The sequence below is a fragment of the Coffea eugenioides genome, chromosome 1, assembly GCF_003713205.1.
Source record: "Coffea eugenioides isolate CCC68of chromosome 1, Ceug_1.0, whole genome shotgun sequence".
NCBI lineage: Eukaryota > Viridiplantae > Streptophyta > Magnoliopsida > Gentianales > Rubiaceae > Coffea > Coffea eugenioides.
In genome coordinates this window covers 51,041,577-51,326,811 of record NC_040035.1, presented here as the reverse complement: position 1 = coordinate 51,326,811, position 285,235 = coordinate 51,041,577, and the positions used below count along the sequence as shown (strand labels likewise).

At 35.9% G+C, this 285,235-nt stretch overlaps 27 protein-coding genes, 2 long non-coding RNA genes and 2 pseudogenes across 45 annotated transcripts; 18 read left to right on the top strand and 13 right to left on the bottom strand.

Moving 5' to 3' along the window:
- The first annotated feature begins 18,673 nt into the window (after positions 1–18,673).
- On the top strand, positions 18,674–35,073 carry LOC113748620 (pentatricopeptide repeat-containing protein At4g16470-like). The gene is made up of 7 exons (XM_027292111.1): positions 18,674–18,765; positions 19,654–19,699; positions 31,706–32,307; positions 34,131–34,214; positions 34,432–34,452; positions 34,506–34,631; positions 34,797–35,073. The coding sequence occupies exons 1-7, from the start codon at positions 18,689–18,691 to the stop codon at positions 34,975–34,977; spliced, it is 1,137 nt and encodes a 378-aa protein (XP_027147912.1). The 5' UTR covers positions 18,674–18,688; the 3' UTR covers positions 34,978–35,073.
- A 24,799-nt stretch (positions 35,074–59,872) lies between these two features.
- On the bottom strand, positions 59,873–61,617 carry LOC113777510 (acylsugar acyltransferase 3-like). The gene has a single exon (XM_027322625.1). The coding sequence runs from the start codon at positions 61,558–61,560 to the stop codon at positions 60,229–60,231; it is 1,332 nt and encodes a 443-aa protein (XP_027178426.1). The 5' UTR covers positions 61,561–61,617; the 3' UTR covers positions 59,873–60,228.
- Positions 61,618–69,028: 7,411 nt separating this feature from the next.
- LOC113765515 lies at positions 69,029–76,627 on the top strand. 5 transcript variants are annotated; one of them, XR_003467791.1, is made up of 9 exons: positions 69,029–69,670; positions 70,348–70,563; positions 70,659–70,721; positions 70,792–70,854; positions 70,953–71,024; positions 71,234–71,400; positions 71,548–71,601; positions 71,805–71,911; positions 72,903–73,291. XR_003467791.1 is itself a non-coding variant. In XM_027310823.1 (6 exons), the coding sequence occupies exons 1-6, from the start codon at positions 69,475–69,477 to the stop codon at positions 71,383–71,385; spliced, it is 762 nt and encodes a 253-aa protein (XP_027166624.1). In that variant the 5' UTR covers positions 69,029–69,474; the 3' UTR covers positions 71,386–71,756. The 5 variants fall into 5 exon arrangements, 1 of the variants encoding a protein (XP_027166624.1); XR_003467795.1 differs by lacking the exons at positions 71,805–71,911; positions 72,903–73,291 and adding exons at positions 74,185–74,293; positions 76,291–76,627 and having other exon boundaries at positions 71,234–71,601; XR_003467788.1 differs by having other exon boundaries at positions 71,234–71,601.
- Positions 69,583–78,346, bottom strand: LOC113767569. The gene is made up of 3 exons (XR_003468045.1): positions 77,995–78,346; positions 77,034–77,101; positions 69,583–69,735 (listed from the first exon to the last, which is right to left on the bottom strand). It is a non-coding gene; the product is annotated as an uncharacterized LOC113767569 (long non-coding RNA).
- Positions 78,347–78,890: 544 nt separating this feature from the next.
- Positions 78,891–81,157, bottom strand: LOC113774488 (annotated as a pseudogene).
- Positions 81,158–81,251: 94 nt separating this feature from the next.
- LOC113774481 lies at positions 81,252–83,221 on the top strand. Its single transcript, XM_027319012.1, has 3 exons — positions 81,252–81,357; positions 81,429–81,622; positions 83,009–83,221. The coding sequence occupies exons 1-3, from the start codon at positions 81,252–81,254 to the stop codon at positions 83,219–83,221; spliced, it is 513 nt and encodes a 170-aa protein (XP_027174813.1).
- Positions 83,222–94,548: 11,327 nt separating this feature from the next.
- LOC113778840 (phosphomethylpyrimidine synthase, chloroplastic) lies at positions 94,549–106,331 on the top strand. 6 transcript variants are annotated; one of them, XM_027324377.1, is made up of 14 exons: positions 94,564–95,628; positions 96,260–96,325; positions 96,414–96,548; positions 96,661–96,726; positions 97,144–97,329; positions 97,465–97,551; positions 97,637–97,750; positions 97,867–97,991; positions 98,105–98,217; positions 102,471–102,780; positions 102,968–103,095; positions 103,276–104,102; positions 104,495–105,176; positions 105,593–105,843. In XM_027324377.1, the coding sequence occupies exons 1-13, from the start codon at positions 94,756–94,758 to the stop codon at positions 105,155–105,157; spliced, it is 3,693 nt and encodes a 1,230-aa protein (XP_027180178.1). In that variant the 5' UTR covers positions 94,564–94,755; the 3' UTR covers positions 105,158–105,176; positions 105,593–105,843. The 6 variants fall into 6 exon arrangements, 4 of the variants coding, with proteins under 4 accessions (XP_027180147.1, XP_027180178.1, XP_027180155.1 ...); XM_027324346.1 differs by lacking the exons at positions 102,471–102,780; positions 102,968–103,095; positions 103,276–104,102; positions 104,495–105,176; positions 105,593–105,843 and adding exons at positions 98,490–98,615; positions 98,760–99,080; positions 99,165–99,288; positions 99,669–100,352 and having other exon boundaries at positions 94,549–95,628; positions 98,105–98,213; XR_003469338.1 differs by lacking the exons at positions 94,564–95,628; positions 96,260–96,325; positions 96,414–96,548; ... (4 more) ...; positions 97,867–97,991; positions 98,105–98,217 and adding exons at positions 101,885–101,982; positions 105,860–106,331 and having other exon boundaries at positions 102,460–102,780; positions 105,593–105,696.
- Positions 106,332–107,147: 816 nt separating this feature from the next.
- Positions 107,148–107,628, top strand: LOC113778874. The gene is made up of 2 exons (XR_003469345.1): positions 107,148–107,306; positions 107,350–107,628. It is a non-coding gene; the product is annotated as an uncharacterized LOC113778874 (long non-coding RNA).
- On the bottom strand, positions 107,498–109,278 carry LOC113778864 (50S ribosomal protein L4, chloroplastic). The gene is made up of 2 exons (XM_027324389.1): positions 108,239–109,278; positions 107,498–107,767 (listed from the first exon to the last, which is right to left on the bottom strand). Exons 1-2 carry the CDS (start codon positions 109,104–109,106, stop codon positions 107,736–107,738), a joined length of 900 nt encoding a protein of 299 aa, XP_027180190.1. The 5' UTR covers positions 109,107–109,278; the 3' UTR covers positions 107,498–107,735.
- A 1,890-nt stretch (positions 109,279–111,168) lies between these two features.
- On the top strand, positions 111,169–113,712 carry LOC113775460 (josephin-like protein). 2 transcript variants are annotated; one of them, XR_003468886.1, is made up of 3 exons: positions 111,169–111,444; positions 111,815–112,691; positions 113,282–113,712. XR_003468886.1 is itself a non-coding variant. In XM_027320353.1 (2 exons), the coding sequence occupies exons 1-2, from the start codon at positions 111,361–111,363 to the stop codon at positions 112,277–112,279; spliced, it is 549 nt and encodes a 182-aa protein (XP_027176154.1). In that variant the 5' UTR covers positions 111,169–111,360; the 3' UTR covers positions 112,280–112,919. The 2 variants fall into 2 exon arrangements, 1 of the variants encoding a protein (XP_027176154.1); XM_027320353.1 differs by lacking the exon at positions 113,282–113,712 and having other exon boundaries at positions 111,815–112,919.
- Positions 113,713–120,500: 6,788 nt separating this feature from the next.
- On the bottom strand, positions 120,501–126,323 carry LOC113780601 (sodium-dependent phosphate transport protein 1, chloroplastic). The gene is made up of 10 exons (XM_027326388.1): positions 125,679–126,323; positions 124,832–124,939; positions 124,471–124,626; positions 124,026–124,241; positions 123,676–123,885; positions 122,887–123,024; positions 122,452–122,553; positions 122,029–122,094; positions 121,536–121,620; positions 120,501–121,068 (listed from the first exon to the last, which is right to left on the bottom strand). Exons 1-10 carry the CDS (start codon positions 126,135–126,137, stop codon positions 120,971–120,973), a joined length of 1,638 nt encoding a protein of 545 aa, XP_027182189.1. The 5' UTR covers positions 126,138–126,323; the 3' UTR covers positions 120,501–120,970.
- A 6,379-nt stretch (positions 126,324–132,702) lies between these two features.
- LOC113761134 lies at positions 132,703–134,506 on the top strand. The gene has a single exon (XM_027303993.1). It carries the CDS (start codon positions 133,047–133,049, stop codon positions 134,199–134,201), a length of 1,155 nt encoding a protein of 384 aa, XP_027159794.1. The 5' UTR covers positions 132,703–133,046; the 3' UTR covers positions 134,202–134,506.
- A 2,224-nt stretch (positions 134,507–136,730) lies between these two features.
- On the top strand, positions 136,731–141,090 carry LOC113774473 (GDP-mannose transporter GONST2-like). The gene is made up of 12 exons (XM_027319004.1): positions 136,731–136,812; positions 136,979–137,048; positions 137,307–137,516; positions 137,624–137,677; positions 138,259–138,469; positions 138,710–138,849; positions 138,983–139,112; positions 139,856–139,954; positions 140,069–140,223; positions 140,359–140,475; positions 140,613–140,710; positions 140,797–141,090. The coding sequence occupies exons 3-12, from the start codon at positions 137,317–137,319 to the stop codon at positions 140,838–140,840; spliced, it is 1,248 nt and encodes a 415-aa protein (XP_027174805.1). The 5' UTR covers positions 136,731–136,812; positions 136,979–137,048; positions 137,307–137,316; the 3' UTR covers positions 140,841–141,090.
- A 5,084-nt stretch (positions 141,091–146,174) lies between these two features.
- LOC113774463 (transcription factor MYB119-like) lies at positions 146,175–148,845 on the bottom strand. The gene is made up of 3 exons (XM_027318997.1): positions 148,361–148,845; positions 148,071–148,197; positions 146,175–147,101 (listed from the first exon to the last, which is right to left on the bottom strand). The coding sequence occupies exons 1-3, from the start codon at positions 148,843–148,845 to the stop codon at positions 146,175–146,177; spliced, it is 1,539 nt and encodes a 512-aa protein (XP_027174798.1).
- Positions 148,846–155,524: 6,679 nt separating this feature from the next.
- LOC113763094 lies at positions 155,525–158,950 on the bottom strand. The gene is made up of 3 exons (XM_027306806.1): positions 158,794–158,950; positions 156,988–158,551; positions 155,525–156,376 (listed from the first exon to the last, which is right to left on the bottom strand). The coding sequence occupies exons 2-3, from the start codon at positions 158,418–158,420 to the stop codon at positions 156,127–156,129; spliced, it is 1,683 nt and encodes a 560-aa protein (XP_027162607.1). The 5' UTR covers positions 158,421–158,551; positions 158,794–158,950; the 3' UTR covers positions 155,525–156,126.
- Positions 158,951–171,444: 12,494 nt separating this feature from the next.
- Positions 171,445–177,833, top strand: LOC113783550 (cell division control protein 6 homolog B). The gene is made up of 16 exons (XM_027329719.1): positions 171,445–171,744; positions 171,832–171,937; positions 172,172–172,392; positions 172,974–173,048; positions 173,129–173,238; positions 173,379–173,485; positions 173,586–173,645; positions 173,924–173,997; positions 174,346–174,396; positions 174,545–174,594; positions 175,109–175,220; positions 175,602–175,691; positions 176,754–176,816; positions 176,903–176,998; positions 177,109–177,198; positions 177,294–177,833. Exons 1-16 carry the CDS (start codon positions 171,529–171,531, stop codon positions 177,330–177,332), a joined length of 1,560 nt encoding a protein of 519 aa, XP_027185520.1. The 5' UTR covers positions 171,445–171,528; the 3' UTR covers positions 177,333–177,833.
- Positions 177,834–178,551: 718 nt separating this feature from the next.
- Positions 178,552–182,006, bottom strand: LOC113774456 (annotated as a pseudogene).
- A 978-nt stretch (positions 182,007–182,984) lies between these two features.
- Positions 182,985–188,479, top strand: LOC113750390 (anthranilate synthase alpha subunit 2, chloroplastic). The gene is made up of 11 exons (XM_027294371.1): positions 182,985–183,253; positions 183,373–183,557; positions 183,957–184,146; positions 184,820–184,971; positions 185,369–185,484; positions 185,574–185,820; positions 185,897–185,953; positions 186,144–186,296; positions 186,888–186,968; positions 187,462–187,548; positions 187,775–188,479. The coding sequence occupies exons 1-11, from the start codon at positions 183,091–183,093 to the stop codon at positions 188,096–188,098; spliced, it is 1,755 nt and encodes a 584-aa protein (XP_027150172.1). The 5' UTR covers positions 182,985–183,090; the 3' UTR covers positions 188,099–188,479.
- A 440-nt stretch (positions 188,480–188,919) lies between these two features.
- On the top strand, positions 188,920–191,203 carry LOC113775069 (probable NAD(P)H dehydrogenase (quinone) FQR1-like 3). 2 transcript variants are annotated; one of them, XM_027319804.1, is made up of 4 exons: positions 188,920–189,495; positions 189,585–189,678; positions 189,768–190,033; positions 190,806–191,203. In XM_027319804.1, the coding sequence occupies exons 1-4, from the start codon at positions 189,470–189,472 to the stop codon at positions 191,044–191,046; spliced, it is 627 nt and encodes a 208-aa protein (XP_027175605.1). In that variant the 5' UTR covers positions 188,920–189,469; the 3' UTR covers positions 191,047–191,203. The 2 variants fall into 2 exon arrangements, with proteins under 2 accessions (XP_027175605.1, XP_027175613.1); XM_027319812.1 differs by lacking the exon at positions 188,920–189,495 and having other exon boundaries at positions 189,590–189,678; positions 189,762–190,033.
- Positions 191,204–192,367: 1,164 nt separating this feature from the next.
- Positions 192,368–193,169, top strand: LOC113761830 (pleckstrin homology domain-containing protein 1). Its single transcript, XM_027304984.1, has one exon. It carries the CDS (start codon positions 192,481–192,483, stop codon positions 192,919–192,921), a length of 441 nt encoding a protein of 146 aa, XP_027160785.1. The 5' UTR covers positions 192,368–192,480; the 3' UTR covers positions 192,922–193,169.
- Positions 193,170–195,190: 2,021 nt separating this feature from the next.
- LOC113782570 (pentatricopeptide repeat-containing protein At2g29760, chloroplastic) lies at positions 195,191–198,215 on the top strand. The gene has a single exon (XM_027328456.1). It carries the CDS (start codon positions 195,266–195,268, stop codon positions 197,489–197,491), a length of 2,226 nt encoding a protein of 741 aa, XP_027184257.1. The 5' UTR covers positions 195,191–195,265; the 3' UTR covers positions 197,492–198,215.
- A 287-nt stretch (positions 198,216–198,502) lies between these two features.
- On the bottom strand, positions 198,503–202,009 carry LOC113774447 (putative receptor-like protein kinase At3g47110). The gene is made up of 2 exons (XM_027318982.1): positions 199,312–202,009; positions 198,503–199,187 (listed from the first exon to the last, which is right to left on the bottom strand). The coding sequence occupies exons 1-2, from the start codon at positions 202,007–202,009 to the stop codon at positions 198,721–198,723; spliced, it is 3,165 nt and encodes a 1,054-aa protein (XP_027174783.1). The 3' UTR covers positions 198,503–198,720.
- Positions 202,010–207,811: 5,802 nt separating this feature from the next.
- LOC113774440 (zinc finger CCCH domain-containing protein 42-like) lies at positions 207,812–210,197 on the bottom strand. Its single transcript, XM_027318978.1, has 3 exons — positions 210,102–210,197; positions 208,195–208,337; positions 207,812–208,103 (listed from the first exon to the last, which is right to left on the bottom strand). The coding sequence occupies exons 1-3, from the start codon at positions 210,195–210,197 to the stop codon at positions 207,812–207,814; spliced, it is 531 nt and encodes a 176-aa protein (XP_027174779.1).
- Positions 210,198–211,694: 1,497 nt separating this feature from the next.
- On the top strand, positions 211,695–224,915 carry LOC113749815 (villin-1). Of its 3 annotated transcripts, none has more exons than XM_027293698.1 (23): positions 211,695–211,898; positions 212,006–212,133; positions 212,619–212,718; positions 212,969–213,037; positions 213,393–213,629; positions 213,862–214,039; positions 214,153–214,285; positions 214,700–214,865; positions 216,160–216,310; positions 216,402–216,493; positions 216,574–216,729; positions 217,626–217,694; positions 219,253–219,321; positions 219,440–219,577; positions 219,796–219,924; positions 220,027–220,174; positions 220,326–220,336; positions 221,368–221,508; positions 221,870–221,992; positions 222,216–222,278; positions 222,473–222,686; positions 223,703–223,857; positions 224,572–224,915. In XM_027293698.1, the coding sequence occupies exons 2-23, from the start codon at positions 212,078–212,080 to the stop codon at positions 224,683–224,685; spliced, it is 2,712 nt and encodes a 903-aa protein (XP_027149499.1). In that variant the 5' UTR covers positions 211,695–211,898; positions 212,006–212,077; the 3' UTR covers positions 224,686–224,915. The 3 variants fall into 3 exon arrangements, with proteins under 3 accessions (XP_027149499.1, XP_027149491.1, XP_027149483.1); XM_027293690.1 differs by having other exon boundaries at positions 211,696–211,877; positions 221,867–221,992; XM_027293682.1 differs by having other exon boundaries at positions 211,696–211,898; positions 221,867–221,992.
- Positions 224,916–226,907: 1,992 nt separating this feature from the next.
- Positions 226,908–230,732, top strand: LOC113752433 (non-specific phospholipase C1). Its single transcript, XM_027296547.1, has 3 exons — positions 226,908–228,312; positions 229,391–229,567; positions 230,195–230,732. Exons 1-3 carry the CDS (start codon positions 227,199–227,201, stop codon positions 230,512–230,514), a joined length of 1,611 nt encoding a protein of 536 aa, XP_027152348.1. The 5' UTR covers positions 226,908–227,198; the 3' UTR covers positions 230,515–230,732.
- A 598-nt stretch (positions 230,733–231,330) lies between these two features.
- On the top strand, positions 231,331–233,199 carry LOC113752444 (ammonium transporter 1 member 3-like). Its single transcript, XM_027296558.1, is given in 2 exon segments — positions 231,331–232,988; positions 232,990–233,199. Coding segments are annotated over 2 exon segments (1,536 nt in total). The 5' UTR covers positions 231,331–231,656; the 3' UTR covers positions 233,194–233,199.
- Positions 233,200–234,917: 1,718 nt separating this feature from the next.
- LOC113752453 (E3 ubiquitin-protein ligase AIRP2) lies at positions 234,918–237,765 on the bottom strand. Its single transcript, XM_027296565.1, has 5 exons — positions 237,441–237,765; positions 236,356–236,506; positions 236,109–236,175; positions 235,775–236,009; positions 234,918–235,190 (listed from the first exon to the last, which is right to left on the bottom strand). The coding sequence occupies exons 1-5, from the start codon at positions 237,503–237,505 to the stop codon at positions 234,980–234,982; spliced, it is 729 nt and encodes a 242-aa protein (XP_027152366.1). The 5' UTR covers positions 237,506–237,765; the 3' UTR covers positions 234,918–234,979.
- Positions 237,766–240,460: 2,695 nt separating this feature from the next.
- On the top strand, positions 240,461–245,985 carry LOC113752425 (protein DAMAGED DNA-BINDING 2). The gene is made up of 11 exons (XM_027296539.1): positions 240,461–240,800; positions 240,941–241,031; positions 241,155–241,282; positions 241,713–241,835; positions 241,935–242,023; positions 242,153–242,273; positions 242,792–242,883; positions 243,763–243,892; positions 244,128–244,376; positions 244,479–244,675; positions 245,252–245,985. Exons 1-11 carry the CDS (start codon positions 240,570–240,572, stop codon positions 245,496–245,498), a joined length of 1,698 nt encoding a protein of 565 aa, XP_027152340.1. The 5' UTR covers positions 240,461–240,569; the 3' UTR covers positions 245,499–245,985.
- Positions 245,986–254,804: 8,819 nt separating this feature from the next.
- Positions 254,805–268,188, top strand: LOC113774431 (ABC transporter G family member 31). The gene is made up of 24 exons (XM_027318972.1): positions 254,805–255,139; positions 255,534–255,654; positions 255,771–255,859; positions 256,423–256,507; positions 257,459–257,621; positions 258,301–258,377; positions 258,471–258,615; positions 259,794–260,095; positions 260,169–260,450; positions 262,259–262,575; positions 262,664–262,824; positions 262,907–263,010; positions 263,110–263,266; positions 263,386–263,448; positions 263,522–263,652; positions 263,734–264,066; positions 264,163–264,453; positions 264,524–264,607; positions 264,799–264,932; positions 265,031–265,258; positions 265,753–265,924; positions 266,131–266,218; positions 267,206–267,372; positions 267,476–268,188. The coding sequence occupies exons 1-24, from the start codon at positions 254,805–254,807 to the stop codon at positions 267,740–267,742; spliced, it is 4,296 nt and encodes a 1,431-aa protein (XP_027174773.1). The 3' UTR covers positions 267,743–268,188.
- A 2,035-nt stretch (positions 268,189–270,223) lies between these two features.
- LOC113774423 (iridoid synthase CYC2) lies at positions 270,224–271,390 on the bottom strand. The gene has a single exon (XM_027318961.1). It carries the CDS (start codon positions 271,388–271,390, stop codon positions 270,224–270,226), a length of 1,167 nt encoding a protein of 388 aa, XP_027174762.1.
- A 4,924-nt stretch (positions 271,391–276,314) lies between these two features.
- LOC113775114 (vacuolar cation/proton exchanger 3-like) lies at positions 276,315–280,234 on the bottom strand. 4 transcript variants are annotated; one of them, XM_027319868.1, is made up of 11 exons: positions 279,867–280,234; positions 279,387–279,457; positions 279,226–279,254; positions 278,756–278,952; positions 278,302–278,523; positions 277,896–278,018; positions 277,656–277,772; positions 277,525–277,578; positions 277,115–277,231; positions 276,913–277,028; positions 276,315–276,822 (listed from the first exon to the last, which is right to left on the bottom strand). In XM_027319868.1, exons 1-10 carry the CDS (start codon positions 280,131–280,133, stop codon positions 276,915–276,917), a joined length of 1,311 nt encoding a protein of 436 aa, XP_027175669.1. In that variant the 5' UTR covers positions 280,134–280,234; the 3' UTR covers positions 276,315–276,822; positions 276,913–276,914. The 4 variants fall into 4 exon arrangements, with proteins under 4 accessions (XP_027175669.1, XP_027175660.1, XP_027175678.1 ...); XM_027319859.1 differs by having other exon boundaries at positions 276,938–277,028; XM_027319877.1 differs by having other exon boundaries at positions 276,938–277,028; positions 279,387–279,454.
- Between the last annotated feature and the right edge of the window lie 5,001 nt (positions 280,235–285,235).

Here is a 285,235-nt window from a genome sequence, read left to right as displayed (position 1 = left end):
GCTTAAGTCCCTACAATTTGCAGCCTGACAATCCCTTCCTCTTAAAAATAGACTTGTCCTCAAGTCTGGAATGCAGGAAATTGTCGTTCAATGAAAGACCTGTCCTCCCAAGAAGCTTCCTCAGGCTCCAGTTGATTCTATTTAATCAGGAACTGAATGACAGGTTGTCCATTCCTCAAAATGACTCTTCTGCGCAGGATTGCCTCTGGCTGTAATGGACATTGATCCTGTGTGTCGAATTCTGGTAGCTTAGTAGAACCCCCTTGCACCGGTCCAAGTTTCTTCTTAAGTAGTAAAACATGAAACACAGGGTGTAGTCTAGTGCCTGCTGGCAACTTCAGTTTATAGGCCATTGAACCAACTTTCTCCTCTACCTGGAAAGGTCCATAGTATTTGGCAGACAGCTTGAGGCACTTTCTTACTGCCACTGTTTGTTGCCTATATGGTTGAAGCTTCAGAAAGACCCAATCCCCTACTAAAAATTCCCTCTCACTCCTATGTTGATCAGCAAAGTATTTCATCCTTTGTTGAGCCTTGGCTAGGTTGTCCTTTATGCAATTGGAGATCCTGTTTCTTTTCTGTAGTAAATTGGAGGCTGCAGGCACGACAGAATCCAAATAAGGCCCTAATGGTATAGGCATTGGTTTATATCCAAACAGTGCTTCAAATGGTGTCATATTGAGGCTGGAGTAGTAGGTAGAATTGTACCACCATTCAGCCATAGTTAGCCATTTGCTCTACTGGGATGGCATTTTCCCTGTCATGCATCTCAAATAGTTCTCCACACACTGGTTGAGCCTTTCACTCTGGCCATCAGACTGGGGGTGGTAAGAGGATGTATAGTGTAATTCTGTCCCCATTACCTTAAATAGTTCCTTCCAGAAATCACTGGTGAAGATTTTGTCTCTGTCAGTGATGATGGATTCAGGTAATCCATGCATCCGGTATATGTTATCCAGAAAGGCTAGTGCAACCACCTTGGCAGTGAAAGGATGAGTGAGCTTAATAAAGTGACCAAACTTAATGAATCTATCAATCACCACTAGTATGGTATCATAACCCTGTGACTTAGGTAGTTTCTCAATGAAATCCATGGCAATGTGGGTCCATGCCTGGGTGGGAACTGGAATTGGTTGCAGCAGACCAGGGTAAAGCACATTCTCAGATTTGTTTCTTTGGCATGTATCACAGCTTCGTATGAAGGTTATTACCTCCTGTTTCATTCCTGGCCAATAAAACAATGATTTAACCTTCTGCCAGCAGCTTTTCTGTCCAGAATGTCCCCCTATTGCTGAAGCATGAAGCACTTGGATAATTTGATTTCTGATGTTATTGGCACTCCCCACATACAGTTTTCCTTGATACCTCAGCATTCCATCCACCATAGCATAATCAGTGTGAGTATTGGGATCCAGTATTAGCTGAGCTATAATGTCTTGGCAGTGACCATCCCTTTCATAGCTTTTCTGCAATTCTTCCATCCATACAGGTTTTACTGCAGTAATAGCCAAGCATGAGTGGAGGAAAGGGTCTGCAACAGCTTCATGTCTTCTAGATAAGGCAACTGCAACCTGATTTTCAGTCCCTTTTTTGTACTGTATCTCATAGTCCAAGCCTATTAGTTTTGTCATCCACTTATGCTGGAGAGCAGTATTCAGTTTTTGATCCAGTAAATACTTCAATGATTGGTGATCTCTCCTGATAATGAAGTGACTCCTAACCAAATAATGCCTCCATTTCGTGACTGCCATTACTAGTGCAAGAAGTTTCTTTTCATAAACTGATAGTCCCAAGTTCTTGGTTGATAGTGCTCTGCTCAAAAAAGCAATGGGGTGCCTTTCCTGCATCAAGACTGCCCCAATACCTCCCCCACTGTCGTCTGTTTCAACCACAAATGCCTTTTTAAAATCTGGTAAACTAAGGACTAGGGCTGAACACATCAGCCTTTTCAAGTGTTCAAAGGCTGCCTGTGCCTGTGAATTCCATTTGAAGCTGTCTTTTCTGAGTAGTTCAGTCAAGGGCTTGCACACCAATCCAAAATGCTTTACAAACCTTCTGCAGTTGCCAGTTAGACCCAGGAACCCCCTTAACTCCTTAACAGTTTGTGGTACAGGCCATTGCAAGATGCTATTGACCTTGGAGTCATCCATTTTAACTCCCTTGTCAGTGATGGTATGTCCCAAGTAGTCTATTCTTTTCTGAGCAAATTCACATTTGGATTTCTTCACATATAGTTGGTTATCCTTCAATAGATTTAGAACAATTCTCAAGTGCTGGAGGTGGTCCTCTAGTGTGGGGCTATATATTAGTATGTCATCAAAGAAAACTAGGACAAACTTTCTCAGATAAGGCTGGAATACTTGGTTCATCAATGATTGAAAGGTTGCAGGGGCATTTGTGAGGCCAAATGGCATAACCAGAAACTCAAAATGTCCACAATGCGTCTGGAAAGCTGTCTTGTAGGTGTCCTGAGGTTTGACTTTGATCTGATGGTAACCTGCAGTCAAATCTAGCTTGGTTTTGAACACAGCTCCTGCCAATTCATCCAGCAATTCATCTACATTGGGTATTGGAAATTTGTCCTTGATAGTGAGTTCATTCAGCTTCCTATAGTCCACACAGAACCTCCAAGTTCCTTCTTTCTTCTTGACCAGTAACACAGGAGAGGCAAAGGGACTGTTACTGTGTTTTACAATGCCTTTCTGCAGCATTTCAGTCACCTGCCTCTCTATTTCCTCTTTGTGGCAGTGAGGATACCTGTAAGGTTTGAGTTTGAATGGTTGAGCGTTTGGTTTAAGGGGTATCTCATGGTCTACACTTTTGCTAGGGGGTAATGAACTGGGAGTCTGGAATATATCTTCATACTCCTGCAGTAGCTCATGTACTTCCTGTGGGGTGGACTCCAGTTTGCTTCCCTCCTGCTGTTGAGAAGTCATGGCCATGCACATCTGCTTTTTGTATTCAATGAATGTCCTCAAGTCCTTGCCCCTGATCAGGTCGATGTCACAATTGTCTGCTTGCCCGTGTAGGTGAATCTCCCCTCCTTCATGATGCAATGATATCCTGAGCTGCTGAAAGTCAAATGTGATGGGACTGAAGTGTGTCATCCAGTCCACTCCTAGTATTATATCCCACCCTCCTAGTTCCATCACTTTGAGGTTGAATTTGAAATTGTGTTGGTTAATGCTCCACTGTACACCAAGACAGACAGCATTGCTGGTAACAGAAGTCCCATTTTCCATGATGACAGAGAAAGGTTGATCCACCCACTGGTACTTGACATCCATTCCAATAACCAGTTCACTGCTGATATAGCTGTCAGAACTTCCAGTATCTACTAAGATGAGCACCTCTTTTCCATCTAAGACTCCTGTGAGTGTGATTGTCTTCCTCTTTAAGGCCTCCGATAATGCATGCAAGGACATTTCCATGGTTTGACCAGGATTCCCAGTATGTTCATCCTGTTCTCCCAGAGCATCTTCAAATGCAGATTCCTCTTCTTCTTCTTCTAACATCATGCAGTTCGTATGGCCAACCTTGCACTGATGGCCAACCCCATATTTCTCTCCACATTTGAAACACAGTCCATTGTTCCTCCTATACTGCATTTCCTGTGCAAAAAGCCTCCTAGGATCCTTAGTGCCTTCTTGCCAATTGGCCAATTTAGGATGTTTGGGGTTGCTGTGGAGTGGAATCCTATATGAGTTAACCCCCAATGCTATAGTAGTGTTTCTTGACAATCCAAGCCTGTTTTCTCCTAGTGGCTTGACATTCTCTTTAGAACTCTTATTCTGCAATTTCAATGAATACTCTTGCCACTGAGACAGTTCAAATGCTTCAGCCAGGGTAGCAGGTTTCAACATCTTGATCATAGGTTTGATCTCTTCCTTCAGTCCACTTATGAAACTAGAAATGAAATAGGTCTCATCCATATTTCGATTCGTCATCATCATCAATGCCTTTAACTCCTCAAATTTCTCCTGATATTCTTCAACATTACCTATCTGTTGTAGCTTATTGAATTCTTCCACTATATCTCGACAAGTCCTATCATTAAACCTGCGACATAGCAGATCCCCAAATTCTTCCCAACTTAGCATAGGTTTCTCAATTTTTACTCCCTGGAACCATTTATCAGCCCTGCCTTCCAAATACATTTCAATTACATCCACTTTATGTTCTTCTGGAACTTAATAGTTCAAAAAATATTTGTTGCATTTACGTAACCATTCCCTAGGATTTTCTCCAGTAAACATCTGTAAATCAATCTTAGGAGGATTTGGAATTTGAAACTTACTCCAATCCTTCCTGAAGGATCTCTGAGCCTCGCAGTCTATGGTTAACCTCTGATGAGCTGGTGGAGTTGGTAGAATTGGCGGCTGGTCGATCATTCTGCCACTCCCCTCGGTTGCTTGTTCCTTGCCAGAATTCATCTTTAGTAGCAGATCATTGAATTTCTGCTCAAGCATCTGAGTGAAGTTCTACTCCATTCCTGATAACAGGCCTTCCATCCGCCTGTTATTTTCTTCAAGCTCCATCTTCAAGTCTTTCTTGATTTGCTGGTGTTCAGATTTGGAAGTATGTAGGGATTCTATCAATTCTTGTAGCTTGATTTCTTGTTTCCTGACTTGCTCTTTGATGGTGCGGAATCTTGTGCTTTCTGCCATGATTGTGTTGTAAATTCCAAGGATCTACTGCTCTGATGCCACTTTGTCACGAACTCAAGGTTGCTTCTGGAATTTTGTTGATTGAACTTGGATGAACTGGTAGAGTTCAGAGGAATTGGGGAAGAAGCAGGGGATTGAAGATAGAGAGAGGAGAAAGAAAGAAGATTTAGAGGAGAGGAAATGGAAGCAATGAACGTATATTTTCTGTTATTCCTCATTCATGTGGGCCCCGCTTATATAACCAATCCTAACAACTTGTGTCAAATGGTTAACAACCGAATTACCTAACTAATGGACTTCATTACATGAAACAACATCGTTTGCTAGTGCTTAAGCAAGCCCAAAACAACATCGTTTTTACTAATCTATTGAATTAACAGTCTAATGCTCAGATTGAGCCTTTATTATGCTTAAGTCCCTACAATTTTGCAGCCTGACATTAATTTCATGGTTTGATTTTGAAATTTATCCTAATACCAACTAATATCCTAAAAGTTTTTAAAAACTCACTTACATCCTCTATTAGTATGATGTGACTAAAAGCCTTACTTAAAGGCGTTGAAATGAACTTAACACCCAATGTTTTCCTTTTAAGTAGTAAAACAAAATAAAATTCCTACATGCTAAAATATCTAAAAACAAAATAAAAAGAATGCCATAGAAAATATTTTTATCCCTCTTTGTTGCAAAATTCTTTACTTTTAATTTTCGTTTATGCTACAAACGATCTTCTACAATTTCCTCCTTATTATAACCAATCTCCTGAAATTTTAGTCTCTTTTTTTATAATGTTGAAGTTGTTTAAATGTTACCCTTGCACACAAAGGTGTTGCCTGACTATAAAGCGATTAAATTTATTACTTATTGCACTTATACCTTCTCATATTCTGAGTTCAGTATTCCACCTCATTTGTCTTTTTCTTTATATTTCAAAATTCTTAAATTAAATTGCATAAGGATAAAAGTAGAAAAATAATATAATCTCTCCTCCAATGAGTTTTTTAATATTACTTTTACACATAAGGGGTAACAATGTTACTCAAATTGTTATTTTGAGAAAACTATGTGAGATTTCTAAAACGTTAGCAGTGCTGGTGATATTATTAGAATAAATCTCAAGAAGGTTTTTGAAATTAACCCTTTTACAAATATATATAATCATTTTGGAGAAGCTTCCAATCCAATCAGAAATGCTTCTCACACTTTGCTCAAAGCAAAAAATTTAAATAAAATAAAATAATCAGTAAAGAAAAGCCTCTAATTGACCAATTAGTTTATCTAACCAACTAGTCCAACTACTCCTAGAGTAGTTGGCCACCAGGGAATGAGTTAAAGCTATCATTGGGTGTAGCCAAGGGATTTGATCCCTTGACCTGCATTCTTGTTCATGGATTTTTTGAAAATTTTTCCAACATGTACATAGGCACCTGTCTGGTTCGGTAGCGGTTGAATTCCCCTTTGACCCCCTTGGATCCACCCATTCTCTTAGTGTACAGTAGGAGTAGGTGTAAAATAGAAGGGTTAAAAACATAAAAGCCCCCTGTGGTATAGCTGTCATACAGAAAAATCCCCTGTGGTTTCATATCATACGCGTCGGTACCCTATGGTTTGAATTATTTTGAAAAGTCGACGGAAATCGTCAAATGTACTGTGTTTGTATTAAACATACTAGAAAAGCACGTGTTTGTTGCGGAAAATAGATTTGTATCACAAACTTTCACCAAATATGCCTATTTTACCCTTCACACTTTAATAAAAAGACCATGTTCTGGTCTTCGACTTCGGTCAAAATTGAAGGACACACTCCATTTGCAAGCCAGCATTCGAAGCTTGTGCAAAATCATAAGTAATCAACCAGAGGTTGCAAACCGGCAAAGGAATTGTAGGAAACAAAACCGTTGCACAAAATTGTACTTCTTCAACTTGAGGTTCAAGCCGGAAAAAGAATTGCAAGAAACAAAGCATTTGCAAGCTAGCAAAGCATTGGCAAGAAACAAAATTGTACTGCGTACTTCTTCAACCTAAGGTTGCAAGCCGGTAAAGGTAAAACTTTAACCATTTGCAATTTGCAGATGCAATATATTCTTATAGGGTCTATTATAAGGATTTAAGGTAAAAATGTGAACTCTATCTGTATATATTTTGTTTGTAAATATTGAAGGGAAAGTGCAAAAAGTGGTCCACAATGTCTTCCTTAAGCTCTCGACCAACCAGCGGGGGAAACGGAGCTAGAGGTCTTCGATACCAGTACAAGATATGTAATTATCGAAGGAAGGCGAAGCTAAAGATTGTTGAGTCAGAAAAGCCATCGAAAGGAATGTTATATTTTATGTGTGAAAAAGATGAATGTGGATTCTTTCCATGGTGTAATCCAGTTTACAGAGACGAGCCAGATCGAGATAACTATATTGTGAGCCAAGCTATTAAAGAAAATTCATATTTGGCTAGCGTGCTTTCAAAACTGGATAATTTGGACAATGAAATGAAGAACTTGAAATTGCTAGTTGGAGGTTGTGTTATGGTATCTATGTTTTCTATTTTACTGTTGTTGATGTCTACCAGATAAGATAATGGAAGTTGGAGGCTGTTGTTGATGTATGGAGTTTTGTTGCAGTGAAAATGAACGAAATTGGTAATCTGCATTTTGAAGTTTTGTACTGGTAATCTGCATTTTGGAGTTTTGTTTGGTAATCTGCATTTTAGCAGGTAATATGCATTTTGAAAACACCAGAAAATGAACGAAATAAGGTAGTTGGAGTTTTGTTTGATGTCTACCAACCAGATAATGGTCAGTGTTGTTCTGGTGTTTCCACTACGGCTAAGAAATATACCTGCTGAAAATTGGACAGCAAGTGATATAGAAGACAAAAAAAGAAGACAAAAATAAATCTAGTTGCCATTTCACATAACATTAATATGAATTCCAAGAACTTCATTTAGTAACTACAAAATCTAGTTGCCATTTCACATAATAATTTGGTTGCCAAGAACTTCATTCAGTAACTACAAAAATAGTAATACATAAGCCAAGTGTATGAAAAAGTAGACAAACATTTCCATGGACAACCAATCATTCTACAGGAAAGATAGTTGCAGGCAACATTACAACTACATGTAATGTTCCAAAATGAAGGTCTAACTATGGCTAGGCAACTGGGCAGGTAATTAAGCCTGGATAGCTTTTGATCTCTTTGGTCTTAACTTCTGCAGGACATTAGTAACAGTTGGAGCTCTGGCTCTTTTTACTATTGCAGTAGTGCCATTAACCCCGTTACCCCCATTCATATTTGTACCATCCACAGACTATAATTAAAATAAAAAGAGAACTTAGATGTATACTAGTACAATTATGTTTTTATGTAACTCATTAAATCCAATGTAAAAGCTTGGTTGTGTGTTACACCTTCCTAGCCTTTTTTCTGGTCTTTGTAGTACTTCGAGTAGCAGGAGCTCCTTCACTAGTTGGCTGTGGTCGAGTGGATGACTCAGCAATTGGTTGTGATTGAATAGATTCAGCTGCGCTTGCTTCAAGTGCCTAAATCTGCCAGATAACATTATTAATACATACAGATGCTGTAACAGTGACATTTAAGCGTACAAGGAAAATTACCTTATAAAATTTCGAGTTAGGGTGAATGGGATTCTTGCACGTCCGTGAGTTATGATTTGGCTGAAAACATCTCTTGCAATGTACCACAAGACCCTTTCTAGTTGATACTTGACCCTTCTTAGGCTCATCTTGTGCTCTTTAGCGCAATTTCTTTGATCTACCAGGCATTCTCCTAACCACAGGGGGGTTTTTGGCCTCTTCTTCCCAAGTTATCCATCACTTGGAATAGGTGTGATAGTATATGCATATGTTTTCAGCTATTCTACTGTAGTTTAGCAAGTATGTACATAATTTTTTATAGGTAATCTACACACTCCAATCGCAGCACATGCATGGGCACAAGGATAACCTGTTAATTGAAAATACCCACAGGTACATGTCCATTCACGCAAGTCTACTACTACACATTTTCTCACACCACAGTCAACCTCATACTTGTGACCACCGTCCTAGGTCGCAACAAATGTCCTACTCAACCTCTATTTCTTGTCAATCTTTTCTACCATATTAGGATAGATTTCTCCTTGAAACTTTTGCATTCTAGATCTCTTTGTTTGAATTCTCTGCATCAATCTCCTCTTTCTCCATTCAAGCATCCCAATGATAGGTAACTCTCTTACTTCTAATATATAGTTGCTGAATGACTCATTTAGGTTGTTTACCAGAATGTCACATTTACTACTTCCTCTAAAATATGATCTACTCCAAAGAGTTGGTGGAATTCTGTTCAACCATTTAGCAGCTCCTTTGTTTGCCTTTTCTAGGTCAATCATTGCCACTTTCTGTGAGAACCTAAAAATTTTAATATTTTTAAGCATTATTTTATTTCCTTGCTTACATTTTATATTTTTCTTTAAAATATTAATATTCTATACATTTTTATGAGTGAGTATAGTATTTAAATCATTTTTCCAGTATGAATTAGTTCATGTAAAATTTGAAGTGCGTTATGGACGTGGGACCCACTAGTACGGTTAGTGTGATAAAAATTTTGACTATTAATTGAAATTTTGTAAAGGAATATTAATTTTACAAAGTGCTAGAAGATAATTAGAGGATAGCTAGATAGATTAACCATTAGGAGAAAGAAGATAAGCTTAAACATTCAAGGTGCCAAGTGTCACAACCCGATTGGAAGTTGGACTTTGACCAACCTTTCTTACCTTTCTTAAAATCAATTTTGACCAACATTTCTCTTCATTTTGAGCTTGCTTTGGCCGAAACTTTGAGGGAGAGAAAGGGAGAGAAACCATCATCTTCTACTTCAAATTCTTGTCCAAATCTTGAGTTTCAACCGATTGAATTGTAAATCACTCCGTATAAGTTGCTCTTTAGGGAAGATTAAAGCTTGTTATGGAGTTTTTTTGGGAGGAAGAAGCCTAAGCTACCACCTATGTTGAAGTTACAAGGTAAATTTATTAAGAAATCCCTCTTTACTTCTAATAATTGCATAATAGTGGTTTATAGTTGTTAAATAGGTAATTTGTGAGGAATTTCATGGGTTGAGTTGGAATTGTGGTAAATTTCAGATTTATTAGAGATTATTCTACCCTCATGTGATGATTAATGATTGGTCATGGAATGATAGCTTTGTTATGTGTAAAATGAAGCTTTTATATGCTAATTTTGAATGTCTACGAAAAATTTCAGCTTGTGGAGTAAATTTCAGCTTTAGGGTTTCAATTTGGGGCTTTCTTGTGATTGGTCTTGGAGCTATTAATTGGCTCAAATTGAAGGGTATTGTGACCCTAATTAGATGTGTTTTATCGCCTATGAATCATATGTGCAATTGTGGTTGTTGAGATGAACTTTGGTGATTGGTTATAGGATGGAAAAGTAAAGAAAAATAAGGGAGGTGCTGTTAAAATTTTCATAGGGACTTCTGTGCAGTCTCGGGAAATATGTTATAACTTGATGTAGAAATGTCGGAATTGACTTCCGTTTGTTACGTTTGAAACTAGATTCAGAGTACTTTCTACCGTCCAAATTCATGATTTTTCTTAAGTTCTATGAATATCTGTGATTTTTCAAAGTTGACTGAAATTGCACACCTGTTCTGTCTTTCACTAGATGAAGCAGCCACTTGAGGCTCAAATTTGACTGACTTGTGGTCTGAATCTTACAAATATGTTTTCTGAGGAATTGTAACTCTTTGAGTCTATTTTCCAACGGTATAAATTTTATCAATTTTGGACTTAAGAATCTTGAGATATGATTTTTTAAAGAGTGTTGAGCAAAAATGGAAAATTCTGTTTTCTTAAGAACCGTCCTTACTTTCATTTTCTACTTTAAGTTGGGAGTTAGCAAGTCATTTTGAGTTTGGTTTTGAGTGAAAGTAAGGTTTATATGATGGGACATGGAGTTTTAGAAACCATACTTTCTTCATGCATTGTGGTTTTGTATCGCTAGTCTTGTAAAATAATGTGTAACTAAAGGAATCAAGAGAGTTCAAGGGGACAAATCAAGGAAAGTGAAGTGTTGCCATTGATGTGAGTTTACCACTTCCGTCATTTGTTGCTTAACTTGGCTTGTCTGTATTTGCAATCTATGACTTAATTACCTGTTACCCTTGTTCATTCTGTATGAGACGAGGGTGTATTTTATCACACTCATTTTGTGGCCTATGTGACTGGCTTATTGTATAAACTTGAATTAGTTGAACTTGTATGCGGACTTGCATGTTTATGTGCATCTGAATTTGAGGTTCTCTGGTGAAGTATAGCCGTGGTGCTAGTCTGTTGTGTTGTCCAGCACCACCAGGGACGAAACACTGAATTTGAGATTCTCTGGTGAGGTATAGCCGTTGTGCTAATCTGTTCTGTTGTCCAGCACCACCAGAGTCGAAATACTGAATCTGAAGTTCTCTGGTGGGGTATAGTCGTGGTGCTAGCCTGTTGTGTTGTCCAGCACCACCAGGGATGAAATCCTAAATTTGAGGCTCTCTGGTGAGGTATAGCCTTTGGGCTAACCTGTTGTGTTATCCAGTACCGCCAAAGACCAAATCCCTAACTTGGGACTAAGCCATATTCTTTCTATTTGAGGTGTTTGTTCATTTCCTTATGTGGTGTGTACCTTTGCCTAATTTGTCTGATTAAGATGAAATGCCATGATCCTTGACTGCTAGTACTTTTAGTACCTCATTGAACGTAAGCTCATCCCTTCCCGTTCTTTTTGTTTTTCTTACAGGGCTCAACAATTTTGGAACCATGAGTTTTGAAGAAAAGAGTAAAACAAGCTATAGCTAATCTTTTGATTAAGCTTCTCTATATTAGCAAACCCTAATTGTACTTTGATAAATTTGTGGTTATTCAAGCTTGTATTACCAGTTGAACTTTGGAACGTTCCAATGTGTATATATATAGGAGTGTTTAACCCTGTATACTATTGGTGCTTGATTGAGATGTTATATTTCTATGGCTCTGTGGAACTTTTCTTGTTTTCGTTGGAACGCCCAGGCGAGTGCGGAACTCGATTGAAGAAAGAAAATTTCTAGGTAAACCTGCAGCAGAATCCGGCTGTATATCCGGCCAGTTATTGGCCCGATAGTTGGCCAGATATGCAAGGAAGTTTTGAAAAAAAAGGAGTTGGCCACTGCCCTGAATCTGGCATCCAATCCGGCTGAAGATCCGGCCAGATATTGGCCGGATTGTGGCGTGGATGTTTCATTTTGTTTTCGTTTTCGTTTTCATTGTTGTGTTTAATCAAAGTTTCATTTCACCGTATGATTTGGAAATCATGTTTTCAGCATTATAGTCTTCGATCTTTTGTTTTCTTAGTATTAAATGGCGCGTTTCGTAGGGTTTGTGTGATTTGAATCCGTAATCCTAGCGAGAGTTGGGCAGGCAGTCCGCCGAACCCTTTGGTTCGCCTTAGGGAGAGGTGGGGCTGTCACACTTTCCATTCCCTTTCATTGCCAACACTTGCAGCAGCTCAAAACATGTCTTTCATTTCCTTTCCTTTGAACTTTTGGTTAAAATTCTGGTACATATGCCTCAAGCAAAATCTGTGTTCTGAATCTGGAAACAATTCATTCACGGCATGCACAAGCCCTTTTTGTCTATCTGAGATAAAGGCCAAGAAATGTTATCTCTTCCAATGCCTAAATCAGCCATTAGCAACTCCAAAAATCATTTCCAGGAGTCATACCGCTCTACTTCTACCACTGCAATTGCTATTGGCACCATGTTGTCGTTGCCATCTCTGCCAAGTGCTGACAATAATTGTCCACCAAATGCTATCTTAAGAAAACAGCCATCTAGACCAATTATTGGTCTACAACCATCAAGGAAACCCTTCGTGCAGGCATGCAAGCAATAATATAACCTTTGAAATATCCCTCTTGAACCATCAGTTGGTTTGTCAATCTAAATTTTTACAATACTTCCAGCATTTGTGTCTCGGACGGTGGCTGCATAACTCCAGAGTTTTTGATACTGCTCTATGTCCGTGCCAAGCACATAGCCTTTGCCTTACACTTAGCTCTACCAACCTTAGCAATTGATACATTGATCATTAAATCTTTTCTAATGTCATTCTTCAACCCTATCAAATCAACTTTTGGATTATCCCTAATCTTATCTTGATATTTGTTGCTCAGATATATGGTTGTTACATGCTTATTTTTATATTCTTGAGCATACACATGCTCACACTTCAGTGGCTTTATTTGAAAAGTTGATTCATCTTGAATTGGTGTTGCCTGAATCCTCCAAGTACAACCTTTTGCACATTTGGCAATAATTTTCTTGGAGTAGTTTTTCACCCAAGTAACTTCATAACCCTCTCTTACTAGCCATTAACACAACACAAATCTAAACACTTTAAAATTAGTAAACTTCTGTCCCACTTTCAGTTCAAAGTGTGGCTTCCTAAACTCAACTTCAGGATTAAAGTCAAGACAGTCATCTTCTTCTCCACTACTAGATCTAGATTTGTCCAAAAACTCTTCATCCGGAACCACATGTTCTAGCTAAAATTCTTCAGTCACCTCAGCATTCCCTACTCTTTCATCTTTTGCTCTTAAATTTGATTCTCCAACTATTGCAGTGTCTTTTTCAATGTTTACAGCTTCATCTTCTGATGGCCTTTGAGATGAAACAGGTCCTTTTTCAATGCTTATAGCTTCATCTTCTATGGCTCTGATGGCCTTTGAGATGAAACATGTCCTTTTCAATGCTTACATCTTCATTTTCTGATGGCCTTTGAGATGAAAAAGGTGGTGGAATTTGCTGAATCACATCAGGCCCTCTATATTGTGAAGTTTTACTAGCCCTTTTCTTTCTCACAAAACCCCTTTTAGCAGAACTTTTTTCATCTGTCTTTCTAGCAAATGAGAATACATGTACTGGCAATTTTGAGGAAGCAGTGGTACCATCACCTTTTTTTATGTCTCCATCTGTCCCTGCCCCACCTTTTTTGTTATAGTTGCTGTCTCCTACAACATCTTTCTTTGATGTAAAGATGTCTTCATCTTCTATTGTTTCCAACCCATCTTTTAACCATTCTGGCTCTTCATCATCTTCACATGCACTTGTCCCCGTAGTGTTAGTGACCCCAGCATCTTAGTGACCCCAGCATCTTCACATGCACCTGTCTCAGGGCCTTTATTTTTTATTCCATCATTGACCCTACCATCTTCAGGCTCCTTTTCAAATGGCTCATCCCCACTGTAAGCATAAATTAGCATTTCCTTTGGCAAGTTCTAGAAGCACTGGTTCATTAATTTAATATCATTATTGTCTCTAATTGGGTTTAGACCACCTTCTAAATCAACATCTGGGACACAAAACCAAAACGTTACTCTAGTTGCTCCTTCATCTACTTTTTTAAACACTCTGCACAGGCTCACTATCGATAACTGATCTTCAATTCTGTCTTTGAAAATAGCCATGTGGGTTCCTATGTAGTAGAGCCTTGGTTTTTCTCTAAATCTCCTACTAAAACACATGTGTATGTCGACTTTGTCCTCAGATTTCTCCTCTGCTGCAGCATGATAAGCATAAAGTTCTCAGATATTAGTAATTTGTCTTTCACAAGTACACAAAAAACTAACATAACACAATCAGAACAAACAATTCATTGTAGGTGGGATTAGGGACCACATTGGACCACAACATGTCTTCATGAACTCCATATTAAGATAATGACAGATTACAGAAGCTGGCGTGGTTGACTAGTCATGGCATTTAACAATAGTAATTGATCAATAGAAGTAATACTGCACTTTGATAGTATAACTTCAAGCCAAAAAGACGGACTGCCAGACTCAACAACTTCAAACTCAAGAAGAAAAAGAAGGGGTGACCAGATTAGGACATGAAACGCATAGCCTTATCATCCCAAACAATTGAGGCAGTGGAACCAAAGCTGGTAAAAGCGTTTTTGGAGGGACCTCTTCTATAAAGCTATCCCTTTTTAAGCTTTCAATAATTATTAAAACTTTAGCAATTTGAAAGGGACGCTTAAGCTGTCTATCTATGCAGCTAGGTTTGCTAGGCATACATCAAAAACCGTCATCTTCATTAGCAACATACGTAAATACATCAAAAAACTTATCTTTGTTAAATAATGGCCTCCCAATTTAATTTGAAGGAAGTAAATCGCAATTTTCCTTCCACAACATACCCCAAAACCCGAATCGAAATAGATGAGGGATGATATACTAACCTATTTTTCTTCGATTTTTCACCGCAAATCTTCACTTCCTCGTATTTTCCGTCGATTTTGTTATTTGATTGAAATAACAATAGAAAATTTTGCTGAAAATTGGCTAGAAAAGGGGCTGCTCTATCTCTCTCTAGGGTTTTTTATTTCTTTCTCTCTCTCTTCGTTGGTTTTGACAGAATGAAAGTGCAAATTTACTTCTGCAATTTTCTCTTATATTATTAGGGTAATTACATCTTTTCACTCAGCTCCATCTATTTTAATGATTTCTGTCGACTTTTCAGAATAATTCAAACCATGGGGTACCGACGCGTATGATATGAAACCATAAGGGGCTTTTCTGTATGATAGCTATATTACAGGGGGCTTTTATGTTGTTAACCCAAAATAGAATGTATTTGATTTGGTGGCGGTTGAGTCCTTTTCGGATTCCTTTTGACCCCCTTGGGTCCACCCCTTCTCCTAACCTTTCCCCTAGTATAAAGTAAAAGTAGATGTAAAATAGAATTTGTCTGGTTCGGTGGCAGTCAAGTTAACTAAAATAACCAGATAGTAATTCACTAGGCAAAAAGAAAAAAGTCTGGTTGGGCAATAACTCAAAAAAAATATTCTTCTTGTTCTGTTTTGTCTACGTTTTTGTCATTCTTTCTATTTTTAGTATTATTTAATCATTGTTTATTAATATATGTATGGCATCATCTAATTTAAACACTATTAGTTAAACTTGAACCTTCTAACTTTTAAAATATAGAGGAATAATTCATAGTTGATATACCAAGTGGAATTAGGGATCCTACCAAGAAAAGAACAAGGAAAAATCCATCTCCCCTATATGGTTTGGAGAAAATTACTAGAATGCCCTAACTTGTGAAATTAATTAATAAGAATCAGTTATAAACTTACAAAAAAATTATAAACTCTAACTAAGCAATAATTGTGACCTGACATCCACAGACTTTACTATCCCAACCCAATACATAATTATCTATTGGCGTCCACAAAGTGTAGGAAAATGGGATTTGCTACTTTATCGTATAATTTAAAAGCAAAAAAAAAAACCAATAAAATATAGTTTAAAAAAAGAATATTTTCTGGAAAAAACTAAATATAATTTTAAAATTTAGAAAATTAGATAAGAAAAAAAAATTTAAACAATGACGTTGATCTTAGCTACAGTTTCTCTGGGAGTTGAAACATTGATTCCAAAAGTTGTTCCCTCTCCTTGTTCACTTTGTAATGCAAAGTAGAGATTGTTAAATTTTTCCAAACTCCTCTTGGCGACCTTGATACTCTGTCTCCCTTCTTTGCATAAATATTAAATGTACCAAATAATGATCTTTATTTGGTGCTTCTAGGGCTATGGGTTGTAAAGAAAAATTGTGTTTTGGATTATGAAAAGATGGAACATGTATGTAGAATTAGGATTAATCTTATATACACTGACAATAGATATACTTTCACTCTTACATGTATGTCACTTAATTCCAATTTGAATTCGAATATCATTTTTTGCATATGTGATATGTATTTAAAAATGATAGTGTGTGTTAATATACACATGATAAACTCATAGAATTAATGTTTCAATGCCACGAAATGTTCACAACGTGACTAGTGAAATGTTTTCCCTTGCAGTTGTGCTCTTAAAGATGAGAACAGTAGAACCATTTGCGCAAGATGTACTTGATGCAGAAGTCATCGAGCAAGATTTGGGGATCACTCACAACGGATATACTTTGCCAATGGTGTTAATAGTTTTGTATTGACAAACATGGATCCTTTTTTAGTCGGGGAGAAATATTATTTACACTCCAATTTTTTTGTTATTTGCACTCCCATTATTTGTTTTATCATCTAATTTAATAAATGAAAACTATATGATTAAAATAATAGTAGAAGTGTAAATAACAAAAATGGAAGTGCAAATAACATTTTCTTTTTAGTCAAATCATCTTTGGTTTTCAGTTACAAAAAACATCTTTTTAGGCAGTGAAATCAAATCAAATTTATTTATTTAGCCAAGATAAAAAAATAAAAATTTGTATTGATTAAGTTTAATTAAATGAATTGTGTGGCAAGTCCGCTAAACCTTGCAATCAAATTGGGCCAACGCCAGATGGCCTTCAAAATGGAAGTGCAAGGTGCATTTTTAAGTTAAAGTGAGTTCATTATTTGAACTATTATCAGAGCTTAAGTTAAATAAATTTCTTGAGTTACAAGTTATTTGAACTATAAGAAGGTTTTACAGGATTTTTTTTCCCTAAAAATCTAAACCTACCTATTTTGGTTATAAAGATAGGTCTCCCCTTCAAGTCAAGTGACATCCCAAGTCCTCAATTTTTGAAAATACTCTATCAAATTCTCTTATGAATTCTCTCAAGTCAAAAAATCAAATCTACGAATAAGCCTTTAGTCATCGGATTATATTTCAAAATGATGTTAAATCCAATGACAAGTCTGTGGCCCTTGGATTCAAGTTCAAGTGTCCCTTTGAGGACATCCGATTCAAAGTTCAAGTCAAATCAAATATGGTGCTCATAGCAAAATTTGAAGATTGGATATTTCAAGTGCGGCCCTTAGATTCAAGTTCAAGTTAAAATCAAATATGTGCTCGCAATAGAGTTTGAAATTAGAGATCCAGTAAACATCATCAAGTCACCGCTGTCCATCTTTAAATTGAAAAAACATTGATTTGATCAGAGAACGAGTCTCTTTGGCCTTTCAATTAAAGTCCTTCGAAGACAAGAATCAAAGGACTTTTTTCTTTGATTTAAGAAATTTACAGAGATTGTAACCTCTCTATTCTTTGATTAATTAAATTAATTATTTGTACTTGTTTTCTTATCTTTTGTTCTTAGGCAACGAAACTTGCATTGCAATCATTATTATCCTTTTAGATTTAATAGGATAAGTTATTGACTTATTGTGAACCCACAATTATTCTGTAAAATGGAAGGGAAAAAAAAGGCAAAAAGCTTCTGCTGGGATGTAGTATTACAAACAATTTGAAGGTGATTGTTAGGTTAGTCCTTATTAGAAAACCCAAAGTATAAATTGAGAACAGTATTTTTCCAAAAGGACAGAAAAAGAACATTTGGCCACATATTTATAGATAAATTAGAGAGCATAACTTCATATTTATGGATACATCTAAGTATCCAATATTGTCAATTTCAATATCTCAATACCTTAATTTTGTTTCTAGTATCCTACCAAAGAACCCAAAAATAAATAAATAAAGCTAAAGAACATAGAAAATTAGATGATAAAATGTACTAACTAGTTCTTTATTATCGTCGTTTTTGCTAGGCAATTAACTTTTACCAGACAAATAGCTTACAACTTGTAAAAATTCCCAAAGCCCAAAGCCCAGATCAAAAGTCCAAAGCCCAGAATCCTTTCCCAAAGCCCCTGTAAAACGAAAACCAAGCCATTCTTTCCCCTCCACTCCAGCTCCACTCCTGACTCCTGAGAAACAATCCACCAAATTCAACACTTTTTCCAAATGCTGATGATTTCAAGAATCAAATGGGTTCTCCAAAATCCCCTTTTTTCCTACCACCACCCCATCAAAAGCCCATCTTTTCTCCTAAAAACACCAACAAGAAATCCTCAGTTTTTGGCCGTTAAACCCTTGTTAAACCCACAACCTAGTCAGCAGCAACATCATCACCATTGTCAGATGCGAGGCTTGAAATCAGAAGCTACTTCTACTGTTGCTGCTTCTTCTTCTTCTGGTGAAATTCACATGATTGTGGGGCCCATGTTTGCTGGAAAAACTTCCACTCTTCTCAGGAGGATTAAGACCGAGAGCAGCAATGGAAGGTAAGGTTCCCCCTTTCTTTCCTTTTGTTTTTCTTTCTTTTTTTAGTTTCATAGTTGTTTTGCTAATTCCTAATTACCATTTCTTGATTAGCATTGCTTTTATTCTTAATAATCCTGCATTTTTCAGTTTGTTTGTTGGATTTGTAGTGGAAACTAAATGCTCTAACGTATAAAACTCGATAAATTTCTGTATTAGTACAGTAAAAATATGCATTTTCTTTTAAATTTCCTTTTTGTTTATAACTTGTACTAATGCATGTGGATTCTGTGGTAAGGACGAATACAAGTTTGAATTGGGTTAGTTGTACGTGCTTGGGTAAGAGCTGTATTGATAATTTGCCGTGTTAATACAGAAAAACTTTTTTTTCCTGTATAACTTTTACAAATATATGTGGGGTCTGCATGAGAAATGAATGCAAGTATATAATTGTTTATACAGCTGAAGTAAATGGTGTCAATGTAGGCCATGAGAGTACTATTTCCAGTGAAGACTGTTTGTTAATTAGTGAATGTTTTTATGTGTCATAAATGACTAAAGGCTAAAGTTTGTCTTTTGTAAGACTCTTGGAGGGGTTTTTGAAGAGAAACTTGAGCATATTATGTGATTGTAATTACTGGTACTAATACAATTAGAATGAATACATTTTTTCCACATCCTGTTCTTCTTCAAAGGGAACTAGAGTTGTTCTTGTGGTCAAATTAAATCATTGTTGATGACATTCCCAGTTTTCAGGCCGATGCTAGAGAGATTACCCTTCAGTTGGATGAGACTTTGAAGGATCTCTGTTTTTCAGGAAGACTAGTGGAAGCTGTTCCGATGTTATGCCATGCACGGGTTCAAGTAGAATCGGAAACTTATTCTCTTCTTTTGCAAGACTGTATCTTCAGGAAAGATTATAGTTTGGGAAAACAAATCCATTGGCAAATGATAGTTGTAAGAGAAGAAGCAAGAGAGGAAGATGTTTTGGGATAACATTCCTTCTTACTTCTGTGAGTAGTACAACTGACATATATAGACAAGATTGAAATAATCTAGATCCTAAAATCAAGCTATCAAGATCCTAAAATCAAGCTAGAATAATTAGCTATCTACTTCCTATAATTAGACTAGGATAATCAGGCTGATAATCAAGCTATCTAATCCCTATAATTGATGTATAATATATCACACGTATCTAGGTATATGCAACACTCCCTCTCAAGTTGGAGCATACAAATCATATACACCAAGCTTGCCACATATATATTTTATACGAGGACCTCTTAGGGACTTGGTAAGAAAATCTGCAAGTTGATCACTTGAATTAACGAAACCCGTCTCAATAACTTTGGAGATCAATTTTTCTCTAACAAAATGGCAATCAACTTCAATGTGCTTAGCCCTCTCATGAAAGACTGGATTGGAGGCAATGTGGAGTGCAGCTTGATTATCACAAATCAACTTTATTGGGTCACTAGTCCCCAAATTCAACTCATTGAGCAATTGTTTAAGCCATATTAGCTCACATGTAGCCATAACCATGGCTCGATACTCAGCCTCAGCACTGGATCTAGCAACTATATCTTGTTTTTTACTTTTCCAAGATATTAAGTTGCCACCAACCAGAATACAATAGCCTGTGGTAGAACGACGATCAATAGGTGATCCTGCCCAATCTGCATCAGTGTAACCAATTACTTGCATGTTTCCTTTATCAGTATACAACAATCCTTGGCCAGGTGCTCCTTTGATATATTTGAGAATGCGGATAGCTGCATTCCAATGAGTATCACACGGGGAATCTAAAAACTGATTGATCACTGAGACAAAAAAAGATATGTCAGGACGTGTTACTGTAAGATAGTTCAACCGTCCCACAAGCCTACGATACTTTCCAGGATCCTTAAGTGGCTCCCCCTGTCCTGGAAATAATTTAATATTGGGATCCATTGAAGTTTCGACAGGCTTAGCATTTGACATACCTGCCTCCTCCCAAATGTCCAATGCATATTTTCGTTGGCAAATAACAACACCTTATTTGGATTGGGCAACTTCGATACCCAAGAAATAACGAAGCTTGCCCAAATCTTTCGTCTGGAAATGGCCAAAAAGGTGGTTCTTTATCTGAGCAATTCCATCATGATCCTGTCCAGTGATAATAATATCATCGACATAAACGACAAGATAAATACTACCTTTTGACGGAGAATGACGATAAAACACTGAATGATCAGCCTTACTACGGATCATGCCATATTTTTGGACAACATCACGAAAGCGTCCAAACCAAGCCCGAGGAGATTGTTTGAGACCATAGAGTGCACGTTTTAGTCGACAAACCATTCCACTAGACTTCCCCTGAATAACAAAACCAGGTGGTTGATCCATATAAACTTCCTCCTGCAATGCACCATGAAGGAATGCATTCTTGATATCTAATTGGTGCAAAGGCCAATGATGAACAGCAGAAAGAGATAAGATGAGACGAACAGAAGACATCTTGACCACTGGAGAAAAGGTGTCAGTATAATCCAGACCAAAAATTTGAGTATAACCCTTAGCTACTAGATGAGTTTTAAGACGATCAATTTGACCATCCGGACCAACTTTAATAGTATAAATCCAACGACAACCAACAGTTGATTTACCAGGTAGGAGTGGGACCAGCTCCCAAGTAGAATTGGAGTGAAGAGCAGCCATTTCATCTATCATTGCCTGACGCCACCCAGAGTGGGACATAGCCTCACCTATAGTTTTAGGAACAGACATGGACGACAAAGAGGACAAAAAGGCATAATAGGATGAAGACACGCGCTGATAATTATGACAAGTATAATTGGGACATTGATTTCGAGTGGAACGAATACCTTTGAGGACAGCAATTGGTGGGCTGGCTGGAGAGGAGATCGTGGTAGGTGACAAACTTGGAATAGTTCGTGAGGCATCAGGGACATCAGCAGATTCTCCAACACCATTATCTGGAAGTGTAGTAGGACAATTCCTCACATTGCATCTCTGGTAAGTGAGCAATGGTGGTGATGCGGGTGAAGGTAAAGTCTCATTAGGAGGCTGACTAATGTCAGTGTCATGAGTAAGAGGAACAAAATAAGTAGAAACAGAAATATCCTCCGTGATTGTAGAATGCTCAGACTTGTTAAGCTGAAAGAAAGGAGTAGATTCAAAGAACGTAACATCTGCAGAGATGATGTATCGTCTAAGATCAGGAGAAAAACATTTGTACCCTTTTTGTGTTCAAGAGTACCCAAAAAATACACATTTGACAGCACGTGAAGACAGCTTATCTTTTCTAGGAGTGAAATCATGTACAAAACATGTACAGCCAAATGTACGAGAGGAAATAAAAAATAGAGGAGCATTAGGATATACAAGAGAGTAAGGAACTTGATCCTTAAGGACAGATGATGGAATGCGATTAATCAAATAACATGCAGTGAGAATGGCATCCCCCAAAAAATGTAACGGAACATTTGCATGAAGAAGTAAAGTACGTGTTGTTTCAACCAAATGTCTATTTTTCCTTTCAGCAATCCCGTTTTGTTGTGAGGTGTGAGAACATGATGATTGATGAATGATCCCTTTAGACTCCATACAGGACTTGAAAGAGGTGGAGAAATACTCATGTGCATTATCACTACGTAAGATTTTTATGGAAACACCAAATTGTGTTTGAATTTCAAAGACAAAACTTTGAAAAATAGAAAACACTTCAAATCTATTTTTCATAAGAAACACCCAAGTACAACGAGAATAATCATCAATGAAAGTGACTGACGGATATTTTACATACGTGCAAGCTAAAAAATACCGAATTACACCCGTTCACTGCAAGTATACAGATCAACTAGTAGTTTAGGGTATATATCGGGTCGATCCCACAAGGAAGAGTGAACAATTACCGGTATTACTAAATCTTCTCTATTATTTAGACTATCAATGAATTATAACAAATTTAACCTACTGAAATTATACAAAATGACAAATAAAAGCTCCTTAGGTTGTGGTATCCCTAACTACTCATGCAAGTGCTATATTTGGATCATTGAGTACTACATCTAGGCTAATTATGGTGTAATTTCCTAATGCATTTGAATCCTACTTTCGTAGTGAATCAATTATACTTATAACTAATCCATACCTATTCTCATGGTTATGAAATTAGCTACAAGTTCATTTCTTCAGTGAAATTACATGAAATGAATCACTAAAAACCACATAGGTGCACCTCTACTCTCGTGAGTGTACTCCCTATGTTTAGCACTTCTTGAACTAATGTTAAATCTCAATTTTCATTGCAGAAATAACACCTTAGATAATCACAATTAATGGTACCAGATTAATTATGATTTAAAGAGCTAAAGTACTAAATAACTTGCTCAAATTATAGCAGTTAAATAGCCAAATAATAAGCACTAACAATCATAGAAAGTTCAACCAAACCCAAGGTATAAACTTTAAAGACACATAAATAACATAAATTCCAGAACTTGTATATTAACTATATTTAAGAATCCAATACAAAAGATAAAGAGTTGGAGAAGAGATAACCCATGTCACTTGAGTTTCAACTCCTCCTTCTTCATCTCAATCTTCATCCTAATCTAGCAATATACAAGAGTGGATGAACTAACTAGCTAAACTATACTACACTAATCTAATACTAAGAGAATGGAAAAACTACATTTCTGCAGACTCCAAGCTTCTCCCGTATGATCTATGAATGTCCTCAGATGTCTCTGCATATAAACTGCTCAAGAGCTCCATTTTTCCAAGTCAAATTCCACATTTTGATTCCCAAATCTCAACTTTGTTAGGATAGTCAATAACAAATGTTTTTGACTTGAAAATAAGCCACCTTGTCTGCCCTTTTGTCTTCTGAAGCATGTGCACCGAATTCTCTTGCAACTTATAGCTGGAAAGTGGTATGAACACAAGAGAATTGACTGAGCAAATTGCAGAATTTCGGCCAGAAAACGCGCCTACACAAAACGCGGTTACAAGTCACGTTTTGTGTACTCGCGTATTCACTTTGTCCTTACTTCAACTGCGATTTTCTCTATCATAAAGGCTGAACTGGCTTTTGTGCAAAACACCAAAGTTGTAGCCCTTTGAGTAGCTTTCCAATGCTTCAAGAATCATCCAAATCGGAGCTTTGTAGACTGAGATATGATCAAAATACTAAACACTGGTCGGAACTCTGTTTTCCACTTTGGACAGCTGAGTTGAATTTTGGTATTTCAACTTTTGGACTATGAAAACGGCTGAATTGGACTTTGATGTCTTCATACCAAATGTAGATATATCTCTTAGCTTCAAAATGGTACCAAGATCACCTTGATCCGATCTGTGTAGCTCCAGATATAGTCAAAATACGAAAATGTGTCAGAGTTGTCAAAGCTGACTTTTTCTTGATGCCAAATTGCATTTTTCCTTTTACACATTCATATTTTATTTTCACCACTTTTAATCCATCTTCAATCCATCAAATATCTTCTCAATGCACTTCATTTGATGATTGAATCATTAAACCTACAAAATATTGAAGTTTTTACCATAAAAATCCATAAACAATTGAATGTTTAGCCCACTTTAACATAAAATGTAGTTTTTTACCAAAACCTTAGTTATTTTAGTTATAAAACTAAATAATCAAAACCAAAAATAACTAATAAAACACACTAAAATACGTAAAATAAACCCTTGTCAAATACCCCCACACTTGAAACCATTGCTTGTCCTTCAAGCAATAATGAAAATACAAAACCAACCAATGATCAAAAATTGAAAATAAACATATGCTAGCATTTCAAACTTCATTTCCTCAAAACAAAGTAAATAACAATTATGCAATTATTCAATTAAGTTCAAGTACTCATAATATCAAGTAAAGGAGAGCCAATTATACCGTCATTATAACAAATTCAAATCAATTTTTTCATCCTTACCCAATCTTACAAGTAAGTAACTCATATGGTCAATAAAATGCTTTCTAAACTCATGATCATCTTTTTATTCTACTTAAACAGATATTTATTCATATAACGTAGCTAAATATTACTTAAGTTGTGAAAGTATCTTTTTACGTGAGTGTCGACATTTGTAGATGCCAACCCCCGGTTACTCAACACTTCACATACCCAAGTTGCTTTGCATACTCTTAATTCGAGTACCTTTTTACGCGAATGTCGACATTTGTAGATAAAGACTCCCGGTTACTAAGTACAAGAATCATTGGAGTAGAATAGATCTTTTTTTTTCTTTTTTTTTCATTTATTTATTTATTTATTTTTTTTTTTTTTAAGTAAAGATAATAACATTCCCTCGAAATCATAATCATGAGAAGAGTATTGCAATTATTGACCATATTTATCACTTAACTTATAAAATCCAATAAAGAGAAGAAATTTCATCAAATATGCAAAAAAAATATAGGCATAATTTTCTCCACTTTAAAAGATATACTTTCCTACAAATGCAAAAATTATAATCACATAATAGTCATTTCCAAGTTAAATGAGAAAAGAAGTTTCCAAATCACATATATTTATCTCAAATGTAGAAGAAATTTGAACTACTAATGGTATGGAACTTGTTACCCCTTGGATAAAATTGAAAAAATATGAAACTTTTTGGGGCAAGTTTGCAATTTTGGACAAGATTTTAGAAAAATTTTGAATTTTAACACAAGTCCAATATTTGCAACTAATAATTCAATCACATACAATGTATATAATCTCAATTCTCCCCCCACACTTAACATACACATTGTCCTCAATGTGTAAAAAGGAAAATCAAGATAAAGAAAGTAATACTCCCCTATGTAGTGATTGAATATGAAGCTTCAAAATCCATTGTCCGTGTATCTCCAACGCTTCATGAGTTTCATTGGATAACCATTAGTAATAATAATCGAAACATAGAAAATAAGAAACAAAAGTGATAACAAAGGCTTAATAAAACAAAACGGCGATCCGTAATTTCAAACCTTTGTTTTGGTGATGTACCTATATAAATATACAATAAACAATTCAAGGTACAAGAAAATATATGAGGAAAAGAAGAAAAAAAGAGAATCAAGGAATCTGCATTTTTTTTTTTTTTTTTGCTCCGAAAACGCGACTCATCAAAACGCGCCACCAAGCCGCGTTTTGTGAAGTCGCGTTTCTTCACATATCTTGCAGGATCGAAAACGCGACTATGCTTAAAAACGCGACTAGGAGTCGCGTATTTGAAGTCGCGTTTTCAATTTTTGATCAGGCTGGAAAATGCGACTTGGTAGAAAACGCGACTTCCTGTCGCGTTTTGAGGCGCGTTTTCTTCAGTATAGGCGCAGAATTGAAAACGCGATTATGGAAAACGTGATTCTAAGGCGCGTTTTCAGCCCAAGTGCTTTTTCTTCTGCGAAATTTTTGCAGAAAGCCAATTTTGAAAAATTACCATTTGTACCCCAATCACTCAAAATGCATCATAGATCGTTTGTTTGCTAAAATCTCAATGCATGCACTGTAAAATGATCAAAATATGCATTTTAACCCCTTCTAACAAATCAAAAACAACAATTACTCAAATTGAGGGGTAGAGTTCCTTGATCAAACTTCGCCTTTTTCACCTCATTTGGTCACTTTTGCTTTCATTTCCAATACCTATAAATGAAAAATAACGAAATAACTCAAACACATACTTTAAACATAAAATCAGACCAAAATAACATAAATAGCCAAAACATTGGGTTGCCTCCCAATAAGCGCTTCTTTAAAGTCAATAGCTTGACTATTTCACCTCATTTTTCAAGGAGGCTTTGTTAGCGAATAATCCACCATTTTAGGCCGTGGTGGATCATTAAATGGTGACTTTATAGCCAAAGCCACATGATCTAATGATGTGAGAGATGAAAGTAGCTTACCTATCCCAAGTGTTTCATAGATATTACCTTGAATATATACCACTTGAAAACTTACCAAAGGAAATGCCATGAGAGTATCTTGGGCAGCAATACCCTTAGAACCTATACTTTCAATGCACTCCTCAAGAGGGGTGAAAAATGAGTCATTAAAACTCACCTCTTGAGACTCAAAGTTAGTTCCAAAGATATTATCATGTGAAATGGATATTTGCTCATTAAAACACACTTGAGATTCATCATTTTCATCAAAATGCAACCCATTTTCACATACAACATTCCCACCATTCATGCTAGGATCATTTTGCAAATTATTAGAGGAAATAACTTCACACAATGCATTCAATTGCTCATGTATTCTACCAAAGTGAGAAGTCAGTTCATCTATTCTTTCTTCAACCCTATCAAAACGGTTGGAAGTTGCATTAGCTAATTTTTCTAAAGCTAACTCCCAAGATGGCTTAGAATCATTAGCTACCATTTCTATTGCTAACTCCCAAGATGGTTTTGGTTCATATTGGACACATTCAGGTTGGTAATCGTAAAAATATGAAGAATTATTATAAGTACATTGATTATCCCAACCATAAGCAAGAGAATTGTTCCAACTAGCACTATATCGATCAAAACAAGGATTGTAATGCTCTAATTCATCATAATAACCCACATTTTGTGCTTGCATACATGTATTAGTAGCATGATAACCTTCACACAAGTCACAAATCACATGATAAGAATTAAAATCATTAACATTCCTCCCTTGCTCAATTTCATGCATAATTGTGTCCATCATAACATCAAATTTTGCCTTTAAGCACCTTAAACCATCTTCAAAAGACATACCTTCAGTAATTTCTTGGTTATCTCTGTTGAAGGAGCTTTGCACTAGGTAACCATCCATTGCCAATCTTTCATTTCTCAAGCTTTGTCCTCCAAATTCACCTACCCTCCTCATTACTAAAATTGCTTTTAAACAACTCAAAAGCAAAATTAGTAAGAAAAATAGGTAATGAAACACATACACATAAAATACAAAAATAACAGAAAATAACATTCACATTATAACTAATTTATGTCTAAACTAATAAAGTTGCTCTTCACACCGATATTGCCAAATCTTCCCCGGCAACGGCGCCAAAAACTTGACGGGTATTTTACATACGTGCAAGCTAAAAAATACCGAATTACACCCGTTCACTGCAAGTATACAGATCAACTAGTAGTTTAGGTATATATCGGGTCGATCCCACAAGGAAGAGTGAACAATTACCGGATATTACTAAAGTTTCTCTATTATTTAGACTATCAATGAATAATAAGAAATTTAACCTACTGCACTTATACAAGAAATTAACAAATAAAAGCTCCTTAGGTTGTGGTATCCCTAACTACTCATACAAGTGTTATATTTGGATCATTGAGTACTACATCTAGGCTAATTATGGTGTAATTTCCTAATGCATTTGAATCCTACTTTCGTAGTGAATCAATTATACTTATAACTAATCCATACCTATTCTCATGGTTATGAAATTAGCTACAAGTTCATTTCTTCAGTGAAATTACATGAAATGAATCACTAAAAACCACATAGGTGCACCTCTACTCTCGTGAGTGTACTCCCTATGTTTAGCACTTCTTGAACTAATGTTAAATCTCAATTTTCATTGCAGAAATAACACCTTAGATAATCACAATTAATGGTACCAGATTAATTATGATTTAAAGAGCTAAAGTACTAAATAACTTGCTCAAATTATAGCAGTTAAATAGCCAAATAATAAGCACTAACAATCATAGAAAGTTCAACCAAACCCAAGGTATAAACTTTAAAGACACATAAATAACATAAATTCCAGAACTTGTATATTAACTATATTTAAGAATCCAATACAAAAGATAAAGAGTTGGAGAAGAGATAACCCATGTCACTTGAGTTTCAACTCCTCCTTCTTCATCTCAATCTTCATCCTAATCTAGCAATATACAAGAGTGGATGAACTAACTAGCTAAACTATACTACACTAATCTAATACTAAGAGAATGGAAAAACTACATTTCTGCAGACTCCAAGCTTCTCCCGTATGATCTATGAATGTCCTCAGATGTCTCTGCATATAAACTGCTCAAGAGCTCCATTTTTCCAAGTCAAATTCCACATTTTGATTCCCAAATCTCAACTTTGTTAGGATAGTCAATAACAAATGTTTTTGACTTGAAAATAAGCCACCTTGTCTGCCCTTTTGTCTTCTGAAGCATGTGCACCGAATTCTCTTGCAACTTATAGCTGGAAAGTGGTATGAACACAAGAGAATTGACTGAGCAAATTGCAGAATTTCGGCCAGAAAACGCGCCTACACAAAACGCGGTTACAAGTCACGTTTTGTGTACTCGCGTATTCACTTTGTCCTTACTTCAACTGCGATTTTCTCTATCATAAAGGCTGAACTGGCTTTTGTGCAAAACACCAAAGTTGTAGCCCTTTGAGTAGCTTTCCAATGCTTCAAGAATCATCCAAATCGGAGCTTTGTAGACTGAGATATGATCAAAATACTAAACACTGGTTGGAACTCTGTTTTCCACTTTGGACAGCTGAGTTGAATTTTGGTATTTCAACTTTTGGACTATGAAAACGGCTGAATTGGACTTTGATGTCTTCATACCAAATGTAGATATATCTCTTAGCTTCAAAATGGTACCAAGATCACCTTGATCCGATCTGTGTAGCTCCAGATATAGTCAAAATACCAAAACGTGTCAGAGTTGTCAAAACCTGACTTTTCTTGATTCAAATTGCATTTTTCCTTTTTACACTTCATATTTTATTTTCACCACTTTAATCCATCTTCAATCATCCAAATATCTTCTCAATGCACTTCATTTGATGATTGAATCATTAAACCTACAAAATATGAAGTTTTTACCATAAAAATCCATAAAATGCAATGTTTAGCCACTTTAACATAAAATGTAGTTTTTTTACCAAAACCTTAGTTATTTTAGTTATAAAACTAAATAATCAAACCAAAATTAACTAATAAAACACACTAAAAATACGTAAAATAAACCCTTGTCAGTGACAAAATACTGAAAACGTAAAGTAGAAATAACACGACTCGGTCCCCAAATATCAGTATGGACCAAAGAAAATAGAGATTCAGCTCTACTATTAGCCCTTTTCGGAAAATGACTACGAGTGTGTTTTCCAAGCTGACATGATGCACACTCTAAGGAAGACATAGTAATAGATGGCACCATCTTTCGAAACTTATTTAAACTTGGATGACCCAAACGACTATGGATTAGCAGAGGATCATCAACGGCAGAACAAGATACTGGTGTTGGTAAAGACAGATGGTAAAGTCCCCGAGACTCACGCCCTGGGCCAATCGTCCGCCCCGTACCTCGATTCTGTAAAATTACAGATTCCTCATCAAATGTAACTAAGCAGTTAAGAGAACGACATAAACGACGAACAGATACTAAACTAAAAGGACAATTGGGTATAAAAAGAACAGAATCGAGAGGCACAGAAGGTAGAGGGTTAGCCTTGCCAATCCCTTTAGCTTGGGTTTGTGAGCCATCAGCAAGAGTAATATTGGGTAGAAAAGTAGAACTATGGAGTGAAGAGAAAAGTTGTGGATTACCAGAAATATGATCTGTGGCAGCAAAATCTAAAACCCATGGGCCAAGAGATGGAGATTGAGAGACACATGCGCTAACATTACTAGTGTGTACAACTGAGGCAGTAGGTGTGGAAGACTGTTTGGCTGTAAACCATTTCACAAAATCTTCATACTCGGGCTTGAGAATTGGTTCTGAACTTGCGCAAGGTTCTGATTGAACAATATTCACCACTTGTTGGGGAGGACGTCCATGCAAGAGCCAACACCGATCTTCTGTGTGGCCAACCTTTTTACAATAGTCACAGTAGGGTCAATTTTTGTTACCATTATAACCACCTCGACCACGCCTACGTCCACGACCTCTTCTTTGGCTGGATTGAGATGCCAAAGCTGATGAATCAACAATGATAGTCTCCGAGGATGATTTTGATTCATTCGGGAGCCGTAACAGCTGTGAAAAAGCTTGAGACAAAGTAGGAATTGTAGGGCTAGCAAGAATCTGATCACGAATGGTAGAATATTCTGCAGGTAATCCAAAGAGAGCCAAAAGCATAAAAAATGTGCCTCGCTGAGAGAGTTGTTCCTGCTGAGTTGCAGCAGGGGGTAGCAACTCATTAAAATCGGAAAGGACCCCTTGAATTCTGCCTAAGTAAGAACTCATAGGCATATCAAGTTTTCGAGGTGCAATGAGACTCATCAAATCAGAACAAACAGCATAAACATGAGATATATCATTAGTGTATAATGCTTTGGCCTGCTCCCAAACACTAAAGCAAGTCTTGTGTGGACGGAAAATTTGCTTTAGTGAAGAATCAATGGTCTGCCAAAGCATGCTACACAATTGAGCATCGATTCGCTCCCACTTGGATGGATCAGTCATAGTATCATCAGGTTTAGTAGTAAGATGATCTTTATATCCTTGTCCCATAAACCATAGCTCAACGTCAGCAGCCCAAGTAGAGTAGTTACTGCCTTTTAGTTTTTCGATAGTAATAATAATAGAACTAGTAATAGATGGATTGGCCATGAGAGGAGTTGTGGATTTAGATGTAGATGTTATAGGTGTATCGGATGTAGACATAATGATATTGGGTTAAAAAATCACCGGTTAAAATCACCGGGTGGGATGATTAGAAAACGAATTTCTTTTTCTCACTGGCTCTGATACCATGTAAGAGAAGAAGCAAGAGAGGAAGGTGTTTTGGGATAACATTCCTTCTTACTTCTGTGAGTAGTACAACTGACATATATATACAAGATTGAAATAATCTAGATCCTAAAATCAAGCTATCAAGATCCTAAAATCAAGTTAGAATAATTAGCTATCTACTTCCTATAATTAGACTAGGATAATCAGGCTAATAATCAGGCTATCTAATCCCTATAATTGATGTATAATATATCACACGTATCTAGGTATATGCAACAATAATCATTGGATGTGTTCCCAATGAATATCTAAATGTTAAATTGTTGATTTTATATGCAAAGGCAGGAGATCTTAATCTAGCCCATATTCTTTTTGATAAGTTACAAATGAAAAGCTTGGTCTCATGGAATTCGAAGATTGCAGGCTATGTGCGGAAAGGGTTGGAAGAGGTGGGCTTGAGCATGTTCCATAAGATGAGAAAAAATGGTTTGATACCAGACCACTATACCTTTGCATCAGTCTTTAGGGCTTGTGCTGCTTTAGCAATCCTGGAACAGGGCAGGCAAGCCCATGCTTTGTGGATCAAGTGTCAAATTAGTGGAAACTTTGTAGTTAATAGTGCTCTCATGGATATGTATTTCAAGTGTAGTAGTCTCTCTGAAGGGCATATTGTATTTGAAAAGTTTTTAGATAGAAATATTGTTACCTGGTTGGCTTTGATATCTGGTTATGGACAGCATGGAACAGTGGTAGAGGTTATAGAATCCTTTCATAGGATGTTAGATGAAGGTTTTAGACCCAACCACGTTACATTTCTTGCAGTTCTTTCTGCTTGTAGCCATGGAGGATTGGTGGACAATGGCTGGGAGTACTTTACCTCAATGACTAGAGATTATGGAATTCAGCCAAAGGGAAAACATTATGCAGCTATGGTTGATCTGTTAGGGCGTGCTGGTAGATTAGCGGATGCTTAAGAGTTTATCATGAGTTCGCCTTGTAAGGAGCACCCTGTTGTATGGGGTGCTTTACTTGGAGCTTGTAAGATTCATGGAAATATGGACTTGGCAAAGATTGCAGCGAAGAACTTCTTTAAGTTGGAACCTGGAAGTGCTGGAAAGTATGTTGTCTTATCAAATGCTTATGCTTCCTTTGGTTTGTGGGATAATGTAGTCGAGATTAGGAATGTGATGAATGAATCTGGGATGAGGAAGGAACCTGGTCATAGCATGATTGAAATTCAAAGGGAGGCTCACTTTTTCTTTATGGACCATAATACTCATGAGAAAACTGAGGAGTTACATCAGTTAATTGAAGATCTGACTTTTGTCCTAAAAGATATGGGGTATGATCCTGATGTAAGTAATTAGGAGATAGGATTAAAGTTTGAGCTATGCAGTCATCTATGCAGCTGATGCTATAGGTTGGATGCTGCGTTTTAGGAGGGAAGAACTTCTGAAAGCTGTAAAATCTTGGACTGTACTTCATCCTCAGTGTCACGCGTGCTATTTTTTTTATAATTAGAGAAGGAGATAAACATTTCTATGGTCATTATGTTTCCTCTAATGGTTAGGAAAAAGCCTATATGTCAAATCTGTTGGAAAGATTCAGAGTGATCCTTGCCATTGCATTATATTCAGGACCTTTAGGAGATTCATGAAATATATTCAGATCATATTGAGGTGACACTGGAAGTTGTTCAGAAGTCAGCTTCACAGTTGGTGTTTGAACTTTTTATGCAGAGGTTTATGGATTGAACGTATTGGAATAAATAGAAACTGGACCTTGGTAAGTCATGTCCATTGAAATGCCATTTCTTCCACTTGAGTTCTTTATGTGCCTTTGATGCTCTGAGTGCTAAGGCTTTCTTAGCAAATTAGGCAATTTGATTTATTGCAACTTTTAGTTTCCATTTTTATGGTCAATTATCGGGTCAATGCAATGTTTATAACTCCGGTTTCATCTGTTTAATCAGTTGAAGGTTCTTATCTGGTGTCTAACAATCTGAAGTTCTAGAATCCTCCTACCACCAATGTATCATTGATGGTTTATTAAATAGACTCTCTATTGCCTGTGACACTGATTTAAGTTGAGTGAATGTCTTATTATCTTCAATTTATAGGGCATGTGTAATTGAGGCTTGGTAGGTGTCGTGAAATCGTTATCTGATTCATTGTTGGAACAATATGAAGAGGAAATTGGCACATTCTGTTGGCCTCTTGAGAAAAGAAATAAGAAAATTCCTTACTCTGCATCTGATTATTGTCCATGTAAGAGAATATTGAAATAATCATGATAGAAACTGAATTAAGCTTCAGTTTGAATAAAAAAAAACTTTTAAATAAATGGTCACCTTTAATTGTTTTGGGCTTTTTTTTTGGCAGGTTTTTTTTTGTGGTTTTTGGGGGTGGGGGGGGGGGGCATCAAGTTTGGCATTGGAGATCATGTTTTCAACTACTATAATAAATTATATATCCAAGAATCTCCTATACACAAAACTGTTTGTGAAAATAGATTGGAACTTGATACTGATTTAGTTAATTTGGCATTGCTGTTTTTCCTGTTTTCAACTGTACCATCTGGACAGAATGGAATTTTGGTGGATGAAGACAAGACCTCGGTTTATATCATCCTTTTCTAATTAGTATCTTTATGCAGAAGTGTTGTGGTTATAAAATCAGATAAGGACACTAGATATGCATTGGATTCAATTGTTACTCATGATGGAGAAAAATTTCCATGCTGGCCATTGGCAAATCTTTCATCATTCAGACAAAAGCTTGGAGTGAGGCATATGATAAGGTATGCCCTGTTAAAATTGACCTTGTACTTGAGAAGTATTGCTGCATCTTGGTCTGGTTTCAACTGCCTGGGCATGCATATGATATTTGGTTCGCCATATACTATTTTGATAGAATGCTAGATGGCGACATTTTGTTTGGGTCAACCAAGATGGAAACTACACATTTTACGAGGAACATAGAACTCTTCATAGTTTTGCATCGGACCATTATGATGGTCCTATTTTGCAGTGCACCAGTATCCTTAGTAGTTGCTATTACCATGATTACAGCTAGAAGTTATTGGTATAGATGAGGCACAATTTTTTGAAGACCTTTATGATTTCTGCCGTGAAGCTGCTGACCACGATGGAAAGACTCTGATTGTTGCTGGATTGGATGGTGACTATCTAAGGTATTATTAAATTTTGCATGTGGATCCATCTACTCATTCCCGTATAGTTTTGGTGGATGCTTTCTTTTTCGTATGGATTCAGGCATTATTTAAACACGTTGAAACTGGGTTTTCTGATGCTTGGAAGTTTCATCCTTTGCTGATCTCCCCTCTTTTGTTGTTCAGGAGAAGTTTTGGGTCCGTGCTTCAAGTTATACCCCTTGCGGACTCTGTAACCAATTTAAATGCTCGGTGTGGGCTCTGTGGTAGACAAGCTTTCTTTACATTGAGAAAGACAGAGGAGACTGAAACAGAACTAATCGCTGGGGCTGAAGTGTACATGCCCGTTGTCGAAAACACTATGTGAGTGGACAAGTGGTCAAAGAAGCTGCAAAGACACTGTTAGAATCTCAAAGGGTTCAATGTGGTGCAGTTGTGTAGTTGTGTACAACATCATAGGAAATCTGGCTTCTCATATCTCAAGCCAGAAATTTGGCATTTGCTTGTGGTGTCCAATTGTAGAATTGGTATACCCTTGTCTGAGTGGTCTTACAAAGCAATAGCTAGATTTAAATAGGTGATTTCTGCTCCTTAGATGTCTCTAATTTTTTAAGGAGATGTACCTTGTCTAAGTTACTGATGAATTGTATTAATGCATGATTTTACCTTCTTCTTCTGTGTGCTATGAATGTTGAAATGCGGAAATGAGGCTGCTTGTGCTGGACCATAATCAGACTATGATTCATCCTTCTCGAGTTACTTAAGATATATGCTTCCTTTAAAATGATTACATATTTTTATTTCTGGATTTCGATGTCATGTTACTTGATTATAACTTGTCCGATATCAAGCTAATTCTTGTTTATGTTCTATTTTTGCCTTTTTCAGTGAGTAACAAAGAATCCACAATTTCATCTTGGTATTCTTGTCCAACTATTTCATCTTGGTTCGCCTTTACTTGTGTCTTCTCTTGGATGTTAAAAAAAATATATATATTAGCATTTGGATGCTAGAACAGCACTAGGATTGTTGAATGGCGTTGCCTAAGCACATAATGTGAACATACCATCTTCAATTTGATTTCTTATGCTGTTGTAACATTGCAAATGCTTAAGAAATGAAACTAGTTGATTGTATTTACTTTCGTGGTCAAGAAACTTTTGATCACGAAACAACTTTGCCTATGAAGTTTGGGAAAAAAAATTCATTGGCAAATGATAATTGTTGGATGTGTTTCCAATGAATATCTAAATGTTAAATTGTTGATTTTATGTGCAAAGGCAGGAGATCTTAATCTAGCCCATATTCTTTTTGATAAGTTACAAATGAAAAGCTTGGTCTCATGGAATTCGATGATTGCAGGCTATGCGCGGAAAGGGTTGGAAGCAATGATGGAGCCAAGGGGGGCTAAGGGGGGCCATGCTCCCCCTAAGTTTTGAAATTTTTAATTCATAGTATGTAAATATATATATAAGACAAAGTTGACCTCCCCTAATTTTTTACAATTTTAGTTTATATTATGAGAGTTATATATGTGTGTGTGTGTGTGTATGAATTAGCCACATTTGATTTAATTTTTTCTTCAAAAAAAGTTATTTATTTTTTATTGTGCTAATTATTTAACATTCAAAAAATTAAACATATAATTTCATGATCCATAGTAAATTAACCCAATTTGATATATTATAATAAAAGACTCAATTCATAATTATGAATGGGCTAAAATAAAAATAATTACTTTATTGGTCCATATACAAATATACAACTTAGCCTAATTGATAAAAAAAATTAAAATTAGTGATCTATCCTCTTGTTGACCCATATACAAATATACAAATAATTACTTGAAGGTTTGGTGAAGACAAGAAATTGAGTGATCTATCATGTTGTTGATAGATTGATTATATTTGTTTTCACTCTTTATGTATCAACTACAACTATAGAACAGACATTTTCAATTATAAAAATAATCAAAACAAAACTGCAAAACAAGATAAAAGATAATTTCTTGAATGATTGTCTAATAATATACATAAAAAAGGGAAGTTGTTCAAAAATTTAGCACTGATTCAATTATAGATGAATTTAGTTATAGGAAATAATGTAAAGCTCAATTTACTTTTAAGAAAAGAGGTTGAAATTTCAAGGCGTGCGAACATAACTTTTATCTTTTTTTTTAATTGAAAATAGTTATATTTATATTGCACAGTTATATTTTTGTTTTTGCACAAGTGACGTATTGGATCATCTTCTCATAATGTACAATTTGGATAGTTTGTAATGTTATAAGATATTTAATCAAAGGTTATTTCTTGTTCTAATTTTTGTTATGACTATGCTGCATATTTATGAAATAGACATACCTTTATAATTAAATTTAATATTTGATATTTTAAGATGTCATAGATTTAAATCGTTGGAAATTATTTTGAATATAACATATTAAGATAATTTTGCTCAAAAAAATTTTGGGTTCTATAGTCTATAGAATGGATATTTTCAATTATGAAGATAATCAAAACAAAACTCCAAAACAAGATAAATGATAATTTCTTGAATGATTGCCTAACAATGTACATAAAAAAAAGAAGTTGTTCGAAAATTTAGCATTGATTCAATTATAGATGAATTTAGTTCTATGAAAGAACGTAAAGTTCAATTTACGTTTAATAAAAGAGGATGAAATTTCAAGACATGTTAACATAATTTTTATCTCTTTTTAATTGAAAATAGTTATATTTATATTGCATAGTTATATTTTTGTTTTTGCACAAGTGACATATTGGAGCATTTTCTCATAATGTGCAACTTAGGTGGTTTGTGATGTTATAAGATATTTAATCAAAGGTTATTTCTTGTCTTAATTTTAGTTATGACTATGCTACATATTTATGAAATAGACATATCTTTATAATTAAAGTTAATATTTGATATTTTAAGATGCCATATATTTAAATAGATGAAAATTATTTTGAACATAACATATTAAAATAATTTTGTTCGAAAAAATTTTGGCCCCCCAAAGAAAAAATCCTGGCTCCGTCACTGGTTGGACGAGGTGGGCTTGAGCATGTTCCATGAGATGAGAAAAAATGGTTTGATACCAGACCACTATTCCTTTGATACCATGACCCATGCTCTGTGGATCAAATGTCAAATCAGTGGAAACCTTGTGGTTAATAGTGCTCTCATAGATAAGAAAGGGGAGGAAACGAGTGTTGCTTAAGGTAATCCTAAAGCTCCAAGAACAGTCAAAATGCAGATTAAGGGAAAACTTAGAAATCTCATTAGCAGCAATAAGAAACCGGTCCTAAGCAGATATGCTTGAAACAAACAACCTGAAATTAAGTAGCATTTCTGCAATTTACTATAATGGAAGTTACATTATATTTGCCATTAGTTCATATCAATTTACTACTAACAAATGTTAAAGACCATATTATATCAACTATTCCACAGAAAGAGCTTCATTTTTAAGCATAGCTAGAAGATTCTTGATACTAACTACATTGATCTACATAGCTTGAAGCACTGGAATCAAACAACTCCTTCAGGTCTTAAGGCAAAAGCATCTTAGGAACAATAGAAAATTATTGTGTCTTAGGTAATCAGCAACACTGATCATTTCAATGTTTTATCAAAGTCAAATTTATGCTTGTACAATGTAAGGTGCATCTTTGGCCTCATTCTGGTTGTCAGCCAAAAAACAATGTTGGTTATTTAACTTCCACGAACATGTCCAGTAAAATGCTCATAAAACAATTCTAATTTTTAGTATTTGATCAAAATTTCCCAAGAAACACTATACATGGCTAAACCAATACTTGACCAAGAAGGCTTGCAGTTTACCAAGCATCAAAGCATGGAAAACTTTCATTAGAGATGACTACCTTAGGTAGATGTTTGCCCTCAGATTCATCTAGACCTGAGGTGTAAAGGCAGTTATGTAGCTAACAGCTGATTCCCATCTTTAGGGCATTTTATCTCAGTTGGGGTAAGTTTAAAGCACCGAGCTGTAGGGCGTTAGCCCCACAAATTTTGTAATATCAATACTAATGCATAGAAACTATTGATACTTTGCTGTAAAAAAGATGCCCAAGTGCTTTAAACTTAAAAAATATCACAGAGAATTATAACGGATTGATAAATAAAACATACACTACAAAGTGATGTACCAACTAAATAGGTGTCAAAAACACAATCCCTCCATCAAATCATTATCTATATAGATCATCCAAAACTAAAAGGACAACTGTCTATCTTTCACTTTATGAACTACTTATTTTAATTATTTTCCACAATTGGAAAATACACACAAGGTTGATCCAAAGCTCAAGAAGACCAAAATATAAAGTTCATAGAAACATTATCTTAAGCCTTAAATCACACTACATGGCATGTTTATACTAAGAAGGACAATTCTTTGTTTTTTGCGGTTAAGAAGAAAAAATGTAACGGAGTGAAATAATGATGGTCCAGTAAAAATACCATGGATTAAAAGATTGGATTGTGCAACAAAGAGAGACCAAGTGAATTTCTAAATTGATAATTGTAAAAGTCCCACATATGCACCATGAACTACAAACTTCTCACTGTGAAGTACTCCAAAATATGCATTACAGCAAATATGCATCAAACTTTGGGGCACAAAAGCCGTGGCTTATCATCTAAGGCATACGCCTCAACCGTCTGGGCAAACGCCCTTCAATGCCCAAGCCAAACACCTACCTGATTGTCTCAAGGCATTTTTGTTGCTGAGCGCGTTTTAAAAACATTGGTAACTAATTCTTTATGCCATTCTTGTTTTATCTTTCACTTGCCAAGCTCATTTTTTCCTTTTTCTTATTTTCTGTATTGTAGAACTCCTTGATAGATTGTATACCATAGGCAAAGTAGTAGAAGATTACAGCGTCATCCATGCTGTGCACATACTGTTTTCTAGTGCGTCTCCCTATGTACAGCGTCAAAGTAGTAGAAGACTGGAAACTTTTAATTCTTTATCTACGGCAGATGGATTCACTGAAGAGTTTTTGGTATTTTGAATTACATCTCTCTCAACATATATTTATAGGTTCAGCTAAAAAAATCAAGATAGTACCCCACAAATGGTCCAATAGATCAGTCCAACATTAAGCAATGATTCATCCCCCAAACAGAAAGATAGAAAAACATAGCATAAACTCTTGCAAATGTGTGCATTTGTGGTAGGTTTAATCTTCATATGCTGAAGACAACTCTTCCCAGTCTAACAGCATAACAAGTTTCAAATTTTATGAACAACCCGGGAAAACCACTATCCATAAGGATTTCAGCCTTCACAGCAAGTGAAGACAAGTAAAATCGAAATGGGCATAATGTTTTACTGGCAGTGAGAGTTTCGTGCATCAAGGATGTCCTCACAGGAATAACAAATAATGTCACAGTTGATCTATGACGTTGGAGTAACAATTTTAGGGGCCGTTAAAGCTGAGAATAATGGATTTTAGCCAATGTCAGTTACAATTAAGCTACAAATACAAGAGTGAAACAGTAGCAGTCATACTTGGTTTTGTGAAAAAGAATAGCCTGATGCAACTTATAAGCATACCAAAGAATGCTAAAAAAGATTCACCATAAATATTGCTTTAATTGAATGGGAAAAGAGTATAAGTGGAGCATAAACAACTAAATGAGGGACTAAAATCTACTCACCAAGTATTATCAAACAGGAAATAGTTGATAAGTGCTTACCACAGCTCAAATAATCGTGTTATAGCAGTCACTTTTTTTGCATTTTTAATTTTGACTGCCCTTTATGGGGGCAAAATATGTACTTTTAAAATTGAAAGTCATAAAGTGTGAGTACTTCTAAAGTTCATGGGGCAAAGTGTGTTTAAACCCAATATTTATTGAACATGTGATATTGATAGAACGCTAATTTAGCATTAATTTTGTTATAATTTCCTTTTCTTATTGGATTGGATATTGCATTAATGGACATATTTTGTTTGAATTTTATGTTTAGGGGATGTTTATCCAATTGGAGAAGGAAAGAGCAGAAATAGCAATTTTTAGAAGATTTTCCTCCAAGTAAGTGTGGACGCGTGAGAAGACATCAATCAAGTCTGGAGAGCATGGGATTCTATGAGGGCAGTATCCTAATCCAAGTGGGAGTCGTCATCATAACTGGAAGATGATATTATCTGCCAAGTTTCTAATTAGTAATTGGGTTGGTTTAGGAGACTTTTAAGCGCTTGAGTACCTATTTTTTAGGAAGTTAGTTTTCCTATAGTAGGAGATTTTATTTGGCATCAATTACTACGGATTGTGAGGGAGGAAGTTCAATGTGTTTTAGAAAGCTAGAAAATAGGAAGATCAAAAGCCGGATCCCGCGTGATTACTACTTCTTTGGGGAATAAAAGAGTGAGCCGGCAGACTAGTAGGGAGATTCTTCCTTTTCCTTCTTTTTGGCCACAAGAGACAAGGAGAAAACATTCTCTTCCTCTCCATGGTGGAGAACTAATTTTATACTTCTAGTCTAGGGGACAACTGATGATTTGGTTCGGCAAATACTGTAAGATCTAAATTATTTTAATTGCTTCCTCCATTTATTGGTATTTATATGTTTTCTGCTTTTAATTGTTATAGCTTTTGTGTATGATTGAATAGTGCGCAATATTTAATTATTCATATAGGTTATTTTGCTAATTAGGGGTAATTGAATCCGTAATTGTTCGTTATCTCTATCTCAGTAGCAACTGGCGTAATTGGGTTTATGTCAGGGGAACATATGATCTAACTTAAATAAACCCTCGTAGCGTGTTTATTAGTTAGGATTGGGCCTTTCTAATTATTAATGTAATCTAGAAATTAAATCCTACAGTCGTGCCTAGGGTTGTTTTTGGATTAGAGAAATAGTTAACGGTCGTACCTTAACTATCGAGAAATTAAGGAAGGTTGGTTGTTTATCGCGTGCATGACAATTATAACTAATCTATTAATAAATGTTGGAATTATCTGTGAATCGATGATCAGTGTATGAACCATTTCTGAAGTGTACCCTTGGCTGGAGTTTCTGAAATTAATTGCTTGTCAGAGAAACTCCAGCCAAGGGTACACTTCAGAAATGGTTCATGCACTGATCATCGATTCACAGATAATTCCAACATTTATTAATAGATTAGTTATAATTGTCATGCACGCGATAAACAACCAACCTTCCTTAATTTCTCGATAGTTAAGGTACGACCGTTAACTATTTCTCTAATCCAAAAACAACCCTAGGCACGACTGTAGGATTTAATTTCTAGATTACATTAATAATTAGAAAGGCCCAATCCTAACTAATAAACACGCTACGAGGGTTTATTTAAGTTAGATCATATGTTCCCCTGACATAAACCCAATTACGCCAGTTGCTACTGAGATAGAGATAACGAACAATTACGGATTCAATTACCCCTAATTAGCAAAATAACCTATATGAATAATTAAATATTGCGCACTATTCAATCATACACAAAAGCTATAACAATTAAAAGCAGAAAACATATAAATACCAATAAATGGAGGAAGCAATTAAAATAATTTAGATCTCACAGTATTTGCCGAACCAAATCATCAGTTGTCCCCTAGACTAGAAGTATAAAATTAGTTCTCCACCATGGAGAGGAAGAGAATGTTTTCTCCTTGTCTCTTGCGGCCAAAAAGAAGGAAAAGGAAGAATCTCCCTACTAGTCTGCCGGCTCACTCTTTTATTCCCCAAAGAAGTAGTAATCACGCGGGTTCCGGCTTTTGATCTTCCTATTTTCTAGCTTTCTAAAACACATTGAACTTCCTCCCTCACAATCCGTAGTAATTGATGCCAAATAAAATCTCCTACTATAGGAAAACTAACTTCCTAAAAAACAGGTACTCAAGCGCTTAAAAGTCTCCTAAACCAACCCAATTACTAATTAGAAACTTGGCAGATAATATCATCTTCCAGTTATGATGACAACTCCCATTTGGATTAGGATACTGCCCTCAGAATCCCGTGCACTCCGGACTTGATTGATGTCTTCTCACGCGTCCACACTTACTTGGAGGAAAATCTTCTAAAAATTGCTATTTCTGCACTTTCCTTCTCCAATTGGATAAACATCCCCTAAACATAAAATTCAAACAAAATATGTCCATTAATGTAATATCCAATCCAATAAGAAAAGGAAATTATAACAAAATTAATGCTAAGTTAGTGTTCTATCAATTTTGTGATATGATGACAAGAAGTCTTACTTGGAGAGAAACATAAATCAACTCTACTCTTTTCATCCTTCCAAAAGAAAAAAAAAAAGTCTACTCTTTTCAAAGTAACCATATGAATTAAATAGTTACAACTTGTAAAAGTTAATATAAACAAATCTTAATTCTCAATTTGTTAGACCTTTAGCTAGGTGTCAAACAAACTCATTTAGTTAAATTTATCCATACCCGCTCATGAATAGTTGGGCATAGGAATCTTAAATTTTTATATATGGGTATAAATGGGTTATCCAATAATACCCATTTAATAAATGGGTATTATTGGATAACCCACCAAACCCATTTAGAACTGTCTTCACATTCACATCTTTTTAGAATTGTCCTCAACAATATTTTTAGTATCTAAAAAACTAGAAAATCAAAAAAGCTCTGTGCCTTCTCTCTACTGTTCTTCCTCCATAGGAGGGAGATCTTGGCTATAAGCCAAGGTCTCCCTTCCTCTTCCTTTGTTCTTACTTTTATTTAATAAAGTCTCTCTTAGGATAGTGAGAGTTTTCTTCTTCCTAGGCTATCCTGGTGAGAGTTTTGTTTAATTTTTGTTATTTATTTTCTCAGATCTAAGAGTTTCTTCAAATCTATATGTTAGATCTAAAATTTCTTGGGTTTCTCGTCAGATCTCAACATTAGTTTTGAATTTGAACAAGTTGGATAGCAGATTTGAGAGAATAGACATGCACAGATATCTATGTAGCAGTTCGTTCAATTGGTTAGATTTGATGATTTGTGATTTATAATGTAATCTTTTATATTTTATAAGTCTATTAAATCTAATGATTTTTCAGATCAAATATATCTGTAATATATTCAATGTATTTTCTACCATTAGTGTAGATTACTTTGTCAAGCAAATCATGCTAGATGATTTTCAACTAGTTTATTAATAATATTAACTTATGTTTTCTCAAAAAAGAAAAAGAATTGTCTTCAACAATAGTATCCTAATTTCTTCATCACCTTTGACCAAATGTAGCATCAAAAAGTGGAGAACCTTATGTAAAGGTGGGAGCATTTGTTGGCCAGTTTTCAACTTAAAGATAAAGAATAACCATAGACTTAGAGATTTTTCTATCATTTTTTCATTTGTATTTTTCTAGTATCCAGTTTCAAGTTCATAAGTTGATCGATCATTGTTTAATCTCTCTTTTTCATGGTTCCAAATCCTTTCCCTATTGCACAACAAGAATATTCTTATTGTTCAATTATTGAATAGTATGTAATTTTGCAACATTGCACATGGATGGGAAAAAAATGGTATTTAGACTTATTGGACATTATAAGTTAATATTTAAAATTAATGATGCGTGCAAACTGCAAGGGATGGTATAAATTGATAATTTAGTTTACAAAATAAATTTAGATGAGTTTGTAAAAAGTTAGAATAAATGTGTTATAAATGAGTAATTGGGTTATTCAACTAATTTTTTAACTTACCCATTTATATCCATCTAAATAAATGAGTTGACTCACTTATACCCATTACCTATTTTAATTGTCCAAATCTGCCCAAATCACTTATTTTGATACCTCTAGCTAAGATCTATAGACCTCAGGTTTAAGTGACCATTGGGTAGGTGATATGAAGTGTTGCACTTGGTCCTCTTTGTAAAAGGATAACAAAATTATATAAAAAAAGATAAATAAATGAGAATGAGAAATGAATGAGAAAATAAAAAAGATAAAACAATTATTATATCTTTAATTACAAAACTCATTAGTAATTTAGAATACATCTAATTTTAAAGAGTGTAGAGCACTAAATGCAACTATAAGGATTTAAAGTATGAATTGTGTGTCCTAATTCAATACCCACTAAGCAGCTATGAAAACTAAATAGGTCATCTTGGTCTCTTTATTATCCGCTCACACTCACTTTTACTCTAGATAGCCCATCGCAACAACGTAAACAAAAAGATGAGTACACAACATTCTTATAATTTCATGTCATTTTATGTATGGAAATTTTGACCAGTTCCCTGATAAGAAAAAATCCTAAAAATAAAAAAGAATGGACAAAATAAGGCTACAAGTAGGACTGTGAATCGAGCCATATAAGTTGGAATTTAATAAGTTCAGGTTCAATTTACATAATTAGTAAGATATTCGGGTTTTGAGTTATGAGTATCAATCTAATATATGTGAAACTCATACTTGGTTCACAGCATATTTGGGTATTAAGTCTAATTTGAGTTTAGCCCAATCTCACTTATTACTCTTTAATTTCTTTAATATAATTGCTAAATCCATTAAGTAGTAAAGTTAATTTGCAATCTACAATATTAAAGCTACACATAAATCAGTAAAAAGTTCATTAAAAGTACATAAACCAAAAGTTTTCCAACAATAATTGTGTCTAATTCTTTTAAAAGTACATAAATCAAAAGTTCTTCAACAATAATTGTGTTCGAAATGGGATTGCGGCTTTCAGTTTCAGATTGTGTAATAGAATAATAGTAATAGTAATTAGCCAATAGACTACTAAATAGGTTTTTTCTCTTAAAATATATTTATGAATCCAAGTCTTTTCAAAACCAATACTAATAGTCTAATTAAACATTACATATTTAAAAATAATATTTATAGTTGTATACATTAGGGTATATATATATATGTATAACTATACAACATCATGGGCCAAGCTTTAATCGAGTTGAGCCTATAGAAGTCCAAACTCAGGTTATATTTTGTCTGACCCGGAATTATAGTAGGTTGGCGCCTTTTCTTTTGGACCAAACGAGCCGATATTGAATTAGTCCGATTCTATTGACAGTCCTAACTGCAAGAAGGTGGAATCCCATGTCCATTAGGGATAAAAACATTATCATATGCACAACTATCAGAAAGCTATGTAAACTATGTACTAAGATGATTCTTTAAGCATGTTTGGACGAGAGGAAAACCTTGAATGTGCGAGATGTATATTCTTCAGGCTATTAATTATTGGCGACACAGCATCCTACACGAAAGCAGACAACTGTATCTATGTAAAGCCATGGCAATTTCATTTTCATTTCAGATGTTTCTTCTAGAAATCTGTATGTTTGGAATTCAGTGAATCTATCTAATTGATTGTAAATAGCACTAGTGTTATTAATTAGAGATGATATGATTGAACCTGTTAATTTTGAGCTTTCTAAAACTTTATTCCTTTACAAGTTAATTTATTAGAAGCAGAAAGGGCGTAAAAGTTGAAAATTAAATTAAGCAACTGCTTCTATTATTTAGTTCACAAGTGTAATTGTGTTTGAGCATCTACGAGACTAATACATCTTCATTCGGACAACAGTCTTGGAGTTGCGCTGTTACCTTTGAGCTTATTTTTCTTATAGTGATTATTGGGGAAAAAGTTTCAGTTGCATACTTTGATGAGTATCTCTGCAGCATAATCTTTAGATGGGTATGAGAAATTGTAAGATGCATCTTAGATGGCTCAAAGCTAGGATTGGCCCTAAAAGTATGGAGATCTCACAATTTGGACTGAAATTTCAATTGAATCTTTGGAAAATAGATATTTTATATTTAATTTTATTGTGAAATAATGTTTTCTTATCCATGGTAGGGAGTGGCAGGTCTGGATGTTGGTAGACTTTATTTCGGTTCAATAGAGTGGAGTGCGGTATGATCGATAGAGGTGATTCTGAACGTGAGGCAGAGAAATTTGGCACTTGAAAGATGAAAATCTATATATTGATGTAATTATGGTCCATTTCATTATTCTTGGGTTTTGGCAAATTTTCAAAAGGATTTGACAAGTGAAACTATGTGGTATGTGAATATACAATTGGTATTAGATTGCAGTTCAGAAGGTATATGTGTGTTTTATCTATGCACTGTATTTGAATTTAGATATTGGAGGTTGTAGAGAGGGTACTGTCTATGTCACATAACCATTATGTTGTAAATTAATTCCAATTATACATTTTGAAAGAGGGGATGTATTATTTAAGTTTATCAAAGTGTAGGTAAATTAAGGTTAATTATAGGGGAGAAGATACTACGTACCCGAATGAAAACAACGAATTAAGACCGCAAAAGTCTCAATCATGAGCAAATAAATTCTAGACTATATTCTAACATTTCGATAACTAATTCAGTAATTTAATTATCTTGCACATGTTACGAAGTTTTTTGTTGTGCTAACTTATTAATGCAAAGTTTTTTCTCTTTCCCTTTGGAACTTTTCCCTTGTTTCCCTTTCATTCTTAATCCGTCAAGGTTCGAAATTAGTTTTCCACGAACGAAATGCTTGCTTTTCTAGCTAAGGATGGCAACGGGGCGGGGTTGAGTCCCCCCCTGTCCCGCTACCTACTAATTCCCCCCTACTCTCGCTTTGTGCCCCGCCCTGCCTTGCCCCGCTTCCTCCGTGGGAGCACCTGCAGGATTAATAAAAATTTATTATATAATTTTATTATAGTTAAATTTTAGTAAATAATCAAGTATTAAAATATCAACATATCACCAAGTTATTATTCATTGTAATTTCACAATTGAAACTCATAAAAACAACCAAATAAAAGTTACTTGAATACAATCTAACGTGATGAAATAAATACAACTAAAATAGTTAAGTTTTCACTTTTGGCACAAATACAATCACTAATTCATTATTGTGCTTGTGCTTTTTTTTTGAAAAAAAAAATTGTTATTGTATTAAGTGTAATTAGGAATTTAGTATAACTAATTAATAATTTCTATTAGTAGACATATATAATTATTAGTATAATTGATAATATCAATTATATTACATATACTAATATACATTATGTAATACATATAACTAATAATATCATTATCATAAGTTTGTAACTAATTAAATTAAATATTATATATAATTATATACATTTAGTTATTTATTTATTTATATTTTTTAGCGGGTGGCGAGGTAGGGGATGGGGCAGGGCCCGCCCCATTTCTAAACCGGGGGAAAAGTTCCCCCCGGCCCTGCCCCAATCCACACCCCATTGCCATCCGTAGCTATAGGGAAAATGTCCTAGGCAAAATGTACATAGCTATTGATGCTTGAGTACGTACTTCGAGAGGCTGCTTGGTTATTTACATATCAGTCTCATACTACGGCTGTTTAAGAGGATTCTTGTAACATAAACTTGCTTCAGATTGCTATTTTTTTTCCAAGAAAATGACAATTTTCCTGAACAACAACAAAGACAAGATTTCTCTACCCGTCTTACCGTTTAGATTTCAACCGTATGTACTTCTTCTTTTTTTCCCAAACGATAACATGAACAACCGTATGTACTTCACTTGGTATAAAAGTGTTTGGAATATTATTATTATTTTTTTGGCCAGTAACTATACATTGTATAATCTACTTTATCCTAAAAATGCTTGGAATATTGTCGATAACCGCTTTTGATATTCAGACTTGTAAATATTTGAGGTTCTTCATCCGCTTGGGGCCTTGACTGTTCTTTGATGCTTATATTAGTCTAAGTCCTGTCACGCCCTAGGCCCGTAGGCCCAAGACACGACTGAGATTCAGCAACCAAGTTCAATTTTTTGGTTTTCATTCTCACTAGTTCAAAATGGATATTTTAAATTAGATTTGAATGCTCACACCCTATTTGTGTATTGTATTAGTTTATAGCACTAACTTATTCGCCGTGAGATGGGGTGTTACATTTATCCCTTTTTTTTAGGCTTTGCGTCTTCTGATCCAATCTCATCTCATGCAGAGACCATGTGAGATTCACTCCGATGTCATAATGTCACACCAAATCAGAATCTCAATGTCCAAGTCCAATTATTTAGACTCCGTCCTTGTTTGCTCAAAACAAATGTTTTAAGTTGGATTTGAATGCTCAAATTCTACCTATGTAGTAAGCTTATTCTACATACACACATATGCCAAAAAATTATAAAGAGCGCATATATCTTACCTTACCTATGTAAAAGTGGGAATGAATATATAAACACTAATGAACAGTTGCAGTGGTTTCAACCCGGTTGGTTATGTTGTTGCTTCTTTGAACTGCACGGGTGTTGGGGTCTTTTGGTGCTGCCTGGGTTGGGCTTCTTAAGAGATCAGTGATGCCCATGTGGAGCGGTGGGCTTGTGTATGTATAAAATCGCTACATAATCTTTTTTCTAATTTTCTTTTCCAATCTAAAGTTACTCATTTCTCACAGTATGAAGATGCCTGCATTTTCGCAGTATATATAAAATCGCTACATAATCTTTTTTCTAATTTTCTTTTCCAATCTAAAGTTACTCATTTCTCACAGTATGAAGATGCCTGCATTTTCACAGTATATATAAAATCGCTACATAATCTTTTTTTCTAATTTTCTTTTTCAATCTAAAGCTACTCATTTCTCACAGTATGAAGCTGCCTGCATTTTTTTAATGTCAAATCGTTACATAATCATCTCCTTCATACCTTTTTTTTCTTCCGACCTAAATCTTTTGCTTCATATTTGCAACTTGTCCAGAATATAAAAGCCAAAAAGATTCGCCCTTACACCTTTAGGATGTCGATCTCAAGTTTTGAAATTAATATAAGCAACATGAGGGTTTTTCCAAACCACAAGTAAGGAAATGCTCAAAGGTCTTGTATATCCCAAAAAAAATTGATTGGAATGGCTAAAAATGCTCAAAGGTCTTGTATGTCCAAAATAATTTGTTTGATTGGGACGGCTAAAAGTGCTCCAAGGTACCGCATGTCCCAAAAAAAAAAAAAATCTATAGCCATGTTTGCAGATCTTGATGACTTGATTCTATTGCCTGCGTTTGTGATTTAGCTTTGCGTTTGGGGTTGGTTTTTCTTGGTACAAAAGTTGGTTTTAGTGCCCAGCGAGCGTCAAATATCTCAATTTTTATGATTTTTTTTCAAGTTTTATAAATTTAATCTTTTCTATTCCATAGAAACTCTTTTACACAAGTAAAATAGGATGCATGCTATGTATACAAAAGAGAAATTTGTATTTTGAATAAAAATTATGTGTCATGCGTCCAAACCTACTAGTGTAAAAAAAAAAAAATTCACTAAACATAACCCTATTTAGGAATACGTGTGACTCGTGAATCATAACCCTATTTATAGATAACTTTCCTATTATCTTTTAGATTCCTATTTCAACCCATCATAGAAAATATAAATTACCCTTAAATAAAGAATCACATCCTATTAGATACATTAAAGTTCAAAGTATGATTGATCATTTTAATTGAATTTAATCTTATTTAATGGTCTAAGTCCAACGTTGGCTTAACGATGCAATAATTAATGCTATATTAAGAAGGTTAGATAACCTGATTTCAAATATCTTGTTTCTCCGTATAACGAGGAAAAAACACACGCACAAACATGACATAGCAGCAAAATAACGAATCTAGGTACCAGACGCATGGCGTCCGGGCAGGCAAAACTAGTCTATCTATCATTATGCTGAAAGACAGTGTGAGTTGCCTTATGAACAGTGAATGTGGACTGGTTTTGGAATAATTTCCAGCAAGTTGGTGGTCCTTTGGTCTGTTAGCTACGCGTGAACCTCGTGGAAATTGGTCCAGCCATCTGTGCACCCTTGGATTGCTTCCAATTCAAAATTTGACCATCGATCATCATTTAGGAACGTTAGGTGCTAGAGTTGAAACGGTGGATGGTGGGTGGGGGGACCTTGCTGCCGATTGATTTTGATGCATGCATGCATTCCTTCAGACTGGGGCCGTTTGGATCCCTTGTTTTTTGGGCTGTTTTTGAAAAATTGTTTTTCACATTCCAAATGCTACAGTAAATGTGTATTTCCAAAACAACTTCAAAAACATCATATCCAAACATTATATCAAAAACAACTACATATGTATATTTCAATTATGTATATTATATAAATTATATTAAAATAAATTGAAATATACAAATTGAAAATTATATATTATATAAATATTTATATACATTAATATTATACATAATATTGTATATTATACATAATATAATATAATAAACATAATATGTAATATTGTATACATAAATGTGTAACTATTTATACATAATATATTATGTACATTATATTATAATATATACATTATTAATGTATAATATTATTATGTACATTATTGTGTATAATAATGTATAATAATGTTATGTATAATATTTAATATACATAATATGTAATAATGTAATAATGTATATTGTCGCACCTCATTTTTCGCGATGGAAAAGAAAGTGTTTATAAAAGATGTGATTTATTAATAATAAATGAAAAAAGGACCTAGAATGAGACTTTGAAAAATGCGACGATTTGGATCCAAAATTTAGTCAAAAAGGGTTTTTTTTAAATTTAAAAAAAAAAAAAAGAGGAGTCGCCACTTGGTATTGAGTTTTGGTGTACCAAATCACCCAAAAAGTGTATTTAAATAAAATAAAATAAAACCCTTTTCGACAACTCCAGGTCTTTGAAAAACAAGAGAAAATGGATTCGGGAGTCACGGTTGAAGAAAGGGAAGGCAAAGGTTCGATTAACTCAAACCTAAGGCACCCTTTCAACCTAATCTAAGCTAGTTGCGAGGTTTAGCCCAAAATTTTCCTAATCTAACCCTTAATTTTATCATATTTGAATGTTTTCTACATGAATGCAAAAATAAAATATCGAAAAGGACAAAATGTTCATTCAAGGGTTTAATTGAACCAATCGCATTTATTGCGAAGGCCAAAATGAATCCTTGAAGGTGTCACGAGGATGCAAATGATGAAAAAAAAGAAAATAAAAGAAAAGAAAAGAAATTAAATTATATACATATATATAATTGATCAAAGAAAAAGGGAATGCAGCATAAAGGGTACGGGAGGCGAAAAAACTCGTGACATAATTTTCTTATACATGGATTAACAGGGTATTTAAACTAGAAAGTTATAATCACCCATTTCCCATGTTTGAAAAATAATTATCCTAACATGAAAAAGCAAATGAACTAGTTTAAATGAGATGCAATTCTAAATGACATGATTAGCACCTATAGCGGGTAGGGGATAATATAATAGGGAATATCATGCAAATGAGAAAAGATCCTAAAAATGAAAATATGCATGAAAATGTAGTGAATAGCATACAAAGATGAATCTAGCGCAAGATGACCTAAAGGGTCTAGCATTGGACTAGCCCATTTCTAAAAGTCCTTACTAGCGTTGGACTAGCAAGTAAGCGGAGGGAGAAACCACAACTAGCGTTGGACTAGTGTGGTGACGTCATGCATTAACAATTCATAGTGAAACAAATAAAACATAAATTAAAACAAATAAACACATAAGAGCACGTAGCACATAACACGTAAACATAATATCTAGATGCCAAAATCCTAAGAAAAGCGGATAAAACACATAACACATAAACCACATAAACACGCAACCTATCTATTACATCGGGGAGCACCTAACTACAATCTAGGAGGGAAAAATATAATAAAACAAATCTAATTATCCTATCTATTACATTTTTGAGGTATTTAAATACCTCTCGAATCATTATAAAAACTAACTAACATATATAAGAAAATTTGAATGAATATTTAAATCAAATAAATAAAGCATATAAAAATATATAAACACATAGGAACACATAGGAGCACATAAGAGCACGTAATTGACATTGAAATAATAAAATAGGAGTACCTCCCGTTTGAAGTGGTGACTAAGTGGAGTCAAATTATCCTATTTATACTCACAATGAACAAAAGAATCATGGCACCAATTTAATTGAAAAAATAATAATAATAAAAGTACTAAATTCACACTAATATGTCAAACGTAAATAAATTTAAGAATATTTAAAAATTACAAGTTAAACATACTCAAAAGTAACATAATTAGCTATTAAAAAAAAGAAGCAATCATAATAAAGAGAGTCAAAATTCACTAGGGACTGAATTGCAAAAAATTGAAAACTTTTGGGGACAAAAATTATATTTTTCCAAAGTTCAGGGGTCAAAATTAAATGAAAGATAAAATTCAGGGACCAAAATGCAATTAAATTAAGGACCTTAGTGAAACAAATTTAAAATGTTCTGGGCCGAAGTAAAAATATCCCAAAGATCAGGGGCTAAAGTGCAAATCGTAATCAGATCTTCTTAAGAAAACCGGCCACTGGGCCATTCTCTATTTCTTTGGGCCGAAAACTACCTAAGCCCAACCGAAAGTCCAAACCAAAACACAAGGCCAGCCCGTCTTTTGTCACTCAGATCCAACCAAAATAAAGGCATGGGCTCTGACCTTCTAGCCCAAACGAAACCCAAAAGAAATAAAACAAAAGTCCATTCCCCAAACCCAACCAAAATAACCACAAGCCCACCTAAAACAAATAGCCCATTTCCTTTTTCTTCTTCTTTTCTTTTCTTTCTTTTCTTTCTCCTTCTCCCCATCCGTTTCCTCTTCTTCTTGTTCGGCCAGCTGAAGAAAACTTCAGCTGGTGGCCATGGAGGCTGCCGGTGGCGCCGCCGCCGCCGACCGCCACCGCCGACCGCCACCGCCGGTGACCTCTCCGGTCACCAAAAAATCCTCAAAATACACCCCCTCACTCGATTTTTCGCGTAGGTTCCATTTCCGGAGTTAATTTTTACAAAAGATGATCCGAAGGTGGCCGAAAAGCAAAAAGTCAGTCCAGTTTTTTTATTTTTAAAACACTATATCTTTCACCAAAAATCACAAAAATTATACCATAACACTCCTTGCAACTTCTACGATACAACTATAATCTTAATTTGACAAGAAAACAACATAAAATGGCCAAAATAAAGCAAAACAGCCCCTAAAATTCTTTTTGGCATTTTTTCAAACAATTAACATGCATTCACAATAAACCTTTCCTTTTCCTAAATCTGGTTCATGCCATTTCCCAAATTTCAGCAACACAACAATTACAATAAAAAACCAGCAAAAGCAAGATAAATTAAAACCAAAATGTATCTCATATGCCTTAAAAAAAAACTGGAAAGTACCTCAATGAAAGTGAAATTGCCTTGGCTGAAGCTTCTCTGATGCCTGTGGGTGTGTTGGGAGAAAAAAAGAAAAAGGAACCGAGAGGGAGAGAGCCGAGAGTCCCAGTGAGAGTTGGAGTCTTTTTTCTTGTTGTGGCTTGTCCTCTGTCTGTTAAGAGCTAGCCGAGAGAGGGAGGGAAAATTTTTTCTTTTTTTTTTTTTCGGTTGAGAGCCCAGAGAGAGAGCCGAGAGCCTCCCTTCTTTTCCTTGTCTGTTTTTCCCTCCTTTTTCCAGAGAGAGCCGAGAGGGACTTGTAGCCAAAAATGGAGCTTGTGTGTAGGATCCCCCAAAATGATGATTTCTCAACTAATGAAAAGACAAGTCCATGGCCATTGAGTGTGAAATGGGTTAATAGTTAATTTGGTGAAACAAAATGATCAAAAATGATTTTTTTTGATTTTTTGTTTTTTTGTTTTTTTGTTGTTTTGTTGTTTTTTTTTTCTTTTCGTAAAGCAAACCTGCAAAAATGAGAAAATGCACATTAAAATGCAAGAAAATAAATAACTTATTAAATAGAAAAATCCTGAGAAAATATTAAAAATTGACAAAAATTTGGTGTCTACATATATTATATTATATATATACAATATTATGTATATTATACAAATTCAAAATTACATATTATATATTTATATACTATATATTACATGAATATTTATATAATGAAATATACAATAAATATTACAATTTGAAATATTATATAAACACCATATTTATAATATTATAATATTTATAATTAATATTGATGTATATTATATATATTAAATATTTATATATTTATTTATACATATTATAAATATTTTATTTTATTTAAAAAAAAAATTTATATATTTATATGAATATTATACATTATATAAATTATATATTATATAATATATAATATATATTATACATTTATATAAATGTACATTTATACATAATATATATATTAATGTATATTTATAATATATGTTTATATTATGTATTATATATAATATAATACATTTATAATACATTTATACATTTATATTAATATACATAATATTAATTTTACATTTATACATAATATTAATACATTTGTACATTTATATTAATTATATTAATACATTTATACATAATATTAATATATACTAATAAAATTATAATTTACATATTTATATAATATTCATTTGTAATTTATTGTTTTATAATAATATACACTTATACATTTATAAATATATTTATATTATGTATTATATATAATATAATACATTTATATATTTTTATATAAATACATAAATATATTTATTTATAAATGTATTATAAATGCATAAATGTATATTTATATAAAAATATAAAATTTATAATTTATAATTTATACATTTATACATTTATATAATATTCATTTATAATTTATAATTTATAATAATATACACTTATACATTTATAAATATATTTATATTATGTATTATATATAATATAATACATTTATATATTCTTTAGCGAATATATAAATACATTTATTTATAGATTTTTATAAATGTATTATAAATGCATAAATGTATATAAAAATTATAAATTATAAAAATACCCAAAAATATGTTTTAAAAATACCTCTAAAAATAATCCAAAAAAACATCTACAGTAAAAGTTTTTCATATAGTTTTTGAAAAACAACCCCAAAAACAACTAATCCAAACGGACTTGTATTTCAAAAATGAAATGCTATAGTGCTGTTTTTGAAAAACAACCCCAAAAACGGCTAATCCAAACGGAGCCCAGTTGCTTACTAACTTGCTATTGATATCAAATGTATTACCAAAATAAACAAGAAGTTATACACAACAATCATTGTGCAGAAAGGTTCGACTGTAGCGTAATTTCCAGCAACTTGGGGGGTCTATTGTTTTGTTAGGTACCTCGTGGGAAATTGGTGGCGTTCAATTAGTTAACCTTTGCAAGTTGGTGCGTTTTGGGAAAACAAAAAACACGTAGACCCATTTGCATGTTTGTAAACGTTGTAATTATTTGTACTCTTTCATTTCTTTTGTCAAACTTTGGGCCCACCAAAATGTGGGCGTAGCTTTTGGTGCTTTTTGGGCCATTCATATTCAATCATTTTGCCATTTCCAGCAGCATCAACATTTGCCAATGCCAAGTTGACATGTCAAACCATCACCATCCCCACTTCAATCTATTATCCATGCTCTTCCTGTTCAATTCCGGATAATTTTTTTTTTTTTAAAAAAAAAAGTGCAAAGGGAAGGGGAAAATGGTAAAGGGGCTCTAAAATGAGAAATTTGAAACCTACCAAGGTGGTAAATCACATATTGCATCGATGCTCGACAACTTTATATCATTGTCCTTGACCTTTTGCCTTTGAAATTATACTACGATTTTTCGTGGCAACTTGGCGCTTTTTGGCTTGGAAGTGCAATGTGACGTTGAAACTTGAAGGAAGGGCACCGTCACATAAAAATCATTTTGCCGACTGTACTCTAACTTGTACATGTAACAACAGCCCCAGCTAATTTTTCTTTTTTCCATTTAGGGGCATTCCTAACCAAAAGGCTAGACTAATCTCCTAAGATTATATAGAGTTTTATCTCAAGAATACACAACACGAGGTAATACACGAAGGCTGATCACCGGACCTACTGGTAACTATCAGGTTATGGAATCAGTCAGACTACTCGCGACAGCACAGCCCCAACTAACGAAGACGCATAAATTACTCAAACTGCAAAATATCCATTAAAAGCTCTTATTACAGGAAGGATTTTAACATCTTTACAGTCGCAAGATGAGATTAACCAGACATCATCATCCAACTTTTTTGAGTAAAATAGATTAATCTCCTCCCCACACAAATTGGGAAGTTTTATTTTATTTTTTTGGCAAAGTTCAATTTTTTGATGTATTCAATATTGTTTAATGCGTTATGCCGTGCTAGTGATCATTGGATGCTGTTTCTTTCTTTTCTTTAATGAATACAAATTTCTAAATCGTTTATGTTAGTTACCCAGTCCGATGTAGAGTTTGGCCAATTCCTAGTACTCCTTTTGGGTAAGAATTGCACGGTACTATGTCAAAGTAAATCATCATAACCTTCACTCAACAGAAAAGAAAAAGTTATTCAATAAACTTTAATCATGAAGAAAGCTAGAATTCCTTATACTATATAAGAATGAGTTGTAGTCAAATGAGATTTGAATTTCAACCGTATGAATAGGGGTTTTTGGGAATGTGGAATGTTATATAGTTTTTTTTTTTAAAAAAAACTTTTGGTATAATTGAGGACAGCATGTGTTTAGGTATATTTACTGAAAAATTCTCATTTTGATACATTTAAAATTTTGATTTATGGAAACATATGAATATTTATGGAATATAAAATTATTTTGCAACCATTTTTTCATCGAGTATAACTCATATAAGCTTATGTGTTGGTATAATTACTGAAATAGTGCTATAAACACATTTAATTGAAGTGTGATTTTTGTTGTGCAATTAACACAAAAACTTATTAACACGTTGTGCAATTAACACGGGGGACTTTTTGGAAATGTGGAATGTTATATAGTTTTTTTTTAAACTTTTGGTACAACTGAGGGCAACATATCGACCAATCTTACAGTCAACTTTTGTTAAAGAACTATATCGACCAATTTACAAAAATTAAGAGCTAAATTTGATGTGTTATGATAATTAAGAAATCGCATGAAAAGAGTAAATTTGGAACGAAATTGGATTCTCTTTCCCAAAATGAGTTTTTTAATATTATATTCTGAAACGGGTATCAAATGTTACAAAAAGTTTAAAGCAGAGAAATTAAGTGAGATTTTTCAAAATTTAAGAACATCAAGTGAAAATGTTAGACACCTCAGGGGAGGTCTCTGAAATTATAAGTATACCTTTTTTTATTCAAGACTTCACCATAGGTTTTCACGAGCAATGAGCCAGCATGCATGCAGTAAGTGGGTGGCACATTTTGATTGACGTAGTACAGAAATTCTGCAGTCGTTGTGCTATTGCGATGTAAAACAGTAAAAGTAATAGCTGTACACTCATTTAGTATGATCTTGGTTAAAAAATTCAAGGGGATGCATAGTATATTCGCGTGATTCGGTGGTGATTCAGTTTGTTTCGAATTACCTTAGAACTCTTCAGATCCTCTTTCTCCCCGTATAGGAAGCTATAATATCGACAAAAAAAAAAAAAAAAATACACTCTCATTTAGTGGTAGACCAACTTGTCCTATACATTTGTTCATATCTTTCTCATCAGTACGTGACATCACATTGAAAACAACTAATGGGTAAAGGCCAACTAAACATTGTCCCTTCACCGTTCAGTGAACTGAGTGTGGCAGTCCAAATTCACTAACTCCGGCTTGACACAACAGCAGCAGCAAACCAAGCATCTCCTCTCAAGATAATGTAATAATCACATGGACAATGCTACAAACACATGGTATACCCACGGCGCAACTATGGTGCTTCTAACCAGAGCTGAGCATATAACAATCACAAAACTGTTTGCCAGAGCACACCTACGGTTCCAACCAGTATACTAAGGAAGACAAAAAAAATCGGCCAAAAAAAAAAAAATAGCTTTGAAGAAGATACCTACCTAGCACACGGGTCCAACCAGCACATTGGGGAAAGACAAGCAATCAATAATAAAAAGCTGCAGTAAAGAAGATACCTAGCTGTTCATGTGATTTTGTCGCGAAACTCGTTACCAAGAACGTACGTGCTGCATTCAATAACCCAGTCTGAAGGAATGCATGCATGCATCAAAATCAGTCGGCAACAGGGCCCCTCCACTAACTGCATCGGACGACCACCACCTACCGTTTCAACTCTAGCACCCAACGTTCCTAAATGATGACCAGCTGTCAAATTTTGAATTGGAACCAATCCAAGGGTGCACAGATGGCTGGACCAGTCTTCTTGAAGTTCACGCGTAGCTAACAGAACAGAAGACCGCCAAGTTGCTGGAAATTATGCTATAACCAGTCCACATTCACTGTTCATAAGGCAACTCACACTTTCAGCATAATGATAGATAGACTGGTTTTGCAGCGCAGACTTCATGCGTCAGATGGTTGAGATTCCTTATTTTACTATCGTGTTATGTTTGTGCCTGTGTTTTTTCCTCACTGCACGGAGAAATAAGACCTTTGAAATCCAACATTGGACTTTCTCTATCTCTGTTTGGACCCAGCCCACATATGATTTTTTTTTTTTTTTATCTTTTTGGTTAATCCCAGATGGGGTAGTTTACTATAATGTAGGAGGGGCAAAAACCTGACCTCCAGTCGTATGTATATGAGGCCTACGCATGATTAAGATCATCGTTATATTCGTTGTGGATGTAGAGAGTAATTTGGGGCAAACTTATTAGTATAAACTTTAGTAGTGGGAGCCTTTTGGCATTGTTCTAAAATTCCTATGAATTTTGCACCTTGTGATCAATTTAATATCAGATTTTATATCATATTGGTTGTTGCTCCAAAATATATAGTAGGAGGATCAGTAGCGCATTAATATTTTTCATAAGAAGTAACAATCAAAATTCCCTAAAAAAAAAAAATAAAGCGAAGCAGAATGCCTTTCTCCATATAAAAGTACTTTTTTTTAATAAAAAAAATTGGGGTAATCAAGTTGCTTACTAACTTGCTATTGATATCAAATGTATTACCATTCCCTAACAGGTAATTTATTCCCTAATCTTTAGTGCCCTCATTTCCCTACTACATTATTTTGTAAAGTGTCGAATTAATTAATTAGGTACACCCTAAGGTAAAATTAACACATAACCAAACTATAGTGCTTCAGACCCATTGAATTCTATTTCGACATATAAATTTCAAAATTCAAAACCTGCAATGACGAGCCATTGAATTCTGTTCCTTTCAAAAGTGCGGGGATGTACTCTGAACTTGCAACAAATGGCAGAGAAAAATAACAAACAAACTTGAAGTCGTAGCAGAATGGCTTAAAGTACTTGCATCTAAGTAAGGAACGACATAATACTTGAAAATAATAATATTGGTATCAAATCCAATGTAGGATCATCTAATTTTATTTATGCTATTCAAGTAAAACAACATGAAATTTGCCACAAATTTGATAGTTTTTTTTTTTTATTTTTTATTTCAAAGGTTCAAATAGCTCGACTGAGCAGACATGGAGCAATGTGTATGTAACGTAACTGTAGATATGTCGACAACATAAAGAGAAATAACTCAATTCACCCTTGAGGAGTTTCGAAGCTCTGAGTATGCACGGCAGCAACTCAGGATTACCAGATTGTGATGCTGATGCATAATATATGAATGCTTATCATAGTTATAAGTATTTCATTTTCCTGTTGTCATGCTTGGACATGTTTAAGCATCCAAAGAGGCATAAGCAAGCAGCACCTCATTTTCTTCCAATAGTGACATGTCCAACTCTTTTAGGATAAGATGTGCATATATTCCATTACCATCTTCCATGTCTATCAATATCAAAATGTTGGCATTTTGCCCTGGAATGATTGCTGGGTATACCAGCGAAGGTGTTCCCCAGCCAAAATCAACACCATAAAATGGAAACCTACACCAGCTTGAGCACGCGTAGAAGTCAGAGTTGTGTGTTTCAATTGCTGCTGTCGGCGGTGCTGAATGGGATGCTTTTAGCTTATTAGGAATGGCATTGATGTTTTCTGCGCACTCCTTGCGCAATTTTGTTTTGCCTTCCCTCAGTTTATTAACTAACTCTGGTAATTTAACTTCAGCATTGTTGTCAACTGATGTCCGGAAATAGGTGACAAAATTCCCAACTGAATTTTGTGGAAGTGGAGGGACAATTATTTGTCGAAAATTCACAGCATTAAAGAAGATTGATGGGCGGATGTGTGATCCCGAGTTTGCCTTTGATGCTGCAGACATAAAACAACTGTAAAGTAGGGCTGACACAACTTCAAACCGAGTAGGGTTTTCTACTCCTGAGTTAAGAGCAGCAGCCTTGAGTTCTCCAATTTTAGAAGCATGGAACGCCAATATCCTTTTCGCGTACTTCCCTTGATCCGGCTTAGGAGGAAATAGGTCTAGATATTGCTGACCGTCAACAGGGGGGAACAGAGAACCTCCGTGAAGATGAGGAGATGGGATGTCACTCGTTTGACGAGCTATTGCTGCCCAATCATTCATGAAAGTTGATACGCTGGATGCATCAGCAATCCAGTGATTTATAGACACACTCAATACTATGCCTCCACAGTTGAAAGAACTGAGCTGAACAAATACTAGACTACGATGATTAGCTGAGGCTGGCCCGGAGAATAGAGATCTAGCAAAGATAAGATCTTGCACTTTTTCAGAACTTGAACTTAATTGCTTGCGAATCTCAGCCACTCGAGAATTAATTCGGCCTTCAGTAAATTGAGCGCCCATGTCGTTGCAATCAATCAAATAGCCGTTTTTCATCAGCCTTCCGGCGAAAGGGTAATACTGGGCAAGAGCTTTTGAGAGAGAACTTTTAAGCAGTTGTGATATTTCATTGGCAAGCCAACGAGTTCCCTTAATATTAGGATAGAAGAAAGCCAACCGGTTCGGATAGTTTGGTGGCATTGTTTGATCTACCGATGAGAGCTTGTGGTATCTCAAAGGAGGAGGAGTGGGTGAGGAAGGCTTGATGACTGTTTCAGAAATTATCTCAAACTGCAGCGAGGCATCCATCCTGATGAATATTTGCTTGAATGTAGGCCTATACGTCGTATCAATAAGCTTGTGCTGGCTTTGCTAACCTATTACCCTTTTATAGTGTGGTGAACAATGGCATTGTGTTATATTATTATTGGATGTACGATAATTCATTTGAATTTAAATTTAAAATTCAAATTCTACGCATGTCTTATACATTCAATTATAATGATGCATATACTACCAACACACACATATATCTTTATCTTTCCTTATAATATTTTATAATATATAAGAAGACGTTTGGAGGGTTACTGTGCATTTTTTTTCAAACGCTCTCTACAGGGGTATTTTTGTCCTTCTAGGCTTTTGCTTGTGTTTTCTGTCGGAGCTATTAGAACTGGTTGTTGCATATTGTAAGCCTTAGCCGAATGTTAGTGGAACATTGGTTGGTGTGCAGCATTAACAAGCAGCATTAATGAGATATGATGTTTATTTATGTCAGCCAGCTCATTGTCTTGTTTAATTCTTTTATAATCTTTATATCTTACTCTTATCTTATCTTATCTTGGCTCCGTTTGGATTAGCTGTTTTTGGGTTTGTTTTTTAAAAACACCACTGTAACATTTTGAATCTGAAAAACAAGTCCGTTTGGATTAGTTGTTTTTCAAAAACTATATGAAAAACTTTTACTGTAGATTTTTTTAGATTATTTTTAGAGGTATTTTGGAAACATATTTTTGAGTATTTTTAGAATATTATAATTTTTATATTTTTATATAAATATACATTTATGCATTTATAATCCATTTATATTTACAAATGTATAGATGTATATTATTATAAATGAATAAATTATAAATGAATATTATATAAATGTATAAATTATAAATTATAATTTTATATTTTTATATAAATATGCATTTATGCATTTATAATACATTTATAGATATTTATAAATAAATATATTTATATATTCATATAAAAATATATAAATGTATTATATTATATATAATACATAATATAAATATATTTATAAATTTATAACTGTATATTATTATAAATGTATAAATGAATATTATAAATATATTATAAATTATAAGTGTATATTATTATAAATTTATAAATTATAAATGAATATTATAAATGTATAAATTAATATATTATAAATATATATTAATATTATGTAGAAATGTATTTATATAATTAATATAAATGTATATATGTATTGATATTATGTATAAATATAAAATTAATATTATGTATATTAATATAAATGTATAAATGTATTAATATATATAATACATAATATAAATGTATATTTAAATGTATAAGTGTATATTATTAAAAATGTATAAATTATAAATGAATATTATATAAATGTATAAATTAATAAATTATAAATATATATTAATATTATGTAGAAATGTATTAATATAATTAATATAAATGTATACATGTAAATGTATAAATTAATATATTATAAATATATATTAATATTATGTAGAAATGTATTTATATAATTAATATAAATATATATGTATTGATATTATGTATAAATGTAAAATTAATATTATGTATATATTAATATAATATATTAAATGTAATTAATATATAAAATACATAATATAAATATATATTTAAATGTATAAGTGTATATTATTAAAAATGTATAAATTATAAATGAATATTATATAAATGTATAAATTAATAAATTATAAATATATATTAATATTATGTAGAAATATATTAATATAATTAATATAAATGTATACATGTATTAATATTATGTATAAATGTAAAATTAATATTATGTATATTAATATAAATGTATAAATGTATTATATTATATATTATACATAATATAAATGTATATTATAAATAAACATAAATATTTATATATTATGTATAAATGTATAATATATTATACATTATATTATATATAATTTATATAACATATAATATTTATGTAAATATATTATAAATATATAAAAATATATTATAATTGAAATAAAATATTTATAATATGTATGTATAAATATATAATATTAGAAATGTATAATATATATAATATACATTATTATTAATATAATTTATGTATAATATACATAATTGAAATATACATATTAATATATATTATAAAACAAAATTGAATAAATATATTTATAAATTTATATATAAATAAATGTATTTATATAAATATATAATATTTATTTCAATTGATATAATATATATAATATTATACATAATTGAAATAAATATATTTATATTAATATAATATATATATATATAATATACATAATTGAAATATACATATTAAAATACATAATTGAAATATACATATTAAAATATATTAAAATATAATTGAAATATACATATTAAAATATATTAAAATATAATTGAAATATACATATTAAAATACATAATTAAAATATACAAATTGAAATATACTTATTAAAATATACAAATTAAATATACATAATTGAAATATATTTGGAGTTGTTTTTGATATATTGTTTGGATATGGGTGTTTTTGAAGTTGTTTTTGAAATACACATTACTGTAGCATTTGGAATGTGAAAAACAGTTTTTCAAAAACAAGTGCAAAAACACTCAATCCAAACGCAGCCCTTATCTCTTAAACAACATAAAGCCGCGAGCCTCGAGCTACAGTTGATTGTCTTGGTTTCCATGTGATTCTGCAGCCCATTTTGCCCTTTTCTGTCTTTCACCATTGCATCTAAACGTTGCACAGAGCAGCTTTGCCTGCTGTTGCTTCTTTCCTCATTTTAGCTTTTGTCGCCTATTCCGATTCTAGCCTTTTGTCTTGGTTTATTTGTAATTTAGGCGTCAATTTTGTCCTTTTGTTTTTTGTATCTTGCACTGCTCCTGCATCTCCTGTCTTCAGCCGCCTATATCCCAACAAAAAATATGTCTGTTTGGATTGAGTGTTTTTGTGCCTGTTTTTGAAAAACTGTTTTTCACATTCTAAATGTTACAGTAAATGTGTATTTCAAAAACAACTTCAAAAACACCATATCCAAACAATATATCAAAAACAACTCCAAATATATTTCAATTATGTATATTTAATTTGTATATTTTAATAAGAATATTTCAATTTGTATATTTTAATTATGTATTTTAATACGTATATTTCAATTATATTTTAATATATTTTAATTATATATTTTAATATGTATATTTCAATCATGTATTTTAATATGTATATTTCAATTATGTATATTATATATATATATATATATTATATTAATATAAATATATTTATTTCAATTATGTATAATATTATATATATTATATCAATTGAAATAAATATTATATATTTATATAAATACATTTATTTATATATAAATTTATAAATATATTTATGCAATTTTGTTTTATAATATATATTAATATCTATATTTTAATTATGTATATTATATATAAATTATATTAATATTAATGTTTATTATATATATTATACATTTCTAATATTATATATTTATACATACATATTATAAATATTTTATTTTATTTATAATATATTTTTATATATTTATAATATATTTACTTAAATATTATATGTTATATAAATTATATATAATATAATAGATAATATATTATATATTATACATTTATATAAATGTAGATTTATACATAATATATAAATATTTATGTATATTTATAATATACATTTATATTATGTATTATATATAATATAATACATTTATACATTTATATTATATACATAATATTAATTTTACATTAATACATTAATATTAATTATATTAATACATTTCTACATAATATTAATACATATTTATAATATATTAATTTATACATTTATATAATATTCATTTATAATTTATACATTTTTAATAATATACACTTATACATTTAAATATACATTTATATTATATATTATATATAATATAATACATTTATACATTTATATTAATATACATAATATTAATTTTATATTTATACATAATATTAATACATTTATACATTTATATTAATATACATAATATTAATTTTATATTTATACATAATATTAATGCATATATACATTTATATTAATTATATAAATACATTTCTACATATTATTAATATATATGTATAATATATTAATTTATACATTTATAATAATATACACTTATAATTTATAATATATTTATAATATTCATTTATAATTTATACATTTATAATAATATACACTTATTCATTTATAAATATATTTATATTATGTATTATATATAATATAATACATTTATATATTTTTATTTGAATATATAAATTTATTTATTTATAAATATCTATAAATGTATTATAAATGCATAAATGTATATTTATATGAAAATATAAAAATTATAATTTATACATTTATACATTTATATAATATTCATTTATAATTTATACATTTATAATAATATACATTTATACATTTGTAAATATAAATGTATTAAAAATGCATAAATGTATATTTATATCAAAATATAAAAATTATAATATTTTAAAAATACTCAAAAATATGTTTCAAAAATACCTCTAAAAATAATTCAAAAAAATCTACAGTAAAAGTTTTTCATATAGTTTTTGAAAAACAACCCCAAAAATAACTAATCCAAACGGACTTGTTTTTCAGATTCAAAATGCTACAGTGGTGTTTTTGAAAAACAACCCAAAAAACAACTAATCCAAACGGAGTATTGATTTGCTGCAGCATGTATACGTTCAAGGAAATTCTACGCCCATCTGATGAATGCAAATCAATTGTGTTACTCTGCGTTAGCATAATTTCCCTCTACTTTTTAAAAACCTTGCTTCTATAACAAAATCAATCCCTTGTCGATCTACTGAATATAAATCAATTGTACCGCTTTTGATATAAAAAATACTATGTTTACAATATTTGTTAATTTTAAATTGCACAAAACTGCAAGTTATAGAATTATTAGTCTAAAGCTTTCGCATTTTAAGACTAAGTGACATAAAATAAATATAACAAATACAAAATAATAATTAATTACATGATCATTTATTAGTGATTACAGATATTCCCTTTTTGCTTTTTGCTGATTAATCACACATTTATTCTGAAAAATGTAAGATAATTTCCCTGTGTACAATATTTGTTAATTTTAAATTACACAAAACTGCAAGTTATAGAATTATTAGTCTAAAGCTTTCGCATTTTAAGACTAAGTGCTAAGTGACATAAAATAAATATAACAAATACAAACTAATAATTAATTACATGTTCATTTGTTAGTGAATACAGATTTTCCCTTTTTGCTTTTTGCTGATTAATCACACATTTATTCTGAAAAATGTAAGATCATTTCCCTGTGCTCCAAAAATATTACTTTTATCAAATTTCTTTAGGGCATCACTTTTATTCTCTACAAAAATGATGATTAATTAGATAATTGCTTCAAAAATTATAGGATCGTTTCCCCTATTTCATAAATGTTACTTCCGTAATATTTATTGATCAATGAATAATTATGGAAGTAAATATTTTTTCTGCTATCGAAATATTATGGAAGTAAATGACATAGGAATCATCAACTGCTATCATGCTAAAACTCGATGGAATAGAAATAACAAAAGATTGGCCAGAGTTCGCACAGAAACACTTCTTGCATGAAGGAAGTGTCATCCTCTTCATGCAGAGACTTTATCCAACAATCATAATTACGCATCCCTTGTACCTTATTACGCATACCAACTATATGTCCCTTAAATTCTCTTTATTTTCCACCCAGTTATATCTAACAATATAAAAATAAACATATCCAAAATATACCAAATTATTAATTTATCTTAAATTTTAAAAAATAATTTACATTTCATTATTTTAACTAATGTTTCCATCCTATTCATTTTAAAAACTAAAATACAAATCACATCACTATTACTATATCCATTTATAAATATATTAATCTAATCTGCCACATCTCTATGACTCCATCTATGATTCTGACCCTATTATCATACAAAACACTCTAAATATCAATTATTAAATAAATCTTACATTACATATATATATGTACACATACATAAACAAATAAATAAATATATAGTAAACAAACAAAACCACAAAAAATTTAAACACTACAAAAATTTAAACTATTCTATCACCTAAAATAAAATACTAAACACACATACATACATACATACATACATACATACATATTACAAAATATATCATATACCTATAACTATATATTAATACAAAATTCACTCCAACTTTAAGTAACATAAAATAACTCATAAAAACATCAAACAATAAATATTAAAAAATTCTACCACAGATTGCACTGATTAAACTCTATAATTTTCATGTCCAATAATTTTTATTTCTTATAACAAAATTTATACACATCACCTTACTTTCAATAATATCCATTTATCAATAAACTATTAATATTTCAAATCTCTCAGCTCTCAAAATTAATATTATCCTTTATATATTCAGATTCTATTAATTAAAAAAATACAACTTCCATCTATTTCGATCACATTCATTCATAACTAAATCAACATTATCTTTACTTATCCAAAAAAACCTACTTAATTAATAAACACATATTTTACCAACGTGCAATATCAAATTATTTCCAAATTATTAATTTATCTCATCATACAACACCCAAACTATATCAAAATTTGCCAACAAAATATCTATTACCCATTTATTTCTCAGCAAATTTCCAATTCTTTTATATACTCTCCATAGACTTTTCCACTACAACAATACACACTTTCTCATCTTAGCTATCCAAATTATAAAAAAATCATCATCCTAAAATACATAAACTGCCAATGCCCAAAACAAAATAAATTATAACACCGTCAATGTAATTCTTCACCTAATTTTCCATGCTATAAACTTTAAAAAATTAATATATATTCCATTAATTTAAATAATATTTACTCACCCCACAATTAAAATAAAAAAACAAAAATTTTTCAATATTATCCATCAAATCCCTAGATCATATTAATTTTAAAAAACACAATACAAATCAAATCAATTTTACTATATTTATTTATAAATAAATCAATCCAATATATCAATGCTCTATCCACTATTCCAGCTCCATTATCATACAAAATACTATAAATCTATGCTATTAAATAAATCTTTCATTACCCTAATATATTCAATAATGGACACCCCGCGGAACCGCGGGGCACCAAGTCTAGTTTTTTTTTTTTTTTTTTTTTTTTCAATGCTGTGGGTATCTGGACCCATGGACTGGTTACCGTACGGCCCAACTAATCCCACAGCGTGGTTGGGAGCGGCCTGCCCAAGCTTCACCAACCAATGGTAGTGCCGGGAGTCGAAACCGTGACGATGGTGGGCACCAAGCCTAGTCTTATAAGAAGACGTTTGGAGGGTTCCTGTTCATTGCAATTTCATCTGCTCTCTTCAGGGCCATTTTTGTCCTTACAGCCTTTTGGTTGTTCTTTTTCTTGGAGCTAAGACGTTTGGAGGGTTAGTGTTCATCACAATTCGTTTGCTCTCTTCAGGGCTATTTTTGTCCTCCAAGCCTTTTGGCTGTTCTTTTTCTTGTAGCTATTAGAACTGGTTGTTGCCTCTTGCAAGGCTTAGCCGAATGTTAGTGGAACAATGACTGTTTTGCAGCATTTACAAGAAGCATTAATGAGATGTGATGTTTATATCTATCAGCCAGCTCATTTTCTCTTGTTTAATTACATTTTTGTCCCTCAAAATATTCATTGAATGGACTATATATTTTCAACTCATGTCTAACAGTGTCATTTTACAATAGCTTTTACTTTTGGTGTTGGAAATTGGAAAATTGCTTCATGTATTCATGTTCCGTAGCTATTTGTATAAGCCCACAACTTTTTGCTTTATCCTACAACCTCCTGCTTCGTTTATGCTTCCTTTATTCATGCTATAAACTGTAAACCATGGCTTCAACTGATGCACTTGCACATTCAACGAATAAGAACATTGTTCGCAACCGAAGATTAAGAGAAAAATATGCTTCCTTATCAGTGGACGAAAAAGAAGCTCGTAGAGCTAAACAAAGAGAAGCTTATCAAAAGAGGAGAGGAAGGAAAGCTGCTGCATCCATGTCTTCTATGAATCAACAGCAAACTGATGGTATCTAATTCAGTTTTGCCTTTATATTGTGTTTTTGTATGTAGCAGAAAGCAGTAATGCGTCGTCTGAAATAAAAGAACAATAACGTAGTGAATAAAGGTGCTTCTCATGCATGCAATACTTAAGAATTTTATTATGAGAAACCTGCTCACGAGAAAAACATAGATCGAGTAACCGATAACAAATTGCTCCCCAACAAAAATATATTATAAGAACTACCCATCAGTAAGACAAACTACAATCACACTACTAATCTGGATTGTAGCATACAAAAAATATAATACTAACTGAGCAGTACTTGAAATGTTAATACAGCTAGCAGAGGTGTTGAAATTTAAAACTGTTCCTGCTTCACTTTTCTATATGATTTCATGCTTTAATTAATTAATGGCATTTAATGTTGACATTCTTGTCAAGTTAACAACTAAGCTGATGTTTTTCCCAAAAAAAAAAAAAACTAAGCTGATGTAAAATAGTAAACGTGCATAATGCATATAAATATATATGCAGCATACACATTTGTTTTTCCCACTAAGATTCCATATTATCCAGCCCGTCAATGCCATGCACCTCTTTTTCAATCACTGACTTATGCTTCTAAATTACTTTCTTCATAAATAAAGAGGAAAAAAAAATCTTCTATAAGCAATGTGAATTATGAAAATCTTGTATATCAGGTATAGAACTTCCAGTTGGGTGTGACGTACAGCAAAACAATGAGCACAATAACCAACAGAGTATTGCTGTTAAACAACTTCTGCAACAGAATAGAAACAAAGAGACTAATCTGCAACAATCTATTGCTGTCAAAAGTAATTCTCTGTGCAAAACCAATGGTAAATCAAAAGGCAAGCTGAAAAAGCATGATTCTGTATTTTTGACATTTGAACAAGGTTTGCCTACTCAAATTAATTTTGTCTTCTATGTTTACACAAGTAATTCTGTATTCTATGTTTACCTTAATTCTGTATTTTTTTTGCTCTTCTAGGTTCTTCATCAAAAAATTCGTCCAACTATAAATGCAGAAGAATCAATAAACTAAATGTGTCAGGTATATCTTGTTATTATCATATTTATCACTCTATGTTTCATATAACAATTTCTTTGTTTTTATCTGGTAGGTGATCCTCCTATATGCGATAGCTGCTCTAATTTCTTGCATGAAACAGTTGATAATCTTGCAGGTTTAACCCCTTAATACTATTTTTACAAATATTTGCTCAGTGTTGGTTGGTCACTGAATTTGATTTATGTTCTCACACTTTTTTATTTACCTAATCAGGTATATCAATGACAGTACAGCCTCAGCCAGTGGAAACCAATGTTTCTAATGTCATAAAAAATCATCCAAAAGGTATGTATAACTAAAATGTATCTGAAAATGTTGCAAAACTTATATGTCCTTATCAGCAAAAAACAGAGATTAGTGTTCATACATTTCATCTGCCCTTATTACTGATTCTTGTAGTCATATGTTCAGAAAATTCATTATATATTAACATTACTCATTCTTGTAATTGTATGTTCAGAAAATTGATTACTAAGTCTTTATCGTTTTTGCAGTGAAAATGTATATAAAGATGAGAACTTTGATGAGACTCAGAGGCAACTACCTACATTACAGGCCTCAAAGATTCAAAGATGCTTTTTTGTTGGAAGTTTTTGTTTTAAAGCCCACTTCTACAGACTGCTCGTCTCCTTCATTAATATTTTAGCATTCATTTTATCAGGTTATATAAAATGCATTTGAAGAATAGGAAGCATAAGTTCTTTTTGCTTTCATATGTGTTCATTATTTATAACAAATCTCTATCTCCCCTCTCAGGTCTTTTGTTATTTGAATAAACTAAATCACTCATTGTTGTGATTCCTTGCAGTTGACCTTCTATTCAATGTATCAGAAGATTCAGATTATGTCCGGACTATTCTAGGTAGCATGTTATTGTTGAATTCTGCCTTCTAAATTTGTTAAGTATTTCTATGTATTGCATCTATAAGAAAATAAATCATGGTTAGATAAATACTGATTTTGCACTATAAAGTAGCACTGGTATTACATAACTTAACTATGCATTTCTTTTTAACCATGCCATGCACATCTTACTTTATTTTCTATTATATACTTTTGTCTCAGCTAAAGCTATAGACAAATGTCCTGACCTCAAAACTAAGGCTGCTGAGTCAAATAAAGCAGCAAAGATAGATGCAAGATCAAGTCATTATTGAAAGGATGCTTGATAAGTATGTAAACTTCTGAAACATTACATTATACTATACATTTCAAATTTTTCTCATTATCTCATTTTTTGACCTCCCTGTAGAATAAGCATAAAATACCAAAGATTGGATAAGCTTCAGCAAGCACTTACAAGAAGTGACAACATTCAAGTAACCCTATACTATTGTAATCATGTCTCTCACAATTTTGCCAGCTCTAGAGAATATCAACGTGATGTGATTATATCTACTATCCAATTCATTCTTATAAACCTTATTCCTAATTCTAGAAAATGTTGGTCCAAGTGTATCAGATGTCAAAACTTCAGAAATTCTAACCTCAACTACTTTAATGCATATGTCACCTGATTATTTAAGCATACGTCAGCTTCTCATGTTTTTGGATAGACCACAAGACATTGCTGCTGTATTTGAGACACTCTTAAGAACAAAAAGTAAGAATGATGGTTTATTGGGATTTCAAATAGCATTTGACCTTGTAGAGAATGAACACCAAGCTTATCTTTTGAAAATGAGGGACTAACTTTCCAGTCCCAAGGAAGATATTCAGATAACAGAGGGTAATCAAAATTCTGAAAGAAACTATTTATGCTGCGAAGTTGCCAGAAATAAAACGAATGCTGTCTCGAGAGACTTCCATACAGTTGACATTGCAATTGTTATATAGTTATAATAACTAAGGTATTTTTCCTATTTTCTTTTTTTTCCTTCTCCAGATAGTTTCTCAGTTTACTAGATTTCTTTGGAATATTTCACTAATTGTTACCTTTTTGCATATCAGATTGCATTTTGTAATTCTCAACACAATAAAACAATCTGTTGAGATGAGAAATAATATTTGTCATAATGCAACTATACACACTAATAGCATTATGGATGCCGTCACAACAGTCAACACATTACTCTGCACCTACTTTCCTCATTGTTTTATATGCTGCATAACGATAAAACTTATTATTTCTATCTAACATTTTGTATTTGTTTAAACTATCAGAACTAGGTCACCAGGACTACAAATTGGACTAAGTTTAGCGCAACAGCAGTACAGGTTATTAACAGAGACCATCTACAGCAAGGAAAATCACTTATAGGTCCTTGTCACACAGTGGAGCTGGTGGTGGTGGCAGCTCATATTCAGAAATATAAGCATTGTCTGCTATGAGGAAGGCATGAATTAGTTCCTCTATCATAGTCTAACAAACACTAACGCTGAAGTATTTGTCTTATTGCATTATGTAAAAAAGAACCTATTTTTATCTTTCGACTTTTCTGTCTTTTTTTAAAAATTGTCTCCTACACGTTATTCAGCATAGTACCTACCTTAGCAGTATTGGAAACTCCTAATGAAGATATTTTTCATGATATAAAAAATGTCATGTAAAAACTTATTAAATTAAAAGCTATAATATATTTCTAGAGTTAAAAGCTGAATGAATTCCATAATCTATTTCTAGAATTAAAAACTTAATGAATTCTTTCTCTTTTTGACAGTTTACGGAACAGAAGAAGCACATAATCGATAAATGTATGGATTAGCATTTGCTTACAATGAAACTGCAAACAACAAGACGATTTGATACCTGCTGCATTTTGGTGCATCAGAATTAAGCAATGGTGTTAGGTAAACTGCAATTTTGGCACTTGGTTAGTTTGTCTTATGTTTAGGCTTAGCACTGGTTTATGGTTTATGTTCTGGACTATAAGAACTTGACAGCAAAGCTTTGCTTGTCCAAACAACTTTTCATATGATGTCTTTGCTCTTAACTTTTTCTACCCTTGTTAGTCATTCTTGTAGATATATGTTCAGAAAATTCATTATATATTTACATTGCTCATTCTTATAATTGTATGTTCAGAAAATTAATTACTAACTGTTTATCGTTTTGCAACAAGAGTGTATATGAACATGAGAACTTTGATGAGACTCACAGCCAACTAGCTATATTACTAGCCTCAAAGATTCAAAGATGCCTTTTTGTTGCAAGTTTTTCTTTTAAAGCCTACTTCTACAGACAACTCATCTCCTTGATTAATATTTTAGCATTCATTTTACCAGGTTATGTAAAATCCATTTGAAGAATAGGAAGGATAAATTTTTTTTGCTTTCGTATGTGTTCATTATTCATAACAAACATTTAAGAAAATAAATCATGGCTAGATAAATACTGATTTTGAAGTATAAAGTGGCACTGGTATTACATGAGTTAACTATGCATTTCTTTTTAACCATGCCATACACGTCTTACTTTATTTTCTACTATATCCTTTTATCTCAGCTAAAGCTATAGACAAACGTCCTGATCTCAAGACTAAGGCTGCTGAGACAAATAAAGCACCAAAGATAGATCCAAGATCAAAGGCCATTGTTCAAAGCATGCTTGATAAGTATGTAAACTTCTGAAACACTAGATTATACTATAAATTTAAACTTTCTCTCATTATCTCATTTTTTAAACTCCCTCTAGGTATATAATTAACAAGAGATATCAATAACCTGTGAGAATAGATATAAAATACCAGAGATTGGATAAGCTTCAGTAAATACTTATACAAACTGACAACATTCAAGTAACCCTATACTATTGTAATCATGTCTCTCACAATTTTGCCAGCTCTAGAGAATATCAACGTGATGTGATTATATCTACTATCCAATTCATTCTTATAAACCTTATTCCTAATTCTAGAAAATGTTGGTCCAAGTGTATCAGATGTCAAAACTTCAGAAATTCTAACCTCAACTACTTTAATGCATATGTCACCTGATTATTTAAGCATACGTCAGCTTCTCATGTTTTTGGATAGACCACAAGACATTGCTGCTGTATTTGAGACACTCTTAAGAACAAAAAGTAAGAATGATGGTTTATTGGGATTTCAAATAGCATTTGACCTTGTAGAGAATGAACACCAAGCTTATCTTTTGAAAATGAGGGACTAACTTTCCAGTCCCAAGAAAGATATTCAGATAACAGAGGGTAATCAAAATTCTGAAAGAAACTATTTATGCTGCGAAGTTACCAGAAATAAAAGGAATGCTGTCTCAAGAGACTTCCATACAGTTGACATTGCAATTCTTATATAGTTATAATAACTAAGGTATTTTTCCTATTTTCTTTTTTTTCCTTCTCCAGATAATTTCTCAGTTTACTAGATTTCTTTGGAATATTTCACTAATTGTTACCTTTTTGCATATCAGATTGCATTTTGTAATTCTCAACACAATAAAACAATCTGTTGAGATGAGAAATAATATTTTAGTTAGCACAAGATAAGATGTGCATAATAGTTTAAAAACATGGTTAGTTAGTTCAAAATAAGATCTGAGTACAATCACTCAATGACATTTAGTAAATCAAATTTGATTACAATGAAAAAAATATCAAAGACAAATAGCAAATAGCAAGCATTCTCAATTTCAAATTTTGTATGCTCGGTAACTTTTTCACATGAACAAAGTTCAGTTTTCAGAATTAAATCAGAGGCTGTTTCTCCAAATCCCACATTAACTACTTTACATTCCATATTTACAAGGGGAAAATTTTTTTATTCAAGGGGAAATTCCAAAACTTACAAGGAGGAAAAGGAATTGAAAGTCAAGTTAGTTTTCAAAACATTTGTAAAATATGGTGCTTTGTTTAAAAGTTAAAGTTTGATATCAAGTTTTTGATATCATAGCACAATCATAGGAACGGATATCAAGTTTTTGATGCTCATATATTTCATTGTATGATAAACAACTATGAAAATATGGTGCGTTACTGAGAATACTGATTCTATGATGGAGAGGACTCAAAACATCTTGTAGTCATTGAAAAATATTAAGTTGTTTAGTGATGCATTTTGTGTCAGTTGATGTTTCTTAGCATATAAAGTTTTTTTTGCATTCGACAATGTTGCACAAACATACACTTTTTAAGTACAAATTTTAAGTACACAGCACATCCATCCATACATATAATTTTAAGTACAAATTATACTATAATATGCACTAAAATATAAAATATAATACCTACCATAATATGTATGATTAGGACTATCAATAGGTCTAACTAGCATGAGTTCGGCCTATTCAACTTGAGAAAAGTATGATTGAATCAGTAAGACTCGATTTAAACATGAGTAGAGCCTGGGTGTCATTTGGCTCGATCCAATTAGAATCTGATCCATTAAAGGTTACATTAAAAGTGTATGTTTTGTATGTAATAATGTGTATATTGTGTTTAATAGTGAGTTTGGGCCAATTGTGAAATAGGCCTGAAATGGACCAGTTCAAACATGCTACTGTGCACCTACTTTCCTCATTGTTTTATATGCTGCATAATGATAAAAGTAGTTATCTCTATCTAACATTTTGTATTTGTTTAAACTGTCACAACTAGCTCACCAGAGTTACAAATTGGACTAAGTTTAGCGCAACAGCACTACAACTTATTGACAGCGGCCATCTACAACAACGAAAATCACTAATGGCTCCTTGTCACAGAATGAGGCTGCTGGTGGTGGCAGCCCATATTCAGAAACATAAACATTGGTATTTGTCTTATTGCATTATGTAAAGAAGTACTTATTTTTATGTTTCCACTTTTCTACTTTTTTTTAAAAATCATCTCCTACAGGTTATTCAGCATAGTACCTACCTTAGTCTTGGTTTACATTTTGCTGCATCAGAATTAAGCAACGATGTTAGGCAAACAGCAGTTTTGGCATTTAGTTAGTTTCTCTTACGTTCAGGCTTGGCACTTACTTATGGTTTATGTTCTGGACTATAAAAATTTGACACCAAACCGTTACTTCTCCAAACAAGTTTTCATATTATGTCTTTGCTCTTAACTTTTTCTAGCCTTCTACAAGAATCAATGAATATGCACAGATTCAATAATTCATCTAATTGAGTTGCTAACCTTAAAATACACATGTTATTGCTGAAGCCTTTTAACATCAGATGTAATTGATTTTATTCATGAAGAAGCTTTTATAACAATGACCTGAGTGATTCCCCTGTTAATGCATTCAGGTAATTGGAAAAAATTATTCTGGTTAAGCATGAGGATGCTATGAACGAGATGCATAAATTGCTTTGAAAGACAAAACATAACAAAGTAAGTGCAGTTGTTGTTCTTACTATTTTTAGCCAATCTTGGTACTGGAATCTGCTCATATACTTCCTTAGCTTATGCTCTAGCACTTCAGCTATCATGAGAAACAAAAAGACAAAGCAGAGTTATATTCCATCATTTTTTATCTACTTCTGTAATCAAGAATGAAAAACACACCATTTTCGTTTGACATTCAGTCACAATAGATCTATCATACGTTCAAAGTTTTTCAATTATTACAGGCATTACTCACAGATTATTATGTGATTGGCAGATCCACGGTAGTGCCTAATTTTTATTTTAAACGTTTATATCGTGACACAAACGTTATAAAGCTCACCATTAGTTTGCAAGTAATGTATTTTCCCTGTAATTAACTATTACCTTTGCTCTTCAGCTCCACTCACCCCCCAAAAAAAAAAAACCTATTATCTTTGGTTCAAGCTTCCCAGTTGAGAGTTGTAATTCACTGTTATGAATTATTACCCCATGTTGTCTGTGGATCTATCAGCCATGTTCTTTTTCTCTCACCTTTCTCACACTCCCCTCTTCTCATTTCTCCCTTGCCCAGTCTCCCCTGCACACACTACACACAGCGGACACCAGACATAGATGTGTGCAAAAAACGTACAGACATGGCTGTCGTGAACCAGAGTGGGATGGCTCCAATATTCACGTTCATGAGAAGTGACAATATGGGTTAAGCGTCATTTGGGTTCGCCTCAGTTCAGCCAAAAAGATTAGAAAGATGGTCTGGTCACGGCTCAAATATGGCTTCATCTATTTCCAATCAGATTTCAATTTTCCCTATTTTCAAACCCTATTCCTTAGAAATCATCGATAAGATAACAAAATTGACCCCTCGGCCAAAGTATCGACCAAGAAATGAAAGGGATGAATTTCCCACCCCTCGGCTACCCGCCGCACAAAAAACACAGAATTTGAACAGAAAAAAGGAATCAAATTAAATCATACTGAAAATATTACCACTGCCAAGATGCAATAAGCTGAGAGGGCGACAAGAATTCTGGAAACACGAACCGAAGGGTACAGCGAAGCGAGAAGGAAGCCCTGCAGCAGCCGCAGACCTACAGCGAAGGTTTAATCGACGACGCCATGGATAATATCCTCACCATTGTCACTCTATTTCTCTGTTCCCCGCTCACTCTCTCGTACATATGACCGAAGCTCTGAACTCTGAAGTGAAGCGTAGTGAAACCAAGCAATTAGATGCGCAAATTATTTGCGAACTGAGGACCCACGACCCAAGACCAAAAAGCCTGTGTTCAATTCGCAGCTGATTGGTTAAATCTTAAATTAGTTTCGCAGTCAAAGCAATTGCTCATCCACGATCATTGTACCATGCTTATTCTGCTTATACATTGCTTATTAAATATCTTCGCTTCCTTTTCCCTTCTAATTTTCTCCCTTCACTCGTTCCTGCATAATTGCTTGTGACTATTTCAACTCCGTACCTTCTAAATTTACAATTTACCTTTTTACTGAACCATGAACAGATAAATAAAAGAAATAAAAGAAAACAAAAAAAAATTACATCTTCACAATATTTTCTAACGCTAATATCATTTTATATACTTGCTAAACCTCTCTGCTCTTATTTGTCTTGTATCAGCAACCAAACATTTTATCTATCAACACTTAGCTCCTCTTATCAACTAATATATATATATATATATTGCTTTTACATGAGAAGCTTACTAACAGGTCTAAAGCTCCCACGCCTTGCGTGGGAAGCAACCCCTAGTCATCAAATAAAATTATCAGCGTAGCAAAAAATGGTTGACTATTTTGCATGGGTTTCCAGTTATATATCCTATGTAAACCTCCATATCAAGTAATTAGTTTCTTGACAGCATCCTCTGTCAGTCAAACAGGCCAAACTCCTGTTCATCATCTGACTCCTTGCCAACTTCTTCATGATTCTCCTCCTCAGCAGCTGAAGTAGCAGGGATGGCAGCAGCCCCACAAGCAGCAGCAGAAAACTTGCTTGGATCTCGCGAGTTCACTTTTAGTCAGTTAGATGATGAAAACCACAATTGAAGAGAGAAATCATGTATCTGTGCATTGGCCAGCCAGACCTTTCAATATACTTGCAATTGCTCAGCTGTTGGGAAAGAGTATTCAGTAGTTACCGCAACAGACAGAACATTAATGTAGGCATTGATGAACGTGAGTGACAGGCACTGCAGCAAGAGTTGGATATGAAAAAGCCACTGAAAGGGAGACCATGTCTGATTAACCGGCAGCAAATTTGGAGACGATTTCATCCTCTGTGAGGCCAAGGATGACTTCAGGTTGGAACACTGATCCATTCTCATATACAGACATGACAATCAAGCCATCAGGGAATGGCTTCATTTTAAGCCTCGACAGAAGATCGAAGATCAGCTTCAGATGAGCCGACCTTTTCACACAAGCTCCAAAGGAGTAATGATTCCCACAGTCCCCTAATTGATCTTGATAGGGATATTAAGCGCCTAAAATAGTCAAAATTCGCGGGATGGTCGTGATAAAGCAAACAGGCACCAGAAGGAACAAGAATAAACCTATGGGATATAAGTAGGATCACCTTTATTTCCAGCAGGAACAACAACATTAACCGGAGCAATGACACCACAACTCGCGGAAGACCCAATCTGTTTCAGCAAATCAAACACTTGATGGTGGATACCACGTGATGGGTCTTAGGCGACAAATTGTATACATGAAATTCCGTCTGAACTCAGAAACTGCTCCTTCGTGCCTTGGAATAGGCAGGGCTTAGAATCATTAAGAAGTTAAGTTTCTATAAAGGCCTAATCAACATTTTTCCTGGAATTGCACGTCTCTTAGAACAAACCTTAAATGCATAAGAAAGTGAAAACACATATCCAGAGGACTCATGGACTATTTCTGAACGAGATAAACTTTTACAAAACTAATTGGAACCTAGCTAGAAGATAAGCATCCATCCATCCTTTGCACTCTGGCAGGCAGAACTTACTAATAAGGTATTAGTAATCATTTATAGTAGCTTTAGATCTCCGTGAAGCGATGAGAGCTACCTTGATAACTTCCAACACTTGTAGGATTCTAACAATCTTGGAAATATGACTTTAGGCTTCATTTGCAGAGAATCACTCCAATCCACTTCTGGCCACCCGCGTACGTGAGATTGAGCAATACGAAGCCATTGCAAATTTGCAATCGCAACTAGCTAGGCATCAGTTATACCTCATCCTCACTTCTTTAAGGTCTCCGTATCTAAAAATCAACCCCACACGTCCTGCAAAATTACATGGAGAGGAAACACTATCTGGATTTCCTTCAATACGTTCAGCCACGGTGAAAATTTTTCCTATTTATTTTTCAAGAACATGAAACAATAGAAAATGAATATTACTGGAAAAAGGCAAATGCTTCTATTTTAACGGAAACAATAAATATTTCTGATCCATATGCTTAGATCATTTAAAAAAAAAAAAGGTTCTAGCAGCCATATTCTTTTTTTTTTTTTTTGATAATGAAAACTGAGCTTCATTAAAGTAAATCTGCTTTTGCAGCGTACATAATCTCCTTTGGGAAGTTTACAAACCAGACGTGGCTTCCCTCCAAGATGCTTTTCCATAAGTAGGAAGAATTTGACCCAATCTTCGCTGAGCGAAACTCGGTTTTAGCAAAGTACTTTGCTCTAGCAGCCATATTCTTAGAAGATATTTACATAGCTCATATCCATTTCCGCCCATCAGAAACTGAAAATTCCAAAAAACAAAATGAGAACACGTTCTTAATTTCCAGACAAAGTTCTTTAACCCAGAAAATCTCGCATCAATTATATCTTCACAAAAACCCAGTTAATAAATCATTCTTCTTCAGTCAAAACATAGAAGATTATTGCGGTAAATTATTGAAATAGGACAAAAAAGATGCGGAAAAGATTTACGACAGTAAACGTTTCTCTCTCTTTCTTTCTAAACTGAAAAAGTAGAGAAAAAACTAAAAAGAAGTCGTTCAGGACCAGTACCAGTACCAGTATCTCAGTAAGTGGCGGCGGCTGGCAGGGCCTGCAAGAGAGAGTGGAACATAACCGGTTGTTGCAGGCGTATGGCTTGGCTATAAAAGTCCAGCTTCTTCGTTCTCTTTTGCTCATTTCTTCATTCTCTATTGCTTACGTTCATTTCTTCATTTCTTCATTCTCTATGGCTTTCAGACGTGTCTCCAAACTCTTCCTTCCTTCCGGAGTGATGTCCTGCCACTCCGGTACTGGGAGACGCTGGTACGAAGCTACCACACCACCCCGCTCTTTCACCTGGCTGCATTATGGGGTCAAAACTTTGGTCAGACGTCAAGGTATATCTATCTACTTGATCTATCCATATACTCCTATCTATCCTGTTTTAAAGTGTCTTTGTTTTGTTAAGTTGGGCCAACTTGCGTACCAAATGCCGTCTGTGCTGCATTGGAAATGGCGTACCAGATCCATCGCAGGCAGAAGATTCTGCTCTCTGAACACGAACTTATCGAGTACGGCATCTCTGGCTCCTCCTCATTTGCTCTGGCATGGATTTCGAAGTATGGAGTAAGCCTCCGGGACGACTATCTCCAAGGAAAACAGGTAAAAACACGTTGAACACTCACATTTTGGCCCTAGATCTGCACACACAACGCACACTGGCGTCATTCCGAGCCATTGAAGCTGTATTTTGTCCTTTTTGTATGTATGCGTGTATATATATATATATATATATATAAATATAAATATTTGCATTTTTTGTATATATATGTGTATATTTTTGTGTATATATTTGTATATATATATATTTTTTGTGTATATTGTTGTATATATATTTATATATATTTGTATATATATATTCTATATATATTTGTGTATATATTTGTGTATGCTATTTTTGTGTATATATATATATTTGTGTATATATTTATATATATGTATATATTCGTGTATATATTTGTATATATATATATAAATATTTGCTATTTTTGTATATATATGTGTATATTTTTGTGTATATATTTGTGTATATATATATTTTGTGTATATTGTTGTATATATATTTGTGTATATATATTTTGTATATATATATGTGTATATATATATTTTTGTGTATATTGTTGTATATATATATTTATATATATATTATATTCTATATATATATTTTTGTATATATATATATGTATATATATATATTTTTATATATATATTCTATATATATTTTTGTATATATTTGTGTATATTTTTGTGTATATATATATATATTTGTGTATATATTTATATATATGTATATATTCGTGTATATATTTGTATATATATATAAATATTTGCTATTTTTGTATATATATGTGTATATTTTTGTGTATATATTTGTGTATATATATGTTTTGTGTATATATATGTTTATATATATATTTTTTGTGTATATTGTTGTATATATATTTGTGTATATTGTTGTATATATATATATTTATATATATTATATTCTATATATATTTTTTTGTATATATATATGTATATATATTTTTTTGTGTATATATTTATATATATGTATATATTCGTGTATATATTTGTATATATATATTTGTATATATGTTTTTTGTATATATTTGTATATATTTTTGTGTATGCTATTTTTGTATATATATGTGTACATATTTGTGTGTGTATATATATGTGTGTATATCTAAATATTTGCTATTTAACTTGGAGAGGACTTTACGACTCAATTCTCACTCTATCTCTATCTGTGTTATGAGCTTTAACATTTATATTTTGCAGGATGGGAAAAGAATTTTTATTTACGATTTCATTCGTGGTCCTTCCCTCCATTCGAGTGATTTAATCAAATTCATCTTCAGACAGCCAGCTATAATTTCTATAAAGTTCTGCAGCAAGTTCGGACGCAACAAAGGGGTATAAATTTAATTAATGCATATTTGGGATTGGAAATTGTAAATTTAGAATTTTAATTTTTTTTTGTTACAGGAATTTTATAAAATTGATGGGAAAGGAGCGAATGTTTTGCACACAATGGTAGCAGTGGGATGGGTGTTGGATGACAAAAATGAAGTGTATTTCATGGTGCACAATTCTTGGGGACCTGATTGGGGCAAGAATGGATATGGCTGGATTCATCAATCGTGCATAGAACGTGTTAGAGTGCCTATACTCTATCGTGATTGCAGAGTCATTGCTTGAGTGATGTATAATATGACTTTCACGATATGTGCTAGAGGTTTAATTCCTTATAAGCAAGTTTGGTTGTATGGCTATCGTTTTTTGGTTAGGAGCTGTGACGGAATCAGGATTTTTCTTAGTAATTGTAATTATCAAGTCTGCTGGTTGAAAACTAATTTAAGAATTCTGGTAATTGTACGATGGAAATGACTGTCGCGGGTTGATAAACTGTTGACTTTGTGTTCATGGGCTGAAAACAAACAAATATTGCACCAGTTGCAGCTCCGGTCCTGTGGGTTTCCAACTGTTAAGCTGCATCCCAAGTCAAAGGCCTCTGTCTACCATGTGGTGGTTGATTTTTGTTATTGAAGTCGCGATTTCTGAATCGAAACGGTCTAAGCACAGCAAAAGAGTTACAAATTGGCATTCACATTCAATTTTAAGTCCCACTAAGGCTGCCCTGACGAAAAAAAGTTATTTTCTGGTCTTGGCTTCCTTGTAACTGCGCTTTTTGTCACTTGTCTGGTCTCTAGAACCTTTGAAGATAAAATTTTGTGGGTGGGTGAAGATAGATGATATGTGCATCCATCCTGATTAGTGCAAATGCTTGTTAGATCCAAAAATCATATCTGATAATTGGTAATTTATTGATCTCAACTATGGTGCCAATGTTTGTCATTTGATTGCTAGATACATGTTTATCTGTAGTTCCATAGGCAACGCATTAAAAGGCTCTGCAGTTTGATCATCTGTCTTGTCCTGTATTTCAATTTTCTGTAGCACTTTTGTTGTATTCATCCTACACTTATGTACTACTAGGAGGATAACACTGCACGATGTGCGGTGTAATTTTCAATCGTGCCTAAATGCTCAATTATTCAAATTTAGATATTAAATATGAAAATCAATATCTCTATAGTTATGTTTTTGTAGTTTTATTAAATAGTGAAAATAAGCTACAGTTTTAGCTTTTTGTAGTTTTGGAAGTTTTTTTTTGCATAAAAGGAACTTTAAAATAATATACAATCATATTGAGATACAAAACGAGAATAAAATCCCCAAACAGTCATCTTGCTGCAACTAAAAATGGTGGGGCATAACATCAAAATAAAAGATATCTTGTTGTTAGCATCCTATACATTAGCTTAAACAATCTACCATCCAATTTGCTTAACTGCTTACATGCTTTGATCAAGACTTGCTGCCAAAATACGATAAGATACCTACAATAAGATATAACCATAGCACATTGTAAATAGCAGTATCATATTGGTTTAAAAGATTAAAAATATTAATAGCATCAACTTCCAATTCCGGTTTGTAGCAATAATGATCTATAGTTATCCCATCCTTAGTCCTCATCTCAATCCCAAAAGTTCAGCTAGAAGATTGGAAGTTATTCCTAATCTTTTACTGATCCGATGGTCCAAAATCCATATCAATTCCTTATAACTCCAGCAACTCCAAGAATGCTTTTTAAACCCTACCAGTGATAAGTTTTCAAAAGCCATCCCTAGGACGAGTCTCTATACAATCATAACCTCATATTTTTCCCTAGTTATGGTCTGCCTGGGTTCTAAAAAGGAGTAATCAAAGGTATTCAAAAGAGGAGAGGATTGAGGTTTGCCAACATAAAAAGATTAGATTTGTTTTGATGATTCAATAAGGACCAGCCAGTGAAAGAAATCACAATGCCCCAAAGAACTCGAAAAAAGGGGAAGGGTTTTCTGCTAGGTATGTTTTTTTTTTCATTCATTCCTCACGGTTTAAATGATGATCAATACCAATCTCCCAAGACAAGCGTCCATGTAATAAAATCAGTAAACAAAATAACTTGTCAATTTAACTTGAGAGAAGAAATCATACAATCGAAGCATTTTTTTTCATTGTACAATTAGAACGGTTTAATTAATTAAAAATAAAATATATGATCCGTCCTTATATACAACTTCACATGAACATTAAACTATTCTATTTTATATCTTTTCAATTGAAATTTCAATTTTTATTTATAAATTTGAAGTGAATAATATGAGTACGATGTTAAATTTCGATTATTTACATTTTTTCTAAGTGTTATTGCTGTTAATAAAGAATGTTAATGATTTATATTATTCAATTATCTTAGATTAGTTGTTTAGTTGTCAATTGAAATTCAATTGATAAATTGATAAGACCTTAGTCTAGTGACTAAGGTTGAGATTCCAAGAAACTCTTGCCCCTTCCCACTTCTTAAATCTTACATGTTACTAATAAAAATAAAAAAATTAATTAATAGACATAGTTGATTTTTTATTCTAGCTTTTGTTTTTGTATTTCCTCATATTGATAAATTATACATATGCTTCGTGATATTTATATCAAGATTCATCAAATGAATATGGATATCGAGTCTTTTCTTATATATTTCTCTAGGAGCATCTATTTTTGATATTGATATTTTCTAGACTCTTAAAATTGCAGCTAATGCAATTGGTTTACATTGCTTTGAGTACTTGCTTTAAGTAAGATACTATGATGCATACAAGAATTGGAGATGGAGTACAAGGATTACTAAATAGTTTTATACAAGGATTTGTTTATTTTTATTACCAACATTATTGAGATTGAATCATTTGAAACGTTTCATATTTTTAATTACTACTACAATTAAATTGACATAATTTTAATTGAAAGATAGAAGGATAACTTAGGTATAATAAAATCTAAGACCAAAAAGTGCTTATAGTCTATGTAGTAATACAATAAATAATAGATAGAGAGATGGAGTCAACAAAATTATCGTACAGATTTGAGTCAACACAACTTTCGTACAGATTTGAATTAGTTTCTGATTGCTCAAGATTTGTTTGTACCTTAATCTTTGACGGGTTCTCAACATGGATTCACTGTTGCATCAACTTCTGGTCGTCATGCTCGTTGGTTCTTATATTTATGTACTCTTATTTTCAAGGGAACTTGGTCAAATTAATCTTTGAAAGCTTGCATCAAATTCCTCAAAAAATCTTTTGACTTTTCTTCCATCTCTTGGACTAGGATTTCATTTTTCCTGGGATTGTATGTGACTTCACTTGATCCCCCAAGAGGTTTTGCTGGTTCCTGAGAATAGAACAAAGTGCTTGTTGTAAATGCTATCTCGGTTCGTTCCAGTTACATAAAACCAAATTTTGGACCACCAAAAAATACTTGGAGGAGAAGAGGAAGGAGAGAGAGCCTACGATACTGTTACAGGTTTTGATAATTTAGAAAAATATTCTAAGAAGAAAAGCTAAGCTGTTAGAATTTAGGAAAAGAACAAGTTAGTATTGTAGTAACGAATTGCACCTTAATACACTCATATCTTGCTGCTGTAGAGAAGAGGCAAAAGAGAAGGTAATTATGTGTTCTTTCTTATTGTACATACATATTACATTTAGTTATCTAGCATAGAAGTGTTGAAACGAAAATCTAAGGAGTGTAAAGCTCCTTTTTTTTTTCGTCTGCAAAAACAACTATCTAATCTACTCATACTCTTACTATCGACGGAGTCTAAAGAGGTTTGTATAGTTAAGGGGTGAACGATCATATTAGATAAGTGCATTACTACACTCTCTGAATTTTTTAAGAACAAGAAGTATAACGCTTCTCGTGAGATGCACTTGGAGGGATTTGAACCCCAACTTAGTGTACGGAGAAGTTTTAAAGGGCGTCCCTGACCAATGGATCAAGACCTAATGGTTAAATCTAAGGAGTATAAAGTTAGTTGAAATTCTATTGAACAGACAGGTTCTGCTCTAAACAGCTTTCATTTGGCATTTTATTAAGTTTAAAATTAGGCATGTTTTTGAGTCTTTGCTTAAAAAATTGTCTTATTCCCTTTTTACACATTCAAATGAAGGGATATCTAGTAACAAACCGTTAGCCAAAAGGTAAAGGAACTTGTCAAGATTACCTGTGGGCTTATTTCTGGCATACTTAATTCTTGAGCTTGAGCTATCTTGTTTGCAAAAGCAATTGGAGCTTCATTGTCGTAGAGCTCCTCAGACCCTTCATCTTTCTCTTTCAACATTCTGGAACTGGATTCATTCATCGGTTTCAATTCACTTGATGTTGATTCAGGACAACTTGAGCTTCTTTCACGACTACTTTCACGAAAATTTCCAAGTTCATAATATCCCCTTTCACTTTCATGATCGCCACATTGACTCCTAAATCCACTATAGTTGGCTTGCTCAGTTGATGCTGTTGAAAAATTTTGCAGATCAGTTTGTCCCCTGTCATATTCATGAACTAGGCATTCATTTCCAAGTCCATTGTTGGCTTCCAAGGCAGAAGTTGTTGAAAGATTTGAGGATTCCTATCAAGTATAATTAGCTGCCATCAACCAATCTTGTTTCTGACAGGCAAGTCTTGTAGACATATACTAGTTTGGAGTCATTGAAAGGGCTAGGAAAAAGAGAGATATCCAGGCAAAGAATTCTAATTACTGTGTATAAAGGAGCTAGCACACATGAAATGCATTATTAATCAGGAACTTCCAGTAATCATATTTTGAATTACATGATTGCATAAGAAACAAATCAAATAGAACAACAAACTTCTTAAATTGCATTTTTGTTCTTGATGACTGACCTGCAATACGGCATCCCTACCATGTGAGATACAAGATGTTGTATCCTCCACAGCCAATGATGTGGTAACTGGTGCACTCAAAGGCAAACTTTCTCCTCTTGCATCATTCAGGATATTACTAGTTTCTGCCATTGGTGTTCCAAACTCTTCATGCATTTCGTCAGTATAGTGGGATGAAGAGCAGGGATCAATTGAAAATTTGGGTTGCAAAACTGATCTAGGAGACAAGGGTATAATGGAAGGAACTTGCCGAACCAGTAAATGTGGCAGTAATCGTGATACTTGGCGACCATTGTATCTCTCATTAACTCTTGGGAATCCTCTCTCTGCTGTCTGTTGTCCACCTTCATTATCTTGATTTGATTCTTGAGCGTCATGCTCCTCAACTGCCGTGGCCATGTCCAAGTTTCCATACTGTGAAATATCAATTGATTCTTCTCCAGAATCTTCAGAGGTTCCAACATTGTCATCTTCCCCAATTGCTTCATAATATGCAAATATCTCATCATGCTCTTCCATCATTTCTGCTTGGTCTCCAGTATACCCAATATATGTTGGACTACTCGTCAAAGACCACTCTGCGTGTGCCATTCCACCTTCTTGTATCCAACCATCAGTTCCACTATCTTTGTCTCCAACACTGAAGTTCTCGGCTCTGCTATTTTCGGGCAGATTTGAATCATCATGACCGCAAGTCCTCTTCACCTCCTTCTCAATATTCTGAGAGAAATAGGATTGTTGATGGTCCATATGACACGAGAAATAATAAGTTTTAAGTACCTAACATTGTATCTCTATGTCTTTGTTTGTGTATGATTCAAGCATCAATCTATACGAGATGTTTAGATCTCAATTATTAACAAAAAACCAAGAAAAGACTGCAAACTTACAAAATGATAGGACAAATGCTGAAGGATGGCAATTGGGATGGGTGCACACAAGAGAAACTGATAGGGGTACCACCCCGCCACCCGTTAAAAAAATTTAAAAAATATATATAATATATTTAATTTAATTAGTTATAAACTTATAATAATGATATTATTAGTTATAAATATTATATTATGCATATTAATATATATATATATAATATGATTAATATTATCAATTATACTAATAATTGTATATGTATACTAATAGAAATTATTAATTAATTATACTAAATTTACTAATACATTTATACTAAATTTCTAATTATACTTAACACTATATTTTTTTTTCTAAAAAAAAAAACACAATAACAGTGGGTAGAACATGCCCCGTTGCCATTCCTACAAATGCTGAGCATAATTACAACCTAACGCAATCTCAAATTAGTGAGTAAAGTCAATAAAAGAATATAATGTACGTATTGATCCCAATGATATTTGGATCAGAAGTAGAACATGGTTAATTCAACGTCATAAAATGACGGGCAAAAGCTAGAATGTCGATGTTATGGTTTTCTCTCCAAGTGATTTCATCTCACTCCATCTAATGCTGAAAAGGGAAAAAAAAAAAGAAAAAGAAAAAGAAAAAAGAAGACTTACCTCTGGCTTCTCAGCAACACCACTCTTAGAATCACAAGTAATAGGCTTTCGGTAATTCTCTTCACTGCTGAAGTTGAAACCTGATGGACGGTCTTGGCTTGCATCAGGTAACTCAGCATTTGAAGTTAACTGTGTAAGTGGCTTAGGGGCTTTTTCCGTCATTTTCCCTGCCGATGCAACAGGCTCCTCAGAACTTCTGGTGTTTGACACTTCTACGGTGCCAATTTCGCTAACCTCGTGTATGTCCTTTAATATTGATTCCTTTTCATCTCCTCCCCCACATTGATGTGGTGATGCAGCCGATATGTCTTCACTGCTAGAGGTGATTTCTCCTTCCATGCTTCCTTCAGAAATTCGATTTTCATCATGGGATGAGATGCTCCCATCGACTGTTAATGGAGGTGAACTAATTTCGGAAACCTCAACCTGCAAGTCTGAAGAAATGGAATAAGTAGGGGTATGACTGCAAGCCTTGTCAGCAAAGAAGTGTCCCTCCATTCTGTTGTCATGCAACATGGATGGACCGGAGTTAATTAAATCATGCTCCATCTCACTTCTGCTGTCCCACTTTGCGGAAATGTTTCTAGAAACTGGAGATGACAAGGATTTTAGGATTGCATCTTTATCTACTCTTGGAAATTGTTCTTCCTCTTCGGACGACGATGCAGTGCTGGACTTGCCACTTAAATCGTCAGACGGCATCCAGATTGTCTTTTCTTCAGAATTTTCTTCTTCCTGATGACCATCTACTAATTCTTCTCCCTGTTCAGGGCTCTGGATGTGTTCTTGGGCGTAACTATGATCTCTAACCATGTTTGAGTTAGACTTTGGTGGTTGAGATGTCTCAACTTCAATTATCTTCTCAGTGTCTTTTTGATCTGCATCCAAACAGTTAAATATTGATTGAGTCATATGATTAGAAACCAATGTTATATTGCATCGTCTTTCTTGTGTGTGTGTGTGTAGATTTTTGTTCGTGTGTGTGTGATTGGTTAGGGTAGCATTTCACCTAATTGGCTTTCTAACTCGGAGTTCTCATGTTGTTCAGAACCCCTCTCCCTCTCCTTGAATGCAGAGTCATAAAATTGAGATGCGTCTTTTCGATCTTGCTTTGATCCTCCTGGGAAGGAAGACTCTAAGCTAGAGCTCTCATGTCTGCTGAACAGATCCTTCTGGTGCAGTGGCAGGAACTCTTGATCAAAACTACCACCTGTAAGAATTGGTTTCTCTTCCTGTGGATCATAAGGAATGTCAAAAGGGTTGTGCATTGGTACCAAGATAGAAGGAGCTGAGCCGGGCATGGGAGAAAACCGGCCTGATGGAGGGTTGAGGATAGAAGGATTATGTCTTGGTACCATTAAAGGGGTAATATGACCAAAAGGCGCACTGTTGTCCATGTTCATCAGTGTCTTTCTTACCTGAAGGCTCAACAATTTGCGTGCTCTTCGCCTTGCAATTAAGCTCTCCAACCTCCTGTTTCTCTCAATCTCAGAAATTCCGACATCCATCAGATTCTTCTGATCATCCTCATTCCACTGCACAGCCTTGTTATTTTCCTCTTTATCACGCTCATCATCTTCCCCTTCTGTGCCTTCTGAACTCTCTGTCTCTATCTCGCCTCTCTCGCGATCAAGCCTCTGAGACCCTTCATGGGATTGAATGCGAAATTCAGGTCTTAAATCTCGCAGACAATTGGAGGAAGAACATTCAGCGTGGACAACTAGAGAATCCACTTCCACCTCTCGAATTTCTTTCGGTTGTTGTTCTATTATAGCACTTTTATCAACCGTACCATGGTTAAAGGTTGATGAGAAAACGGTGCTTTTCTCCTCCTCGCTTGTTTGCGAGTAATCATCCCTGCTTGTCTCTCTTGATCTTCTTCGTCTAACAGATCGGGCATGCACATCATTTTTGACAAGTCTACTCGTCCTAACAGGTTTTGCGCCATCGCTAGCATTCTTCTCGTCTCTTTTGGGATTCTTGGCATTGCCAAATCTATAATATAATTTAGCGGTTGAAACAACTATGCAGACAAATGTAGACAAGTATATCACCAGCCAAAAGAGCGAGGGATTACATGCATAAAGAAGTCCAAGGAATATCAAAGTAGATGAAACATATGGGTGAGTTTTCACACAGTTCCAAACAAATCTGATCGAAAAGTAAAGAACTTTTAGCATGCAAACTTGAACGTCCTTCCTGCTAATAGCCATTTCTATTTCTGGGAAAATTTCGCCTTTTCATGCAAAGCTTTTTCTGTTCTCAAATGGTTCAATAACCCTCGGAGGAATAAATCCAATATCCCAATTGTCGACCGAATAGATGAACCAAAGGAAATAGGAAAAGAAAAGGGGAGAGACAGAGAAAGGGGGGGAAAATAGCACGATTACTCCAAAATTTTTTTCAAGTGACCACACAAGAGTTTGTTATGAAAATGAGAAACACTATGAGAAGGCAATGAAATTAGTGTGGATAGAAAGAATTCGTTGGCTTTGCCTTTAAATTCGAGGCCGATAAATGAAAGAATTTTGAAAATCTTTCTTTGGTTGACAGCTACTTTGGCTCCTTTCTTTGAGGCCATTGCTTATGTACTCATCATCCTATTTTCGTGGTAACTAAACTATACACTAGAAGAAGAGCACAGGAAGGCAGTCGCGGAGATAGACAGCGAATGCGGTTTTAGCAAATGATGATATATTATTGATCGGATATCCCCTTTCCTACTTCACTCATATATTTTTTCCATCCCTACTGTACTGTTGTAGCAGTGCATGTTTTGAGGATAGATTCAGCTTTTGCAAATTAAATCCACTTTGTACGTAATTTAATTATGATCAAGGTAAAATTAGTACTAGTTTGGGAGATAATACATAAAACTTGAATTAATTATTGATGTCTGGAATAACAAATTAAGTTGGCACATTTTCATCCAAAATTTCCTTCTGAATCATTATGACGGGAATATATTATACTGCTGTTTTTGACGGCTACACCTCACTAAACGGGAAGAAGTATCAGCAAATGTGTTATAACTCAAAATTACTTGGTCTCGAGTTTAAAGGTAAGTGGGTTGTCCTTTTTTGTCAAAGCCAAGAAATGACTTTTGATAATTTTACAAACCTTAACCCAGCAAGAAACCACAAAAGCGGGCAACTTTTATGGTTCCTGCAGCCAACTTTTATGGTAAGTGGGTTGTTCAAAAACCAAATTTGTGTCGGTCACCGACCGCAACACCTTGACCGTGACTCTTGAAGGCGCGCTTTCGTAATCTGCAGCAACCACGCCTTGATTCCACTACTCGCAACCTATGAAGGCTCTCTTAACAGTACGAGCTTATTGTTTTTTTTTTTTTCACAGTGATAATATTTTTATAATCTACTCGAAAATACTATTGGAGGAAGTCATTCAAAATAACAAGTCACAAATACAACCAAAACTTGAAGTTTTGATGATGACCAACAGATCAAATGGTTGTTGGCGTAATACGAGCCTATTGAGAAATGCGCTTGCTTTCAACTGATGAAGGGGGAAAAAAAGTTAAGAAAAAGAAAACCTTTGTTTTTATTTTTGAGGAAAAAGAAAACCTTTTTTCACGCAAACAAATGACTAAGAACGTACACTGAGACGTTAAATCCCGAGGCCAACGGTGATACATGGCGGTGGACATGCACGCTAATTCAACTCTATATATATAGGTTTGTTTGGATTGGGTTTTATTTCTCCAAATTTATTTGCTTACATCATCATTACAATTTCCAATACATCTTTTTACCTACCCAATTATCTTTTTATCTCACATACATCACATCACAAAAAGTGCTACAGTAAAAATATCTCTAATAATTCACAATCCAAACAGAAAAATGATAACGATGACTTTATTTTTCTCCTTAAGCGAAAAATGTAGTTGTATTTGGTTCTCCAGTAGTTTGTCATTGATTCTTTCATAATCAATTAACGGTTTCTTTTAAATTTTTCATAGACCACATGATTAATTAATATACAAGCCCACGAGAAAGAATGCATTCTTGGTTTGTAGATTCGTGAGATTGTGAAAGTTTCACTTCAATCACTACTACATAGAAAGTCAGAAGAAATTCGAAATAACTCCATTTATTCACGTATGTATCTTGTCTATTACACGTGCCATGAGATAAGATTTTATCATTTCATGGGCCATGGCAGACGACCGTATGGAAGACGAAAGATTTTTGAGAATATTTCCAACCTTGAATATCCAAACCTGAGAAAGAAAAGAGCGGACCAACAAACTGGCAATCAAATTCCACCGCTGCCTCTCCACAATTATTCTAAAAATGTCTTCACATTTTTTTTCCCCGTAGCTAATCCAGGAAAACTTCTTCACACTTTGTTTGGATTGCTTCATATTTCCCCAATTTTATTTGCTTACATCATCTTTACAATTTCCAATACACCTTTTTATCTTCCCAATATCTTTTTATCTCACATACATCACATCACAAAAAGTGCTACAGTAAAAATATTTCAAATAATCCCAAATAACTTACAATCCAAACAGACGTTTAAAACAATTTGTTAGATACAAGAGATGATGGCCCTCGCCATGCTAAAAATCCAACTCAGGCAAAGGCAACTTGTGGTCGTCAAACAATCCTCCACTCCACAAAATGTCAATAACAGCAAACCAACAAAATCTGCCCAAGTTATCCTCACAATCCATTTATTAGCACAGGATTGTAAATGCAAATTAGTTGATTTGATAAGGTCAAATCACTCCAAAAAAAAAAAAAAACAAATGCATTCGAGTCTTACTATTGATGTAAATACTGCATTGATATTCGTTGATTGATAAGGTAAGTCAAGAAGTCAATATGATATATTTAAATTACGCTGCCAATATAAATATTGATATTAATAATGTATTGACGGATGATTTATGAATATCTATTAATAGTGTATTGATAAATGATCCTAGAAATTCGTCTAATATCTTGACTCGCAGTATCCAATTTTTTCCCTTAGAGGGAAAAAATTAGCACGCCCTCTCCCCCGATCCTTTGCACGCTACCACCACAGTTTAAACGCATAAATACAGATCAAGATTATAAACGCCCTAAGATTTTTATTTAAATGCGACATGCCCAAACAAACTAACAAAAGAGGGGTATCACGAAATATATATATATATATATATAAGTAGTATTAACTATTAACCCATGGTCTAATTCTACAGCCGGAAACCGTCTCTCCCGGCAATCCAACGGCCTACACCTCCTTTTCAATCTCACCTCCACGATTAAATAGATTCTCTCAAACTTTGGATCGTTTACCCTCTTCCCTTTCTCTCCCTCTCTCTATTTGCTGTACGTATACACACATATGGTTTCTGTGTTTTCACTTTGATAACCTCTGCTTCTTCTTCTGGGCTCGGATATGGCCGCTCCGCTCGAACCTTTACGACCCATTATTCACAGTCAAATTTCCATCAACTATAATCCTAATCTCAAATATTTATATCATCACAGTTTCTTGTGTAACAGATACGGAGCGATAAACACAAATTTGTTTTCCTTCACGCTCAATTCGACGTCGTGTCGAGCTCAATCTAGGTCTTCGTTCGAATTCTATCCGATAAATCTCTGGGGAGTTTGTTCCAAGCTCCAAAAGCTCAGAGATAGTGTCAGAGTTCGGGCCAATAGTTCTTGTGAGCACGACACCGATTCTGCTGATAAAGGGGAAACGAAAACTAGTGAAACCAGAAGTGGTTCGACTCCGGGCCCGGGTTCTGGGTCCGGTACTGGTTCTTCGAGGAGGGAGAAGCAAGGGAAAGGGAATTGGTGTTGGTCCAAGGGGAACAATAAATGGCAATGGCAACCAATAATTCAAGCACAGGAAATTGGGGTTTTGCTGTTGCAATTAGGTATCGTTTTGTTTGTCATGAAGCTGCTTCGCCCTGGGATTCCCTTACCTGGTTCGGAGCCTAGGCCTCCGACTTCGTTTGTGAGTGTTCCGTATAGTGAGTTTTTGACTAAGATTAACAGTAATCAGGTGCGGAAGGTGGAGGTTGATGGGGTCCATATAATGTTCAAGTTGAAGGGTGCTGAGTTGGGTGTTGCGGGGAGTGAGATGAATAGTAAGTTGCAGGAATCAGAGTCCTTGCTGCGTAGCATGAGCCCCACGAAGAGGGTGGTGTACACGACTACAAGGCCGAATGATATCAAGACTCCATATGAGAAAATGCTGGAGAATGATGTGGAATTTGGTTCCCCAGATAAGAGGTCTGGAGGGTTCATGAATTCTGCATTGGTAAGCTTTTTGGTGTTGTTCTTCGGACCAAATACTGTATCTGTGGTGATTTCTGCTTGTTTATGGACACATACAGACACATAGATGATGATATTGGATTGAAGACACCATCCATGTGGATGCTCACTTGTTGAATGTGGACTCTGCGTATTCATTTATATGATCTAAACTAGAGCTATCACCCTCGTTATGTCTGTCGCTATTGTTGTATTTAGAGGATATTTCTGCTCGTGGTACTGTTGTCGGGGTGATATTAAATGACTGAGGGTTGCAACTTCAATTTTACGAATCATCGTGTGAGAGAGGACACCAATGATAACAAATAGGAAGTAAAATCTTTTGGCAGAACCGGGAAATTTTTAATTGTTTGAGTTTGTGACATCCTTCTTTTAGCAGAGCCGGCCCTTCCTGCTATATCACTAACGTGCTACAACTTGTATTCCAAATGTCACCACCCACATTCCAAAATGCCAGTAGGCGCTGTGCTTGTTCTTGCCTTTATCAATCATGCTTTCTAGGTTATTGTCTATTATAGCAAATTTCTTAGGTCAACGTGGAATTGCAGTTTACACTGTCCTCAAAATTTTGAAACTGATTCTATGATGTATAACTTTTTCCTGCTTCATTGCAGATAGCTTTGTTCTATATTGCTGTGCTTGCAGGTCTTCTTCATCGGTTCCCTGTAAGCTTTTCTCAGGTGTGAATCTTGATACCTTATTCATCTATTCTCTGAATTTTAATTCTAGGGCTGAGGATTAGACTGATTTCTTTATGCCTTCATTCAGCATACAGCAGGGCAGCTTAGAAACCGCAAGTCTGGCGGTTCTGGTGGTTCCAAAGTATCTGAACAAGGGGAAACAATTACTTTTGCTGATGTTGCAGGTGTTGATGAGGCTAAGGAAGAACTTGAAGAAATTGTGGTACTGTAAACGTTCTTCTGATTTTCAATATGATGTTGCACATGGGGAACACTGATTTTAATTCTAGTTGGACTTTCTTTACTATACAATCTTTATCTGCTCTTTTATACAGGAATTTCTCAGGAATCCTGATAGGTACATACGACTTGGTGCACGTCCTCCGCGAGGTGTACTCCTGGTGAGACTGACCTCTGAAGAATTAGTAAAGAACTTCATTTTTATGATTTCAGGATACAATGATTTTGCGGCCTGAAGTTTCATTGCACTTCGAGTTCTATGCGTGTTATTTTCCTTCTATATGGTTGACCAGAAGAAGCAGTCCTTTTCCTTTAATTACAGAGATATCCCCATGCATAACTAAACTGTATTTTAGTATTTTGGCTTTGAATTGGAGCATAATACTCTTCTCTGTTGTCAAAATTGTTGTCTGTTAAGTTTTAAATGGTCTAGTTGTTCTAATTTATGGTCGACTAACTAGCTATACTCTTTCCTTCTAAATTATATCATCATTACTAAGGCATTCATTTTGTATCACTGTGTTTTTCCTTTTGATTTTGGTTTATCAGTTGTAAGTACACTTATCATTTTCTTACAGGTGGGTCTGCCTGGGACAGGTAAGACACTTTTAGCAAAGGCTGTTGCTGGGGAAGCTGAGGTACCCTTCATTAGTTGTTCAGCCAGCGAGTTTGTAGAACTTTATGTCGGTATGGGAGCGTCCCGTGTCAGGGACCTTTTTGCTCGAGCAAAGAAAGAAGCACCATCAATAATATTTATAGATGAGGTTTTTTCCGCTCACCCTTTCATCTAGCTCTGTCTTTTACCTGTCCATGGTTTCGCTTTCTCTATATATGTCTAGTAAGCATCTTGCTGTCCTAGGTCACATTAGATGATCATTTACGATATTCTTGATTTGCAGATAGATGCTGTAGCAAAAAGCCGTGATGGTAGATTTCGCATTGTCAGCAATGATGAGAGAGAACAAACATTGAATCAATTGCTCACAGTAAGGTTTTAGGAAGGTGTTGTTCCTGCTTGACAGATATATTTTGCTTGTTTGGGTGGATTAATGGGTTAGAAATTTGCTGCAGGAAATGGATGGATTTGACAGTAACTCAGCCGTGATAGTTCTAGGAGCAACTAACCGGTCAGATGTCTTGGATCCGGCGCTTAGGCGGCCTGGGAGGTTTGATCGTGTGGTTATGGTTTGTAAAATGTTCCTATGCTATATTTTAATACTAGGTTGTTGAAGTTTAACGTAGACCTACCATTAGAGTTGCCTCAGAAATGAGTCATTAGGTCATATTTTCTTTTGCTTCAGGTGGAAGCACCTGATAGGACTGGAAGAGAAGCCATTTTGAAAGTTCATATTACTAGGAAAGAGCTTCCTCTTGCAGAGGATGTTGATATTGGTGATATTGCTTGTATGACAACTGGTTTCACTGGGTAAATCGTTCTCCTTTTCTGATTTAATTAGGATTTTGGACATTCTCGTTCTGTTGTCTAACTAAATTTGTCAAAACTTAGAAACTGATGTTCTATTTTTGTGCATTGTACAGGGCAGACCTTGCAAACCTGGTAAACGAAGCTGCTCTGTTGGCTGGAAGACAATCAAAACTGGTTGTGGAGAAAATTGATTTTATTCAAGCTGTCGAGAGGTCAATAGCGGTTAGTTGTTTCCTGCTGTCAGCCTTTCTCGTGTACTTTTGGCTATGTTAGTGAATAACAAAATACGGTACCTTGGCTACCTACACATGTCAGTCTATGCTCGGCTTGTGCCTGTCTGTTTCTCTTCCTTGGCCCTGGTAGTGGGGAAAGGGATATGCAATCAGCGCCTGCTGATTTATTATATTTCACTGAGTGTGATAGTGGTTAATTTTAGCACTAATGTTGAGCTGTGCTTTCTTTGTTGTGAGATTATATAGTCTTATGTCAATCTTACAGGGAATTGAAAAGAAGACTGCAAAGTTACAGGGTGGTGAAAAGGCTGTAGTTGCTCGACATGAAGCTGGTCATGCAGTGGTTGGAACTGCTGTTGCAAATCTTCTTTCAGGACAGCCGCGGGTGGAGGTAAATGTTACAGTAGTACTGTAAAAGTCTCTCCCTCGACAAAAAAATTTGTGTATGTCTTTGTGTCTGTGCCTGTGTGCCAATTTCCTTTTCTGTGGGACTCCTCAGGTGCGTTAGGTTCTGATAAGCATTTTTGTTTTTCAGAAGCTGAGCATTTTGCCAAGATCTGGAGGGGCCTTAGGGTTTACATATATTCCTCCAACCAATGAGGACAGATATTTGCTCTTCATTGATGAGTTACGGGGACGTTTGGTTACTCTTCTTGGTGGACGTGCAGCTGAAGAGGTAATATACTCGGGACGTGTATCTACTGGTGCACTTGATGACATACGGCGAGCAACTGACATGGCTTACAAGGCAGTTGCTGAATATGGTCTGAATGAGACCATAGGTCCTGTTTCATTGGCAACTCTTTCTGGTGGTGGAATTGAAGATGCTGGGTCCATGCCTTGGGGAAGGGATCAGGTCCTCCAGATTGTACATAAATTTTTGACATTTTCTAGTCTTGCTCTACTTCTAGCTGAAATTCATTTTCTTTAACATCAACAGGGGCATCTTGTTGGACTTGTCCAAAGAGAGGTTAAAACACTGCTGCAATCTGCTCTCGAAGTGGCACTCTCAGTTGTGCGTGCCAATCCTACCGTTCTGGAGGGACTAGGGGCCAAGTTGGAAGGTGCTTTCGTGAATTTTTTTCCTTTATACTTATAGAATTTGTATGAATATGCCGACACAAGTTATGATCAAACCATTTCACTATATTAACTCAACTAATTGATGCAGTGAAAACTTAAAATGCGGAAGGGGGGAGGGAAGTAGGAGATAATGGGCTTTTTTTTTCACACGTGTGTGTGTTTGTGAATCCGTATTTTTTCCAGGCTTGAATTAAAGGGTGGGTGGGTGGCAGTGTTGGGAAGGGTAAGAAATTTGCGCTGTTTTTCACTGGCAAGGTGTGAGAACTGCTAGGTATACTCATGCCAAAAGTAAGTGTCATTATTGTGAAGGGATGGCAGATGCTAAATAGTTTTCTCGATCCTTTTTTTTCCCCTTCTTCAGAAAAGGAAAAAGTGGAAGGTGAAGAGCTGCAAGAATTGTTGAAATTAGTTGTTGCGCCAGCAGAGCTCACATACTTTGTTAGGGGCAAGCAAGGGTCACTTCTTCCACTGCAAACAGGTCCTCGATGACAAAAGTTGCTAAATCGTGGTCCCTGTATTTGGTTCATGATTTAATTGATCCATTCTCCCATCTCGAGCAGATGAAAGGGTAGGACTTAGTTTGGTTGGAGTTAACTTGCCTGCGCAACCTCATATATTTCCATAAGGTAATTGGTTTCGCTTTAGTTTCCACCCCTGGCCTCCATAATTGTACCCTTTGATAGCTTGTGCAGAAGGCAACCGTGAGATATCTGACTATACCAGGACGGCAGACTGCTCGTGTGTCCTGTATCTATGGATTGAGAGAAAAGTGGCACATGATTGTCGTGGCAACTTTGTTTAGTTTCTGTTGTACATGCAGCTTTGTTTAATAAGTACTCGACAACTCTTAACTAATGATACCAATGTATATGATGTTGATTCCCCAAGCCATAGGATTGTTCCACATCATCCTAGTAATATTTGAGCAGAACAAGGTGGTGTAGTCAGCAATCTGGGAATAGTTCCTGTAACTGTAATTTGATTATACTTGGTTAGTGCACAAAGTTAATGAATCAGTCAATAAAGCTTACTGCGCTTTGTTCTACTTTGTTAAAAGCAAGAAAATGGAAGAAGTTTAGCTGCAGATGAATTACTTTGCAAGTAGTATGAAAGGCTTTTCATCTTCATCTATAAAAGAAATAGATTTGCAGGGGTGGAGTTGATCTCATCGTACTTGCTGACATTCAGGGCTTCTCAGCTCTACGAGAAACAGGTGTACGTGGGGTAGAGCTCTATGATACTTGGCGACATTCACAGGATGGAACTCGTTGCGCGTCAGTGTCAAAATTCCAAGTTTTTGATTCAAAATTCGCAGGTTATGGCAGAAATTTCGCGAATGATCTTATTCACCACCGTATGTATCTTTGATAAGAGATTTCCGGTGGACTATCAAGTCATAATAATAATGTGTCTAGCATCCCATATCTCTGTGTTTAAGCTGAGACAGGTGGAATCAGGTACTGATTGGGTGTTCGGATGGGATGGATCCACTCTTGCAAGCCCACATTTTGTTAAATTTTGCTCCCAGTCACCATTTTTAATGAATTTCTTTCAACGGTATAAATAATGTAGAGATTATTATTATGGCTTGTAATGTGCCTGGAAGAAATTGGTGGGGTTCGGGAGCTAAAGCAGAATATATTATTGAACGTGATGAGGCTGGAGATTCAAACACGCTGATATTTTCAGAGGAGACGAAATATCAATATGTTGCTTTCTTTCTGAAGTTGGGTGACTCTCTTTGCCAGTGGACAGTCCTGTGGAAGGAGAAAAAAGAAAAAGAAGAGGACTGGAGAAGGTGTGTGGACGCTTGAATTTTTGTTGTCCATCATCATCATATCATATCATTATCCGTCTGGACGACATCTCTTTGTATAATTTACTAAGCCTTGCTGAGAAAGGGTTGTTGAAGTTCTTAATATTTGGATTTTCTTTTTCGGACTACGATATTAATTATATGTCAAATAGTAATAACTTCCACGCAAAAAACAAAGAGCTTACAAACCAAATTTAAACTCGCATTTCTTTTTATATATTTTTCTTTGACTGACCTAGTTTTTCATTGAAAGGAGTACACACATTCGTTGTCTCCTCCACTTTTTTTGAACATAATGATGCGAATTGGGTTTTAATGAGTTCAAATATGCAACGTCAAGTAATTCCCTTTCTCGATCCGAGAAATGCATTGTTAGAACTGGATTGAATTTCAATACTTACTCTCTTTTTTTCTTGCATATATACATATATGTATGCACTAAAATCTCTTTTAAATCGTATTCCTTTTGCACATATTAGACGAATTCAAATAAGAAATAAATTTTAGAATAAGTTCCGCCTTGCCATCACCTTGTCAAGAAGAAAAATTCGTCAATTCCAAACTTTTATTGGGTGTGAGAATATGTTTCTGTTTTATTCATCAAACTTACAGGGATAGGCTCACGGACTCTTCCTTGGTTGGGCTCCTAGTATAAATATCTAAAACTGCGGGGTCCGGTAGAAAGCCACGTAAGCACTCACTCTTACAATCCTGGCAACGTCGTCCTTTACTTTCCAGTCCTATAAATGGAAAACCCCAAACCCCCACACCACCAAAGACCTCTCATCCGGAGTCTAGGGACTGTGGTCACTCTCACAGAGTGAAAAGAAAAAGGATAAGAAGGCGATCGTACTGTGAGGTTCGTCTTCTTTCAAAAAAATCTTAATTTGTCGTTGAATATCTGCATTTTATGCAAATATATGCAAACGAAATTTACTCCATAATTTTGAATTTCAATAATTCGGTGAAACATGATTTTGTTGAATGTTGTACACTGCCTTTTTTTTTTGGTTTAAACCTGTAATATTTTTTTGTTATTTTTTAAGTTTAAACCCGTAATTGTTATATGCTTCTGCAAAATCATACCCAAGAAGATTCTCTGAGGTTTTGTGGCCACTACAGGCCATCATGTAAGTAAGGAAATTAATTGTAAATTGCTTCAGTCATCCCAATTACTGCTGAAAGTTGTATTGTCTGCACCATAACCTTGCTTTTCCGGAGGCGGAAAACTGTCCTGATTATGCAGTTAACGTGTGTATTATTGGTAATTGTAGTCAACTAATTACTGTCTTCATCCATTTTTACTTATTTATATATTTGTCTTGTCCACTATTAGCCTGTTCAGAGAAATGGCTTCAGTGCAAGCTACTTTGACACCAGCTGCATGCAAGAATGGGAACTATTCTTCCCCGATGAAGTTCTCGAATAGCTCCTTCTTGCCTGGGTTTGATGTGACCGGACAAATTACTGGAATAAGGAAGAAGGATTCATGTTCGACCCTTCTGTCTGGCGTTAGAGCCACTTTAACATTTGATCCCCCTACAACCAATAAGGAGAACTCCAAGCAAAGGAAGCACACTGTGGATCCCAATGCTCCTGATTTCCTCCCTCTCCCATCCTTCGAAGAATGCTTCCCGAGGAGCTCCAAGGAATACACGTGAGTGTTTTGCAAATTCTATGGTATTTGTCAGTGGTCATGATTTTCATATTGCTCTGATTTTGAGATATATTTCTTTCATGCATGTTCAAACTTGTAGGGAGATGACTTGCTAATTTGCATTCCATGTCGTCTATGTATGTGTAATAATGTTTACAATTGACGGTGCAATAAGTATACTTCACAGGGAGGTTACTCATGGACAATCTGGAAATGTACTTAAAGTTCCTTTTCGACGTATCCACCTATCAGGGGATGAACCTCATTTTGATGCTTATGACACCAGTGGCCCCCAAGATATTAACCCCCACAGTGGTAAGGTTATCTGTTACTACTCTTTTCAAGGAATCTTGTTGCTACACTGCAGCAAAAAGGAGAATGACATATTTTAAGTGTTTTGTCCTTTTGGTAACGTACGTTACTTTTGTCTTCTTGATTGGCCAAGATATCATAGTATCAATTAACCATACATGTGTAAACGGTACTGGTGATCAGGTCTTCCCAAACTGCGCAAGGACTGGGTTGATAGGAGGGAGAAACTCGGTGGGCCAAGATACACACAAATGTACTACGCTAAGCAGGGAATCATAACTGAAGAGATGGCATTTTGTGCTGCTCGTGAAAATCTGGAGCCAGAATTTGTGAGGTCAGAGGTTGCTCGTGGCCGTGCAATCATACCGTCAAACAAGAAGCACCTAGAGTTAGAGCCAATGATAGTTGGAAGAAATTTCTTGGTGAAAGTCAATGCTAATATTGGAAACTCTGCTGTTGTGAGTTCTATCGAGGAAGAAGTACATAAGCTTCAATGGGCAACAATGTGGGGTGCTGATACCATTATGGATCTCTCAACAGGTCGTCACATTCATGAAACTCGTGAGTGGATCCTACGTAACTCTGCTGTACCTGTTGGTACAGTACCAATCTATCAAGCACTAGAAAAAGTGAATGGTATTGCTGAGAATTTGAGCTGGGAAGTTTTCAGAGACACCTTAATTGAGCAAGCAGAGCAAGGTGTAGATTACTTCACCATCCATGCTGGAGTCCTTCTCCGTTACATTCCGCTGACAGCAAAAAGAATGACTGGAATTGTTTCTCGTGGAGGTTCTATTCATGCAAAGTGGTGCTTAGCTTATCACAAAGAGAATTTTGCTTACGAACATTGGGATGAAATATTAGACATATGCAATCAGTATGATATATCCTTATCGATAGGTGATGGTTTGAGGCCTGGATCCATTTATGATGCAAATGACACTGCTCAGTTCGCAGAGCTCCTAACTCAAGGAGAATTGACTCGTAGAGCTTGGGAGAAGGATGTACAGGTATAATTTTGATCCCAGGGTGTGCATCAATTTTGGTGATACTTCTTTGCTCCTCTTTAATACACGGTTGAGGTGATATTGTTTGTGATTTGAAATAGTTTATTTCTATCATGGTACTTGTTGTATGAATCTTGATCTCTATACATAACTGGTGCCTCTATCTATTGATTGGAGAGTCACACAGTCTTCTTCATGTTCTTTGCATGGTACATAAGATAGCCGCAAGCCATTTTCCACTAACTGATGCAGTAGTTCTAATCTTCCGTGCTCTCCCTGCAAAAGGTGGATATTTGGTAGTTTTCAGTTGCATTGATGGAATCTTGCTGTTTGTTTTATGGTCATTTGTTTGTTGGCTTATTATTGTGATTAACAGCATGCTACTTGTTATTCAGGTCATGAATGAAGGACCTGGACATATTCCGATGCACAAGATTCCAGAGAACATGCAAAAGCAGCTGGAATGGTGTAATGAAGCGCCTTTCTACACTCTTGGACCCCTGACAACTGATATTGCTCCTGGTTATGATCACATCACCTCAGCAATTGGTGCTGCCAATATTGGGGCTCTTGGTACTGCACTGCTCTGTTATGTGACACCCAAAGAGCATCTTGGCTTGCCTAATCGAGATGATGTAAAGGCTGGAGTTATAGCTTATAAGATAGCTGCACATGCCGCTGATTTAGCAAAAGGGCATCCTCATGCTCAAGCCTGGGATGACGCACTGAGCAAGGCAAGATTTGAGTTCCGTTGGATGGACCAATTTGCATTGTCATTGGACCCCATGACTGCAATGTCCTTCCATGACGAAACCCTACCATCCGAAGGCGCTAAAGTGGCACATTTCTGCTCTATGTGTGGACCAAAATTTTGCTCTATGAAGATCACTGAGGACGTCAGGAAATATGCGGAGCAGCACGGTTATGGAAGTGCAGAGGAAGCTGTTAAGCGTGGGATGGATGCCATGAGTGCTGAGTTCTTGGCTGCCAAGAAAACTGTGAGTGGGGAACAACATGGTGAGATTGGTGGAGAAATCTACCTGCCTGAAACTTCGTGAAGTCTATCAAAATCTGAAGGTAATACTGATTTTACTCTTGTTACGTCCGTCATTCTTTTGATTTCAATAGAAAATGAGATAATGATAAGAAATCTCGTCTTGTGAGACTACGGGCCAATGTCTGTGTGAAATATTAGGTGCAAAATTTCTGCTTACATTTCCCAGTCATGTTTTGTCATCTTAATTAATCTTCAAGAAATCTACATTGCACTTGGTCATCATATAATGAAGAAAAGTTCAGCATGATACATTAGCAAAATCCATATCTAGGGTTTCCTAGCTTTCGTACTCATATTTTACTGTCAGACTCATGATACAAGTGATTGAATTGTTGGAGATTCTTGCTTTAAACATCTGTCTTCCAAGTTACTCTAAAATACCCTTGCTAGATGTTTTATGAGTTGAAACGGATATCTGATTGGTGTCTTTTTGCAGGATAACCTAAAAATTGGGAACTGGCTGTGGACTCCATTGGCATCATCCTACTTTGGCTGGTTGAGATCTTCCGGAGGGGTTAGGATCTCCTTCTTAAGCAATAGGTAAGCATGTAGTTCAGTTTGTTAAATAACTTATGACATTGTCCTTGTGGATGAATGTCTAGACTCTAGGTTGTCTTGATTGTCAGTTAAGAGAATCCTGTCATCATTATCTATTATCTATTCAAAGTATGCTTTCCTTTTCGTTGACGCAAAAAAGCACCAGGGGTGTCTGTACCTGCCGGCACCAGCTATTTTGTTAGGATGTTTGGCAGGACAGGCTGAGAAAGTCCCTTTGAACCTGAACAGGATAATTCCTGCGTAGGGAGCGTGCATTCTCTCTTCCGTTTTTTGTACAGGGATGGAAGTTCATCCTTGATACGGCCTTGCCAATCCATGTGGGATGGGTTTAGCTCCATGGTCAGAACATTTCTCATGCCAGGCAAGTTGACTAGGAAATGATAAACTCCAACATTTGCTGTGCCTTTTTCCCAGCATACAGTTAGCCAAACTCCCTCGATATGTAGGTCGTATACTAAAACCATGTCTTCCCGCTCCATTGAGCCAGAATCAAGAGAAAACCTGAAAATATGTATTTGCTCGAAGTAGCTAAGAAGGAACAAGTGCTAATCCAGTTTCTCAAAAGCCTGAAATTTCTTGGTTAAACAATTCAACTTGAGACTTTGATTTTTCAGTTATTAATATAGAATAGGAAGAATGTATGTTGACAGCAAAAATCATACCACCATGAAGTAATCTGGGAATTCTGCAAATCGTGTCAACCCAACAAAAGGTAACGTCTACTTAGAGTGTGTGTAGATTTACCAATCGTAGGAAGTGTCTTAAAACGAATTTAAAATGTCATGCTGGGGTGAATCTAAAGAGATGTCATACTGGAGCAAGAGAAACAAGGCTGATATTTGCTGGGAGAGAGAGAGAGCTTGTACGTGTGCTGAAAGAAAGAGAGCGTTTACCAACATTTGATTTTGTTCAAATGCTCGGGCTGTATCAGCAAGTCTAGTGATATACCTTTCACTCTCTCTTTATTTTTTTTTCCCCCTTGAGGGTTGCTTTTCTCATGTTCAGAACCCTCCCAGTGCAACAGATGAATTTTGAACGAGGGTTAAACTTTAGCAAGGAGCAGGGAGATGCTCAACGATACGAACATTGGAAACAGTAAACCAAATTAAGCCAAATCCCAACTCAGTTAGGATGGGCAACGCAAAAGCATAGCCCGCAGAAATTTATTGAATCTGCACCATGTGCCAAATACGAAGAACCTCTAATGTGATTGTAAAATCTTTCTGGACTCAAAATAGAGCAAGGACAGCCAAGCCAGGAAAAGGAAATGGTCCAAGGAGAGAGGCTTAACGGTTAACAGGTTTCTTTTTTTTTTTTTGGAAGGACGGTTAACAGGTTTGATGACACACAAGATGGGGCAACGTCACACAATGTTCAGTTGACTAGCCAACTCTAAAACCTTAATTTTTTATTTTTTATTTTTTTTTGGGATAGAATAACTCTAATTCTTGGTACTTCAATCTAGCCCGATCCTAGTAAACCACAGATTGTAGTCTCACCAACCCGTTCAACATTTATCTTCAATGCTTGCATACACAGTAAAATAGATATAGCACTTATTTCAAAGAGTGCCACAGTTGGAAAGCAAGAAGGTCCATAACAGTGCCTATACCAACAGAAATGGAGATCAAGAAGGTCCATAACAGTGCCTATACCAACAGAAACGGAGATCTTGCTACTGTACGGAATCATACAAATCCAATCCAGGAAGTGGAATTGTTCTTCAGAAGCTAACCCGGCTAAATTGGAGCAGCAAGCGAAATGGATTCTGGAGTACCAGGTGTGAAGGAAAAAACAACTTAGTTGTTATATCTACACACAAAATGAAATGATTGATCTTTTCCCGCGAGGAAGGAATCTAATTTAAGAGCAAATGCGGCAAAAAGGAGAAATCCCTACTTGTTCAAAATACACCAAAAAATACAAAACCAAACTGCCTGCTATTATACATTTGCAATGTCAACGCAAACGTCCTGGTAAATTTGGCAAAATCAGTAGTATTGTTCGCATCCCCCTCAGCCTCAATCATCAGATTTCTCCTCTCCCTCCAGTCCTGAGCATTATTCCGAAGAAAACACTACCATGTTAGAATATTACGGTCTGAACTGAAGTACTCCAGTTAAAGAGCAGCAATAGTACTTTTAAGCACTCAATTACCATGATAATAAATTCCTTTTTTTTTTTTTTTTTGCCTTTATTGGGTGAAACTGAAAAGTACTATCATCATCATGAGCAGATGAACAGAAAGGAGCGTAGAAACTCTGATGGCTAATTCGCATAATAGTTCTTATAGAGCATCAGAAATGCATTTAAGAACAAAATGCTAATAAAACATAACCAAAATATATATCAACAAGGAATTGTACTAGTACTTACTTACTATCGACTCAAATCTTCCCAGTAAAGAAAGCAATGCAATGCATACCAATAGAATTATTGACCAAGCACAAATGCGTAAAACCAAATCCACAGCCATTGATCAAGATTATAGCTAACGAGAATTATCGGAGAAAGCCCAACTAACCTTCTTCTCCTACTTCTTCTGCTAATTCTTCCTCCTCCTCATCGTCTTCGTCGTTGTAATCGAACCCATACCTCTCATTCAAGAACTCCACAGCACCACTGGTGAAGACTAACTTTTCAGAATCCAAAATGTCGAACAGATTCAATGTCCTAGGCGTCAACATCTTCAGAGTCCCAATATTCCTACTGGATAATCTCACATTGTCCGAAACCTCAGTCATCAAAAACACTGATTTCTCCTTGGGATCCAAACCCCATCTCCTCATTAAAGCAATAAATTCCTTAGTTTTCGGCTTCTCAAACTTGTCCTCGAAATTTTCAACAACAATGGTATTCTCAACGGCACTACTAATGGCGGTGGAAATCGCGAGTCTTTTTTCCTTTTTATTAATTTTCACCGACCAATCTTTCGGCTTGGGCCCGAAAACCACGCCACCACCGGGGCGGAGTGGGGTGCGCTGTGACCCCCGACGTGCTCGGCCGGTCTTTTTCTGGGGGTAAGGTTTGACGCCTCCTCCGCGGACCTCAGAGCGTGTGAGAGTTGAAGCAGTGCCGCGGCGGCGGTTACGGAGGTCGGTGGTGAGCCCGCGGTGGACGACGGAGCGGGCGGTGTCGAGGGGGGCGGACTTGAGGTTGAGAGTGGTGGAGCCCACCTGGGTGCCCTCGAAAGACAAGATTGGGATAGTAGCTAGCTCGGAGCGAATGAGAGCTTTGGTTGAAGTAGTGCTGGTGAGGGCGAATTGGGGTGGACGTTTGTGGGTGGTTTTACAGAGGAGGTTAGCTGAGTGGTGGTGGTGGCGGGAGGAGGAGAGGAAAATTGAGGAGGAGAAAAATGAAATGGAAGAAGACGGCGTCGTAGTGGCTGACATTTTTCCCTTTTTTGGGGGCGGTGAATGGGTGGCGGATGGGCGGGGGGGCTGTGTGTTTTTGTGTGCGAGTGTGTTTTATCTGCAAGAAGTTTTGGTTGGCCTATCCGTTGTTGCAGTTCAGGTGAGGTGATAATGGAAGGGAACAAAAGTCTGATTTCGGCTGTTGAAAAAAGACAAATTGCCTGGGGAGTAAAAGGGAGTTGGGTGGTAGTATCCCGCTTAGTAGCAGGTTCCCCTCCATAGGTAGTTTATCCCACATCGGGGTTGGGGTTGGGGTTGGGTTGGGTTATAAGTCCCTGGGATCGTGCCAAGAGTTGCCGGCTTTTGGTATTGGTTCTGGGATTAGGTTTATATTTCAACAAAAGTCTGATTTCGGCTGTTGAAAAAAAAAAAGTACACCGTACAAACAAAACCGAGCAACACGACTTCTTGTATACTTATGAAATCGTTAAACGATGACCTCTTTGAACTTTTAGAAGTTCTTCATTATACTCCTACTAGTCTTATACTTGCATTTTTATTGTATCTATATGAAATCGTTCCATAATCTCCTTTTTTTTTTTGGGTATGGTAAAACAGAGCACACAAAGGGCACTAATGATGATGTTCTACCATACCATTATGTCGTAGAAGGTACTTTTGAGATTAACAATTACTATAATTTACTATAAATGGCTTAACAATGAACTTCTGATCTTTTATTTTTTATATATATATAGGAAGGTTTAAAAGTAATTTTGAAATTAGAAATAAGCAATTATACCAACAAAATATGTGATAATTAATCGTTGTGCTCTGTTAGAAATGAATTATGATAACAACGATCATGATGCAATGAAATTGTCAACCTACTTAATAATGCCTTATAAAATTTCTTTTATTTTTTTTCGTTTTAGTTGAATCATAAGAGTATTATGATAATAAGACTTCATAATGGTATTTGAGTGATTGTTTTTATTCAAATGAACGCGAAGGATATTGTTCGCATTTATTTTAGGAAAAATGATCGGTTTCATCCTTCACATTTCACAAAAATATAATTTTCGTCCCTCACTTTTAAAATGAAGCAATTTCGTCCTTGACATTTAAAAACTGAAATTATTACATCTCTGAACCTAAATTTCAATTTGAATCAAATCACCAATCAACCTGATTACAAATTTTGGGGGTGTAATTGGTAGATCATTTGGTTAATTCAACTTGATATTCATGTGAAATTTAATGAATCTAAAAATAAAAAATAAAAAATTATAACATAAAAAAGAAAGGTTAATCTTTCATATATTATTATTGTATACACTGACGGTTTTATGTACCGCCATATCATTTTAATTTTAATTTAAACACCAAATTTTATATTTATGATACACATATAAATTCGCAAGCGGATATACTAACGGTGCATGAAAAGATTTACCAAAAAAAAAAAAACTCTACTATTCCAAGACAAAGAATAGCCTTTTATTTTATAATTTTATTTTTTTGATTTAATAAATGTCATGTGAATATGATGAAATTGACTGAATGATTTATCAATTCTATTTCCGAAATTTATTACTGGGTTATTGGATGGTTTGATTCAGATTGAAAATTAGGTTTAAATATGTAATAGCTTTAATTTTTAAATGTCAGGGACGAATTTGCTTCATTTTAAAAGTGAGGGACGAAAAGAATATTTTTGCGAAATGTGAGGGATGAAACATGTCATTTTCCCTTTATTTTATTCTTTTTCTTTTTTTGAGTTGCAAAGTAATCAAATGCTTCTACGTGTTGAAAGGACAACATTTACTCCGTTGTAATATATATTAAATTTGAGGGAGCTGAGTGTAATTATTGTTGTAATACTCCGAAGCTAGAAGACTATTTCCCCCAAAAAAAAAAACTACAAATACAGACAAGATACATATGGAGAAAATTGAAAAAGGCTCGACATCCTTAGATTGCCAAGAGATATTCTAATCAATTAAGTCAAAGCTATTATCCGAGATAGGTAAAGATTAAAAAGTAATAGTAATCTTTTTCTTTTCTTTTTTTTTGGGGGGGGGGGGGGAAGGATGAAGTACAGTAGTGAGTAGTCGATTTCTGTTTTTGCATCTGGCGAGGATTTGTGAACAGCAAAGGGTTCAGCTCCTCTTCTTAGTTTTTTCCGCTTTTTAAAAATAAATCGAAGCATTAACACATCGTTAGGTGTTGTCTGTTTTGCACGAATTGTGGGTTTACTGTGGAAAATCTCCGCTTCAGAGGTTTGATAGTTATGGAGACAGGAAAGGCTGAGATTTACCACGAGAAGCAAAGATTGCAGTTCTGCCTTTTACACTCCCTCAATAATCTCTTCCAGGTACTCTCTTGCTTTTATGTCTCCATCCCCTTCCAATTCTGAAACCCCTCCTTTTCCGTATATTATACCTGATATTCGTGTCTCTGGTGTCTGAATTACCGTTTTCCTTTCTGGGATTTTTCCTTCAGTCATGAATCTATGCTTAGTATGCTAGGTTCTTATGAATAAGATTGAATTATGTACTTCTATCCATCCTGACAAACAAGAACCCAAAATGAAAATAGTTATTTCTAGAATGCTACGGTGCAGCCGTTTAAGTCAGGCTTGAATTTTTCTTGACCGTAGCAGGTGAATAGATAGAGCCATGTATACTGATTTTATAAGGTATTTGGCTAGTTGTGATTGAGTCGATCAAAATGTTTTTATTCAGGATAAAGATGCATTTACACGTGCGGATTTGAATGTTATTGCTGAAAGACTTCACATTGATGATCCCAACAAGGGAACATGGACTCCGTTGTCTGCAATTTTTAAGCCCCATCATAATCTGCTTACAGGAAACTTTGACATCAATGTTCTTATTGCTGCACTCGAAGAGAAAGGAAAAAGGGTTGTTTGGCATGATCGGCGAAACGGAGCTTCTACTATTGATCTTGAGGGCTCAGGAAACGAATTAATGGGTATTGTGCTTAATATTCCAGTGAAGAAGTATGTTGGGCTTTGGAGAAGTAGACACTGGGTTACCTTGCGAACGGTTGGAGGTGTTTGGTATAACTTAGATAGTGATTTTTCCACTCCTTATCAGTTTAAAGATACAGAAGAAGTGAGGAATTTCTTGGATTACATAATAGCTGCTGGTGCTGAAGTTTTGCTCGTCATGAATAATGAAAAATGAGCCTTTGGAATTTACGAAGAAAAACGGTTAACTGGTGTTTGTATTTACTTCTGCATATTTTTGCATACTAAAGAGACGTTTTTGGAATGTAAAAGATCAACAGACAGCAAAGTAACAAAGCCAATTTTTTTCTGCCAACCCGTTGTAATATCTCTTAATGGACTCACCATTTGTTTGACATCTGGTGCTGAAGTTGACAGGTCCAAATCAATCATATGCAGAATACTTGTAGATAATAATACATTTGATCGTAAGGTCTGGATGTTGGCATGTGTTTAAAGACAGGATCCATGGATTCTCAAGTAGCCACTTGTCTCGAATAGTCTTCTGGGTTCATCTCCAATGTGAATGCAGTAATGAAGATAACATCTAGAGTTTCAATGTACAGTGACCTGATGTCTTCCTTTGAAAGGTGCACTTATAGATTTGCAAGATTTCTGTGAGTTGTTGTGACATTAGCTATGAACAATGATAGGAGATCTGTAAATGAACATTTTATCTGCTCGTGTCGTATGTATTTCTTTTTCTTAGACTTTTTACAGGTATTCTGTGATGGGCGGCATTGAAATATTGACAATAGGGACATGAAGTTTTGCTGTTTTTCCAGAGGCAGTTTAATAGCAACTTATGCTCTTTAATCTTTGTGGCATGATGGTTGCTCTTAGAGATTAGGTAGAAGATTTTGAGAAACACAACCAAGCCAACCAAAGAACTATTTGCTAATTTTATGAACCGCAATTTTCGTTAACACCACCAGAAAGCATTTGTACCATTAGAGTTGTAGTTGCTAAAGTTCTGGAGTAGCAACCCTGGTAAATTACTTGATTTTGAAAGTTTTTGTTTGCAAGTGTCATCTTTTTATGTTTAGAAGTGTGTAAGGATTATCCTCTGGCATTTGTTAAAAAAATTGACTGCAGTTGGAAGATCTATGTTGAATTATGCCGATTTAGTTGCCGCAATATCTGAGTTATCTGAGTTAAACACTATGTTAAACTTCTGCAGGTTGATTGGTTATTGCCAGGCAAAAAGAAGATATGGCAAAACTAGGAAAACTTGTCTTGCATTTTGGAATGAGGCGTGACCTTGTCAGCTTTATTTTTCGACTGCTGTGGGTATTTCTTTTCTTTTTTTTTGTATCCAAAATTCAGAGGCTTCATGCAGGCTTTGATCCTTAAGACATCCTTGCTTAAAGATAAAATGCATGGCTTTGAGCTTTAGAATTCCTTCCAGTGAACTGTGGAAACGGATTACCGAAAGATTGATCAACTTGGCGTTGCCTTTTTCCTGAGAAAAGTGTTTGATTAACTGGAATCACCTTTTTTTGGTGGAAAAACTGGTGGGCTATGGAGAAAAATCCGCACGCAGGTGTGAATTATTTTCAGTTTTCAATTCCAACGCACTAAAATTTTCTTTCCCAGCTTGGAGATGCATTACCGAAAGGTGGATTGGTTGCAAATCTCATTTCTTTAACCCTTACGGTCACAGAAGATTATAAAAAGGTTATTGGCCTCACCTCCTCTGGTGGCATTCTGCTGAAGCCCCACATTATTCTCTTTTCCATTAACCTTTGTCAAATTTTAACCTTTCCTAAACGCCTTTCTATTTTTTGTGTGGCCCATTAGAACTATCAACTTTAATTCTCTCCTCAACTGATTCCAAGATTAGGTTTTTAGTAGTTAATGATTTTGTGACTATTCACAATAGTCCCTTGGCTAGAATTTGTCACATTTAAGGCGACCCAGCACTCCATGTTGCCCACCACTCCGTGTGGGCGACACAGATTTTGCTTCAAGATGGTATGGATGATTTTCTGTTGCTGCTCCAAGTCAGAAGAAAGGACTCAAACAAGAATCATTAAATTTTGCGTTAATTGCATTACAATCAATATCTATCCGTATTTGCCAATTTATAGGGGGAAATGAGGGACAGTAAGCCCCTGAAAATTGTCTCCTAGATTTACTTGGTGGATTGAACGTAAAGCATAGCATACCATGATTGGTAAGAGGGTCCTCCTGAGATTCCACAATAAATTGACAGGTCCTCCGCCGAGAACCTTTGAAAATTTTGGTTAGTAAATTTTAATTCGACAACTAATGCAGGCGCAATTTGGCTACATTCAGCAAATCTGGGGATGGTCTGAGCTTAGTTTATGCAATTAAAGCTTAAAGGTAAGAATTTAGGAGGAATAGCTAGAGATCATTCTTGAAACTTGTACTTTAGACAGGTGCTATCACTTTTTCTTGACTGCACTGTCTTGACAGTCTGGGAATGCAGTAACCTTTTTGTCTTTGCGTTCTCACCTTTATTTTCAAGAAACATAAAAAGAAAAGAAAAGTTTATTCTGAACTTCTATAAAAGCACATAACTGCACACTTCACTTCTACATATTCTTGGGCTTGCTCCCTTCTTTCTCTCCGCCTCTCTAGCTCAAACTTCTAGTACTTTTAAAGCTATTGATTCTTTTGAGATGTCCGCTCAGAAAGGCAATGGACGAGCCAACAATGTTGGATCGCATGCTACTGTTCATCAGAAGCCCGCGGCAGAGCTTCAGAAACAGAAGTCTTGCAAGAAAGAAGACAATACCCCGAGGTGTACAAGAAGTTGCAAATTCAGGTTGCCGAGAAAGAAAGAATTATCTCCACTCAAGTATCTTAAACATATTGGTGGTAAGATGTTCGCAGTGCTGCAAATGATGTCTCCTAGAAGATGTTCTCCTAAAGTTACTTCCTCGGAAAGGGCAAAGCCCTCTGTTGCTCCAGTTGATTCTCATCGCGCTGAAGCTATAGATGATTGCATCGAGTTTATTAACTCTTCTTCTTCATTGCCAAGATCAAATTCCACTCTGCAGTAGATGCTCAACGTTTCTCATGAAGACCTTGGGCTATAATTTAGATCCTAGAAAGTTGTGGCTTTATCAAACATATTTGTTCCTCCTGTAATTGCTATTTGCTGATGGCTTTCTTGATGAATTTTTGTAATTGAAACCAGGAGAACCTAAGAATTTTTTTTTTTTTTTTTAACATTTCTAGGTAAATTAGTAGACTGTAGATTTGAATGCAGCAATAATCATTTGCTTAGTAAGCTGTCTTGCTATGGGTACCTATTTTGAGGCCATGGCCTAATATAAACCATGGTCCGCAGAGTGGTGGTTGAATATTATTGTACAACGGTCAAAGATAAAGTTCACATATAAACACTACTATTATGCTATTCTGTTGCTTTTGATTTCTTTCTCTACTCTTTTATTTAGTAGTACTCAAAGAAAATGAATAGGCATGCTTGGTGGTGTGGTTTTCAAGTTTTCAACCAAAGATTCATCAACAAGTGATCCCTTCTTGTCGAAATGCATGAGCGGTATGGTTATCATACATTGCTTACTCTATGCAAACAAATGATTACTCAGCTAGTCGTTAAATGTCAGTGATCTCTTTTCGGTGAATTCTCCAAGTGTAACTACTACTACTATGACCTTTTTAGAGTTACTAAAAACTGTGGTAGTCCTTGGCACGACGACTAAGAACTGTGGTAGAATCAATCAGGATTGATTATACTTCCGGCCAACAAAGGGCTTAGCAATAGTGGCAGCAGTGTTGGAGCCAAGAATGGAGAATTTGGGGGGGGCAGCCACGCGACTGGTCCATTGTACCATTGAGTCATTGACCAAGCCACATGTCACTGTTTCCAGAATTGAAGAAGCCCCATAACATATGTTTTTAAAATCAGAGGATTTTGTGTGGCTGGCTGTCTTCTTTTAAGGCTCTTCTGGCTGTCTTCTTGAGGTCATAGTAGGATGGTAGGCTAAGAATACCTGTCTCGTAATGAATGAATGTTGAAGGCGTCGGTGAAGGGTCCATGTCAGTCGCACATTCAGATGATGAAGACTCGTGCCTGTCCATTTTGTTTGTCCATAGTTAAAGTGGTCACCTACCCAATTAACACCCTTTTTAACATTTGCAGTTGTTGCTGTTGCAGTTCCTATGCATGGGTCAGCGCTAAAAAAATAATCAGCTCTGGAAGTATGCAGAACAGATGTGGCAACAGTATTATTAGGTTGTCTTTTGTTCGCATGTCTATTATTGTTGTTTCTGCCAGCCGAATCTTCATCTCTGATGGGCGCTTTCTTCTTTCTACTGGTGAAGCATGGACTAAGAATAGGAATAGTTGATCAGACAAATATTATACACCAATCTGTTCATGAGGTCTTCTGTTTTTGAGTCTTACTATTATTATTTGTTGTCCCTCCCATCACTAGTTCAGAAGTTCTTGCCCATTTACGGTTTAAAATTGTTAATCAGGGAAAGTGGGGGTTCTACACTTCTGTTCAAGTTTCAATCTAGGAGGTCGGGTTCTGTTATAGCTTAAGAAATACTCCCTCCGTCCCACTTTGATAGTGTACCAAATTAATCCGTAGTATTTTTATGTACTTAGTCTAGTGAAAAGGAGGTATTTGTAGTCTTTTTGTTCCACATCGCAGCTTGCCCATGATGTTGTTAAACTTGGCTGGTCACATAAATTAATTTGTTAATTTAGATTTCAGCAAATTATGCTCTTCTTGAAATTGTAATTAGTCCTTGTACCTTAACAAACTCGGGATTTGACGGCAATTTTAAAGAAATTTGGCATCGATCTTCAGAAATAACTTTGAAAACATTTATTAGCAATTCAATCCAAAATTACATCCCAAGTACAATAGTCGGGGAGGGGGGGGGAGACTCTTAAAACCTTTCTTACGAGTTTGAATCCTAACAGTTGGAGGTGAAAAGAAAACTAACTAATAATGAAATGTCTCGCATCGAGGAGACGGAGGGAGAAGAAGGAATAAAATATAATTTTGGACCTTTGAATTACTGAATAACTTGGATTGATTATTTTGAATTTGTGAGATTTGGCCATATTACCACTTCATTAGAGAATATTTTACAAGTCTAGGTCACTGAAAATTTATCTAACTGTTGAATAGACTATAACACACTGTATAAGTGGAGTCATAAATCAAGTGTATCGAAATAGCTACTCATGATTAATTTGAATAATGTAGTTGTATTAAAATGGCCATTCAATTAGTAAGGACAAATTATTTTTTATGAAAAAGTTGTGTTTGAATTCCAAAGTTTGAAATCACCTAAACTTCATTTTTTTTCCCAAAAAATTAAAAAGAACAATTTTTGAATCGCATGGTCTGCCAAAATCTTGTAAACCGGGTATACGCACGTAGCTAAAAGTAATACCGTTCCATTCCGATTGCTCCCAGTCCCAGGTCAGCCCCATCCTTGCGGGTTTGTAAGATTAGTAAACAGCAACTCCGTTTTACTTTCCCAATTCATTCCCCCGACTAGGGTTTAGAAATTCTACCAATTAATCTTCTCAGATAATCATGTTAATTGTACACCGTGCCTACCAAGGTATAGTTTCGTTAAACTTTTTCCACTTCCGATTATCTGGATCAATTAGCTAGCAGTATTCTTCATATCAAGTTTCTCTGCAATTTAGAACCCTCATTTTTGTTGGCAATTTAATTGGTATAAAGTCCTTTCATTTTTTATTCAAAAGACGTAGTCCCCATTTTGTTAAGTTTGGGTTTACTGGCAACGATGATGAGAGTCTATTTGGTGGGTTTTCTTTCAGCAATATTGTTGTTGATGAGCTGAAAAAGTTTGTGAAAATTGACAATAATAATAATGATATCAAGAAAAAGGGTACATGGGAGAATTACTATGAAGAGGAAGAAGAAGGTGATGAAGATTTAACAGAAGCTTTATTGATTCAGATGGGCTACGGCAAAACTGGACCGCCTAAGCATGAGCCGCCACTACACCTGTTCCCTCGGATCATGCCATGAAAGGTAGTGCAAAGAAAGAGGGAGTTGAAGATAAGGAGCTGAAGGTTTCATGGGCAGAAGATGTCTATGATCCAACTCCTCCATCTGACTGGCATTTCGCGTCCAATAGGACAGAGAGGCATAAGAATGTGGGTAAGAAGAGCGGAAAGAACAGGCAGAAGGGGGGTGCTAAGGGTCTTGGAGGTGGAGAACTGGGAGGATTGAAGGGTGGCAAAGACGAAGACAAGAAGGATAAGAAGCGGGGTGGTGGCAGCGGAGATGGAGGGGGGGGGGGAGGAGCTAAAAGTAGCAAAGATAAGAAGCAAATAAAGAAAGTATGAGGGGAAGTGTTGGCAGGACTTATGATACACTGAATGGTTAGGAGGGAGGACATTTGGATTCAAGGTGGTGCCGTGGTGGCAGTACAGATGCTGAACCTGATGATGCCTTTTACTGACATTTTATGTCAAGCAGTAGAACTTAACTCAGAACATTGAACTTAATTAGAAGGATTGAAATTTTTCAAAATTTAGACCAGATCTTTTATTAACTGCTGGTTAATGTTATACTTAGAATATAATTTTTAGTAGTCTAAACATGATTCTTAGCTCTCTTTATGATGTTCATTGTGCTGTTGCCGGTGTATCTTATTCAAGTCATCACTCATGAAAGATCATACACCCACTGCATTAGTTTATTAGTGTGAATTCGTGCAATGATTTGTTACGAGATTGTCAAGAGCTTACACTATATAAAAGAGAATGTTCCAGATGTGCCTTTTATCTTAAAGGTTCAGTGCGTGAAAACCTTTTGGCGGCGCTCATGGACGTAATTATGCCCTGTAATGATTGTTAATCTATAAGAATGATTGAGATTCTGAATTGCTCCTGTCCTTCATGTCATAAAACTAGATTCTCAACTATGATAAGTAGCAGATGCAGCAAAGCAGAAAGCACCAATGACAATCATCTCACGCATCTGAGATGTCCATCCGTTCCTGAGCTTAAGGTTTCTCATCCTGATCATTTGTAGCTGAATCTAGTCTAGCAGGAGCCTCAGCCAGTGTACGAAGAGAGAAAATTACAGTGTGTATGAACGAAAGGCAAGTGGTTGGTAGAAAGACATAATTTGTAACTGAATATTAATTTAGCAGGAGCATTAGCCAGTAGTTTAGATTTAGCACTATAAAAACTACAATTGTGTAACCAAGAAATTACATCATCCAGCAGCCATGAAGCATTAGGCAGTTTAGCACGATTAGAACTACGATTGCAAACTAAGGTTGTGTTTGGATTGTATTTTCCGTCATTTTTTATGGAAAAATTACTGTAGCGACTTGATATATGTGAGGAAAAAATGTGATAGGGAAATGTGATCACGGAAAATATTATCATTTTTCGACAGAAACAAGCAATCCAAACAAGGCCTGGCATATTAAAATTGCTTCTCTTGGCATGCTTAATGCAAACAAAACTCAAAGCTGACATTCTACAAAAACTATGAAGTTTGGCGGCGGTTCAGATACCAGAACTACAGTTAGGGGCCAATGGGGTGAACCAGGTCATCCTTCCCAGATTAAATTTTGAAATCAAATTATGAAGAATTACACAACATATAAATTTGATACAATAAAATGGGATCTTAGCGTTTTGGCAGATGTGAAAATAAAATGTAAAAAGTGGCTAACAGAAGCGGTCACTTTTCATTCTTGGAAAATAATCCCCCAAATCCAAAGCCGCCGTCTTTCTTCTTCGGAGGTGGCACGGCTACGGGATTCTTGCGCCCACCATCCTTTTCCTCCACCTTCATCAAGATTGGGTCAATTTCCAAGAGCTGATCTTCTTTCTGTAGTCCCCCAAGGATAAAATCCAGCAGCCCCTTCTCCTGGCTACTTCCACCAGAGCTCTTTGCAGCTGTGGCTGCTGTGCACACTCTTCTTCGTGGGACAGTATTAATTGGAGTGAAAAACAAGTTCAAGGACGCCATTTCAATTGGCTCTACTGCTTTTGCGTACTTTGATGATTGAAGTCTGGAGGAGCACAGGAGGGAGACGAAAGAAGCAACGGTTGTGAGATAATATATTCAATTGGCTCTACTATTGGATGAAATCAGGCCGTCGGATGGGATTTAGATTGTGAAGAGAACTACAGGTACGTGTTTATGACACGAGTTCTCCACAAGTGGCTTATCCTCATTTGATCGTTTCCTGTTTACTTAGCCCTTCATTTGTTTATTGATGGGGAGGAAAAATAGAGACAGGCGAGAGCTCATCTTTTGCAGCTATGGCTAAAGACTTGACACGTCGCAGCCCAATATGATGTGGTTGCCGCATGTTCCTCAAGCACAAGTAATTCGACTTTGGATGCAATGAACTCAAAAGAGCAGCAAGTCATCGGGTTCAAATGTCTGAAAGTAAAGCTCAAACACGGATTCTGTAATGTATTTGTACATTTTGAGCGTAAATCAAATAGAACTTCAAAGGGTCCTACAGCAGTGAGTATGTAACTAAAGAGTCATAAGAGTGGCTCTTGTTTTGTACAGAATAAATGCTTTCTTCTTATGGAATAAAATGTTTTCCAATTTTGAGTTACAAAATTGATTTGTTCCTGCCGTACATTCACGTATACAAGCTTTGTGCTTTTCTTTTGGGTTTTTGAGAAAGGCTACAACTATGTCACTTGATAGTCAAGCTTCCTTTGGGCTCAGGCTGGCACAACACTGGATTCCCAGAATTTACAGACAAATAATTCTTCCTGTGCGCCACTTGGACGCGAAATTCCAGCGATCATAGGTTTCTCTCGAGCACCTGTATGGTCTAGCTGAGGTGTTTGACGCTTGAGTCTCATATCCTCCCACTTGTTTTGAATTGTCTCTTAATCCAAAATTTTCTCACCAGTTGAGAAGAGGTTCCACACCACGGTTCCAGCCAAATAAAGGCCAACTGAGACCTTGAAGACATCATCCCATGAACCTAAACATGCGGTTAAATAGCCTGAGTCACTTCATAGCGCCCTTAGCTCAGAAAGGAGGCAAAGTAAAACCATCAAGCACTAAAAATGTGGTTTCTAATGAATACTTTATTGTCTTAGCCGGATTCATCATCGTTACTCCACATGAAGGAGTTCGCAAACTAAGAGAAAAATCAATGAGGACATCAACCCGGCTGCCAGAGTTATGTGCATGGTCTAGGTGCTCTAGGATACAGCAATCAGTGAATAGAGTCTGTGTAATCTGGTTTAAGTGATCTACCGTTTATAAGACCTTTCCTCTCGCTTTTAAGGACCACAAGCAAAAGGATAATAGAATAACAGTTATGGGTTTCTTGCTTCATGGAGTGATCTAAGAATCAGTTCTAACTACCTAAACTCTTTGAAAACACTATGTACCTACGAGTCCAAGAGATTCAAAGTTTTACAATGTAAAAGGTTGAAATAATACCGTGTTGCAAAATGTAACCAGTTGCTGCTGTTCCAAAAACACCAGCCAGCACTCCCGCAGTATTTGATAGACCGAGCAACACCCCCTACAAGGTTAACATATAAAGTAGAAAAAATGGAAACATTAAGCCGACTGCAAGAAGGGCAACCTTTTTTTTTTAAGAGGGGGGAAAGGAAGCTATTGGAACCAAGCAAGTAGCTGTTGATAATGCTACCAAAAAACTCATGCTAAGATAATGAGAGAAACTTTTCAACTGCCATGTAATCTATCTTGTCAACATACTATCATTAGGCAAATAGCATAAAATTCAAACCCTGATTTGTAGTTCAAGTGCCTTTAGTTTGATGCATCCCTGAAGTAAAAACTAGGATAGCTGGGAGCAATATGTTGGTGGTAGGGCCATATTATTTCTGTATTGCATGTACTTGCATCAAGCTTTTAGTTGAGTTGCCTTTAACTTGATGAAGTTTGATTGAACTAAAATAATACTTACAGAATAGCGAGGGGCAATATCTTGATGATTGGAATATAAACCAGATTGTGAAAAAGCATCTGTACCCTGTTTAAGAAATGAAATGGAAACAGAAAAACAAAACACGGTAATGAATATTGCAAGATGGCAAAAAAGATAACAAGCACACAAAAGGTGAAAAAAAAACGCACATATGCTTAATCTGTGTGTGTGTGTGTGTGTGGGTGTGTGTCAGAGCGAGAGAGAGAGGAGAGAAGAAGTTATAATCATCAACTTCAGATACTATAAATTCCACAATGATTATTTGGACAATTAGCTTAAGGACTGAAATCCACAAATTCTTCAAACCGAACTTGGTTTCGGAAGAAGGATTGAATCCCAAGTCCTCCTATGCAAAAAGATAGATATAATTAATGTTTGATTCATTGTATGGTATTCACAGACCTGACTGCAGGCCATACACAAAACTGCCATTGCAGGAGAATCAACATGGTTTAACTGAGTCAGGAAAAACGCAGGGCCAAGAAATCCAATCGTCTGCATTATCTGCACGAAGATCTCAAAACATTAAATTAGTTCAGCCACTGAACTGACAACTAAAAGAGACTAATCTAGCAGCACTCAAGTGCAAATGCCACAGTAAGGCCAAAGCAACTTTGAAAAAGATTGGACCTATCATAACCAGCCTCAGTGGATGTAGCTAAAATAAGTGGTCCAGCATGTACATATCTTCACAATTTAGACTTTGCACACTATATGATTGTGTTGACAATTTACAATTCGTCATCACCAGCACAAAGTATGCCAAAACCAAAGTAATAAATCATAATGAGTTAACCATAAACATTAGTCAGTTCAACTACATGCATAATACTTCACCTTTCTAACAACGGTGACAGATACACCTTTGCTCACCAAAGAATCAGCAATCCACCCACCAAGATTTGCCGAGAAGGCCATGGTGAGCCAAGGCAAGACTGAAAACATTCCAGATTCAGTAAGATTAAACTTCAACACCTGTAACAGAATTAAGAAAACAAGAGCATTGCCAGTCAGTACGATCATATGGTTTATTAAGCTGTTATTAACATGAAAATTGGTGAGTATCATGATCTTCATTATCTAGAAGAGAATTCTAGACTTTCTGTGAGTAGTGATATGAAATCCAAAATTATTTCAAGAAAAAAATGACAAAAGAAACTGATACTAGCAGCATCATTTCCAAGTGACGTGTGAAGATATCATAATACTTTAACATGTAGGCTATGCATATTTTCATGGTTCAACAAATAGTACAAACAAGGAGTATGAAAATAATTAAACAAAAAAAAGAAGAAGAAGAATTGAATGTACAAGGTAAAGAAAGTGCAAAGGAACCAATGGTTGAAGGTAGAGCTGCATTAACTTTGACTAACTTCAGGATTTAACAAGCAAATCGTCAAGAAAGCAGAGCTGCAAATTTACCATCCTTTCAACTTACCATCCTTTCAACTTTTCCTGTTTAGAGAAAATGTCATACTATACTAACCATTGAAAGCTTAAGCACAAATCTAGAGGTCAGGTGAGAAAATCAAACTCGTAGAGAACTATAGCATGGTAAACTTAGAAGGAAGTCCTTAAAGCCCTAGAAGCTATAGTTGAGGAGGTAACAAATGAATGTGGCTGCACCTGGTGATAATATGTAGGCATCCACGTTAGAAGAATAAATGTTCCCCAATTGTGACAGAAGTGAGAAACTATAAGGGCCCACACAGGAGATTTTGACAAAATTAATCTCCAAGGTATAGATTTAACAGGCTCCTTGCATACGCTATTGCTGAGAATCAGCTTCTTTTCATCAAGCCGCAACTCAGGATCCTCAAGAGGCGTACTGTGTGCCTATATCAAGAAACACAATTAGTGGAGTCCAAGAGAACTACGAGAAATAATACTAGTTTTTCAGAAGAAGGCATCCATTATAACACGCTTGAGAAGCACCAACGATAACAAAAAGTTCAACTTTAGATCTCAAAAGTTACCTTATTTAGCCACACTGCAAACCAAACTGTGCCAAGAGAACCAAATGAATAAAATACAGATGGCCAACCAAACTTATGTATTAATATTGGTGAAAAGGCCAGGCCAGTTACAGATCCAAGATACATTCCACTATACACTAGAGCCAATGATCTACTTCTCTCTGCTACTGGAACCCACCTTGACAGAAGATTATTCATAGCTGGCATGGCAACACCCTGCAAAAGAAGCCCCAAAAAAGTTACATTCAGAATTCAATTAGCCATTTTGAAACAAATAAAACATCCCAAAATAACACAATAAGACGTGTTAAAGATATCATCACTTGGTCCTTGCAGAGATACAGATAAATCAGGTTTTCAAGTACATCCTTGCGGACTTTGTTTCACACTCTGAAAATACAAATAAACTTTCAATAGGAGCAAGAATCTGTAATGAAGGACAGACCTCACCAATCCCCATGATGGCACGAGTAACAAGTAAAAAAGGCAACCCAAGCCTTGCTGCAATTGGTGTTACAGTGGTGGCAATGGACCACCAGACCACGCCAAATCCCAAGACAAACTTCCCACCTACAGTGTCAGCCCACATACCTCCTGCAACCTGAGGTGAGGATTTAAAGTTGCAATGAATGATATGGTGGAACAACCTACTTATATCTAGAGTATATAAGACAACTAAAACTATGAGTACCTAGTATGTAATAGACAAGATTGCCTTATCTGCTTTCAATATGATTAAAAACAATTAATGCTTCAGATGACTAGCTTTTAAAGTATGGGATATCTAAGAGAATTCTTTTGGTTACCTGAGTGAGAAGATATCCCCAGAAAAATGAAGATTGTATTAAACCCACTGTTGATGGACTCCAGTTGAATTCCGAGGCCATCGGAAGTATAGCAATACTCATATTTACCTGTAAAAGAGAATCTGCTTAAAGTTCCCAACTGGAAATTTCAACTTCATTAACTCAATATACATTCATTCTTTCCTTTTCTCAATGCAGGAGAAAACCCTTTGGCTTCTACATGGCAAACATCGCAATATTCGATTGGGGAAAACACGTGTATGCTATACTCAAGAACTTTTTAGAAATTTTTTCCAAGAAAGGCCACAATGCCCTGAGGCCAATTTGAATGTGTGCACACCAACTTATTTTCTATTTGCCTTCTCATATTCTTGGAATGTAGTCCAACTTAAACTTCAGGTTCAAGATCCCCTAGCTTTTGAAGAAGATAGTCCTCTTGATAGCATGCACGTGAACTAGAAACACGTTAATAAAGGGTACTTACTCAAGAATGAAATACTACCACGCATGAAAACAAAAAACAGAGTGGTCCTCAAGAGAGTCTCATGAAAATAGAAAGTCACAAATGGATTATGTTCTTAATCGTAACTAATCACCAAACACAGACCCCGCAGGTACCATGTTTACACTCCATGCATTCTCCTTTGCTTGTTTTCCCATCTTTTCCAAGTACCAATAATCACAAACCAAGTGTCTAGTTTATAACAGATAGCATACAGACAGGCAGACAGCAATTAACATATGCATAAGTATAATACGTTCAACAACATACAAATTCACAAACAAAAGTTCTATATCAGAAAAATTTTAAAAGGTAAAGGACATGGTTGTCCTTGTAGAAGCTTACTCTATCCATATTGCAAAGCAGAAAAGCCGAGAAACAGAGAAGCACGATCACCCAACGCTTTGGGAACTGCTCCCACCATCGAATTTCAGCAATGTCGACAATCTGTCCATCAACAGCGTCGCCATTCTTCAGTGCGGCGTCGTTGAAAGCATCCTGAAACTTTGACGACTCTCGCTCGGAGTCTGCAACATCGTACGGCTTCGATTTCACGTCCGTCCACACCCTCCAGCTACTCTTTCTCCTTACTACTACGCCATTACTGCTACTTCTACTTGAACCTGAACAAACATGCACAGAAGAACTGGCACGGTTCAAAGGGTATATCGGTAACTGCAACTTGAAACAGGCATCGAAGCGAAAACTGGAGCTCCAAATTCGTCTTTGAAGTTGAATTTCGGGTGAATTATGGTGGCTAGGTGGAGAGTAAAAGGAAATGACAGAAGCTCCTCCCGCCGTCATAGCGATGGAGCTTCTATGGAATTTGTTCAGGGACTCCTCCTCAGCTGTATAAGTTTCTGTGCGTGTTTTACAGGGTGATTTTTTTGTGTTGGGGGCTGGAGCCTCGAGGGGAGGAGGATCGAGATCTTTTTGAAAAAAAAAAATTTTTGTTTGTTTCGAAGAAGATTATTGGCGGAAGGAAATGTGGACGGGGAAGGCAGGAAGAACGGGAAAGGCACAAAAGCCGGGAAATTTATGGGCACTGCTCATGATTGGACACGTGTCACAGATAATGTAGATTCGGATGAAGAAATTTCTCCCGGACGTTGGCCTTTTTAATTAAACGACGTCGCTAGCACTATTTCTTCTAAGAGGAGTTTCTATTCCCAAAGGCCCCAAACCGAACCACCATTATAAGTTATTGGGCTTCTCTTCAAATTGCAACGTCAACAACCAATTAACAAAAATAATCAAAAAAAAAAAAAAAGAAAAGCTGTTGGGCTTCTCTCCTGATTTCAACCCTGAAGAACCAGCCAATTTCCAATTCTATTGTGACAAACCCAGTGAGATATTGAAGCCCATATGTTAACCACCCAAAGTTACTTTTGTTCATGTTATCGCCATAAAAAAAAAATTTTTTTTTTGGGTGAAGCTTATCGCCATATTATTATGTGGGTAATGGATTGATGCAATTCATCCGTGTCAAATTATAGAGCTTTTGTAGGACAGAGAAGCAAAAATTGTTGTTATAAAACGAGTTCCTAGAGGTGCCAATATATAAGGTGGCACATGAATTAGTTTTTAATACTAAAACTGATACCTTATGGAATTCCTATGAAATTCCCCACCCAGCTAAGCTAAGCAATTCATGTTGATTAGACTCACAACTTTATTCAGCAGCTTTGTTATATATATAAAAAAAAAAAAAAAAAAAAAAATTGGTTAGTAGAGATATTGATCAGATAACTATGATGTCCCTGATTTGATTCACAAGCTCTCTCTATTGTGTGTCATGAACTATCATTAATGTTGACTCCTAAATTTGCTAAACTTGGATATGGCACTTGTACTTATTGTTCTTTAGCTGCTAAAGCTAAAGTCTATTAGGAGCTATCAAAAAATTTTCTCTTTGGTCCCCATGTGTTTGATTTTATAATCTTCTATTGAATTGTTGAAGTATCAAGGAGATCAAGCTGGACTGTTGAACTAGGATTTATGTTAATCTCACAGTAGCTTGAGATCTGTTGAGCTCGACTCATAGATTTCGCTACCCACCCTTGACATCCTATAATATATAACACTTCAACATTTTGTAATTGACTAATAATTATATCCTATCAAATAAATAGGGAAATGTTAATCGCATTCTATTTTTTGTTAATCATATTTTCACTATTATTCTTATCATATGATTTTCATGTATTAAATTGAAACACGAAGTTTAATGAGGAAAAAATCAGGGAAAATTATCCCATTTGGATTGCTATTATCAAAAATTTTTATAGAAAAATATACTGTAGCGATTTGATGTACGCGAGATAAAAAGGTAATCATAAAATGTGTTCACAAATAACGTAAAAATTTTTTGAAGAAAAATGTTTTATTGGTTTAGTTATGTTATAACTAGCTAAGATGACCTGTGTCTAGTCCTCCAGAGCTTGGTCTGGTGGTTGAGGTTGCTGAAGATGGTAGGTCCCTGATTCGAACCTTGCTGCCCACAAGTTGTGGAGGGTGGAGAATAGTTTGCGGGGTCCATTCTCTGCGGAACACCTGAAAAAAAAGAAAAGAAAAGATGACCTGTGCTTTGCACAATCAAAAGTTTCTTAAAAGTAAAATACTACATGATAATCTAAGAAATCTTTTTTTAATATATACACACGCGCACACACAGAAGCAGCTGCTGGCGTTTCTCAACTTGCATGCCTGGCCCTGGACACATACCCTCAAAGATCGTAATTAGATCTTTTCCAGTAAAAGGGCTGAAATCAAGGGGAAGCATATGTTTGTGAACTTTTACCGAGGAAGAGATAAAGTTGTAAAAGTGCTTACGAATATATATATATACAAAGGTTCCAAAAGTACCATGACTGCAAAACGCCAATGCTATAAGCCAAAACATTCCATTAAATTCATGTCCATGCCTCATATCTGTCACTGTGTCGTACAAATCTGACGACAATGCTACAAATTTAAGCAATTAGCCGACACTTCCATCACTGTTTTCACCCTGTGGCCCGTGCACAGTGGAGGATTCTCAACAATTACAACCACTACTGCCAGTATCTTCTTAATTAAATTGAGCCAAGCCAAATCCTCAGAGGAAATACAGTTTGCTTTAGACAAATACAATAAGAAAACTAGCCTTGCAAAGAGCCAAGAAACTTGTGGCTCACTCATCAGGCATCTTTATTCTTCCTTTCAGAAAATTCTGAGATACCCTTTATTTCCAGGGGTCATGTCCAGTTTGCCAATATCAAGAAACAGAAGACAACAAGAAATATAGTCTCATAAGTCATAACCACACTTGATAGTTGATACACTGCTGTTTAATTGCCATACTTAATGCCTTAAACAGCACTGGTTCACTGCCTACTTTCTTCACCCTCAGTCTGCAGCAGCAGCATCCTCCTCCCTCCTCATTTACCCAACAGGACAACAAGATCAGCTGTCCAGCCGATGCAGTTTTGTAGGGACCATAGATCAGAGTCAAGACATCCGTGGATTTTTGCTTAGCTTGATGTATTACGTGGGTCTGACCATTATGTTTAGGGGGATCCATTCAGGTATGGTCCACCCGGCCGGTTATGATCTTTGGTCATTATCACCGCAAAACTAGATAAAGCCACGACCAATTTGATAATGTCTAATATGTGGGGAAATTAATGTTGTTATCCACTACGAATATGACCTTTGGGGAACCAGAACATGGTTCTTTGATCATGACTTGCTAGCTCGTTCTCACCCAAGTATATTTTTTTCTACAATTATTTGCTAAATTTATGTACTTGCAGTAATGAATATATATGATAAGTGTGCAACTTCTATCTCTTGTCAACCAGCGGCTTGCTGTTTCCTGCGTCTTTCTCTTTTTGTGAAATGAATGGAAATTCGAATTCATATGGAAATGGAATCATTAATATGATATTTCTCTGGTAAGAGATTAATATGATACTATATGTACTGCAGGAAGCCTGTGGCTTGTATCTAAAAAGTCCACCAGTTGTCCAAGAATTTCTCTGCTCAGTCACATATCAAGAGTTTATGAAGATTCTGGATACTTTTGCATTGGAAGAAAATCGAGGGAAAGAATACCAAGATTATAAATGAAAATTCTAAAATTTCCTAAAAAACCTATCACATATTTATAAATTAAACTTTTAAATTATGGATAGAAATGTGCATGATAGTTTCCTTTCGTTTCCTCACGTAATCCAAATACGCGGGTTTTTTTTAATATATTTTTCTTTCTTTTCTTTTCCACTAGGCCTCTTCTTTCCTTTCCTTGCCCTATCCTTCAATCCAAATGGTGCCTTGCAGTTTCTTCCATTTTACCCAATACTAATACTCATCTTATAAGCTAGGACTTGCATAAAATAAAGGGGAAGGCACAGGATCACGAATGATACAAATGATGAAAACTGTGGAGCTGGTGGTGTTACTGGTAGGCCTGTGATGTCCTTCCTCCTTTCCTTTGCCACGTAAACTCGGATTGATTAACGGGCCATGCGTCCACTTACACGTCCAAATGGGAAAACAAATGCATTATTCTAAGTCTTTGAAATCATGTCACCAACACAAAAGGTAAAGAAGAACCACCTTTGATCAGTGGTAAACAGGGATTAATCTACCCATTGTCGGCAGCTTTCTGCTCTGTCCCTGTGGCGCCAACCAAAAGAAGAGAAAAGGGATGTTACAGGCTATATATAAAGCTCCCAAAGGAAAACAAAGTTGTTCTAGTTGCTAAAGAAAGCTTCTATTTTTTCACTTTGGCTTATAATCAAGTTTTCTCAGGTCCTTTGCACTGTCGTTGACCTTTCTTTTCTTTTTCTTTTGGATGAAAAATCATTATCGCTTGGCAACTGACGATAAGTGTAATTCTGCAACTCCAATTCTCGCAGTCAAACACCATGTTACCTAGGATAGCTGGGATTTTTAATGGGGTTTTCTTGCCCCTTTTCTTAGGGAGTGAAAATGACACGTCCATTGCTTTTACTAACTCTTAAATAAAATATCCAATTAAAGGGGAGTGAAAAAAAAAAAAAAATTTCCCCTTTAACATGGAGACGCTCATGCATGATAGACCACAAATCAATTACACTTATTCTGTCTTCGTATATTATATCATGCAATTGGCCAGGGCTTGATATAATGTAGTATTAATTTGGGCATAATTCACCTTCAAAATGATGTCTCCTAGTTTATTTGAGCATCAACTGGGCCGCGCAGGTGGCCGTCTGTCCATTTTATTCAGCTAGGAGAACTGCAAAGTAAATATTCCGGCATTCTACATCAATTCTGAGGATTTTGGAGGGAAAGTTGGGAAACTGTTGAAATGGTATAATAATATGCAGACCCCATAATTAGCCGGTCCGATTTCTGGAAATCTTTTCCTCAAAGGTGGTCAGGAAAATACTTCAGTACATCCAAGAGATTCATTTTTTTTTTTCTGTAATTTCAGGGACTTGAATGGGAGACAATGGGGTTGGAGAAGGATTGTCTTAGGCCCGCGAGAAGATTATCCCATCGGTCAGCTACACAAAGCATACTTCGGTCCCTTCCTTCCAAAAGGAAAAGTTATGTTATGCTAGTTGTGTTGAGAATCATTGGGTCCACGATGCATCAGATTATGAGCATCCGTACAATTCATTTCCTGCAGTCGTAAAAAATTCAGACCCTTTTTTTTTTCTCTTTGCTCTTTAAGATTGGAAGAACCACCTAACTGCGAGAATTTGTTAATTTTGCAGTCCACCGAAGGGTTGTATCTCAAGTTCAATTTATCGAACCCTTCTCACTAGTTCTCGAATTTTAATGGTTTTTAATGAAAACTATAATGGTTATTAAGCTATGCAACACATCTTTCTCGTACACGTTCCACGTCAGTCCTATTAGGACAATTTGGTTTGATCACTTTCTTTCAGAGTATCCTTGTACGAGAAATCAGGAAGCAAATTAAATCAGCTAACAAGAATCTAATTATGACTGAAGTTGTAACCAATCAGTTTACTGTGTATTAGAATCTTTCGAAAACAACAAAGGAAGAGTGAAATTGGAGAATCGGACAAGAACTGATGAAATAACAAGAGAAGAGTTAAAATTGGAGAATTGGACAAAAACTGGAATTATCCATCACATGACAAAGCAAATGCAATATAGAGATTCGTGTTAATCTAAGATGCAGTAGTTACAATAGGCGCCGTTTGTTTTGAAGAAAGGATGAAAAATTTGGGCTTCGTCTCTTGAAAAATAAACAAATTACAAGTATTCAAAGAACTGCAAATTTTAGATTCTCCTCGAGGGAAGGAAGAGATAAGAGGAAACAGATATGTGTACAACTGAATCAAAGTTTGGTCATGTCGGAGATGGTGATTATAAAAGTTTCTACATATGCTATTGCAGGTACTCCGTAAATGTTAGTGTAATTTAATGCGAGGAGAATAATAGGCCAATAATTTGCACCCTTTTTTTTTTTGTTTTTGTTTTTGTTTTAGAGCTACTTTGTTTCCCAAGAAAAGTAAGGTAAAAAACCACTTAACGAAGGAAGAATCTAATTCTTGCCGAAAGTAATACTCTGTTTCCTTGTTTTGTTGTCTTAGAATGAAATTTAATTCACATAATATTGGTTTTAGGTTCGTTTAAGTAGCTAGAAGAAGTTTCATATGACAAGAGGAACCACAGGACGTGTGTGTGCGTGTGTTTTTTTTTCTACAGAGAGCAGACCACGAACTAGTTTGTATTTCTATTCTTTCGAAATTAATAGAAAAATGTACTATAGTAATTTAATATATATGAAATGAAAAATGATTGACAAATTATTCACATAAAATCTAAAAATAGTTAAGTGAAAAATTACAATCCAAACAAGCCCTCTTGATCATCCTTTTTGTACCAAAAATGAAAACGAGATTTGTTTGCACCAAAAACAAAAAGTAAAAAATATTATTATGCTACTAAATAATATGCATGATTAATATCACAGGGATAATGCATATTGAATGATACATATATTTCAATTCAATTTTTGTAGTTCAAATTTGTATACTGCATTCAATTTTGGTTCAAAAGTTTTCCATAGAAGAAAGAAAGAAAGAAAGAAACACAGAAGTCATCACTGAGCATGTGAGGGGTTTCTCGTGACATATATTACTCTTGAGTCAAGCAACCTTCCACGTTTTGAAAATTGAATTGAAAGAGAAACTCCAATTTCAGAACATTCTTTAATTATCCGACTTGGAGGGAAAAGGAAATGGTTTAATTTATCAAGAGTCAAGACCAAGATAAATACACATTCACAGAGAGGGGACAGAAATGGAGGGAACAGAAAGATGCATGAAGGACGTAGTCCACAAGCAGTACTAGTACTACAATATTACAAATACGGCTTGTCATGAAGTTCCCTTTCCACCCACCACCCCTTACTTAGCTTTAGCTTTATTCTTCTTCCACGTCCAGACGCCCCACCCCTCCCCTCCCCTCCCCCGATAGTCAGTCCCACCAGCCTTGGCTCGTCCTTTACATTCTTCCTCACCTTTCATCATTCATTACCTTCCTCCTCCAACATTATAGCAGTACTCCAACTCCATCTCCGTCTATCTGGAAAGAAAGACTAGCTCCTAAAGAGGCAACAGAGGATTGCAGCACAACCCCCTCATGATCGACAACAACAGCCACCGCCTTCCTTAATGCGCTATTAATATATACTCCCTCAACAAGATGGCCAGCTTACGCCCTCTCTTGTCCAACTTGCTCTACCTTCTCCTCCTGCTCCTCCTCCACCTTGGCTGCTTCATCTTCAACACCTCCTCCTCCTCTCACCGCCAATCCAAAAAGCGGAAGCTATCTGACACCCCAGTACCCCCTTCTCCACCAGCTTCTCGTCTCAAGTTCACGCCTTCTAAGGCTCTCTCCTCCTCTTGGTCGTTCCTCAAACGCGCCTTCTGCTCCAAGCCTGCCACCCCAACATCATCATCAGCCGCCATCCCCATCCTCTCACCTTCCTCCTCTACGAGATCCTTAACACAACCCGTTACCGCCATCCATCTCGGCTCATCCGACACCCTCCTCCCGGACCACCAGACTAGTATCCGACCCGTTTCCGAATCCGATATCTCCTCCGACCAACCCTTCTTCCCTCTCCGGAACAACATCTACCCTTGCCCAATTTGCGGCGAAATCTTCCACAAGTACCCCAGCCTCCTCGAACAGCATCAGTCCGTGAAGCACGCGGTTTCGGAGCTCGTTGACGGGGATACGGGTAAGAACATCGTCAACATCATCTTCAGAACGGGTTGGCCCGGAATGGCGAAGAGCCCGGCCGTCCATCGGATCCTGAAGATTCACTGCGGTCCCAAGATACTGATGAGGTTCGAGGAGTACAGGGAATGCGTGATGTCAGCAGCAGCGGGGAACGGCGGCGTCAGGAGGCGGGACGAGAGGTGTATCGCTGACGGGAACGAGCTGTTGAGGTTTCACTGCACGACGTTCTTGTGTGAGCTGGGGCAAAATGGCAATTCCAGCTTGTGCAATCATCAGTACTGCAGCGTGTGCGGGATCATAGCAAGCGGGTTCTCGCCCAAGATGGACGGAATCTCCACGCTTTCCACCAGTTGGAGGGCGCACGCGTCCATCCCCGAGGACATGGAGGAGGAGTTCAAGTACTTGCGCGTGAAGCGGGCCATGCTGGTCTGCCGGGTCATTGCGGGTCGGATAGGATGCGACCCGGAAGACGCGGATAAGCTGGATCCCGGGTTCGACTCACTGGTGGGCAGGGAGAATGGGGTGCCCGCTAGACTGGACGAAGAGGATGAGTTGTTGGTTTTTAATCCGAGGGCGGTGCTTCCTTGTTTCGTGATAGTCTATACTGTGTAATTTTGATCCCATGCGGGTGTGAGCTTTGTAATCAGTGCTTGAATTAGTGTGGACTGTCTGTGACAGATTTTTATATGTTCTTGTGGTTAGTGCTGATTGTGCTCTTTTAGTTTAGCAGTATCAGTTAGAGAAATCAAAGTAGTTATGCGTAGGACGGGGACAGACCAAATTTGACCTTTAACTGGTATTGATTTAAGCACCCTATATGGCTATGGCTATGGCTATGGCTATGGAGATGGCTAGCTTTCATCCAAACCTGAAAGTTGTTGCATGATGATTGAGAAGACTGAAGAGGGATGCTAGTATTTTATCGAACGAAAGAGGAAAGGATTGGACTTCCTAATATAATTTCCAATACAATTTTCAATTTTATTTGCTAACATTATCATTACAATTTTTAATACATCTTTTTTATTTTTTCAATTACCTTTTTATCTCACATACATCACATCACAAAAAAGTGTTACAGTAAAAATATTTCAAATAATCCCAAATAACTTACAATCCAAACAAACCCATTTATAATCTCTTTCCTACCTTAAAACATGTTTGGAAAGGGATTTTCTATCCTATCAAAAAAACCTCTACGTTTTTTGTGAATATATTTTTCAATCATCTTTTTATCTCACATGTATCAAATCGCTACAGTATATTTTATATAAAAAAAAAAACTCCAATAAATTGTAATCCAAACACAACCTTAATTTCTTGGCAAATTTCGTGTTATTGCAGTAGTTTTTATTCTTATGTAAAATTTAAGTAGTCAAGAAAAGTTATTGCTGACTTGAGGCGTGGATTGGAGTAGCCCAAGTTTTAATTTGAAATGATTACGTATCTAGCTAGCATATGAAATTTTTTTAAAAAAAGGAAATGTTAAAGAAGAGACTCCAAATCTTAAGCTTATTTTTGCCCGTAAAATGTGGCTATACTTTGAGATACATCACACCACACTTTGCAAAACCATGGCCAAAGCATTTCTTTTTTTTTTTTAAGGACTATGGCCAAAGCTTGAGGCATGCAATAACTTAAATAATCCTACAAACACCTTAATAGACTTGCATATATATATATATATATATATATAGTGTCTACAACCATAATCCACTAGTTATTCCTTGCTGCTAGTTGGCACATAGGAGTACTAGACAATAATCAAATGTTTAGGGGCTTTTTAACAAAATTGTTGTCTAGAAAAAGGACATGAAGAAAGGTACAGTTTCACCATCATATTGATGTTATCAATTATCAGCTACACAGGTGGGGTGGCTGTCCAAATTATTAGACACCGAACTCATCTGTGAATCCCTAAATTATCATCACATCAGAGACTTAATGGGCGGGTATGATTTTTTAAAAGCCTCCAAAACTATTGAATTTGAAGCTAACTGACTTGAGATAGGAAATGATCGAAACAGCTGCGGAGGCAAATCAATAATGGCACCTTTTTTAATGTGGTACGGCGTGTCAATTTTTAGGGACGCATATGCTGTGACTGCTCAAGTCTTTATGCACTTTTTGCTTCAATCGACCAAAAGGTCCACGATTAGGTAGCAACGAGACCAAGCCCACAATTTCTTTCTTTCTTTCTTTTTTCGATTTAATTACTGATTGAGTATTTACAATTGCATGTGGACTCAAACTCTCTCTCAAACGAAAGAAAGAAGGCAGAAGAAGATGCAGCCAAACACCACTCTATCATTTGTTTTTTACAGTAATTATTTTTAATAATCTCTCATCCAAAACACACTACTCTATCATTTGTTTTTTCAGTAATTAATAACAAGTGCTCTGTTTTGATTGGTCATTTTCTGAAAACAATGTTACAGTCTATATACAATGTTACAGTAATACATAAATAAAAATAACCACAAAAACACCAAAAACAATTTCATCTACAGTAAAGATTTTTCACCTACATTGTTACAATAAAATATTTTAAAAATACCCTAAAAAATTACTATTCCAAACAGAACCTTAGAGTATTCTATTTTTAGAAGAGTTGTTATTCCATCACTCATTCATCCACGCATCACAGTTTTGGCCCAGAAGTCCACAAAAAAGCAAAGGCCGTTGAGTTACGGATCGAGCCCAATAAAACCCACATCTCGTGCATTCGGGCGGAGCCCACTGGATCCCCCGCCATATTAAGAACTGTACACAAATTCAAAAAAATAAAAAGTTGCAGCAGGTCGCGGAAAAGAATGCGAAAGCGCAGCAGTCTCTCTCATCATCATGTAGTACCGTAGACTTCAGTTGAAGCAGTAATTATTAGTATTTGAGAATGAATTTTCTGAGACCTTTGACTTTTGAAAGCCTGTTCCGATCTCAAAGAATTCAAATGCTTGGAGATTGGGCGGTTCTTACTTCTTACATTACTGATTACACCCCCTGGAATCTCGCTTCCTCCTCAACTGAGCAGAGCACATACTGTAACAATATAATAATTTCTCCCATTTTAATACCTATAAAAAAATGCTTGACAATTTGCGAAGCCCTAGGGTTTGTGTGCAATTATTGGGAGAGTATTACTCAGCTCCACGCCTTCTTGTGATTCCTTTGCGTGCTTTGGGGAAAGCTTCAAGTTGCACTGAAACTCACGCCTTCAGCGCTTGTGTGAGGGCTTTTCGTCGTTTCTTATTTTGCTGTCTTCATAGTTGCGATCGTGTTTCCCTAATTTTTATTCCTATCATCTCTTTTTTTTTTCTTTTCTCTTTTTGTGGTCAGAAGCCGCCGATCCTATTTTCCAGATTTTGATTGCGATTTTATTGTTTAATCAGATGATGAATCGCTCCAGGGCTTGAGGGAAGAGAAACTTACTTATTTTTGCTGATTGGCGCAGTTTGGAAGGTAATTCATTATGTTTCATTCAGTTCTTTACACGCAATGTTGATTGACTTCACATTCTTTTGATCGTTTTCCGTAAAACATCGAATCTCGATTTTTACCCTTTTTTTTTTTTTGGGGTGAACCCCGGCTTGAATGGCCTTTTTTATTTGTGACAAACTACTGGGAAATGTTTCATAGCAATTTGAGTCTTTGAGCAGTACTCCATTTTGCTCCTGGTTCCCTTATAATTGTTATTGTTCTCTTTGATCTTCTAAACAGGTAAGGCTCCATGTCGTCTGAAATTAAGCTGGAGTCAATTGTCTGCAAGAATGGAGACGAACCAGCATTAAACCACTTGGATGGCGATGGATCGTTTAGTCATAGAAAGAATGAGGTCCACAAGATACAAGATGATTTTCGTAGTCATAGAGACTGGTCAATTAGTGATTCACCAACAACAGCAGAGCGTAGAGCAGCAGCAAGTCACAGGTGGCTGTTTTTTCTTTTTTTTTAAAAAAAAAATTATTTATGCTGGGCAAGTAATTTTTTAGCACGTCTTTTTGATTTTGGGTATCTAGAGTCGATTTCTCTGGCAGATTTGTCTTTGAATCAGTTGTTATTCAATGTTTCTGTGTTTATACGCTGGAATGGTATATGCTTTTTCGATCTCTTCTTCTTCAAGTACCGTGATCAGGAAATGACATGCACCTATAAGCATAATTATCCACTCATGTTTCTGTGTTTATACACTGGAATGGTATATGCTTTTTCGATCTCTTCTTCTTCAAGTATCATGATCAGGAAATGACATGCACCTATAAGCATAATTATCCACTCATGTTTCTGTGTTTATAGACTGGAATGGTATATGCTTTTTCGATCTCTACTTCTTCAAGTATCATGATCAGGAAATGACATGCACCTATAAGCATAATTATCCACTCTTCCAGCTTTTGGGCTAAATGCTTGTGTTGCTTTTGATTCTTTTCATTTGTTATACATCATCAACAAGATCAATCCTCAGTTATTAAGGAATCAGAAACTAGGTTTTAGTGCTCGTGTCATCTGTTAACTAAATCTCCATAGGTGGCTTTGTTGAGTGTCAAACTAAAGTTGCCAAAAGGGGGTTTTATTTAACCATTTGGAATGTCAATGGTGCCCTGCCCTGAAACCATGACTTTGAGAACAAATAATTGATCGATTAATGCATAAATCCTTTCTCACATTGCAGGTTTTTCAAAGGGAACCGTGCAGCGTTAGGTGAAATTGCTAACCTTCTCTTCAATGGAAATGAGAAACAGGTGCATGGATTTGGAAGAAAATCTGGACCTCTAGTAGCAGGGACTGCTTATTGCCTTTCTTCTTGCAGCATGATCTTACTGAACAAAATTGTCCTATCAAGCTATGCTTTCAGTGCTGGAATTTCACTTATGTTTTACCAGGTATCTCGAATTAGTAGTTCTCTGTTTCTTTTCTATTAGTAAAAAAGGTTGTGCTATATGTCTGCACCGTTTTCCTTAATGATCTACTAATTATTGCTAAACTTTGATTCTTCTATTGTTCTCTTATTAGAGCACAATTCCGCTTTTCCTTTGCATGAATTATATATCTTTTTGGGTGGAATTCATTTAAGGAATCAGTGAACGTTGATGTAGCTTAATCGTTTGTGTTACTTTATGCAGAATTTTATCAGTTCTCTTGTTGTTGTTGTTTTGGGTCTCTGTGGAGCTGTTTCAGTGGAAAAGCTAAATTGGAAACTTATTAAAGTCTGGATTCCTGTTAACTTAATATTCATTGGAATGCTTGTATCAGGCATGTACAGGTACGTTCTATTGTGCTGTAATGGCTGTCACAGCTGGAAAAGCATCACTTGTGCATTCTAGTTTGGAAAATTTTCTTAGGGAGATTTTTTTTCATATCATTGAGCCAAGGATATTTCTTGTGAACCTTTTCAGTCTGAAATACATAAATATTGCAATGGTGACAATTCTGAAGAATGTGACAAATATTTTAACAGCAATTGGAGAATTTTATCTTTTCCGGAAGCGTCAGAATCACAAAGTGTGGACTGCGATGTTTCTTATGGTACTTACATTCTTTCCTATGAGTGTGATGCTTTTAAACTAATTGCCTATGGATATGATTTTGGAATCAAGTAGTTTATGTTATCATTCTTAGTAGAGTACTTAACTGCAAGTCCAGTTATTCCATTGTCCCTAGTATCCAAATTCTCATCAATAGTAAAGTATGTCTTGGTAGCAGTAGGTCTTTTTGAACAGTAGTCTTCACAGGTGTTATTTTTGAACAGTAGTCTTCACAAGTTAGCACCTGTGAGTAAGGGCAGTCTTAGACAATGCTGTTGTGCTTTTTCAACTCATTTCGAAGAGGTATACCATAAGAATTGCTCCACTGAATCTGGAAAAGGATTTTCTTTCTGCTCCTTTAAGAGTTCTATTATGAAATCAAAATCTGTTAAATCTTGTATAAAAACTAATCAGGTGATTGTTTTGGGTATAGCAGTTGAGGCTCCATTGACCTGAATGTACAAGAAAAATTGAAACTTTTGATATATGACCTCTCGCATGAATTTTAGCTGTTCTGGTACATGCTTGATCTGCAATTCAATGAAAAACTTTATTGTCCCACGATGTTACCTTTCTGCTTTTGCTACTACTCGTGTGTTTCAAACCTGTTATCTGAATCACTCTGCAATTTTACTCTTCCACGCCTCGCCCGGTCTAAAATAGTGGGGGATATTGTGAGCAAGGGAGGGGAGAAAATTGGGGTTCACAGTGAAATCTCTGATAGTTTGTGTTTTTTCATTGCAGATAACATCTGCCATAAGTGGAGGAATAACAGATCTCTCATTTGATGCCACGGGTTATGCGTGGCAAACTTTGAACTGCATTTTAACTGCAAGTTACTCGGTATACTTCTTTAACTCGGACAGAGAAACCAATTGACAAATCTGAAATAACATTGACAACCTGAAGTATTCTCCCGTGCATTTACCTAAAATTTTGTGTATTTTCATGCTGCAGCTCACTTTGCGACGAGTTATGGACAGAGCTAAGCAATTGACAGAATCTGGATCACTTAATGAAGTTTCAATGGTGTTACTAAACAATTCATTATCTTTACCATTTGCAGTCTTGTTGATTCTCGTGTTCAATGAATGGGATTATGTAATTAATGCGTATGTGCCTTCATCCTCAAGCTGTGTTATTATGCTATTTTGCACCTCTTTGATAAGCGGTTACTTTTTGTGCTATACTAGAGGGCGGAGGGGAGAAAATACTACTATTGTTTATGACTGTTTTAACTGGTGCAGGAATGTAATAAGGATGCCAATGTTTTGGGTTGTTGCGACAGCTAGTGGGCTGCTTGGACTTGCTATCAGCTTCAGCTCTATGTGGTTTTTAAATCAAACTAGTCCTACGACTTACAGGTACTCATGCGAAATTATCTTGGGGTATGCCTGATATACAAATCAGAAGAAAATCGAATATTGTTTTAAGCTTTCTGCCTTCTCTTAATCTGACATTGTTTCAGCTTACCACATCTTTTTTTTTTGCTTAATCGCAGTCTGGTTGGTTCCTTAAACAAGATTCCTATTTCTATCGCTGGAATCATAGTTTTCAGGGTTCCTGTCAATTTTCCCAATTTCTTCAGCATACTATTTGGTCAGTTTGCTGCCAATCCTATTTGCTAAAAATTTTCGTTTGTTATTTTGTTTGATACTGTGAGGCTAACTCGATACAGTTTTCAGGTTTATTTGCTGGAATATTTTTTGCCAGGGCAAAGATGTCGTAATACTTAACAGGCCAAAGGGAAGATGAAAACTCCTGGGAGAGTATATAGAGTTTCCCATAATCAAACAAAAAGTTGGAGTTATTGTCCCAAAAAAAAAAAATCAAATTATAACTGAGAGATGAGCAAATGCAACGCCTCAATATATAGCAAAGCTAATTTATTACTCTAGAAGCACTAGGCAACTTAGAAAATTTTTTTTTCCAGGGCGGAATTTAGAAAGAAAGCTGTTCTCGTAATCATCAGTTTACTAGTCTTCAGCACATTCTCTAAACAAAGGTTTAAAATGGTGTTAAACATATATAGTAATTCGCTTTGCATCTCTGATCGAGTAATTCTACTTTCCGTTTACTCTTCCCTATCGCTTCGTAAATTCATCCCATTTACATTTGGCATATGTTTCTCGTATACCTTCTTGTTGCGTCAAATTATTTTTTCAATTTGGTTATTTTGGAAAAGAGGTCATTTTCGGGCTGACAAATATAAGGAAGCTTAATAATAGAATAAAAACATGGGCTTTGATTTGTTTTATTCTTTGGAAGACCCACAATAAAAGCAATATAATTATATTGGAATATTGTATAAATAACCTTTTGGAGATCAAAGCAGGTGGAACAATTTAAAATAGAGTAGCGACTAGTTGTGCGGTATTTCTCAAGATATTATTGAGATTTGGGAGTTCATTAAACCTCCTCATACTTTGCCTACTGTCCTAAAAAGTTAAATAAAAATAAAAATTTAACTTCGACCTTTTATGGACTGTGACGTACCATAAAATGAGCTTGAAGTACAACAGGTCTACGGATAAATGGAGTCAACTCAAGGACACATCTTTAAGTAAATATTCAATAAGAAAAACCTAATTTATGACACTAAAACCTCCTAGTGCACAGCACGAGCATTTACTTGAAACGCTTGTCAACTTCTTCCATAAAAATATATTAATCAATAAACTAATTAAAGTTTAGCAACACTAAACTTCAATTGAAGCCACCAAAAAAAGGTAATGGTACTAATTTTCCAGAATGTCATTGAACATGCTAAATGCTAAAGGTACAGACATGATCCACCAACGTGAAAAAAAACATTTTAAGAAAGGAAAAACTATCTTAAGAATTCGAAACCTGTATTATTCAGGAAATAATTTATGAGTATTTATCAACAATTGAACTATTAAGAAATTGGGCACGTGCGAAAAAAATATTTTGTTGGTTTGTTAGTGCTTTATTTTTCTTTTCGAGCAAAAAATATGTTGTTTTTAAAAAATTAGTGTATCATCCAACAAATTCTGTGACGTGAAAATATTAATTTTGATAATTGATAATTTGTTTATTTCATTAAAGTCTCTATTACTAAATGATATTGAATATAGGAAAACATCTCTCGTAGTGATGTCCTATTTGATTATTTTTCCGTGGCCTGACGGCCAATTATAAAGCAACCTCTTTTGTTTTTAGCATCATTCTTTGACCCTGTTGATTATTTCTAATAGTCAAACCAACCATTGGAAACTTCATTAAACGCGATATTATGTCAAATTTACTAATAGCTTGCATGAGCACATGTCTCTGGTGAATGGAAGAATAATATTGTTTCATGTAGCCCAAAAAATTTAATACTTTGAAATGTTCATTGTTGACAATAACTTTAATTAACGTGTAAATCATAGCAAATCTTTTTCCCTCTATGTTTTTGGTTTCGAAATGATATATTATAGAAGTACAAAAGATAATCCACAAGTATGAAAAACATTTTAGAAGGAAATGTTTAAATATCGAATCGGCATATACTGGATGATACTCATTCTTTAAATTGTGCTCGTAAGAAAAAGTTTAATAATTATATATAAAAAGTAAAAAATATATATTATTCAATCACTAAATAGGCCAATACGAAAAAAAATAAAAAGAAGCCTAATGTTCATGGATAATTTATACAATTAGCATGACAACAAAATTACAATATTTCTATTTCCCCATTATCTAAAAAGTTTATTTATTTGTTTAACAAACAAAGAGAACCCTTATGGGATTTCTTGTTTAATATTGTTCTCTTGATTATGTCTGAATACAGTGATTAGTCAACCCAATGCTTGCCTTAATAGACAGGTTGCACAGGCAATTTTGCCTCAGCACTAATCAACTTTTTCCCGTCGTGACTCATGAGCAAGTAAAACACAAGAAATATAAAACCAAGGACAGGAGGAAAGCTGAAAAGGAACACCTACGCAGACAAGATTGCGTGATGCATGGCATGGAGAGGAGAAAAGAGGCCAAAAGGAAAGGTTGTTTTTCTTCAACAAAAAAAAATCCACGTGACAATTGAGACTATCAAAAATTGCATGAAAAAAAAAAATTTTCAGGAAACCTTCTTATAAAAGAAAAAAACTACAAATCGAAGGTAAGAGAACCATGGGAAGTTTAGCTCACTTGTCCTTTTTCTTTCGTCATCACCGTCATCATGCATTCGTCCAAAGGCCACCTGACTTTATCCAAGAACCAACTCAAAAGTGTTCACACTAGAAAAGTATTGGTGTTCATGACCAAAATGACCGATCTTTTGCCATCTCTCTCGACCCCAAACAAGATTCTTGAGTAGTTAAAAGAGGGCAAGGATCATCAACTCTGCCAATTTTTAATTTTTGTGCCTGAGCAATTAGTTTGAAAGGTAATGGTTGAGTAGTCAACCTCCAAATTTTTTCATTAGAAATGTATTATTCTTCCTTATATATTTTGAAATAAGTGCACCTAAACTTTTTGAATATATTGATATTATTAGTGGATACAATTGATTATCTTTTAAGATGGTGCTGATTAACACATTTAGTGTATTACCAAATCTTTTTCATGTTGGTGAAAGTTTGACGTTTGAGATGATATCATCCTAATTATTGAAAATTTGTGATTATTGTCAAATAATGACTACATATTCCGTTAAACCTAGTCGTTTAGGAGTGCCAATATTAATTTAAAAGAGTTTCAGAATATTATTTATCCTAAACATAGATCTTTCTTTTTTGCAAAATGGTTGAATAATTAACTTTAAAATTTCTTGGACATATGAACATAAGTTCACCAAAACTTTTTGAACTTTAATAATATTAGTGGCCCTAGTGGATTAATATTTTTCTAGATGTCATCGATTAACACATTTATTATACTACCAAATATTTTTCCACGTCGACGAATCATTGACTTTTAAGATGATATCATCAAAATCGAGAAATCAGTAATTATCGTTAAAATGATGACGACAATATATCGTTAGACTTTATCGTTTATGACCGTTAATATCAAATTTCAAATATTTTAGAATTTTATTTATCCTAAAAAATTTAGTTTTGATGCAAAATAGTTGATAGAAATTTATTTTTCCTTTCTTGTTATGAAAATAAGTGTACCTAAACTTTTTGAATGTCAACATCATTGGTGAACCAAAGTGATTAAATTTTTTAGATGGCACGGATTAACACATTTATTATGCTATCAATTTTATTTTTTTTTTATGTTGACGAAGCTTTGATGTTCAGGATAACACCATCCAAACTATCGACAAGTCGTTGATTGTCATTAAAGTAACGACTGTGATGTACCATAAAGCTTAATCACTACTATTAATTTTTAAAATTTTCAAAAATTTTATTTATATTTTTAAAAAACCTTATTTTTTTAAAAAATGTTGATAGAAATGTATTTTTCCTCATTGCAACGAAAATATGTGTACCAAAATTTTTTGAATTTCAACCTCATTTGTGGACCAGCTCAATTAATTTCTTGAGATAAATAACTAATGCATTTATTATGCTATCAAATACTTTTTTCATGTCAACAAATCTATGATGTTTGATATGATGTCATCCCATTTGTCGACAAGTCCTAAATTATTGTTAAAATAATAACAACAATATTACTGTTAAACTTAATCACTAAAGACTCTTAATATTATTTTGTAAAAGTTTAAGAATTTTATTTATCCTAAAAACATACTGCATTTTTTGTTGCAAAATAGTGAATAAAAATATATCATTCTTATTTGCTATGAAAATAAGTGTACCAAAATTATTTGAATTTCAAAATTTTTGGCTGACTAAAACAACCAAATTTTTTAGATGGTTTTACTAACGTATTTATTGTGCTATAAAATTTTTTTTCATATCTACAAAATTTTGACGTTTGAGATGACATCGACTTAATTATTGAGAAGTTGTTAGCTACTATTAGAAATTAATCATTTGAGACCATTATATTTATTTTTTAAAATTTTCAAAATTTTATTTATCCTAAAAATAGACACATTATCCTTTCTCACTATGAAAACAAGTGCACCAAATTTTTTGAATTTCAACATTATTTAATATCGTTGATAGAAATATATTATCCTTTCTCGCTATGAAAACAAGTGCACCAAAATGTTTTGAATTTCAACATTACTGGTGAACTGAATTGATTAATTTTTTTAGATGGGAGTCGATTAATATATTTATTAAGTTATCAAATTTTTTTTCATGTCAATGAATCTTGGACGTTAGAAATGACATCACCTTATTAATTACCAGAAATAGTTAATCATTATTTCCGTAATGACGGTAATGTAGTTAAAATTAACCATTTAATATAGTTAATATTAATTTTAAAAACCTTCATATTTTTATTTATCCCAAAAATAGAAGTTGATTTTTATTGTAAACCAACACTATCCAATAAAGCTAGTGGTACTAATCTACCATCACAAGAAGTGTCCTCTAAAGTCTATTTTGACATCACAACAAAAAGGGTTGAGGTACAACTGCACAATAAGCATTTTTTTCTTTGTATTTAGTGATGCTTTTCATCACCATATAGGCAACAACATTGCAGAATGTAAGGATAAATGGACGGCTGGAGCCATTCTTTAGTGTTGCACTTTTCTTTCTTATAAGGAAACGAAACTTTCGTCAAATGCATAGAACCTTGAAACCGGCACTACACTAACTGTTTGAGAATGTAGGACGATAAAAATAAGAGAAACTGAGGAACCACAATGGTTGACACACCTATTCAAGAAAAACATTATGGTTGTGCATACAACTGAAAACAGAAAACTAACATCTAGAGACCAAAACATTATAAGATTCAAGAACAAAATTAGAAAATCATTCACACTTTAAAACATAGCCATTAAACATAACTTTTTGACAAAGTCTTGCGCAAATTGATCAGAAAAATGCCAATCCTAGCCGAAGTTAGAATTGAGCTAGAGATGCTCAAAATTTGGTTCTATATTAACAATAAAAAGTTGTAGAATTTCAAAAGTTCTTCGAAACCCTAAAATATGATCACAATCTTCACCAAACCAATTTTAAAATACAAAGTTATTAGTAGCATTTTTTCGAGCAAATTGAGAATTTGAGATCATCTCTATTAAGTCCACCTCTTTTCCAACTGAAGGACTGGCTTGATCTATCATCATCTTCTCCATATTCATATTGCTAGGGTAGACCTCAGGAAGAGCACATAAGACATTGCCTCCATCCAAAATATGAGAGAGATAAGCGTCCGAGTACATACGGATAGGCTGATTACTCTCTTGGTCACCTAGATAAGTTCTGGTCGGCAAGCTTGGCTCAGCAAAAGATGGAAAAAACCCATAATCTAAATTTCCACCAAAATCCTGATTGTTAGAATTAGTGCTGTTGTACCCAGAAGAGTTGAAAGAAGTAGAACACTTGTCCTTCTGATTAATTCCAATATCTAGAGGAGCCTTTCCTTTATCGTTCTTGCAGGATGTGGAGACATTCAGGTTATAGCTCCCAAATAAGTTTTGCATGAAATTCATCTCATCATCATATGAGTGTTGAGCTAGATAGGACGAGGAATCACCAGAAGCTGATTGAGATAGCTCTGGATAAAGCATATTGAAATGAGCTGATGTAGGGTCTTCTGATATAACGGAGTTAGATGGGGTTATTTGGGTAGCTGCACTGTTGACTGGTATCATGGTGGTGGAGCTAGGGCCTGTGCTAATGTTGATTAAAGAATCATCGTTGAAACAAGTACTCTTGATATACTCTTGTAGAATGGTTGATTGATTTCTTCCATTATGTACTCCTTCAGGTTTCTTGAACTTTTTCTTGGAATTCTGCCTTCTTTTTGTGGCATTCCAGTGATTCTTTATGGAGTTTTCAGTCCTTCCTGGAATTCTTTTGCCAATTTCTGCCCATCTGTTCCCAACCTCTATATGAGCTTCCACCAACAGTTTTTCTTCCTCCTGACTCCATGCGTCCTTCTGAAATATGATTAATATTGAGAAACAAGTAAACAACAAATATTAAACATTATCCTTTTAGTACAACTGTAGAATAATTATAAGAAAAAAGCAAAAAATAAAATTTCTAACAATAACTTTTATTGGGTCATAGATAAAAACTTTCATAACAAATCATGATTCCTTGTCTGAAAAGAGTTTCTACTGTCACATGAAAAATGGGCTCAAAGAATATGAGAAGGATGACGAATATGACAAAATATAGCAAAATATGCCTCATTCACATGTTAATTAGTATGTCAAAATGCTGATTTGGAAAATGAAGAAAAACCCAAAATATGATGGTAGAAAACTTATTCTAGCACAATATATATTAGAAAAAAAATACTCTAGAAACAAATAATGCTATCTCCATAGATTAAAAAAAGCAAAAATCTTGGACACTAATAACTTACCATAAGCATATATGTGACCATGATTTGCTGGCAAAACTCTAAGGTGTAATGTTGATGAAAAATTATTGTACATACCAAATGTGAAGGACAGATGATAAAGATTTGGAGAATGTTCAAAAAAATAAGTAAATAATTACACTTTCTCTAGAAACTTCATCAATCAAAATTGTAATTTATAAATCTACTCATAAGAAAATTGAGAGAAAATAATATTTCCAATAACATAAAAAAAGAAGCAAAAGAAAGTTGGAAAATTGCCATAATTAAAATTCGAGTTGGAAACTTTGGAAAAGATTCAACACCAAAAGCTACAATGAATCTAGTTTTTAGATCCATCGTTGATTCATGTGAGAATTTTTTGAACCTTATTTGGCAAGAGGAGAGCCTAGAATAGAAAATAAACAACCAGATCATGTAAAAAAAAAAAAAAAAAATATCATGAACAATCAAGTGTTAACCATTAAGTGGCAAAAGATGGCTCTAAAATTAGAAAAAATTAAAAACTAAGTGACAAAAGATGGTAAGTAGAAAAAACCTTGATATCTGGACGCAAATGGTTATGCCATCTTTCCCGGCATTGTTTACCGGCCCTCCCTACCATTTTTTCAGCAATTTGAGCCCATTTCTTCACTCCAAAATGCTTCACCAGCTTTCTAAGAGTGCTGCACAACAATTAAAAGAATAAGTGGTCAACAAATTAACTAACACTTTCGACATCAAACTAATTTTTGCATGTTACAAACAAGATAAATGTCCATGAAAAAGGAACAAATAAAATCAACAATAGAAACAAAGGAAACCAAGAGGAAATCCCATGATCTTTACTTGTCTTCCTCTTCAGTCCACTGGCCTTTGATTAAAGCTACAGATGGGTCACCTTTTCCTCTCCTTCCTGTTCCTCTAGGAACTCTTGGTAAATCTTCTTCCTTTTCTAAACCGACACTGGGATTCATTTCTGGACTCAGGTTTGGAGTACTTTCTTTGTTGAAAAGAACCCCATTGACGGAACTACTTGTGTCATGAGAAGGAGGTAGAGTAATTGGCCATGAGAATACCCCTCCTCCTCCTGCATGGCCATGGATTGCACCACCGCTTGAAGAGGAAACAAAATCAGAATTCACTGGAACAAGGGTTGCTTTGTTCTTGAAATTGGCAAGAATTTCAAGTTGAGAAAAATGCCTTTGACCACACAAGAATCGGTCTATGGCAGTGAGGGGTGGCCTTGGTTTAAGAAGGGGAAGGCCAAGGTGATGATCTCTCTGGCAGTAATTTCCATAAGGGAAACTTCCTCCTAACCCTCCTCCTTCCATGAAAAGAGAGGTGTAAAGGAGTACTTAAATGAGAAGAGGAAAGGGATGCTTTTTAGCAATGAAAATAGCTTTTTTTATGAAGGGAAAGTTCTTAAGATTTTTTTCTGTCTTTCTTTCTTCTGTGAAGTGGAGAAGAGAAGAACACCATGACTAAGCTTATTACTTATATAGAGCAGTTGCCAATAAGCTGCATGCATCCATTGCCGTGGATTAAGAGGATGATCCAACGGTTGAGGTTTGGAGGTGAGTGTAACTCCTGGGCTTCCTCTCAGACAAGAAATAGAAATTGAGGTGGAGAGATTAATGTCATTTATTGAGTCTTCTCTAATTAGACATTGAATAAAAATGAATAATTACCACAATTGTGGAGCGTGAAGTATTATGCGCTAGTCAATTTTGTCTTCCGACATCCAAAAAAAAAAAAAAAAAAAAAATTAGTCATAGAATTGAATGCATTTTGGGAAGAATTTCTTTTTTTTTTTAAGCCTTATGTCTGAAAGTAGAGCTGTTAAACGAACCGAGCTGTTCGGTAGCTCGATTCGTTTCGGCTCGTTCGTGTTCGTGAAAGGCTCGTTCGAAATTTTAAACGAACCGAGTTCGAACGAATTTTTTTGTTCGATTAATAATCGAGCGAACACGAGCATGTTCGCGAGTTTTAACGAACGTTCGCTAACATGCTAAACGAACGTTCGCGAACACGAACATGTTCGCGAGTTTTAACGAACGTTCGCGAACATAGACATAATTATCATTTAACAAATTTTAGGGTTAATTTTATGGCTGGACTTTTATATTTGGAGGGCAAATTTCTTTGTTTTATTTGTTGTTTTTATGTTAATGTTAGTTATATAGTTAATGAATAATAGAATTTAGTCACTTAGTGCTTTAATTATTTTTTAGAATGATTAATAATTTGCATGGCATATTTAAGGCATAAAATAATTTGGATTCGAGCATTTCGAACATGTTCGCGAACGGCTCGTTTATGTTAAACGAGCCGAACTCGAACTCGAACTCGAACACGAATTTTACTTAACGAACCGAACACGAACACAGGTTTGGAGTTCGAAAATTAACGAACGAACACGAACGTTGTTCGAACTGCTTAACGAACAGAACTCAAACATGAGATACTCGGTTCGATTCGGTTCGTTTACAGCTCTATCTGAAAGTGAAGTTTGTCAATTAATTTCTTTTTGTAATTGCTTGTAAAATTGGAATTTGGTGAAGAAAGCAGGCATTAAGACAAAACGAATACAATAAATTTTACAAAATTGGCAACTTATTTTTTACTTGCAAATTTGGATTTGGTAATGAACAAAAAGGGGTAAAAATGGGGGTCAACTGATAGTAAAAAGAGTGACAGCATCAATCAAAAATATAGGCAGTCACCTTTAATTTATTATTATTTATAGTTGCTAAATTACAATTATGAAGAAGGAAAGAATTATGGAAAAAATTTAGCACAACTTTAATTGCTCTTGGATGACAACTAAATGCTTAGGAATTTTGGGATAACATTACATTGGTTTCTAAGCCTTCCACTTCCATTTCTCTTGCCATTTTCCCTCATTCATAAATTAGGCGCGTTGGCTTCACTTTTATTACAGGACCAGAAATGAACATATAGCACTCGATCATCCTACGGCCATGTCCAAATCGGGTCCTCAAAACCAATATTACCATATTGCCTGGACTAATCACAAACATAATATATGTTTCTTTCAATGCTTTTTTTTTTTTTTTTTGTATGCTAAACTCAAATTTGGCTTCAGAAGCCATTATGTTAGTTAGTTAGGTTCCTATTCTTGGCTGACTTAATTAGCATTATGAAACTAATAGTAGTTCAAAGATTTAATTGGATATTAGTTTCCACAATCATCAATTTCAAGTGGTTGGGTTTTTGTTAAAATAAATCTACCATGTATACTATGAGCATTAGTCATTATTATTAAAAAAAAAATTATATCGAGATTATTAGTATTTGGTACAAGATTGAAAAGTTGAGACGATTCTACTTTTTTTAGAAATTATTATCCACTTCTAAAAGTTTATGAACGATAAATTTTTTAGTAAGCTTATAGCAAAAAATAAAAATGTCAAGCATTTCACTTGTTACTTTAAGCTATTAAAAATAATTACTTATATGAATACTATGCGCTAATCTTGCATTTACGGAGGAAGAGGGAAAATGAGAAAGGAGGAAGAGGAGAGAGAAACGAGGCAAAGGAGAAAATATGCGGGAACCGATAGTGCATGGAACAAGAATACTTTTTGTGTATAAAATTTTTTTTTATTTTATTTTTAGGTGTATTTGAAATTGTGTGTGTTTTTATGGTTGTTATTGTAAGGTCCACAAACAAAAATACTTTTTGGAGGAAAAAAAAAGAAAAAAAGAAGACATATCCATGTGGAGACTATATTTTTTCTAAATATTATTTTACTTGTATCATAATTATAATTTTCAATCAACTTTTTTATTTTTCAATAATATTTTTGACTCGCATACATTACATCACAAATACTTCAAATGATCTCCTATTCATACACACAAAAAAGAATTGGCTAAAAACTCTCACCACCCTCTCATACTCACTGGACCTGCTATAGATGACCAGCCGCCACGCTGCAATCCTTACCACGCCGCTTTCTTGAATTAATATTTCTGATTCAGCTGTTAGGCTCGATCCAAGGACCCTCTAGCCCAATGATAGTGGGCTCAGCTCGACATCATGATTAACAATTGACTTTAGCCCGTTCAATCATTGCGTCTAGCATTCAACTGCATATCCCATTGAGTTGGTCATAGACACCGATCCGGACATGAAATGTCTCCGATTGTGTCTATCGCTTTCGGCTTCGAAGCTCCTTTGGACCCAAACTAAATATATCATCCCACCGCAGTTGAGACTTGCCAAGAGATCGCATTTAATTTGAGAACAAATCTTCGTCAAGAAGAGGAAGGGAATGATGCAATTCGACCCAAACTAAATATATCGTCCCACCGCACTTAGAATTGAAGTTTAACACTTTTTTAGCCTCTTATATTCTATGTCACTACATATTTCGAAATTGAAAGGCAAAAAAAAAGGTCCTTAAGGCAAATATTTCAAGTTGTTAACGTTGAATTTGGGGATTGACTACAATAAGTTTGGAGTCTTCCTTGACTTTTTTTTTAAAAGGGGAAAAAGAAAGAAAGAAAGAAAGAAAATTCTCCCACCAAAATTATACTTCAATCTTTTTTTTTTTTTTTTTTTTTAGCCTCTTCTTATACTCCACCTGACTACATGAGGTTTTTTCAAAATTGAAGGACAAGAAAGCCCCTAAAGCAAATGTTTTGTTCGGCTTTAATAGTACCAGGATCCATGGAAATAATGAAGTCATCGCAGCATTCTGCCGAACAAATGATTGAGATTAAACTCAGGAAGAAATAGCAGCGGATAAAAATCCGAATGATGAGACTAACTTCAATCAGAGGCCTCTACGCTGGCGGGCTGCTGACGTCATCCTCACTCATTTCAATGCAGAAGGAGACGATAGAGACCCGACAAATCAATTGGGCCCTTGTAGCAAACCTTAGTTTGTAGATTAAATTACACGACCTGACTTACTCCCCAAGGGTGGCAATGGGGCAGGTGCCCGCAGGGTGAAATGGGGCACAGGATGAGGCGGGGCAGAGGGAGAAAATTTCCTCCCACCTTAAAACGGGCAAGGGGCAGGACAACATACACTCATCCCATTTCTTGTATACAAAAAAATTATATATATACATATATTTAAATTTATAGATGTATATATAATTCATATATAAAGACAATATAATAATTTATATTTAATAATATAATTTTGAACATACAATTATGACTTGGTCCTATTATATCTCAACCAAATGTTTTAATGTTATTTTTATGGTATTGAGAAGTTGTTAATCTTTTTTAGTTATTAGCATTTACAACTCGTTGAATGGTCTAATATTTAGTAGTTGAGTATGTCTTTATTGAATATTTTGAAATAGAATGAATGATAAAATTGTCCCGAAAATGAGCAAATTGATAAATATAATATATTGATTTATTCTCCTACTAGGGACCGCGAGGGAAACGAGGCAGGGGCAGGGGATATCTTTTCCCCGCCCCATTGCCACTCTTAAGTGCGCCTCATGGGCATGCAAAACCAGGGATGGCAACGGAAGTGGATGCCCGTGAATACGCACTCAGAGGGAAGAAATGGGGCAGGGGGTGGAGTGAGACAGGGGCAAGGGGAATTTTTCTCTCCCGTGTTAAATGGGACAGGAGTGTCCCTTATCCCCCGCCGCTTGCCTATATAGTATAATATATATGTTTGTTTTTATATGCATAATATAAAATAAATGCTATGCTATTGATATTATATAAATTTATTGTATGAAATAAGTAACACGATATGTTGTTATGATAAAATGATGTAATTTTTTTTTCAAAAATCTTAAAAAAAGATCAATAAAGCTATTAATAGATATATATATATATATATATATATATTGAAAAAGTTAAGTCAAATAAAAAAATTAATAATGACAGTGGGACAGGATGGATACACCTGCATGGATAGTGAGGAGCGAGGGAAACTTTCCTGGAATTGGACCAATGCGGGAAGCTTTCCCCCTGTTTCAAATCCGCTCCGTTGTCATTTCTATGCAAATTTGAGAAACATGTAGTAGTTGATAATTACTGGAACTTCGAAAATTTAAAAGTAAGCTAAGATTCCTTCGAAAAAAAAAAAGTAAGCTAAGAATAGCAAGTAATGGGAAGTTAAAAGGTAGTATTTCGCTAATAAAGGGCAATATTTGCAAGCGCAAAAAAGTGTTAGTTACCTCTCCATTTAGTAGTGGGAGGTTATTAATAGTAGGATATGTTTGTCCCGTAGCAACTCATTCGCTGTGAACGAAACAAGTCTAACGCTCTCAAGAAATTTCTCTTTGGATTGGAACTGTATGATTCAAGTACAAGTGATGGTGTCGACCGAACGATTAACCGAATGCATATGATTAAAGCTATTACTAGTAATATTATTATTACTGTGTCTTTTCTTTTTCTTGCAGGTTTCTTCCGCTTGAATCACAAGGAATTAGAATTGAACAGCTAACTAATACCACAGCTTTCCAAGACTATAAGGTAGTCGACGGGAACAGGGGAGCTGGCCGGAAAATCGAAGTGTGCCTGCCTAGAAATCCCAAAACCTTAAATTCACGGCAACAGGCCCATCATGTTTGCAGAAGTTGACAATAAATGGGATGGACATGGACATAAATAGAAGCGAGCAGTTGGAAAGATTGACGGAGACACAAGGCAGTCATATCATATGCATGGGAATGGGATGGGACTAACAGAGGGGTAGATTAGTATTGCCATCTTTCACGTGGTTCGCCTGTCTTCTTCCCCTTGGCCAAACTCCAAAACACTAGGACTCACGACCTCATGACCGACAACACCACATTACTTCATTTATCGTGATCCTTTATTATAGGAATAGGACTACTTTCCCTTCTCTCCTCTCCTATCCGGTGCTGGGGAAGTTACATTGAGTTGCATCAGCCTGGTATGAAAGAGAATGTATAGAGATTGAAGTAATCTGTTGGATGGCATAATTAAACATGCATTCTGGCATAATTAAACATGCATGTTCCTGCTAATTCATCAAGTTGATTCACCTTTAACGACTTTCAATTGAGATGGCACATGAATTTAGTACCCCCAGTTGCCATAAGTCACGTTTGTCCCTCGGAACCATGAAACATTGATTTTGATTGGAGTCAGCACATCAGCCGTTTCTTCTTACTGCTCTTCTCTATCTGTACCATCATAGTTTTATGTCATTCCAGGATTGTAACAAAAATCATGATGATGACCCAAGAATGGTCCAGCGCTGCCGAGGCAACATCCGCCACCTTTCGGTGCTGGCCAGGGTCGAAATGGCTGCTTGTTTTTGTTGGTCATCTTCAAGGATAGTGACATTAACCAATTTTCCACTTAAAAGCATACCGGACGGCCATAACCATATACTCGTTTGAGCAAAAGAATGGCATCTTACAGTGCCATCTCACTGGGACTCTTAGTTACTACAATTTCTTAAACTCAAACGCGTGCGCCGCGCAGGAGCTTTCGGCAGGAGGCCGTGGAGAAGCTGATGAGAAAGACCAACATTCAAGCGAGTTATCAAAGAGGAGAGCTGAATTTGTGCACATGGCCTAAGAATCAAAGCCTGAGATGCTTCAATCGTACTACTGTTTCCAAAAGATGGTAGCAGTGAGGAGGGATGATGCCTAAGATACAGTCGACGAAATACTAATTAGTTATCAAACACATCAGGCATTACTATGTGTTTACCACAGCCTTTTTCCACCTAAACAAGGTTAATCTGTTGTTATGGCTGATTATTACAGCTCTCTATTAAGAGCAAATCCTTTGTTTATTTGGTTATAACCATCCCGTCAACTGCAATAGAATACTCTGCAACATGCACTTCCCTTGGTGATACCCGCCGTTGCGTGGACAATAGTAAAGTGTAATTAGGTATACGCTCCAATGATACAAACAGATGATCAAAGATTGGACAGATAAAGCAATCTGACTCCAGGCACACACGAAACAAGAAGAAAAAAACACAAGGATAATGCTGATAAACCTAACACTGGATGAGAAGCATAGACACCTTTCTCTCCTTTTCACAACATTACAATTAAGCGTCCATGATCACATAGGATCATTTCAAAAAATGGCAATTATATAGTGACAAAAGTTTAATTACAATTGGCCATGTGGTTGTGTCACAAAATGCAAGCGTTGATTGACATTCTACCCCAAAAAGAAGAAGAAGAAGAAGAAAAACATAACTACTCTGTGCAACAGTGCAGAACAAAAATAAATCACCGAATTTCCAAGTCTTCGGTGCGGGGGTATCTTTAAAGACGAAAGCTGACGAGCAAGAAGCAAGTAGCCTGACAGGACATGAGGCAAACAATCTAGTCCAGTTTATCACCCATCCCAACAATTCCTCCACCCCAAATTGAACTGAAAAATATCTAAAGAAAGAAGCAACAGAAAAGTCAAGATATGCTCAAAGAAAAGAAGAAATATCCAGAAGGAAAGTTTCCCTCTCTTTTCCCCTTGGCTAGTTTTATTATTAAAAAAAAAAAAAAAATTTCAGGTATGCTAATCGACAAAAAAATATGACGTAGGAAGCATCATCTCCTCTACGTCTCGTGTTTTCTCATTTTTCCTTTTCTTTTATCCCACAAGTGAATTATGCATCATTCTCAGTATCAGGAGAATTAAGAGGAAAACAAGTATCCTCCCCACCAGTACTCCAGAGGAAATGGGCATAGTTAGCTGCATAATATGAGTTGCTGGGGTCTGCAGATATGGCTTCTAGATAGGTCTCTTCGGCAGCCCATAGGTCTTTCCTCACTTGCCAAAGGAAGCTTGCATATTTATTCAGTGCCTCTGCATCCTTGGGCTCCACTTTTGCTGCCCTCTTAAAAAATTCCTCTGCCCTGTTGTCCCAAGAAAGGAGTGATGAACGAATGCATCAGTTCACTAAATTTGCGCTTGTTTGCATGATATAATTTGCAATAAGATAGAACACCAGATATGATGTCAAATTTGAAGTCTATGTTAATTCAGGGCCTACATAAAGAAGAAGACTTTTCCTTAGCCACCTCAGCAATATAAAAGCAGAAGAACAAAGCAACAACTAGAAGACCTTCTACATTGATTGTTTCCCTTTAGCAGTGCGTGTAACACGATGCTCAATGACTTTATTCCAAGATATTGTTCTCGCTAAGAGAAGGATGGACTCCAAGGTCACCACACACTTCTCTATCAAGAAACTACCCAGACAAAAATATAGGCAAAACGACACCCTCTCTAAAAGTCAAGCATCTTGTGCACTGCACAGCAGTCTGACATTAGAACCCACAAGTAATAGACAAAAATAATATCCCTCTTACTCTTTGATTTTGGTTTCACTTGTTCAAAGAATTACGTGAGTGAAAACATTTGCCAATTCCAAAGGATTCGTTAAGTATGGTCTAAATAGAGAAACTGAAATCAACAGCTAAGAAAACTGGTAATGAATAGGATATTGAAGGAAGAAAATCTCTACCTGTCATAATCTCGAATGACCAAGTAAAGAAATTGAGCATAGTTGGCTAGCAAAAGAGAATTGTTGGGCTCTTGTGCCAGTCCCGTCTGATATAGCAACTCTGTTCTGAAGTAATCTGCATAGTCGTCCGATTCAATCTTTGCATTGACCGGGGAAACAAATCTCTGCATTGTCTCATGATCCAAAGCTTCATCTCTAGATGCAGACTGCATTTTGGAAGCTTCTTCCACCATAGAATTCCACAATCTCATCTCTTCTTCTCCAGTCACCTGTCCAGAAACTGAAACTTCTTCACTAGTCCTTGAAGGGTTGCCAACAGATGACACCCCATCAGGAACAATTGTCTTATGATAATCGGACGACATCCTATCAAACCTTCCATCCCCATCTGTACTACTAGCAGCCGGCCTATGTTTTCCACCACCACCATTACTTCCACCAATTGAAGTAGTCTTTCCACTCGAAGAAGACACCGAAAATGATTTAATAAACGAAGAATCAAACTTACTCTTTCCATGGCTTTGATCTCCAACCTCAGAAACAGATTCGGCGGAAGCAGCACAAACCTGGGGATGGGGGGTGGCAGCTAAGGCAGTATTGTTAGCCATTGAATGAACACTATAATTCGCAAGCAAAATCATCACATACACCATTAAAGTTGGTGTATGCGAAAACACTTGCTGAAACAACCACACAAAAGAGGCATGCATTTCCTTCTGAACTCTCACCAAAATCCCTTGTAAATCCTCGTAAAAGAGCAATTCCCTCATCTGTAAAGTATAACTCTGAAGTTCTCGAATTATAAACACCATCGATGAAAAGGCCTTCTTCACAGAACAATAGGCGGATTCACCAACTTCTCTAAACCCCTCTTCCCATTGTTTTTTCCTCTTTATAATCCTAAGCGAAAGAGGGAGCTCTACACTGTTGGCCTTCCGCTCTATACTAGCAGGAATTATCTCCTCTCTTTCAGGCCAATAGGGGGGCTCCAGAGGATGAAAGGATTGATCTTCTAAAAGTACAGCGTCACCATTTCTACTCTCATAACTTTCTCGGGTGCTGCTTTCAGGCCGATTTTCAGCCTCTTCAGCTTGTTCATCATCATCATCATCAGATAATTGGAATCTCAACGCCAACTCCTGAATTTTTTTGGAAAATTCCTCGTCTGAAAAGGAATCGAGAGTGGCACTGCAAACCCTTCTAATAAAACGTGGTTTAGATTTTTGTTCTTGTTCCCAAGATCCCGTCCTATAGAGGTTAGAGCAGGAGTTTCCAAGAAAATTTGATCGTCCTACGTATCGGCACATGCTGAAACTTCGCCGTTTTGATGAAGGAGAAGAAATTGCAGAAGCCAACGTCTGTGAAGAAGATGGGGAGTGAGGAAACGAAGGCTGTGACCAATGAAAACACGTTGGTGCTACTTTAACTCCCATTATACTTTTCTCCTCCTAAAGATCTTCAGACCCCAGAAACTAAACCTGGAGACGACTAAACCTAAAGGAGTTGTATATATTCTGATTCCGATTCCAGATTCAATTGAGTATTCTTCTTAAATTCGTAAAACCTGCAAAAATAAGAGAGAGATAAAAATTAAAAACCGGAGAGCAAGGAGATTAAATTAATTTGAAACCTAAAAACGGAAAAAAAAAAAAAAAAAACTTGCTTCTAAATCATTAGACCCACTTGGAATCTCGCATTAAAATCGGATCACAGTACAGCGATCCAAGAAACAAGTCGTTGGCACGAAAACTTATGAAGAAATGAAGACCTTAAGTAATTATTAGAAGTACAGAAGCAAATACTTACGTTGCAAGTGCAAGGCATAAACGCAGGGGAGGCCGGGCTTCAGGAGGCGGTCGGTGAAGATGAATACCCGCCGATCAAGTGGAGTTGGGGGGAGAAGTGTCAGAAAAAGCGAAGTACGAGCGCCGTACCTTCACTTATCATCAGGACTAGGCGATTTGAGGTCTTATTTATATACTACTACCACTACCACTATTTGTGTGTGTGTATATCTATGTATATATATATATATATATTATTACAATTGCTTAAAAATGGAAGAAAAGGGAAATAGCTTTTTGGGGTTCGATAAAAAAATCTCAACTTGTCCTCCAACTCCAGGCGGTGAATAATAAATATTTCGAAATACCAGTAGTGGCACTTACGATGAATCCAAGAGTGCGTGAATGAGAATGTATTCGGATCTGAATCTATAGATTCTATACTGTGTGCGATTCTGTACAGTAGTGTACCAATACGTATGAAGAGGAATGGCTTTTGGATTCATTCTATGTGTGCATACTCTATAAGTAGAACAGACATCTCAGCATCTCACTTTAACCCCTAAAAAAAAAATATTTTTTTTTAAATATTCTTGTTTGGAATGCCATTTTTTCCCAAAAATTTTTACTTTTTTTGTGAATATATATTTTTAATACATTTAATTGTTACAATATATTTTTCTGTAAATATTTTAGAAAATAGCAATTCAAACGGTTGAATGGTGAAAATAACTACTTACAACTACACTGAGTGTAAATTATTTTTGAAACCAGTGAGAAAGGGTGCTAGGTGACTTGTACAAATTTTTGTAACATTTATTAAATGGGCTTAATTTTAGCTCCAGCTTGTATTTAGTGTCTCTCTATAATGGTTAAATTGACTATAAGTCACTCTTAACATAAGTGATTCTCAATCTATCTTGTTCACAAACATTAATTATTGCTTGTTCAAATTTTTCCACTACATTTTTCAAACATGTACTGATAATTTGAAAAATCAAAAATCACAAAACTATTTTTGGATAAATCGTCAAGTTGCCATCCAACCAACAAAATAATTGCAAATAAAATTTTATTTGTTTGGAAATATTTTACAACCAACCAAATGGATTTAAAAGGCTAAAAATTTCAACTTAGGGAATTTTGTTTCTTTCTTTTTTTTTTTATTTAAGGCATGTCATGGATTCATGAAAAACTGCCTCCCTAGCATATTATTATGAATTTGCCTGAGTACTTTCTCGAAATTTAGTGAATCACACAAGCTATGATCCAAGTTTAGAAATGTGAAGGAAATTGAAATTGAGGGCCTAACAGTAACAAATTTAACTTTGGGTCACATTCATAGGTTTTGTATTTATAGAAGGTTTTTTTTTATTGTTTTGACGATGTGTTTATAGAAGTTAAGTACTATAAGTTTTGGGCTTAAAAAAAATAACAGAGTATTATTAATCGTGAATTTATGGGAGTACGAGTTTGGTTTTTGGTAGTCCGAGTCAGATGCCAAGTTGTGAGAGGATGCAAAGACTACTGAGTCTGACGCGGCAAAGTTCACGGGATTTTAGATCTTATCTGGGCATTGAGCATGTGCCACGTGTTCACACCGACCTCATTTAATGGGAACTCTTTTACTTATACATTTTTTCCTTCACTAAACAGTCTAACAACTGCCCCGCGGAGCAGTTCAGACGGTTCGCTCCCATAGTTAGGGTATGGCAACCTACCAGACTTCGATCAGGGTTCGAGTCCCGTTATTACCGTGGTGTGGAGTGGGACCTCCTCTCCCGGATCGTAGGGGGATTAGTCGGTCTTGTTATTGTTCTCCCACGGTTCTACAATTAATTAAATTGTCTTAATTTCTACAATATATTTTTTTGTTCAAATAGTTCCCACATTTATTGGGGTACTTCAGAATTGGGACATTGAAGAATAAATTTTTTTGAGGAGATATTTTCAAACTCTTTATTTTCTTTGAAAAAAAAAAAAGGTTACAAGTGAAAAGTTTGATTGCTCATTTGGTAATTTAAGGAAAATTAGAATAATTACATGTATAACTCGAGATTAATCGTCGTTACCATTTGTGCTGCTCCGCACATGGATGAGTATATACCAGGAAGGCCAACTTGGTGGTTGAGACTTAAAGAAGTGCCTTTTGACACTTTTTCACTAAAACAAGAAATCAATCATGTGACTCTAAGGTGGCATCGTTTGCCAATGGTTCCACTCCACATACCAATTAAGTGATTAATTTTAACTGGAACGCTAGGTTAATTTTTTACCGCAAAACAAGAATAAAATATGGTGTGAACAATTTTGGTTGGATTCGTTTGATGAGACTTGAGAGAGAGTCAATGCTACGCGATTCTGTTTGAATGGTAAATTATTCGAGATGATTTTAAAAAATATATTTATGATAAAATAAATAAATTTATACAAGTAATCCAAAAACAGTCTAGTATTTGCACGATTGCAAGTGGAGTAAGATTTTTACTGCACTATTGAAATGCAATTTGACAAGAGTGTCCAATTAATTCATCAGCTAGCGTTCCTTTTCTTAAAGTGTACAAACCACTCATATGCAAACCGATCGATATCGAGTTCCACTTCAACGTCCCCCGCACCCCAACCACACAATTACCCCTCCATGTTCCAAAAGAAAATGGTTCACCAAAAAATGTTTATTTTCATAAATCATACAAGAAAACTTGCTTCTTTTGTTCAGGATTTGACATTTTTATTAGGTAATATTTCCAATCTCCTTTCATTTCTCTATTTCCCGGTTTTGTGCGGTTAAATGACTTCAAGTGTTATTCCAAATAAGTCTTTTAAGTTTTTTTTTTTTTTTGGGGTTAAAGAAGAAAGATATATATGTTGTACTAGTACTTACTTATGGTGCTTGCGAGACTGAATTGGCAATAGGCAATTAGCCATATTACCTTTGATATGCGTTTGAATTGATATTTTCTGAAAAACAAGATTTTCATATTTACTGTTATAGCAATACACAAACAAAAACATAAAAAATAATCTAAAAAATACAAAAAAAAAAGAGTTTAAAAAATAACTTCATTTACAGTGAAAGTTTTTCACCTGTACTGTTACAGTAAAATATTTCAAAAACACCATAAAAAACAGATAATCCAAACGAAGCAGAATTTTGAACAATATGTCAATATTACTATGGGACTTGACGTTATTCTCATATCTTAATTGGAAGCAGATCGGATTTGGAGATATTCACATATAGTTATCGACAACTTGTAAAGAATCTCCAACCTCTGGCTGAAATAGTCATTGCGAGGCACATAACAGCCGTGTGCTTATTTGGGGTGCTTCCCATTCAGGATGATAATAACTGCTTTTTCCAATTTGATTCCGTAGAATATTTGTTGATAGCTCTACTCGTTCAACAGCAGAGGATTTCCATTCATGGCACTGGTAGGTAGAAACATCTTACGTGAAGCATAAACTAGTGAAAAAAAAAAAAAAAATTCATCCCTTGTTCATTTAACCTGAAATTAGAGATGCCGAAGAGTAATACGCAAGCATTAATTTGTTCAGAATAGCATTTCATATTTCTTGTCTAGATATGTTGCGCTACTACTACATCGGGGAATTGTTGCTATGTTTTCAGGAAATCCCAATTCGTATCCTCAACCGTAAAATGAGTAAATTCGGCCGTCGATAACAGATGACAACAATAATAATATTAATGTATGAGGAAGGTTTTTTGGGTGTAGATTCACGGCGGCTGAACTGAACGATGTATCAGGTCATTAATTCAAGGTGAGATTCATTCTCTTATTGGTCTGTTAAAGCGAACTCAAGCAACAATGCCACTGGAACTGCTTTTAGAGTTTTATAGAACGAAGGAGAGGTCAATGTGAACATCACGGCGATATTTTCCCAAACGATTTTCAACTATTTTACAACTTCATCACTTTTTATTTGGTGGGAAAAAATCACCACAAATCAACAAACTTTTCACTGTAGCCCATGCGGCCAAACTTGTACGTGAAGTTTTTGAACATCGAGTTCAGCCAAACACATTTGGGTTGCTATTTTCTAAAAATTCTGCAGAAAAATGAATCGTAACGATGTAGTGCATATCAAGTAAAAGAGTGATTGAAAAATGTAAATTTTTTTTTTTTTTGTTGAAAAAAATGGCAATCCAAACAAGGCAGTTTTTGAAAATATTTTTTTTCAACAGTTTTGTTCATGCATCTTTTCAGCACAGAAGAAATCAACGAGAATGGAGGGCGTTCTATAGCTAAGAGTATTCGACAAGAATGAACCATCCAACGTCATCCACTTGGAAAGCAACTGAACGAGATCTTCTCTGCTTCTATTATATGGTAATTAGCAATTAATTTCGTTTACATAACTCAAAGCTGTTATACAGCGGCCGGGCGATTAAACATTTATTTGCTTCCATATTTTACGATCGTCGTTATTTATGAAATTTCTGGATCTGCTTGTTATACGTGAGGCTAAAAACAAGGCCCTAGTCTGATATTAAGGAAAATTTTATATATATGGGTAAGGATTGACCCGGACACCCCTGTGTCGACAAAAAAAAAAAAAAAAAAAAAAGGTACTTGCATATGGCATAAAAATTCTAATGAACCCGTTTGGGTCAATTACATTTTTTTTTTTTTTTTTTAGTTTTGAGATTTTTTTTTGGTGTAAAAAAGTAGTAATCCAAAGAAGGCCGGCCTTAAAGTTCCAGACAAATCACTAATCAAGATGCAAATTTTTGAGCTCTGGAAATACCACGTGATCACTATGTTGTTGATGGTTTAATACAATAAATAAATTATTGTGGTGTTTCTTGTGCTTTCAAAAGGGTGCTCGATTGCTTATCTTCTCTTCTGTAAAATAATGCGCTTTCGTCCAATCTGGAGTTTGAATATTTTACAATATCTTCGCAACTCGGGTGCTTGATTGATATTGCTTATCTTCTGTTAAATAATAATGTGCATCCGTCCGTTCTGGTGTTCTATTATTTTTCAATATCTTCACCACTGGTAACAACTCATGAAGAAAAGACATCAACACTGAATTTTTGAACGGAAATACTTCTCTTATAATCGAAATTTGGAGCCTTTTTCCGCCGAAAAGACATCAACAATCAATTTTTAATGGGAGAACTTTTCCTTTCTCACACTAAAAGAAATTTGGAGCCGTTCATACCAAAATAAAGCCAACTATTGGGTGATCAAATCATGAATTTTATGAAACAACAATTAAAAAGAATACCTAGTTGGTGCTGGGGGTGAGAAACCGACGGTCCAAATTCGGGGCTCAGAAAATGCTAAGCTGTAAGAAGGGGCCAACCCAACTTGGTTTTGTTGCTATCATGGGAGGTAAGCAGGAAGTGAACAGTGATGGTGACTGCAGCGGCAATCGGATGTTCTTGGGCCGTGATAATTTTTTTTAAGAGCAACTCCATTCTCTAATTGGTTTACTCCTGATATCCTGTCCTGTCGATTTTTGGCTTCTTGAATAATGACTCATTTTGTATTGTATGAAGATTCAGGAGCATGGTTTCCATCAAAATTTGACATTAGGCACGAACAATGAGTTCCATTTCAATGAGGGAGGAAAAAAAAAAAAAGAGTCGTAATAGAATGTTTAGAGAAAATTTACGGTATGTCTTAATTTTTATTTTTTTTTGGAGCAAATGTGGTTTCTTATTGATGATAACCAATGGAGATTACAGTCATCAAGGGAAATTCCAGATTTTGTTTTGGCCATCACGGGATTTTCTCTGTTTTGTATGATCATGAGTTGATTGAATTTACCCAAGCTTAAAATTGGGAGGGGCCATGGCACCTAAAACAAGTTTAATGAATTGATCTCAGTCATGGAAAGAAAAAAGGACAACTCGAGAGCATACTCCTGTCTATACCAAGATGCCTGACGGGCTATCGTTTAGCTTAATGCTCTTATCCTTATCTATTCTAATCTGATGTTGACTCTAAACAATAATTAATTCTCACGGTCCAAAGAAAGCAATGGTCCTTCCGTAGAACTCTTTTCTCCCTTCTCTCCCTTTCATCCCTCTCGTGGGGGGAGAGACCAAATCTGGTCTTTCCCTATAGGAGGAAGTACTCTTTTATAATTTTTAGTTTTTTTTATTTGAATAAATTCTCTCATAAGATTTCTTAACGAGTGATTCGTCTCTCCTAGGATCTCCTAGTGAGAGCTTTTTCTCTTCTAAATTATTCTAGTGAGAGTTTTATTTTTTTCTAGATTTTTCCTTGTGAGAGTTTTTTAGGTTTTTATGTTTGTGAAATTTGAGATTTTGTGGATTTAGAATCTAGTTTCTCAAATTTGTAATTTTTTCATTATTATCAAATCAAAATCTTTTTGGGCTTGAACCAGTTTTACTCAGATCTGATTGTCAGCATATATGTTATGGGGATTCATCCGGATGGAAGATACATAAGAGCATCAATATTATCTTTATTTGTATTATTTTTTTAGATCTGTTATATCTATTAATTTCATATCTATATGTATCTGTGTCATGTTTGTTTGATATATTTTTAGCCATTAGTGCAGATTTGTGTGAATGAAATGACCTTTTCTATATATATAAAAAAAAAAAAAATTCTCACGGTCCAAGATCAGAATGCACAGCAACTAGAACATTTAAAACGAGGTGATAATTGTCCGGACAAATGAGTAATGATTAAGAAAAGAAGATAAAAGCATGAGTAATGATTCAGAGAAGAAGATAAAAGTATAGCACTAAAAGTATAGCATCCCCACTTAACTGAGATAACTATGTTGTCTATCAACTTAATTTTCCCCTTTGTCCATGACATGGGGGGCATAAATTAGACTTGGTTTCGCACCCCCTGTGTGATGCATCGAGTTACGAGTTTAAGACCTCCCCTACACACATTTTTTGTTAGGGGGTACCTAAACACGCACAGTTCATCTGCCCAACAACATAATATTATATAGCTACCGGAAAATGCATGAGCACGTTCGTACGTTATTAATCAAGGTCAGACCTTCGATTTCTTAATAAATAATCTGTCACGTCGCATGTAAAAAAAAAATAAAAATATTTTTTGTAGTATGGTTTCTTCATGATGATCACTTTGCTTGCTCGTACATGGAAATTGCGATCAATGGCAAGATGATGCCTAACTGCATAACAGCTGCCCTACCCAAGAATTACCCCGCTGTTCATATAAGAGTGGTTTTAGATCAAAGCCTGAATTGTCTGGATGAAAGTTTCAGAAGGATAAAATTTGACATAAGATGCGGGATCACGTTCATATAATCAGGGAGATAAGTATTGTGAATAGTAGTTACGCTGGACAAAAAAAAGCAGTTCAGTCACAAAGGCAGATGATGATGATGATTGATTGACTGTACTCCGAAAATGCTGCAGTTGGGTGACATGTAGAACATTCTGGGTTGATGTTGCATGATATTTTTCACGTGAGATGTTCATATTTTGTAATTGAAGCTGAAGGTTCTGATTAGTTTTATAACATGGATGCACATTTCAATTATTATCAACTTACACGTATCGTTTCCTGCCTCGGTCACCAAAAAAGATAGGAGAAACAAGTAGAACGTTTCACAAGTTGCCGTGCATGGTTGCAGAGTGTTCGATTCACTGTAACAGTGAATTATCCTGATGCAAATGGACCAATCTTTACATGCAGACTGTTGATGATTAATTGCTCGGAAATACCTACTCAGCAACGAGGAGAGGAACATAAAGAATCAGCAGGGTGAAATGAATAGCTGGACTTGTACAGTTTGGCGGTGCAGGTCTAGACTCCAGAGTCTAGAGGTAGCAATGCAAATAACAAAAAAGCCCCCCAGATTTTTCATTTTTTGCATGTGTAATGTTCACCAGATAAAATTTGTCTACAACACATTAATTATTGTTAGAAATTCCTAGGCTTGAACGGTGAAAAGGATTTTATGTCATTACAAATCATTTGTTAAGGTAATTAGTGGTAAACCAAGGTATGTGTACTTTTATAGCCCTCAATAATATATACTTTTTTAAAATCAGCCCTGCACCATTATTCATTGAAAATCACTTAAGTTGAATTAAAAGATGTTTTGTTCGAGAGCATGTAGAAAATTTATTTTTAGACATGTCAGGCGGAGACATCACCTTTCAGCCTCCTCCTGTCTTTGGTATTTGATATTTTCCCTTTCCTCTCATTATGAGTGTGTGCATGCATCAGAAAGAATTGGTGGGCAATTTATGAAAATGCATTACAAGAACTATTCTCCATGAAAAGCTAGATTGATAATCGGTAATCGAGAGATTGAAGAATCGTCTAGACTTGGATGATAGGCAGCATATGAGAAAATGTCGACAGGTAACTTGTGAGCAGGTTTGGTTAAATCTCAATTCGAATTCGATCAATATAAAGCTTGAATTGACTTGTGAGCGGGATTAATCGAGTCGAGTTTATCGATAGTCTGATAGTTAACTCATTAAACTAGTTCGAATTTATATATTTGTAATAATAAAATTACATATATTCCTCTATATTTTTATTAGTTAATTAGGGTGAAATGTCAATTTTATCCATTTTAAAAATCACAAAAATTTTCCTTTCCCATCCGCCATATAAATTTTTTCTGAACACAACCATTTCACATCTAACTCTTTTGTTTCCTACTATATGCAAATTACCATACATTTTTTTAAAAATTACCTTATTGCTTTAAGTTGACCTATTCTTAGAGGAAAATACAATAAAACGATCATATACAATAGTTGGAGACGTACGCTTTAACATGGTTCTCTTCATCTCTTAACAACAATAACATGAAATTCTCTGTATAACGGGGGAACAAGCTGCTAACACCCACACCGCGTGCCGTGTATGTACAATCGTACACTAGTGATATTTGAACTTCCGTTTGGATTAGTCATTTTTCCAAAAAAAAAATTTTCAAATACAATGTTACAATAATATACAATAACTCAAAAAAATCTCATTCATACAATATGTCAAATATTTTAAAAAAATTTTATAGTAAAAAACTTTCATATACATTACTACAGTAAAATTTTTGCAAAAACACCCCAAAACAGCTAATCCAAATGGAGCCGTAGTTATCTGAATATTAAACTGTAGTTCTCATACAAATAATGATCGATTTTTGTTTTATTCAATTTAACTCACTCCCGAACCAAATAAATGATCAAGCAACTGTTTCTTTCTTGCATTATTAGGTGGCGTTTGGTTCGCACATCGGAATCGGATTTGGATTCGGAATCGGATATCTTGGGTTTGGAATGAAGTCATTCATTCCAATACATTTGTTTGGTTCAAGTACCTGGAATGTGTATCATTATTATAATTGATGTTTGGTTCGTCGACTCTTTCGAAATAGAATATAATAAATATATTATAAACTACATCGTAAATGATAGTTAATGGCTCTTTGTAAATGGGATATAAGAAATTTTCACTAATTAAATACATTAATATAAATGTATTAGTAAATTTAGTCTAACTGAATAAAAATTTCTATTAGTAAACATGTATAATTATTAGTATAATTGATAATATTAATTATATTACATAAATTAATATACATTATATAATACATATAACTAATAATATTGTTATTATAAGTTTGTAACTAATTAAATTAAATATTATATATAATTAAATATAAGTATACAAATGTTATAATATAAATATATAATCATAATTATATAATATATACAAATATTAATTATATAAATATAATATATATTACATATTAAATATAGTTATTATTATATATTATTATATTTAAAATAATAATTATATAACTTATTAATATTACATACATGTATATATTATAATTATATGCACTATAATATACATTTATAAATATACATATATATTATAAATTTATTAATATTATATATTAATAAATTTATAATATATATTATATAAGTATAATTATATTTAACTAAATAATTATAATATATAATATAATAATATAATAATATCATTATTATAATTTTGTAACTAATTAAATTAAATATTATTTATATAATTAATTATAATTATACGAATGTTATAATATAAATATATAATTATATAATATAATATATAAATATTAATTGTACTAATATTTTATATAAATATAATGCATATTAATTAGATATAGTTATTATTATATATTATTATATTTAAAATAATAATTATGGAGTTTATTCAATTCCTTCATTCCGATACCCTTTTACCAAACGCCACTTTAGTGTTCCCTTATGTCCATCTGATTTTGAGATTTCGTATTTGATATAAACATTTGGAAATTGTTTATTTGGTTGGAAACACAAAAAATGTGCACAATGCAAATAACATTTAAATATTCCAAATTATTTTTCTGGTTGGAAATTAATATTCTGCCAAGACAAGGACACTATGGTAATTTGACATGTAAAATATCTGAGGCTCTCGAGCATCCATATCGTTTTCAACATTCAATTGCGGGTCATTTTCAACCGGGCCATGTTGAAAATTCCATTGTTCCCACACCAATGAAGTTTTAGTTAGCGGACCAGATCCATTCATGTCCATATAAATCCAACTGTATTTCGACGGGATGAAAATTGGACGTTATTATGATTGAGTTGTTGCTATTCGGCTTTTGTGGGCGACGCACGGCATTTGATAACTGTGTATCAATCTTTCGAATGGAACGACTGGAGGACATGGAAGGTAACAACTCGATTTTATTTATTTTTTATCGCGACAATAATATTTGTATAATCTACTCTAGTAGGGTCTAAGGAAAGCGAGAGTCGACCGAATATTTCGATTGAAAAAAATCATAATTAAATAGTAAGATAGGAGGTCAAGGATTCACCCCATCAAAACATTTATGTCATGTCTTGGTAAATGTCTTTGTGGTACCAAGAGCCCAAGAGGCTATTGGCCACAACTCAACCATAATAATGTCCAATTTTAGTTCCCGTCCCCTCCCCCTCCCAGAAAGAAAACAAAAAAGTCCTATAAAATTTATCATATTTGGCATCTTTTCTTGTTCTAAATTAATTGTCATCATTAAAAATATCAACTCTTCTTTTTTTTAATAAAATTTTATCTTTACACTTCATGTGACTCAATGCTTATTTTTTTACAATTATCAATACATCAAATTAAAAGCTTGCCATCTACTAAGGATATAAGAAAAAAATTTCCTACTAATAGTAGTATTATACATAAATTATCCAACGACGACAAATTTTATGAGACGGAGATGGTATATATTTTGTGGCACTGGAGTAGAACCAGACCAGCTGTGGATAATCTCATTATTCATTACCCTCTCGAGCTTGGTTCTCGACGCTTATAGGCTTGTGGCATAGTTTGGTTCGTACTCGACTTGTGGTTTGATCTCCAGAAAGTTTAGGTTTAACACTGCCTAAAGATATTGGAAAAATTTGGAAGAAAACTGTTTTTGTTGTAATTCATGATTACCTTTCACTTTCAACGCTTGCGGGAAAATAAAAAGCTGCGTAGGCTCGCTCCCTCTTATTCAAAAAAAAGAAAAGATTTTTGGGCTTTTAAAGCTTGGGTTGCAGGCTTAAAATATGATATTCATATTCAGCTATTGGGCCCTCTGGCCGAATTCACAATAATTAAATATAATGTATATTAAATATGTATTATTATTACACAAATTTCTTATATCAAAATGCATATAGTTATAAATTCTATACATTATTATAGTTATAATATATACACTTACATATAAAATTATTCGAGGCAACGAACCAATGACGTTTAAACTCGACTTACAATTAAAATGATGTGGGATTAGGTTTTACACGACCCGGTTAAATATGAGGAGTGGTCCAAATTTGTTGGCTCAAGCGGGCTTATCTCCAAGCGGTCTGTTCCAATGAGACTTTTTATACAACTGATGGATATGCAAACCAAGCCCATACAAGTGTTTGTTAATTAATAATTTGGAAAAATTGTTCAAACCGTCCCTCATATTTTGTAAAATATTTTTTTTATTCTTCACTTTTAAAAATATAATTTTAAATTCCTTACAAATTTATATTGATCAAATTTGGTCCTTACCTAGGTTTTCGACTAGTTTTTGGCCATAATTCACCAAATGCCTTGCACATGATCATTTTTTAGGGGCAAATTTGTCAAATCAAATTTCACATAATATGAAATGTGTTTAACAATTTTATCCTTGAAAAATGATCATATGCAAGACAAGTGGTAGATTTTAACAAAAAACTAATCGAAAATTTAAATAGGGACCAAAATTGATCAATGTGAATTTGTAAGGAATATAAAATTAATATTTAAAAATAATAAACGAAAAAAATTATTTTACCAAATGTGAGGTACGTTTTGAACAATTTTTCCTAATATTTTTGGCCCCTTTAAAACTAGTAGAGAAGCCTACACAAGTACTACTATTTACTACTATTATTCAAATAGCAAGATACCTACAGGCAATTTTTAAGTATCGGGCCTGTGCCCAAAACATGGCGGGAAATGCAGTAGCTCCGGTTAATTCTTTCCCGCTAAATTACACGTTCCCGCGAAAGCACACACGACGCATATATGCGCCTTGTTTTTTTCTGCATATTGGAGCTCAACTCATACCCTTCGCAGTTCACTCTAACTCATATTTTGCACGCCCCCAAGCTCCGGCAGGACGACAACATCCTCCCCGGCTTCATTGAATAATAGTAAATTGATTAACCAATTTGTTGAAAACTGACAGCTAAAAAATGCCGAACCTCGCTGGCCGTAGGTTATCTCCGGTTGACGTCATCAAGGCTGAGTTAGGAGATTCGAGTCCTCACAAGCGTAAATTGAGATCTGATTCGGCTACTCGAGATGGTTCGGATTCTTCAGTTCCTTCGCCGACGCAGAGTTCTCGGGTGAAGTGGAAATCACCTCGCCGATGTCCAAATGACAGTCCGAAGATTAATAGTCCTTCCAAAGTAACCTCTAAAAATTTTTCTCATTCTTTATTTAATTAGCTTATTTCTCTTTCGGATGCTGAAATTTGTTCTCACATGGACTCGTAGGACAATGAAAAATTTTCCCGTGGAAAGGTAGTGACGTCGAGCAAATCACCCGTTAAGAAAAAGTTATCCGATAGTTTTCTGGATAAACCGATCTGGAATCCTACAGGCAAGTTTATATCTCCCGGATTTGATTTTGCTATTATTAACTTTTGTTTCTGTTTCAATTTAGTTGATTATCTTCCTTGGATCTCGTCACGCCATATGTCTGTTATAGTGCTAGTGGATTGTGATTAAACAACCTAATTGTATATTAAGTGGAGGCATCGGATTGGTATTTTCTTCATTTAATGTGGAGGAATTCTTTTTGATGAAATTAAGTGTCAATTACTCTTTTACATAGATGTGGATCAATTGAGTTCTGTGAAGGAGGCATTGCATGTTTCAACTTCTCCTTCTACTGTAGTGTGCCGCGAAAACGAGCGAACTAGGATGTTGGAGTTCTGCCAAAGATGCATTGAGCTAGAAACTTCAGGCAGTATGTACGTATGTGGTTGTCCAGGGACTGGAAAGTCGCTAATGATGGAGAAAGTTAAAGAGGCATTGGTTGAATGGGCAAAAGAGGTATGGGTTACGGTATGTTGTGTCTGTCTAAATTGCATTTCTTCTTCACAGATAAGATCGTACAAGATAAAAATTGCAGCTAAACATAGATGTTCTCTACACTTGGCTCGTGATAATCATCCCAATCACTTGTTTACATAGATTTTTGCTGATGTATTCTCTTGCATTAATGGCCGTTTGAAGTTTAGATTCTAATTTGCCTAGAACTAGCAGCAAAAGGCATCATATTGCTGAGATACATGATTAAAAATTTATGGAAGTGTTAAAGAATGACATGATCTAAACTAATGACAGGCTTTATTGTTGTGTTCCCTGGATTGCCCATGAGAATCCTAGTTGAATGGGATTTCCAATGACTATGTTAGCGGTGATACTGTAAATTTGCTTTATCTTCACACATAATTAGATAATTCTTGACAAAATTTGTCAAAATCTGGAAGGCAGTTGATGTATGATTCAGAAAGAGCTCAAGTTGTTTATTGGAAGTAATCATGTATTAGTCCATTTTGTGAACATTTTAATTATAGCTTTTTTACTGTATGAAGATGAAACTTATGAGAGCTTTTTTGTGGCTTAATCAGGCAGGACTTCAGCCACCAGATATAGTATCTATCAATTGTACTTCTCTTGCAAACACTTCAGAAATTTTTAGTAAGGTAGACTGATACTGTTCTTGTCCTGATAAAAAACGTAGCTTCCTAAATTGCTTATGCTCAAACATTGGTAATCTTTGCAGATTCTTGGGAAAAGTTCACAGCAAAATAAATCAGGCGGTTCTATTTCCCCTTTGAAGACTCTTCAGAACAATTATTCTCAGAAGCAGCATTCAAATGGGATGAAAATGACGTAAGAAAATTTTCCAGACATATAAATGTTCAACCAACTTGATTGCTTAGTTTTGAAATCAACTCTTTAATTCACATAATATTATTTCTGCCATTTAAGTTCATAGTGAATGTATTTTAACTAAGTTAATTCATCCACAGGTTGATAATTGCCGATGAGTTGGATTATCTGATAACAAAAGATAGGGCCGTGCTTCATGATCTTTTTTTGCTCACAACACTACCATTTTCCAGATGTATCTTAATAGGTTGAGTATTCCTTTATCTATTTACATCAAGTCTAATTTGTGATTGATCCAATTACACTTGTGCGTAAGAGAACTTGATTTTTTTCTCTTTCTTTGACAGGAATTGCTAATGCTATTGATCTAGCTGATAAATTTCTTCCTAAATTGCAATCACTGAACTGTGAGTACCCTTGTAAGATAGCGCTTTATAGATTTGATGTGTTTTCTGTACCGCTGTATATTGAGCAACATTCATCCACACACATCAATTATGATACTTCCACTATCAGATATGATATGAGAACTGAAATACTTTGATTGTTTTAGAGATCATGCGAACTAATTTCTGCTAGCTGCATTGTGTGTGACCAACGTTTGGTGTGTTGGTCCTTTTACTCTCTGTCTATTTGAGCACTTTGAAGTTTATCATGTAATTTTCTCTTTTTTTTTTCCCAATAGGCAAGCCTATGGTGATTACTTTTCGACCCTATTCCAAGGATGAGATCATTGTAATTCTGCGACAGAGATTAGTGGTAATTTGTCTAATGTCTTGATATTCTGAAAACAAATAATAGTTTTTTTAATTCTTTTTTCTTTCCCTTTTTCTTTCTGACGATGAGAGTTGCACTTAAGCATTAGGCTTGCTTTCCTATAATTCAAATTTCATCTGCATTAATCTAAGCCCTCTGGCAATGAAATGTATTTTGATAATATTACCTTCTATTGGATCATCTCTTTACGTCTAAATGTAAATAAGACTAGGAAAAGCCTGTAATTAGATCTCAGGGTTATTCTTTTGTATGTTATTGATCTATTTTTGACAAAATCCTTACTCCAAAGTTGTCTGAGTACATCTACCACTTTCTTCAATTTGTTAACAGGCACTTCCCTATGTCGTCTTTCAGCCACAAGCACTGGAACTTTGTGCTAGGGTGAGTAGTTTACCACCCTGTTCTTGTAATGTTGTATTTTGCTCTTCTTCTCTTGCCATAACTTTGTTAAAGATCTATGTCAGTGCTGCAACATTCCAACTTAACATAGTTTTCAATTGTAAATCATCTGACGGATTTTATTGTGCAGAGAGTTGCTGCTGCATCTGGAGATCTTCGGAAGGCTCTTTGGGTTTCCAGGTTGGTGATTGGATTCTTCAGATTTATTTAAGCTTATAGGAATTTTGTTTCCTGATCCAGAATTACACCCCCATAGTTGGGAACAGGGAGTCAGTTGAAAGGCAATACATGTATCAATTGATAATTAATTGTCATGCTCGTAGCCTTCTCATTGTTTGTCCATGTTGTCATGACATGAACTCGGTTCTTTATTTTCACATTAATTGATATTAAAATGAAGATCAGACATAATCACTTTTTAGCAAATGCATGGGCTAGCAACGCTTTAGCAAGTGGCTAGTCTGTTTTTCTTGTTGCCTCAAATGATTAGTCATGAATTTGGTGATACGTTAAAAATCTTTGGATCTGAACTACTTTGTGCATTTTCATGTATGTATGATTCTGATTGGTATCTAAGCAAGAATACCTAACTCAAATCCTAGACTTATGTGTTCCTTTAAAAGGAAAAGAAACCCTTTCAGATTTCTTTCAAATGTGAAAGCAAAAAAGCTTATTTTATTATCTTTTGTTATAGGAGTGCAATTGAGATATTAGAAGCTGAGATAAGAGACTCCGTCGATTACCTGAATCTGTCAGGAGTAGATGAACGGTTTGGCACTACTTTGGCAAAGCAAGATTCTACAATTGTAAGTCAAGATACCATCATTACTATTTCAAGCTAAGATTTAGATAAACTGATATGGGATACTCAAATAACTAAATGGAAAAAAATACGTAACACCAATATCAGAACATCACCCCCACAGTTTTGGATCTCGTAGCTAACAAGTCATAGCAAAGAGTTCTGAAGTTTGTGATCCTACAAATCTTTATCTTTCATTATGTGGCAGTTTCAGAATTTGTTGAGTTCCTACGTACTGTTCAGACACAATCCCTTTCCCTTCTCAGATTATCCTATTTTGACCTTTATATGTGCTATTTTGAACTTCTAAAAGCATGAAAACTTCACATTTTGTTTTCGTTGTAGAAGGCATTTTGTGTTAATTTTCAAAATTTTGTCATTACAGGTGAGAGTTGATCATATGGCTCTTGCTTTATCAAAGGCATATAGATCCCCGGTTGTAGATACTATACAATCTCTTCCCCAACATCAACAGGTAGTTTCAGGCTTTGTCTCTCTAGAACAATTTTGCTAATTCATACCATGAATTTTGGACGTTTGATGCAAAAAATCTCCTTAACCTACAATTCCCTGTTACTCAATCTACTCCTAAGTTGCTAAACTCAGTTTTAGGTAGCCCTTGTTTAAGTTGAGAAAGTTTGCTAGCCAATTGTTGTTGCTGACTGTTACTTCCTATAGATGGCTAAGCAAAGCCATGCCAGCTAGTCTGCATATTTGCTTGTACGAGAGACTTTTGACCATGGGGATTTAAGTGGTAGCTCCTGAGAATTGCCAGTTAGGGTGCCTCAAGTTAAGGTTCCCTAAAATAAGAAATTTACAGTGCAACAAAGGGAAAAGCATATGGCCTCATCAAATTGTATAAATGTTAAGTACTGGTTCCCTTTTGGGTCCACAATTCATGGCATAGATAGTATTTGTTGGTTTTAGATTCTCAGGATGCTAGACAAGAAAGCTTAATCTTCCCCCTCCATTTGTCTTATTTTTCTTCTTTTTCATATCAGCTCCTTTTGCTAATGCGGACTTTCTGCAAAGCTTTATGTTTCCCTGTCTTTGTCTTATTTTTCTTCTTTTTCATACCATCTGCTGTGCTATTATGGACTTTCAGCTGGGCAGTATTTACTAACGATTGGCCTTCTTCGTTGGTTGCATAGAATTCATTAGATCTAATTCTTAATGTTGGTGACTAGTGTTAGGATGACTCTGTTATGTCACCATCTGCTAGCTGTACGTAGTCTTTGCTGTTGAGAACTTAACAGGGTGTTCTTACAACGACGTGTACTGATTGATCAGCCTTCCAAACTCTCTTTCTGAATCAGGAATGGGGATGACATTTTCCTTAATATGTGGACAGATATCCCGTCTTATAGGAAAAGCAAAGGTTTCTTTAGTCATTCTGACATAAGTTATCTAAAATTATGGCTTTCTGATAATTCAATTTCCCGTGCTGAAGTAGTTTCTACATCTGATGGTCACTTTTGCACCAAGATATCATATTATTGGCCTCTTTAAATAGATATTTTTGTATTTTCTTTTGTAGATTATTCTTTGCTCTGCTGTTAAACTTTACCGCGGAGGGAAGAAGCATACTACAATATGCGAGGTAAATGTGTTTGATATTGGGAAATAAATCAGCAGTAAAATCCTTGGTATGATGTCTGATTCTAAAACGTCTGTATCGTTATACAGTTAAATAGAAGTTATAACGATGTTTGTAAATCAACTTTAATCCCGCCGGCCGGAATTGTGGAACTTTCGAGCATGTGCAGAGTGCTTGTAGACCAGGTAATAAATTCTAAACCAAGTGGTTTTCAGTTGTTGCTGGGCAATCAGTTAAAGAACACGGGAATGATGCGATTGCGTAAACAAATAGAGTAACATTGTCGGACATGCAGGGTCTTCTTAAACTGGGACAATCACGAGAAGATAAATTAAGAAGAGTGACCTTAAATATAGATGAGGCAGACATTAACTTTGCATTGCAGGTATGGGTAAAATTCTTGGGAGTAATTCCTTTACAGCCTTCAATTCTCTGTTGAAGGAACAGATGCCATTTACTTACACTATGTTTTTTGCACAGGGAGTTCGTTTCTTCCGAAATTGTCTTCAATACCAGTAACAGGCAGCAAGGAAAACACCTGATTCGTTTTGCCAACTTTCCCTGCAAGTTCATTCCTTGGACCTTCCTAGAACTTGAAACTTGGAATGAGTTTATAATACTCATTCAAGGCAAAACCATCTAAAAAGGCACTACTGGTTGCAGACGATATTTGGTGAATGAATGACTCCAGCTCTTTCCCGTGTGGACTTCAGATGCAGTCCAGAGCTTCAGCATTGTAAGTACTGGCTATTCTGTCGCACCTCTTGGATGCTATGATTAGAAGAAAAGAACCAGCACAGGATTTGATTTCAACCAATACTTCAAAGAGTTGCTATTGGGGATCTCCATGTTTCTTGTTTCGCCTGGTCCTGCATTAACAATTTGGCATAACAAATACAGGATCATAAAGGAGCAATTTCTTGTAAGTTACTGAAAACCACTTTGCACTAAAAGAAAGGTTGTGACAAATATTACCATATAAACTATTTTTTTTATTCTTTACAAAAATGGTGAACAGAAGTTCAGCTGTTGCTATTATATATTTATATTTGTCTCCCGACTTATGTCTCATTATGATGCTACTTAGGTTGGAGAATTACTAATTCTCAACTGGTATACGGTTTGTTTCTTCGCCAAGTTCATCTGCCTACTCTACTTCTCCATTCCTGTTAATACGGCAATGTGCTCGCAACCGGATATAACAATCCTAAAAGTGGATCATTTGTCTGGCACTCATTTTGTTTGCCAAACAAAAGGCAGGCTTACTTTAGAGCCCTGGATATTTCTCCTAATTCCATCTTGCCAAGAATCCCTTGCCTCAAAAGTTTAAAGTGTAGTAAAATGGAACTCTAGGAAATAGATAGCAGAAGAGGAAATCTGTATTTTGGTGATCACCATGAATAAATAGAGCTCATTCATGTGCACGACTGTAGATTACAGCGCTTTAATCAATTGTTTGTTTGCAACCAACAAAAGGGATTCATAGACCTAGCAAGAAATGATGCTATGGGAGTACTAGAACCATATCTTTGAAGTACTACTATAATTAATAGCAGTCGCACAGAACCAGAAGAAATTCTAGTAACATCACCAAATAAAACTATCAGCATAACAAAAAGTTTGGCTGCATACTTGCATAAGAAGTTTCCAGTTACCGGTATCTATCCTATATAAATCTCCATAATCGGTATCAATATATTTGACAATGTCCTCTCTGAAAATACTCAAATAAAACCATTCAGTCAAACAACCCAAACACCAGATCATCATCCGACTCCTCAGCAACTCCTTCATTGTTCTCCTCCTCGGTAGCTGAATCAACAGCGATGGTAGCATCCTCAGCAGCAGCAGCAGCAAACTTGCTTGGATCCTGCGAGTTCATGTTTAGTTGGTTAGAAGATGAAAAATATAATTGAAGAGAGAAATTATGTCTCTGTGCTTTTGTCCGGACCTTCAAGGATTCCTTCACTTTGTTCAGCCTGTGGGAAGTAGTACTCAGCGGCTACTGCAGCTGACAGAACATTCTTGTGGGCATTGGTGAACATGTGAGGCACTGCAGCAAGAGTTGGATATGAAAGAGCCACTGAAAGGGATACTATGTTGGATAACCCAGCAGCAAATTTGGAGACAATCTCATCCTCCGTAAGGTCAAGGACTTCGGGTTGAAACACACATCCATTCTCGTAGACAGGCTTGACAATCAAACCATAAGAGAACGGCTTTATTTTATGCCTTGACAGAAGATCAGCTTCAGATGAGCCACCCTTTTCACCCTTCTTAACAAACTCCAAAGGAGTAATGATCTCCACAGTCCCCTTGCAATTAAAAAAATAGTTGAAAAATGTGTCAATATACAAGTAAATAAAATTTGCGACTAAACTATAATTCATTTGTTTTGAGCTTTAGAACTATCTTTAGATAAGTTTCTACTGCACGTCAAAAATATATATTAATGAGATGGCAAGTATTTTTATTCTTTACCATTAAACACGTCAGGGTATGTATATATTAATCAAAAAAAAAAAAGAAAAAAGTGTTGAGACAAACAGAAACGGAAATGAGATTTTAGAATGAATGATTATAATTATATTTTGTGTTGTTTCATTCGATGATGTATAAATTTTTAATATATAAATACATGATAATAATATATTAAAATATATGTTAAATATTTTATTTATATACATTACTTTTATTTTAAATATATAATTTAATTATATATCAAATAATGCAAAAAAAGTAGAATATAATCCAAATATACTCGATTTCGGTCCCAGTCGCAAGCCCCTTGTTGCGTTGATGCGAGCGAGCCAGACGGTGCAGTTGTAGGTTAGGGGTGGCCTGTACTTTGCGTGCTTTCTTGTCCGAGAAGGAATTAACTATTATTAAATGAATTTCACTGAGAGGATTGATGGGGACCAAACGGTACTTTACTAGTGGGTTCAAGTGCGGTCTGGTCGTCCGGGATGGTCGTGGCTTTGGTCTTGGTCAGGAGTAGTAAAATACGGTTAAAGGTTGTTGTCTTCCTCTGGGGGTGGATTTCTTTCTGTCCTTTTGTAGTTTTTTTGACTCTTGAGGTAACAAAATGATTTTATCTAGTAGCTCCAAATTCGAATCGAGGGGAGTTCTGTACACATATTCACAAGATAATTTTTCGCTTTTTCTTTTCTCGGTAAAAAGTGCATGTTGAAGGTAATTTTGGGCGACCCGCAATTTGGAGCCTGATTTTCGGTATAGTGCAAATTTTATAGTGACTTGGCCAGTTGGGATTATCCCCGTCACTACTCTGTGCCAATTTTAGTACGAGTCCCATTTATCATATGAGGATAAAAGAAATTTGAATTAAACCAAATCAATTTGATTTATTAAAAGAAATTAAAGATCGAGCAACAACTTAAATAAACAAGATATTTGACATAATTGTATAAGTAACACCAAAGATCTCAGATAGGACTTGACTCCTTTCTAATGGATTCTTTTTTCATTTTTCACAGTGCACATCAAGATGCATGACACTAGTCTTGATTTATTAACAAGGATTATTATTAGTCAAATTTAAAATGATCATTTTTCCTTCTTAATAAATGAAAACTTGTGTCATGCATTTAGATGTGGCACATATAAAATGGAGGGAGGATCCACTAGAAATGAGCAAAATTCGAGTTTTTATAGAGCATTTGCACTTAGTTTACATTTGATATGAAAACTAATTTGGGGTGCCAAAGTGCTACTCTGATTAATAATAAAAAAATTTGACTACTTTTTCCTTAAAAGTTTATTTTTCTTTAAAGCTTTTTTTTTTTAAATACAAGTAAAAAGTTTCAAATCTAAAATCTCTCATTTATATGATATTTCCTCCCATGATCCACCCAATCCAATCCATCTCTACCCCAACCTATACTACTTTAGTCACAAGTCCTTGATTGGTAATATTACTCATTGTATCATGTCCATGCTAGCAGACTTTGGCTTTGTTAAAATCTCACATGCGAAGAGATCAAACAATGTGCCTGCACATTTGTTGTCTAAAATATCGTCATCTCTCGAAGGAAGGAAGTAGAGTTTGTTTTGTAAACTTCCCGACAACGCTGCTATTGCGGATGTAAGCTGAACAAAAAGTACGGTTTTCTTAAAAAAAAAAAAAAACCACTAAAATTGACCCTATAATTTGTTGAACGTAGAAATGTCTACAAAATATAAATGTCTTTGGGGAACTATTTTTAAAACAATAATAATGTAGTATCAATCATCACTGTTTCAGAAAATTTCACCTGTGCTCTTGAACCATGTTTTGTCTATCTATCAGATGAACACAGTTAGAGGTGGACAATAGTATAATCCTTCAAATAGCAGTGGATAAGGATAGTATAAAAAGGTGGATTGGAAAATATGTTTATGATGCAAGCGAAATATTATTTGGGATAATTTGCTATCCAATTATTTGGGATCCAAGCGAAATATTTGCTATCCAAATATTATTTGGGATAATTTATCATAATTGTGATGTTGGTTGTCCTGCTGGTTCTGAGTTGGAGGAGGAAATGCGAAGGAAATCCAAAGGGGAGCAAGTTGCTGCTAAGTTTGGAGTGATATTTTGTTGTTTTGTTGAGAAATTGAAGCTGTATTTTGTAAAAATTGATGTGTACTGCAGTTGTAATTGACCTTTTTTTTTTTTTGGGTAAAAATGTGTGAATCAAGTCTAGAACTTGATGTAGATGGAATCGAGTAGGAATCGAAATGTACTACGAGAATCCCATTTTGTGCAAGGAAATGGAACATGTTCTGCTAGTGAGAAACTGGTTTCAATTCTGAAATTGTAATTGGTTTCCCCAAATTTGTTGTCCCTGTTTTACATTAAAAGGGTACTTGACTGTGTCTTTATACCAAGTACACTTGCATGAATTAATGTACAAAAGAAACTGTAAAAGAAAAGAAAACAATAATATAAGATAGAGAAATGTATGAAAACATGAAAAATGATTGTACTGAATTCACATGTGTTTACTCCTTGGTATGAATATGCACTTTTGTATAGAAAGGTTGGGGCGGTTGCCAACTACTGTCTGTAGTTAAAGATAATTAAGAAAATCTCTAACGTTTTTTTTTGAAAAAAAAAAAGAGAAAAAAAAGGTAATCGGTACAGACTTTTTTTTTTTAAATTAAAAAAGAAAGAAATCTACATACCTCATTCATTCAGTTCCTGTTCCGTGTCTTTAATTTAATTCTTTTTGCCTTCAATAGGCAGCAGTAGCATTAAAGTTAAAAATTCCTCGACCCCATTAGTAGTCATACACTCGTATTGTCAATTACATCATATGGGTCGGACTTTAAAAAATCAGGTTCAATTCATTTTATCTGTAACACTTTTAGGATTCAAATCATGAGTTTCGGGTTAATAAATGCGAAGATCATATTCAACTCATAAAATATTCGGATTTTGAACCTTATTCGCACTTAACCCAAACTCACTTATTACTTCTCAATTTTCTTAATATAATTACTATAACTTTTAAGTTATAAAACTAATTTAACATTCACATGATTACAGTATTAAAGCTAAACATGAACAAGTAATAGTCCTTGAAAAGTACATAAATCAAGAATTTTTCAATAATATTTATATTTAATTCGTTCAAAATACATGAAAAATAGTAATAAAATATGCGATCATAAACCCCTACATCTTCAAATATTGGAACTTCTTCATAGCTTTGTGATTTGAATTCAAACATCTTTGATGATTTGCGTTTCTAGACAAAAAAAAAAAAACAACCAATATTATGCTAATACAAAAATTTACTCAATCAATAAGAAAAATTAGTTTCAATTATGCATTATCAATATTGGCTCTCAAAAAAGATAATAGAAGAGTCTTCATATGTATTTTTATATTTTGTAATTTGTATATATTTAATATTTAGTAATATAATATCAAAATATAAATAATATATATAGATAATTAAAAAATCGGACTTATATCAGGTTTGAATCTAATGAAACTCAAACTCTTATTTAATTCGAGTCTAATTTTTAGGCCCAAACTCAGATTTTTTTCGTGAAAAAATCGGGGTTGTCATGCTGAATGAGCCGAGCTCGGGCTGGCCCGGCTCCATTGACTGTCTATTGCTGCCATGACTAGCTGCTGCTGCTACTACTGCTACTAATAAGCAAGGTAAAAACCGTCTCCAAGGCTAAGACCGCCGCAGCTGTCCCATGTCTCTGACATTCTCCTGCAATTTCTAAAATTATTCAGACTTACTGATTCTCTGACCTGACTATGGAAACCCTACCTCTTCAGCACCGCCCATTTCCTTCCACCTCCGGCTCCGGTTTCCTTCGCTCCATCCCCTCAGGTTATAAAACCATCTCAATCGCAACCTCCAACACCTCACGTCTCCTGCCTGCACTCAAATGCTCCACCATTACTCCTTCTCCGTTAGGTAAATTGAAATCTCCTGTGACCCATCATTCCATTTATTCATTCACTGCAACTTTAGTTTTTATTAGTGCTCGTTTTCTTTTTGTGTATGTGGAAATGGCACGCTGCGGCGGGGTGCAGTGGACCAGTCGGCCAGGTTCAAGGAGGCGGCGAAACACGGGAATTTGATCCCCTTGTACAGGCCTATATTCTCCGATCACCTCACCCCTGTCCTGGCATATCGTTGTTTGGTCAGAGAAGATGATAGAGAAGCTCCCAGCTTTCTATTTGAGTCCGTTGAGCCTGGCTTGAAAGTTTCCAGCGTCGTAAGCTTCTTTTTTACCAACCCAATTAAGTACCCTTAAGCATCCCCTGGCTATGTATAATAATCCAGCAACTTTTAAGAATAAATTAAAAAAAAAAGAGAGACAGACATTAAGAGGATGTTACGTGGTATGCAAGTGTAGCATTGTTGTTAAGTCGTACTACAGTCATCAATTTTAGTAAACAAGGATATCATTCTGGACTCAGAAGCATTTATCATGCAATAATGTTTTAATGTCTCTGTTTTGCAATTATTATCACAAGTTGATGAAAGGAATGAGAAGAAAGAGGTTGCTGCAATCTGATATGGCTTGTATTGCTCTGTGTCTCTTAATGTTGGGGAAATTGGTTAAAAAGTTTTATTGGTGAGAAACTGTTTGATGTGTAATCAATTGTTTTAGGGGCGATTTAGTGTAATTGGGGCTCAGCCAACAATGGAAATTGTTGCAAAAGAAAACATGGTGACTGTGATGGATCATCGTCGAGGACAGAGAGTGGAACAGTTTGAAGAGGATCCAATGATAGTTCCTCGGAGAATTATGGAGAAATGGAAGCCTCAGCGCATTGAGGAGCTCCCTGAAGCGTTTTGTGGTAAGTGATATGGATTTTTTGTTTTTCCATGGTTTTGTTACTGATAAATAATTGAAGTCTTCAGGTCATTGAAAGAAGCTAGTTTTTGAACCACATTGGAAGCATGGCTTTTAGGATATAGAATATGACCTCTTTGCTGTTAAATCTTTCCACTGTATCAGCAATTCCTAGCCATATCTTGTTTTCTTGGTTATCTAATTTTAAGCTTGACTCAACATGTTCTAAGGGCACTGTCCAGTCAATGTATGTCACAGTAGACTGAAATGCCTTATTATATGAAAAGATTGACTCACTGCAACTAATTTATGATTAGACATCACTGGGGTCAATGTGTTTTTTCGTTCAGATGGTCTTCATTGCTCTTTGTAATTTTTTTTTTCTGTTCTGACATCTGAAATGTCAATGAAAGATTTGTCAACATGCTGTTGAACTTCTTTGACCATGGGTTTTTCTTGTGGTTTGCATCTTGATGAAGCAATTACAAGGTGCAATTTTATATGTATTTTTGTAGGAAAACTACATTCACATTCTCTTGTAAACTTCTATTGATGATTTCAAAAGTGATTTTTTCTTGAGGTTTGATTTGACCATTTAGTGTTTGCTGTCACTGAATGTGGGCTTTATCCTATCAAATAACCCCATTTCTATAATTGACTACTTCTTTTTTAACTAGGTGGTTGGGTTGGTTATTTTTCATATGATACGGTCCGATACGTGGAGAAGAAGAAACTTCCTTTTTCAAATGCCCCTGTGGATGACAGAAACCTTCCTGATGTCCATCTAGGCCTCTATGATGATGTAATCGTGTTTGATCATGTGGAGAAGGTTAGCTACCATCCTCTCCAATATGTTTGGCTTTTGCTGAAGAACTAGCTTGGTGTCTTGGGGTTTCTAATTGTTGCTTAACATGCTCTATACATCTACCTCATGACCATGGTGAGCATAGTTGAAATTCTTTTTAAACACGGCCCAATAAAGAAAGAAGTATCTTTCACAAAAATGATTATCTTTCTTAAAGTAGATTGCAGATCAGTATTGCCTTATCCTTTTGTATAGATTCAAAATTTTCCCTACACATTAGTCTTGATGCCTATAAAATTCTGAATTAAATTTTTGCGGTATATAGCTTGTGGTTTCCGGTAGTATCATTCAAAATGGGACTGATTCAGTTTCTAGTTTATCTGTTAATTTGTTTTTTACCTTCTCATCTCTAAAATCTCAGAAAGCTTATTTGATTCACTGGGTGCGGTTGGATGAATTTTATTCGGTTGAGGAGGCCTACAATGATGGCATGAACCGGTTGGAGGCTTTGGTGTCTAGAGTTCATAATATTATCCCGTGAGCTACCAAACTCAAAACTTTTGTATAATATTTATGTGTTTGTTACTGTTAAATTATGTTATGTATGATATAATTGTTAAATGCAGTCCCAGGCTGGCTGCTGGTTCAATTAACTTGTATACTAGCCTTTTTGGTCCATCATTAAAGAATTCATCAATGCCAAGTGAAGACTATGAGAAAGCAGTGTTGCAGGCTAAGGAGCATATATTGGCTGGGGATATTTTTCAGATCGTTCTAAGTCAGCGTTTTGAGCGACGGACGTTTGCAGATCCATTTGAAGTTTACAGAGCATTAAGAATTGTCAATCCAAGTCCCTACATGACTTATTTACAGGTTTGCCTGCTTTCCACTCAAACTTGATACATTGTGTTTATTTTTTGACCGTTTCTTGGACGTGTCTTATGATCAGGCAAGAGGATCTATTCTGGTTGCTTCAAGCCCTGAAATTCTCACTAGAGTTAAGAAGGTAAACTACTGCAGTCTGTCATCATGCAATTCAGTTTTCTCTGTTCCGTTAAATTAGTGGCTCAAAGTAAGCATGATTTTTTTAGTTAAGACCTTTTATCCATCTTTCTTGAGAATTGCACTTTTGATCTACTTTTTTACAGAAGCAGCTTAGTACACTAACCAGGTGTATTATCTGTTCTATGTTGCAGAGAACTATTACAAATAGGCCACTAGCAGGGACTATCAGGAGGGGAAAGACGCCCAAAGAAGACTACATGTTAGAAACTCAACTCCTTCATGATGAAAAACAGTGTGCGGAACACATTATGTTGGTTGATCTGGGGAGAAATGATGTTGGAAAGGTTTTCTCTTGGTCCTTTGATGTTACTTTCTTCATTTAGCAGATAAAGGAACATACATCTCATCGCATCACCACCTTCCCCAGCCCCTTCTGTGAGTAAAAGTGCTTTCCTGGTATTTGAAAGGGATGTGTAGGATTTAACCGTATCTTATCCTGCAGATTAATATTTTTGATTTTATTGGATTATTAAATCCTTATGCTTCTCAACAGGATTCTTTAGATTTATACTGTTAAGAATAACATTTCTTGTCTATCTACATGTAATCTCATGTTAGGAGTCTTTAAATACTTTGAATTAAATGACTGAAACTGCAGCTCCAATACACATCTGCTATCTTGTGCAATGTCTGTGTAGGTGTCTTTTTCATAGTAAAATGTCGCTCAGCATCTTGCCTTGTCAATCATCTTTTATGATGGTGGAACAACGTGAGACTTGATAAAAGATGTACTGTTGGCCGTCAACTTACAATGTATAAAGTATTTTGTTAATCTTGTAATGGTGCAATGCATTTGATCTTTTTGCGGAGATTATTTTTACCTCTTGATATTGTTATGGCAACGATTGTCTCATCAGGAAATTTCTGTGATGCAGGTCTCAAAACCTGGTTCTGTGAATGTTGAGAAGCTCATGAACATTGAACGCTATTCCCATGTCATGCACATCAGCTCCACAGTAAGTTATTCTTATGGCCATATGTTAATTGTTCTCAACGAAAGAGTGATTTGCACAGAAAAAAGAGTATGTTTGCAATTGGACAAATTGTTTAGACCAGAGCTCTTTACTTGAGATGTTTAATGACCTTTTCTATTTGGGTAGTATATTTGATCAAAAGGTCTGTAATCCCAAACATTTCCGTTTCTCATTGGCAGAATTATGATTACCTTTTTTAATCGCTAGTTTTTTTTGTTTAGATGCATCTGTTAAGGTTTTCTCCTAAAAGCGTTTTGTTTTTGGTGGAAAAATAATTGACATGAGTGCATACACACTGTAAAGGCAGCGCATATGTTTTGCTTCGTCATTTGTAGCCAGTGGAGGAGCTGAGATTTGAGATTTGCTTCATACATGTTTGTGAATGTTGAACCTACTAAATCTCCTTTGCTGGTGCTATTTGGTTTTGCTCTATAGGATTCTGAAAATGATGGCATGATGGCATCCTACTTTGCAGGTTACTGGAGAGTTACCTGATCATTTGACTAGCTGGGACGCTCTTCGTGCAGCACTGCCTGTCGGAACTGTTAGTGGAGCCCCAAAGGTTCTTCATCTCCTTTCTATTTTGTATGCAGTCCGTCTTTTTGTTGGGTTTTCATTCAGTTGAAGGTACCAGAGTTTTCACGTAGTCTAAACACACTATCTAAATAAAGATTCTTGACTGTATCATTACAATGTGCTTTATCATTGAAATGTGGCATTCTGCATATGATTCCACCCTATGATGTGTTTTTAGATGATTAATTTGGTTTTATTTTGCACTGAAATAGGTAAAGGCCATGGAATTGATCGATCAGCTAGAAGTCACAAGGCGTGGACCTTATAGTGGTGGATTGGGAGGAATTTCTTTTTCTGGTGACATGGATGTTGCGCTAGCTTTGAGAACGATTGTATTCCCTACAGGAATCCGTTATGACACAATGTATTCGTACAAGGATGAATGCAGACGGAGAGAATGGATTGCCCATCTTCAGTCTGGGGCAGGTATAGTGGCTGATAGTGATCCTGCCGATGAGCAGAGAGAGTGTGAAAACAAAGCTGCTGCTCTTGCTCGTGCAATTGATCTAGCAGAGTCATCATTTGTTGAGAAATAATACAGTAAACTCCCATGGAAGTTGTTCCCCCTCCAATTTAAGTTTGCATATCTGTCATCAGGTAGTCGAAGACGATCGTATGCTGTCAAAAAGCAAGAGTAGATGTGAAACCATATAATGCAAAACGTCAAAAGTGTTGTATTTGCTGCATAATCCAGTTTTCTTTGGTTGAATTAGGTAGTCTGTTGCTTTTTAGTGTTTAGGGAAACTGTGGTTTTTCTTTGTTCTCTCTCTCTTTCATTGTACTTTTGACTCTTGTAGAAAATTTTGCTTCTCACATACTGGACATACAATTGTATATTGGAAATATATCATGTGCTACTGCAGATTTACAGGATCTCTAATAAATTTATATCATATACTGGGAAGCCCCTGAACGTAGATCGGCTTTGATTGATTCTATGCTCTCTCCTTTAGTTCCCCCATTGTATGGCCTGACTTCCCCAGCTTCTGCCAAACGATGCGGTCAGCCGAAGTGATGATGATTTTTAAGCCAGATTAGTCATATATTTATAGTAGCCAACCTTCCCTCGACTTTGCTTTTCTTCACTTTCTCTGACAAAGATTGATTGTCAGAGTGGATGCCAATAGTATGAAATAGGAGTTTGTTTATTATTTAGTTTTTAAAAAGGAGTCTAAAAAATTGGCTGCTGCAAACGGGTGGTAGCCGGAAACTAAAATATACAATTAAATTTTGAAACAGACGGCAAAAGACGAAAGCGAGTAACCAACCATAAAAGAGACGTGAACTAACGTGAACATGTAAAGATCACAAGAAGACGAATAAAACGTAAAACTGATTTTGGTAGACTTCCCCGCAACAAAAAAGTTCTTTTTCTTTTCCTTTCATGTCCAGAATTAAAGCTTTTTATATGGATCCGCAATATAGAGAAGTATTAGTAATCTAGAAGAACAGCACTAAATTCCAAGGTTTAAATGATGATAAGGTTATCTCCAACGTGGCGAAGCTATCCATCTTTTCTGCTGCGAGATTGAGTCCTTTTTGTTTTCCTTCTGTTGGGCGTGGAATTAGTTTTGTGGTTCATCATGTACGTTAGCAAAAGAGGAGTCGTGATGTTGATGATCCATGAAAAAGTCAATTTTTGGTAGCAAAATCCCGTCTCCGTACTGTGCTCCGATCGGTGTTCGTATCAGATTCCCTAATGTATTCGTATGTAAATGTAAATGTTAGTATTAAGTAATTATGCAAACGTTGAATTTGATGATGATCTAACCTAATTAAAGACACCGTCGCCGCTTTCCAGTCCAAGGTGACTTTTTTATGTAGAGAACTCAATTGTTTTCTTCTTTACACAAGCAAATTAATTCCCTTCAAAATTTGGTGTGGCTTACCTTCTTCAGAGATCAACTATGTCCACCACTAAAGTTTATGTAGTGTAAGTATTATTCGGACCAGTGATTTTCGTCCCCTTGATCTATATATGTTTTTGGATTGTTGAATAAAAGCTTTGATTTTGCTATATAGATATTATTCACTGTACGGGCATGTAGACAGTATGGCAAGAGAAATACAGAAAGGAGCCAATTCTGTGGAAGGAGTTGAGGCAACCCTTTGGCAGGTACTTCTCTGATGACCCTTTTGCGAAGATGTTAGCTTGGATGTAAAGATCTAATTTTTTTACTGAATAGTTTTGATGGAAAGATGTAGGTGCCTGAGACTTTGCCGGAGAAAATATTGGAGAAGATGAGGGCTCCCGCAAAAGCAGATGATGTGCCCGAGATTAGGCCGGAGCAGCTTGTGGAGGCTGATGGTTTTCTGTTTGGTTCTCCTTCTCGGTTTGGGATGATGGCTGCCCAAGTCAAGGCTTTCTTTGATGCTACTCATGAACTTTGGGCTACTCAGGCGCTTGCTGGCAGGCCTGCCGGGGTCTTCTGGAGTACCGGTTTCCATGGTGGTGGCCAGGAGCTTACCGCGTGAGTTTTTTCTGCTTCATTATCTTTATGGTTCGATTATTCAGAATCTGCGTTTGCGTTGAACTGAAAATATTAGGGGATTATATGCATGATTAATGTGATCGGATTCGTGGGATCTTGCTTTAGTTTACCTTGATTAATTTCAGGAGGTAGCTGGGATAGAACACCTTAATTACTACTCTGATGGTCTATGAGGATGATCATGAATTTGAAGAATTGTCTATGATTTCGGGTCCTGTGGGAGCTTTGCTTGATAGCTTTGGAATTTCCTCCTCTCTATAAAAAAATTGACACGGTTACAAAGTCTCTGCTGGAGTCATACATATTGAAATTATTTCCTCTGACGATCCAGAAGCCCAACTTTCGTTTTCTGCCTGTAAATGTTGTCAATTCTACATGGTTAACCCATTTTTCATGTGTGGAAGCGGTGTATTGGTACATCAACCAAGTAGTACTCCCCTCTCTAATGGTTTATGATTGTAGTTTAAGTTATCTGCCTAAGCTTCTATTTGGAGTTCCTAGACAACTAACAAGGGAATAGGAAGTGCTGATATTTGAACAGTTAGCCTCCTTTATCAGATGAATGGTTCCACAAAGAGTTATATTTGCTTTTATTTCCCTTTCCAGCTCCTGCCCGCACTTACCTTTCTTAGTGCTGGATAACTTCAAGAATCTGAATTTGACTGAAACACTTCCAGTTCCAAGTGCTAGGCCCCCTTTTCCTTGTGTTCAATTGCTACTTACTAATCCTGACACCATTTGTTTGTTGCAGATTAACATTCATAACACAGTTGGCACACCACGGGATGATATTTGTTCCTCTTGGGTATACCTTTGGGAGTGGAATGTTTGAGATGAATGAGGTAAAGGGTGGATCTTCCTACGGCGCTGGAACTTATGCAGCAGACGGATCTCGTCAGCCTACGAAGCTGGAACTTCAGCAAGCCTTTCATCAGGGAAAGTACGTTGCTGAAATTACCAAAAAGCTGAAAAAATCTTCCCCTCAAGTGTAGCGAATATCAAGTTGTACTAGTTTATACCAAAATTTGCAAGTGTTAAAAATTACATCAATGACTTTGAACTGTACAAGTCACCTTATCACGCCCGTTTCCGCAAAGAACAATAAAATTCTAACAAAAAGGTAATGATATTTTGGTGTAAATTTTTTTTTCAATTTTATTGTTATCAACTTTCGATGAGATATTTTACGATATTTCACACCAACAAATATAAAATTTTCAAAAAAGTATTATAATATTTATTTAATGTTCGATTAAGGTCGATGAACTTACAAATCTCATATAGTAAATTGAAACTCGAACTCATCAAACCATTTGAACTATTCGAACTCAAGTTTAAACTTTCATTGAGCAGTTCAAAACTGAAGTTTGACTTTTCACTGGATAACTCAATTGAGTTCGATTTATTTTCATCCTTATTATCTATTAGTTAAATCGAAATTTCTCTCTCTGGAAAAAAAAATACAAAAATAATAGAAAAAAGTTATGGGCCAAAATCTTTCTGGTCCGTCAGATAATTTTGGACAAATTAACCACATGGGCAAATTTTGGACAAAAAGTTAGGCTTTGTTTGGATTGCATTTTTCTAGATTATTTGTAAAAAAATTACTGTAGCGATTTGATATACTCCTTTCCTTTTTTTTATAACTGACGTTTAAGAAATTTGCTCTAGTGTACTTTTATCTGTCGTTTTATTATCCCCATACAGTATTAATTATTTTTTCACACTTTTACCCTTTTATCTCTCTTTTCCAATACAGGGTTCTTAATTACTACTTTTGGCCTAAAAAAATAGCACCATTTAGTACTCTAGTGAGAGAAAATATGGGTGAATTAGACAATTAATGAGGGTACAAAAGGAAAGTAGTGTACAGATTTAAGCAATGAAAAACGTTTCTTAATTGGTGTGCAAAACCTTAAACGTTAGATATAAAAAAACGGAGGGAGTATATGAGGTAAAAAGGTGATTGGGAAATGTGTTCACGGAAAACGTAGAAAAATTGCTGTCCAAACAAAAGATTTCCAAAATGTTGGAGAAAAATTTGGCTGTTCTTGTTAAGCCAATGTTGATTAACTTGAAACATAATTGGGTATTTAATCTGAAACGTAATTGGGCATTTATAGTTTAGGGGGAGATTTCAAGTTTTACAGCGAGAGCGCTCGAGAATTTGAACTTAGAAACTTGAAACATAATTGGACATTTAATCCGAAGGCCATTAATGATTAACCCGAAGCGTAACCGCTAATCCTCGCAAAGTCCAGTGCTAACTGTCAACTCTTACATTCTACAAAGCGTTGGCAGTCGGGTAGACTTTGTGCGTGTATTTGTATTCTGTCTTTGTCACAATTCACAAAACTCAGCTATAATACTCAATCAGTCATCATCTACTTCTCCCTCTGCCGTTCCATATATTAATTAAGAGAAAAATGGAGAGCCTGTGGCGATCGGTGACCGGCGCCAACCCGGACCCATCAGACTATTCCGGAGTGGAGTTCTGGTCCAACCCGGAGCGCTCCGGTTGGCTGACCAAGCAAGGCGAGTACATCAAAACCTGGCGTCGTCGCTGGTTCGTTCTCAAACAAGGCAAGCTGCTCTGGTTCAAAGACCCTTTTGATTCCTCCACCAGCTCCGCCATTCCACGTGGCGTCATCTCCACTGCCGATTGCCTCACCGTCAAAGGCGCCGAGGACGTCCTCAACAAGCCCTTCTCTTTCGAGCTCTCCACTAGCAGGGATACCATGTACTTCGTGGCTGATTCGGACAAGGAGAAAGAAGATTGGATCAACTCCATCGGACGCTCAATTGTGCAGCATTCCAGGTCCGTTACTGATTCTGAGGTCATTGATTACGATAGCAGCAGGGCTTAATTTCCGCCTTTCCAATGTAATTTTGGCTTTGCCCTTCTACTGGTAGACTGGTCCTAGGATTTTATTTACCATTTGGGGGGCACTCGGCTGCATCATGTATGTATGTGATCGTGAAGGTTGTTCGTGAATTAGTTGAATGGTGATGTTAAATTTGTGATGTCTTTGTTTAATCTATTTGTAATTAACCTTAATGCCTTTGGTTAGCACTTTGTTATCGTGAATTAAATTGTTGAGATTGTTGTTCCATCTCTATAAGTCAAGTTCAACAAGGAGCGGCAATTGTAATCTACATCCCCAGGTTAACTACAGAAACAAACAATTTCAACGTGTTTGATCTTTATTGAAGAATCCTTATAACAACCAAAATTTTGTACTGCTCTTATCTTCTTTTAGAAATTAGAATGGACAGTTATTGGTCCAGGATAAAAAAAATTCTGAAAATATCATATTGTCATTGCATCTTTTAGTAAGGATGCGTGCCGCCCCTGGTTACAGTTCCTTGCTTTTTTGATGTTTGCCTCTGATGGAAACTAGTCTCTGCCCAGCTTCTTTGTTTTCCAGTCTGAGTCTTGGGAATTTCGCTGTGCATGACACTCCAATTCTAGTATAGCTTAAACATTCAGTGGGTTTGATCACAGGAAAATAGGCATGCGCAGTAGCTTTTTAGGGGTTCTTGCATCTCTTCTTTGTAAACTAAATTCGACTCTGTTGCTATACACATCTTCGTGTTTTCATATGTCACATGCAAAAATACGACAGAAACTGAGTTCTGGAGTGTGTGTTTCCTTGTTGCAATCATTCACGAGGTCTTTGCTTTCCATTCGATATGAGCTGAACCTATAATAATTTGTGAAGAAAATCTATCAGCGAGCTGTCCTATGGTAGATGGGGACTAGTTTATTCCTTCTTAACTTTTCTGGCGAAGTACGCTGCAACGAAACTAATCAAGAGAGCTAGCGACGGGGATGGGATGAGCTTAACTACTATCTACCCCGAAAACAATAATGCTATATGGATTAAACATGAGCTTCGACAGGGAATAATAGTCTCGGAGTGAAGTTATGAAATGCGGCCACAAAAGCTTAAATCCCAAAAATAATCATCTGCACTGAAAACTTCTGAAGACTCGTTGGGGGGTGGAATCTTGCCTACAAGCTAGCTGAAATGGTATAGAACAATTCTGCCTGACAGGCCGTTGCTGGAAAATCTGTGTATTCAAAACTTTTTTAAGTGATGCATGGACGGAATGCCCTACAAAGAGATCATCCGGCAGTTAAAGTGGTTTCAAGTCAACGATTACCATAGGCTTGACTATCTCAGCAAACAAAACAACTTACTGTTGTTCAATACTGCAAGTTTTACAGTATGTTTCAGGTTTCTAACTAACCACCAACCTTTGAGCTGGTGGCCACCATCTAGCCATTAAGGCCACCAAAAATGTCACATTTAAGTGGCTTGCTTCAAAAATTCAGCGGGTGTGCAGTGCACCCGTCTGGTCCGGTGGTGGTTCAGTCCTCTCCGGATTATCCCTGGGCCTCCTTAAGTCCGCCTCCTCCCCCTTAGTGTAAGATAGATTAGGTTATACAACAGTTGTCGTATCCGAAAAAAAAAAAATCAGGTTTCCAACTCCGGTGGGGAAGGGGCCTGACTGTGAACAAACTGGATGATATCTCAGGACAAAGAGTTAAGGATGAAAGGCACATAATTTGCCAGGGAAAGTTGCCATTCAAATTATTTTCACAATCAAATTCAAAGCAAAATTACGTTTATTGAAATGCTCATTCTCTCTAAAAGATTCAGCTTTTGCAGTTGCCCTTGACCCTTATCTTCAGAATGCTGCTAGTTCTCCAAGCTTGAAAAAGTTAGTACGTGGTAACAACAGAAAAGAAGAAAGGCGAAAACTGAAAAAACGCAAAAAACTGGACCGGTATTTAAGGGGGGAAATTGCTGATATAATAAACTCGGGAGGCCAAAGGTCAACTTGCTCATAATTACAAGGAGGTTCATTCTAATTACGCCCGGAGTTGATTGATGATTGGTTGTTCGTTAAAAAAAAAAAGAAAAAAAGATTGGTTGTCCGAAAACATTAAAACATTAATCAGCGATCCCTCCAGTTCCAGAATCTGCAAGTGAAAAGTTTAACGGAGGGGATGAAATTCTTCTTTACGTTGAGTTCCATCCATGTATAGCTGAATTAGAACAGTTTGAACCCCAAATGCTTGTGGAGGACGATTAACATTTTATTAGCCATTACTAAACGATGCGCACGGGATGGTAATCATCTTATGTCCTGTGTAGTTTGATAGAAAGCCAGGAAAAGAGTGCCACAAGCAAAGCAAAACTCATGGCCATTTCATGCACCCCTGCTATCAACAACCTTCCACTTAACTGCCACCCAACTCCTGTTTCCATAACTGTCAATAACGAACGTTACTTCGCAGACCACCCTCTACTCTTACAGCTGGACCGATGCTCCGACTCTACACAGCTCAAGCAAATTCACGCTCGAATGCTACGAATCGGGCTCTTTTCCGACCCTTATTCGGCCAGCAAGCTCATCCAGGTCGCAGCTTTCTCGGAAGTCTCAAGCATCCAGTATGCCCAGAAAGTGTTTGATCAAATTCCCCGCCCAAATCTTTACTCTTGGAACGCCCTCATTCGCTCCTATGCTTCCAGTCAAGAACCCGTTAATGCCCTTTTGATCTTTATCAAAATGCTTCATGGGAGTGATGAATTGCCTAATAAATTTACGTTTCCTTTTCTGATCAAAGCCTCTGCACTGCTTTCAGCTCTGTCGGTTGGAAAAGGGCTCCACGGGATGGTGCTCAAATCGGAGTTTGGGTCTGACTTGTTTGTTCTTAATTCTTTGATCCATTTCTATGGTGAATGCGGGTGTTTCGATATGGCGTACCGGGTTTTCATGAGCATGCCCAAAAGGGACGTTGTTTCTTGGAATTCAACGATCGTCGGGCTTGCACAAGGCGGTTATGCTGAAGAGTCATTGGACTTGTTCTTCAGGATGGAGGGAGAAAATGTGAGGCCCAATGACGTCACCATGATAGGAGTCCTGTCAGCTTGCGCAAAGAATTTAGACTTGGAGCTCGGGAGGTCAATGCATTTGTATATTAGGAGAAATGGGATTAAGGAGAGTTTGGTATTAAATAATGCAATTCTTGACATGTATGTGAAGTGTGGGAGTATGGAGGATGCAAAAAGATTGTTTGACAAGATGGGGGTTAAGGACATTATTTCATGGACAACTATGCTTGTCGGGTACACGAAGGTGGGGGATTTTAGTGCTGCTAGGAGTCTTTTTGATACAATGCCTTGCCAAGATATTGCTGCATGGAATGCTCTTATCTCGGCTTATGAGCAGAATGGTAATCCTAAGGAGGCATTGGCTACTTTCAATGAATTGCAGCTCAGAAAGGAGGCTAAACCTGATGCAGTTACACTTGTTTGTGCGCTGTCAGCATGTGCTCAGTTGGGGGCAATCGATTTAGGGGGCTGGATTCATGTATACATCAATAAACATGGTATTAATTTAAATTGTCATCTCACTACTGCATTGATTGACATGTATTCTAAGTGTGGGGATTTGGAGAAGGCACTTGAAGTATTTCATTCTGTGGACAATAGAGATGTTTTTGTATGGAGTGCCATGATTGCTGGCTTCGCAATGCATGGGCGTGGAAGGGAAGCAATAGGTCTTTTCTTGAAAATGCAAGAAGCTAAGGTCAAGCCTAATTCTGTTACTTTTACCAACTTATTAAGTGCTTGCAGTCACTCAGGGCTGGTGGATTCTGGAAGGGGCATTTTCAATCAAATGGAGTCAGTTTTTGGGGTTGTGCCTGGGGTCCAGCACTATGCTTGCCTGGTTGATATTCTTGGTCGTGCAGGTCACTTGGAAGAAGCACTTGATGTAATTGACAATATGCCCGTTTCCGCTGGGGCATCAGTGTGGGGGGCTCTGCTTGGTGCGTGCAGGCTTCATGGAAACATTGACATAGGTGAACGGGCTTGTAGCAATTTGCTTGAATTAGAGCCTCAAAATGATGGAGCCTATGTGCTTTTATCTAATATTTATGCTAAATCAGGTAGATGGGACAAAGTTTCAGAATTAAGGAAGCTTATGAGAAACTCTGGACTAAAGAAGGAACCCGGTTGCAGCTTAATTGAGGTGGATGGCAATGTTCATGAATTTCTTGTTGGAGATAATACTCACCCTCTTTCAAAGAATATCTACCTGAAATTGGATGAGATTGCGACTAGATTGACATCTGTTGGTTATGTGCCAATGAAATCCCAGCTGCTGCAACTTGTTGAAGAAGAACATGTGCAAGAGCAGGCATTATATCTTCACAGCGAGAAGTTGGCTATGGCGTTTGGACTTATTAGTATAAGCCCATCCCAACCAATTCGAATTGTAAAGAATCTCCGTATCTGTGGTGACTGCCATGCTGCTGCTAAGCTGATATCAAAGCTTTATAATAGAGAAATAGTATTGAGAGACTGTTACCGGTTTCATCACTTTAAAGGAGGCTCTTGTTCATGCATGGATTACTGGTAAATTCTGGAATGCTGGCCTGCAAAAGATTCTTATGCGGGACTCCTATCAACTGGTAAAAATGCAGAGAAAATTTCCAGTAGGCATGGCACCAAGAGCGACTTCACTTATCTGGGACTTAAAACTCCATTAGTGCAAATTTGTCTGTGCCATTTGACACAAGCATAGCAGATGAAATATATGTTAAAAATCCAAAGATGATCAACATGCGAATGATGGAACATGGGGCTAATCCAGTTTACATGCCTAAATGTAATTTTGGCGTTGGAAGCTCAATTTGGAAGGAAAAGGTTGCTGAGCATGCTTCGTCGTGGTAGTCAGGTTGTTGCAGAAACTGGTGACAAATTATTTGATTTCAGAAGCCAAGTTTCTGTGATAATGAGTGGACAAGTGGAACTGATGGTATTGAATGCATGCTATCAAATGGATTGGAGCTTGACCGACTGCTAATGGTTGCATCAGGAATTTGCCAGACCCGTTTACTTTGAAAATTGTCGGGCATGTCCTAGTGCACGTAGTAGCGCACAAAATATTTGGTTGGTCATAGACTACTGGTATGTGGATGACCAGAATATACTTGATTGTAGTAAACACTACTCCTGCATTACATCTAGATTACCAGTATTGGTGGATATATGTATCCAGATCTTGAAATTTCAGGCGAATCATAATACCTCTCATGTGTTGCGTGTTGACTCTAAAAGCTAATACTCCTATCATATAATCATTCTTTTCTGTAAGGATTGGTACTTGGCAGTCAGAACAGTTCATTCTTCCAAGTTACCAAATAAGCAAAATATTAATAAACAATACAGGAGGACACAAAGATACGGGCATGCAGCTGCAATAGTTATACAACTCTCTTCGGTCAAATCGTTGCCAACATGCTACAAAGTCTACAACTTGGCAAACTCGCATACAATTCAGGCTGCTGGTAGCGGAGTCTATATATAAGCCGACAGATTATTTGATCAGAATGCACTTTGATTGCTTTTTTAATGGAGGGTTTTCAAGTGCATTTCAATTCGTTTTACTGTAAAGTAGTACACGATGCGTTCAACTGAAGACCTGAAAATACATGCAAGACGGGATAGTACGGACATCCAATTACAGTGAAAGTGCGCTGTAGTCAGTTCTTTTATTTCTAAACTATAGGCGAATTAAGAAACTACTTGCTAAGAGAGCCGGAAAAAGGAGATAGAAGGAGCTCCTCCCATATTATGGGACTGTTACTAGTGAATCAGCTCGGTGGAAGCTAGTGAATCTACTAGAATATTCACCCGTCCATCTGATTTTTGCATTTCCCTCCTACGTGCACTTTTTCCACTGAATTTTTCTCTGACCGAAACCAGATCATTGACAACTTGACTCATGTTCATTCTGTCTTGAGGAGCCTCCTCTGAGCATGCAACGCCAATTTTAAAAACTGAAACCAATATATCACTGAGCTCAACTCTGCTGCTATGAGTTTCATATCCAACTGCTTCCACCAAATCTCCAGGATCTTCATCGAGCAGAGCAGATTGGTCTACAATTTCCATTACACTATCTGGCAATCCCTTTTTGACCAAGCTATGGAGATTTAGGTACCCTGTAAAGAGTGCATCCGTGGGCCGCCTACCTGTGAAAATCTCCAGCAGTAGAATCCCAAAGCTGTAGACGTCTCCTTGAGTAGACACACGACCACCCATGCCATACTCTGCAAAATTTATTGACCCCTTTCTTATTCTTATCTAACATTAACTTGAAGCCAATATAAAATTCAACAATATTATCCAAGATTTACAAGAATCTCAAATTCTAAGATCAGTAGAAAAATTTACCTGGAGCAGCATAACCTATGGTGCCCTTGATCCCTAGTGAACTAAATTGATTCAGATCAGCATCTTCCCTGGAGTTGGAAATTAGAAGCCTTGCCAAACCAAAATCGCTTACATGAGCAGTCAAATCATTGTCAAGCAGAACATTGCTCGGTTTAAGATCACAGTGCACCAAAGATGTTTGGCACTGGTTATGTAGATAATGCAATGCAGAAGCTACGTCTATAGCTATGTTTATCCGTTGGAAGATGCTAAGACCTTTCTGCTGCATCTGTTCACCATCTTGATGCAGCCATTTCTCCAGACTTCCATTTGGCATGTATTCATATACTAGTGCTTTAAAGTCATTGCCATTGAAGTCTACGCTTGAGCAAGCAGTAAGAATCTTCACAAGGTTCCTATGCCTTATGTTCCGCATGGCTTGACACTCGGACAAAAAGCTCTTGAAAGCTCCCTTCTTTTGAAGCTTGATGACTTTGATAGCAACTATTTTTGCATCTGGACCAAGACATCCTTTGTACACAGTTCCAAAATTACCTGATCCTATCAAATTGTGTGATGAGAACCCTTCAGTTGCATTTAGCAAGTCATTGTAAGAAACCTTCTTGTATATTTGGTCGCTCAAAGACGCTGAAGTAGGTTTCTTTTTCACCTTTCTCATCCAACAAAGCAAAAGTAAAAGCAACAGCAGGGCTAAACATGAAGAAACAACAACAATCAGTATCACCTTTATCGCAGTTTTCTTCTTTGATCCTCTGGGTGATTGCCTTGGACATGGCTGCAAATGCAGCCCCTCGATGCCTCCACAAAGTTTTGCATTGCCCCGCACTTGAACAGAACTAGCATCTGCAAAGACGCCTTCAACCGGTATCTTACCCTCAAGATGGTTGAATGAGAGATTCAAATAACGTAAAGTTGAGAGCTCGGCCATGCTTTGCGGAATGTGCCCTGACAAGTTGTTACTAGAAATATCTAAATACTGAATGTTTTTCAGACTAGTCAGGGATGGAATTTCTCCTTCTAAGTCATTGCTTTGCATATAGAGTGATTCCAGGGACAAACAATTTGCCAGGGTGCTTGGAATTCTCCCAGAGAGTTTGTTGTTCGAAAGATCAAGCACTGCAAGATTTGTCAAGTTCCCAACCTCCTCGGGCAACGGACCACTGAAGAAGTTTTGAGACATATCAAGGACAAGCGAAAGGGATGAAAGGCGCATGATTTCTTTTGGTATGGAACCAGTGAGGTTGTTCTTTGAAAGTTCTAGTCTCTGGAGGAACCTACAGTTACCGAGACTAGCAGGAATACTTCCTTCCAAGTTGTTATCTTGAAGGTAAATATACAAGAGGCCTGTGATGTTTCCCAAGGAAGAGGGCACGACTCCTGTCAATCGATTTGATTCAAAATGAAGGGTTTTCAAGTTCGAAAGCTTTCCTATGGATTCTGGAATGCTACCACTTATCAGAGTTTCTTTTATGCTGAGAACATTCAAGTTGAAAAGTTCAGAAATATCTTTAGGTATGGTTCCATGGATCATGTTTTGTCCAACAAGTAACCGTGTGAGCGAGGTTGATAGATTAGTTATAGAATCAGGTAACTTACCTCCAAAATGGTTCTGAGCAATATCAAGAAACTCAAGATTTTGGCAATTGCTGAGAGAACTAATAAAATTCAAATCACCAGAGGCCCCACTTCCCAGCTGGTTGGTAAGGACATTAAGCCAGAATAGGTTTCGAAGGTTCCCAAAACTCAGTGGTACATTTCCAGTGAAATAGTTCTCAGGAAAGTCTAGCTGTAGAAGCTCTGAACAATTTGACAGTGAAGCTGGAATAAGTCCAGTAAAAGAATTGTTTGCCAAATACAGTCTTTGGAGTTTGGGAAAGAAAAGGCCTATGTCAGGTCTAAGACTACCTCTAAATTTGTTAAATGACAAACCTATGAGCTGAAGAGATGATAAGTTAAAAAGAACAGGAGGAAATTCTCCAGAAAGAGAATTCCATGACATACCAAGGGACACCAAGCTTCTGAGTTGAGCCATTGTATCTGGAAATCCTCCCTCCAGATCATTGTATGAGATATAAAGCTCTTGAAGGGATGTAAGATTCCCAATGGAAGCTGGGATAGTTCCTGTGAGGTTGTTGTTCTTAAGATAGAGCATGACCAGCTTTGTCAGTGAACCAAGTTCAGGAGGAATGTGTCGTTCAAGAAAATTGTGGTCTAGAATAAGATAAGTGAGGCTTTGACAATGAGAAAGATTGGCTGGAATTTCACCTTTTAAGAGATTATAACTTAAGTTTAGAGTCTGAAGCCTGAATAGATGTCCCACTTCTGAGGGAATCACACCATGGAAGGAGTTGTCTGATAGGTCAAGCACGCGAAGAAATGAAAGACTTCCAACATGAGGAGATACAGAACCAGCCAATCTCCGTCCTCTTAGATCCAAACTGTTGACCCTCTGGTGTTTGAGCCCACATTCCACCCCAGTCCACTGGCAAAAATGGAGAGTTGCATTCCAAGAGTCTAAGACACCATCAAGATCCTCAGTTATTTCTGATTTGAATGCCAGAAGCGCAAGTTCATCAGTCTCATTCCTGACTACGGCTGCTAAAACATTGCCAGGAAAAGAGAAGTTAATGACCATGAAAAGAATTGCATGGAAGGTTAAACAGAAGGACAAGCTTAAACTAGAAACATGGAATTCCATTTGGGAGTTAATTGCTTGAAGTTTTCGGAGAGAAGCGGCTAAGAATGGCACAACTGTATGACAATGTAAGCAACAGCAATGGAGCCTATTATATACTACTCCTTTTTCCTCTTGTTCAATTTTCACTTGACTATTTTTACTTTTCCTTGCACTTTCGCTTGAGTACGCGAGCAAAGGGAACTACTAAACAATTGAAAAAAGTGGACGCTTCATTTCAACTTTGCAAATCAAGCCCAGCGCTGAAAGAAGCTAGTCGCAAGTGGTAAAAGAAAAAGAAGACTAGTAACCCAAACTAGAAAATGGACCGCATTCGACTTCATTTGGATTACCATACCAGACTGGGCAAGCGACAAACCCTGGACATTGACTTGCATTTGCAGATCTAGATACCATCCATCAATTCTTAGTCGTAGTAGTTCCTCGCTAGCTGCGGGGAACTTTAAGGCACAAAATTGCAAATTTAGGGAATCCAGCGGTCTTTGCCGCTGTTTTATTTTTATGTGAACGGTTGACTTTAACAAAACAGAGTTTTCTTTGTTTATCATAGATTGCTATCTGAATTGGATTGCGAGCTGCATATCGAGATTTGTAATTCCATGGACGAAATTATAATTTGATCAACGGCCAAAGCTGAAGTTTTAAACTTCGTGGACATTATAGCAAGTCAATATTCAAAAGCTGCTTGTTCTGGAATGGGGAGTAGGCTTGTCTTGAATCATTAAATAAATTGTACATTGCTTTGATGGGCGGACATGACTTTTGACGGAAACTTCCAAACCATTGCCCATACCATCGCCTGCTTTCTACTTTCTACTGCTAATCGTTCGTTCGCCTGCCAAAATGACAACAGCTTGTTGACTTTTGAATGTGTGAAAACGAGAGAGAGAGAGAGAGAGAAGATACGAGAGATCCAGCCCTATGGATTGATAATCCTTTTACGTTGTTGTCAATCCGATAATTTCGCAATCAGAATTCTACTGAAATAACCCACCACTCATTCTCAAACGGCCAAGTGGATAAAAGGAGTTGAACTTTTTGGATCCAACTACAATTAGGGTTGCATTATACATTAAGCGAAGAAACTTAATAAGATGTAGTACACCTGCAGTTTGAATTCCTATGCCGCCAGGCTGCATTCCGGTAACCCTGACTTTCACAAAAATGAGGGATATCATTAACAGATACATAATGATGCAACGCAGAAAATAAGATGATCAGCGAAGTGTAGAAGGAAACCTGGATTAGAAGGGGAAAAAGTCCCAATGGTCCTTAAACTTTTATCCAGGTAAACTTTTAGCCTTCTAACAATTAGAAGTAAACTTTTGGTCCCCGATCTATCAAAAGTGCAAAATATTGGTCCTTCCGTCAATTCCAACAGTTGAGAATGACAGAAAGCAACATCACATGCGATGCACGAGGAATTAGCAGGGGCATTCTTGTCTGCCTACGGGATTCTGCCAATAATTTCAACAAGAAGAAGAAGCAGAATCATCACCACCATCGTCGAACTAAGAAGATGATATTCTTCCACAGAAGATGTGCACCATTTGCCTAGACCACATAGATTTGAAGCTCAAGGTGAGGTAGCTTTCCATGTCCACTCATGTCTTCCACAGAGATTGCCTAGATAAGCAGTCGATTCCAGTTAAGTTGCTTGCCCACTCAGTAGATCTTTGTTGTTGTCGTCACCAATCTCAACAGATGTGTTCTTGTCGCTGCCATCGGAGATCCACCTCTAGCCCCGCTCCAGCACAATGTTTCCTTAATTACCAGTTGACTTTTCTTTATTTTCTTTTTATTTTTTTGGGAAATTTTAAACCTCTATTTCGTAGACATCATCCACACATGGAAAGATGAGGTAGTTTTAGATCTGTAACTAATTGTTACTGATACGATTTAGTACTAACACCCCCCTTTTCTCCCTATTCAAATATCTTCATTTTTTCTGGTTTTTCATCTTCACTATAATTTTTAGGGAAAAAAGTCCTAGTGCCAACCATCGGTGGACCCATTACTGAGAAATCATTCAAGGGGATTATTGAACAAAAAAAAGGAACCAAAAACCTTGATATGGTTTCTCACCTAATAGTTGTCGTATGTCTAATGGAACTGACAATGATATGGTGAAAGCAAGACCTTGGTTCTTCATAAAATTGAAGTCTATTTCACTGCTGCTGGTACTCATAATTGCTTTGTATATCAATATGGGGTATTGATTCTCCTTTCATGGAGTTACCATCCATCAATCTCTAACATCTTGAAATCCTTAAAGCTTCCTGAACCCTCACAACTTGCTGTTTCGGCAAAAGCCAACTTAAATGGGTTTGGTAAGAGATTGAAGCAGCTTTAATTTGACTCAATTTCTCATCTGTCCCTGCTGATTAATAATATTGGCAGAGGAGATAATATTCATGAATTTGACTCATCTGCAAGCGACGTGTTGGTTTCCAACTTTCTGGTGGACTACAATGCCCTTAATTTGTTCTCATGTTTCACACGTAATAATGGTTTTCGTCACTCATAACTACTAAACTTAACAGAAGAACCAATAATTTGTTCTTTTGATAGATCGGAGGCCAAAAATTTACTATTAATTATTGGAGGGTCAAAAGTTCACCTGATTAAAAGTTGGAGGGCCATTGAAACTTTTTTCCCGGATTAGAATGGTAGTAACAATTGATGACAGCCAGTAGAGTGAATGTCGAAGAACCATTTACTTAATGCAAGTAAGGGGTTCTAAGGGATTTATCCCTAGTCTTAGTCCCGCACAGCCATCACAACTTTGATAATGCAACACTTCAGGAGAGACACTTAACTAATTAAATGCCTTCCATCGGATTTAATGTCTCAAATGGTGCCAGCTTGTAACAAATGCAATACCATGCAGTAAGTCAATTTTGGCCTCGCTGCAATTTTCGTCGTGCACGATAGATTTGGCAGCCTCAAGTACACTCTTGTGCAGCCAAAAAATAAGAGCATGTAGTGTGACGCCCTGAAAAGTATGAGTGTGAGAACCCGAAAATTTTCTAATTTTCTAGGGTTTATTTTTTTAATCGCCCGCCTTTTCTACATTTTCTTGATTAGAAAAATTCCCCAAATAAAGTTTATGAGCAAAAATAGTTTTAAAATGATTTTTCTAGTATCGGTTAGTTTTTGAGAAATTAAAAGCGTATTTTGGACGTGGGACCCGCAAGTGCGGTAAATGCATTATATTTTTGACAACTTGTTGTAATTTTGTATTAAGTGATATTATTTTACAATGTGTTAAGATATTTGTATTGGAGAGACAAAAAGATAAGTTTTGAACCAAAAGGGTGACAAGTGTCATCTTCCTATTCAACCTTGACTTTGACCATTATTTCTTACCTTTACTAATACTCAATTTTGACCCAAAAATCACCTAAATTTCTGCAAGCTTGGCCGAACCTCTTGGAGCAAAAATACAAGAAGAAATCCTTCAACTCCAACTCCATTTCTTGCTCAATCTTGTGAATCAACCGTTAAAATTTCAAATTCCTCCACAAAAGTCACTTGTTTAGGAAGATTGAAGGTAGTGGTGGAGTGATTAGAGAAGGCAAAGGACTAAGCCATCAACTTTCTTGATATATCAAGGTTCATGTCTAGCAATCCTTTCTTTGTTCTTGATTATGCTAAATTAGAGACTTGTGATGGCTAAAGAGATGATTTTATGGATTATATCTTGATTTTGGTTGAATTGGTGAAGTTTTATAATTATTGGGGATTTTTCTGTTTTCATATGGATATGATTATGGGGTCATGTATGATGATTGGAAATGATGTTTAATGATTCTAGAAGGTGGAAAAAGTGGAAGATTGCAAGTAAATTCTGTTTTGGAAGAAATCTGGAAAATTAGGGTTCTTGGTTCTTCATTCTGTCCGAAATTTTTGGTCCTAGATAGAGGCCGAATTGGCCTTACCTCAAAACATGAAAGTTGTAGGGAATGACATTTTAGAGGTGCCTACAAAATTTCAGGTCAATCGGAGTAGTGTAGAGTGAGAAAAGTCGAAATTACTATTGCTGTTCTGGTTTACCCGAAATTGGGATTTGCGACTGTAATTGGTTGTTTTGGCTGGAATTGCTTCCGAATTGGTTGTTGAGGCCTTCTGATGAAATTTATCACTGTTTCTTAGCTTTCAACTGGTTTTGGAATTTCTGGATTTGGACTTGTAGAGCCTGAGTTATGATGTTTCCGCTAGAATACGTTTTGGTGAATCTGTTTTACGTTGTTGATGAAGTATCTTGTATTTTTGACCTATTTGCACTCAAAACTGGGTTGAGTGACCTTCTATGATGTTGTAGCCCTGTCTTTTAGCTTCGAAACGGTGTATCTTGCACCTTCATCCGACAATCGTAGCGCCTTTGATACCATTACCGCAAAATGACGTCAAAACTATTTTTCTGGTTTGAGCTAAACTTTCATTTCCGGGCTTTTCCCTAGCTGGACTTGTACTAGTACTACTTGGAGCTTGCTGAATGGCTATTGGATGAACTTGTTGTTGTGTGTGTACCTTTGGGACTGATTTGAGGAAGTAATGAAGCCATGATGGCTGGAAAAGTTAACAAATTCAGGGGAAGTGCTGTCCGAACTTTGAAGGAACTCGTTTGCATTGAGTTTGTGATTTAAGACTTGGATTTGAGCAAGGCAATGATATTTGATGGATGATTTCTGAGTCATGGAGGTGAGTGACCTCAAACTATTTCTAAAATTATTTATGAACCGTTTCTTGCATTATTTACTTTTGAACTGTTTCCAAATTTAATGTTGGAACTGTTTTCTTACATATCATGCGTGCTTGCATATCAGTGTCTTGTTATTATTGATTTTGCTTTCAATGATTGTTAAAACGAGTTTTCTAGGCGAGTGTGTACTTTATCGCACTCGACCTAAATAAATATGAAATTTTCAATGATTAATGATTAAATGCTACTTGCGCATGAATGTAAGCCTTTTGGGCGAACTGGCCATTGCCCCTTGTTACCGGTCGTCTCGAGCCAGAAGTGGACTCGGTCGGGCGATTAGGGACCTGGGTGAACGTTTGGTATACTCGAGTATTACCTTTGTAGGTTGGTGGAGGTTGGTGGAAAATAATGAAATTTCAAATGAAGGACAGGAGAACGAATGTATCCTTTGCACGAATGTTACTATCGCTTTCCATTGTACATGTTTCTTGAATTATTGATACTCCATATTTAATGTTTTGTAAATATTGAAATTGTTTCTGGACTTATCATTTGATTTGAATTGAAAATCATTGAAATGAACTATGGTTAAATCGATTTGATTACTGATTTTACTGGTTACTCGCTGAGCTTCTAACTCACCCCAAAAATATTTTATTCCCATCCACAGGGCTCAAGGCGAAGGAAGGGCTTGTAGCGTTTATTCATGGATTATCTCATGTATGGATTGAACTTGGATTTCCTTTTGTGTAATCATTCATATTGGGATTGTATTGAACGTTTAGAACGTTTAGAATTGATTGGATGTGTAATAGTCTAGTTTTGGACTTCCTCCTGTATACTAATTGTGATCAAGGATCAGAGTGGCGCTGCGGAAGCGTGGACGCTTCGCTTTTGATATGTAAAGATTGGAAACCTTTGATGTATATTTGATATATATATCTTGAAATTCAATTGAGGATTGTAGTGAACGACTGAGTCCCGGCGAGAGTTGGGCAGGCGACCCGCCGAACCCTCTGGTACGCCTTAGGGGGAGGTGGGGCTGTGACATGTAGTCATTAGGAACGCCAAACTTCTGTCCCCGAAATAGAAGATTCCTGCTACCTGTGAGACCTATGCCCATGATCATCTTCAGAATTTCTTGGACAGCTTAGGGAGACTCCCTTATCATGAGTCAACCTTCTGTCTTTCCCTCTACTATCTCTATCTTCGATTTTGTAAGATTCATCTTCATACTTTCTTGATCTTTTCTCATCTCTCCTATTACGATCTTCTCCCCAGTTTGATTCAACATCATGCCTCCTTGACTCTCTATCACGCAAGTCATTCCCGTCATCCCTATGCCTCATATCCGTCTCCTTTGTGTCCAATCTCTTCTCAAGTCCCCTATCTCTGGGAGTCAATTTACTATACTCAGTAATGTCTACCTGAGCCCGTTTTGGTGCCCTTCATCCTGGAACCTCTTGAGTCCATATCTGTCGACCCACGCCCTTCCTGATTAGCAGATTCCAGAACACGGTCTGACACACCAGATTGTTTTCCATTCCTTGTAGAAACCTCGAACTTGTCATTACCCCATCTTGAACGCCTATCCTCCTCGTGACCCCAACCCGTGTTTGCAGCTCTCTGAACCAAGAACAGAAAAGCACAAGCAACTTAAGAGACGCCATCAGATATCCTAGAAACAAAGTAAGCAGCAAAACCTATATGTAATCAACTATCGAAGAACAACAACATTTTCAGGACCAGTAAATTATGACTCAACAAAATACCCATTATATATTGTTTCTTCAGCCACAACCAAAAGTTGTATATTATATATAATATGAATTTTAATTAGATGAGCTCGATTAGACTCAAATAGGCTCGATTGAACTTGATTAGACTCGATTAGATTTAATTAAACTTGAGTTTAAGAGTAAGGTAAACTGAAATTGAGTTCAAATTCGAGTTCGAGTTCGAGCTCAACTTCTAAAATCTCGACAAATTTGAGCTTAGATATCTTACGTCGCTATCTGAACTCGAACTCGATTTGATACGAATGCACTTATATATTTGTTCAACTAGGTTGTTTTATTACGCTAAATATTTCAACAATAATTGTTGAGAGGGGTTAAAGTAGGACTTTCAATGGGTCAGGCCAATCCAAGTTTGACTCGTCCAGTCTTAAAAAAACTCAATGAGCTCGACCTTTCAGTGAGTTAGTCTAAATTTGGGTCTAAAAATAGGCCCAATTTAAATATGAATTAAGTTTGGACCTCATTAAGTTCAAATCCGATATAGGCTCGACCCTTTAATTACCTATATATATAATGGTATATGTATATATAATATTTATATTTTGATAGTATATATAATTATATATTCAAATATATTATTACTAAATACTAAATGTATATAAATTACAAAATACAAAATATACATCTAAAGACTCCTCTGCTAGTTTTCTTGAGAACTAATATTGGTAATGTATAATTGAAACTCTAACATTTCTTATTAGTTGAGTAAATTTTTATATATTTTGCATAATATTGGTTGATTTCTTTTTGGTCTAGAAATACAAATCATCAAGAATGTTTGGATTTAAGTTACAAGGCTATGAAGAAATTCCAACATTTGAAGATGTATTGGTTTATTACCACATATTTTATTACTATTTTTCATGTATTTTGAACGAATTAGATATAAATGTTGTTAAAATTTTTTGATTTATGTATTTTTTAAGAACTATTACTTATGCATATTTAATTTTAATTTTGTAGTTCTGTGAATATTAAATTAATTTTACAACTTAATAGTTATAATAATTATATTAAGAAAATTAAAATTATCAAAAAAAAAAGAAAATTGAAGAGTAATAAGTGAATTTGGACTAAACCTGAATAAGACTGAAAATTCGAATATTTTATGAATTGAGTATGATCTTCATATTTATTAATCCAAAACTCATGGTTAAAAACTTAAAATATTACAAATTAAATGAGTTGAGTCTGAACTTATGAAAACCGACATACATATGACAAGATTGAGGGCTGCAAACGAGTCGAATCGAGTCGAGTTTTGAACTTATCGGGCCGAACTCGACTTAATAATAGGTGGGCTCGAGTTCGAGCTCGACGAGCCAAGAAAATTGAGCATACTTCTAAGTCCAAATTCCAAATTAACACGCGAGTCGCATAATGATTTATACTCTATTATCATTGGAACTTGCGTGAAACTAGGGGCCTATTTGGAAGTTAGTTTTTTGGGCAAGTTTTTTACCTACAAGTTTTTTAACAACTTTTGCTACAAGAACTTCAAAAAACTTCTCAAAGTTTTACATACACACTTCAAAATACACAAAACACACACAAATTCCTCCACCATCCCAACCCAATACACAAAACACACATAAAAAAAATTCCCTTCCCTTTGGCTTTCTTCTTCCTCCACTATCCCGACCCGTCCACCACCTCCATCGCCGACCACCACCACCTCCGGCGCCATTTCCTTTTTTTTTTTGCCTTTCTCCCTCTCCCTGCCATCCTCCCCCTTTATCCAGTTTGACTGCCTTTCTCTTTTTTTTTTTCCTCTCCCGCAACCCTCCCCCTCCCGCGACCAGATCTGGTCCCGTGACCAGATCGCAAAAGTGGACGGGAGGGGGGCTGCGATCTGGTCGAGCGACCAGATCGCAGCTAAGGGAAGGCGACGGGGATGAGTGAGGGGAGGAGAAAAAGGGGTGACGGGCAGAGGGAGAAGAGGGGCGGCGGGGGAGAGGGGAGGGGAAGGGGTGACGGGCAGAGGAGACGGGAGAGGAAAAGGGGTGGCGGGTGGCGGGGGAGAGGGGAGGAATATGGGTGGCGAGTGACAGGGAGAGGAGGAAAAGGGTGACGGGTAGAGGGGGGTGGCGGGGAGGGAGAAGAGGAGTGGTAGGGGAAGGAAGGGGAAGGGGAGAGGGAGGGTGACGGCAGAGGGAGGGAGAGGGGTAGGGGGTGCGTTGCGCTGCTGGTAACGGGAAGGGGGAGAGGGGGAAGGAAGAAGAAGAAGAAAGAAAAGAAAAGAAAAAGAAAAGAAAGAAAAAGAAAAAGAAAAGAGAAAGAGAAAAAAAAAAGAAAAAAAAGTTTTTCTCCTTAAAAACTTCAACAAAATTTTTCGCATTACAAAAATTTCTACAAAAAAAATTTTTCATCTTACAAAAATTTCTACACAAATTTTTTTCAAAAACTTCTACAGTGTACTACAGTAAAGTTTTAGACAAACTCTCAAAAAACTCAGGTTCCAAACAGGCCATAGGATTAATAATGGAGGGAGCAGTTTTAGATCGTCTCAATTTTTTTTTAATGCAGTTTATGGTTCTTTAAAAAAATATACTACATTCAGTAATAATTAGCTTGTAATTTTTTTTAAATTTTCAAGCACCATTTTTTTTTTGAGTCTCCCAAACAAAAACAACTGACAGAACCCTCCCCATTTTCTTATGTCACCCACGTTTTTCAAGCAATGCCCCAAAAGCACTAAATCCACAGACAAATAATTTTCTTTTGCCAAGAACCTCTGGAAGGCCTTTTACCTTGACTTAAAAGACAAAAAAAAAAGAAAAAGAAAAGATAAACCCTCGTCAACTTAGAGCAAACAGTAACACAGTAGTATTGCTGTAGTGAAGCAGCAAAGCATGTCACTTACATGGCCTCAACCGGAGACGACCACTTCATCAATCTGTATCTCCTTTTACCCCAGCCATCATTCCTTCAGCCTACTACTACAAAAAGCTCCCCGCTCCCACTGTGGGCCCTTCCTTAGCTGGATGATAAAGGAAAATGCTGCACTTCAAAGTTATTATTTTTCCCTCCTCCCTTTAATTATTCAATTCACTTTTGGTACCCACATTGCCTTTGTCTGTTACCATCACCATTACTTTTTGGATTGATTTGACATAATTCGTATACTATAATTTTTTTGGTTTATTCATCAGACTTTCTCAGTGTATTAATGGTTTTGTTCTCTTCCCAAGTTTCTTTCTTGACTTGAGACAAAAACTTTTGTTTGATTTGTTTCTTTCTCAGATTTCAAGACTTAGAATCATCAGTATAACCCAGGCGAGATTCAGTCCTTTTTGGCCCCCAGTGATTTGACCAGAATTGCTTTCTTTTACTGCTTTTTTTTTTCTCGTTTGTTCAACTGTTCAGGGTATAAGATCTTCACTTTATGGTACTCTAATAACTTGCTTAATTGGAATTATATGTGTAATTTGGTGTTTGTCTTAAGTAGATGGCTGTCGTCAATTAAAGGGCTTTTCTTTTTCCTTTCTTTGGCAGTGTTGATGGTGCAGCATAAATTAAATTGTTATTAGGGAATGCTTAGAGCTTAATCAAGCATTTGGGAAAGCAATGGCACACTTCAAGGACGATCTTGATCCTGCATTTCGAGGCGCAGGGGCAAACCCGTATCCTTATTTTTGCATTTGCTTTCACTAATCTGTCAATTATTAAGTTTATTGCCATTCTTAGTTATCTTCTTTTTTTGTTTTTTTTTGGCATTGTTATTAATTCTTGAAAGATGCAGCATGCCACGATCTAGTAGTGTTTAGATCCATATGGTGTTGTTTCCAAACAGAGTTCATCCTTCATCTGTTTGCTTCCCGAACTTGTGTTAACTTATTTCATTCTGATTTACTCTTCAAGCATTCACGATAGTCTAAAATACAAAAATTTTAATGGCATTTGGAGAAAAAAGGAACTGAGCAGCAGATAGATATATGAGAATATATAATCATCATTATCATATTTCTGCTTTGTCTTAATGTCTTTTTGGCTTTATCTAGCTCATACACAATTGAGGATACAGATTATGTCCCAGCGGTGAATCTGCTATTTAGTTGGTAGCTCAATTGGAATAATTAGCTTATCCTTGATCTTCTTCTGAGTTTAGCGGTCTGGAAATTTGGTGTGTAGAGAATCTCCGGTTGGTTCTGGTTCCAAAATCCTCGCATGGGAAATTCTTTTCTGGAAGTGCATATCTGGTTTTGCATGTAAGTCTAGAAATTTCAACTGTAAGCTCTTGTTATAGCAAGCTATTATCATTTAAAGGGATGAGTTGACTTGCAATGAAAAAAGCATTTTTCCTAGAGATATCTATGCATAAGGAAGATGATTCTTTTACAGCGTGCTTGCTCAAACAATGTGACTCATGTTCTCGCATTGCTGAGTAGAGTGCTATATGTATTTCCATTGAGATGGAAGGGAATTGTTGATTACTTCCTCGTAATTTGTTTGATGCAGACATTCTTTCTTAGAAGCGGCTCTGCTTGGCATGAGATACATTACTGGATTGGAAGGGATGCAAAAGAGGTTTCCCTGTTCTCGTATTGTTTTTAAATACTTGATGTCTGAGCAATATCTTTTTGTTGGAGCTGCAAAAAATAGTATTTGACAGCTTTTGTATGTAACCATAACACCAGTTGATTCCAGAAGAGTTTGGTTAATGGTATCTTTGTTTTAGGCTCCTTTTTCGTCCTAATTCTCAGGTTTTTGGACGGTGGCAAGCTGTGGATGGGGCAGGGTTGTGCATTAGTTTTCTCTGTAAACTTGAGGGCATTAAAAAATTTTCTAATGTATCATGGTTTAAAAGGATGCTTGGGAGAATAAGTTGTTGCTTGTATCTTTGGTCTGAGAATGTGTTTGACGTTGCTTATTAAATTGGTAGGTTGACTCAATTCTGGCATCAGACAAAGCGCTTGAACTGGATTTAGCCCTGGGATCTCAAGCTGTGCAATATCGAGAAGTTCAAGGTGAAGAAACTCAAAAGTTCTTGTCCTATTTCAAACCTTGCATCATCCCAGTTGAAGGGGTGTTTTCTTCTGGACGAGCAGATTTGGAGACTAGTACATACCAAGTCAGCTTGTTTACATGCAAGGGAGATCGTGTTGTTCATATTAAAGAAGTAAGATATGAATAGTGGCGGACCTGTTAAAGGTTTTCTATGAAAGTCTAATATTCACAAGCTCTATATAGAGAATGATGAGATATTATCCATGATTTATCGCAATCAAATAATACTTCTTGACCCAAGTTTTTTGTGTTATTAACATCTAATCAAGTTACATAAACATATGTGACACCCACACAGTAATAAGAATTTTACCTGACTGATACATGCTTTATATATTGACCAGGTTCCTTTTACTCGGTCGTCTCTGAACCACAATGATGTATTTATACTTGATACGGCATTCAAGATTTTCCTTTTCAGTGGTTGCAACTCCAGTAGTCAAGAAAGAGCTAAAGCTTTGGAGGTTGTGCAATATATTAAAGAAACTAAGCACAGTGGAAAGTGTGATATTGCAACTATAGGTAGGATACTTTCTAATTTCTGTCACTGATTTGTTAATGGAATTGATATTTCTAACCTTAGCTGTTGGAGAATTTGTCGCTGATGCTGATGCTGATCCTGATGCATCAAGCAGAAGACGGAAAATTTGTCGCTGATCCTGATGCTGGAGAATTCTGGAGCTTATTTGGTGGTTACGCTCCAATTCCAAAGGACTTACCCTGCAATAGCCTACAACTGCCTGAATGTCCGGCGACAAAACTATTCTGGTGAGTTTTGATTGAACTAACAAGGTGTCTATAGACATTAGAAGCGCTTTTCCCCATTCTATCCACTTATAGTTCATCAAGGGGTGGACCAATGACCCATGCTGCAATTTGATGCATGATTATGCTGGCAAGTTCCTGGTTGGCAGTGAGAAATTACATGAACTTCTATCTTCGACTCACAGGCTATCATTCAATCAATAGTACATGACAAATTTCATTCATTAATAAGCTTTGACGTCAATTCAGTTATCTGTATATCTATCTCTGATTTTTAGCCTCCATGTCTGAAATGCCTCGGAATCCATTAGCAGATGCAAACAATTTAAGCTATTTGTTCTTTTTAAGTTTCCATCTTTTGTTTCGGCAGAATGTCTCTTCTACTTTAGGATTGCTTTAAGGTTCTCTGATGGGCAGGATAACTACTCAGGGAAAAATGTGTGAGAATGCACCTGGTATACTGGTTAAAGAGATGCTCAGTTCAGACAAATGTTATATGTTAGATTGTGAAGCTGAGATTTTTGTTTGGATGGGAAGAAGCACCTCAATGACAGAGCGGAAAACATCAATTTCAGCTACAGAAGTAAGAGTCTCTTTTTGCTTTAGTTTCTTTCCCCCTTATTAGAACCTATGTGATTGGTGGTTTCCAAAAGCAAATGGTTTCTGGTAATTTGCCTTCTTCTTTTATAGACTGTTGTAGATGCAAGAGATGTGTTATGAAGGATATGATAGTTTAGGAAGGCAGATAAACAAATTTAAATTGACTTCAGCTCAAGTACCTGTTAAGTACTGGTATATACTTATCAATTTGATGCTGGCTATCATGAATGATTGACTACTCTCCAGCTAGGAATCAAAGTAACATTTTGGGACCTATCTACAAAGTAACCTCCTCTAGATCAGGTGTATGTTACACTTCATTACTCCTTTATACTCTTGGATGTGCAGAAACTTCTGATGCACGGAGACTTCTGTATTTTTAATACTAGAGCTAGATACGTATATTATGCAAGTCTGTGGTATGCTCCTTCTAAATGCTTGACAATTCTGGTACATGTTTCACCGGTTAAACATCACATATATTTTTAGGATTTGACTTCTGATGAAGGTAATAATTGGTGTTTACTTTTCTATGATATTTAGTTCAAAAACTTGAGAAGATGCAGGGAATTTTTAGGATGGTATATGCAATGTCTTGTCTGGAGCACTAAAAGGTGTGGAACACAATTTGCAGTGCAGATTTTGCAGCCTAGCCTTAATGTCCTATTCTTTCGTATTTATCTTGGTATGAAAAGATTAAAGTGCTATTCTTCATCTCAAGCTCCAAATTCTCCTGATTGAACGCACTGGAATCTGCAGCCATGAAGATCTCATTATCATGACTTTTTATGATTGAAAATGCTTTCATCTGTGGTTGCTCTTCAATGTGGTTTTTCGTTTGTTTGAGAATTTTTCTTGCCCTTATTTATTCCTCTTGAGCATTACTTTGTTTCTTTCTTTCTTTCCGTTTGCATTATATGCATTGCACTTTAAATATATGGTAAATGTGTGTCATGTTTTGGGGAAAAAAATGGAAGTGAAATAGTCAATCTTTCTCCAGCACAAGCGACAGCCAAGGTTCTCCACTGGCAGATCCGAAGTAACCAACAGAACTCAATTCCGTTGATTTCACAAGAACAGAAAATAGAGCTCTCTAAATTATGAAGTAAACAATTGAAAGAAATTATCCAAGTGGAAGAAACCAATCAAAATCAATGCAAGAGATCTGACCAATCATATTTGAATAACAGATTTAATATCATGGAGAAAATTGCATTCTAACTCGAGCATTTTACTTCCCAGATATTTCCAGTCTGATTTTGTTTTTCTCTGCACAGGATTTTGTGAGAGCTCAGGGAAAATCAACTGAAATCAAATTAACTTTCTTGACTGAAGGATCAGAAACTGCTTCATTTAAGTCATACTTTGGTGATTGGCCTGAAAAAGCAGAGCCAAAATTGTATGAAGAAGGTCGAGGAAAAGTTGCAGGTTTGTGTCTCATGGACTAAGCTACAAGGGAAAAGGAAAATCATGATGAGGTGTTACTAAATATCTTGTCAATAATTGCTTGTACTTTCAGCAATATTTAAGCAACAGGGATATGATGTAAAGGAGCTTCCGGATGACAATGAAGAAGCAAACCTGTTTATGGATATATGTGGTGAAAGAAAGGTTTATCTTTAGAAAAATTGTCTATTTCTTGAAGCCCTAAGACATGTATTAAGTGTTTTCTTAAGCTTTCTAGTTCTCAGGTTTGGCGGGTGGACAGTGGCAATTTAAATGTTGTCCCTGTTGTGGAACCAATGAAGTTTTACAGTGGGGATTGCTACATTGTGCAGTATACATATCTCAGCGGGGGACAGGAGGAGAATTTATTCTATGCTTGGCTTGGTCAAAAAAGTCTGATGGTAGGACAGCTTAATTTTTGGAGATGAATGCTTGTTACTTTGCTTTATCTACTTGTCAACTATCTCTTGTAATGGGCTAAATCATTTCCTTTACTTCTGTTTTTCAAGAAAATAATTTTGGAGACGAATGCTTGTAACTTAGCTTTATCTACTTGTCAACTATCTCTTGTAAGGGGTAAATCATTTTCTTTACTTCTTTTTTTGGAGAAAACTTTTGAATACAAGTTCTGAATATATAGGCTATGTGTTGTGTTGGCACGTACACATGCATGTAAAGTGGTGTTTAGATTTTTAAATTTGATTTTGATATTGGTTCGGAGGTTGTTCTGCCCTGCCAGACACATGTTGGCCAATTTTCTATTTTTAATATTTTAATAAAGACATTTAATGTGTTGTGTTTTGGTGCTGAAAATTAACGAAAGACTCTTTACGTTATTATGAATGGATCGCAGGTTGTGTGAGGAACTTAGAGGCACTAAGCATCTGCAGGCAAGAGTAGCTTTGTAAAGTTAAAGAGAAAATACAGGAATTGGGAGTTTTCTCGAAAACAAAAAATGCAACAAAACTTGACGAGAAATTCATTAAGAAGCAAACTGTATTATCTTCTTGGGGGAAAAACCATCAGAAATAAGCTCTCTTTAGCTTTGCAGGCCAAGCATGCTAGTCTTTTCCTGACTCTTTCTTGAAAGACATTCTCTGCCTGTTATTTGTTGCTTCCAAGATTCTTACTAATTTTTAATGCTTCTCCCCTATCATTTCAATGTGTTTTTGAGTCCTCTCATCCATTGCTTTAAACTGTTAGGATTGCAACATTCTTCCTTTTCTTTTTTAATCAGGTTATTCTTTATATTATCTGGACTTTCTTATGCTGATACCATGAGCATGCTACTCTACAGGATGATAGAGTCCAGGCAATCTCCTGCATGAATGACCTTGTCAATTCAGTCAAGGGAGACCCAGCAATGGTAACTACCCCTCTTATCCCATCTAATCCAATACATGTGATTGATCTCTCTGTATTTGTGGAAGAAGTCGGCCTCTACCAGCAGAGTGCTCATACTTGCAAGCTAGTTGTATTGCAAGCAGTTCATGTGTTGTTTGCTTTCCCTCCCAAGTAGGTCATAGTATAGTCTGGACAGACTGTAGGAAGTTAAATAGCCATAGAAACTAGTGGCTAAGTATGGCGTGGACTCGTATCATGACTTCACAAATGCTAAAGAATATGTCTTATGATTTGGAAGTCTAGAGCAGCATCAAATAGTAACTGTTATATGATGAAACTTCATATTACTGCAAATCAGCATTTGGCTTGATTGTTGTTGACCCTGAAGTCATTTTTGTGGAAAGTGGTTTTGTATTCTCATGTTTGTTTATCTTTATTCACATGGGATGATTTTTTTATTCTTAGTGGTTGTAAAAGCTTATGTAAACCACAATCGTTAGTTATTTATCACCAATCACCTTGGTGGTATCTCACCTTCTACTTACTCATTTTTTAAACTAATTTCTAAGCAAGAAGAAACAAGTTAGCGGGAGATCACTTATATCACCATAATTGATTGTTGACCTTAAAAACAATTATCTGGTTTTAATTTGCATTTTAAGAAAGAAAAATAGCAAAAGAAATGTTCTTTAGTACCTTTCAAGTAAAGGATGCTGCATTATTTCTGTAGTATTCGGAGTATAAGGATATTTAGTGGACTTGGTTAAGATGGTCAAGAAAATACGCTACTTATGCAAGTCCAAGACAATAATAGGTCTTGCAACATAAGGTCTTTTTGCTTGTCTAAACTACTGCTGTGTTTCATCCCTAGTATTTCTCTTAACATTCTATGAAAATAATTCGTGATGGAGTTTATTTTTGTAAAATTTGGTGCATGATTCATTTCTGAAGATGGTATTGTTATTGTTGTTTTACCTCATGTACTTGTGTATCTTCTCAGTAGGTTTTATGTTCAGTTATAACTTTAGCGTAACACAAAACTAGGTGTAAAATTTCCAGAGCTCTTCCAGATCAATTATACAAACTAGTGGGTGTGTGCAAATTAAGAAAAAATTAAGTTGTTTTTGTTAAACCGATAATAGTCATTAGAATTTTTTTTTTTTGGTGCAAAGAAAAGAAAAAAAGTTATGATTTTTTTTGGCAAACAAAAAAAGAATAGAAGTTATTGGAAGTGGATTTTTTTTTTTTGGGGGGGTCAGTGAGATGTCTTGAACCCTTACAACCCCTCCCACCTTACCACTCAACCCAACTCTACCCCCAGAAGTGGAAGTTATTAGAAGGGTGAGCGGAGGGGTGGGAGGTTAAAAAAAAAATTGGAAGTTATTAGAAGTTACTAAAGTTAAGTAGTTATCTTCAGTAAATCTTTACTTATGAGAGGGTAAAATTGAAAAAAAAAAACAAAAGATGACTCAAAATTTTAACACCAAACACCTCCTCATGCTTTATGTATAGAAAAATAGTGTAAGTATCGATTTTCTTTTTCCTCAGCCCTGTGGTCCATTTCTGAACTTTTCTTTCAGGCTCAGATTGTTGAGGGCAGGGAACCACTGCAATTTTTCTTCATTCTCAAGATACTGGTTATTTACAAGGTACCACTTGTGCATTTTCTTTTCCAGTTGTATCTGATTTGATTTGGTGTCAAACACTGTTACCCTCCCCCCCTCCCTCTCCCTCTCTGTCTCTAAATCTTCCCTGTACTTCATGAAGGGAGGTAAGAGTACAGGGTACAAGACGCTTATTGCAGAAAATGATAATGCTGATGAAACATACCATGAGTCTAAGACAGCTCTTTTTCGAGTCGAAGGAACAAGTTCATACAATATGCAAGCCATTCAAGTTGATGAAGTAAGTTCTGTTTCAAGTTTTATGCTAAACCAGTTCTTGGGAAATTTCAGGCTCTAACTGACATTTGCTGATTATTAATTTTCTACAAACATGATCATTTAGAATGCTGAAATTTCCCATTCAATTGCTATCTTAAATCTCTTTGCTCTGAGGGTATTTCTGTACCTGAACTACACTTCATCTTTAAGATGGGCATTTATTTGGTGATACTGTTGCAGGTTGCAAGTTCTTTGAATTCTTCCTATTGTTTTATTCTAAAGACTGAGACTTCTACTTATACTTGGATCGGGAATCTCTCCTCTGTCAGAGATCATGATCTTCTCGACAGAATGCTTGATTTGATCAATGTACGCCCATAGTCTGGATTTTGAAAGCTTCCCTTGCCCGCTGCATGTGACATCTTGTTACTTTTCTGATCATTTGTGCTTTTCTTTTGATGTTGTACGCAGCCAACATGGCAAGCTGTACTTGTCAGAGAAGGTAGTGAACCTGATTCTTTCTGGACAACACTGGGTGGAAAGGCAGAATATACTCGGGAAAAGAAAATTAAAGAATTTATTGAAGACCCAAATTTATATGTCCTCACATCTTTGGAGGGTGAGCTGCAAACTTTGTTTCCAAACTCTCTCTTGAAAAACCAATGTTTTTTTCTCCTTGTACTGAGTACCCTTCCAGATTTCAACTGCTTTAAATTCATGTCTAATGGAGGGTTTGGATCTTCTGGAACATGGCTGAATTTTGTACTCAGGGGATTTGAAGGTACGTACAAATATATTCTTATAGGCATGCATGACTAATGATTACTGGTTCATTTTAAATAAGCAGTAATTAATTCATATGAAATTAAACTTTTAAGAGTGTATTGACTGCCTCAAATTTGTTAGTGTAGTGAATAGATTAAGTACTGGAAGCAAGCTATACGGTGACTGCTTCCTTTCTTACATAATTCGTAACTTGTGAAACTAATAGATTATCAAATTTTTAACATCTTTTCACTTTGCTGATTTTATCTAAATAATCACATAGTTTGTTCGAGGCACATAATCTAGATACTGAGGATCTATGTTCCCATTTTAACCAAAGTAGCCGCTTGAGCTCTTAGTTGCATGATAATTACTGCCCATGTATTAATTCTCAAGACTGGTTGGATTAGTAAATAAAAATTGACCTTTTTACATCAACAAAGGAACTTATCTTTGTCAAACAGTAGAAGATGTGTAATCAGAAAAGGAATTTCAATCTAGTGTTTGTGGTTCATATCTTTTGAAGGATTTGTGATACAAAGCGGCGAAACTTTGAAAGTTAAAGTATGTAAAAAACTTAAGAATGGAGCAACTGTTCTTACTATTATCACTAGAAGTAGGACGATCATCAAAACTACATGCAAGAAGATCTAAGTATATCTTTGCCTAATGGTCCAAAGTAGATCCAGCTCTTGCTTAATAAGATGGTGGCTGGTGTTGCATCTGTTACTATTATAACAGATGCAGGAAAAGGTGCAGATTTTCAAAGATGGAAGGGCATTTTCTCTTTTTCCTTCTCTTCCTGTTTCTTTTGTTTATACTGTATGATAGACTACAGTTGATGTGATTAGGACAGAAACGTATTAAGATAAGTTTATTCTTCAGGATCATGTTTTTGCAGTGATTTGTTGACCTTATAACACGTGGGATATAGTCCATGGAGCTAAGTTTCTGGATTAAGCGAAAGGACAGAAGTGGTGTTAAGTTAGTGACATCAGGAAGATGGTTTGCGCTGAATCTGATACTAATGCTATCTTCACATTGCAGGTGAAAGAGATATTTAACTACTCCCAGGATGATTTAACAACAGAAGATGTGCTAATACTAGATTGCCATTCTGATATCTATGTCTGGGTGGGGCGCCATTCCTCTGTTAACTCAAAGCATCAAGCTCTTACTCTTGGCCTGGTAATGATTGAATGCTTGTCTTCAATGATTGATTTAGCTTTTCTCTGACCAGTTTGGAAGATTTTGCTTTCACATGGCCTTAGCATGTGTTGGTTTAGTAGCTTCTGGAATGAAAATTATATGGTGCATCAGTACTTTCTTTGACATGTATGGTTCAAGAACCTCTGGTGTCATAGCCAGAACATAACCCGTGATATCGGCTTTACAGTCTATAGGATATTTGCTCTTTAAAGTTGCACTTAACATTCTTCATATGCATATTGATGATTTTTGGCCATATGTGGAGCATCGTGATTTATGTTACCATTGGTTATAATATCCATGTTATTCATTTGTTATTCTACCTTGGAGAAACCAGAAGTTCCTTGAGAAAAAAAAGTCACTTAGGCAGCATCAATTGGAGCCTCCTCTTTATGTTGTTACTGAAGGATCTGAACCACCATTCTTCACTTGCTTCTTTCAATGGGATCCCTCAAAGGCAAATGTAGGTGAATGTTTATACTTTCAATAAAAATTCATTTTCCCCTTTTGCTTCTTCCTTTTTCTTACATTGGAGCATTTTTTGGTGCTTCATTTGAAGTGAGCTACATTGCGAGTCAGCTGCTTTTTTGAAATGTTTGATGAACTAAACTGAAACAGCAGTTGCATACGTTTCATTTCCTTTGGTGGTTAAACAATGCCGCATATTGTAACCTTTCTCATTTCAGATGCTCGGTAACTCCTTTGAGCGAAAACTTGCTTTATTGAAGGGAAAAACAGAAAAACTTGGAGTAAGTGACTGCTTGTTTTGATCCTTATGTAATATATTCAACCTAAAACTTTGTTTCTTTTAGAGTGGACTCCTCCAAGCACTGGATGAAAGGTCTACTTAACATTTATTGACAGCTAAATTGCATCCTTATAAATTATATGCATCCCTTTTGCCTTCTGGGATTTACATAAAGAGGAAATATCTTACATGCAGATAAGAACTTCATGGAAAGCGTACTCTATGGAAACTGTCTCTAAAGATTTGAAAAGTCAGACCAATGGTGTAAATGATTCCAGAAGAAGTTTATCTCCTATGTCTACTGATTTCAGCTCCAGTTTAAGATCTTCAGAGTTTCGCCGCTTTTCAAGTCCACCTCCAGTTAAAAAAAACCTTTCAGCAGGATCTCCTAATCTGGACAATAACAATGGTGAAGCGCATTTGTCTGAAATTACATTAACAGTTTAGGTTCTCATGTAGCTATTAGTTTGATGGTGATCATAATTCCCTTCACCTGCTGATAATAACTTTAATGTACAATTGTTGCTTTACTTGTATATTTTTCTAAAGCTGCACATATCTATGCTAAAAGAAAATAGAAGGATGCAAAGTGCCTCTTTCTCTATGTATTTGTGTATCAAAAGCAGAGATGCTTAATAGTGTTTAAGGTGCCTACTATATCGTCAATACAGGGGCTATGCAAACCACTAATTATTTCACTGTTACATGCTTTTAGTGTCTGATTTATGTAATTAGAGTTGTCATGCTATTTAAATTGAACGTCAGAGTTGCCTACTGATTTTTCTTCTATGGTCATGGTTTACTTGTCAAATTGAAATTAATTAACTTTCAGAGTAGAAGCCTTAATTTGCACAGACAGCAGTTACACGTAGTATGGTTGCATTATCCAATTGAGCTCCAATCTCTCTCTTCCTCTCTCTCACACACATACACAGAATATGTAAGTGTTTCAGCACATGGACTTGGTCCTCTACCATCTGTCTCTTTTCTTTTTTGGGCATCTCAAGTACACAATGACTTGCTGTTTTCCTTTCCCAGATGGGGCTTTCCTTCTGTTTTTTTCCCCCCTTTCCTGGCTAATTCTCCGGGCACATCTATCATGTTCTTGGTTCATATAACTTCTATGGCATCTTCTCCAAATAGTAAGTCTGATTATGACAACATGCTAAAGCAATCAGGACGTAGTAGCTCCATTTAGCAGGCTGCATGCCGGCCTTATTTTGTGCTATCTTTTTTGTTTTCCTGCACTCTTATGAGAAGGGAAAGTTAAAAAAAAAAGAAGATGTCCAAAGCAAAATGTGGCCTAATAATCTGTTTGGCTCATGCAATATGCATATTTTTTTAGTATTTCAATAAAAGGAAAAAATGAGGGCTGAAAATATAGATAGGTATTCATTTTGCTGATGGGTGGTTTGGTCTCTGCAGGTTTTGTGAGTAAAGTTTCAAACCTTACTCGAAGTGCTGAATCCCTGCAGCTTAATGAAGCTGAGTATGATGTCCATTTGGTAGCACATCCATATGACCGACTAGTAGTGCAGTCAAACAACCCAGTAGCAGACATAGACATAACAAGAAGAGAGGTACAGTCTGACAAGTTGTGAAGAATTTCATCTGTTTCCTATTTAGTAATATAGTTCTTTTGATGGATGCTTAATGTCTTTGCTAGGTCTGCAATTTTTTTTTAAATTTTCCATTATGTCTTGCAATATCTACTTAGTTGAACCGATCATGCGGACTAGGGGTGTATTCGAGTCAAGTGCACTATGCGAGCTTGAGCTCGAGCACTAGCTTGATTTTATTTTGCATTACTCGAGTTTGAGCTTGAGCTCATGCTCATTGAGCCCAATCGAGCTTAATCAAGCCCAATTGAATTTAAGAAATATAAATTTATATTTTATATAATTTTAAACAAGGGACAAAATAGATATTTCATACTAATAAATTTAAAAAATTAATGTGTGTGTGTGTGATGCTCAATGGAACTCGATTAAACTCGACGAGATTTCGAGTTTCACATATTAAGTCGAGCACGACTCGTCAAGTAGCTCAAACTCGAACTCGGCCAATACAAGTTCGAGCTTTGACCGAACAAACTTGCGAGCTATTTGATTAAACACGACTCGTTTGTGCACCTCTAAGCCTCCATTTCACTTAGCTTTTCTAAATTTGTATGTCAAATGCCAAGTCCGAGAGCTAGCAAAACAATACCTTATGTTGCTCTGTCATAATAGCATTAGTTCCTGATTAATCTTAATAACAAAAACAGTTACTGAAGTTGCTATTTCCATCTGTAGGCTTATTTGTCCAATGAAGAGTTTCAAGAGAGATTTGGAATGTCAAAACAGAACTTCTATCAGCTTCCTAAGTGGAGACAAAACAAGCTCAAGATGTCACTTCATCTTTTCTAGGCGTGCCACATTCATGCGGGAAACTGGTGGCGCTGGATGAAGTTAATTTTCACAAGTTTTAGGTATGTATTCCGGCCTAAAGTTACCGGCCAAAATGTATCTCACTCCTCATTCATGAAGCAAGTTTTTAATGTCTTTCACTGGATAAGAATTTTTGGTATGACTACGGTATTAGACAAGGAAACTTGTTCGAAGAACGAATGTGATATTATATCCTTGCTTTTGGTTCTTGTGTGATTGTTCCCCTGAAAATCTACCGACATTGGGTGAGGCTGAGAGCTTGATGAAGCTCGTTACTGGGGATTTCGCCATATGCAGTTCTCAAGACGTGCTTTGAGGCTATTTTGGCAAGAAATTGGAAGTGCCACTCTTCCCAAGCAGAAAGATCTATTTGGAACAGTGCTGTGGTATGGTAAAAAAAGGTTTATATTAAACAGCAATTCCCATTATAGTTGCCCTTTTGAACCTTAAATCAGAATGTTCTGTGAGTGGTCGATTTTACAATTGGATTGATCCCTTTTTAAGCAGATTCCTTTTTGCAGATTTTTAGTACTCCATAAGATATACCCTGTTGATGCCACTGATTGATCGTGTGTGTCAGTTTCATGATGGTTTGCAGAGGCGGAACGCCACTGCCGACATAGACCATTCTTATATAGAGTATTTTCTAGCCTTTGAAGGAAACGCCTATTAGTGGGCCCCCTGACAAGGTCAACTTGTAGGTGCGGTTATCACGATACGCATTCAATGCCAAAATCTCCATCAGTTTCAATAGTTTGATAATAATTATGTTTTAGAAAATTAATCAACATACTAACAAAAGCAGCAATTGCGTATAAGAGCACCGTTTCTTAACAGTTGCGATTTTCTTAGGTAACGGGTTTTACCGCATAATAAGTAAATTATAATGAGAACTTGCATGAGTTTTTAATGTTTGACCGAGTCGATTACGAGAAAATGTCAAATGAATTGATTTGACATGACTTGAGAACAAGAAGATTAGTTACCTTTTGTTTTCCTATCTTTTTAATTGTAAGTGAGAGGTACACCAAAGCATATTCTTAAGCAGAGTGAAGGAGATGAGACAGAGGATTAAAGCAAACGAGGCTCAGGTATTCCTCCTCAGTAAGGGAAAAGAAAACAGGATGAAGATGTTAAGTGATTACTGATTAGGACTTCTAAACCCACAATTAGCAGAGAAAAGCCCCCATTTAGTGGTATAGACAGACAAGAAAACATAATGAAGAACGGTATGGGAAGCCCCCATTTATTGGTATAGATCGAAAAAAACCTTTTTAGGTAGGCGAGAACGCACCATCCGAACGGAGTCCACCGAAAAGCTGCAATGATGAATAACCGCGTTAGTAAACGATAGATGCCTATACAAATATGAAAATTCTTATCTATCATGGGAATCCCTAAAGCTAAATTAAACTACAAATACAAATATAAAAATCACTAAAATCAATGAATTATTTGTTTGTATCGCTTCAGTCGTATATCATAAAGCTAAATTAAATGATAGATACAAATATAAAAATTACTAAAATCAAGGAGGCATTTGTTCCTGTTATTTCAGTTGTTATGTCACTTATAAATGCAAAGATGAGAATTTCAAGGAGATTGGTTATTTTTTAGATTGTTTTCATCACTTCTTTGTCGTATGTTGCTTATAGATATAAAAATAAGAATTGCGAGAAGGTTGGTTATTCTTTAGTTTATTTTCGTCACTTATGTCATTTATAAATATAAATATGAATCCCTAAAATCAAGAAAGTGAATTAACTTTTAGTCCGTAACTTCGTTTATAAATACAAAGACTGGAAATCCCAAAAAAAAAAAAAAAAGTGGATTATCTTTTAGTCCATCACTTCGATTTTTCATCTGAATTTTTTTCATCCGAATATTAATAAGAAATAATTTTATAGCAGAATGTCCCAAGAAACATTCGTGTCATACACAGAGTACAATTAGATGTATTTTGTAGATCCACAAATAAAATCCATCTTGTAAACAAAATTATGAAGTGTTAGTAGTAGATTTAAACGAGGTCTCTTCTTCTCAAAAGAAGAAAAAGGCCAAAAAAAAAAAAAGAGGACAGATATAAATGACATCTGACAAGAGGATGTACGATTTGCAGTTAGATTAGATGACAAAACAATTATTTTCCCGCAATCTCTATCAAACTTCCCATGCTAAAATAAAAAAGACTGACGACTTCCAAAGACATTGACGCCGTCGAAAACCACCTTCATCAAGCATATACCTATACCTCCTCAAGATTCACATTCAATGGAGGAGAGATAGCCATGTCTTCCACGACACTGTATTTACTACTGCCACAGCTACTATAATAAAGTCCTAACCCCTCAATCTAATATCCTTTCATCCCCTTTTCTTCCTTTTCCTCCATCCGCCGTCCCCTACAACAACTACTGCAACCACCCCCCGGGCTGTCTTCTGCTTTGTCCGAGCGTCGGTCCAACCGGCAATCTGCTGATCGCCGGGTAAATATGGTTCAACGAACATTGTTTGCCCAATTAACCATCTTCTTCTTGCTGTATCTGGTCTTAATCCCTTCTCCTTCACTCTCCTTTCCTTTCAATAAAAAGCAACACAAGATTGATGGACCCATTAAGACCGTCGTCATTTTGGTCATGGAGAACCGCTCCTTCGACCACGTTTTGGGTTGGCTGAAGAAGGCCCGCCCCGATATTGATGGCCTCACTGGCTCCGAGTTCAACCACCTCAACGCCTCCGACCCCACTTCTGCTAAGTATTACGTCACCGACAACGCCGTTTTTGTCGATTCTGACCCCGGTCACTCCATTCAAGCCATCCGGGAACAAATATTCGGGTGCAACGATTCGTCGGCCAACCCGGCACCCATGAACGGGTTCGTTCAGCAAGCTGAGAGCATGGGCGTTGAGGGGATGTCGCGAACCGTCATGAGCGGGTTTAAACCGGAGCTCGTGCCGGTTTATGCCGAGTTAGCAAACGAGTTCGCGGTGTTGGACCGCTGGTTTGCGTCGGTACCCGCGTCAACTCAGCCGAATCGGTTCTACGTTCACTCAGCCACCTCCCACGGAGCATCGAGTAACGTAAGGAAGGATTTAATTCATGGGTTTCCACAAAAAACAATTTTTGATTCGTTGGACGAAAATGACCTCACGTTTGGGATTTATTACCAGAACATCCCAGCTACACTCTTCTTCAAGAGCTTGAGAAAGCTCAAACATATATTTAAGTTTCATTATTACGGATTAAAGTTTAAGTGGCACGCCAGATTAGGGAAGCTTCCGAATTACGTGGTGATTGAGCAGAGATACTTTGATGTTAACCTAGTGCCGGCTAACGATGATCATCCGTCGCATGACGTGGCAGTGGGGCAGAAATTTGTTAAGGAGGTATACGAGACCTTGAGGGCTAGTCCTCAGTGGAAAGAAATGGCATTGTTGATTACTTATGATGAGCATGGCGGGTTTTATGATCATGTGCCCACCCCTGTTAAAGGGGTGCCTAATCCTGATGGGATTATTGGGCCGGACCCCTATTATTTTGCGTTTGATCGATTGGGTGTTCGCGTGCCTACACTGTTGATCTCGCCCTGGATTGATAAGGGAACTGGTTAGTTTGTTTTCCTTCTTTCTGCATTGAATTGCATTGCTTGTCTTGCACTCTTGCTCTTTGTATGATTGTTGGATTTAGTTAGCTTTCGTGAGACATCAGTTGACGTGCATATGTTTGGTGTGAAATTCTATAATTTGAGGTGTGCAGGTCTGGTGTGTGAGCTGTAATTGATAATTCTTGCAGGAAATAATGCTCAATATCAGCCGATAATTATTACCAAAACTCTTTGGAATTAGTGATCCTTTTATAAACTTATCTGCAGAAGCCAACTCACTGGCATTTGCAACGTAGTTAAAGCTAATGTGTGCGTGGAGTTCTGTTTTAAGTTGAATTTCAGTTGTCATTACTTAAATTGAATGTTATGAGGCTCTTGGTACGAAAAGAGTGTTGCTGTGCTTGAAAATCTAAGAAGCCCAAATTTTAAGATTTTTGGCATCATACTGGATTTAGAATCTTCTTAAAGGGTGACGGGGGTTCTATAAAACTACCAAGAACCTAAACATGAATAAACAGCTTCTAGTGCCATGGATAATCATTTATTTATTGTTATAAGAAACGTATGCAAGTTTGATTGAATATCATACATGACCAAATAAACTTTGAGTTTACCTCTGTACAAAGGGCAAGTGTTTGTGAGTGGCTTGACTCATTTGAAATCCTGCAACACATATGTTAACTATACCTCGCCCTTCCCCCGTTCCCTTTGAACCCACTTTTTTCTTTTCCTTCTTTTGGCTTTTGTGTGTGTGTGTGTGTGTGTGTTGGGGGGGGGGATGAGGGCTGTGTGGCTCGTTTCTTTTGTCTGTAGACCCTAGCACAATGTGTTGTCCAAATTCTTGGTTACTTCTGTTGGATTTGTTAATCTGCCCTCAGGTATAGTCTCTGGAGTTCCCTTTATGTCAACGAAGAGAACCTTGAGTAATCATTGAGTAATTGAATATGCATCCTCAACCCTTTTATTATATACTACATCTAGTTTAGGAGTCTGATTGGTCTTCTGCTGAGCATCAAGGTTGATGCTGATAGTTTTCATGTGGAGCTCGCTTTTAACCTGACCTCATTTGTTATGGTGCAGTAATACACGAGCCCAACGGTCCAACTCCACAGTCACAGTTCGAACACTCATCTATTCCTGCTACCGTAAAGAAACTTTTCAACTTAAAATCAAACTTCTTGACTAAAAGGGATGCATGGGCTGGAACTTTTGAAAATGCCTTCAAGCTCCGTGAGACTCCACGTGATGATTGTCCAGGTTTGCTTGTTTTGTTCTATATTTTAATTTATACTTTTGGATGATCATGAACTATGCTTGAGATTATTGCAATTATTGGCTTAAGTTAGACAATACTTGCCGTTGACACATCTGGGAGCAAATGCAGGCACACTAATAGATGTATGATTGGGTTTAAACTGGAGCAATGCACAGAGGTGATTTGACATGCAGATGATGTAGTTTATGTCATGGGTTGCACAGATCGATAGATCCATGCTCCTAATTAATTGGAACTTTGAAGTCAAACTCAAATGGACCTTATACCTGATACCATACCCTTCTCTCCAAATGGCACGAACGCAATCGTTGTCAGACCTGAAAGGAGTGACCTTGGGTCTTGAGGTTATGGCTTCAGTAGTGTCTGTTCTAACCTCCTCTACAATATCCTTTCTGCCGCCCCTAGAACAAAACAGATAATGAATAATAGAGAGAGTGTCTGCATTCTTGCTTGATTTTAAATAACAATTGAAAAGGTGACAAATCTTGTAGGAATTTCATTGTTCAACTGAATTACTGGTTTGTTAGTGAATATGATGATGATGACGTTATGGCTTTAAAGGATTGGAAATATCTAATTTCTTGTGGAAAATTTTGATGGCTGTTCAGAGAAACTCCCAGAGGTAATGCAGAGTTTGAGGCCACGGGGTCCAAGGGAAGATGTTGAACTCTCTGAATTTCAACTCGAGTTGATCCAGCTTGCATCACAGCTCAATGGAGATCATGTACTGAACGCATACCCAGATATTGGAAAAAGCATGACCGTTGGTGAAGCAAATAGGTACGCCGAGGATGCAGTTGAGAGGTTCCTGGAAGCTGGAAGGGCTGCTCTGAGAGCTGGCGCAAATGAATCGGCCATTGTCATCATGAAGCCGTCCCTCACCACCAGAACTGCCGCTGAAGACGCTCGTTACCTGGAAACTTTCTAATTGGCCCTGTGCTGTCTATACATATTTAAATTGATGTATCATATGTATATATTAAGTAGTATTACATTCGGAATTCGTCACGCACGGCAAATTCACCCTATTAAGCAAATCGCGCCGTTTAATATTGCAATATATAGGAGACGTATAGGAATCTCAGGACTTGCAATTGAACGAGTAGTGCAAATAGTTGCTGAAATAAATCATTCCACTTTCAATAATCCTTCTTCTTATCCCAAAAATTCGTCATAATTTGTTGAAGGTGAGGGAGTTGGGTGGTTATCAAATTCTTTGGTAAGAAAAATCCAATCTCATTCCTTAGATTAGTTAACATATAGAGACACTAATACGCTAACAGGTAGTTATGAGACATCTATCATATAAGTCAACTTAGCCGATCTCTTCCGTCTTGTAAGGTTTGAAAAGTCCATTCACAAAAGTACGATCACTATGTAATACTACTTTCTTTTCTTGGCTGAGTTTCTCGTTATCCATACCCACCAAAATCATTGAAGCAAAATACGTGAGACGTCAACAATCAATACAACCTAGTGGGCCGCCAGCATGGTTTTTTTTTTTTTTTTTATCAAATGATTTACATGGAAGCACGAGAAAAGATGAAGGCATGAAGCTTCATCGTTCTGAATCTTTATGAAGAACAAAAGCTTTCTGTCAAATAAACCAATTTGGAGAAGGGAACCTTTCCTTTTTATTTTATGCAAGTCTTTCCTACCAAAAAAAAAAAAAATAAACCAATTGGGTCAAAGTTGCAGTTAGAACAATCAATACAGGCATGAAGCTCAATTTTTAACACAATTAGTACTTCTAAGATCTGGGATTGGAAATTTATAGGGATCGAGAATGAAATACCTACTACTAGATAATAGTAGCTTGGGACTCGTCGATGACCTGAAGGACTCAAGGTATTGAATTTGGAAGCTAAAGAACGAACTGACACCAGACCTGAAATTAAAGGGTACTACCTACAGCACACGTCTCTTCCTCCGCTACCATTCAACTGTATTATGGATGTGACATTCGCAAACTGCATAAATAGCTACCCTTCTTCATTTCTTTGAACACCAACCATCTCTCGCCTTATCGCGCACACACACACACACAACAGACGCACTGAGCGCAGAGCGATGGAGGTGTCTTGGGAAGAGAGTGTTACATACTCAATAAACACCATTTATCTTCTCTTTTCATCCTACTTGGTCTTCGTCATGCAGCTTGGCTTTGCCATGCTATGCGCTGGTTCAGTCCGAGCCAAGAATGCCATGAACATCATGCTTACAAACGTGGTCGATGCAGTTGTGGGCAGCATTTCTTACTATCTCTTCGGCTTTGCCTTCGCCTTCGGGGATGGATCCAATTCAAACCCGTTCATAGGCACTGAATTCTTTGCCCTTAAAGGCGTTCCTTCGGGCTCTTACAGCTACAGCTTCTTTCTTTACCAATGGGCTTTTGCCATAGCCGTGGCTGGGATAACCAGTGGCTCCATTGCCGAGAGAACTCAGTTCTCTGCTTACCTCATTTTCTCTTTCTTCCTTACTGGCTTTGTTTACCCAATCGTTGCTCGTTGGATCTGGTCATCCAGCGGCTGGCTCAGTCCCAGCTCCTCCGGTTCCTTGCTGTTTGGTTCTGGCGCCATTGATTTTGCCGGGAGCGGTGTTGTGCATTTGGTAGGAGGAGTTGCTGGGCTTTGGGGTTCATTGATAGAGGGCCCGAGAGTGGGTCGGTTTGATGCTTTTGGTAAGCCCGTGGCAATGAGAGGCCACAATTCAACTTTGGTGGTCCTGGGCACATTCTTGTTGTGGTTTGGATGGTTTGGGTTCAATCCAGGTTCTTTTGATAAAATACTCGTGGCTTACCCAAATACTTCTGATCAGGGTAACTGGACCGGGGTCAGTCGGACAGCCGTTACGACCACGTTGGCTGGATCCACTGCCGGAATTGTCACCCTGTTCGGCCGGCGGATACTGGTAGGCCACTGGGATGCACTGGATGTTTGCAATGGAGTGCTTGGTGGCTTTGTTGCCATTACATCTGGCTGCTCTGTTGTCGAGCCATGGGCTGCAATAGTTTGCGGATTCGTCGCAGCTTGGGTCTTGATTGGACTTAACATTTTGTGTTTGAAACTTGGATTTGATGATCCACTGGAGGCAACCCAACTGCATGGAGGTTGTGGGGCTTGGGGGCTGATTTTTACAGGTTTGTTTGCCAAAGAGGAATTCATTATTCAAGCGTACAACTCAGGCGACAGCAGTGTCTCGCGACCTTATGGAGTGCTGCTGGGCGGTGGCTGGGGCCTGCTGGGAGCCCAAGTCATTGAACTGCTAGTCATTTTTGGCTGGGTTAGTATCACAATGGGGCCCATGTTCTATACGCTGCACAAGCTGAAAATCTTAAGGATATCTGTGGAAGAGGAAGTTGCTGGTCTGGACATCTCCAGCCATGGAGGATATGCCTACAATGCTCTCCAACAAGAAGGAAACAGGACCTCGATTTTACGCTGAATGCGGGCGGCTGCAAAATGACGAATATAAATTGTTCTTCTTCTTCTTCTTGTCTTCTGAGTCTTGGGTTAGTTGGATGATGATCAATTGTATGAATATCAACGTTTCAAGATTTTATTGCTCCAAACCTTTTAATGCTTTTCTAAGCGATACCTTTTGTTGATTTCAAGTCAATTAATTGTCTATTGATTCAAGTTTACGTATACAATATAACTAAACTATTCCTACACTGCACTAGAGGAAGGGGACCTAAATAGGTCAAGGAAAATCCTTCTATGCTAAAATTATTCCTAATCTACGTTAGGGAGAGAGGGACCTAAAGAGATTCAAATGATTCTATCCAGAACTATTTCTACTCTATACTAAAGGGAGAAGGACCTAAAGAAGTCAAGAAAAATTTGATGAATCACCACTAATCCTTCTATACTAGAACTACTACCACATTACCTACACTAGGAGGATGGAGGATCTAAAGAGATTCAGACGGTTCTATGCTATAACTACTCCTATTCTACACTAAGGGAGGAGGACCTAAAGAGGTCAAAAAAAAAATCTGATGAATCACGATTGATTTAGATAAGTGGCTATGCACCCGCTAACAAAATATTTTCAGAAAAGTCTAGATATAAAAATGTAGATCGGAAAAGTCAAAAAAGTCTGAATATTCAAATTCCTTGATCTAAATTCATATAAAGTTTTAAATCTTTCTTAGTGAACAACTCCTCCTCCAGGAGCAATTGGTTCTTTATTTCTCTTTTACACATTGTCTTTATAATTTCCGTACTTGAGCAATGGGGCCAGGGAATGTGGACTGAGCTGGCAACGAATGACGGGCAAAGGAAAATGAAAGAATGAGAAGATTTTGTACGTGGCAGGATCATATGACTAGCCCAATTATTCTTTGGCTTTTTTCTATTTTTAATTTGAAGAGGGGACCGCCATGCCATATGCACATGATCACACTTGCTTTCGCACCCACAAAAGGAAAAAAATATATAGAAGGGGTTGGTCAGAACCACTATACTTGGTTGGTCTGAATTTCCTGTGCGAGAGACAGGCATGAGACACAAGAAATCTAGAAGTTTTCAAGCACCCTGTGAAGTATAGTCCAGGAACACCTTAAAAAAGCAACGAATCAGTTGTGAACAAGGATAGAAAAACTGAAATTGTCAATACAAACTTTTAATTTGACGAAAACCAAAATTTGTTCCTAAAATAGTAAGTTTTAACAAAAATCTGTCTCCAAACACAAAGAAGTGTTCTTGACTGAGGTACTTTTTTAGGTAAATCCAAGTATCCAACTAAACTCACGTCATTGTGCTTTTAATCAGGTGTAAAACAATTGGGGGCAGATTTTTCAATAAAACACAAATTTTCAAGAAATATCGAGAACATATACAATACTAATCTCTAAACTATCTGATCCTCCTATGATGCTCTTTTCAATGGATTCGTCCTTAAGTTAAGAAACTAGAATGAAATCTGCACAAAAAGTTCTGGAACTTCTTCCAGCACAATTAGTTCGTCAATCATCAGCATTTGCATCTCACCCAACAGTTGTGTTTGGATTGCATTTTTCGTCATTTTTCATAGAAAAATTACTGTAGCGATTTGATATATGTGAGGGAAAAATGTGATAGGGAAATGTGATCACGGAAAATGATAATATTTTTCGACGGAAACAAGCAATCCAAACAAGGCCTTACTATCGCATCATCATAGCCTAAAGAAAACCAATTTACATCCTTGTGCTTTTTACCGTTCCTCAAAAGAAAATCATTTTTCTTTCGGAAATGATATACCACCATATCTCTTTCTAACCCTTGCGGGTTAAATAAGAAAAGGCCAGAAGCTAGTCAAAGCAAAAGCAGAAGGTCCGAAACTCTCTCCAAGGTAAATGGATTGAACTTTATAGAACAACGATTTGATGTACAGAAAATGAAACCGAGTCACCTAATAGCGAAATTGTGTTGGTTTAACAATGAATCTGGAAGAAGAAGGGGCAACTTTTCAATGAACATAAACAGCCTCTGCAAATTCTCTTCCAGAATCACAGATAAATCAACAATTTCACTGCTATCAGTGCAGATCCAGATGTCACTTGAATTCACTCGTTTGAGAGTGGTCCGGCAAAAGGGACAGGACTGAGAGCGGCGACGCCTGAGAAAAATATGAAAATCAAGTCAAGAGCCAAGCAACTTTTCCAATGAAAATTTTTATATAGTTCTCAACCAAAGTAGATTATCAACTCCTACCAAAAAGAAAAAAAAAAAAAAAGAAACAGAGAGCAGATTATCAGCAATCAATCTCCTGCAATTTAAAAAGATGCATAAGGCCCTAATATAACTGGATTGGACAGAAAAACCTTCCACAGTTGTCTAGAATTTTAAGCTTCTAAATGGAAAAATGTATAATTGCACATTTCGTATATGGACCTCCCTGATTCAGTAGACCCTGCACCAGCAAGCGTCTTACATCTGCAATGAAATGCCAAGGCACCCCGTGGAAAACAAGTAGAAGGGGCAGGAATGGGGCACTCAATAGCAGGGTATCAAATAAAGCAGCCCAAAAAGGGGGGAAAATAAAGCAGTTGCTGAATGACATTGAAATCATTTGCACCACAGAATTCTAAAGCTCCGAGGGAAAAAGGCTAGTGGACTTCAATTTACCAGGAAGCCAAGAAAGGTAATGCTAAATTTTGCCAAGTTCCAAGAACAGAATCAGAAGAAAAGAATCAGACTTACCAATCACGATAACACCTTAGGCACAAAGAGTGGCCGCAATAAGGCAACACAACCTTGCCATTGATTTCCATGCAAATTCCACATTCCTTTTCTCTTTCTAGATCAATTTCAGATATTTTTCCACGATCCATTTCATCCCTTCTTGAGTACTTAACTGAACATATCTTTTTCTGTTTGTTGTCTTCCAAATCTGTAATCCCTCTTTGAAGTTGCAATAAAGAAGGAAAAATTATACCTGTTTTTACGGCAAAGAAGCATACACCTTATAGTATCTAAAGAATAGTCCCCACTTAAGGAATATCAAATAACAATAATCCTTTGAGCTATCACTCACCATAAAATTCTCTGATGCTTGCTTTCCTTTCATAACTAGACATAGCAGGTCTGCCATCTGCATATGCCTGCACAAGCCCATCATTTTGTCAGAACCCACAAGAAAAGTAACAATGTAGTCACTTTGGTGTTCAAAGACAATTGTTACTCGAGGAAACATGGCTGGAGGATGATTAGCATGCACCAGATACAAGGTACAGGTAGAACAGCAAGGCTACAATATGAAGGTACAATAAACAGGGATTTACCATAGATACGAGAATTCGAAGCAAGCCAAGAGCGCCAGCAAGCTGACAATCAAACCACTGAACAAGAAAAAGGAAGATATGTGCAGCTGGAGCATAAGAGAGCCGCATTTGAAGGCATGCTCCATCAATTTCCCTTGGATAACTCAAAGCCCTGGACAGGAAGACATGATAGAAATTTACGGAACTCTGCCAGAATGAATTTGAGTAAAAAATTGCATCCTTGTAGCAAAAGATATAGACAAAAATTGCACTGTAACGACAACAACCTCCATCAGTAGTAGATTTACAATTCGATGTCTAAGTACCACGGGGTATCATTAATTCAATAATGACAGAAAGCACATAAACTGACAAAGCACAAGATTGAATTCCTTCTTGTTTTGGTCTCATAACGACCCTGTTTCAGTCTATAAAATCGCCAGCTTGCCAATTGTTGCTTAGGACGAATCAACAATTTTGTACCCTTTTTCATAGTTGCAGGTTAAACATGATATTCCATGTAAGTTGCAATGGAGCACGCATTTGGGCGTCAAACAAGTGATCTAAATAGTGAAAACAAGTTCTTCAACCAAGCTACAAGAAATGCAGGGCTTCATTACTCAAACCATCCTTGGACTAGATACTCCATTTCATAATCAATGGTTGATTGCTAAGTGTCAAACCAAAATAAATAATCTATTCATCAAAGACAAATGAAATTTTACAATCCCTGGAAGACTCTGACATGCATAGTGTATTAAAAATTCCAACTACCCTTTAAAAAATTTGGCTAGCTTCCCAAAGCATAAATGCAAAAAACAGTTGACTTAGCAAAATTCTTGGTCATCAATAATAATCCCATGTAATTTCACTCAAAATAAAACCATAAATACCAAAATCACTCAAAAAAACTCGCAAGAAACCATGCACCCATAGTTGGGCAACAATCATCGAATTTAAACAGGTTCTGATTTTATGTAACCGCTTCTGTTCTCCCATAATTACCAAAAAGCAAATGGGGAAAAACACCGACAAATAAGAAATAATAGCTGAAAAAAGACAGTCGGGAAAAAGAGAGAGAGAGACAGAGAAGGAAGTTGAATTACAGAGTATTTGCGAGCTGAATATCTGCTTCAAGAGCTTTAAGAGAATCCTTAAATGACTTCCCCATCTCCGTTAAATTCTACTCCCGTAAAAATTCCCAGCCAAAAAACCCCAGAATATATAAAGATAAACCTTAGGAAAATATCATCATCCGTTTCCCCAGCTGTTTTGGCGCAGCCTACTGCACCCGCGTTTTTGTAAACCGCTAAAGAATCACTACACTATCCCCTGATTAGGAAAATATTTAAAAAGGCGGGGTTTTGTTTCTAGTGTCTGTGACTTTCGTGCCTGCTAAATTCTCAGTTAATGACGACCTTATCCTTCGGTTTTGCTTGGTAAGTGCTCTTATCCTCCTGTCTGTTGATGTCACATCGACGTAGGTGGCCAAATGGATTGCAATCTCCTGACTTTGATGTGTTTTTTATTGTTGCCGGTTGCCAATGGGAGGACGACAACCCTATGTTGAGGGTAATATTGTCAACTTAGTTTTATTAATTTATGACGTGGCGTTATAGAGCTGGGCTGACTGCTGGAAGGGAAGTAGGACGGTGGAAGAGGAGAAGAGAAGCCCGGAGCCTCAGTCCCTGGTTTTCATAATCATAAAAATGGCGGCCACAGCTGATTATCATGGAAGCATTTTTCGCCAACACGAGTCCGCTCGGTTAGCAAAGATGGACTAATTTTGTTACCACAAAAAATTATGTGTTCGAATCTCGCTATTAATATTAAAAATATGTTAGCGAACAATATTGAAGAATGTCCCATCAATAATTCGTGATAGTAAACGGAGTCGGATCCATCAAAACTTTTATTTTACCAAAAAGAAAAGAAACGGAAGCATTATCCACTTCTTCAGCAATGAGTGCTTGCTATGGGTCCCTGGATGGTTTGCTTCCGTTCCATGGCAGATTTTCTTATTAGATTGGGTGACGTCACGTAGGCTGCCTCCTCAACAGTTCCAACACAACATCTTTTTATACAAGCGATACCGTTTCGTCAATCTAACACAAACATTTCCTTCATCGTCATCCCGTCTTCATCAAGTGCAGGAACACGTGAGCATTTCAATGAAGATACCAGCAGATCAGTCCATAGCCGGTTTCTAGTGGGCCAGTTTGTAACGGAACTTCTTAAGCTGGATTTCACACGGACTAGGAGCGGGACTGATCAGAAATTCCAAATGAAAGCCAATGACCCACCAGAAATTTCATTACATTTAAGCCAACCACCTGACAAGTCCAATATTTAGTCACTGATCAGATTCTTATTACTAATTGGACAAACAAGCGCGTCATTAATTGTATTTGATTTGAAATTAATGGGTTCCACGACATTATTTACATCATTTTCATTGATCAAAAGACAAGTCACTGGGTTTGCTAAGTAGCTGTAGTTGGTCCAGAGTCCAGACCATAATTGAACTTCTGGCACGGCCGTGACTCGATTTGCAATTAAATCACGCTTTAATGTCATAAAACAACTGTTTTTAACACGCTTTTTGAGTAGGTTAACATGCATTGTTGAATTCAGTTCGAATGGATTAAGAAATCAGCACGGTACTCTAGACTTTTGGGAATGGAAATTGGCAATTGCCGCACAAATCTATCGCACGTCTTCTTCAAATGACGCCATTTGGGACCCTAGTTTTTTTGCCTAGTTTTTATAATAAAAGTTTTTTTAAATAATTTTGTCTATAGCAACATCTAAAAATACCCTATATTTTTTAAAATACAAATATCAAAATATCATAAAACACACACCTTTTTTTTTCCTACCACCATCATTTCACCTTAACCTTCCACCACTGCCGTCCCACATTGTAGCCGCCTTTTTTTTCTTTGTTTTTTTTTCACCTCCATCGTTTTCCTTCCTCTCCTCTATTCTCTCTTTTCCTCTTCCTTGTTCAAATTGGGACAGGGAGGTGGGGATCACGAGAAGGGGAAAGAATTGAGGGAGAAGAGAGAAGAGGGAGGAGGAGAAGGAAAGAGAAAAAAAAAAAAACCTAACACTAGCTGTGCTTTTGATGTTGATCAATTTTTATTTGTTTTCTTGTGAAAACTAATACTGGAAACGGACTCCATGTGAAAAATGGAGTGGAGGGTGAAACTTTGCTCAATAGAAGAGGCAGCGGCCGGCAACCAACCACCAGTGGCCAGTGGTGGCATTGCCACAGGAAACTTCCACTACTGCTATTGTGTGAGCAAACGAAGAAGAGAGGAAAGAAAGGAAGAAAAAGAAAAGTTAAAGAAAATAAAAAAAAGTCTTTTTTTATTTTATTTTTCTTAAACCCTCAATCAAATACACGATTCAAATAGTAAAATTTTATATTAACACTTAAAAAATACACTTTCCAAATAGATCCTTGTTTGGATTCCATTCTTTGTAGAAATTTTTTTTTGGATTTCCATGAGAATATGCTTTATCATATTCTTTAATCACTTTTTTTACCTAATATAGATTATAATTTCTTTGAAAATTACTGTAAAATTTTCTACAAAACCTCTCAAAAAATTGCACTCCAAACAACAATTTGTTAGTTGTTTACTTGTTTTAATTTGCATTAATTGTGCATATTAACTCAAGCTGCTAGGCTTCCGAAATTAGAGTAACTAGGTTCAGATCCTCTTGCCTCCTCCCCTGCTAAAAAAAATAAAAAAACTCAAGCTAGTACATCTTATTTATAGCTGATAGACACAATAATATGATTTATCAAAATTGTATGGACCATTGTGGTAATTCTTTTTTAAAAAAAACCCAAAAATAAAAAAAAAGAGCATATTCTTACGGAGAGGCACGTGAGAAACACGTGGCTACAAGGCCAAAGGTGGGGCTAACAACGGGCCACGTAATCTCCCGCCCTTCTTGACATTACAATGTCGAGAAAATCCCGGACTCCTGACGTCCGTACCGAAGAATCATTAGGATACAATCGTCAATTCATATCCAAGCGTCCCCGCCCTGTAGTGTGCAAAGGTCGTCCGTTAAGACGTCTTTCACTGGGCGTAAATTAATTGAACTTTTGCCGTCTGCACAGTTCACTCTGCACAAGCGAACCACCGCTTCGAATTCCGTGCTTTCCGAAACCCAACATTCTCTCTGTTCCCTGTTTCGCTCTTGCTTACTTCCCCACAATGCCCCCACAAACCCGGAGAACGTCGTTCCCGAAAGTCGTGATCGAGCGAGACACCGACTCCGAAGAAAGTTCGTCTGACGAGGACGAAATCGATGAAGAAGACGACGTCGTAGGAGAAGAGGAAGTAACTGAACCGAAGGCTGATGAGGAAGAAGGAGAAGAAGAGCAAGAGAAATCAGTGACCAAGAAAAAAACGCCTATTACTATTAGTCTCAAAAAAGTCTGCAAGGTAAGCAAGCTCCTTCATGCTCGTACCTTTCTTTTTCTTTTTATTTCATGATTTTTGTTAGAAGTCTAAATTTTAACTTTCCTTTCGTCGTTGTACGCTGGGAATTGCTGAGTAAGAGTTTCTATGCGCACTTTTATTAGGTGTGCAAGAGAACAGGTCATGAAGCAGGCTTTAAAGGCGCTACTTACATCGATTGTCCAATGAAGCCGTGTTTTCTTTGTAAAATGCCTGGTATAGTTTTCTTCTTTCTGCTTCAGACTGCTTTAGAAGTGTAAATTTCTAAGGTGTTACTTCACTAATAACTCATAACTATTTTTTTTTTTTTTTGGTTGCGATGATTTTTGGCCATTCAAGGGCACACCACGATGACTTGCCCTCACAGAGTGGCTACTGAGTACGGGGTTGTCCCAGCACCTCGGAGAAACACCCATAGGTCATTGGATTATGTGTTCCAGCGCCAGCTTAGGCCTCATATTCCTAAAGTGAGCATTCTTTGCTTGAAAGCATCACTTGTACACTGGACATAGGTTTATAGCTCAACAAGTCCGTGTCTTGATTTTGCCATAATTTGCCCTTAATTTTGTTTCGGATGCCTGCCTCCATGATAAAATGTTGTTATATTAGTATACCTTTGCTTATGATGCAACAACTTCTGTTTTGATAGTTTCTTCTCAGCGCTATGTTCAATAAAGTTGTTCTAGCTGTGATATAGTAGAATTTAGCATTTACTTTTGGATGATTTCATATTTGTGTTTTTCTTCGATGCTTAAAACATGTTGATTTTGGATTTTGAATTATAAAAAATATTTTTGTGTGGGTAGGTATGTTGGCCGAGCCTTAGTTAAATGTGTTCTCCCAAAAAAAAAAGGATATAAGTTTATTCATTTTCTTTTTTCATGGTTTTGGCATTAGATGAAACCAGAATTTGTCATTCCAGATCAAGTAAACTGTGCGGTTATAAGATACCATAGTAGACGAGTAACATGCTTGGAGTTCCATCCTACAAATGATAACATTCTCCTATCTGGTGATAAGGTGTGGGTTCATTCTGATACTTTTCTTTGCTGTTTGTTGACTGTTATTGTTCTATGGATGAGTTAGTGATCAGTGAATTGTGCCTCTCATCTTGCTTAGAAAGGACAACTTGGAGTTTGGGATTTTTGCAAGGTATATGAGAAGACTGTCTACAGTGACATACATGGTTGTATACTGAACAACATGAAGTGAGCATTGCTTTTACCAGTTCTTATAAATTTTTTTCCTTGTACGTGTGTCACCTGTTAAAACACACGGTTTATGGTGAAATTTCACAATGTGATAGGAAGGATTGATTGATTACGATACATATGTAGGTTAAATCCAAGAAATGATGGAACAGTATATACTGGTTCTTCTGATGGGACAGCTTGTTGCGTAGATTTGGAGACTGGAATATCATTATCATTGATGAACCTTAATCCTAATGGCTGGCAGGTACTACATTGGTTTATAACTGGAAATAACACATTTTATTTGTTTTGTGCAAGTTTTGACCTGGAGTAGTTTCCTAATTCCACTTTTCGTTTTTACTTCTTTTCTATCTTGTCCTTGTTGTTCTTGTTATTGTTGTTGCTCAGTATCAGGTTTAAACTTTTCACTGTAGTTGTATAATAAATAACTAAGAACTTCAATTTGCTTAAGCATTTCGCCAACTGTAAGCTTGAGATAAAATTTATGTTGAGTTGACTAGTTACACTTAAAGAGTTAAGATGACTTATATGCCGGTTATTATTATTCTTATTCACTTGATTTGAACACAGTGCATCATCCTCAAGGTGCTCCTTATTGAGAGAGCTGCTGTTCTGTGAAATGATGTTACTCCATTTTTAGGGATGGGAAAAACACTAGTTTGAGCATCCATTGCTGGTGCATTTGCTAAAATGTGGCTAGTTATGTATATCAATCTTTCTTTCTTGGGTTTCCTGAGTATGATTTTGATGGATGTGTTTTAGGGTCCAAGCACTTGGAGGATGCTTTATGGGCTGGACATAAATTTGGACAAAGGAGTCGTACTTGTTGCAGATAACTTTGGCTGTCTGTATACGTATGTATAAGTTCTGTTATCTATTGTGGTTACAAATTAATCTCTGGCTACCATATCTTTTGAAGCATTTGATAATGAATTTTTGCATAGGTGTGAGTGAGAAGAAGTTTTTTATTTGCTCAGTTGTGCAAATTCGAGGCATGTGGTTAATAAATGTAATGAATTGTTACTAAAAGTCTTGCTTTAATATTCGATCTATAGTCTACACCATTTGTTCCCTTTGACAGCTCTTGTGAGCCATCAGCTCAAAGCTCTTTATGGACGGAGAAAAGCCCAAAAAAAGCCCCTCGCTACTATGTGCGCTTTTAAGTCTTGGAAAAAAGTGTGTATTAGGAATTATGTGATCATGTTCTACTAAGCAGGGTAGGAAGCTTACTGAGTCTATCAACACCATGGTTTCGAATGAATGTATCCTTAATTTTTGGTGCTTCTTAGCCCTAGTTGTCTAGCTTTCCAAGTGTTATTTTCAGAATTTGGAGATATCAATGTGTTACTGGTTAGTTGTGGATTTCTTCCTTCCTCCCACTTCTTCATAGATCCCCTCAATCTTAAGGTTCTGCAAATTTTCTCTCCTTCCGATTTTCTAAGTGAGTCAGAAATTATTTGGTCAAGATATCCAAAAATAGTTGTTCTAACATGTCAACAATAAATGAAATCCCAACTTAATTGGTTGTGAGTAAAAATGAGGGAATGGGAAAAGTTTCAAGAACAAAGAAGGGAGGACAGTTATGCTTACTTTCATTTCTTACTAAATTTCTTCAAGCTGTTTCTTCTACAAAGATTGTATTCTCATGTGCAGATCTCTGTTCATCTATATGTTAGTCTGCTTATAAGATACTGCCTTGCCCGCGATTATTTATCTGTAATTGAAAATTTCAGGGTTGATATGCGCTCCAACAATGTGACAGGGAAGCCTATTCTCATTCATAAGAAAGGAAGCAAAGTTGTTGGTCTGCACTGTAATCCCCTTCAACCAGATCTTCTCTTAAGTTGTGGGAATGATCACTTTGTAAGGTTCTTTACCATTTTATTCATGTTATGTTTCTTTTGGTGACATTTTACTTATTGCTTTGGCTTAAACCACTATCTTCACTCTGTTGCTGTTAAGAAAAACAGGTATATTTGACATGAATAAACTGGAATAGGAGATGGATAATATCTTTTATGATATGTGAAGCTTATGATTGCAGCAGGCTTCTGTGTGAATGGTCATGTTCATTGTTGCTAAATATTTCTCATTTCAGGCTCGTATATGGGATATGCGGCAGTTGGAGACTGGATCCTCTCTTGTTGATCTACCACACAAACGAGTTGTTAACTCAGCATATTTTTCACCACTTACTGGTAGTAAAATACTCACTACATCACAGGATAACCGGATTCGTGTGTGGGATTCCATCTTTGGAAGCCTTGATTCTCCAAGTCGAGAGATTGTGCATAGTCATGATTTTAATCGACATCTGACAGCTTTTCGGGCTGAATGGGATCCAAAGGTTAGCTACAATGGTCATAGCTTTACAGCATTTATTTGTACGTGTAGAAATGACTGCTTAGAAGTAAATGGCAAAGGTTTTTAACGTTAGACACTCGCACAGGACCAATCGGAGTCTCTTGTTGTTATTGGACGTTACATAAGTGAAAACTATAATGGAGCTGCTCTGCATCCTATTGATTTTATAGACATCAGCACAGGGCAGTTAGTTGCAGAGATCATGGATCCAAACATTACAACTATCAGTCCTGTGAACAAGTTGCATCCACGCGATGATATTTTGGCATCTGGTAGTTCAAGGTTTGGATCCTATTATGTCCTCACTTGTGTCAGTTAATGGTTTGCAAGGTTTGTTTGTATCTGTGTGCTTCCTTCTGCAATCTATGTTAAGGCTCGTCTTTATGTGGATAATAGATTGCTTCTGATTGTCATTTAAAATTCCAGTCTATGATTTTTATGCCTCATAATTAGGATGTTTGATGAGTTTGTCCCGTATTGGAAGTGAAAATACAATTATTGTATTGAGCGCTCACATCTACTCGTCTACTTAATACTTGATGCTTGATTTTTGTCATCGATCCTTCTTGGCTGATCATTCGTTTATTGTTATGGTCAAAAAGTTTTTGAGTAGTATCTCCACCATGTCTTGATCTTGTTTTGAGATGTAGCTTTTGTGGATTTGACAAATTTGTTTAGTCATTTTTTTCCATTTCATTCTGTTTCAGATATATTAGTTTTCAGTCAAATATTTTGAGTGGTATAGTGCAAAAGAGATTATTATGTAATTTACATTTATAGGTTTCTGGAGTCCTAACCTTGTTTGAAGCACTGGATATTTTCGTGTGATGGTTTGAGTGTTAACTGTACGTTACACAGGTCTCTCTTTATTTGGAGACCAAAGGAGAAGCATGAAATTGAGAAGCCTATAGATGAAAGGAAGATTGTTCTCTGCGGAAAGGCCGAGAAGAAAGCCAAAAGAAAATTTGGAGATGAAAGTGATTGTGATTCTGATGATGATGGATTCACCACCAAAGGTAAGACTGTTAAGTCTAAGCAACCTTATCTAGATTCAACTTCAACTTCTAAATCAAAATCAAAATCAAAATCATCTAAGAAGCACTAGCTGTTTGGCAAATTCCTCTGGGGAACCACTGAATTTGGGTGAAAGGAAAACAAGAAAGCAACTTGTGTCGACTTTTGTCTGCTAATCTTGTATAGGCTGCCATTTCTTCCCGTCGCACTCCTTTGATGTTTTTCTTTCCCTCCTCGGGTTCCCCTGGCTCTTCTCGTGTTTTAAGTATTATTATTAGCCCTGAGCAGGATGTAATATTTCAAATTTTTTGTTTTTGTAATTCTCCCCTGCTCTGCTCTTGACTAACCGTCGGTAGGTTGCTTTTGTTTGCTCTCCAGCTTTTCTGTAAGTCGTGTGAATATCAAAGTGTAATTAATCCTTTTTGAATGTGATCTTTTGATACGGAACGTTGCTGTCTTGGATGGATAGTTAAAATTCCCTCTACTGTAATCCTGAGGTGTACGGTTATTCTGAGGCTTCGTGGATGGTGTGTTTATTTGGATGTTTCTATTAAACTTTGGCGTGTTTTTTGGGAGTAGAATTTGTGTATTTGAGTGTTTGAAAAACTAATTTATTATTTTTCCCTTTTCTTTTTCTTTCTTCTTTCCTTTTTTTTTCGGTTTGGTCCTTTCTTTCCCCTCTTCTTCTTCCTCTTCCACACCTCCACGGATCTTCCTACCACCGGCTGCCAGCTCACCCTCCCCTCTATTTTTTTAATTATTTTCTTTCTCCTCCTCCTCCTCCTATTTCCCCACCACCCCCTCTTCCCCCTCCACCCCCTCTTCCCCCTTGCAGAAGTAATCAAGTATAAGAAATTAGCACCAATTTGAATTCAGATGAAGAGAGGAAGTGAAAAATGCAGTCCATCATGAAATTAGCAAGTATGAGAAAGATTAGAAAAATATTAATGTTTATGAAGCAGTTAATGATTGCACACGTCATCAGTTAATGATTGCCTGTTTTCACACGGTTGAAATTTATTTCTTAACGATTAAAATGGATAACAAGTTGGTTGAGGGAAGCAATGGACATAGCTATTAAACCGATAGGATTAGCCGTCGAGCCGTGTAATATTGCCCAGATATTCGTAACCTTGACTTCCAGCCTTCCGGAAGAAGATAGTTACGGGCGCTAGCTGCATAGGCAATCATCGCAAAATGGTAATCCTAGAAGCGGTGGCCATTGTCTCATCTAGGATTGCAAATAAATCAAATTGTTCGAGCTGGTTCGAGTCGAAATCGAGCTTAATATATTTTTTTATTCTTTTTATTTTAAGTATATATATATTTTTTATTTTAAGTATAAAATTACATATATATCCTTAATATTTTATTATTTATTAAAAAAAATATTATTTTTTTATTTATTAAAAATTAAATTTTTATTTTTTATTTTTTTCGAGCTCGAGCCAAGTCGAGCTCGAGCTCAAGCTTTAAATTGCCAGCTCGTCGAGCTCGAGTTCGAATTCAATAAAATTAAGTCGAGACTCGACTCGATTAGGCTAAAATTCAACTCGGCTCGACTCGTTTGCAGGTCTACTCATCGACGATCTCCTATCGTGGCAATACAGGATTGCCTTTACACACACACTCTCTCTCTGTCTCTCTCTCTCTCTCGGGAAGTATAATTACTCCTTGAAAACATTTTTCATTTTCCTTGGACCATTAATTGGCTTCGCTTCCTTGAACTAATGAACTCCGGGATAGCATCAGACACTTGCAGGGTTGTACAATGTTTTTTAAACAAACCTATGTCAAAACCAGCATGCGTCCGTATGTATCTATAATCCAGAGAAGAAATACTTCTACTGTTAAGTAACAGGCGCAGAATGTTTTCCAATTCTGGTTTAGTCATGACAAAATCATACAACCTGAGATGATAGGAAGAATAAAGTTCAATCAATCCCAGTAAGAGCAAAACTTAATAACTCAAATGGCAATATTAGACAAAAGGCATAATTTGCTACGTCCTTGATCTCTAGAATGTATGTTATCCATAAGGGTCTCGACAAAAGTTTCCCTTGAAATAATGCAGACTCTAATCGTGAAATTTACACCTAATACACCATCCGGCGTGCAGCAAATGCTTTTGATAGTTGAAGTATTTATTGAGCAAGCTCAGAACCTCTTTCAATTGTATCGGACGAGGACTCAATTGATGACCATTTTTCTGATGGTGAAAGAGGCAGAACCTTTTACGTGAATGATTTAGTTGAAAAAGGTATAGGTGGCGGGTATTTCAGTATGTCATTCTCGATATCCTTCCACCACAAAAATTTACCTTCAGGAAACTGTTACGTCTAATTAATGCTGTTCTTTTGACTTCAACAAACGGTGTATTAATCCAGCATGATGACACGAGTAGTTTCCAGTCTCCATTAATCAAAGACAAAAGTGTACTCATCCACCCAAAAGTTGATGGAAAGAGATGAAGAAAAAAGGGCGAAAAAGCGTACATATGGTCCAAACTATTCGAATCGTATGACCTAGAAATTGTCGCATGAAGGAAAAACAATCCGCGAAATTGCAAAATAGTTTGACTGCTTTTGAGTTTTGATTGTGAAGTGCGCAGAACTGTTAACAATAATAGTAATTGGTATTGAGTAACAAAAATGTATCAAACGATGAATAGCTTGCAAATTGCGTGTGCTTAATTAAATACATCAATGGCAAAAAAAAAATAAATAAAAATAAAAGCTCCGAATCATGTTCTAAGCGAAAGGCAATTGTTTCCATATGCTTTCAACGAACACAACCACAATATAACATAAGAGTTTTGTGGACGTAATGGATGATATGCTGGTCTCCTACAAGCTAAAACCTCGAGCAACTTTTGGCATTCTCTTTTGAAGAGCTCCATAAGAAATGGGATATCTTCACGAGTCCAAAAACGAAAATCTATTTCCTACTCTCATTTTCAATGAAACTCAGCCAATTTTCACAATTTCTGGAACGAATATATGTTGTACCCTCCGGCGTGTGTTGCTCGGAAGGGAACCCGAATAGGTCCAGTTTTATTGAAGGTATCAAAATAGATGATTCGGACGGGTTTGAACTTGTAATTGGATAATTACTCGTTTAAGAAATTGATATGGATGTACCCAATTACTGATTTATGATTCACTTGAAATTCTATTTATTTTTAAAAAAAATTTAATTATTTTTTGACAAAAAATAACGACATTTTTATCACTATTAGAATGGTAGGAAATTCAAATTTATCTGCTTAATACTCATTAAAAATTGAGTTTAAATGTATAATTATTTTTAAATGGATATAAATGAATGAGTCGAACCATCTCACTATCCACCAATTAAATGAGTTTAATTGAGCACTTAGTTAGACCCATTTAGTGATCATTGCACGCTCAAGTCTATTTATTAGTAAACGAGTTTGGACGGATCAACATAATTGGGTTGCGGTTGACACCTCTAAATTTTATCAAATTTACTAGGGAGAAGGCCCATGCAAAGCATAGGAGTTTATACCTACGGTGTTCTAATGTCATACCATGTGTAGATAAAATATTGCATAGTACTATAGCAGATAATCAGTTAAGAGAATTATAAAAGTTTATGCAACCATAGTGAAGAGACAGTAGACATAGTTGTAGTTCAAATTGAGAGTTGATGCTGAATAATTCTACTATTCAACCTCATATTATTTACATAGATAGATAGATAAAGTAGTAGTCCTGAGATATAAGTAGATAAATAATTGAGGTAACCGTCTTGCAATCATTTCTATTGAAGAGTAGGTGATATAGGATGAGAAAGGACACAATTAGATTTCTGCTTCTCTAGGTAGTGTGCTTCTTGGTTGGTAGTTGAGTGCCTTTGGCAGAGTTTTGAGTTTTAGTAATTGAAGTCGGAGCTTTTGGAATGGAGCTTGGTTTTGTTGTTACTTTTGAAGACTTATGTTTCATGAGTTCAACTAAATTCAATAAGAAAATAACATAGCATATGAATACAGGGACTTGTCTATTCAACTAGCAATTTCGATCCACACACGTACCAACTCATGCACTTAACTATTGAAATAAAAAAATTGCATCACCTGTATTATAGTTCTAAAATTTGATCAATCATCCATACACTTGTTAAAGACCCCATATAGTTGTAATCAATGCAATAAAATCGTAATCGCATTTAAACAGAAGATTACGTGCATCAAGTGAAAATACACAATTACCTTGCACCTTGAGAAACAAAATGCAATCTAACAAGAAAATCTGCCCATACTTTACCCACTGGCAATAGTTATGACAAAAGCTAATTCAAGAATTTTATTGTGCAAACAAAGCTATACAGTTCACGCAGCGAGAAGCACGAGTGAAAATGAGCATACCTCTACAAATCTGACTCTAATGGTGTGAAATAGAAACATTTGAACCCATAATTTTATATATTAATGACTACCATTATTGCCACTTAGTTCAGAAACTAATATACAAATGGTGGGAAAGATAAGGGGTTTTCAGTTACAGTTGTACCGTTGAGCTCAAATGATTCTTAATCTCCCACACTTTAATGAGTTATTTAACATGCTGCAATTACTGGTTCAAATGAGTGTGTTTTGTTGGAAGAACTCAATTAATGTTTCTTGAGTTTTAACGATGAAGAGTACAAAACTTCCTAAGGTTACAATTCATAAATAGTTTTCAAATGGTTCTTCTACTTTGACCCATTAATATTATTTTAAACACATTTAATTCAATCAGATAGTTTTATCCCAATTTACTCCACTTCCTTTTTGTCTTATCATTGTACTAAACGGATAGTTAAAAGGGTGAAACTATCACTAACAACACATTCGAATGTAATCATCATCTCACAAAGGGCACTTTGGTAAACTCATACTCCAATAAGCATGGCCTGCTTGTACTCTAAAGTGGATTACTTGTATAATACTCATACAATCCCTAAATTGCCTTTTAAAATGTTAGATAAAAATCACCCAACAGACAAACTACAACTCCTTCATATATATATATATATACTAGGGAGGGACAGCCCGCGCGACGCGCGGGAATTTGGTGCTTGTGATTTAAGATAATTAATAATTATTGTTTAATGTTTTGTAGTATAGGAACTGAAGTATGATGATTTTATCATGTGATTTTAATAGAAAAATCATAAGTTACATAGTGAGTCAATAAAAATAATGTGCAATGAGACATCTTTATCGTTATACTATATAAGAATCCGTTTTGATCAAATGTTATGTTTGAATTTCAACTGCAAAGATAAGAATAGTTTGAAAATGTAATAATGTTTGAAGTGCAATTGAAAAGTATCCAAAGGTTTCTTCTAAAACTTATCCAAGATGATAAAACATTTTAAAGTATCAATTGGACCCTTCATCTCTTGAATCTATATATGTTCGTGAAAGATCCCTCAAGCAATGCTTATTATTTCTCCCTCGACTTAAACTCAACCTGAATTATTAAGTCAAGTTTATCCATCAATCACTTTGCGTCCAATATAATCTAAAATAATTGACTAACTATTTATATAATTTGGTGGGCATAATACGACTTAATCACATGGCAAAATTGATAGATAGATAAGAAACTTAAGTAGTCTTTTTCAAAGTTTTGTAGAAACTATTCAGATTTGGTATTTTTTGCTAGGGGTATTTCTTTATAATCTCATAAATAAGTTCAAATCTGCATAATTGTTAAATATCTGAATTGAAACTATCTTGATTATAAAAAATTGATGCAAATAATATTTTATAAATTTGAAATTGTAGAAAATGGTAACTAAAATCAGAAGAAATTCCTCATATGAATTCGAATTGCAAACTATAGGTAGAAACTGCTTAATGATATTTTCTAATGTTTACTTGTATAAGTATCCAATATAGCATCTCTACTTAATTGACTTGTTTGAACTATGGATAATAGTTGATACAATCAAATCAAGAAACATTATTTATCATTGTACAACATACAATTATGAGTAAATGAATTAATACAATGCAATCAAAATGGTGCTGTAGTTAAGGCATTTAAACTCATCAAGTTCCACTACAAATTCTTTTAGATAGCATAAAAAGCAAATTTTTTGTATTTGAAACTATATAAACAGTAGAATACAAGAACGAGATCATAACATGGAAAGCAAATAGAGTGCAAATGACATCTTAGTACTATGTAGCATGATTAATTTTCTTTTTTAGTTTCAATGAAGTACAAAATTCTAAGTTAATAAATTTTACAATCATAAAATTCCCAATTAAAAATAAACACAAGCTGAATTCCAAATCATATTACATGAAAAAATAACTACTTGAACCATAACTGCTGGAATGTAGTCAACAGATCCCTGGAGTCAAGAACAATAGGAGAAAGTTCATGAGAAATAAGGTTATTTGACTTAAATAAAGAGATAATACCTTGGCCGAGGAGGAGAAGATGATAAAATTGATTTTCTGATTATTTTAGAAAGTGACAACATTATCTCAAATTGTACTTTGACCAGAGACAGAATCTCTGGGATCTACTAAGGAAAACAATATAATTAGTTAGTTTTTGGAATTAGAAGTATCAAAACAAAAAGCAAACAATATGGAGTTCTTGAATAAACCAATCATCAGAAAAAAAAACTACAATCGAAGAAGACAAACCCAAAGAACTCACCTCAATTTAAAGGAAAAGTTACGCATTCCACCAAATATTTAATAGCCACAATAAAATCAAAGGGGTGAAACCGAAAAAGAAGAAAGGGTATCGGCTAAACATGGGGGCATAAATATGATAATGATTGTTCAGATAATAATTAAGTTAATTAATTGTAATTAAAATCCAATTATGTAAACATCCAATTAATTCCTTAACGGATGAGAAAGGTTTCAGGAAATTGGAAGGCTTGGATGTTAGTATAATAAATGATTAAAAGGGCTTTTATGTAATTCTATCAAAACACAAGCTTAATTCAATTGTACTTGATACTCAACTTGGCACCAAACATTGTAACATATCAAACCTGTCCCTAACCTTAAATGTTTGAAAGGTTATATAAGTAATTATAGTGAAATTAAAGCTATAATGACTTGTACTCAATGTTCCAATTACACTTCAAACACTCTCACATTCCCAAAATAGCCCCACTCTTGCGGTTGAAATCTAAAAACCTAAACTCGTTCTTATATAATATAAGGATAAGGATATATATATATATATAGGATATTGCAAATAAATTTATTTTAAATCGAATGAGTCCAAATATAAAAAGAAAAATAGTATTGAGAATAAAAACTTGCAAAATCTCATCGTATACTTCCAGATTATGCCTTAATGGTTTGACACTACAAAGGACAAGGAAAACACATTTAGTGCATATAACTTTTGGCTATTATTCTAAAAAAAAAACTTTTTGGCTAGGAATGGCCACGGTCAGGGGATCCTTATGCCAACCTCCGCCCCATTGCCCAAATATTTCTCTTTGCTCTCGACCTCGCCCCTTGTTACCCCGTTCCCCTCTTCCCAAACTACTTCCCCTCCAAGTGCTTGCGGGAGAAAAATGTATATAATTAGTTTTTTTGGAAAAAGGATAATTAATAATTTAGTATAAATGTATTAATATAACTAATCAATAATTTGTATTAGTATAAATATATAATTATTAGTATAATTAATAATATTAATTATATTACATATACATAATTTGATACTCATAACTAATAATATAATTATTGCAACTAATAGTATTAAATATGTTATGTATTTAATATATATATATTAGGGAGTGGGTGTATATTTCCCGTCCCCTGACCTATTTCTTAACGGGGGAGTAAATGACCCCTTACCTCATTAACCCGCCGTGGGCACCTGCTCAATTACCATCCCTAATTTTGACTTTTTCGATTATGAAGTGAATATATCTTGAAATTGTGTTTAAGTTTAAATTATTTATTTATTGAAGAAGCTCACACCAAAACCTAAGTAGGAGGAAAGCTCGGAGTTGATTCCAGTGGGTAACATAATGGATGTAATTTTAGGAGGGCGAAACTTGGTTAGACCCGGTTTTCAAATAGTTAATGACTCAAATTGTACCACACCACTTAGTGAGATAATGTGGATCACTGAATCTTTAAAAATCGAGCCTACTCAAGTATGAGCCATTTTTGTATTTGTAAAAGGTCCTTGATTGTCTCCTTGGATGTTTTATAGGTGTCATGGCATGACCTCCTTCATCATGATAACCCGGAAGAGCTCTTATCCCTTTTTATCTTTCATCTGTAGTTACTTGCCATAGCTATGTATGGAGATAAGTTTTAGCATCCGAATAGGTTAAACACAAGAAAAATAATTTAAAATGTATTTACATTCATCAAATGAATTTTTTATTTGATGAAATGTAAGGAACATTTTGATCGATTTTTTTTTAAGTTATAATCCTTCGATGGACTTGTGAGCTCCGTAGTTGTGGTTCAATTGTCAAAACCTCCCATTTATTCTTTTCCTCTCGTAAGGTTTGAACTCTCCATTTTAACTCAGAAAAAAAAAACTCTAAAAGGACACGTGTTAGATATTTGCTTCTACTTCGTCAACTTATACTTGTAAAACCAGCTGGGGTAGAGATAGCAGGAATTTTATACATGTAAATTACAAATATCATATATGTTAATTTGTTGAAATTTTTTACATATAAATTACAAATATTATGTTAATCTAATGAAGTTTTTACGGAATTTAAAATTTTATCAAACACAAAATGTTGTTGGTGTATAATTTGATTACTTCAAAACTAGCTGAACCAAAGCTTTGTCTGACAAGAGTCCTAGTAAGAGTTGGGTAGCTAATGTATGGACGGTAGGACTCGATTTAGAGACACGGCATCGTCTAAGAAAAAAAAATTGCAATTAAGAACCCACCGGTAAAATAAAAATTACTGCTTCTGATGACTAACTGATGGCAGCTACAGCGTAGGGCTCAAGCAACGCACCCGCGGCAATTTCCCTAGTTTTAAGATTTTTTAACCTCTTCAAAACTTCAATTTAAGCCGGTCACCCCGCCCATGACCTCATACATATACAACGCGAGTATGCGTGAGACAGAAACCCGTGACATTAGTCCCGATCTCTTCTCCAACAAACTAAGCTGCTATCCCACCTGAGACCAAATATCATTCGCATTTCGATAACTTCTGATCATTAATTCTCCCCGCCTTTAGTTCTTTCTTTCTTTCTTTTTTCCTTTTTGTTTTTATTTTCATATTCACATGTAAAAAAGACCAAAAAAAAAGGGAAAAGAAGAAGAACGACGGTTGGATAAAATGCTGGAAGAAATAAATTAATGATCAAAGATTGTATGAGTAAATTTTGAGAGAGATATCTTGAGATCTTTGGGAAATGGCGGCGGCGGACGGGAGCGAATACTTCGACGTAATAGTAGAAGCACAAGGTGATGGTTTCTCGAGGCCGTCGAACGCGGAGTTTGTGGAGCAGGATGAAGAGGAGCTCGTGTGGGCGGCGCTTGAGAGGTTGCCGACGCACAAGCGCTCCAACTTCGCCCTGTTGAGGCGTACGCCCTCCGAAACTACTGATTCCGATGAGCCGAGGAGTGAGACCGTCGACGTTAGGAAACTCGATCGCCTCAATCGCGAACTCGTGGTCAAACGCGCCTTGGCTACCTCCGACCAGGATAACTATAAACTCCTCGCCGCCGTTAAAGAACGCCTCGATAGGTTCTACATCTTCCCCCACACCCACACACACGTACCAAAATCTGCATGCACACGTGGCCTCTATCTTCATAATAGAAAATTGACCTTCTCTCAATTCTGTCATGTGTGATATTTTTGGTTAAATTACAGTTCATTATGTATCCGAGTGTGCATTAACTCAGTTGCGAAATTGTTGGTTGGGGGGGGAGTTGAGCTTTTTACTATTTGAGCCATGCATAGATGATTTCAGATTAGGTGAAAAGAAGAGGCATAGAAAGTTATTTATTTGTCTTCTTTCCCTACGGTGGATTTCTTTCTAAATCATCGCTTAAGAGATTTATTACGTCTATCAGTGTTTGAAATTCACGATATTTTATACTGTGACTTAATTATTACTTATTTACCTTATTGATAGAGTGGGAATTGAGATACCAAAAGTTGAGGTTCGCTTCCAGGACCTTAACATCACAGCAAACGTGCAAGTAGGGTCTAGAGCGTTGCCAACTTTGGTGAATTTCAGTCGTGATATCGTCGAGGTTAGTCAGTGGTTATTTAATTTCTTCAATCTACCATTTCTTGTAACTTCTGATGGTAAATACTGAGTTGAGGTTTAGTTTTGTATATTAACCTGAATTACATTGATTAATTGCAGCAAGTTTTAACCAAGCTGAAGATTTTTCGGCCGAAGAGATATTGTCTTACCATTTTGAATAATCTCAATGGTGTTGTAAAGCCTGGGAGGTACAAAAACTCTCTCTCACCTTTCCCTTGCTACTTTTTTTTCCATTTTTTTTTGTTAGGCACCCCTTGCTACATGTTTAATACTTATTGTTACAGAAATCTAAGAGCAATGTGAAATCTGTTAGAAATTTGAGTAACTGTATAGTACATAGAGGGTTTAAGGCGTGAATTACACCAAATAACCTTGCATGTCTTAGACTGGAGTTACGCGTTTGTCTTTATCAGGAACATACGTATCCATCTTGAATCAAGAAATACGACCTCCAATGTAGACTAGAATGTACTAGCATGCAATTGGTTTGACACCCGGTAATCTTACAATTATTTGCAACTTAAGCAAACTAAGATCTACTCGGAGGAAAGGGGCTATAGTTGATTTCTTCAAGCAAATTGATGACTCAGGCTAAAAGCATTAGGGCAATTAAAAAGTAAAGTTAAAAACAATGAACTTCGCTAAAAAAAAATCACCTTCAGTGAGATTCTATCCGCTACTACAACTGAAATTCATGATAGGAATTAAAGCAACTGTAAGTTTAATTATTTCTCTATCTGGCTTTTTCTAGGATGACATTGCTTTTGGGACCTCCAGGTTCTGGAAAGTCCACACTACTACGAGCTCTTGCAGGAAAAATTGATGAGGGATTGAAGGTTAGTTTACCGTATATTGATTCCAACCTCTCTTGTTGGACTAGTAATACATGTTCCCAGATTGTTGAATAGATTGATTTATTTGTAGGCAGAACTGAGAAATCCTATCAATTCGTAGTTATCTTTTGCCAACTGCTAGTACAAATCTGGGATCCTTGATTAAGAGCTATAAAAGAAGGGTTGTACAGAATTTTATTCCAAATTTAATTTTCCTTTTGTCATACTTAAAGCCACTTGTTGAAAGCGGGGATATAAAATAACTCTAATATTGTGAGATGGAACAGGACATGTCCTGATATCAAGATGCAAGAATTAATTGTTCAAGTCAGATAAACTTTCTAAAGTAGTGTTGATTGAATAAGAATACAAATATCTGGCTGTTCATGTTTCTCAAGCCATCAGATTTACATGACCTTCAAAGACATAAAGTGGGAGGAACAAATGATAATTTAGCTGGTGTTTTCTTTCCTAATGCATTTGTGGGAGATGGGAAAAAAGAAGGTCAATTACTCCGAAGATATTTGCATCAAAACTTAGCCCTCGTTTCTGGATTTTGTTGACCTCCACTTAGACTTGTTATTAGATCATTGTAGCTTGCTTTTACCCAACATGAAAAATATGTCTTTGACAAAGAATAAAGTCTTTTTCACTTGCATATGACTGTATTCTATCATGTGGAGAATACATCTGTTTTTGGCTTTGGTGCTAAGAATTTTTTTTGTTGTGGTCTTTGAAGTTTGCAAATGTCTTATTTAGAAGATCTTCTCATATGGAGTGTTTACAAATCAAGTAGGCACTTTTGAAATATAAAGTAGTCAATATTTTGACTCAGTTTCTCCATTTTAGCACATTTATGATTGAAGACTTGATTATATCATCTTTATCTTTAGAGGATGTTTGAATTTCACCTTTGATGTTTTTCTCATCAATAACAAAACAATTTGGTACCAGAAAAGTGGGAACATATCATATAATGGTCAAAAGCTTGAGGAATTTTGCATTCAAAGGACTTCGGCTTACATTAGTCAGACAGATAATCACATTGCCGAGTTGACTGTGAGGGAAACATTGGATTTTGCAGCTAGATGCCAAGGTGCAAGTGAAGGTTTTGCAGGTTTGTCCTTATGGTTTCACCACATTCAGTTGCTAGCTTATTCAATACACCAGAATTAATGTTGATATCATTTGATTGTGCATTTCTATATTAAGATTCTTGGCTCATTTATATTCATAAAATTGGGGACACCATTAAAATGAAAATATCATAGGTGGAACTTGGTTGAAGTGTAACTATGCCTACTTTTACATCAGGGTATTCGGTTGTCATGCTTAGATAGAACTTGTTTCTCATTTTTGCAGTTTGCCCTCCATCCTTGTTTTTTGTTGTCAGTTTGTTGTTTGTTCTTATTCAATCTGAGTCCAAGCCATTTCCTGATATTTGTGTCATTCTCATTGTACCAGTAAAATGGTTAGGCAAATCATGTCAAGGTTGTGGGGTTTTCACTCTAAGCTAAGGTTGCCATAGGTTAGATCCCACTGACTAACTTGCCCTGTTGGTGAGGATTTAGTTGGGCTGTAAACATTTTTTACCTTTCTTCCATTTTCATAGTTTATGATTCAGCAGTCATGGAAGGACAGATATAGTATCCAAGGACATATCATTTGAATCCCTTGGCTTAAAGGGCTTCAAGAGCTTTAGTTGTCCAATTTGGGGATTTTTTGTCAGAGTATTTGATTGCTATTGAAGGACAGCAAAGTTGTTATTTATTTGCATCTTTAATCTGGAACTGCAGAATATATGAAAGATCTTACTCGTCTAGAGAAGGAGAGGAATATACGTCCTATTCCTGAGATTGACGCATTTATGAAGGTGGCTTTTGTATCTTGTTCAGTTATCTTATTAGAGTAATTTGCCATTTGCAATATTTCCATATGATGATTGGGCAACAATGTTTTATTTCAGGCATCATCTGTTGGTGGTACTAAGCACAGTGTATCCACCGAATACTACCTGAAAATTCTTGGTCTTGATGCTTGTTCAGATACTCTGGTTGGTAATGAAATGCTTAGGGGCATTTCAGGTGGTCAAAGAAAGAGAGTCACTACAGGTCTATTGCTGCCTCTGTGGTATCACCTTAAAATCTGCCAGTATGGTTGAAATACATGGTTTTCTTTCTATCTTAGTCTCTTAAAAACTTGGCTCCTCAAGTGCCCCAGTGATTGGGGCCTTATATCTCTATATTTTCACAGTTTTCATGAGTTATATGCTTTATTCTTATGCATTCTTGAAGATTTTCATGATCAATTTCTCCTTCATACTTGATGCAAATGACTCCACATGCTTGTTCTTGGAATTTGCTTGAGTTCAGAGAGATTGGTTATATTCAAACTAATTTCAATCCCCAAAAAAAATCTAATTGCACTTTGTGCTCCAAATTTTTATGAAGTGGTTAAATGATACTTCTCATGATTCCTGGTTTAGAGCATGATTATTAGCAAGTGGCTTATTAAGATGGTTTTGTTTCTTGATGTGTGTCTAGTGTATCCTTTTGAGACAAAACCACATCTGTTAAGCATCAGAAACCTTAATAGTGCAACCTTTGGGAATACATCTGATTGTGCAAACGATATCAAGGCATTCTACTTCTTGTTGTATCAGTATTGTTTCTTGTCAACAAATTTGCTGACACTGTCTTGAATAGCCTATTTTTCTTAAGCCACATTTTTGTTAACTTTTGTTCCTACTAGTATCTCTATCCACATGCATTCTTTTGAACAAATGGTGATTGATGTTTACTTGCGCTCTAATAGTCCAAGATCAATTTTCTTGTGTACTTGTTTATGATCTGTTTACAATCTGCTTCAAACAAATCTATTTGTTGTTTGAGTCCCTGTGCATTAGTTCTATGGTGAGATTCTCCACAGAAAGCTCAATAGAGTAAGGAAATAAAGAAGAGAATTAGTTCCCTTTTTCAATTGCTAACGCTTTTGGTGACAGTGGAAAGGAATAGCTGGATGGCCCATTTCTGCAACAAAATAAAGTTAAAAGAAGTTGTAGATCACTAAATTCGTTTGTAACTTACTCAAATTTAACGAAGTTTTTTAGGGAAAGATGAAGGTGGAGGAATTAGAAAGGCAAGTTAACAGGGGAAAAGAAAAACAAGTTTGAGTTAGCTATGGTTTTGATGTGAGGAACCTTGCACCTTTTGGGTTTTGTAGTTTCCTTTAAATACTAATCTCTCTCTCTCTCTCTGCCCTTTCTTTTTTTTCCATTTTTTTTGTATAGGAGAAATGGTGGTTGGCCCCAGGAAAACATTATTCATGGATGAAATATCCACTGGACTCGATAGCTCCACAACCTACCAAATTGTCAAATGCTTGAGGAATTTTGTTCATTTAATGGAAGGAACAATTTTAATGGCTTTACTTCAGCCTGCACCTGAGACTTTTGATCTATTTGATGATCTGATTGTAATATCCGAAGGATATATTGTGTATCAAGGCCCTCGGGCAGATGTTGTGGATTTCTTTGAGTCTCTAGGCTTTCGACTCCCACCTCGTAAGGGTGTAGCGGACTTTCTTCAAGAGGTACATTATATTTTGATTTTCTTTGCTTCTTTATTGATGTTCATTAGGCACTCACTCTGTTTTCTATTTATAGGTGACCTCGCGAAAGGATCAGGCTCAATACTGGGCTGATAGGTCAAAACCTTATGTATTCATTCCTGTTCCAAAAATTGTTGAGGCTTTTCAAAATTCCAGATATGGTCAGGATTTGGCAGCTAATATTTCAGCTTCATATGATAAATCCAATGCTCACCCTTCAGCTTTGTCTAAATCCAAGTATGCTGTGTCCATATGGGAGCTCTTTAAAGCATGTTTTGCTAGGGAATTACTTCTAATTAGCAGACATCGTTTTCTCTACATCTTTAGGACATGCCAGGTATGCTTTGTGTCCTGTAAGACAAATACCATACTTCTGTTTCTTTGATATCCGATATTTAGCCTGTATGGCGTAACTTGTAATCCTTAAGGCAATATCACAGCATTGGACCCAAGGCTGCTAGGGTTAGGAATGAGTATGGGTTAAGAATATAAGATGTATCCTTTCCCATACAATATGTCTTTGCAAGTGTCAAACTTGAATTTAGAATATCAAAATAAGTTGATATGAGTTAACATATCATATGAAGGATTTTTGTCGATCATTGTGGGTTCATGATACTGAAGTGTCGACTGCTGTCTTCGAATTGATCTTATTGGTTAAATTTCACTTCATTTTTTGTTAGGCGGTCCAGATAATTCAATCCTTTTTAACAACATCGTTTTTTTGAGAAATTGCTGGTCTTACGGTTTTTCTGTCCATAAACTGGGTAATGTTGCCAATACAATACTATAAAATTAGGAAGTTATCAATCAGTAAACTGAGATATGTATTTATCTGCCGGTAAGTGTTTAAACATGAATATTTTCATTGTAGGCAGGCACTTTCACAGTATTGGAATTTGATTAAACTCTTTACCTCTGACAGAAACTTGACTACTTGTCATTTTGGGTTCCTGTTGTTTGCAATTTCCAAAACAATTTGAACTCTCAAACTTGAAAAGACTGTCAAGGAAATAACCTTGCTTTTGGTTTATTGTTTTTTGTCTCATCAAGTATATTGTGCATTGTGCTAATTTTCCATGTATTTTCTTCCCTCTTACCCTTGTGTGTTGTAAGTTTTACTTTTTAAAAACTTGCTCTGATATTTTTTTGGTATTAAATTATGCATATGTAGACTTTTTATACTAATTCTCAATGAGTGAACATGGCACATTTTATGCACTTTTGACTGGCTACTACTTTCATGTGCATGTGAATCTTGCTTAATTGCTAAGAGACAGTTAGTTGGAGAGTTTATGATATTAAGAACTCTTCTTATCTGGCTTTCACATTTGATTCAAAAGTCTATGTTTTTGAGTGATAGTACACATTAACATATCATTTCTTTTATTGGTAAAGATGCACAGATATTTTTATTCTCTGTATTTTTAAGAAAATGAAAACTGGGGGTTTGTAAAAAAACTTTTATTGTATAAAAAGAGGTTAACAGTCTAGTTAATCAAGTAAAATTAGGTTGACAGTCTGATGTAATCTATCGTAGGAATGAATCTTTTGTTATTGTTCCTGATTCTTTGATAAATTCAACTCATCCTTCCTACACTTGAATTATGAAAAGGCGTATAAAATGATGAAAAATAAGGAAGGTATTTGCATCATTAAGTCATTAAAGGAGTTAAAAAATGAAAATGATTTTGGATGAGAGTAATCTTAGAACACCACTAAGCATTTGGCCCCTATACATTGATCAATTTTTAACAATCTTTAAGCTAATTAGGAAACATTTGTTGGATACTCACCCCAACAATTTCTTTCTGAAAAAGTTTCTTGCTCTATTCGTAATTTGTGTAATCATAATTGGGAAAGATGCCATGGGATCATGGTCCAGATCCAAAATGGTAAAAGATACCATGACTGTTTAGGCCCTTTGTCCATCATTGAGGCCATTGAATACTTTTCTTTGTCCATCTTTGAGGCCATTGATTATTTTTCTTTGTCCATCTTTGTGGCTGTTGAATACCTTTTAGAATGACGATTGCCTAGACGTAATACATCTTTCTGGTATTTAAGCGGCATTACGATTCTTTAATCTGCCTACAAGTCTGTTTCTGTCATTCTGGAATTGTAAATGATGTCTTCATGCCACAGGTTGCATTTGTAGGATTTGTCACGTGTACAATGTTCCTGCGAACACGACTGCATCCAACAGATTTGACAAATGGAAATCTCTATCTGGCTTGTTTATTTTTTGGCCTAGTGCATATGATGTTCAACGGGCTCTCAGAGCTTCCTATTATGATTTTTCGACTTCCAGTATTTTACAAGCAGAGAGATAATTTCTTCCATCCTGCATGGGCCTGGTCCGTCTCTAGTTGGATTACACGTGTACCCTACTCTGTTATTGAAGCTGCAGTGTGGTCTTGTGTTGTATACTACAGTGTTGGATTTGCACCCAGTCCTGGGAGGTATCCCCCATCACTTTTCCAGCCTTTTATATGTGCAGTTGCATTTACTTAACAAGCTTCTAATCTGTCCAATTGGGAAATCTCTCAGATTTTTCCGGTATATGCTTCTACTATTTTCTATGCATCAAATGGCTCTGGCTCTCTTCCGAATGATTGCATCTGTTTCACGAGATATAACTATCTCCAGTACATTTGGATCAGCAGCACTACTAGTTATATTCTTGCTGGGAGGATTTATTATGCCGAAGGGTACACTTTTCAGATGATTCTGTGAAGTAGATGCCTCTCTTATTTATTTTTCTCTTACCTTATATACTTCATATTCTTTCAGAAATGATTAAGCCATGGTGGGTCTGGGCCTTTTGGGTGTCTCCATTGTCCTATGGGCAGCGTGCAATTTCTGTTAATGAATTTACTGCAACAAGATGGATGGAGGTTTGGTTTTTCTCTTCATTATATATGTGATAGAAAATAATTCACAAACCTTTTTTGCATGCATATTATGACCTCTTTGCCAAAATTTTCATTTGGCAGAAAACAACTTCTGGAAATATTTCCCTAGGGTACAGCATTCTCCAATCACACAGTCTACCCAGTGCTGGTTACTGGTATTGGCTAGGTTTTGGGGTCTTATTAGTTTACACTCTGCTTCTCAATATTGCAGGGACAATGGCCTTGACTTTTCTTAATCGTAAGTTATTAGACAGATGATCAACATTACTCTACATTATAATTTTGAAAAGTATGAGAATAAATTATGAACTATATAATCAGATTGTTCAGTTTTTCACAGCTTCTTTTATCGTACAGCTATCAGGAAATCTCAAGCAACCATTCCACCAGAGGTCACGCAGGAAAACAGAGTTGAGAATGGTATAGGATTTATCCTTTATTCTTTTTGCCACTAATTTTTGTATGTGTTTTCACACCTATCATCATCTGGCAGGAAGCGTAGCAAATTCTGAATCAGATACCATTCCTTCTAGGCTTGGGCGTAGAAAGAAGGGAATGATTCTCCCATTTCAACCTTTAATAATGAGTTTCCACAATGTCAACTATTTTGTTGACATGCCAAAGGTAACAGCATGAAGTGATTTTGCTTCCCTCTGGCTTTTATATTATAGTACACAGCTGAAGAAGTTCTACTTTGTCTTCAAGGAAATGAGTTCACAAGGTATCACAGAAAAGAGGTTGCAATTGCTGTCAAATGTTAGCGGACTATTTTCACCAGGAGTGCTTACAGCATTAGTTGGGTCAAGTGGTGCGGGTAAGACCACATTGATGGATGTCCTTGCTGGAAGGAAGACTGGTGGGTACATTGAAGGTGACATCAGGATATCTGGTCATCCAAAAGAACAGAAGGCTTTTGCAAGGATTGCAGGATATGTCGAACAAAATGACATACATTCTCCACAAGTGACAGTTTTTGAGTCGCTCTGGTTTTCTTCATTTCTACGACTGCCAAAGGAAGTAGACAAAAAACAAAGAAAGGTCTTTTCTCTGACAAAACTCAGGAGTTTTAATATTTTCGTTCTGATTCCTCTGTTTCCTTCTAACTCACAAAGGTTTCACTGCTGTACTCTTTAGGAATTTGTTGAAGAAGTGATGGAACTAGTCGAGCTAGACTCTCTAAGGCATGCTCTGGTAGGGTTGCCAGGCAGTACTGGCTTGTCGACAGAACAAAGAAAACGTTTAACAATTGCAGTGGAGCTTGTTGCAAATCCTTCAATTATATTTATGGATGAACCTACCTCGGGGCTTGATGCACGAGCAGCTGCCATTGTGATGCGAACTGTGCGTAACACTGTTGACACAGGAAGAACAGTAGTCTGTACCATCCATCAGCCGAGTATTGAAATTTTTGAAGCATTTGACGAGGTTTGTCTAATTGAACTTTGTTATGGCCACAAAATTGTTCTGCGTTATGTCATTCTCTTGAAATTTGCAGTTACTTCTGATGAAACGAGGGGGACGAGTAATATATGGGGGAAAGCTAGGAGAGAAGTCTCAAATTATGATTGATTACTTTCAGGTGAATTACAATAATGCTTGTACCTATTTTGCAATCCAACTTGGCATTTTTCATTCGCGAGTGTGGAGGGAAGAAACTTGTCTCTAGATTGTTTACGTGCATACTCTGTACTATGCATAAACTCCTATCCGTTGCATGAAATTCTCTTTCAAGCTCTAATTGATCTTTTTGGCCCTTTACTGTTTATACAGAGCATCCCTAGTATTCCCCCAATTCCTAGTAGTTATAACCCTGCGACTTGGATGCTTGAAATAAGTACACCTGCTGCTGAAGAAAGGATCGGTGAAGACTTTGCAGTCATATATAGAAATTCCAATCAATATAGGTGATCCAAACTGGTTTTGCTTGATTGCCAGAAACATTGCTGGCTATCACGCTATGACTTTTTGTCCCTTCTAACATCTGCATCTTATTCTCCTGCAGGGAAGTGGAAGCTTCCATTCAGCGGGCAAGTGTTCCACCTGTTGGCTCACAACCGTTGAAGTTTGCATCCACATTTGCTCAAGATGCATTCTCTCAGTTTAGAACATGCTTCTGGAAGCAAAATCTAGTCTACTGGAGGACCCCATCATACAATGCTGTGAGGCTGTTTTTTACTACAATGAGTGCTATTATAATTGGCACTATATTTTGGGACATCGGCACAAAAAGGTGATGATACTTCTTGTACTATTCATGCAAAAACCTCAGTACCATTTTCTTTTTATGTTCTTTGATATGGTCTTCTTTTCTGGATTTAAAGAATTTCTCATTTTTCAATGACCTTTTTTTTATTTCTAGTAATTCAGTATGATGCTCAAGTCATATATCAATATAAGCTACTAATTTGAGAAAATCAAGTGGGTTGATCTATCAATCTTGTCAAGTATATTATATGCTATGGCTATACATATGTTGCTCATTATGCAATTTCTGGGGTGAACTGTCTTTGACTCGTTTCTGGAACTTTTTGTAAATTTGGGGCTGTAACTAAGACAAACGCTAGTCCTCTGCTGATTGAAAGTATAATGCATGTCTCTTTGGTCGATGGTGATACTTTTTCACTTTAAGTATGTCAGCCTGGGATATTGGTCAAAACTAATTTGTCTAACCGTTTGCAGAGTTATAACCTAAGTTTAGATGTTGAGATTCGAATGATTTTGCAGGGACTCCATACAAAACTTATTTGTTGTAATGGGAGCTCTATATGCTTCTGCCATGTTCCTTGGGGTTAATAACTCATCTTCTGTACAACCAATTGTTTCAATTGAGAGGACAGTATTCTATAGAGAGCGAGCTGCAGGAATGTATGGCCCATATCCTTATGCCGCAGCACAGGTACTGTGTTCTAAACAAAGTTCAGTTAAGGTTGTATGAAAAAAGATGAATAAAAGGTGTAAGAATGAGATGCTTATCAAGGGGCTATGAATAAAAGGTTGTCAGTATTCTGATGTCACCTCATTGCTAGGGAAGCTCGACTTTTTTACTCCTATTGCATTTGCGGAATTCAGTACTCAGTTTCAACTTTTTCTTTGCTTATTCAGGGTCTTGTGGAGATCCCATATGTTGCAGTGCAGGCATTGATATACTGTGTTATTACGTACTTCATGATCAACTTTGAAAGGACATTAGGTATACACAGTCCTCTTTTTCTTCTACTTATATGGGTTGATCCCATCACGAGTCGTGCTTGAAATAGGGCACAAAAGCTTGTTTTTGAGTGGTTTAAATACATCGTTACCTTCTATGACCCGAAACTGAACCTAATTAAACTTTTTTTTGTTAGGATACTCGGGTCTTTCCAGTTTCACATGCTTAAAGAAATTGACCTATGAACATAAGACGATCACGGACATAAGGATTGACCACTTACGTGTGACTTTTTATTTCAGAAAATTATTGCCTTACATATCCTATTTTTTGTTGTCTCTTTGGGCTTTGGCATAATGGTGAAAGAGCAGAATTCAACATCCGAAATAACCATTTAGTTCAACATAATGCTCAATGATACCTTTCACCGTTAGTGACGGAAGTGGTTTTTTTTTTTTTTTTTAAATTGTAAGGAACTATTCTAAGGGTAGAGGAATTATCAATAGTGTTTGAATCATATATTGAATCATATCCTAGATTCAAGGAACTATTCTAAGGGTAGAGGGATTATCAATAGTGTTTGGTCAGAATCCTTTTTTTGACTTTGCGCCACTCATTTTACAATACTATTAATTATTACTCCATTATTGAGGAATAATTCCTTCATATTTATAGAGATAAGGGGACTAATTACATTCCCTATGCTGTAGCTCTCTCTCTCTCGTTAACCACATTTCTGTACCAACCAAAAAAAAAAAAAAGCATGCGCTTTTGAACTTGAAGTAGTCTTGCCTCAATGTGGCTGTCTTTTGTTGATCAAGTGTCAGAAGGTTGTCATAAGTTCGTTCATTTTAATTTCCCCGCACTTCTTTTCAAGCTGTTGTAACATATTGATCATTTGTCCTCCTTTGCAAGTATTGACGCCTCCAAAGTAAACGTTGGGGTCACATTAGATCATCTGATTGCTTATTAGAAAAGGAAATTGGAGATGCAATGAGGCTGATTTATGTACCTTGTTTCTTCTTGCAGGCAAATTTTTCCTCTATCTGGTGTTCAATTTTCTCACGTTCATGTACTTTACCTTCTATGGCATGATGGCTGTGGGTCTAACACCCAATCAGCACTTGGCTGCTGTTATCTCTTCAGCATTCTACTCATTGTGGAATCTCCTCTCCGGCTTTTTAGTACCTAAACCGGTAAGTGTAGCATTAATGTGACCAAGCCGCAAGCACACCATTAAAACATTATACTAACTCGATCGTACCGTACTGATATTTTTTGTCCAATAAATATGTATAGAGCATCCCTGGATGGTGGATATGGTTCTATTATATCTGCCCAATTGCGTGGACATTGCGGGGCATCATCACCTCCCAACTTGGAGACGTGGAAACCAAAATTGTAGGGCCTGGATTTGAGGGCTCTGTAAAAGAGTATATTGAGGTTACTTTTGGCTATGGCCCAGGGATGACTGGAGTTTCAGTTGCTGTACTTCTTGGCTTCAGTGTTCTATTTTTTGGCATCTTTGCAATCTCTGTCAAAGTCCTCAATTTCCAGAAAAGATGAAGGAAGTTGCTGATATTAGAATTGTTGTGACAGAAATGCATTCATTGGAAGTCAGGAAGACATTTGCGTCAATGGCGTTGCTGAGTTGCTGAACTGTGTGGAGCTGGAAAGCAGCATCATGACAAAGCCTACAGATTTCTTGATAAAACAAATTTACTACGCTACATGCTTGATGGATACAAGGAAAGTACAGCAGCAACCTTTCCCTTTGGCCATGTATTTTGCTTCCGCTGACAGATTGTGCAAGGTTCTCCTCAGCTTTGTTGTGCTGGTGATTGTTTTTTTCGACATAAACAGGAGGAAGACACTTGACACGCACACATACCCAAGAAAAAAGGGATGAAGAAAAGAGCAAGACATTAATTTGGAAAGGCAGCTAGATAAACAATTCTCTTTTATTCTTGGGTAAAATACCAAAAACTCCTTGTGGTTTGCTAAATATTCATTTTAACTCTCTTTGATTTGAAAACCTACACTATAACTCCCTGTGGTTTCAACTAAATTGAAAATTGAATGGAAAGCATTTAATCTAACGGTTATATGTGAAATGTCAATATTGTTCCTATATAAATGAATTTCCTATGGTTTGTCAAATATTCAATTTAACTTCCTCTAATTTGAAAAATTACACTATAACTTCCTACGGTTTTGACTAAAGTGAAAATTGAATGAAAAGCATCTTACATATAATAGGGGCAATATTGATATGATGCTATCTACCCAATTTTTAATTTAGTTAAAATTACATGGAGTTATAGTGTGTGTTTCTAAATCAAATGGAGTTAAATTAAACATTTGTCAAACCACAGGTAGTTTTTTAGTATTTTACCCTTTATTCTTTATAATTAGTATGATCATTGATGTACTAGTTGAACCTAGAGAAAAGTATCATGTTCAAGAATCTTTTTTTTTTTTTTTTACCACAGAGCGACTATATTTTAACCTTTTGTAAATAATGACAAAATCGTGGAAATGTTAATCAACCAATGCGCAACGCATCGGAGTTATTCACTATGAAGGTACTCTCTATGTACCTTTTTTTTTTTTTTTAAATTCTTTTGTCCAACCGTCGGCGTGAAGAGTGGTTGAAGCTGTTCGGATTGTCAGAATGTATCAGGCTATTTATTCTTGGCTTCTGCTTGAGAATTTTGAAGCTGTAAAAAGGCTACCAGGCACCATCCAATACGATTCAGATCAGAGGCAAATACGCTCACATTTTCACCCGCAGGATTGTCTGAATTTCAACCCTTAAGAAACGAGGTTACAAATGACAACTAATGGCACCCAAATAAAAGAGAGAGAACGTATAATAGATTTTTTGAAATTTAAATACGTATTTACAATACTCATATATGAAGACCTGATAAAAATCATATCCGTTGAATTAATATTTAAGTGTTTACAATGCTCAACAATATGTAGATCTAATAAAAAATCATACCCCTTGAATCAATACCTACACATTGCAAATAAAATCAATCTGGAACCACAATATCATAGGAAAACTAACAATTTGTTATTTTTGAAATATCTTTTTGACACATTTCTCAATTATGTTTCATCTCACATATATTACACTGTCACTGTGTAACTTTTCATATAAGGAACTCTCAGAAACTCCAATCCGAACATGCAAATTTCAAAGTCTCACTTGGAAAATTTAAACATTAATTAGTTTCATTATATTTAGAATATGGCCTTACGTTTTGTTTTGTTTTGTTTTGTTTTGTTTTGTTTGTGTCCTGGCAAGTTGGAACTTTTACTCTTGCGTACCTGTGCAGAATAAGGCTGCCATAAAAATTGTTGAGATACTACTTCAGTCGTAAGCAATTAGGGAACTTCGATTGGTTCTCATTTCACTAGCAAAGAAAGTCAATGGATACATTCTGATTTTACTCGTTCAAATATGCCATTACCTCAAGTTGCGTTACTTGTCATCTTTTTTTTGAAATGTAATGGAGAAATTCTGCTTTCGATTATACAAAAGCAAAATTCACATTTGACTAAAAAGAAGCGCTTCCGCGGCTATAAATAGCCTACAATTGGCATTTGTTTGGACTTCGAAGAATAGTTGTGTTCCTCCACTTGAAACAGGAACTGGAGGTTTTCCCGAGCAGAGGGCTAAAAACTGGTCATAGTTGACTATTCTTTTTTTTTTTTTGTGAGAGACCAGATCAGTAAATCAAGGAGGCATTAATTAATTAAGAGAGCCTGCAGACATCAACAATAATTTTTAACAAGTTCGATTTAATCCTGTCTATTCTTTTTACACTACAAAAAAAGACAGGAACAGCATAGAGCAAATCAACAGAATATTCTACCCACCGCAAAAAAAAAAAAAAAAAATGGGGGGGGGGGGGGGGAGAACACATTTTCCCATATACTTGTACTCTACAACAGCCACTTAGTGGTCAAGCACCTCTCACTTAAAAATCATTTTGGCAATCTTTATTAAGAAGTAAAAAGGCCCTCTTCTTCTTGTCATGGAATTAGCTTCTCTTGCCTCATGACGTCAATCCAGTAGAGTATTGAATCCAAAGCTTGGAACCTCACCGTGAAGCCAAGTCCATCAACTTTGTGTCGGGTTCCTAACATTTTTCTTGGGAATCGAAACAAAACGTCCAGGAATCCCCAATTTGCCAACTCCTCCATCTCCGTTTGGACTAGACCTTCTTGCATTACTATTTCTTTCCAAAGTCCCCCCTTTTGAGCCATAGCCGAAGAAAACGTGAAATCTTGATCGAACATGGCATCAGAGCCTGCTAATGATTCCATGGACAACCCAAATTTCGTACCTATAGCTGGCCATATCTCCTTCCACGTGAAACCTGATCCATTGATCGCATTGAATGCTTGGCCACGAGGGGATTGTACTGCTTCATTGGTGGCTGCCCAGACGTGCTGTTCAGCCACGAGCCTAGCATCCGAGGCATCAATGGACATTTCTTCCCAACACTCCCTTGTCCCCCCAAACAAAAATGGGAGGTTTAATTTCTTACAAATGGTACCATAAACGCACAAACTACCAACTAAATTGTACAAGGATCTATGAGAACACCCCATGATGAAACCCGGCCGATGAATCGACCATGGAATCTTTCCTCCAAGTCTCTCCTGGAGCAAGTCCTCTAGGACATAGTAAAAGTTATGTCCGGTGCCCACCCTAGGACATTGCTCGTCAAAGTAACTAACTTCTTTAGCATTAGGCTGTTCTTGCAATGAAATGTAATGCTTAGTCCCCGTCTGGAGAGAAACGTGCTTCAATGCCTTGGCTCTTGGGAGGATAGCGTTCAAGGCATTGGACATCATAGCCTCGTTTTCCTCGCAACACTCGGGGCTATCTATGGGGAATTGGCTTGCCCAGGTGACCCAAAAGATGTGTGTTACATCATCTAATGGAGAAAGCTTTTGCCGAGTTTCTGAAGGGTTCAGGAGGTCACATGAAACGAAATGGTAATTTGGATTGTGGAGGGTTTCTTTAATCTGGGGTGCTCGAGCTATGCCGTATACCTTCCATTGGCGCTTGCTGGATGAAGAAAGAAGCCTCCTCGCAAGCTCTTTCCCCACAAGCCCCGTGACTCCGAAGATAACCGCTACACATTTAACAGGGACACCTACTATTTTGTTGTTGGAGTCATTGATAGCCATGCTTCATGTAACTGGGATGGCCTTTGGCTTCACTACACACTAGAACACTCTATAATGATCTAATCCACATTATATATAGGGTATTTGGCATTAATGCTGGTTCCTTACCCTTAACCACCACTTAAGAGGGTTCTGCACCTAACTCAAATCCCTCGTTAATCGCTCCTTACTTGCAGGAAGGGTTTCATTCTAGAAAGATTTCAAGTTTCAACCTCACCCCTTACGTGTACATGCATAATAATTTAGTCACTCATTTGCCCATCAGCTGGCTGGGCTGGGGGTTAATGTTCTTGAATACTAGTCGCTTCAGAAATGAATTAAGTAAAGGACAAGTTGTCATTGCGGCGAGAAAGCCTTGTTGAATGGCTCTCGGGGAGGCAGATGGTGACACCAGCCGTTACCTTGTTGGCATTACAGTTACAACCATTATTAAAGTTTGTGCAGCATAGTGTTCGTTATTTTTATCCTCTTCTTTTTTAATTAAAAAAAAAAAAAAAAAGCTAAACACAGGGCATCAAGATAGGGACAGACTGACAATAATGTTGACAATAGATTTGTTTAACTTCCAATCCATATATAGCATCACATAACTAGTAGAATTGGCTTTGTTTAATAATACATGGGAAAAGTAGGCCGATTGGCTTTGTTAATCGACTTATGTGGCAGTGGATGTGTTGTTGGCACAACAATTTAGACGCCATATTTTGTGATGCGCCATAATTGTTTGAAAGCATGAGTTAAATAATCTTCACCTGAATCATGCGAATTGCCATATCATGCACCCGCACATGTAAACACGTACGTTAGTTGTTGATGCCATCCAGTCAGTGCTTGTTGATTTAGGTCACCATAACCATAAAAACTCCAGTTAATCTTTCTTAAGTTCAAAGGTTGGAGGATTTTAATTTAAGTACCGACTTCCAAATTCCAATTTTTTTTTCCCAGGTTGAACAAAGTAATTTGATATGGTCAGCTATATATGATGATCTAAACTAATTAATGAGGATCTTTAACATACTTCTAGGACTAGCCAATTGAGTTTCTTTAACATTTCTCAAGTGAAGACCGCAATTAATCATCATGCCTGCGCTTCTATTAGACTAGAATTATTCTGACAGTGCGTCCTCTAGCTAATAGAAGTAGCTAGGCGATATGCCCACTTTCTTACAAGTTAGTCATGGGATCATGATAATCCGAATATCCTGCGTTGCCCTATTGCTTCTCCAGGTTGACGTGCCCACATAATTAACCATGCAGTTTTTCACATTGGTTTGCGTTGTGGTCATTGTCTCGTAGTTATATATAGTGTCACTTGCATGTACAATATTAATTTGAAATGTGGTCATAATTAAATTTACACAATTTGAAGGAAACTTGTACGAGTAGTACAGCAAAATTAAGGATGCACGTTTGCAGCTTGTTGCAAATGTACAGGATTTTCATGGATCTTACCAGCTGAAAATCTTTTTACGTCTTTTTGTTCGACTTCTAAACATGATTGTTCAACCAACAAGGGCTAGACATGATAAAACCCACAGCAGAGGGAATATTGGAAAGAAAAAGAAAAGGAGTAATCCCAAATTGGGTGCAATATTTAATTTCAAAAGATTGATTTTGATACCAGACTAGCAAGTTCTCGGTCTATTGGTAGATGATCAGGTGTATAGCAGACGAAAAATGGTTGCACATTTTGGAAGAATCCGTACAATGAATGAAGATTTTATTGCATGTGTATATTGCCCGTTCGGTACTGAAAGAACTTCCAACATTCAATTACTTAAATTGGACCATGGGCCTATGCTCGCAGATGGACCAAATCCGTTTATAGTTTTTTTTTTTTTTTTGTAACCCGGAAGATGCTTCGATCTGAACCCTTAGGACCCGAGCCGGCACACCAAATCGGAGGGAAGCCGATAGCCCCATACAACTTTCCCGGGCGAGTCAGGATGTGCAGCGCAGCGGGCACGAATCGAACCCCGGTCAGTGGGGAAGCCAACAACTCAAGACCGACCCCTCAATCGCTGCGCCATGTGCCCTGGGGGCAATCCGTTTATAGTTTTGATACCCAAATTTTGACACATGAGTGATTTTAATCCCCAAATTTTGGACAAAAACAAATCTAATAGTCATTTTTTTAACTATTGAACACATTTAGTACCCTTAACGGATTTTTTCCAAATTATTATCCAAAAAAGTTACGTGATAATCATATGTCTGACAACTATTATATAAAAAAATGCCAAAATATGTAAAATATTCTTCTGGCACTAAGTGTCATGTAAAATTTCCTTTGGACATTAAGTACTAAATTTCAGGACTAATAATTTTATCAAGAAAAATATCTTTCTGACACTAAGTACTGAATTTAAGAACTAATAATTTTATCAAAAAGATATTTTACATTTTATGGCAATTTTTTATTAATAGTTATTAGACATGTGACTATCACGTGACTCTTTCGAACAGTTATTTGGGAAAAAACCGTCAAAACTACTAAATGTGTTCAAAAGTTAAAAGTTTGGGTACCAAATTTGTTTTTGTCCAAAGTTTGATAATTAAAACTGTTCATCTATCAAAGTTTGGATACCAAAACTACATTTTTCTGTTCTGTTTACATGGTCGTATGTTTTTAATCCTTGCCAATAAAAACAATCACCAAATTCTTTCTCATTACAATTGTAATTGAGGAATGAGGAAAACCATATGTGAATCTTGAGTATTTGCAACCATACGTAAAAACAATCACATACTCTATAATGTTTTACTTGTCTGTCACGGAAAATGCTTCCATGCTCAGCGTACAAAGCCCTTTCTCCACGAATCACATCTCAAGGAACTTCAAGCCCTTTTTCTTTTTTTAATCATTTGGAAATCATTTGACACCTTTTGCAACAAGCATTCAGCCAGTTATAATTTGGAATTCATGGACTAGGCATCACAAAATTTCATGGATACGACATGGCAAATTGATCTAATTAATGTCCAATCTAAACTCACAGTCCACTTGTCCTAGTTGCAAGTAGAGGTGTCAAAATGAGTGATTTGAGCGGGTTTGGGTTGGATAAAATGGATAATGGATATAATTGAGTCAATCTATTTATATCCATTTAATTAGATGAGTATAAATGGGTAAGTCAAAAAATGAATTGGATAACCCAATTACCCATTTATAACCCATTTATTTTAACTTTTTTGTAAATTCATTTTTGCAAACTAAGTTATCAATTTATACCATCCTTTGCACCCATCATTAGTTTTAAATATTTACTTATAATGTTCAATAAACCTAATTATCAAATTTTTTCCCATCTGTACTCTATGTCGCAAAATTACATACTATTTAATAATTAAACAATAAGAATATAAAAATTTGAACTAAGTACTATAAAAGTTAACATAAAAATTTAATCCAAAAATTTTGAATCTCTAGCATTTTTTCGTGTATAAATTTAAAATTTTATTTTGAAAAAGTAAGAAAAGAGGCTAAAACTTGTCATAAATTGGTAATGCTGAAAAATGAGTAAGTTAACAAATTAAGAGAAAATAAAATGATAAGATAAAACTAACAAATAATAATAATAATGAAACAAAAGTATTTAACATCATGGCTATACCTGGCAATTGGACGGGTTGGGCGGGGTTGTATTGGGTTTTCATTTAAATGGGTTACACCCAACCCGCCCAACTTTAGTTGGGTTAATTTTGGGTTGGGTCATATTGGATTATCTCAAACCCATGATCCAAATATAATCCAATATATTAATTAATAGATTTTGAAACATAAACTTTCACAAATACATTTTTATATAAAAAGAAATTTCGCACATATAAACATATTTTTACATAAATAGACATATTTTCACACACTAAAACACTCACAAATACAAATACACACCCACTTCTTAAGTTCTTTTGAAATACGTTATTTTTACACATATAAATGCACTAAAATACACACTATTACTTGGATGAACTCATTATTTTTTATACAAGTAAGGATTTTCAAATTGGGTATAGCTTTGGTCCAAACTAAGAGACCGAAACAACAATTTTTGGTCCAAGTTGGATACAACAACAATTTGCAGGGATTTTTAGCTGATCATATCTGGCTTCAATATAGTCTAGGATGCATATTAGGATGTCACCATGATGACTAAAGCAGTACGCTTGAAAGAATGTAAACAAAAAAAAAATCTAATTTCTAATATGATATGATATAATGTCTGCAATTATTACTTTGCAACAATTCACAAATTGCAAATGTTACTATGCTAATATGTATATATTATAGAAAAGTTCAAGCCATGGAATAGGAAGCAACTATAGATAAGACTGGGACAAGTCTGCCGAATACAACTTTGGCCAGGGGATGTTTTGCTTGATCCAGCATTTGGCTTCATTACATAGTCGCTAGTCTTTTCTTGTTTCTTGATTTTAATTTATTAATTTATTTTTTTAACTTAAGTTGGGTAATGGATGTCCAACATAAATGGTAATGTGTGTCCAACATAAATACCCAACCACTCAAAATATATGTGGATTTTTATTACCAAACCCAAAATTGACCCAATACCCAACTTACCCAACCCGACCTCTCAAATTAGTGGGTGGATTGGGTGGGTTGTTGGATTTTGAGCAAAATTGTCAGGTCTAATCATGACGAAATGAAAATTTTGAAAAAAAAAAGATGGGGGAAGAGAGGAGGTTTGGGAGAAGACAATTCTAAATGGGTTAATTGGGTTTGTTGGGTTATCCTGGGTAACCCATTTATATCCATATGCAATAATTTAAGATACTCATATCCATCTATTCATGTACAGATATAAGTAAACTTAGTTAAATAGGCAGCTATAGTTGCAAGCTAGATCCAGTTTTATCTATGAGGGATCAAGTCACAAGCAGACAAATATATGCTCCGTTATGGTAGATGGAAAAGTAGTTCTTCGTCAATGTTAAAGTACTATGTGACCAGTTGATAGAGGCAATACCCAGGAAAGATGCCTTGGGCTGCCTCGAGTACAATATTATCAAATTTAATTTGTTCCTGACACGTCGAAAGTTCTTACTTCCCCAGGTCTTATTACAGAAATTGTTGTATTCTTCATCTGCGCGCTACCGATCGATGCCTCTTATATCCCATGTTCTTTGAGCTGATGACTCTTTTTTTAAATAAAAAAAAAAAAAACTCTTAAAACTCCCATTGCCGACTTCTTTTTCTCATTTCAGCCCTCCTTTTGAAACGACTATAAATCTTTCTTGCCACATTAATCCTCGCGCACAAATTTTAAACTGAATTTTTTTTGTCAATTAAAAAAAATTACAATCCAAAGTCATCATATTAACAACAAATTAAGCTTCCTTTGGTAGGGCGAAACCGGCTTATGCAACCAAGATACCAATTGATTTCTCTCACATACCGGCTTTGGTTGGATCTAGCAATGACAAAGGGAAAAAAAAAAAAAAAAGTTGGATTATACATAGGTAAAAGACAACTAGTAATAGTCACTAGAAAAGCATCCTACTTTCATCTTTGGTAGAGGGACTCACCGGCTGGCATTTTGTGAAAGAAGAAGCACGCAGCAATTACAGCGTAGGACAGACAAAGAACCACTCCTTTTATATAATGTGAATTTCCATCCTACACAGATGACAACATTTATGTGCATCACAATTTGTAGAAAGAACATATATAAGAACTAAATGTACATGGACCGATTGGATTACCTGCAAGGTGAAAGCTGTGAGTATGATTGAAAAACCGAGACAAGAAGTCTCAAGAAGGCCGAAATCCAGATCCATTGGGATTCCCATTGTCCATGCCACTATAACGCTGACTGGAACCTGCAGGGCGGAGTTGTGCTAGGACTTCAAGTTCATAAAATTAACAATTCAATTAAACTAGCTAATTTCTCTGGCCAAAAAAAACCTGGGATCACCATGCAATGATCAAGTAGGGAAGCGTTTATCTACCCAAGGAAATATTTTATTTTTTGATATTTGCACTTTCACCCTTTATTTTATCATATAATTCAATAAATATAAACTATATAATAAAATGATAACGGGAGTGCAAATAATATCTTTCTACGTTAAAAAGTTCTTAAGAATATCACTTGTGATTTTCTGTTCCTTACCACGAACATCGAAATTTGAGTTGCAGATCCCAAGGCGACTCCCAAAGTTATATCCTGCGCATGCATCCCAAATGTGCATGAGGATGCTACATTAGCTGAATAGTTATAAGGCAATGTGTAGTAAAATTTACCAGCTTATTTTTCAAAGCAAATATGACTGATCCTGCATGTTCTGCTGCATTCCCAACGATTGGAAGCAAAATTAAGCTTATGAAGCTCACGGAGATTTTCCAAGAATCTGATGCAGCCTGATTGAGAGAAGCAGTATATAGTAGTGACTTCTTTGTTTTCATGAAAAAAAAAAGGGGGTACCGTAAATAAATAAAGCTTTATTCCGCAGCAAATTATGCGGATTATATATGTATATGTACCTCGATTGTACCCACAACGTACTCGGACAGAATAGCAACAATTATTGTCATCGCGACTAACCAAATAAAGGCGCTCCAAAAGCCTATCACTGCTTCATTTTCGGACAATTCATCTTCATCTTCCTGCAAATGTAATAGGAATAGTATCAGTCTGCTCCTAACTTCAACCCGGCAAAATACATATTAATTTCTGGGAACTGACAAATTATGATAAAGGGTAGTAATCCCTTTTTCGATGGTTTTCTTTATTTATTTTATTTTATTTTTGGTGAGAAGTTTCAGTAGCCATTTACTTAGAAATGACTTCATTTTGGGACCTTTCCAACCCTTATCGAACTTTGATATTCCCAGACAAGAATTTATTTGAGGCATTAGGCAGATTAGCAGCGGATATCGTAACAATTACCCCTTCTGCTTCAAAAAACTGCCGGTGGGTTCTCAATTGGAAGAAGAGGTAAGCCCCATAGGCCACAAGCATTAAAATGCCGCTGGTTCTCGACAGCCAAACGACCGAGTTTTGGTCCATATCATCAAGTAGTTGTGGTTCTATAGAGTTTCCAAAGATCAGCGGAAGCACATGGCAAAGCAGTCCCAGCAACAAAAGAAGTGAGTTTACATCAGCCTGCTTCTGCGTTTATCCAAAATTAAAATTAATTACAACTAAAACTAGAGAAGAATCTGATATTAATATGGACTAATTATGGGGATAACAGGCTAGAAAACCGACTTAATTTTTTTCCTCCGTATATAATCTATTCTGTACTATTCTAAGGGATTACGGGTGCAACAATTTTCATGGTACCAGGTATAGCCTAGCTAGTAATTATCTAGTTTTCTTCGGCAACAGTCATCTTACGTACCCTGTCAAATGTTTGTTCCATCTTAAGATTGGCCAAGCCTCCGAGGAAAAGAGAGGACCCCAATACGAGAAGAAGGTTTGAAAGGACGGAACCCAGAAGAGAGTATTTCAAAACAAGTATTTTCCTTTCGCGAAGAGCAAACAAGGCAAGTATAAGCTCTGTTGCGTTGCCACATGTTGCGTTCAGCAGGCCTCCCACTGCATGCATGCAAACATTTACGTACACGTGTCAAATTAAGGCCTGCAATGATCTCATCTATTTTTTTGAGAAGAAAAATGAATAAACGTACGAGGTAATATAATTGCGAAAAAAATATTATTATTTGCACTCCCATTTTTATCAATCACGCTCTTACTATTACTTTAATTATATAATTTTTATTTATTTATTAGTCTCTATGATAAAAATAAATAGTGAATTGCCACTACTATTATCTTTGTGATAAATCGGCAGTGGATATCATAACATACCTGTTGGACCGGTAAAGTATGCTATTTGCCTTTGGAATTGATTATGTCATTGGTTCAGCCAGCCGAAAACAAAAAGAAATAATTGTCAGCTCAAGTCAAAAAAAGGCCAACAGTTTAATTAGTACCAAATGACGTAGTGCACCGAAGGAAACCGAACTTACTCAGTTAGGAAGCTCATACGTTCCGCAAGTGGGGCGAGGCCTAGCAGGCTCAACGCAAATATCCACTGCTGCTAATTATTTGTTAAGAAAGGTAATTAAACAAATTAATGCCCAAAAGCACATCGAGAAGCATTAACATTTACTCGCACAATGTGAGGGGGAATAATTCAATCAAAAAGGACTAGAAAAGAATAAGGATAAATCGTGAGACAAGATGGGGATCACCAAACGGCAAATGATAAATCGTGATTGTTACCATGTTCAACGGCTATGGTCTATGGTTTAAAAGATCTGTTCTTGGTGTGCCATTACAATTTTTCTTGCTATACCGTTTTTAAAACAGATTTCATGCATGAATATCTATCTGTACATAAATTGAAATTGAAAGACACTGGAACGGGGGGTTGGGGGGGGGGGGGGGGAGGGGAATGGCATAAAAATGGGGAGATGACCAGAATAATTACACATGTCCCAACTTACTCTTGTCATGAAACCATAACACTGACCGAGAATGGCCAAAGGGATGGCTGGAATGAGGACACAGAGTTTGGTTCCAAGAAAAACCAGTCGCAGATTATTCAAGAATTGTTTAAACATCCCTACGGGAGGCCTTTCTTGATTCGGTCTTCTCCGCAGAAAAGAAGATGATAAAATGCTGCTGGATGGCGTCTGGCTGCTGCTGCTAGTCTCTTTCTGTATACAGTCTCCACTCTCCAAATCCCAGTTCTGTTCCTGCATTGAAGCCATCGTTTCTTAAATAGATTTAACTCCTAGCTTGTTTTACGTTTTGTACCAGAGCAGTGCTAGTACTGGCATCATCACTCGATCGGTTTCGGTAGGCTAAAGAAGCCAAGTATCGTTTGCCTCTGGTTACGAGTATTCGGTTACTTTTATTAATGTTTATGAGAAAGGACAAGATTAGGAGGCTGAAGGAGGAAGTTTCCTGGAACCTGCCTGCAATATTGGTTTCTTTCTATCTTTTGCATGGTATCCACGTAGTCGAATGGATTTACGCTGCCTAAACCTATAATAGCAGAGTTTTGTCTCGCACGGATCAATGGGCTGAGATGTTGAGGCAGTAATTAGTCTAGTTTAGACTACTGCTGCTCAAAGGTTAGTAGGAAATCAGCGCCGTTGTTTATCTTGTGGAGAAAAACTAATTAGTCGAGTATTGGACACTTGCTTGAAGAATATCCCACCCACACTACAAATTACTACAAGAATAGCAGAAGGGATCATATAATATAATGACTGCGACTCTTCAGGGTTTCTCGCGCAATGTGATGTTGCCACTTCGATGCGTATATTGCTGCCGGTAAACTGGTCTAATCAGCGGTTAGAATTGTCACCAGAAGCCAACAGTTTCCTTTTATTCCTGTCTGGTTTTCGTTCTCGATCCTTCCCTCTGATCCAAGTCCAACCATTTCTGTCTTTGAAACTCTACTTAGCTACTACAGTATGGAACTTGCATTGTGCAGATATCAATGTGAATTGCCACAAAAGTTAAGTTGCTAATCAAACATATAGCGAAATTTGGTAATTCAAAGTTTTGATAATTCAAAGTTTTGAACTATCGTTTGTGCAGGCCAAAACTTGAGCAGCCAACTGTTTGTCAAAATTAAAAGTAAAAACATTAAAAGTCATGATCTTACAGAAGGGAATTGACTTCAGTGCATCTAATAAATACTCTCAAAAATTATCTATTTTATAGCTTCAACTTCTATTTTCGACACTTCCTCTTGTAAAACTTGTCAGAATGACCCAAACTACTCCAATCCGTCACATATCGAAGTATTAGTCCTGTAAATCAGGATTAGCTCAAAGGTATCCACTTGGAATTATGTTGGGCAGAAATAAGCATTGCAATGTGTATGCAAGCTCCTCTCGATCATTGCAGACCACCAGCATTAATTGCTTCCATTTCAAGGGAAGCAGCTGATCGATGCCTGTTAACCTGGATGCTGCTAGAGACCTGTAACTAAATCTGTCATGTGCTAAATGATTCAGTAGATATGTGAGTTTCATTGGATAACTTAATTAATTGGGTTTTGGATACCGTAAAAAAAAAAATTTTGTGTTATATACCGTACTTAGAGGTGTCAAAATGGGTGATTTGGACGGATTTGGACCGGTTAAAATAAATAATGGGTTTAAATGAATCAACTCATTTATACCTATTTAATCAGATGGGTATGAATGAGTAAATAAAAAAATGAGTTGGGCAACCCAATTACCCATTTATTTTAACTTTTTGTAACATTTTTGCAAACTAAATTATCAATTTATACTACCCTTTGCACCCATCATTAGTTTTAAATATTTACTTATAATGCTCAATAAGCTTAATTATCAATTTTTCCCCTCCATGCACTATGTCAGAAAATTACATGCTATTTACTAATTGAACAATAAGATTTGAACTAAGTACTATAAAAGTTAACATAAAAACTTAATCTAAAAACTTTGAACCCCTAGCATTTTTTTCGTGTGTAAATTTAAAATATCATTTTGGAAAGATAGGAAATGAGGCTAAAACTTGTCATGAATTAGTAATGTTGAAAAATAAGCAAGTTAACAAACTACAAGAAAATAAAACCAACAAATAATAATAATAATAATAATGTAACAGAAGTAGTTAAAATTATGACAAAATGAAGAATCTGCAAAAAAAAAAAAAAAATTAAGGAGGATATGTATCTGCGTCAAAAATTCATCAATTTTTTTTTTTGCATCAATTTTTGTTAAGATTGAAAAATAAAACATTCCACTATATACAAGGTTTCAACAATTTTAAGGCATGAAAGTTTCCAATAATGAGTTCAAAAATCAAACGCAAGCCTCAAATTTCTTCTAAATGAGTTGGTGAAGACAATTCTAAATGAGTTAATTGGATTTGGTAAGTTACCCAATAATAATCCACCCAATAATACACATTTATTAAATGAGTATTATTGGGTAACCCATTTATGTCCATATGTAAAAACTTAAAATACACATATCCATCTATTTATGGGTGAATATGGATAAATTTAGTTAAATGAATTTATTTGCCACTTATAACCGTACTAGTATAGTATATTTTCAGATATACAAAGTAAATAACACGTTGTTTCCTTGTTTAATATCCGATTAACGGCTGATATAGGTCATGAGAGTAACGTGTCACCGATATGTAAGGTGACAGAAAATGTAACACCTAAAGCATAAAAAGGGGTATCCAAAGCAATAATACTGGCGAGCAAGTTTCCTAGCTTAGCTATAAATCTGCAATTAGACAATTACTTCTTTCATCGATTATGCTCTGTTTGAATCCTTCAGTTTTTCAAATACTATAAAATTTTTTGAAATGTACTCTAAAAGATACTCTAAAAAATAATCTAAATTTTTTTAATGTTTAAAAAATATCTCAAAATATATTTTAAAAACTCTACTACTCTTAAATATTCCAAAATATTTTCTAAAAATATCCCAAAATATACTCTAAAAACTCTGTTACAGTAAAATTTTTCAAAAATACCATAAAAAACAGCTAATCCAAACCGACTCTTTTCTTTTCCCTGGTTAAACCAAATAATACTCCTGAGAGTAGAAAGATCAAACAAATAACTCAATCAAAGCCCGTAATCATAGACATAATGAAAGTAAACGAACCATCAAAATAAAGACATGCAGAGCAGAACTAGCAGCAGTATTTCTTCGTGCTTTAAATTCTTGAGAAGCTTCCTAGAATTTTCAAGTCCACAGTCGGGACAAGAAGTACCATAAACGTCACTTTGAACGCTGGTCAGATTTGCCAAGGATACGCGAAATTTCCTTCCCGAGTTCTCCTCCCACATACGCGAGCCAGTGGCCAAATTTTTTGCTCGTGAAATCCGTTACCCACATCCCCATTCCCCGGTACCGCTTTCTTGGAACAGAACTTAGCCAATTGACAAGCTTGTGTATAATCATTAATTCAACCATGTAGGCATGGAACAGAACTTTTCAAATTGACAAGCTTGCATCTAATCATTCACCTGTACTCTTAATTCTATTGCAACCTATACTAAAAACAGGTCGAATTGAGCCAGTGAAGTTAGATGGAGAGGATCCGATCTTTAGAGTAAAAAAATGTACTACTGTACACCCTTTAAAATTAGAGGAAAAAAAATCTGATCTTTAGAGCAAAGAGATGTATTAGTATACACTCTTTGTATTTTATACTTTCATCTGATGATCAACTCGCTTAAGGCGAATTGGTTGTTTTAGCTTGAACGTATGAAATGCTAACACACTGTTGTGTGGTTGAGGTCTCGCTTTCGATTACGTTTTGAAAATTAAGTCGAAACTCAAAATACCAAACTACCCAACAAATTCGTCGACCTTTTAGGGATGCAGATTTTTACATTTCTGAAAAGAATCGGTAGAGTATTGACAAGACAAGATCCGCGGCCGTATGCTGTTTGGCTGTTGATGCTTTCATTTCACGGATAAAATAGCTTTTTGGTAAGATTAAACTGATAAAATAAAAGGCGCATGTGGATTCAACCGATCAAAAATAGCTTTTCACTTGCCTTGTTAATAGTAGAGTAAGCAATTCTTGGGTGATCTAACATCAAACTTGATTTAGTTCCAGCGGTGCTAATCATGATTCAACTGATTTTATTACTACTAATTTTTTTAACATTATTTTTTTTTTTTTCAGTTATTGTGTGTTCGGTGACATCTACCCTGCGGGCTGTGAATTTGCAACCTTAAGAACTTAACCTGTGGATTGGATCTACACCGACAGCAAGTTCGAAACATCCGGAAAGTGGAAGCTATATTAGAACCCAATGAGAAGACCTGATTTCGGCCCAATAAGACTCGCTTTGAAAGTGTGAAATGGGCGGAGGAGCTTCTGGTTTGGTGCAGAAAATGGGCTGGGCATAAAGTTTGCCAAATTTCTCGCTCAAGTGCCAATTTTCTTCAATTTCCCACTACAAATCATCCAGTGTTGGGCACGAAGCTAATGAGCTGTTGCTTTGAGTAAATAAAGTCAATTGATCAATCTTTGTACCAAGGAAATTCATGCTATATTTGATGTGAAGTGTTTGAAAAACTAGTACATCTTTTATTTATTACATAAAGAGTGGAACCAATTCCTGTAAAGCTATCAATACATCTTTTCTTAAATGATACATACCATTGCACGATGCACATATTTTACAACTTTCAATTGCCCTTTGTGTCGATCGCTATGATGCATCTTCATTCGCATTCATCGTATATTTCACTTTTACAATTTACAGATCCATCTCCAACAATAAGAGTTTCTCATCTTTGATTCCTTTACATCCCAACACTACCACCTCCTCTTGTTTGTATTCCCTATATCACTAATGGTTATCTAGCACACCACCTCTCTTCGTCGATCTTATCGCTCAAGATCGTCGATCTACCATTGATATCACTTGAGCATGAACGCTCTCATCATCTATTTATAAATATAATCGGCGGTGATAGATACATATAACATCTTTGCCCTTCTTGCTATTGTACTCCCACTATTTTTTTCCCGGGTCATTCATCTGCTTCCCTTATCACCTTGTCTTTGTTTTTCTTTCTCATTGATCTCCAATTTTGTATGTGCACTAAAAATTTTTGTTTTGAATACTAAAATTTCAGACTGAAGACAGCCCCAAGTTGATGTCCTTCAAAATTGGGGTTTTTTCTTTTTCGCTTAATTACAAGTTACATATAGTTTGGAGTAGAAAATATCTAGCAGCAATAAAAATGGATTACCCTCAAATATTTCATTTGACTCTTGTGGCTTAGATGCTAGATGGCGGAAGGCACATATCCTTGTTTATGCGAGTCCATGGATTTGG

Bases quoted from the DNA above. Each gene is read 5' to 3' on its own strand.
- LOC113748620 (XM_027292111.1), top strand. From the start codon at position 18,689: ATGATTGTGGGGCCCATGTTTGCTGGAAAAACTTCCACTCTTCTCAGG. The intron at 18,766-19,653 runs GTAAGGTTCCCC...CTGTATCTTCAG, and splicing joins ACCGAGAGCAGCAATGGAAG to GAAAGATTATAGTTTGGGAA. The intron at 32,308-34,130 runs GTACTTTACCTC...TAAGGACACTAG, and splicing joins TTGGTGGACAATGGCTGGGA to ATATGCATTGGATTCAATTG.
- LOC113777510 (XM_027322625.1), bottom strand. From the start codon at position 61,560: ATGGATGCCTCGCTGCAGTTTGAGATAATTTCTGAAACAGTCATCAAG.
- LOC113765515 (XM_027310823.1), top strand. From the start codon at position 69,475: ATGGCTTCAACTGATGCACTTGCACATTCAACGAATAAGAACATTGTT. The intron at 70,564-70,658 runs GTTTGCCTACTC...TTGCTCTTCTAG, and splicing joins ATTTTTGACATTTGAACAAG to GTTCTTCATCAAAAAATTCG. The intron at 71,025-71,233 runs GTATGTATAACT...TCGTTTTTGCAG, and splicing joins CATAAAAAATCATCCAAAAG to TGAAAATGTATATAAAGATG.
- LOC113774481 (XM_027319012.1), top strand. From the start codon at position 81,252: ATGTCCTGCCACTCCGGTACTGGGAGACGCTGGTACGAAGCTACCACA. The intron at 81,358-81,428 runs GTATATCTATCT...TGTTTTGTTAAG, and splicing joins AACTTTGGTCAGACGTCAAG to TTGGGCCAACTTGCGTACCA. The intron at 81,623-83,008 runs GTAAAAACACGT...TTTTTGTTACAG, and splicing joins ACTATCTCCAAGGAAAACAG to GAATTTTATAAAATTGATGG.
- LOC113778840 (XM_027324377.1), top strand. From the start codon at position 94,756: ATGGCCGCTCCGCTCGAACCTTTACGACCCATTATTCACAGTCAAATT. The intron at 96,326-96,413 runs GTGTGAATCTTG...GCCTTCATTCAG, and splicing joins TCCCTGTAAGCTTTTCTCAG to CATACAGCAGGGCAGCTTAG. The intron at 103,096-103,275 runs GTAAGGTTATCT...ACTGGTGATCAG, and splicing joins AGATATTAACCCCCACAGTG to GTCTTCCCAAACTGCGCAAG.
- LOC113778864 (XM_027324389.1), bottom strand. From the start codon at position 109,106: ATGTCAGCCACTACGACGCCGTCTTCTTCCATTTCATTTTTCTCCTCC. The intron at 107,768-108,238 runs GTTAGTTGGGCT...AATAATGCTCAG, and splicing joins AGAAGAAGTAGGAGAAGAAG to GACTGGAGGGAGAGGAGAAA.
- LOC113775460 (XM_027320353.1), top strand. From the start codon at position 111,361: ATGGAGACAGGAAAGGCTGAGATTTACCACGAGAAGCAAAGATTGCAG. The intron at 111,445-111,814 runs GTACTCTCTTGC...GTTTTTATTCAG, and splicing joins CCCTCAATAATCTCTTCCAG to GATAAAGATGCATTTACACG.
- LOC113780601 (XM_027326388.1), bottom strand. From the start codon at position 126,137: ATGACGGCGGGAGGAGCTTCTGTCATTTCCTTTTACTCTCCACCTAGC. The intron at 124,242-124,470 runs GTCTGTCCTTCA...CTTCTTTTGCAG, and splicing joins CCATCATGGGGATTGGTGAG to GGTGTTGCCATGCCAGCTAT. The intron at 121,621-122,028 runs GTAAGTATTATT...TTAACCTTGTAG, and splicing joins ATATTGCCCCTCGCTATTCT to GGGGTGTTGCTCGGTCTATC.
- LOC113761134 (XM_027303993.1), top strand. From the start codon at position 133,047: ATGGCCAGCTTACGCCCTCTCTTGTCCAACTTGCTCTACCTTCTCCTC.
- LOC113774473 (XM_027319004.1), top strand. From the start codon at position 137,317: ATGTCGTCTGAAATTAAGCTGGAGTCAATTGTCTGCAAGAATGGAGAC. The intron at 137,517-137,623 runs GTGGCTGTTTTT...TTTCTCTGGCAG, and splicing joins AGAGCAGCAGCAAGTCACAG to ATTTGTCTTTGAATCAGTTG. The intron at 139,955-140,068 runs GTATACTTCTTT...TTCATGCTGCAG, and splicing joins TTTTAACTGCAAGTTACTCG to CTCACTTTGCGACGAGTTAT.
- LOC113774463 (XM_027318997.1), bottom strand. From the start codon at position 148,845: ATGGAAGGAGGAGGGTTAGGAGGAAGTTTCCCTTATGGAAATTACTGC. The intron at 148,198-148,360 runs GTAAAGATCATG...ATTGTTGTGCAG, and splicing joins TGGACTGAAGAGGAAGACAA to CACTCTTAGAAAGCTGGTGA. The intron at 147,102-148,070 runs GTTTTTTCTACT...ATCATATTTCAG, and splicing joins ATTTGCGTCCAGATATCAAG to AAGGACGCATGGAGTCAGGA.
- LOC113763094 (XM_027306806.1), bottom strand. From the start codon at position 158,420: ATGGGAGTTAAAGTAGCACCAACGTGTTTTCATTGGTCACAGCCTTCG. The intron at 156,377-156,987 runs GTAGAGATTTTC...TTGGGACAACAG, and splicing joins GTCATTCGAGATTATGACAG to GGCAGAGGAATTTTTTAAGA.
- LOC113783550 (XM_027329719.1), top strand. From the start codon at position 171,529: ATGCCGAACCTCGCTGGCCGTAGGTTATCTCCGGTTGACGTCATCAAG. The intron at 174,397-174,544 runs GTGAGTAGTTTA...TTTATTGTGCAG, and splicing joins CACTGGAACTTTGTGCTAGG to AGAGTTGCTGCTGCATCTGG. The intron at 176,817-176,902 runs GTAAATGTGTTT...ATCGTTATACAG, and splicing joins AGCATACTACAATATGCGAG to TTAAATAGAAGTTATAACGA.
- LOC113750390 (XM_027294371.1), top strand. From the start codon at position 183,091: ATGGAAACCCTACCTCTTCAGCACCGCCCATTTCCTTCCACCTCCGGC. The intron at 183,254-183,372 runs GTAAATTGAAAT...GGCGGGGTGCAG, and splicing joins CATTACTCCTTCTCCGTTAG to TGGACCAGTCGGCCAGGTTC. The intron at 185,485-185,573 runs GTGAGCTACCAA...TGTTAAATGCAG, and splicing joins AGAGTTCATAATATTATCCC to TCCCAGGCTGGCTGCTGGTT.
- LOC113775069 (XM_027319804.1), top strand. From the start codon at position 189,470: ATGTCCACCACTAAAGTTTATGTAGT. The intron at 189,496-189,584 runs GTAAGTATTATT...TTTGCTATATAG, and splicing joins ACCACTAAAGTTTATGTAGT to ATATTATTCACTGTACGGGC. The intron at 189,679-189,767 runs GTACTTCTCTGA...GGAAAGATGTAG, and splicing joins TTGAGGCAACCCTTTGGCAG to GTGCCTGAGACTTTGCCGGA.
- LOC113761830 (XM_027304984.1), top strand. From the start codon at position 192,481: ATGGAGAGCCTGTGGCGATCGGTGACCGGCGCCAACCCGGACCCATCA.
- LOC113782570 (XM_027328456.1), top strand. From the start codon at position 195,266: ATGGCCATTTCATGCACCCCTGCTATCAACAACCTTCCACTTAACTGC.
- LOC113774447 (XM_027318982.1), bottom strand. From the start codon at position 202,009: ATGGAATTCCATGTTTCTAGTTTAAGCTTGTCCTTCTGTTTAACCTTC. The intron at 199,188-199,311 runs GTAAATTTTTCT...TAAATTTTGCAG, and splicing joins CATAGGTTATGCTGCTCCAG to AGTATGGCATGGGTGGTCGT.
- LOC113774440 (XM_027318978.1), bottom strand. From the start codon at position 210,197: ATGGCGCCGGAGGTGGTGGTGGTCGGCGATGGAGGTGGTGGACGGGTC. The intron at 208,338-210,101 runs GTGTGTTTTGTG...TTCTTGGTTCAG, and splicing joins GGGAAGGGAATTTTTTTTAT to AGAGCTGCAAACACGGGTTG. The intron at 208,104-208,194 runs GTCGACAGATAT...ATTGACTCCCAG, and splicing joins GCTAATCAGGAAGGGCGTGG to AGATAGGGGACTTGAGAAGA.
- LOC113749815 (XM_027293690.1), top strand. From the start codon at position 212,078: ATGGCACACTTCAAGGACGATCTTGATCCTGCATTTCGAGGCGCAGGG. The intron at 212,134-212,618 runs GTATCCTTATTT...TTCTGAGTTTAG, and splicing joins CGAGGCGCAGGGGCAAACCC to CGGTCTGGAAATTTGGTGTG. The intron at 216,494-216,573 runs GTTTATCTTTAG...TCTAGTTCTCAG, and splicing joins ATATATGTGGTGAAAGAAAG to GTTTGGCGGGTGGACAGTGG.
- LOC113752433 (XM_027296547.1), top strand. From the start codon at position 227,199: ATGGTTCAACGAACATTGTTTGCCCAATTAACCATCTTCTTCTTGCTG. The intron at 228,313-229,390 runs GTTAGTTTGTTT...GTTATGGTGCAG, and splicing joins CTGGATTGATAAGGGAACTG to TAATACACGAGCCCAACGGT. The intron at 229,568-230,194 runs GTTTGCTTGTTT...ATGGCTGTTCAG, and splicing joins TCCACGTGATGATTGTCCAG to AGAAACTCCCAGAGGTAATG.
- LOC113752453 (XM_027296565.1), bottom strand. From the start codon at position 237,505: ATGGGGAAGTCATTTAAGGATTCTCTTAAAGCTCTTGAAGCAGATATT. The intron at 236,507-237,440 runs GTAATTCAACTT...CTTCCTGTCCAG, and splicing joins ATTCAGCTCGCAAATACTCT to GGCTTTGAGTTATCCAAGGG. The intron at 236,176-236,355 runs GTAAATCCCTGT...GGGCTTGTGCAG, and splicing joins TTCGAATTCTCGTATCTATG to GCATATGCAGATGGCAGACC.
- LOC113752425 (XM_027296539.1), top strand. From the start codon at position 240,570: ATGCCCCCACAAACCCGGAGAACGTCGTTCCCGAAAGTCGTGATCGAG. The intron at 240,801-240,940 runs GTAAGCAAGCTC...CACTTTTATTAG, and splicing joins GTCTCAAAAAAGTCTGCAAG to GTGTGCAAGAGAACAGGTCA. The intron at 242,274-242,791 runs GTACTACATTGG...GATGTGTTTTAG, and splicing joins TTAATCCTAATGGCTGGCAG to GGTCCAAGCACTTGGAGGAT.
- LOC113774431 (XM_027318972.1), top strand. From the start codon at position 254,805: ATGGCGGCGGCGGACGGGAGCGAATACTTCGACGTAATAGTAGAAGCA. The intron at 262,825-262,906 runs GTACACTTTTCA...ATATTCTTTCAG, and splicing joins AGGATTTATTATGCCGAAGG to AAATGATTAAGCCATGGTGG. The intron at 264,608-264,798 runs GTGAATTACAAT...CTGTTTATACAG, and splicing joins TTATGATTGATTACTTTCAG to AGCATCCCTAGTATTCCCCC.
- LOC113774423 (XM_027318961.1), bottom strand. From the start codon at position 271,390: ATGGCTATCAATGACTCCAACAACAAAATAGTAGGTGTCCCTGTTAAA.
- LOC113775114 (XM_027319868.1), bottom strand. From the start codon at position 280,133: ATGGCTTCAATGCAGGAACAGAACTGGGATTTGGAGAGTGGAGACTGT. The intron at 278,524-278,755 runs GTACGTAAGATG...GGATAAACGCAG, and splicing joins TGGAACAAACATTTGACAGG to AAGCAGGCTGATGTAAACTC. The intron at 277,579-277,655 runs GTAAATTTTACT...ATGCATGCGCAG, and splicing joins TTGCTTTGAAAAATAAGCTG to GATATAACTTTGGGAGTCGC.